The sequence below is a fragment of the Neopelma chrysocephalum genome, unplaced genomic scaffold (genome assembly GCF_003984885.1).
Source record: "Neopelma chrysocephalum unplaced genomic scaffold, ASM398488v2 Primary Assembly neopelma1_97390, whole genome shotgun sequence".
In the NCBI taxonomy this organism is placed as follows: Eukaryota; Metazoa; Chordata; class Aves; order Passeriformes; family Pipridae; genus Neopelma; species Neopelma chrysocephalum.
The window spans coordinates 4,177,795-4,448,022 of record NW_020926031.1 but is presented as its reverse complement, the minus strand read 5'-3'; the positions used below and the strand labels follow the sequence as shown (position 1 = coordinate 4,448,022).

Below are 270,228 nucleotides of genomic sequence, written 5' to 3'. Positions count from 1 at the left end.
CACGGGGAGGTGTGTCCTTTTTACCCCTCTTCAGCAAGCATAAGCAATGGTATTTCTGAGAATATCAAGGGGTTTCTTTCCCCTCCCTGTGGCTCACTAGATCAGAAAAAGCTGCAGGCAGCCAGAACAGAATGCCAAACAGAAAGAAAAAGCATGTAGATGACTGGTTTGAAGCTAACAAGTTCTGCCCTAAAAAGACGCAAGGTTGGTAACTGAGAGAAGACACAGGAGCGGAGAGGTAGAAGAAGAACTAATAACCTGCAAAAAAAAAAAGGCAAATTCTACAAGCACTAAAAAGTTATGGTAGGAATAACTATTGTAATTATTAGGGATGGCCAAGATAATCATGGTACATAAACTTACCAACTTATGTTTGAGTTAAAACAGCAAACAGGCATTGTGTAGACATTATAGGGATTTCAAAACAGCTTCTCTTGAGAAGAACACACATGTTTAGAAGGGGAAAGTTGCAGCCAATTCAAAACAATGTTAGCCCTGGGAAATAATGTGTGCAAGAAAAGAAACAGGATTTAAAAACTGAAGGCAAATGCCCTGTACCATAGCTCTTCAAAACTTTGGTTTGACACAAACACATGGAGTTCAGATCCATCTCTCCATCTGTAATCTTGATAAAACTGCTAAACTTATATTTCAGCTGGGATCTTAAAGGGTGGCAGTGAAGGGGATTGGGGTGGTTCCTTTACATGTGCAGTGGCACAACCAGGGGAACACTTGCTTGCAAAGTTTTTTAAGTTAGAAGGATTAAGAGTTTTCAAAAGATCATGGGAGTAGTATTTGCCAACCTTAACATTTAAAATAGATGTAAATTGTTTAAGGAGCAAAAGAAGATGCACTAGTGCCTAAGAACATGTGATTGAGGCCTTTTATAGTTGGAAAAGCAGCTTCATGTCAGCTGATAATACTGTGCACAGATCCAGGATGGTACATGTGGGAAAGGATTAATATGGAATGGTGAAGCTCATAGAAATAGCCTGAGAAATGGACTTGGTAGTAGTCTGGGCTAGAGCTGTAAGGCTTTGTGTTCTTTAGCTGCTCTTTAAAAGGTAGCATTTTCTAGCAATGTGTTTAGAAACTTATTTCTAAAACGTATTTTGTTCAATTTTGTGAGGCAGTGGGCATCATAGATCAGTAGATGTGCATAGAAGGAGAATTTCTTACTAGCCTAATAAAGAAGTGGGTAAATAAATTAAGCAAGTAGATAGGATTGGTATGTAAGTAGAACTGAAATTACAAGAAAAAATGAAAAAACAGAGTTTGTTGGAAAAATGAGTAACAGTAAATCAACTAGTGTATATAATATTTATGACCCAGCTGAGGAGGATATTGTATCTAATAGCTTTTAATTATTGAAGTAGTCAAAGTAGAAGCTGACAGCAGTTACATTAAGTATTGTTTTAATTAATGTTAGAATGAGCTACTAAACAGTCCAAAAGTGTCATCTTTAAATAAATAAATAAACAAACCTGTATATGATGACCAGTGCCTGATAGTGGTTCCCTATTTGTAAGTGTTTTACTGAAGCATTGAAAACATGCAATAAACAAATTAGATTTTGAATCAAAGAGCTTTACTTTGAATAGTAAATATTTATTAGAGCAGTTGTTTTCATAAAGCAAAGTCTAATTCAGGATTTAGGGAAAGAACCTACTTAGCAGTTGGTTACCAAAACCTAACAATTTATAAATAATCAAAAAACTATATGAATAATCAAAAAACTCTATAGATAAGGGCAGTTTCACAGATAACATAGTCCCAGTAATAACGAGACCTCTGAAGTACGTAGTGTAGAAGGTGTTATTTAATGCAAAGATTCTAAAACCAATAATCAGACAGTGAAATAAATCTGACTTCAAACTAAATGAACTAATGCTAAAGCTTATTTTGAAAGATTAGGAACGTTAAAATGTGCTAGAAACTGCAAAACCATAGGTTTTAAGAGAAGAAAATGTACTCCTATTGGAAGTAAAGCTCTATGAATAGAGAAAGGTTTAGCATATTACTAGTAAGATGGATTTCTAAAGGTGCAGAACAGACCTTGAATAAAAAAAATAAGGTTAAAAAATAAGAGTGGGGTGGGGGTGTATGAGCGTGTGTGTGTGGAATTGACTGAGCATCTCAGAGTGGTGGCAGCTACATTAACAGAGAAAATCTGGTCAGTGGTATACCAGGTCTGAAATAGTCTACACTAAATTAGAATGAAAGGCAGTGTCTTGATAAGGAGACAAAAATAGAGAAAAGTGCTGCTCTTAACTATGTCAGATTGCTGAATTTCTGAAGTAAAAAACTTTTACACTGAGCCTTCAATCCAATGTCCTATTTATATATGCCATGTAAGCATTTAAAATATCTTTAAAAACCTCTTGACATTTGTATAATCGGACTCAAAATGAAGTGGAGTGACAGAATGATGAGCTGGTGCTCATTCATTTTAAGCAATTCTCAATAGTAGTGCTAGTCCCGGGGGGAATTCTCATGGCAATAACCCATTATGGAAAGAATTGGACAAAAATAATATGGAAACCTGCTTTTTAAATGTAATTGTGTATTAGGCCGTATTCCAAGGCACTTCTGAAGTATTACCTGCCATTAAAAGTGCACTTAATTATAAATTTGGAAACACTAATAAAAAAAGAACAGATGTTTATAAAATACAGAAATAAATAATAGTAATTCAGACCTGGACCAATTAAATGGAATATTTCAGTCAAAAGGAATATTTCATACTTACTGTAAATAGATTTATTCAGGGACATGATTAAAAGCTTTGGATAGTTTTATTTATATAAGTTCCATGTGGCTGCTGTAGGGAGTCCAGCAGAAATACTGAAAGCAGGACAATTGTTTGCAGGGGATATGAGATACATGTGGCAACTTTTAAAAGCCAAGGACTCACACAGCATGGTCCGTAAACTAGTAGTTACAGATTTAGGTGTGCCTGCTCTCTGAGACTTCCTTCCCCATCCCCAGAAATGCCGCTTTTCAGTAAAGGAGTTTAACAAAATGCGTGAGTTAAATATTTCATATATCAAGTTTTGGTTTATTTATTTTTTTGGAAAGAAGGAAGAGTAATGATGTGATGTTGTACAATTAATAGCTTAAATATTATTAATTGTGTAATAGGGTACATTGTTATGTATTACAGATGTTTTATTGCAATATCAATAAATAACATATTTTCCTTTAAAAAAAGAAAAAACTTTACAAAATAATGCTTAATATGTCTCTTCACTGGACTGATTTTACAGTACAGATTTTGTGGAGTTTGTGGTTCAGCATCTTCAACCTACTTGAAATACTGTTAAAATAGTGGGTTTGGACTTGCTGACCTACTAGTTTTAGCATATGAATTATCTTGTATCTGTAAACACAAATTTGTCTCATATTTTTGTTAATTTCAGAAAAATTAATCAGAACTATATTTACATATACCCTAATTTTGCAATACAGGTGTTTTAAGGTTATTAAGCAGAATAGTTGACATCTCAAGACACAATTCATTCTCCCCTGTCAATCTAGTTCTGAAGGTCAAATGTACCCAGGATTTCCCAAGCAAATTCGCAATGTCCTTTAGTTTTAAAACTGACTTTATTCAAGTTTCTTCTTTTTTTGTACCATTTTGTCTCTTTTGACCCATCAGAATTATTTATTTAACCATGGCTACCTAAAAAAAGCCTCACTTTATTGTCACTGTTTCTACCTTATACTGAGATCAGAATGGAGTTTGGCAGGTAATGCTATAGGGACAAGGCTATGAACACATTTTGTCTCTAAAATTTACTTCCTGAACTAAGTTTTTGCCTGTTCACATCAGGAGGGGCTTGCAGGTAGTTCAGGCATCCAGATAATCTGTCTCTGTTCCCTGAGTGATGCTGAGGGGTCAAACCACTGCAGTCGGCATCACCTGGGAGGCTCAGGCTCACATCAGGACCTTCTCCCTTATTGCAGACAGCAGGGACTCGCCGGCATGAAGGACCTCAGCTTCTTGGTTCAGAGCCTGCCCCTCTACAGACCCTCTACCTGAAACAAAGAAGCACTAGAAGTCTGTTCGGTCTGGCTGGAGCTTCATGATCTAAAATGTTTTGGGTGATGAGGGTGGCATGTGACAGGAATATACACATTCTAAATGAACAGCAGTTTCCATGGGGATCTCTGTATCTGTAGACAGCACAGCCATGTGTCATTTTCATTGCTGGAAATCCCTGTTTCTCTACAGTAATCTATAATTTTGCCTAGTTTATTTTTTCAGCCGAACTCTCAGTTCACATAAAAGCGAGGTTCATTCACCTTGTTCCCAGGTAACTTCACACCAAAATATCTGCTGTGGTGCTTTCAATATACATCCTGTAAAAGCAAATTATCATCGAATCTCAGAATGGTTTGGGTTGGAAGGGACCTTTAAAGATCATCTAGTCTAAACCCCTGCAATGAGCAGGGACATCTTTAACTAGACCAGGTTGCCTAAAGGCCTATCCAACCTGAATGTTTCCAGGGATGGGGCATCCACCACCTCTCTTGGCAACCTGTGCCACTGTTTTACCACCTTCATTGTAAAAATTGGATTAATTCTGGCTGATGTTAAAGAAGCTAAGTCGCAACTGGTAATTTTAAACCTTGTACTTGAGAAGGATAAAATGAGTATATATTTCTAGAAGTCTTTTATATATTTTTTATATCTTTTATGTGTTTTTGATGTTAAATCATAAGATCACATCATATAAAAGCTATTTGCCATTTTAAGTAGTTTGAAGTAAATAAGGAGTATCTGCCTGAGAGTAAAGGAACTGTGTCCAGCTTGTATTTATATTTTAGGATTTAAAATCTAAGTTGAGGACACCACTAATACAGCACTAATTGTTAAAAACAAGGTACACTAATCTGCATGCTAGCGATGTAAAATGCATGTGAAATCTATAGCTCTGTATATGGAAAGCAGGACAACCAAGACCACCAGTTCTGCCAATCAGTCATTCACATTTCCCACTGTTTTCCTCTATTGTAGCAAAATGTGAGAAGCTGCTCTCAGGCCACACAAACAATGCTCTTTATTGGTCTTTACTGAGGCATGATTGGGTGTCTATGCTGAGACTGCCAGCCTCAAAGAAGGGCTAGTGGATGACATCTGGCAGCCTGGCTTTGCTACAGATAGATTTATGAGCTGTGAAAGATGGTCAAATTAACATCTCCTGCATTCTTGATAGGATTAGGCTTTCTGGGACATGCAGCCATTTGCATATTGCCCTGACTTACCACATTAGTACTGTGTTTGTGGCTCATTTTAATAGATTTGGGTGCAGTGGGGGCTTTCTCCCTTTACATCCTACCATTTTCCAGTCACTCTTGGCAGTGACACAGCTGTGTTGGTTTAACAGACCTAGCAGAAATCATATTTCTTGCTCTGACTTCTTCCTGGTACAATCTTAATGTGAGTCGAGCAGCAGCAGTTGTAATAAGCCTTTTCACTTGGGGCAGGATGCTTTTCACTAGGGGTGAGTTTATGCAGACACACACAAAGTTGAATGATAATGCACTTCTATGAGAGGCCACAAAAGTTGTCCCTAGGAGTTAAAGAGACAAGATCTGACACAAGCTACCTTCTACAGCCTCAAGCAACTATTGAAGGTCTTGGAAAGCTTAATTTAATCAATAGAAACTTAGATGAAAACTGTTAGCATTAAATGCCTGTTCCTGTCCCTTCGCCCCCTCCCCACAAAGGACTTAGACCACATGATTTATTTTTTTTTTCCCAATTATGATCATCCAGTTTTGCTAAAATATAGCCTGTGCTTGTCACTAGACTGGAGATGGCTTCAGTTTGCTGTGTGTGCTGAGTGACCATGGCCACACACCCTTCAACAGCTCCCAGTGGTCTGCCTGAGCAGTGGCACAGGACACTGTCCCCTTCCCAGGAGACAGGGAAGGTTCTGAGTCACTGAGCCCTGGGCAGCACAGGGCAAGGCTGACAGCGGGGGAGGGAGAGGGGGCTGGTGGAGCCCCTGTGGGGTGACAGAGCTAGTGAGGTGAGAGTATGGCCAGTGCTGGAAGATGCTGTACAAGAACACAGGCCACCAAGAGTGACCATCATGGGTAGGAGTGATAGTGGAGGATGTAAAATGCAGCTTAGATGCACCATTATAATCCTGTCACTGAAAGCACTGGTGTGACATAACCAAGTGAGCTGCACAAGCATGCACTGAACAGGATTTCCAAGGTGCCTAGAAAAGAGAGGGTATCCAACAAATTGCTGTCTCAAATTTACAAAGAGTACTTATATATACTTACTGCTTACTTAAGCTGTAATAATAAAAAAAATGAATGAGCTATTCTTCTTCAGGTAATTATGACTTCTCCAGTCTTCTCTTCTGAGTTACCTACTCCAATTTTTATGCTCACTTCCACACTTATTTAAAGTTAGCTGGTGCTTCCTCTCTAGAGCAAATTACTTTTACTGCAACTGATGTGTGATGGAAATATTTTCATTAACCTCATTCAGGGGTTAGCTCCAAATTTCCAACAAGAAGTCTATTTCACAGTGGCACCTTAGTTTTAATAACTTGAAAGGAATTAGCATCCCTGAGAGTCCCACCACTCCAAATTGTGGGCAGAAATATACATGAGCATCGGAGTCTGATCTCCTTGGGCAGCAAAGAGCATGAAGAAGGCAATGAATCATCTTCACAAACAGGGCAAGTGAGGACCCATGTGAAAGGTAGAGCAAACTGTGACATTGTATTGTGCTGGCATTAGGTGCATATTCCTGATTTAGTGATGTTATTTCTTTACTAAGCCATGTTTACCACAGGGGCACATTAAAAGGAAGAAGGCAGCCGTTGCCAGGTGGTTTGGGCTCTCTCCACCATGCTGATGCTGGCAAAAAGGGCCAGCTGGAGTCTCTTGGTGGCCCAGCCATGTATTGTCCCCATAGGTGCCCTCTGCATGTGGCTGACCCCGACCCCAGGGCTATCTCATCTCCCAGAAATGAAAATAGGAGCTTTATCTCCCTTAGATCTATAATAACTTCTAAAACCAAACTACTTTTTGTTTCCTGGTGCTGTTTTCCTACATGACTACGGCACCATAACGTTCCTGGCTCAGAGACATCCATTGAAAGAAAGGGTCACGTTACAGCTGCTGTTTGCCATGGGCTAATAAAGCTTTAAAAAGCTCCTAGAAGCGATTAAGATGCTGGTGATGTGTACGTGTGTGGCGGGGCCGGGCACTGGAGGACGTTCATTGGCCCCGTGCTGGGTGGGATGACATCAGGCCCCACTTTCCATAGGGCCTCCAGCTTGCCCCAACGTCTGCTGAGGGCTGCAAGAGAATAGAGCTGAGGGGAGAAAACCTCTAGGCTCCAATGAGAACACAGGCAGCTCAGTCAGGGATAAAAAAACTTTAAAAAAAAAAAAAGAGAGAGAGAGACTGTAGTCTTGGAGCTGCTATTAACAGGAGATGAATTGCAAGAGACCATTTCATGCCAAGGGACTTTAGAGAGCAGCATCCCCAAGAGCCATTAACTCTCAGCGAGAGTCGTGCTGAAGCCCTTTGCTGTCAGGACAGAAGCATGCATATAAATTTTGTACCATTTGTCTTTGAGCAGAAACAAAAGATCAGCTCTAAATCCTCAACATCTTGTCTTGACTAACATGAAATAACATTCCCTTGTGTGGCTGTCTTGTTACTCTTTTCCCATCAAAAGAATACTAGTGATAAATTTATTCATAATTTTGAAAGGTTTTGCTCTTAAAATTAAAAAAGAAGCAGCAAACACATGGAGCTGAGGCTATATTTATTCCTGTTAGGGCAAATCATGCTGTTGCTAAGCATGGTGACTTTGCGAGGTGCACAGTACTTTTTTTTAATTGAAAAGGAAGATAGCTTTAAAAAGTTAGCCACTAGACTTTCTTCTCCTGCTTTTCACTAAACTAACTCTGAGGATGGTACATCTCATGTGCTTTCTAGTGCAGTCTGAAAAAAAAGAAATTACTGAGAGATTTTTTACTGTAGGAATTTATGCTCCTTTTCAACCAAGAATTCAAACCTTACAGACATTTTGGGATCTAGGACTTCCATTTATTCATGTGAGAAAATCTGCTGAATCCAGTACTCAGATTAAAAGGGGCTCTTAATACAATTTGCATAATAAAATGCTTTAAGATGTTTTTTATTCAATTAAGAATGTGTGCTGAAGTAGATATTACATACAATTTTACATTTCAGGATTTGGAGCTCTTTTATTGGACCAGATTTTGTCCTGTGGTGTCCTTTGTTAAACAGATACTTTGACTTCAGTACTTTGTGAACACGTAATAAGAAATTAGTTAATTCTGTGTTTTACCATGACACTTTCATCAAACATTTTCTCATTTCATGGCAGTCTAAATAGAAAATAACATCATGTTAGAGTCTAAAATTTATTACAACTAAATCTTAAGAAGTCTTGTTTTACATGGAGCTATTATTCCTAGGTTTCCTTTAACAGATTAACACAAAACTTCTCCAGCTGATCCAGCAGGTCTACAGTGGATGTAAAATGGGTGAGTGAATTGCAGGGCACAGGTGCTGGCGTGGTGATGGTGCAGTGTCTCGGGCAGTACCCCAGCGGGCAGCAGGACACACACCAGCACTGAGCTGTTGTTAAATGCATGTACCTGTCCAGGGTACACGGGCCAGCAGCAAGGACAGAGCTCTGAAATATATATAGAAATAGACAGAATTTATATATATTTATAGATATGTAATTTTTTATTTTCTGCCAGTGAAGCAGCTGTGTGTTTCCCTGGTGTGCTGAGACCCCAGGGGCCAGCCCTCAGTGTTTGTCATTGTTGGCTGGGGCTGTGTGGGAGCCTGGGGGAGATGGAAACTGCTCGTGGGAAGGCTGGAGTGGACAGTTAAAATCAGAGCCCTGTGCTCAGGCCATGCTGCTATTCAGCCATCGGGAATGTGGGCTGGGCTCAGGCTGTGCCTGTTGCCCCTCTCACACCCTCTCCCCCCTTGAAGAAATATGCATCATTAACCATCTCAGGGCTTGAAATAAATTGGACAAAATATCTGCTTTCTGAGAGCCCAACACAGCCTGTACACACTTCAGAAAGCACAGCACATACCGAACGAGGTTAAGCCCTAAAACGCTGAATTATTTCTAAAGCTGTAGATATTTTATACATGCTTGTACTTAACAGATCCCTTCCGCATAAGAAGGAGTGTGAAGGCTGGGAGAGTTAATCTAAACTCTGTAATACTGTACAGTTAAAAGCCTCTTTCATGTAACTGTGTTCATGAACTGAGCTTGGAATTCTTAAAAATCCAGATTATTACAAAGGAAGGGATTTGGTGTTTGGCAAATTGACAAAGCCTGCCATTCACTCACCTCATGTGCTGCTCAGCTTTACAGTGAGTCTCAGGCAGGGCTCACAGCACAAGGGAGAGCCTGAAATATGTCAGAGGCAATGAAAGAGAAATGCCCAAAGACTTCAGGTTCCGTTATCCAAACAGCTCCCTTTTGAAAGTTGCTTCTTTTTTTGTGCCTCTGCCTTATTCTTATGATTAGATGTGGAAACAGTAAATATAGAAACACAGGCAAGTACAGCTGGTAGAGATAACGGTGGAATTATGACTGTCTGACCAGATTTCACTTGTTGAATCTGTGAATTCAGAGGAATTGTGAAGGCATGACTGAGATGGAAAATCAACAAAGATTTATTTCATTTATTAATTTTCTGATGTCAATTTATAGGAAGGGATTGTTACACACAGCAAGACATATTATTGTCTGCTTTAACCTTGCAAATGAGTAACATCTTGTAATTGTTCCTTCAAAATCAGAAAGTGGTGAAAGAGAGATTATTAGTTTGCTATTTAATAAGATCAAGGGTTTTCTATGTATAAGGAGAGTAATTAGAGCCAGCTGCACTAAATGCATACACAGATTCATCATCACTGATTTCTCTCCAAAAGAAAATCAAGCAATGGTATTGACAGCTTTTGAGCTTCAGTTGGAACCTGCAGACACTGAAATAAGTTCAGAACCCAAAGGAAAGAAAACAATGCTGCATGTGCATTATGGCACATAGCTGATTCTATATTTTTTTATCTCTGAAAATTTCCTGAGTTAGAGCTCCCAGAATTCAATATCCAGAAGCTAAAATGTCAATCAATTGTTTTCGTTTTAAGGTAGCTCATTTGTCCTTGAAAAACAGACCCAGTGTCCTGATACGTCAAACTGGCAGCACCCTTGTGATGACAACTCAAGCAGCAGCTGCATGTAGGTGTTGTGCCCTCTCATTAATTATGCCCAGGACCACCTTCCTCTGGGAGGGAAGAGCTTATCAGGCCTGTGGGGCAAGCAGGCAGGGTTTGCCCTGGCAGGTTGGCTATACTGGCTCTTCTTGCTGAGGACATCGGGTGGTCAGGAGGAGTTGAGGAGGGACGGATGAGATGACAGGAGCCAGCCAAGCGAGGAACCAGAGAAATGATGAGGGGCCACCACAGGTGCAATAGGAGAGCAGAGGTAAGGTTGGCTGCAGAGCGGATGTGAGGTTGGCTGCAGAGCGGATGTGTAGACACATTTGGGTGCCTGAATGAAAGCAGGATGGTGGGGAGTAGGAGTGGCTGTGTGTGGAGTGCGACAAGTACATGTTGTGGAGCTGCCATAGGACTGGAAAGAAACAGTTTCTGTTGGAAGTGAAGATCTTGGCTACAAAGCATTCCTAGTTTTGGTTGGCTTAGCTGGTAGTATCAGCTGTTACCTAACCATGGAGGGGGATAAAAATGTTGAGATAGGAAGCAAAAAGCGATGGTCTTCTGCCTTAAAAAACAAATCTGAGGATCTCACTATAGTTTTCAAGCCTTTAGGGTCTGCAGTTAGTTTTTCAGTAGAAAAACTGAATATTTGTTGCTATTCAGCTCTAGGCATTGGTGTTATTAACCACAGTAAATGCAATTAATACAGTCTCTTGGATTGTTGTATTTCATTAGTTGGTGGTGCTAAAAGGAAGACTTTGAGCTCTTTTGGAGAATCAGGGGAATAATGTGGTTAAACACAGAGATAGGGACCCTCTTCTTTCTTCTCCCTCTTGGGTAAACAATGAATTTGTTCAGAATTCCTAGTTGGGTTTTTAAATGCAGAGCTATGTGGATAATCAGCTTGGTTGCCATGGTGTTCTACCTTTGCATCTGATGGTGAGAAATGCAAGCTCTAACAGCACTGCACAAAGCTGCCGTGCCAGTGCCATGGAAGTAAAACAAAGCTTTGTTCTATTGCAAGATACTGTGCAATGCTATGGCCAGCAGCCGGCTCTACGGCTGCTTGTGTGACATACACATGAAGTGAAAGCGAGCTGTCATTAAAAAAATAATCATGTAAGTCACATACATTGATGATCAAGGTTTTGCATAGTGCTGCTGAGGATCATCCAGCTACTTGTTTTAAATGAAAATCCTTTGGCATTGAGAGCCAAATGTGTGCAACAATCCATAGCCTTGTGAGATCCATTGGGCAGATCCTTATTACTTCTTGGTGGCCTTGTCACAGACATCCTTAAAACCTTATAGAAAGACTCTGCAAGTGTTCCTGGTCATGGGCAGGTGTCTGGAGCTGTGTAGGACCACAGGCAGATGAGGAGAGCTGGTTTGCAGAGTGGGCCATTCTTGTGGCTGCCCTCCTACCACCCCTCACCTGCACTGTGACTGTACTCTATCTATGGCACTTGATACATGAATGAGGGCCAGGAGAGGGGATTCAAGCCAAATATTGCTTTTTTTATTAAATGTGGGTGTTAACAGTACAAAATAATGGCTAAAGGAGAGATTGCAAAGGGGGACACACTTACAAAGCTACCTAACCAACAGTTTTGGTTTGGTACTTCTCTGGGTTAGGTTCAATTTAAAACTGTTAAAATTCTGGTTTAGCTCTGTTGCATCATGTTTGTAGGCCACAGTGCTTACTGTGATGCTGAAAAACACTTTGCCCTAATAAGCTCACCCAACAGTTCAGCTGTGAAGTTCAAACTTTTGCAACACAATGTAGGAAAAGGTGAAATTCTGTGATTCGGCAAAGTAAATAATGCTGCCATAAGGACACATATGACGTGACTAAACACTTATCTGTAGTGCTAGAGCTTTAACAGAGGTGCCTTTTCCTGTGGGAGAGCTGGTTAGGCAGAGAGTGCTAGCCTTGGGAAAATAGTGCTAGCTTCCTCTTCTAACCCAGCTGCTTTCCCAAATAATTCTTCAGGTTAAAAAGTAAATATATCTGGTACCTTGTGATGTGACTGCTCCTTCAAATGCTCTTGTTTGAGGGAGACTGTGTTTTATTTTTGACATTTACCTATCTGCTTTATCCACGGTTTGTGTGGTTGTTTTACTGCACCCATCAGGGATTTGATGTTTATTCACTGGTCTTGTGTGAGGGGACCATGATGGATGCTCTGCTGTATTGGGATACTGCTCCTCTGTTCTCTGTCTGTCAATGCGCCCAAGTGTTCTGGTTCAAGAAAAATGTATGAGCAGCAGCCCTCTGAGTGACTGCAGAGGTAATTTTGAGATATCTCTGTGGAACAATTAAACTAAAGTAAATGTTTAACCAAACACCTCTCTGCAGACAGATATAGTTCCAGTTTCTGTAAAAGTGACTCCCAACAGCTTATTCTGTGAGTGAAGGGGCTGGGTCCTTCCCACATGTACCTGGAGTGTTGCCCTGCTTTCTGCACTGCTGTATTGGACAGCAGGGTAGAGAAGTTGTTGATGGGCAGTCAGGTGTGCACTGTAGAAATCACAATCCTTTTTTTTAGCATCTGAGTGGGATGTGTCTAAAGAAGAAAAATCACGACCAAGGAAAACTTGAGCTCTCCTTAACAAAATGTACCACATTCTGTGTGGATAAGGTATTTAACATCTCCAATCCCTTTTCTCCCTTGGTAAAACAAGTTGCCTGCTTCAACATTATGCCATTAGCCAGGTGAAATATCATTCGTCTCCCAAATCCAGTTTGTGTACCTAGGTGCTTCTGAGTTTCTCAACCTTTCTTTTCACAGCTGGTTTTTCACCAAATTCTGTTCATGTTCCTGTTTGAAGACAGTCAGTTGACCAACTGCTTTGTGGAGAAAGGACTGGACTGACTTGTGTAGCTTATGAAATCTTTGTCAGCAAGAAAGTTCTTTCTGGGACTTACTGTTTAATGAAGTCTCAGTTGTTTCTTATTCTGGTATAAATGCCTCTTTTTCTACTTGTGTGATTTCATTGTAACTTAAGGCTTACAGAAATTGATTTTTGGGGAGGGAATAGCTGTCTCTTCGTGCTTATGTCCTTTGAAAACCTTTAATGTACTTGGGTGCACGAGTTGTCCCTAGATGCTCTCACCAGGTTAGCTGGGGGGGTGCCACACACACTGTTCAGCAGCGTGACGGGGCTGCAGGTGTTACAGAGCTTTGACGAGACAAAGAATTACGTGAACTTCTTGTCATAAAATAGTTACCGCTTTATTGGGGATAAAAGAGGAAAACTGACAGAGTCGGGGGGCAGTGGCAGCGGTGGGTGAGGGCAGGCGATGCCGGGAGCGTCCTGGCGCGGGGGACGGGCGGCCGCGCTCCCTCCCGCGGACCGGGGCGGCTCAGCCCTCCCAGAAGCCGACGAAGAAGCTGCACAGCGAGTGCCACCGCTCGGTGCAGTAGGTCTCCGCGGGGTCCTCGGTGGGCTCCGGGGTGGGGGCCGTCGTGGCCGGGCCGGGGTCGGGCAGCAGGCGGAGCTGCGCCTCGGGAGGGGCCCGGCCCGGCCCGCACAGGCGGGCGCTGAGCGGCGCTCCCGGGGCGCAGGGATGGAGCCGCCGCCGCAGCCGGGACAGGATCTGCCGCCAGTACTGGTGGCTGCGGGCGCCGTAGGCCGGGCAGCGCCGCGGCTCCCCGCGGTAGGCGCAGCTCCGCGCCGCCCCGCCGCCCGCCGCCAGGCAGCTCAGCCGCAGCTCGCTGGCCCCCGCGGCCGAGCGCAGCTCCCAGCGGCACCGCTGCTGCTCCGGCGTGGAGAATCGGCCCTCCCGCGCCTCCTCCCGGCCCGCCCCGCCGGCGGCGGCCCCCAGGGCGGCCAGGGCCAGCAGCGCCAGCGGCATCCTCATCCTCGGCGCCGCGGGAGCCTCCTCGGTGCCTCAGCGACGGGGCGTCCCGGCGCGGGCCCCGCCGTCCCGCCGCATTCTTCGCGCCCTGTGGACACAAGGACCGTGCCGGGCGGTGCCCCTGCGGCTTCCACCCTCTGCCCGCCCCGCAGGAGCGCAGCCCCCGGGGTCGCGCCAGCCCGAGCCGGGCGGGGCTCGTCTCGGCAGAGGGGCGCGGAGCGGGCTTGTCCCTCCAGGGTGGGGCTTTTAGCCCTGGGTTTTTTAGCTTGTGTCCGTCCACCCTCCTGCTCCGCTGACGGCCCGCCGATGGCGGCGAGGTCCCGGGATCACCCCGGCCGGGAAGCCTCGACGGGACAGCGCCAGCAGGGAGCCCGCACCCGCCGGCTGCGGCATCACTGCTGCCGCTCGGCTGCCGGACCCGCCCACGGGCAACCCGCTCCCCTAAAGCCCCGTACTTTTCCCCTGCACCCGGTTTCCCCCCACGCACCCCGGTGTTCTCCGCGCTGTCCCGAGGCACTCACGGTGCGATGTGGGCTGGGTAGTGGTGCGGGACAGGCGTGCGCGGCGGCTCCGCGCTCCCGGGCTGCCCGCGGCGGGCCCGGCACGGGGGTTATCAATGGCCGGGGACTGCCCCCGCTAACGCCCCTCCCCGGCCACCGCCCGCGGGGGACAGCGCGGGGACACGCCGGCAGCGCTATGCCCCGACGGCACCGGCTGGCGGGATTTTCCCCGACGCACAAACACACACGCACGCTTTGTTCGAGGAAACCTCACGTCGGTACCTCAAAACCATCCCGGGACTGCGGCTCCCTTGGGAGGTGGCGAGGAAGTGGGGTCCGGGGGCCGAGCCGGGTAGCGGCAGCTCGGCTGTGCGGGAATCTCCCTGCGGGGGCTGAGGGGGGAATGGTTGTGTGCCTGATGGACGAGAATCGATTTATTTATTTTTCTTTGGAACTGATGGAGTTAAAAAGGATTCTCATTTTGGAAGTAAAATATCAATGTGGATTATTTAGGATGGTTACATTTTGTTAATGTGGTGACAGTCTTCTCTATAGGATGTGTTTTTAAAAAGTGCCAGAAGTTTCATGAGAATGTAGACATAAGCTTTATGTTACTGCACGTTTGGGGATGGGAGATCAGACCCCCATTTCAGAAATCTCTTGTCAGAATTAGGCCCTCAAAATCCACATGTGCTTCAGTTTCATGGGTGATGAACTTTGTACATCTGTTCCAAAGTCCTTATTGTTCTGACTCTGTTACTCAAAGATGAAGGCCCTCAAGTTACCAGCAAATTGCTGCTGTCTCCTCAGTATTGGATCACCAGAAAAGCATGTGGCACACTGAGCCCAGCCCTGTACTGCAGAGATGCTCCTCGCCCAGGGCACTTGAAGTGGAGGTGTAGGCTGTCCCTGAGCTTTTGGAAAAACTATTATCGATATACATGTTCATATATATATATATGTGTGTATATATATGTATATGGTCACACTCAGATACCCCATGTATTTATACCCCACATTTACATTGATGTGGAGATCTTACCCAGCCCATAATACTGTTGGTGTAATGCAGTAGCTGGACCGCAGCTGTCCTAAAGCAGGCAGGGTGGTGGGCTCAGTGCAGACCATGGTGAACCCTCATGCTCATCTCTTGACAGCTGGTGACAGCACCCTCCCCGCTGTGCAGAGGACACCCAATGTTAGCTGCCACCCTGGCCCTGCACAGTGACCAAGCTGTTGATAGAGCAAATCTAAAATGTAACCTTCTTTACACAACAAGATAAATGTTGCTGTAATGAAGACTGACTTGGACAATGTCATGTGCTCTAGGCTTTCTTCTTGTGTCATCTCTCCTTTACAGTGACTTCTTCAAAGATCCCCCATGCTTATAGTAGGCTAAAATCTGGCAAAGCATCCCCAAAGAATGCCTCAGTTACACATGGGTATTTGGGGAGCTGTTCTATTTTGAACGAATAGTATTTCCCACAACGTCCCACAACATCCTTCTCTCTAAATGGGAGAGGCATGGATTTGATGGGTCAACTGCTTAATGGATGAGGGGTTGGTAGGATGGTCTCATCTAGAGTATAGTACTCAATGATGAACATCGGTGACAAGTGGTGTCCGTTAGGGGTCCATATAGGAACAAATGTTATTTAATATCTTCATCAATGGCATAGACAATGGGATTAAGTGCACCCTCAGCAAATTTGCAGATGACACCAAGCTGAGTGGTCCAGGTGACTCATCTGAAGGACAGGATGCCATTCAGAGGGACCTCGATAAGTTTGAGAAATGGGTCCATGGGAATCTCATGTGATTTAACAAGATCAAGTACAAGGTGCTGCCCTTGTTTTGGGCAATCCCTGGTGTCAATACAGCCTGGGAGATGGACAGGTTGAGAGCAGCCCTGCCAAGAAGGACTTGGGGCTGCTAGTGGATGAGAGGCTGGACATGAGCCAGCAATGTGCATTTGCAGCCCAGAAAGCCAATTGTATCCTGGGCTGCATCAAAAGCAGTGTGGCCAGCAGGTCAAGGGAGAGGATTCTGCCCCTCTACTCTGGTGAGATCCCACTTGGACTACTGCATGCATCTCTGGCATCCTCAGCACAGGACAGACATGGACCTGTTGGAGTGGGTCCAGAGGAGGGCCACAAAAATCATCAAAGGGCTGGAACACCTCTCCTTTGAGAAAAGGCTGAGACAGTGGGGGTTGTTCAGCCTGAGGAGGCTCTGGGGAAGTCTTATTGCAGCATTTTTGTTACTTAAAGGAGGCCTATAAGAAAGATGGGGACAAACTTTTAGCAGGGCCTACTGTGATAGGACAAGGGGTAATATTTAAACTAAAAGATAGCAGATTTAGACTAGGTACAAAGAAGGAATCTTTTACAAACAGGTTGCCCAAGGAGGTCGTAGATGCCACGTCCCTGGAAACATTCAAGGCCAGATGGATGGGGCCCTGAGCAACCTGATCTGGCTGAAGATGTCCCTGCTTATTGCAGGAGGGGGTACTAGGAGACCTTTAAAGGTCCCTCACAACCCAAACCGTTCTATGATGTGACTCAACAGAGGAAAGAGGTTAATTTATCTTTCTGTTTAATAAGTCCTAAAAAGGAAAGACTTCTGCAGAGACAGAGAGAATGACTGCTGGAGAAGAGGTGGGATGTAGAGTCCTTTCCCCAGTTCAGGGAAGGGAGGAGCATTTTCAGATAGATCTCCTGTTTCCTAGTTGCATTTCATATTTAGAGCTCTCCCTAGTTGGTAGTTTGGAGCGGGGAGGAAATGGCAAGAGAGAGAGGATCATGAGAAGGAAATAGAATGGCTTAGGCAACAAACCATAGGAGAGGGTTTGCAACCAAGAATTTTGAGTGGAAGCAGATATCTCCTTTTGGCCTGCAATTACATGAAGAACCATCTCTGAAGGACAAGGCTTAGTTGACTGTTACCTGTGTGTGGCTGCTTTCTCAGCGTGCTGGATTGTGTGTATTGCTTTGATGGGTGCTGAAGACCCCCCATGGGCAGTAGGAGGAATCTTGGCATCTAACTGAGGGCTGTGGGTACCATGAGGCATAAAGAACTGCATTGTGATTTTAAAACCCTCTATGGCTCCAGTGAGCACGTGGCATGTCATGTACCTTAGCTTATGAGTCTGCCAAACCTTGGAGTTGCTTTCAAATTAAGTTCTAACCACCTGTAATTGCTATATATTATTACACTGAGATCTTTGTCCATTTTCCACATTCCACTGCTATCATTTATGCAGTGAGAAATGGAGTTGTCTAATATGTTTGAGATCACTTTTATAGCAGTTTATTCTAAGGATATTACCTTGGAGGAAAATATTACTGTGTGTTTTAATGAACATGTTGCTATTATACTTTTTAGACACATTATATTAAATCTCATATAAGTTATTACTCTTCAGGAACTAAGGAAAGAAAATGAAACAGACTGAAACTTGTCTAACCTCCTCATACAGTGATTAATCTTCCTTAATCTTCTTTGCTATGTTCTCCTAGTACCTATATTTACACACATATTTTCCTCCATGATTGTGACTCATCTTTTGCAGTAAAACAGATGTTAGTCTTTGATACTCATTGCTTCCATATTAATTTTTGTGCAAAAACTACAATTTTATCTCCTGGATTTGATGGGGATTTGGGGGGGGGGCAAGAGGGAGTGAAGGATCATTTCTTACATTACTAAAATCACTGTATCCTTTTGTTCTGTGTTTGCAGTTTAAATCTAGTTAGTCTGTGTTGCTGCTGTAGCTGGATTTTGACTGCTCTTTCCCTACTGTCCCCCTCACCTTAGAATAACCTTTATAGCTCTAAAAGTCAACTGGTTAGGAAGTTATTTTTGAAAATGTGATCAGTGTGCACTGTGGCAGATGCAGTTGCCTTGTCTCGGCAGAGAGCCTGAAACAAATCCCTGAGGAGTTAATGGGCCTGTCCATCTAAGCAAATGACATTAAGAGTGCGGTTACTATGCAAATCCTACAAGACTAAACTGGAAGGAATTACAGATATACCATGTTGGATGCAATTTGGACTCTAAAGATTCTAAAACAAATTTCAAGTTAAAGTAAACACTCGTAGGACCAATCTAAAACATGGGATTCGGTTCAATAGAGATACAAGTCTAAAACACCTGCACAAATACATGATGGATGCTACTAAGTAATATGTCACAGAAAAGCATGCACTGTATATGATTCACTGTAGCTGAATGTGAGACAACGGTTGAGCTGCAACTGCAAAAAAAGCAAACACATAAATTAGGATGTCACCTATAAGACACAGGAAGTAAGGCATTGGCTAAAACCAGGCTTTGAGTGGGGCATTGTATCCAGTTTAAGCATTACTCTTCAAAAAAAGATAAAGATCAACTGAATTGAGTCTGTAAAAGAACACTGAGAGTATCACGGACCTGGAAAACTTGATTTATAATGAAGTGATTTAAACAATGGGTTTGTTAACCTAACAAAGAACTAAGTAGGTAAATATGGCAATAGTAAAAATTGAATCTATTATTTAATTAAATCTATTTATGCATCTTTTAATTTTAGAAGTTCAGATCATACCCTTAATCACACTTTTCATTAGTCAGTGAATAAATTATCCTGTTAATTTTTAACTCTGAACTGAAAAACTTATATTCTGCTTATAGGCCATTTCACTCACATTGAAGATATTGCCCAGGAAACGGTGTTAGGGCTTTGACTTCAGGGTTTTGATCTTTAAAAGTTCAGTTGAATTAACTATTTGCATTTTATAAAAACTCCAGTCATTATGAAAAATAATATTTATTTCTCTTACTTCAGTCCCTAAGATTGCAGCAACAGCTGTGAATGATTGCAAGAACAGTGTTGCTTTACAAGTGGAAAGTAGTCAGCCTCCAGCCCTGTCATTATAAACTCCTTTTCAGAGAAGTGGGTAGGGTAAACAGTGTTGATGGTTCATAAACCTAAATTGTTTAAAATATACAAGACCATGGCTGTGTTTAACCTACTTGTTTGAGTTATCAATCTTCCAATTTCTTGTTACTGGCTCAAGAGAATAACATCATATTTAATGTATCTACAGACTGACCTTCTCAATTACCTGGTTTTGTTCAGAGCAAGTCAAGCTCTGCATGGTATAAAAGACAGAAACTGGTGGCTGAAGAGCCATGCAGAGGCATTTATATCAATTTGGTCATGAAGCAAAATGAAATATTATCTTACACTGGGAAGGTGCCCAACAGTCCCATTCATCTCTGCTGGCCACCTCAGAAATTCAATCCCCAAAGGGTATCATGTTTTTACTGGCTTTACGGGTAGAGGTGTCTAGTGTTTCCTGTCTAGTTATGTTGAAGGATCCTCTATGTGCAGACAGCTGTGAGGTCCCTTGCTCTGAGCTAGAGCACTACAAGGCAAAGTTGTGAAGCATTTTTTATTCTCCTTCCATCACAAGCTGGCAAATAAGCATAACTACTGAAGAGTTTTGTAAGATTAAGTACAGATTCATTTACTATTACACCTTTGACTTGCAGATAGCTGAAATTCTAGGATCTGTGCCCTGTCCCAAATTGTACAGAAGGAACAAAGTAAAAAAGAATTTCCTTGCTCAAATTTTCCCATTCTGAAGTCTCTCCTAGGTAGGGTTTAAGCACTTTTCTATGGTCAGACCGATGCTTTTGTCCAGTTTTTGACATGTTTTTGTGTTGATTCTTTCTTTCCTGCCAATAAACTGCTACTGAAGTTCAACTCAACCTTTCATTTGGAAGATAGTTTTTTGCAAAATAACAGAAAACTTAAAGAAACTGTATAGTATTGATCAGGGGATTTATAAATCAATTTCTTATGCTGCAGAATCAGTTTGAAATTATCCATGAGCCCATCCTTCAGTCAACAGATCATTGACTGAATGCGCTCTTGGAAGCAGTACATAGCAGGGTACTTCAGAATCATCTCAGAATACAGTTTCTCCTCTATACATTTGCTTTAACAAAAAATGTTCCACATATGTTTCCACCATCTTTACCGTCTCACATTCCCTGCAGACTTTTTCACAAGCTGGTCTGAGTCATTTGCCTTGTGTTCTCCAAGGCTGTGTTTTCCCACTGGAGTTCAGGAAATAGTGAATTAAGTTTTTAGTACTAGTTCTTTTGCTCCATAGGAACTGCTTTGTTCCTTGCACCATGTATATATTACTTTCTTTAATTGACTTATATGTTCTCAATGCAGATTATTGTATTTCTGATTAGAGATGCATATTTGCACGCTAATTTTTCTAAGTATGTAATTTTTCATATTTAAAATGCCACCTCTTAAATGTTTTCTTCTGTAATCTGCCTTCCACTGTGAGGATGTTGCTTTATCGGTCATGTAAAGGCTACCATGCTTACTCTTTACTTTCATCAAACAAACTCTTTTACCTTACCAAACAAACTTAGGAAGTTTTTAATTTTTGTTTCTCAAATGTTTCTCAAAGAGTCATTGTAGTCTCTGTTCACAGAGAACCCACATGACTGACCACTATTTCCTACCTTCATTCTTCCCTGTGTAATTAATGGGCTGACCTCAGACAACACTTCTTGCTGAGCTGGGTATGGGAGCTGCTAGAACACCCCTACCACTCCAGGCTTTTCTATCAGCTGATCAAAATTGCAAGTCTTGTGAAAGGCTGAACTTCAGCTTTGTCTTTTCCATTCTTTAGGCTCGTTCAAAATAATAGTGAAGGAAATCAGAGAAAGAATTTTTTTCAACATGTACTAAACAGAGGACTTCATTAGGATACCAAAAAGACCTTTTCCTTTCATAGAACTTACGGTTGGTCATCCTACAGTCAATTTAAAGAAGCTGAAAATACATTCCTTGTTGTTGTAGCAACATGCATACAGACCTACATAGAATTAAAAACCCTTGCAAGTACTGTAGAATGAAGATGAGCTCCCGTTTAAATTGCTCTTGGCCCGTTATTTTAGACACAGACAGAAGGGGTGAGGGGGACCCATTTAATCTGAACATTGCTAGAAACACGAAGTGTTAAAATTAGCTCAACAAATCTTGACACTGTTTCTTGGCTGCAGTGTGGTGGAGATGACCAACATGCCAGGAAAGGTTTATTTCATAATTTAAGTGATAAGAGTAGCTGAAGAGCAGAAGGGTGTGGGGAGCTAAAAGGATGAGGGAGATCAGCTATTAAAATGTTACCAGAGGATGCTTGCATCAGATGGTGGGAGAGCGCACTTTTATTGAAGAGGCAGCAGGAACACGAGGAGAGCAGACGGCTGGTAATGTAAACCCTGGTACTGTAGCATGAGCTCCCCATTCACCATGTATGGGATGAAATATGTTGTACAGATCACTGAGAAAACTCAGAGGGGTGGGATTGCTTCTCATTTTTCTCCTTCAGAACTTCACATTCTGAAAATGTAAGTTGTGAGGGTTTCATTAACAAAGTGTAATTGCAGAGCGTTTCAAAGAGGAAACAAATTATGTTTATTTAACAAACAAATTGTAAACAGAAGATCGAGTTCTTTAAAATATGCCTTGCAGATTGAGTAAAAAACTTCAAGGCTATATGGTGAAATACAAATTTTAGAAAAAAATAAATTTCTAGAACCAAAGGTCTGATCTACCAGATTCCAGTTAAAATCCCAGAAAACCTAAATGGCAAATCTATAAAATACACAATAAACTGTCCAGGTATGTTTAATTTTATTTCATAAAAAATAATAGAAATAGTCCATTTTTAATTGAGAAAAATGTAACATTGATAATGCCTCTGTATATCACCATGGTAAAATACCTCACTTGAAACTGGAGCAAGTTCAGACATTTAAGTTGCCCAGACATTCAGTTTATCCAGGCTGAATTCTTTTACCCCCTGCTCACAGACTGAAGGCTGGAGATTGGTTCCCCATGGTATGAGCTTATATGGAGACTATTACAAGGAAAAGTAAATGTCAAAAGAGATAATTGTGAAAGATGTCCTGTACCTAAAAGGTGGATGTTTTTCTAGGGAATTTTCTTATGGGTTATGTTTATTTTTACATGGTGTTTTATCTAAAGATCTGATGTGGTGGGGAGAAAGTGGGTGTATTGCACACAAGCAAACAATGAAGTTGGCCCTGTCCTATAAATTAAATTGATTTTTATGGGGCAGAAATACACAGGCTATCCAAGCCCTTGTATACTCTGCCAACACATGATTCATGGCTCCTGTATTACAAAATTAAAGTGAGTTTGATATTGTGTTTTTAAAGTAGAACTATACTATACACAAATATCAAATAAATTAAAAAAACCCACCACATCATAACAATAAAACATGAAGGAAAAACACCTGAATAAAAGAAGAAGAACCTAATATTTCTTAAAGCAGCTGAGTCTCGTGTTCTTGCTCGTGTATATTGAATTGTCACTACAGAGGCCACCAAGTTCTCAGAAAGGATGTTTTCTAGTTTGATACAAATGTGGATCCCGTTACCAAACATTTGCTGCAAGCAGTTTTTTGAACAGTTCTGGCATTTTCTTTTGTGTATTAGAAAACTTGGTATTTTATTCTTGTGGTGGAAGGTATGGAATAATCCAGTGTAAACACTGCACTTGCACATTTTTATTCATCTGTTTTCTTGTTATAGTTTGCAATTGCCAGCTCAAAGCCCAGGTGCACACATCTATGAAAGGCTTCTAGTATAGAAGACGATCATATAGACGATTGTGGAAAGTTTGGAAGTGATAAGAGAATTTATACCCAAAACATAGTTTTTCCTTCTCACAACATAGCTGATACTCTCTCCGAAGAATTTAATTACTTTCCCTGTGGCCTTGCTGCTCTTGATATGTACCAAGGGATTAGAAAAGTAGGACATAAATGGACAAATAACAAATCAAAATTCCTTCTCTTATTTCTTAAGACCAAAAGGGGTTTTTTTCCCTCAATTTGGAAAGAAAAATTAATCACAAAACATAGAAACCAGTTTTAGTGCTAGAGCTTCAGAGTTAGAGAGAAACTAGTTAATTCGTCCCCTTTGCTCTGCAAGAAAGGAAATAGGTGTTATTTCTGTGCTACATACATCAAAACTAAAATGTAGGTTGGACATGTTCCCATCCCTAAGTCAGAAATGTCAAAAACCCAGGAAACCTGAGGGGCAGATCCTGTTCTACTGGAGATGTGAGCTGGCTCTGGCTGTATTTTGGTGAGGTTCAAAGGGAGAAAATCATGTAAATGAAGTACTGCCCTGACACTTCGCTGCTGTCCCTGTGCTGCAGCCCACCATTCCCTCTGCTGTGTGATGGCTACAACGCTTGGTGACCAACAAGCCTCCAAGCAAGACCTGGGACTTGTTAAGCCCAGAAAGAATCATTCTTTGGAATGTATATTTTGATCTTTCAAAAGACTAGGTGTTTCCAAAAATAGTCTTACCATCATGGACTGAATGCATCCAGAAGAAAGCTGCTTATTGAAGACAAGAGATGGGGTGTGCAGAGCATTAGTTCTATCCTCCTGAGTGTGCTTTGCCCTTTTGTACAATTGCTCCATGTCCAACATGGTCAGGTTTGTGTCTTGTCTTGTTAGCAGATTACAGCAACTTTCCTCTTTCTGCATCCTGGTCTCTCTGGGCCTAAAAAGCTCCATTAGAAACGAAAAACAGGTTTTTCACACCCTGTTTAGAGGAGCACAGTGATGAGACCTTTAGAATTATCCAGTCAGGCAGTAACAGAATCATAGAAAATGCCACAGCATCAGGCAGGGAAGGAGCTGCTTGTAGTGTTTGAAGGATGCATGCTTGCATGGTATGGGGCAATATAGAGCAGTGGGATTGCATGCAGGCAGACTGAAATCTACAGAAAATCTATTTTGTGGATCCTAGATTGCATGATGCTAGCTGCTGAGCCTAAAGGCTGTCAAAATCACAATGACTGTCTGCTCGAAACATCCAGTTCTTCCCAGTTAACCCCTTGGGGGTGCCGAAATTCTTTGTATTTTCCATGGTAAGCTGTATCAGTACACTGAAGTTATAGAGTCTTTGTTCCTGGAACAATATGCCATGAAGGGCTTTTCTCCTTTCTTTCCATACATGATACCCTTGCCAAGAGTGATGGGTCTTCTGCCTCTAAAATCCTGCAGCATAAATCAGAATATCATGTTAATGAGGAAAAGTGCCTGTTTCATTGAAAACACACTATAGTCGAGGCTCAGAGACAGCAATGAACATTTCTTGAAAGGAGATCATGGTTTTTCTAAGTAATACAGAAACAATAGTGTCAATACTCAGTGATATTAAATTATGTGAAAATTTTCCCCTGTACAGCATGCTGTTCTACCCCAAGGGTTATTTCTTTCATTTCATTGGGAGTTTTGTAGGTTTTGGATTTTGTTTGGTCGTTTGGTGGGGGGTTTGTTTGGTTGGTTTGGTTTGATTTGGTTTTGGAATGACTCTCGTGACTGGAGGAGCAGGCATGTTGTAGCAACACTTAGGGAGAAAATATATATTTGGAAGCATATGACTTGAGGCATTGTTTGAGCTCAGCTTGAGCCACCCCAATATTACACATTTCAGCTTTATAAAGTAAGACATACCAAACAACAGTTGAAGCATTTACAATTCAAATTTTGTGCCTGTCTGGCTTGCCTGTCACTGAAAGTTAGGCTTAAATTCACAAAGGGAATTGTTCAGAAGTGAAATAAAATGTTGTTTCTATTAAAAAATAAATAAACAGAGTGCATATCCAGATAAGTAAATATTGTGCATTATCTGGAACCAAAAGTGATGGTAGTAGTGAGTGCAATGACCTGTGCTGCAAACAAAATCAGCTTGAATTCTCAGATATCAGCACAGCACAAAAGGCATTGTGTTCTTTCTCTGTTCCCTTGTCCTTGGACTAGACCCAGCTGTGCTAAGGTGGTGCCTCTGAGGATCATCATAGCAACATTTTACCACACTTCAAGGAAATGACTTCCTCTACAAACATCTTTAAAACTACTTTGTACTTCTTCAGTAGCATAAGCTGTTAGCAATACATTGAAAATCTACTCTCTTTTTGAAAGAAGTCTGCAGTGAACTGCAGTGTCCCCAAAGCCCTGCTGTTCCCAGTGATAGCTGCTCTATGTTACTTGTGACGGTAACAGATGTTTGAGGTTTTTTAAGTTCTTGAGGAGCTTTAAACTAAGTCTGGCAGCACACCAAGGAGGTATCGGTCTGGTGCTACTGTAATTCATGGCTTGGATGCACTGGTACTACAGCATTAATTACCCTTATCAATTAATTTATTGTCACAATGTATCCTGGCAGCACTAATATACTGCTATGGTCCAAAACATAAGAGGCAATATCTAATTACCGGTCTGATCTCTTGAAACTCAGCTCCTTTATGTATTTCTCTTATTCTGTTAACAAATGTGCACCAGGAACATTTGTTGTGATGTTGTCTGTAACTATATTATTGGCTTAGGTGTTAGTAAATACTCCATGCTCTGCGGTATTTTATGCATTCATTTATTTAAATTACTGTGAAAAATCGATAGTTCTTATTACTTTGATTATATTTTTTTTATTTCCTGAAATCTAAATGGTAAGGCTGGAGAAACTTTTCAGACTGACCATCCAACAAAAGAGCAAATCCAGCTCTGCATACATAGTAAAGATCATTACCTCTTGTCAGGCTTTTAGTACAATTTCTAATTGTTACCAACCAATTGTTATAGCTTTGTTACCAACAGCAAAAAATTGGAACTAGTTTGCACACTGGCTCATTTATACCCTGTCTGTTGCTGTCCTGCATTACTGGCTTTTTTCCCTGTCAACTAGTCAGTCTAGTGAGCTTTTCCTCTCATCCTAGAGTGGATATCTTCACTTGATCCAGTAAATTTCTCTAGACATGTTTGACTGTTTGGCCTAGATTTTCCCCTGATTGTAATAGAAACTCAGACAGCTTGCTCGCATGTTTCATGCAAAGGCATCATGGGATTTGAACTCATGGAATAGTATGTATATTCCATTCAGCCAGTTCAGATTTAAAAATGAAAAGAGTAAAATGAAATCACGTGTTGTCAGAGGGTGGGTGCAAAGATGAATTTAATTAGTTAAAAATATATTAAAATGTTAAACTGCAGAAAGCTGTATGAAAATGGTCTTTAAAGAAAAAGGGGAACCTAGCAACGGTTTCTGCAAATTTTACAGATGGAAATGACTTCTCACTACTGAAACTAAACTAAAACTATCTCAAAATGAAATTCTGCTTCTCTGGTCAATGAAGATAAACCTACATTTTCCCTAGCATTTTCATTCATTTTATGCTATGCACATGTAAAAAACCCTGGTTACATGTCCACACATTGGTTATTGCTGTCAGTAGTTCCACTGATAGGCGGTTTCATGTAGCTTGTTAACTTAGTAAAATGTGAAATGCATTCATAAGCCCTGGGTTTTCTAAGATGTCTTGAATGATTAGACACAGGCAGGCACTGGGGAGGAATGTAACAAGCCCAGATCAGGACTACCAAAAGTTTTTTCAAGCCAAATATGCTAGAAAATAAAATCATTACTTTAACATCTTTGTGCCTGTCTTTGGTGTAAATGCAAATTTGTTCTTAAGAAAATTAGAAATCTGAGGAATAGCTCATGCCCAGGAAGTGCATCCTGCTGCATGTCTCCTTACAATAGGAATGGCAAGAGGTTTCAGGAAAGTTAATTAAATTATTACAAGAAGATATAGTTGAGTTAAGTGGTGGGAGTCCGTAACCATGGTGATGAAACCACTTTAGTACATCAGAGTCCAGGGGGACTGGACTGAGAGTGCTTGACATCCAGAAAGCCACTTTAACCTCCCAAGCTAAGGAGAAAAAACAGTTTATGAAAAATAGAGAATTTTTCACAAAAGAATTTTTACTGGTATTCAACTGACTGAAATATGCTTAATATGGTGCGTGTAGGTGAATCATCTGAAATCCAACACAAGAGGCATGATTTTGGCAAAAGCAAACCAACAGATGCTTCTGACAACCAAGTTGTGTAACAGGTTTCTCTTTTTGCTACCTAGGTCACCTGTTTTTCAGTGAAAACATTACTGAAGTGTTAAGGTACCAGCTAAGTATCAGAGGCATAAGGAAAAAAATTGAGGTATGATACATTTGTACATACACACAATTGAGGTATGATCTAGTTTTACATTACATTGATATTTCCACTGCATTCAGAATTTGCTAAAGTTGCACATATCTATAACTATGTGGATGAGGGTGGTTTTTTGGTTGGTTTGTTTGGGTTTTTTTGGGTTTCTTTTTGTTTGATTGTTTTGGGTTTTTTTTAATTTATCATAAAAACTATATGTAATGGTAGATCAGAACTACTTAATTAGTTTTCCATTTGTACATGTATTCAGATGTAGTTTATAAGGACACGGTGTTATTTAGTTTATATTCAACTCAGCCAAACAAATTGCAGCAATTTAGCAAGATATAATGGGAGGAGGGAAGACTAACTTTGTAAAAAGATTATTTCCTCTGATGCCTTGGAAGTATACTTTGCAATATAAAAGCACTAATATCCCTCTGCAATATCTGCATGTCTGTGTGAATTTGTGAAGGAGAAAGAACACAGGGAAGGTGAGAAATTTTCTCTGCGGGCAGAATACGTGGGCAAATTTCCAGTATAAGAGGAGGGGAACACTGGGAGAAAATCTAGTCTTGTTAGGTTTTGTTTATTAGGATTTTGCTGATAGGGAGTTTCTTTAAGAATGCATTTTTCTGTTGCTGTGGTTTGAATTGCAGAATTGTCCAAAGGTTTTATATTTTCTTATGACAAGTCACACATGCTTTTTTAGTCCCTTCTCATTCCTGGAACTGATATGTGTAGAAGCAGTGCTGTAGCTGAAACAAGATTCCTGTTCAAGTCAATGGTGATCTCTGAAATCATGTCTGTAAGGCAAAATAAAGCCCTGTATAAATAACATGACAGGCAATAAACAGCAGAACACAAAACCCTAAGCATAATGTCAAGAATGCATGCGTGTTGCAGTTAATATTTTTTAAATATCACTTAGGAAACAAGGTGAAGCTTTGCATCGATGTGTGTTTGAGTACATCTGTGCTGTCCTGCTACTGCCTCCTACTACAGAGGTGCTGGCACCTCTGCCATACAGGGGGGTGTGATCAGCCTTGTTCTTTCAACAGGAAGGAGTTCTTGTCCTTTCCCTGATGTATTTCTAGCTCCAGACAGCCCTGCCTTGAGGTTTGTTTTCTCTGCCTTGAAGAATGCTGTTTATATTCTAGTCCAGTTGTCTAAAAGATGAGCACGTGTGCCTGTCTCCATTTATGCTTAACCTTGAAACCCAATAAAAAATTTCTGAGCAACTTGACAGCAGGGAAAAGCTCTCAGCTGGACAAGGATCTCTACAGCTACTTAAGAAGGCTACAGAGACATTATCCCTATTTTTCATGTGTGATGTAATAGAGAGAAGGGCTGCTTTGGCAGCTCAGCTACTTAAGCTTGTAACTGATCACAAGAATTTTGTATTCAACTCAGTTGTGTAATAAAATAACAGGACCTGTATCTGGTTGAGAACTTCACAGACTGACAGAAGGAAAGGGGTTGGGAATTATTTGAACAGAGAAGGCATTTGGCATACAGTGCCAAGCCCTACCACTTGTACTTTGCTGAACTGAACTGTATTTAGATTCAGAGGTTTAGGCACTGGCTAATAAGAGGGTTTTGATAAAGTGTTTGTGAGGTTGCACTGTTTTGATATCAGGGCTATTTAGAAGCTATTTTTTAGAACACTATGATGTTAATGGTATTGTAAAGGTGGTACTGTTAGGCATCAAAGTAAACTGCTTTTAGTCAGCGAAATACCTTACATATACTGTGGTGAATCTATAAAGAGACAAGTAGATTTGATGACCTGAGTTATAAAAACAGTGTTTGAGGAATAGCCACATATCTCCCTAAAATAATACCTTTGCCATTTGTGATTCATAGGTAACAAAGTGCTGCCAAGTTTTGCTTTGAAAGATATTTCTTTTGAGTGGCTGCAGTGGTGTAAATATGAAATAATTTCATGTCTTAATTTCTGATGAAGTAAACCTTGGCTTTTTAAATAACTTTAATATCTTTCATCACACTTGAACTTAACAATGCTAATTGAATCTTGTGCAATCTAACACAGCAGCTTGCCCTGTCATGAGAAAAAAGTCAATTAGAAATCACAGTTAATCATTAAAAAAATTATTGGGGAAAATAAATTTTTCTCATTTGCTATTCACAGAAGTGGGTGGTCTGTAGTATGCTTAACATTCAAGAGCCTTTCCAGTCTAGGAAAATAAAAATACACAAAGTATCAATATTTATATGTTATTAAATCAGCAATAGCAGATGTAGTCTGAATGGCTATGTGGTGTAGCTCTCATATGAAGGACATTCACTAATACGCCATTTAAAATGCAAATGAAGAGTTTATAATGCACAATTTCTGCAATTAATTGCAGCCTTGAACATTACACTGCACTTACTACAATAGACTTTACAGCTGCAAACTATTGTAGTGTGTATCATCTGCACATCAGTAATGACCATTATCAATTAGCTGCAAATAATTATTTCCAGCATCGCTCACAAAGAGCAATTTTAAATTGTCACTTTAAAAAAGCTTCAGTAAAGACCAGCAGTTTTCCTTCAGGCCCAATCTGACCTATTAATAAACCTTATTTAAACTATTGCCACAAGCACTGATACAAATAGCTTTTTCCATTCTTAATACAAATATAGTTTCATAAATCAAAGCTACTATGCATTTCTGATTGTTCTTAAGAGAAAATATATATTCAAATATATCCATTGCTTAATTTCTGCTGCCCACTCTGCCCTACAATGTTTTCATCATCACTCTATATAGTAGTCCAGCCTAATTCCTGGGCAAGACAGCCCCCATAGGCATGGCAAACCTTGTGAGAAGGTAAATCTTTCCTTTTCATTACTTAACATCTTTTATCACTAATAATGAGACTGTACACATAGTAAAAAAAATAATTTTAAAATCTCCTGTGAATAATAATTTCATGTGTGGCCTTGACTGCCAGAAGATTGCCTGCCCATGAGATGGGAGATGTGTGGGGCAGGGACAGAACTCTCTAAGGGATGGAGCCCGCTGAAGCTCTTGCAACAGAACCAGAAGTGTAACAGGCAATGGGGGAGTCACACTCCAGGGTAGTATCTCGCCAGGTGTGTCAGTATATCCGCAAGATGGCTTTTAGTGTGGAGAGGGTTAGATGAGATGTCTCAGACCATGAAGATATATTTTTGGAATTTATTTTGAAGGAGATAAAAGATTCTGACATTCTTAAAATTTGTGTTTCTGGTTCATATAAGAAGAAAGAAAGGTATCAAGGTATCAAAGGTATCAAGGAAAATCCTCTCACAAATTCATTGAATCTTTAACATCTGAATCCATGTACATGTGATCACCTAGAATGTAATCAAAGGGAATCAAAATATTTTTTAAGGAAATACTAGGTTTATTGCTCTCCAAATGAGACACTGGGCATGCTGAATGACAGTTGGCAAATGCTAAGGAAAATGGGTAATTGCTAAGAGAAAGGAAATATACCAGTGGCATCTCAAAGTTCTCATCTGTACGCTTTTTTACCTTTGAGAAAATATCCAAGAATCGTTGCATGCAAAAAAAAAAATCAAGCGTCTTAAGCTCAAAGCTTCTGAAGGAGATATGTTGTCGTAGTGAAGCAGGACCAGAAATTATCTAAAGAGACCATTACACTACATCTCTGCCCCAAGACAGGATTAACAATGTCACTGTCATATCTGACAGATGATTACAATGCCATCTTGAAGACTTTTACTGACAGAGATGCCATAACTTCCTAGTCAATCTACTCCAGTGCTTAATTATCCTTATTCTTAGGAAGTTTTTCTAAAGTCTTGCCTTGGTCTTTCTTACAGTTAAGCCCATTACCTCTTGTCCTGGCAGAGTTGGCCGTGAAGAACAGATCACAGTCACACCCAGCTATTCCTTAAAGACATATTCTGGAAAAGAGCAGGATAGCAAAAGCACATTTTCCCATAAGAATGAATGATGGGGGAAATGCATGGATCACTCTTCTGAAAGATATCAGCTATGCCATCTCTGATACTGAATGTCTAAGAAAACTCTTGCAATGTAAGCACTCTTGTTGTCTCTTTCTGGACAGTTCCATCTTCATCATCTTCCTTAGATAAAACAAGGTCAGTCAATCACAGGTGAGGGACAGAAGAAATGGGGCAATGATGGTGGTTAGCAGAGCACAGTGTTAAATGATCAGTAGCAGAACTCTTAAGTAGTGGATAAAGAAGCAGAGGACAGTGAGGTGCCACTAATGTCTGCTGAACCCTTTTACACAGACAGAAATGACCATAAAGTTCCCCCAGTATTTTCTATCCTGCAAGCCATCCAACACCCATTTGCTCTGCCTTTTATTGCTCTTCATATCTGTAAGTAGTTAAATGGGTTCAGAGAGATGACCTGGTCACTTTTAATTTTGTGGGCCAGCTTGCTTTCGGGAAGGATTAGCTGCCTAAAGTAGTAGGACAAAGCAAGGATTGCTGCTGCATCAACTGATAGCAGCTTAAATCTCTCTGGAGTTGTAGTGTTAGTTCTCAAACACCATCCTTACATAGCTTCAGCCTAATACAATAACATATTTCTAACATTTGGGGATGAGGAAGGCCCTAGCTCAATTTCATTAAGACTGGATGCCAAAGTTAGACACCTGAAACTGTTTGGGGTGTCCTACATAAAAAAATCTCAATTTTCCAGGGTTTTGTACAGTCTTTTGATTCAACATCAGATAGCAATGTTTTAACAGATCAATTTTTATTTAAGAGCCTAAACACAGATTCAGATGTGTAAATCCAGACACATGGCTTTGAAATAATCACAGAAATAAAACCACAAACATTTAAGAGCAGGTTTATGAACATGTATGAAAACATGAGGGGGAGGAAAGGTCTTAGCAATGAAGAAAAATCTGAGATTAACTTATCTACATAAGATTGTATTATAGAGTCTCAAACTATGAGATATTTTCAGTTTGATCTGATTATCTCACTATTCTTAACAAATATCTCAAGTTTGATTGGAGACTGGGGGTGAACAAATGCATGGGAGATGTCTACTGACTGTGACAGTAAAGGGTGATGGTGGCCATGGAAAAAAGTTAATATCTGTCTGCTATATGCCTTTGGAATGGATTTCAAATGCACATCACCCCTCTGTGGTTTTTCCCATCCCTCTGGAATGGGATTTTTTGCTGGGGTACAGGTGTAGCTTACATGGAGGCAGAGTGATCTCTCTCTGTGGGGTGGCTGTGTGTGTGAGAAGCATGCAATCACTTATCCCTCTGAAACAAGGCAATGGGGTCCCTCACACTGACCAAGTCCTGTACAGGGGGCAACAGTTTCCGGGGATAGCTCTGTTTTGCAATCCAGTTGCAAAATAGCTGGCACCTGACAATTCTTGGGGCTGATCCCAGGGGCAGCCTGTGTCGGAGACGTCTCAAGTCTGTTCTCCACAGGCATCTCACTGCTGTCCTCTCCCTGAAGGCTTACAGCTTGGGGAATGGGCTGCACCCAGGCGGTGACAGCAGCAGGAGGTACTGACAGCGAAGCAGCTCTTTCCTTCTGGCAGGTGGTGTCATGATGATAGGAAACCAGTTCATTGCTGAAGTTGACTCGCTCCACAGTGGATTTGGGTGTGCCACAACAGAAGCACCAGCAGCCCAAGAGGTTGCTGAAAGCCCTCCTGAAATCTGCGTTGAAAGCATAGATCACTGGATTCAACGAAGAGTTGGCCCAGCCAAACCACACAAAGATGTTGAAGGTGGTTTGGCTAACACAGGATGACTGTCCTTCATGGTCTTTCTGGAGCGTGGGCTGACAGAAAGGCAGCAGACAGTTGAGCAGGAAGAAGGGCAGCCAGCAGCAAACAAAGACTCCCATTATGATAGACAGAGTCTGCAGCACCTTGGTCTCTTTGTGCAAGGAATTCCGCAAAGAGGAGGTGGGCTCCTTGCTGTGAGCTGGCCACTGCCCCCCTGCTCTCTCAAGGGTGGAGATACGGCGGATCTGGGCCTGGGCAATTCGGTAGATCCTGGTATAGGTGATGATCATTACGGCCACGGGGATGTAGAAGCTAATAAGGGAGGACGTAATGGCGTAAGTGCGATTCAATCTGACATCACATCGGGGTGTCCCAGGCAGCCAGGAACCTGGATATCCACTGTCCTTGGCTTTATGCCAGTGCAGCTGCACTGGGATGAAGGAGATGAGGATGGAGAGGGTCCAGGCCATGGCTATCATAGCACAGGCAAGGCGCTGCGTCATCTTGCGCTCATAGCGAAAGGGGCTGGCGATGGCCCAGTAGCGGTCCAGGCTGATGATGCAGAGGTGGAGGATGGAGGCGGTGGAGCACATGATGTCAAAAGCCACCCAGGTGTCACAAAAGCGGTTGCCGAAGAGCCAGGAGCCTCCAGTCACCTCAGTGATCGCCTTCCAGGGCATCACCAGGAGGGCTACGCAGAGGTCCGAGATGGCCAGTGACAGCACGAACCAGTTGGTGACCTTGGCACGCAGGTGACGGAAGCGCAGGACAGCCAGGCACACCAGAGCATTGCCCACCAGCGTGCTCAGCACCAGGGAGCCCAGCAGGCACCCGGTGAGGGCCCGCAGCACCCGCGGGCCATCCCCCGCCGCCGAGCCCCCCATCAGGGGCTCTTCCCCTGCTGCCCCCTCTCCACCTGCGGAGTAGCGCCGGCACTGCTACCCCGGAGGAAGGGTCGGCCTCGCCGCCCCGGGACCCCCGGCCGCTCTTGCCAGCGGGACGCCGCCCGAGGGACCGGCTGTGGGAGCGGCCTCCCGCGGGGGCATCTCCGCCCGCCGCCCCCGCCCGCCTCTTTGTCCCCCGCGGGGGGTCGGGCTGTCCCGGGGGTACTCACCGCTCTGGCTGCCGGGGCCGCCCGCGTGTCGCCTCCTCGCCTCCGCTGCTCCCGAGGCACGAAGGGAGGGAGGAAGGGATGGAGGGGCTGTCCCGCGGCGGGACCGGGTGGCGGCGGCCCCTCGACGGCGGAGCGGAGCGGGGGGACCGGGGACCGCAGCGCCGGGACGGAGCAGCGGCAGCTCCGGGTGCCGCCCGCGGGCGAGATGCGGCCCCCGCGCCGCCGGAGGGAGCGGGGCGCCGACCGGGAATGACGGCGAAGGTCTTGGGATAGAGTGCCCTTCCGAACCGCACGGAGGGAGATTTCCCCACAAAATTGTCCTGGGAAGAGCCCTTTTCCAGTCCTCAATGTGTACTTGCCGAAGTGTCAGGGGTGAGGGAGGACCTGGAGCTTTCTAAATGTCTCCTTTTGGAGATCACGATGACATTTCAGGTTTGTTAAAGGGCAGGATAGCACTTTGCGTCGGATTATGTACATTGAGAATGCCATCTAGGTGTCAGAACCTGTGTTTTCAGCTAAACAGCATTGCGCTATTTATTTTTTGTTTTGAAATATTATGTAAAGAAACCAAAACCACAGAAACCTAAGATCAGAAAGTTGTTTGTGCATTTCCTCAGGCACGATACTCAAAAGCTGCCTCTATTTTTTCAGCCAAAGGTGTTTTCTGATGTATTTTAACAGATCTTTCATTTGCTGTTATAATAATATGCACGTTGTCTTAGAGATGTCTTTCATATATTTACATCCTGCTTTCAATAAAGTATCCTAATGCAAATAGAGTATAATCCTTTATTTTAAAAGAATTTATACAGTAATCCTGTCACGAGAAAAAGAAAAAAAGAGATTGGGATGTGAATAGAAATTATCAATAAATATAATTAATTAATATGGGAAATAGGTATTTATTTTTAAATGAGTTTTTTTTTATTTTCTCTTAGTCTCTTAATTAAAACTATTCCAGTCACTAGTGCCAATACAAATAATTTTCAAGCCAATAAGTGTCTGATTTCCATTTACTGTTCTGTTATTCTTGGTAATTAGGATACAGAGTGGAAATTTTTTAAACAAATTTTGAACAGCAAAGCTGGCAGCTTTGCCTGTAAAAAATCAGCGCATTTAAGCTAAACTAGCTGGATTGTACCAGTCATAACAGAGTGTTAACATTTGGTCATGTTTTTAAGATTCTAATTTCTTTGTGCCTTTGAGACCACAGCCTCCATAATGTAGCCCACTGTTTTATTCCTGCTATGACATTGAAAATTGGAATACATTTCTAGTTAATGTGTTTCTAAGATGAAATCATAATTCAAACAATTGATCTAGAATCTTCTCTAATGAAATATGTACTTTGTTTAAACAGCAGTAGCTGTAAAAATAACATAGGCTCTAAGATAAGAGCCAGCTCCACATCTTGTCTTATTTGGAACCAACCGTAATTCTACGTACATGGATTTTGCCAATATCTGCAAACCACAATAGATCTCTGATGTTCATTCCAATACTAAGGACTAAACTTTAGTTTGTAAGAATTATCTACACACTTGCTAATTTGACTTAAAACATTTATTTTTATTTAACAATCAATGTAATGACCCTGAAGAACAGAATATATTTGTGAAGGATTTTAAATGGGACACTAAATGGACCTAAGGCATTACAGCACTGGACAGGAAGGAGCTATGCTTTTGCATATTCAGCAGATAGTAGCGCTGCAGGGCTCTGTGGTGGAAGGTAGCTAGCATTATCCATATTAAAGCAACTGTTTGCAGTGTCTCTGTGTATCTCCAGTTCCTAGGATATCATTATGCTCTACTAGTATCTCTGGCTCCTCTTTATTGTGCATTATAAGGGAAAGTGTATGTATTGATGCTATTTTGTGCGCATGTCTGTGAGTGTCCTACCTCAAAATTTTGTGTCTGTTGGCTGAAGTAAAATCTCACTGAGAGGTAGATACCTTAAGAAATTAATTTCCTATAGTTGTAATTAAAGTTGGCATCTGGGTAGAAGCCAGAACCCCAACTAATAATCTCATTGATAGGAAGGCTGCAGTGTAGACTCAACCCTTACCAAACACAAGAGAATCTGCACAGAGGGAGACATTATGAAGGCTCTTACCACAAAGAAAACATCAACAGACACATTCTTCTTAGATACCAGAGGATCCAAGTGGAAAATGCAAATTCTGAGGAAACTATAGAGTGAGTCAGTGGCAAAGACAGGAATAGAAGCATTGCCCTGCTTTTATTCCTATATTGGGCATGATGGAGTGAAGTGTAAGCTTATAGGAGAGGGAGGAAAAACAGACACAGGGGAAAACACAACACTGTGTGAAAATTAGTGTATGCAGTTAGTTGAAAATGCTGTAAACTTTGATTTTAAGACCTGTAGCTATTTCTTAAATTTATCTTACTCAGGATAGAACAGGAAGGTTCTGAGCAAAATAATGGAAGAAAATACTGATGGAATGGGTAAAACAGTCTCTTTTGACTCCAGAAGATTTGCAAGCTTGTTCCTTCTGTGAAAAAATAAACTTGTCCAGAGAATATACATAAAACATATTGCAATGTATGTAATGTCTTGATACTGTATGTTTTTTTTTAAATGCAGTCACTTGTATTTAAAATATCTCTCTCTCCAAGAAGAGAAAAAAGAGATTTATATAAGAAAGCAAAATCAGTTTACTTCTCCCTCCTCTTTCCTTCTTCTTGTCTTACTTCTCCCTTGTAAAATTATCTCATCCTTGACTAAGTGTTCACATGTCTCTAGCACATATTACGATCAAGAGAAGATCTGATTCAGAAATTAAAATTAAGCCTTTAGTGGTTTACTATGATTACATTTGGAGCTCATGCCTTCGTCTAGGTCTCTGGTGTGCTGGCTGGACAACTGAAGCAGTTTAAAACGGAGTGCTCAGCAGGATGTAATATTTCAACCCAAGCATGAAGGAGCCTCCTGGAAGAGCACTGCAGTTCTCAGGTCCTGTGAATGAGCCTCCAGCAGGTCAAAAACAGGGTCTGCTCTGCACCTCTGGGCTGTGTGCAGGCCAAGGCCAAGTCTCGCTGATGTTACGTGGTCTCATAAAGACTGAAGACTGCAGCCACATTTATCTGGTGTCAATCACTGCTGCTTTGTCAAATGAATGTAATACCAACAGTGGTTACTTAAATAGTCAATTTAATTTTGAGATCTTGTCCAATTTGGGGAGGATTATTATAATCAACTTCATGAAGTGGTGTCAGTTTTTCGAATGTGATCACACTGTGTAAAGATGTATTGAGGTACTGGTAAAATGAGGTTCTGGATTAGTTGTCTTCCTTGCAGTTTGAAAAAACATTGATAGCATGTGAATTATACCAAACTGGGTTTTGTGATTAACTTTACAGGGACTTTACCATTCCTTTAGGGCCTGGTTTTAAAGTCTTGGAAGAAAATGTCATTGAAGGCAATAATGTTACATCTGAAACTAATATAATTATCTGCCCATCCATCTATTCATCTCTGTGTAGGTAAAGAATCTATCTGATTTTGTATGTATAGGAGTGTGTACACTTACAGTCTTGGCTTTATATGTTATATTCATGCTTTCAAGGCCATATGAGTTTCATGAACTTGATCATATACTGAGACTCCTAAACTATTTGTATAGTGAATCCAGCATTTACTCTTGAAAATAAATGAGTTTTGATTACAGAAATACAAATTAGCTGTACAAGTGAACTGGAAGTTTATGAATAATTGTTTCAGAAACTGTGTAGAGAAGTTGAAGAAAATAACTAAATCAACAGCTAAGTATCAAGAAGATGTTTAGTCTGCTCAAACTTAAAAGAAATAATTTGAATTTGTGTCATCCAATACAGAGTCCACCGTAGTTCTTCACATATTTTGAAGTTAATATGGTTCTTTCAGAGATTTCTCTATAAGTTGTTTAGCAAATCAGCTCTTGAGTTTGAAACACCTTTAAAGTTAAGTAAGGAAGAATAAAAAATATGTAATATCTAACTAAATTATTTTTCTGGGAAAAGTGCCTGGCATCTTTCCCAGATAGAAAGGCCAAAGATATCAAATTCACTTTTAGGAAATGCCCTCCAAGCATCGCTCTATGATGGCTTATGAATACCAGTCTGTAGGGATGCTGTGACACTTCCATATGATCTAATTTGGAAAGACCCTATTTGCAGTTGGGATTTCCCGTGTAAGTGCCGTAGGAGAACAATCACTGCAGGTAAATGGTTTGTCACTGACACTTGCTGGTATCACAACACAATGGGTACTCAGCAGTGAAGATGCCACCTTTTGTGTGTCTGGACCACTAAGCAGCTAAACTGATTTCCTTGAGAGAGAAAGGGAAGGTGCACTGTTTTGACCCTTCAGGTCTCGCACAAGAGCTGCATGTTTTTGCTAGCAGCCTAACCACTTCATTTATAAGCGCTTTCAGAGTTCTTGGGTATGCCACCTGAACATGATGACTCTTATGCTTTTAAAATTATATGGTTGCTCTGATTTATCTTATAGATACTCTTCAGATTGAGAGGATGTTCTATTTTCATTACTGAAGATATCAGATCAAGTGTAGCCGTCATGTCCTCCAATTTAGAATTGAAGTAGAGAAGATAACAATCCCTGTCGAAGGACTGCCAGAATCTTCTTTGATTATTCCTTATAACCTCTAATGATAGAGGAAATGCACAGACCCATTTAGAACCATACCATCCCTTCTAATTGTTTTTTTATTCTCTGTCTGCTGTAGTCTACTATTATTGAGGCTGTTTTCAGTATTTGGTTTTGGAGCTGGATCTCAGAATTCAAAAAGACTGCACTTTGGCTTAGCTTTGAGTGGACATCAATCATTTAGCCATCTTGGGGGGTTTTGGCAAATTGCTTTCTTTTGTCATGTTATTATTCCTTCTACTATTCTCCAGAACTAGCATAAGTGAGCCTCTTGGTTTTTCCCTTCTGGTGCTCTCTTATCAGCTCCCTTGGCTCAGTCCTAGCTCGCAGCTTCCAGCAAAGCTGGTTTGGACCTTCCTGGGAGAATGCCAGTGATTGAACACTAGTATTTTTCACCTTCAAAGTGGGTACCCTTCCCAACTGAGGCAGGCGTGAAATGCCCATTGTGACACTTAGGTACAGTCCAAAACCCAGAAGGTAAAACCAGAAGCTTTAGTGGCCAGGCAGCCCTGTGACAGTGCTCTTGACTCTTCTGATCCTGAGCACCATTCTATTGCAGACATGGAGCACCTCTGCAAAGCAAAGCAGCACACATCTGGCTGTAGTAATGGTGGGGTTGAGTTGGCTCCTGACACAGCCCAGCCGAAAGATGGTTTTAGTGCAGTCTTTGTTCTCTTCCGTATGAGCTGTACTTTTGAGTTGCACTTTATTGAACAAAGCAACGTATCCAGCTGCTCGGGTGTTTTATGACAGTGGCTGCCATTTTCCAGAGTGGCAGGGCACAGTAAAGAGCTTTCTGATTTTACTGTTTAAACAGAAATGCAAAGTAACTATGTTAACTAGTGTTTAATCTAGATTAAAATAATAAAGATAATAATAATAATACCGTGAAAAGCAGTCTATAATAAAGTGTCGACCATTTTAAAATGCTACCTCTGTATACTTCAGGATACAAATGGCTTATTGACTTTTTTTGCATTTATAAAACTACCTTGAAAATTAAGACTTAACAATGCAATTCACCACATGTTTCCAATAGAGGGCACACACAGCACTTTGCAGAATGAAAGATTTTTGAAATTTGCTCTTACTAACTGATGTGGAAGAACTATTGTCAAATCAAACTCAGATTCCTGCAGAAATTATTTATTAATTTGTCTCCACTTATGACAATACATTTCCAACATAGCAGATAAATTATCTCTTTGGTTTGCTTCAGAGTATGCAAATTTTAATTATTCAGAAAATCAATGAGAGTTTTCCTTACTTTTTTTGCCCATGCACTGACAAGGTGTAAACAGTTTTTTGGGAGATGATGTGTGGTATTTTTGTGGGGCAGACTGCAAATGAATTTTCTGTCTATATGGGACAGTGCTCAGCTCTCAGAATTAAGAAGTCAATTTACTCTCTAATCAAAATTATTTGACTTTCAAGAATTTCAGACAGCCACAGCATTGTTTTTTGTTTTGTTTTGTGCTCTCTTATTTCAGAGATTTAGTGAAACAGAGCCTGTCAGTAAGCTGGAAAGATGTGATACTTGATAGCCACTGAATTTCAGGGTTTCACAAAGACCATTTCAGCCTCTCATCTTGTTACAAGTCTCTATGCTGCCACTATCGCAGCTGGCTGTACTGCATGGTCAGACAGCACAGGCACGGTGCACAATTGTTTTTGTCCTGATGAGAAGACCCAGTCACTGCCACCAGCAATGTTCGGTGCTTCAAAAACCTGTGTTTGAGGACTAACAATGGTTCAGTATCCAAAATATGAGTCAGGCAGAGGTGATGCCAGGAGGCAGATAAAAGCCTTTTAAAGGCTTCACAGCCCCATATCCACTCTTCTTTCTTTGAAGTTCCCACATCCCTACAATCTATCCAAAATGTATTTTAGAACAATCTTTGGATTCCTCTCAAACACTCATTTGACAGCACAAACTGTCTATTACCTAAGCTAAGTTACTAACCTATACTGGCAAGCAGTGGCAAGCCTAATTTACACACTAATTCACACAAGCTCATGGCTGGACTACAGCATCTAAACTAACTGGGCACTGATGTTCCAGGACACTAACAGACATGTAGGCACAACAGATAAGGTCCCACAGCCTACATTGACTACTTTGAAAATTGATTCAGATCCAAGTTCTTGTTCTTAATCTTCAAGGTTTCCCCAGACTTCGTGCTGATAAAAGCCACACGAAATATTCACAGTTAAGATCACAGTTAATAACTACTTGGAAATTATCCCTGGTCGGAAAAAAAATCCATCCTGCAGGAGTTGTTTGATTGCAATCTTTGCCCTGGAAGTTCCAACACCTCACACACCTTGCTACCCAGTGCTCCATGTTCCTTCTCTAGCAAAAGCTGAGCAAATTTGTGTTTGAATACGAAACAACTGAACAAAAGTCCTTGTCTGCAGTATGTGCTTTCCCTGTGGTAGAACATGAGAAATATTAGTTGCACTGGCTATATCTTCATTGCATGATAGGTACTTTCTATGAGACACTACTATTTAGATTTGGGACATCTTTCCTTGACTTTCCATCTATGGAAATAATTGCGTGGAGAAGTGGAGGCATGAGATATGATTGGCTTTTAAGACTGAATCAGGATAAGTTATACCACTGGAAATGAAAAATTATAAGTGTTCCACTGTCCCACAGTTCAGACACAGCCATCGTCTAATGGCTGCATTTACAGCCATTAGGTGATGCAGTGTTGGATTGGGACACTGAAGTGATAAGCAGAGCATAAAAAACTGTATAGAATAACTCATCAACACAAGCGTTCAGCGCTGTCTGGAAAATAGCTCAGGATATGTGTAGGATGCAATGCTGCATAATTAGAAGGTGATATTTCTGAATAGTAAATACACGCCTCTTCTTTTTTTTTCCCCTCTCATTTTCCTCATTCCCATCTATCCATGCAAATATTGATGAATGTTGCATGTTGATTTTTACAAACAGACAAACACTTCTTAGCAAATATACTTAACAAATGCCCCTAATAAACAATATGCTTTAAAAGTTTCTCCCCTTTTGCACTGCCTGTGATTTAGTCCCAGTCCTACTGGCTGTGCCTGGCTGCAGCATTTCCCAAGGGACTGTCTGCCAGTTTAATGCAGCTTAAACACACAGCAGTAAAGTGAACCTTACCCTTTCCAACCACTCCCTGTTATTATTCCATTTGTCCAAGACAAGGGAGACCTGTTCTTCTAAGGATAAACTCTTGTTTACTATTATTTAGGACTTGGTTCAGCATTCACAAGCAACACTTTGTAAGCTGAGGTAGACAACTCTTGTTTCCAGCTATTTATTCCTGTATCTGCATCATCCAGCTTCATGTGCCATGAAACCAACAGAACTGCTAGGACAGTAACGTAACATGGTAAAAAAAGTTAGGCTATTTTTGATCCATGGGTAAGGTCAGTTCACACCAACATTGTCACTGAAAACCGTTCACTTGTTTGCTCTTATACGCCCTGTGACAATTTCTTCAACTTTCGGTGAAATGTTTGAAAGCTTCTATGTTGGTCATATTTCAAGAAAATAATTTATAATAAAATCCAATTAAAAGTTTTCATCTGCAAATAGTCCTAAGCCAAATTGACTTCTCACTGAATTCAGGAGGAAAGACCCTTTCAAGTTTCATCTCTTTTTCTTAGTGGACTTCTCTTGCCACTGAATTTATCAGAAAGAATTCCAGAGCTCTTAGAACCTGATGCTCAGCCTTGGCAATGTTTTAGAGCCATGCTGTATATTTATACATAGCAAGTCAGATTTAAATCAGATCAACTAGATTACTCCTAAATATTTAATATGTCCTTAGCTTATGAAGCAAAGAGGACATGTTCGGAGAATGCAAAGACAAGCTGCTGTTCTCATAGCCCTCAATGTGCATTACAATATTTTTTTTAAAAAAGGAAAATTCCCAAGAATTGGGGTTTTTTCCACTTTTCCTTTATCAGCCATAGGAGTGATTTTATTAGCATTAGTGACACAGTAAGCAAACAGAGCACAAGACTGAGACAGGAATTTGCTCTAGTCACCATGGAGGAAGACTAACAAGTCTTTATCAACAACATACTAACTTTAGAAAAGTCAACACTCTCATTGCATGTTACAAGAAATGTTGGTAGGAAAAGTGCAAAGTAGAATCCCTGCAGCTGAATGAGCTCCCACAAAAATATTTACTGCTGTAGGTTAAGACCTTGCTGATATCCTGCCTAAAAAACAGGAAGAGTTGAGGCTGAATATATGTGATTCAAAATGCATCTAATTAGTGGATGAAATAATTAAGGAAGAATTGCTCTTGGGCCTAAAAAAACCTCATGCAAACCCAGAAGGGGTAGATGGAGAACAACTGGCCAAAATATTCTCAGGGAAAGGAGAAAAGGGCTCAGATCTCCTCTTCATTACAGTGTATGAATGAATTACTTTTCATTTCATCCCAAAAATATGCCTCCACTAACAATACAGGGTTACTGCCTGAGCAGGCTGAGGAATATGAGATATTGTGTTGCCTGTCTACCCTTATTTCTTCCTTTTCTTCTCTTTCATCTGTGTCCGTTCTCTGCCCTGGTCTTTTGGCAGATCTCAAAATGTGGATTTGTACCAAAAGAAAGAGAAAACCCTCAGTCTCTGTGAGCACATCATGAGGTTTCTGGCAGACATGGACAGAGCCTGGAGGTCGGGTAATTACGTGTAATAGATTAGCTGGATGGAAAGAGGAAAGTAAAAGCCTTTTGGATCATAACAAAATCAGATTTTACTTTTTTTTCATTCATCTCTTTGGTTCTACACTGTTGAGAATCTGTGTGATTGCATTCTGGTTTGTAAGTGATAATAAGTACTTCTGTTTGTTTCTATTTTACCCTGGTTTCAGGTAAGGGTGATTTCTAGATATCTCTCTGTCCCTATGAGTTTAGAGACATTTAAACCGGGAATATTTGGATATGTCAGATTCCTTTAGCTTTTCTGTGTCTTAATGGTGATATCCAGAGGGAAATAGAAGTCTATATGTAGGTATGTCATCTACTTAGCCCAGCAGTGGGCACCACGGAGGTTATATGGAAGGAGAGCCTTCCAGTGAATGTCAACAATCTGGAAAGCCCTCTGGCCCCTGGCAAGTACAGCTTATCCCATAGCAGTGCTCAGGGTGGGTTTGGCCCTGTTTGAACCACCACAAGCATAACCATATACAAGCAAAGTAACACAGGCTGAATTGTCTTAATACAGGTATACAGCATGTTTGATCCACAAGCAGTGTAATTTAATTTTAAGATAGCAGCAGGACTGGGAGTGTGCCAAGTAGAAGCTTTCAGTGTGCAGGAGTCTACCAAACATCTTAATTAATTGTTAGTTATACTCTGAGACGAGATCTTGCCCAGAAGGCTTTGTATTAAAAGTGCAAACTGCTATTAGTGGGGTGCATTTCCGAAGAAGTGAGAGCCTCTGGAGTGAACTGACAGAGATCACAACTGTGTTGCAAATGGAATAACATCTGAGGTTTTGGGAACCCTGAGGTACAGCTCTTCCTATATATTGTTTTGAGGAAGCCATTCCACATTTTAATTAGAGAAGTAACGAAACAGCTCTGGGAAACCACCAGCTACATATTGGTTAAGAGGTGAACCTATTAAATGTGTATTTCAGCTATCAGCATTGATTGGCACAAGACCGTGTCCATGCTATGTTGTACTTTTGGAAATGAGAACATAATGATGGGAATTGGCTTATCAGTTTTTCCGTTGGAAATGAGAATGGTTTATTATTTGTACAGTTTGTTGTTTGGATTTTTTTACAGAGTAGTGTTGTTTCTCAGTCTTGGAAAACAAATTATAAATTACAGTTTCCTTGTTCATAATTTCCAAAACTGCAGAGAGTGTCTGATTGGTGAGCTGCAAATGGGAACTGGAGATGAGATCTTACACAAGAACATAAGAAAAGTCATTCCCTGCAGACTAAGGGTCTGTTCATCGCAGTATCCTGCCTCTAAACCAGAGGGTTGGCTCACTTCCCACTGCTAGGAAAAGGTCTGAGTCTCACTAGGAGCACAAGCAGCTCCACAGAAGTTGCCTAAACTATGAAACAATGGACGAGAGCCTCTGAAACCTTTCTGACCATCAGTCAGCAGCTCTGACTGATGGTACCTTGCTGGATCCGCCAGCCAAGAACTTGCTCAGTTTTCTTTTGAATCTCTGTAAATGTTTTGCATCCATAGCACCTAGCCCCCAAAACTTTCCCTTTCATTCTTTCCTAGGAAAATGTCCCTTGCTTATGTGTTGCCTATGTTCTCTTTCTGTAGGCAGCACAGGCAAGATTGTGAGATTGATTTCAAGCAAGCTAACTTGCCTTTTAGAGAAGTTCTCTCTCTGTTGCCCACAGAGGGGACCTATAGAAATGCTTATAAATAGGGAGGATGAGTCTGGGCTCCCTCTCTTGGCCTCAGTACTGGGGTGTCCTGCAGTCTCTGCACAGCAGCTGTAAGCAAAAGTAAGTATATCTCAGCACTGTAGGAAATTAATGATACAGAAGCAGATCACCTGTCTCCTCAAATCGTTTGCTATTCTTATCCTTGAAGAAATATAAATACAGGTGAGAGGAAGACTGGCTGAAGCTTAGGCTACTATATCTATTGTGATAGATAGCCCTGGGCAAAACAGTTGTCATGATTTTGGGGTCAATAAGGGCATTCACTTTGCTTCTCACTGCCAAACCTGAGAATATTATAAAGAAAGTTAATTTTAACGATTTTAGGCTTAGTACTTTGAGCAGCCATTGTGATGTTAAAATTTACTGGTTTATTAACTGTTTTCACTAATAAATTATGCTATTTCTCATGTGAATATGTCTAAAATATTGGATACTAAGGATGTCACTGCCAGATCAGAACTGTAGTACAAGTATGTAATTTTTAACAGCATCAGGCAACAGCACAGTTACTATATGTTGTGGTTAGGCTAGAATCATGTGCTTTAATTTAATCAATGTCAAGATGAAGAGAAGAGGTTCCCACTCTGACCAGTCATTTACCGTCTCCAATCAGACACAGTTTAACTCTTTTTGTGACGATTTGATTACTTGAGGGGGCTTGCCCTAAAATGAATCAGTGAAATTACGTGAGATTTTGATTTTCTGAATCAGATGACTTCCTAGATAAGCTGTAATATTAGTAACATGGGACTGCTCTCTCACAAGGCTCAAAATGTGATCCCCCCATCCTAGCCCTTTCCGCAACCCTGCTCTTAAAACTCCGGGATTTTATAGCTACCTATCTGCTATTTAGTCCCACTTCTTCCTTGTGGATTGTTGACAATGTTCTGCAGACTACTTGCTCATCCTTGGTCATTCAAATCAGACTGAATTGAACTGGCTGAACATCTGCCTGTTGATGGGAAGCAGTGAATGAATTCCTTGTTTTGTTTTACTTGTGTGCATGGCTTTTGCTTTACCTGTTAGACTGTCTTTATCTCAACTCATAAGTTTTCTCACTTTTACACTCTCCCATCCCACTGGAAGAGTGAGCAAGCAGCCTTAGCTGCTGGCTGGGGTTAAAACACAGCATTCCTATATGTGGAAATCAATGCAAATGCAACAAACCAAGTGGTCTTATTCTGTGCAAAACAACATGCACAATCCCTCTGGAATCCCTGGCATGATTTCCTACTATCCCAGCTGCACTGACTGAAATCAGCTCACCATAAGCCAATCCTGTGTTATAATCTCAGTGCCAGCCTTCATTTTGCTTAGCTTGTTTAACATCTGGTACTGTTTTGCAGGTTCTGCATTAATTAGATCATAGAAGTCTATTAAAGAGTGACATTGCCATACAGCATCCCAGGTAAATAACAAACAGTTTGTTGAAAATGAGTGCAAACACTATGGATTTGAGTGTTTCCGTAAACCTAAAATCCTCACTAGTAAAGGCAGAGAGCCTCTCTAGCACTCAAGAAGTATGTTCACTCAGCAGGCACAATGATCAGCCTCCACGTGCCTCCGGATCACAGCAGAGAACAAAAAGCCTACCATCTTAGTTACAGCAAAAATCTTAATTAAAAAGCTTCAGCTAACCAAAAAGCTTAATTAGTTCATCTTTGTCAATGGTTTCTTTTGTTCACAGTAGCCTACAAAGTGCTCCCACAAGCAGTTCAGCTGTCATATCCAAAGGATAGGTAATCCTGGGAATATTTACTGGGCATTTTTGCAAGCAGCTGAGGCTAATGATCCTTTATCTGGCACAGCTGTAGCTGGATGAGGCTACATGCCTTCTATCAAGATAGGCAAGGCAAAGCAAAACAAAATCAGATTTGTTTCTTCTCCAACCTCTGAGATCTCGAGTACTTGCCAGTTACTCAAGTCAAAAGGGTGAGATCAGATTTGCTTGTTGCATGTACAACACCAGTGTTGCACATCTGACCTCCAAAGTACACTTACAAGATGACAATAAAAAAAGAAATCACAATTTTTTTCTTTACTTAAGCAAAGCCCAAAAGACTTTGTATTGCAAAGTGCCAACAAGAACTCACAACACAATGAAATGCATCAATTTTTTATTTAGGTGAAGATTGCAAGTTTAAACCTTTCCAAAATGTTCACTATTTTTAAGAAGAAAACCCAAAATATTAAAAGAGGGTGGCTGTTCCATCCCCATGGTGGGTGAGGCCTCTATCTGGGCATGCTCTACTTGCCTGCCTTTAAAAGCAAAGCCCTCCACCGTGCTGGAGGACTCTTGAATGTGGGATTTTCAAATGGACGACTTCTTTGGCCAAGGATTTCCAGGAGAATGGCACTTCCCTTGCTACCAGTTGTGAGTATTTACTGTTAGAATACAAAAGTAGTCTATTGGGTTGAGATGTTACTTTTGGTGCTTGCCTAGGTTAAGCTGTAGCCTACTAGACCAAGCTTGGGACCTGTGCTGTTACTGCTTCTTCGGGGACTTGAAGCCTTTTCTTTTGTGTGTGACTTGTGACCTTGCTCCCTGCCTAGGCAGAGGGGACTGTAATACCTTGGTTTTCCTCTGAGGGATGTTGTGGGAAACACAGGTCATGGGACCTGCCTCTCTACGTGTCCTCCATCCACTTCCCCAGCGATAATCTGAGGAGTTACAGCATCCCGTCACTGCTCAGGAGAGGATTCACCCCATGATTTCGAAGTGTCCATCCTACTTCTCTTTTCTCTCTGTCCCATTCTCCCCAAAGCTCAGCTTGGTCCTATCTCCTCCAAAAAGAGGTGCTGCCCCGCCCGCCCAGTCCTCCGCTGCCACCGGCTCTCGGCTGGGAGATAACACCCAGGCTGACCCCCGGCTCCGCCGCGAGTGACCGGCGGGCAAACCGGTGCCGGCTGTCCCTGGGCCCTCTGTCACCCTCCTCGGAGCCCGCCCCGCTCCCGTATCCGGGATTGCCCTTCCCGGACACCCCGTACACCGACACCACCTCTCCCGTCCCGCAGGCACAGCGGGACCTCGCAACACCTTCGCTGCTCTTACGAGGCTCTTTATTACTGCGTTTTTGGGGGCGTTTTTGGTTTGGTTGGGGATTTTTGTTTGGTTTTGGTTTGTGGTTTTTTGTTTGTTTTTTAAGGAAATAATGACAGATGTGACACTACTGAACGCCCTGCAGGTCCCGTCCTGGTCCCAGTGCGGCCCCGCCGGGCAGGACGCTGGGCGGGCCGGGGGTGCCCGGGGCGGGGCGCGTCTCTGCAGTGCGAGTACCCCGCTACCGACCCGCGGGGCTCTGGGGCAGCCGAGGGATCCGTTTCATCCCAGCAGGAGCGGCGCTGGGGCAGCGAGGGAGGGAGGAGGGGGAGGGATAAGGCCGCCGGGTTGCGCTTTCCCGCGGCACGCCGGTGGGATGCGGTAGCTGCTGCGCGCCGCCAGGCTTTAGGCGCAATACGGTAGCGGCGGGGGCGCGGCCTTCACCGCGCCTCAGGCGGGGAAAGAGCCGGTCTGGGTGGCATCTCTATGGTTCCGGGTGCGGCCGCGCTGGCGGGCGCTTCCTGCCCGTCTCTCTATGGTGACTTTCCGGGGGGAAGGGCTGGCGCCGCGCGCCTGCGTGTGCCGGACCCGCCCGCCCCCCGCCGAGGCCGTGCCCGACGCGCGGAGCGGCGCCGGCTGCCAGCGCTCGCGGCGCCGCCGGTGCGGAGGAAGGCGCGCGCCCCGGCCCCCGCCGCGCCCCCGGCGCCCCGTGGCGGCAAATGGTGGGGCCGGACGATGCCGGAGCTCCGGGCGGCGCAGCCGTGCTTCCCGCGGGCCGGCAGGAGGCGGCGGCGGAGGAGGCGGCGGAGGAGGAGGAGGAGGAGGACGGGGAGCGGGATGGGAGCCGGGGCTCGAGCCGGCGGGGCGGAGGGCCGGGGCAGGAGCGACTGCTGCAGCGGTACCTGGCGGCGCTCGGTCCCGCCGCGGCCGCGAGTGGGAAGCGCTGCCCGGAGAAGCCCGCGAACGGGGCCGCCTGCGCCGTGGGCCCCTGCGGGAGGATGACCAACGGGGACGTCGGTTTCCTGCTGCCGCCGCAGGAGCCGCCGCCGCCCCCCCGGGCAGGACGGGATGAGCCGGGGCCGGAGGAGGAGGAAGCGAAACTGCAGAACGGGGGCTTCCTCCCCTGCCCGCCCGGCCCGGCGGGCGGCGGCCCCGCGGGAACCGCCTTGGAGGAGCCGCTGCGGAGCTGCCGGCTGCGGGGCGAGGCGGAACGGCGCGGGGAGGCGGCCGGCAGCCCCTCGCCGCCCCGAAGCCCCGGGGGCGACGCCGGCAGCCGCGCGCTGGCCGCCCCCGCCGTGCGGACCTGCCGGGACCGGCCGGAGCCCGCGGCGCTGCCCCCGGCGTCCCTCGGCTTCACGGACGTGAACCTGAACTCCCGCAACACGTACGAGGTGAGCCGCCGCCGCAGCGCCCCGGAGCACCTGCCCCACGGAGGAGGGACGGTGCCTGCAGCCCCGGCACCGCCGCCGCAGGAACCGCCGGAGAGGGCCCGGCACCGGCTGGGCATCGCCGGCGCCGGCAGCAGCTTTGCCGAGTTCTTCACCAGGTAAAGGGGCCGGTCGGTGCCCCCGGCAGAGACCGGGGCAGGGGTCGGGGGATGCCCCGCCGGGCGCGGGCGGGCGGGTTTAGGTTTGCCGGACCGGCGGGGCTGTCTGAAGGAGCGAGTCTTGGGAGAGTGTCTTACTGCTAGTCGCAGGAAGAGGTATTCCAACCTTAACGGACTCTTTTACCAGCAAGCAGGCACTTTTAGAGTAAGGCAAGGCTTTGCGTTGGACGTGACGGTAATATGATAGAGGTGCTTTTACTGCTACGAACTACATGGACTTCAAACTGGAATTTGCTTCCTGTACCAAAGCATTTTACTGTCTGGATCATCACAGTGGTAGTGATTAAACTGCTTGGGGAATAAAGTTAAAGTTGTTGGTATGTGGAAGTTGCAAAAGCTTTGCTACTTGGTAATGGTGTAGATACAGTTTACTTATTTATTTTAAAGTGTGTTGTGGAAAACTTCAAAGACAAGGCTCAGATTAATTTCTCTTGAGTTTCTAGCACAAAATCAAAAACTACAGGACATCCAGCTTTGTCACCTGGGAACTCTGTAGCATTGCTCATTCATTAGCATATTACACAGGAGATGCGGCTTGACTGTGATAGTTTATAACATACTCTATATTACTTTTATTAGGTTTGAAGTGGGGAGTTTAATTTCTAACAGTTTTATTCTCCCAAACCTCAGGGTTATAGTTATTGTGCAATAGTCACTCTGAAAGCCCAGTAGGTCTCTAAGTGTCTTAAGAAAACAAGATGAAATCTGTTAACTGAAGAAATGAGATAGGAGAGGTTTGATCTCAAGGTGGGATCCCAAATTGAGAAATAGGCTACTTCTGCTGACCGTTGGGAAACAGGTAGATGGATTCCTGTCTGAGGACAGAGATAGTGGTAGTTGCAGTGTAAGTTTGGTGCATCTGCTTTGTGTCAAGGATAGATTGAGAGATGTCCCTCTATTCCTACTATTTCCTACTAATGTTCTTCCCTTCCATGTTATGTGAGCTGCAGTATATTGCCTTCCTTTTGCCTAATTTCTCAAACATTTTGACCAATAACATTCGTGCCTTTTTCTTTTTACCCCAGAGCAGTAGCTGATTGAAATTCTGGAGAATTTTCCTCTTAGGTACTGCAGTTTAACCCCAGCTGGCAACTAAGCATTATGCAGCCACTGTTTTTTCTAATAGCCATAATTATATGGAAATTGTTCTAAAAAGTGGACACTTCTTGCAGTTATTTAAAGAAAACGAGAGAAAGCAAGGGGGAAGTCCTACTGCCTTCAGTATGAAAGCTTCACTGTTGTAATTGCCATGACTGAACAGTTTGACTGATCAGACAGATCTGGGTTAGGAGGCTGCTGTTTCCAGCTGCTTGTTCCCAGCTCTTCAGTTATCAGACTGGCCTGCTTCATAGTTCTTTGAAATAATCCATGGTAATTGTCTGTCTTCATTTCACTGAACTGGAGGAGAAACCAATGAGGTGAGGTGGGGGAAAAAGTAAGCAGCTATCAACAGAAGCTTCTCACCCAAAGTCTGTGACAGGAAGAATGACTGTACCCTTGAGATAGTAATTAATAATTATTCTAAGATCCTGGGAAAGTTTGCATCAGTGATTAAAACCTTTCTTTCAGGTAAGTATTAGGTGTAATATTTGGCCCTGGCATCTTAAGTTGTATTTGTGCAAAATCATTAAGCCTGTCAAATCAATGCTATCTTTTAACTGAAAAATAATCAGTTTTGCTCTACTTCTTCTTTCTCTGAACATGTGAAGTGGGATGCTACGAGTAGATCAGGGGTATATTGAGCAGAGTGCTGTGACAAGGAAAACTGTATGACTATGGTCACTTGTCTCCACTGTGCTACTGTTATGTTCAGAGCATTAAGTGGCTCCTTGAAAGTCACTTGTCACTGCCTTGTACTTCTGTGTATGATTCTTAGTACAACCATATATAAGCATTGTTCTTATGGTTTGTGGTCTTACATAGCATCTTACAAGGGCAATGCTTTGTTCTTGGGTTATTGGATCGCTTTTGGGTAGCCCCAGTGGATTGCTGTTTGATACAGAATGGTTCAGTGAGCAGGAATGTTGTGTGGACAGTTGAATTAAAGCTGTGATGACTGGAATGATACCTTGACTATGCTCTATCCCCCAAAGCAGCCCATACACAGCAGAACAGTTAATGAAAAAGGTCAAGCAGGAGTGAGTATTCCAGTGCTGAGATAAAGACACAGTGATTCTGCACCTCTTTTAAAGATGAGTTCTACTTCATAGTTCTGCAAGTATGTACTGGGCATCTTTTCAGCTTGGACAGATATTGTTCCTTTCTGAATTATATATTTACTAGACAAATTTAGGTATCTGGTAGTTGGCAAAACTTTTTATTCCTGGATTCAAAGCTTACTGTTGACAACAAAGCAAATACCACTGCTGTTATAGTAGGGCACCATTTTCCCAAATACGTGTTTTCCAGTATTCGTCTAACAAGATTCACAAAGAACTTAATTCCTAACTGCTACTTCTTGTAGGTCTTTGTGATGTGCTGTGAGAAATAGGTGTAAGGGGTTGTAAACATGTATGGCTTGTTGGCACACACATGCTTATAGAAACTGTCTTTAACCTCATTCTCCCTTCCTCACCCGGAATGGTTGTGTTTATTGTCCAGAAGTGTTGAAAAATATTCATTTGGGGAGATGATGGAAAGTTGAAGGGAGTCAGTATTTGTAGGAACAAAGAATTAAGAAATCACTGAAGCTCACATCTTCTTCTGTCTTATTGTAAACACAGTCCTGTGGTTCCGTAAGTAGATAGTTCTTCAAAAGCTGCTAGTCTTTTTGCCTCTACAAATGTCCTTGGTACAGACTGGAGGGTTGAAGAGCGGTTCACTTCTCAGAGTGTTCTTACATGTGTACATAGTAGCATCTCCACCTCTGTAGTTTAGTTCAGTTTATTACTAAGTAGCACTTGCATCTTTTTGTGCTACATAGGTGTCTACCTAGTCTACAGATGCATCCTGTGAATGTTTAGTACCAGAATCAATGTTGCTCTTAGAGAAAAGTTCTGCATGCATAAGGCACCATGAAACTTCAGGGGATGTATTGTGCATCTATGGAGAAAAAATATGTTTATCAGGCTTTTGGTCGAAAACAAGAGTCAAGTGGGAATGGGTTGTCCTAGTTGTGATGGATCTTCTAAACCTTCTGTTCATGTAAAGATAAGAGAACAGATTGATGGGATCACTTCACAATACTTAATTTATATTTTGCTATTGCCTGTGCCTTCATCTTGGTCAGATCTTACTGACATCCTGAAAAGCTTGTGTGTTCTGTTTTTGATTTTGGAGTTGTTTTTATGTTGTCCAGATAAAACAAATAAACCCAAACAAATAAAAAAGTCCAAATATACTGTCAATTTATTGGAAAAATAATTGGAGAGAAGATCTAAGGAAATACAACAAATCTTCCCCACAGAAATCATTAGGGCACCCTTCACCCTTCTGTCTTTGTTGAACCCAGTTGTTTTTCCTTTCTGTAAGCAACCTTGTAACTTAAGTGAACAAGTGGATACATATAATTGATTTGAATTAAAGATGACTGGAGAAAGTAGGCAAGAGCACCTGGACCCAAATCTGTGAGTAACTTCAAACAGTATTCTTTTTTTCCTTTGTTAGAGACATGATTAACTTGATATAAACAAGTAATAGCATTCCTATTATTGAATTGAGAAGCTCCTGTGTAGATTATTACTTCACTGTTTGCTAAGAATGATTTATTTTATGAAGTTGCATTGACATGTTTCTGGCTTTCAGTCACATGAATAATAAATATAACGACAACTTAAGTAAATGTAATCTCCAAAGTAAAGCAGACTCTAGCAGACATTGAAGATGAGTGCTCAGCCTTTTTTTTTTTTTTTGACTCAATTTTTTTAATAACTGTGTACCTATAAAATTTTACCCAAATTATATAAAACTTTTATTCATAAGAAGTTAAGGAAATATCTCTGGGCACCTAAAGTTTCTCTCACAAGTGCAGATCCCACTGTAGGAAGTTAAATCTAAAGGACAGCACCCTTGTTTTTATTAGTGAACCAGTTCCAAGCAGTTCACAAAAATAAGCAAATCCTCAAGATCTATGAGTTTCTCTGTTTGAGAAAGCTTCACTCTCAGGTCTCACGATGCATAAGTTTTAAAGAGTTTTGTGTTGCTGGAAAACATTAGCAATGGGTGCTTCACCATAGATAAGATGCTGTGCACCCACAGAACAGTTTTGCTCAGGATGTTTGTCTAGCAAACCAAAGCTAAATTTCAGGTGTGCAAGCAGAAGAGTGTTATGCTGATTTACCTCTCTATAGGTTTCAGGTTGCCATATTGCTCCAACTTCTGCCTCCAGCCAGTCTTCCCTCCCCACCCCTTCCCCCCCAAAAGCTGACTAAACAGATGTCACTCTAAAACCTTAGAACCATGTGTATAATCTTCGTCATTTTATAATACCTAAAGTATTATTAGCAATTTCTCCGCTCCCCTTGGTGGACAGTGTGATATTCTACATTGGTACTTATATTTGCACTAAGAATTTTGTAACCCTAAGTTTTTGTGAAGTAAGTTCTCCTTAAACTAATGCTCTGGTTTTTTGGGGGGGCTTGTGTGCGTTTTTTTTCAAGCCAAACAGCTGAAATTGCTGTTTAGTGTGCAGCAAACTGTTGGAGTCAAAGCTTGTTTTGCTAAGGAGTGTTTTACAGAGGCATTTTAACTTAACCTGAAAGCATCTCCTCTCCTCCTCCCCCCGTCTCTTCCCCTCACTTCATTTTGCAGAAGGCCTTTTCATTACTTGGTGTCTTCTGCTTATTTTGTGTCACAGGATTTCTTACAGGCTCAATATATTGAGAGTAGCGTGACAAAGTGAATGGGACCTCTCTTCTGAATAGGCTATGACTGAAAGGACAGTGTTTTACATGGGAAATAACAACCAAAGGAGGTCACTTTAATCACAGCTGGCCTCTAAGAAAATGATAGTTTTATGTTTTTGCCCTCATGGCTGTTCAATTATTCATTAGGCTATTTTGTCCTGATTGCTTAAGAATAAAAAAGGAGTTTAAGGGGTTTTGGTCATGTTTCATTCACGTGGATGCAAAAATTTTTATTCCTGTCTTCAGTTTCTTGGAACTACTGAGATGTTTATGATATAAAGTCTGTCATTTTTTATCCATCGTTGATCTTATTTGTTGTTCAGCTGGGAAGGACTGGGTTTGTTGGACTGGGTGGTAGGCATTGGTTTAAACTTCTCAGCCTCAGCATATGCATGTCTTTTTTATTTTATTGCTTTCTAAGGAAGTGAAGCAGCCTGTTACCCAGGCTCTGTCAAACCTCTGAGACTTGAGAGGGCTCCAACATAAAAATCCTACAGATTTTTGAATGATGCCTGAACATAAGGAGAGCCTGCAAAAGAGAGACTTTGCTAATTTGGCTCTGTACTTTTAGAAACCAGTCAGTTGTACAAGCCACCTGCAGAACATATTGCTTCTGGCTCAGCATTGGGGTAACAATATGGGAGATGCATGGATGTTGTTGGGTGAACCTGTGCCTTCAATTAGTAGAAAACTAGTTTTTATGGTCATAGATGAGTTTATTCTTTCAGAACTTCTGAGAGCCAAACACTCAGACTAGTGTTCTTTTAAATTCCTTTCCTGATTTCTTACCTCCTGACTGAAAAGAATACTTCTAGCCTGTAGAGTACTTTCTTGTAATTTTTGCTCCCTTCTTCTCCAAGGTACTCCTTCATTAAGAAGAAACTATGTTCAGTTTCCATTGTTATATTAGGAAGTTTTATTTAATGTGCTCTTGGGTAAATGAATGAGTCTCTTTCGATCATGTAGTATAATAAAAGCTTTCTTGTTGGCTCCCCTTGCCTAGGGCATTCTGTTGATCTAAACTTCCCAAAGGCCAGCTATAGGAGTAGACGAATTAAGTAATTGTCTAGAAGTAAAGGAGAAAAGATAATAGAGATATAGATAGCAATGAAACATCTATAGCCATTCTGCCTCTGCTGAGGAAGACACTATGGGAAAGGGGTGCACTTCACACATCTTACTTGGGCTCCAAGAACAGATGAATTGTTGATCCCAGCTCCTCTGCTTTCTGTAGCAGGGGAAGCTTGGACCTAGTCAGGGCACCTTGCACAGCTTAGTCCTTTCTGTGTTGCTTCATTTGCCCAATGCATCCATTAATGTGGGATCTTGTCTATCTTGCTGCTGGGCAACAATGAAGCTGTTTGTATGCTGGATGCCAGAATGCTTTAAAAAAACTGCAAACAATCCATGTACTACCAAAGGTATTTCAGTACTTGGTAGCTGTGAAATAGGAAGCAGTGGAGATTCCAGAGCACAAAGAATCTACTTTAGGCTGCTGAGGAACTGAGGTGATTTAGTCTGGAGAAAGGAAGCCTGAAGGGAGATGTCATTCTCTACAAAAAACAGAGAGAAGATTGTGGTTAGGTGGGTGTCAGTCTCTTTTTCCAGGTATCAAGTGATAGGATGAAAGGAAACAGTCTCGAGCTGTGGCAAGGAAGGCTTAGATTGGATATTAGGAAAAACATCCTCACTGAAAGGGTAATCAAGCACTGGAACAGGCTGCCAGGAAAGTAGTTGAGCCACTATCCCTGGAGGTATTTAAAAGATGTGTATGTGTGGCACTTAGGGACATGGTTTAGAGGTGGACCCGGCAGTGCTGGGTTAATGGCTGGACTCCATAATCTTGGAGGTCTTTTCCAACCTAACTCTTTCTATGATTCTACCTTTTTGTTGCTGTAGCTAGTAGGTGTTTTTCAAGTTGCTTGCTGTTCCTGAAATTCTGTAGGTAGCTGAGTGGTAGATGGGGAAATTTCTTCCTTGTTTTGTAAAAAGTCATCAGGCAAAAATGAAAGGAGCGAGGCTTTTGCATTCTAGTATCAGGTAACAGATGAAAAATGAATTCTTGTGTTTTGTAGTATTTCTGCAATTGATCACTGAAGCTGTGATATAAAATATATTGTGAATTGCTAACGACAGCAGAAACCTGATACTCAGAGTGGCTACAAAAGTACTGCAGTAGTACTTTGTAGTACAACATTGCACAATCAAGTAGTTGACAGGCACCCTGTCTGGGACCAGAAAAGAAAAATATTAACTGAGGCTTAACCAGTTTTTGGACAGAATATCAATCATCTCCAACTCTTGGGACAGTCTTCAAAATAAAACTCTGCCCTGTGTTTGAACTTACGGTTCACAGACTTTTAAGCTGTGTCAAAGGCTGGAAGTCTTTCCCACCTTGGTCATGCAAGTGTGTACTGTATACAAACATTTGAACTATAGGGATAGTGACTGCCCTGATAAATCTGGTGAGTTTTGCCTTAACTGGAAGTGAGTCATTACTAGAACAATTTTAGGTCATTTGTTTAATTTGGTTGTACTTTGTGAGATATCTTGGTGAGCTGATTGAAGAATTTGCTATTGTCAGGAAACAAAGGAAATGTTTCTTCCCTGCTTCTGGTATTTATTTGATCCTCTGTGAGCTGTTGTAGCTCATTAAGCTAGGGAGTGCAAAAATGTTCATGGTTTTCTGTGGGATTAGTGAGTTGAATTGACTTGCAAGGTATGGAAAGTCTTGGAATCAATGCAGCAGAAGGGAGTGTAGGACATAACTTGTGCAAAGAGGAGAAATGAACTTCCCCTTAGTGGCCACTCTGTGGGAGGAAGGGGTCTTGTTCCTCTAGCACTGTTTTGCTTGGACTATGTTGCTGGTTAACAAGCTTTGACTTTGCTGGAGTAGATATTCCTGGCCATGCAAGAAATAGCAGAATATCTGTAGGCACCGGGTAGAAATTCTCCATTTCTTGCAGCTGTGATCCAGGATTTCATTTTAGATACTCTGAGCAAGTGACATTTTTATTATTATTGTAGAAGATTGACCATGTTTGATGTAGTGTCAAAATAGGTGCTGAACTGCCTGACCAAATATGAAGGTGATAGAATAGTCTGGCATAGATCTCTCTTTTGCTACTTCACTCTGAAAAGTAAAGGTGAATCTGGACTGATGATCTCCCATTACTCATTTTGTATTTAAGCACTCTGAAATTGCATATGTGTCTGCTTGTTTATGTAAGTTTTTGAATGCTTGAGCTGTTTGTAAAGCTGACCTGTGCAACAGCTTTTTGTTAAGAGTATAATGTAGAGTGGTAAAAAATTGTTTATCAGTAAGTGTTCTGTACAGAATGTTCTGTAATACCGCTGAACACTTCCAACTCCTAAAACTCCCAAAGTGTCTGTGTGCCTGTAGTAAAACTGTGTTGCCAGCAGAGTCAGTAAAGCCACTTTGGGACTGCTGTCAAATGAGAGTTTGGGCAGTAAGGTTGATGTAATTTAGTCTCTTCAATGCAGTTCCATAATAGTTCTGTTAATCTTTCTGTCCTCTCTAAGTGGCCAGAAGCCACCTCCTTCCCTACCTCTCAGTCCTTAGCAGCTAGTCCTTGACAGTTCATTGAATTTCAGACATACCTAATTGTAGCTGAGGCTTTAGTTTACCACTAATATCAATGGAAACATCATATTTAATTAAAAAAAAATACTACAGGCTTGGTCTTGCTGAAGATGCATGTTCTTCTGGTTAGGATTTCTGTTTCCTTATTTTAACTTTCATTTGGGAGGAGGAGGAGGAGGAAAGTCAAAGCTTGCTTACGTGCATTAAAGACTGTAGGTGTAGAGTGATACAGATGCAAACATGGAAATTCCTTTGGAGAGGATGGTTTGGAATATTCTTTGGCTTGTCTTGGTGTGGAGAGAAAGGAGATATCTAAGAGGTGTTAAACTAGAAACCTGTAACAAATCTGTGTTTGGGGTAATAAAATTTAAAGTGAAGTTTGTGTCTAGCTTCTTCTTGCTGTAGCAAGGTGATGGAAGACATGAACTGTAAAATTGGTTGGGTCACGTTTTCTCCAATGTAGAGCAGAGCTTAGAAACTTGTGCTGAGAGCAGCCATATAAATGTGTCAAATCAAAATGGATTGACATTGTTTGAAACTATCAAAATTAAAAATGTAGAATGTTTAATACATTCTAAATCTTATTGTTTTGTTCTAAATCTCCATGTTAAGAGTTTTAAGCTAAGCCTAAACATACTTGCATATTAACTTAGAAATTAAGGTTGAAATGTGAGGGTAAAGGATGAATTTAAAAGTATGTTTGTAAAGTAGGGACTATTTGCTTTTAATATGTTTATGTTCAGGTCACTTTTGCAGCCATAACTAATGTGAGGAAATAATTATGAGTATGTGAAACTGAGCAAATAGCTCCTGGACAATGTCATGTAATTCAAATCTAAAATAACAGGGAAGTTATGACACCCTATCCTTTGGTCTTAGGAGTAACTACTGTGTGCACTCTGAACATATATTGTTAACTTTTTGGACACACTTTTTAATCAATTCCTACAAATTGTGTACTGTATATAAACAGTCTGAGAAGTAGAAACAGAATCCTACTTCTGTTGCTCTGCAGGCTTTGTAAGTCGCTAACCAAAAAGGTTGTATTTCCTTTTAATGTTTCATTATTTATGCTTAGAGTTGAGTTACGTTTGTTTCTGTATGTAAATTATTGAAAAGTCTTGTTTAAAGCAGAAGGGCTAATGGTGCTTAATAAAGCAATGGGTTTTTTCTGCTGTTATTTCCAATTATTGCACATAAAACCTTAACAGAATGGACAAGACTGGAGTATGAAGAAAAATTCTGTTGTATTCTTAAGCAGCTTCGGTGTTTTACACATGGTAAAGACATGCCAGTGTGAATTAATTAATTCTTGTTATGTACTCAGCTGTAGTAATGAAGGAATATGGCATCAGAGGTTTGCAGGGATCTTCAGAATTTGCACAGACTGTTCTGAAAGTATGGTTTTAAGTAACAACTACTCATTTTAATACTATACCAGTAAAAATGCATATGTAGCAATTCTTGAGACATACCTCTTCTAACTCCTTACTGATATAGCCCTCTGGATAGAGATTATTGGGTAAATAAATAATTTCCTTATCAGTTTGTCTTTCAGCTAATTCGAATGTCAACAAATTTCAATCGTAGACCTATCTTTTATGCCTAGGAAGCCTATTTTAAAAATTAGGATAGGGATGGAGCAAGACCACATGAGGAGAACTGACTTTTGTTACATCATATTCCTTTTACAAATTCTGAGGTTTTATTGGAATCAGTAGATTTTTAATGTGCTTCAGTTATTGCAGAGAAATGCAGCTTCCAGGGCTTTTAACTGCATTTTTGTGCATTTGTGCTCATTTGTAGCATTAATTCTGTGCTGGATTCCCCCTCTAAGCCTTTCTGATTCTGTGAAGAAAAGTTTTATATCATAGAGTGAGGATGTTCTTGATGGGATCCTGATTCCTTCCTGTTTGTGTATTGCTTCCCTGTTTTAAAATCAGATAGTTGTATTGTGCAGTGTTTACTAACAGGTACTAGATGCTTAATCAAAAGGACAATCTAATCAGCCCTCACTTCCTTTGTCAGTTCTCTTGGCTTTCAAATCTTGTTTTCTCAGTACTTCCCTCTTATCAAAGCTCTTGAAAGCTGGATGCAATCAGAAGAAATGATTGATGACGGAAAATGACAGTAGACCAGATTGGTATGTGTGTAAAGTAAAAGAAAATGTTTTAGCTTTTTTTCTCTAAAAAAAAAAGGTAATTTTTAGTATGCTAACATAAGGTCTCTTATTGGAACTATTTTATTTATAGATTAGTGAGTAAACATTTTGAGCAAGGTCAAAGTTACCTTGCAAGGGAAGGAAGTCAAAGACTGGTAGCCAAGCTTTCAGCATCAAGATTTAACCACAGTATTTCATCTATTCCTAAAATAACCCTGAATTCTGAATATTTTATTTGGAAAAAATTGTTTCTTTGGTGCCATGCTGCAAGTTTTGTAAGGATTGCTTTCCAGGGATGCCCACAGTTTGTTTGGGTTTTTTTTTGTCTAACATGGTGTAGCATTTTGAATTAAATTTATTTGTATATTAAAGTGAACTGTAAGGAAGCATGCTTCGTTGTTCATCTATAACAGTAATGATGATCATGTGGTTTGTGCTCTCTTCTGAGACCATATCCTTGTGTCAATAGTTGATACCACTAGAATTTTACCATTTCTTTTTAGTGCAGGATTAACAAATTGGAGAAATGCAGACTGACTTTTGATATGCTTTATACTGATATTCATCTTAAGTGGCTCAGGTGTAAGGTCCAACCTACCTGAAATGTGTCTGTAGATTGCCAAAAGCATCACGATAGGTGAAGCTTGAGCCTGAATGCGGAGTTCTAATGACTGGATTCTCTAACACCAAATTAGAAGTAGATTGAGGCTACAGACATTCCTTAATGGAGAAGAGGCAAATCCCTATTATGACTCCTGACTGCTTTGTTTGACTGTCTTTGAGTTTGCAATGCCTTTAAAGAATCTGATAAAACTGCGTTTCTAGACTCACTGGCTAAACAGTTGGTGTGGCTTTCTAAGCTGGGGCTGCACTTACAAGTGTAGCTGAACGTATGGATTTAAGGGCTACAGTTTTATAGAGGGAGTGGAGAGATGAGTCAGTGTCTGTATCGTGCTTTAAAGCTAGAGAACTAAGGGCAGATATAGACTTGTGAATGCTGTTTCCAAGAGCTATTGTTAAGAATGCTGAACTCAAATGGGACTTTTAAGGAAAATGGAAGTAAATAAAGTTGATTGCTTCCAGTAATGCCCTACTATATCTTAACAACATCAGAGCTCTGAATCATCAGAGATAAACCTTTTGGCAGGCTCCTTTGAATCTGTTATTGGAAACCTATGGATGTGCATTTGGAGTGGAAGGGAAAGCAACTTCAGGTGTTGCTGGGATGCACAAAGCAGTGGAATGCAGATAGTCTGTGGCACACAGTGAAGCAGTAAAAAGGGAAGGTCGGTATGTGTGATCTTTGAAAGAACTGTAGCAAAATGATATCTAACTTGAAACTAGATTACAGTTTGACATTTTTGGTTGAACAAAAGACTATTGCAAGACTACTTGGTCTTGTGGAGAGGTGAATCACTCATACCTAGAGGCAGAGTGCTGTAGTTGTATCTAGCCTGGCACTTTTCCTACCTGCTGATGTTCATGGTTGCTGCTATTCAAAGCACTTCAGCTTTCTTTGAGTGACTGTTGTGCAAATACAGCAGCCCAGTTTCTAGTCTGGTTTTAGATATAATTTAAGATCAAGTTTGAAGTAACTGCCTTGTATTGTTCAGTAACTTCGTCTAAAACTTGGAAATCTGTCCTCCTCTTGAACTGACATATAACTAGCTTGGAAATTGGAAAAAAGTTGTGTTCAGATTTTTTTTCAGGAGGGAAGCCAAACCCCCAAAGTAAACAAAAAAAAAATCCATTAAAATATCAAGTTCCACCTACCCCCTTCTGAGATTTAATTCTAATAGTATTTAGACTTCACTAATTTATCTTAAATGACAATGAAAAAAGGATTTTAAAAGCAAAAGCAGAGTGGAAACAAGCAATTGCAGTAGTAGAACATAACCATTTCTACAGGTGGCATTAACGTTAACATTTCTAAATTACTGTACCATCAGTATGGTGAAACTTGCACAGAATGCTGTGGGCACAGGCAGTAATAGTTGAAGCAACATTGTTAAAAATAAGGAGGAAAACCACTAGTCATAACTGTCACTACAGCTGTTGTAGTTGTATGATCAGAGCCCTGTAGGTTTTTGTGTAGTGTAATCCAAACCTTGTTAGCAATAGATGTCTTGATGTGTGCCACTAACAGCTTCTCCTTCTGTGGCACTTCATTTAGTTTTCAAGCTCTTCAAGGCACCTACTGAAACATTTTGGAGTGTCATTTGAGAGTGTTAATATGTGTTCTATAAAAGTAGCAGGGGAAAAAAACCTGCAACTTTTCCCATGGGTTTTTGTAAACTAGAGCTTAAATCTATGAACTAATTTAATACTTCTATCCCAAGGGTCCTTGCAACAGAAAGCATTATTCAATTCCAAAGTGTAGGTTTCTTTTTAAGGAATTTTGACGTTTTCAAACAGATTTTGAGATTCTGTACCAAAATGCTATTGACTTTTCAGCCATCTCAATAGATGACTCTTCCTGGGATCAGTGAAGCTCATGAATATTCTAAGCAGCAACAAATATATCAAACCTAGTACACTTCTGCCATTCAGTGAATGCAACTTGTAAGCATTCACAGACGCTGTTCCTTAACAAGGCTTTTGTAAGGCTTTACTGCTGTCAACAACACATCAGATGTGATACTGCTAGCTGCCAAAACAATATATTGTGTCCTTCCATCTTCAGCAAAGTTTATTTGTAAACGTCTCATTAATTTCTCTTGGATTAGAACTCCTATGTGAGGTTTATTCTGACATCATAAAAAGTTTGACCAGCTTTTTACCTTCACAAGAAACAGACTTCAATGAACATCTGCCCAATAAAAGAAAAATTTCTTTGCTTCCAGACTGCATTCTGGAAGGTTTGTTTGAATGTTATATTTGTTAAAAAAAAATTGAAAAATGAGATGTTGTAAAAGCTGTAAGCATGCCTTAATCTTTTGTACAGAAATATTAGTTAAAACCTTCTGTTTGTTTACACATTTTTCCTTTTTTAAATCTACCAGCTTCCTAGTTAATCATAAACCAGCTTTGATACAGTGACAGATTGCCATCAACGTTAAAGGCATACACCTTTCAGCTTCCACAAGTGCTAGAAGCAATGGAGCTCAACTGCTAAGTTATCCTGGTGGTGTTCCATAGTATGTGCAGAGACCGGATGGTATTTACTATCCATGAAGTCAAGAACAGTACTGCAGAATGTATCTTCCTGCATTTGTGCTTTTGGGTGAAGAAGTCTTTTTCAGTTAAGTTCAAATACAGCTGCTGCAGTAGTCTTGTTTTGTTGATGATTCTTTGAACACTCTTCCTTCTCTCCTGAAGACAACCTAAAGCGTTGTGAAAGGTGTCCTGTACTTGTAAAGTGAGCCTTTCTTATTTGTGTAAACATGCAAGTGCACTTTTTTTTTTTGCCTTAATGGGTGGACCTGTTCATTTCACTAATGGTGTGCAGTCCTGGGATTCACTGGGGACAGTGTCTTTTAAAGACATTGGTGCCATGGCTTGGCTTTTTCATCAGCTCTTCTTTCCAGATTGTGTTGGAAACCACTATCTTGGTGTTTGAGTGCTTACATTACTTCTACAGGGATGGATTAGGATATTGCAAGTTTCCCTGATGGGAGACAGAGCTGTGGGATGTGTAGGTCACAACTAATGCTTACTAGAACACCTTGTATTAATTATACTATTATTAATAGCAACAGTTTGATTCCTTGAATGCAGTCTTTTTTTTTTTTTTTTTTTTTTTTTTTAGCAAGCTGTTGAGGATTGTAGTGTGTGCTGGTGACCTCAGACAGAGAGTCTTGGGGTTCTGGGTTTCCTAATCTTCCTGGATTCCAGAGGACCACCAGTCTTGAGTTTACCAGTTCTTGGGAGGCTTCCATGCTCTATCAGCATCTACTTCTCCATCTCTCCAGCTTGCTGTTTGCTGGTGGCTACATCCTCAACTACACATAAGTTTACAGACTCTATAGTCCATTCATGCAAACTTGCACGGAAGGGATTTTTGCGACAGGCATTTGCCTGTTTCCTAAATAATAAAAAGCATTCTGGAAACTGAAAAGATAGTTTGTATTTGAAGGCTATACGATGTCTTAGAAACACTAACAGTTCCTAGATGTAAAACTGTGCTGCCTGCCCAGAAATCCTGACAGCTCTGGAATTTAAGAGCACTGAGCACTTTTCAGATCGATTGAGGTGTTTGAAGCATGCTTCTTTTATCTGGGCAAGCCAAAAGACTGTTTGCTGTGCACAAATGTGACTGCATCCAATTTGAGAAGGAATTGTATTTTAAAATATAGCAAACACTTCAAGTGGAGAATAAATCTGGGGATCTCTTTCCAGAGGAAGAGTGTGAAGTTAGCTAGTTAGCACCGCACTAAAACATCATTTAATAAAAGTGCTCCATATTCTGTTCACTCAGAGGTTGGCTTGTAAGCTTCCTGAGAAATAACCTTATGGACTATTGAGCTTTTAATCCCTTTGTGTTGCAAGTTTCTGGAAAGTAACTTTCCAATATGTGGAATAAATACACTTCTTTAATTTTCTAAGCACTCATACATAGCATGCTCTGTGGGAGCTTGTGATTGGAGTCAAATAGTACAGCTGAGTATCTACACAAATGGTTGCTAATATGGTCTTGTGATGGTTGGCTTTCTAAGAAGTAAGAGCAGTGCAGTCATCTGCTTTTTTCATGTAATTGCCTTAGGCACTGGTAAAGGTTATCTGCTAAACTAAAGCTGTGTGATTGTTCCCTGGTTTTCTAGTCCATGTTATGAAAGTTGAAGGTGTGAAGATTGCAGAGAATGTTAGTAGAAGTAATATTTCACAATTTCTTTTTTAAATCTCTAAGTTACACAGTGTTTTTCAGCTGTTTTCATTTCAGTACCAAAATAGGTTAGTAAGACATTAAAGCAAATCCGAAACAAAAGTCTGAGAGCTGTCTCATGCTGCTATCTTACATTTAATAAAGTACCTGGTATTACTAAATAAAGCTCTGATATTGCATAAAGTAGCTTAGAATTCAGAGGTAAAGCTGAATGTTTAAACCAAATATGAGTATCAAAGCATCTGTAATGAAAGATGCTTCATTTCAAGTTAATTATTTTCAAGTCAAAGAGAAAGCTAAGGTAGCACGCTCTGCATTCATGGAGCAGTAAATATCTACAGTTCACCCCAGTGGCGAACTTCATTTAAAGAAGTGTAAATGGGCACAATATATTTTGTTTATATGCTTATAATAAACAAAAAGAAAACCCTCCTCTCTTTTCAGAAACTTTTTCACTAAAAGGACAAAGGAACTCAAACCTGCTGTCCAAAGCGCTCCTGGTTGGAAGTTGTTTGGAAAAGTCCCACCCAGGGAAAATCTTCCGAAAGATTCCAAAATTATTCAGCAGGTGAGTAAACATCACACAACTCTAGGTATGAAACCTGTAAAAATAACACATAGATATTGTGTTTCTCTGCTGTTATCTCCATATTGTTATACAACCATAGAGTGCTCTGAGAAGACTCTTTTGGGGCTTTGTTTAAAGAATAGTAGTTACTAAGGAGTTTGAGTTTTATCAGGTACATTCTTCAGTAACCTCAGTGCTTATAAAAAGGTGATACATGTTCAGAAAGCATTTAAGCTGTTTTTGTCAAGACATCAGAACTTGTATTAAATTCCTGTAACGTTTTAACTTATTGTCTTATTTAACCAGCACACTTATTTAACATGATATGCCACAGTCTAACTAATTTTTCCATAGTTGTTATTACCTGGAAGGCTTCCTGTGTGGATAACTTGTGACAAATTGCTTAGAATTCTGAAACATATCATCTTTTTTAAATGTAAGTTTTAATTTCCCTCAAGGTATTTTGTTCCAAAATAATACTGTAAATTGAACTTGGTTTGGAGTTACTGGGGTACTCCAGAAAGGTACCTCTGATTTTCTTCCTCTGACACAAAGTTGCACTTCCGTATAATTGTTCCTGTGGAGTTTATTTGATAAAATAATATTAAAACATCATAGCAATTGGTAATGTATCATTTACTTAATATTAACATTAATATAACTTAATATTATAAACCTGAAATGGAAAGATTTGTTGACATATGAAATGTAAATGTCCCATATGCTTGTTAAAACAATAACTCGAGTCTCTTGAGAGCTGCTTTCTCTGTCTCTTTTCTTAAATTCCAAATAAGCTGATGTGTTTGGCAGGTGCAAATGGCTGTGAATGAAGCAGTGTTCAGTCATCTTCTAGAAAGAGCTTTGTGGCAAAAAGGGCCTTTTGGGAGTAACTAAAGTGAAAAATGAGAGATTCTTTTTGAAGGACTTCGGTGTAATGGGGTTTGTCACACAATAAAACGTTGTAGGAAAATGATTACAGCAAGTGCAATCTTGGGGGTTGAAACTAGATGACCTTTAAAGGTCTCTTCCAAACCAAACCATCCTGTGATTTACTGTAAAGTAAACTGACTGCTTTTTTCACATTTTCAAATACAATTTTCTTATATAAATGGTTTTCCTTTTTGGGTGGTAGAGAGGGCATGTGTTCTTCGTTTACTTGCAGATGAATGTTGTTGGTGTTGTGCTATGAAAATGCTGTGGTAAAAATCTGGATGTCTTTTCCATCCTAAGAGATGGAGAATCTGCAGATTGCTACCAATCATCTGCTTACTGTTTTCTAGTAATGAAGACATTTGTTCTGGAGGCTGTGTTATAATCATAGAATGGTTTGGATTGGAAGGGACCTTAAAGATCATCTAGTTCCACCCTCCCTGCCATGGGCAGGTTGCTCAAAGCCCATCCAACCTGACCTTGAGCACTCCCAGGAATGGGGCATCCACAGCTTGCCTGGGCAACCTGTTGAAGATAATCTGAAAAAATAGTCCTATTTTCTTATTCTGTTGTCCCTCAGTGATTGTGTTTTGTTTTAAACGGCAGTGTTCCCGTTTTTTTTTAACTTCTCCAAAGTGGTAGAAAAGCAAATGTATTACAACAGTATATTATCTTTAAATATGATTGAGTTGGTCCTAGCCATGGTCACATGGTTTATGTCATAATGTTTGCCAGATTAAAGTCACTGTTGGATTTTCATAATCTTGAGTAAGGTAATAGCTAACATTTTTAGCTTTCTATTTGGCTAAAGCATGCCTGGGTTTTAGATAAAGCCTCATGAGCTAAGATATAGTTATCAAAGGGGGATCCAGATTGATAGTACACTCTCTACACAGTTAAATGTACAATACCCAAGACAACTTAATCTTTAATTGAGAAGTGACCCTAATGTCTCCAGATTTAGCATATGTCAAATGTCTTGTACGTGTGCTTAAGATTTACAATGTAGCTCCCTGTGCACATGCCTTTGAAGAAAAGCCATTGGTTTCTTTTCTCAAAAAATTGTTCAAATTTGCTAAGCTGGTGATGGTTTAGGATGGATATAGGTACACTTGGTTACTGAAGATCAGTGGGAAATAGCATCTTCACTTTCAAATGTCTGACTGAAGCCCCTAGACTAGTTCCTCACTATGCAGGAGATGTGAATGAAAACAATATAGGCAAGAATGAATATAGGCAAGTGAAAAAAATATAGGCCTTCAAGAAGTTGATATAAATATGATTGAATCTTAATATGTTTTATTCATAAGTAATTCTGTGAACCTGGCAGATTGCTTCATAACCTACATGGAGTGTCTCTCCAAACTTGCACTTTGACTTTCTAAATTGGAGGGATCAAATGTGATCTGAAACACAAACCCTGCATTTTTCTCCAGTTTTTTTTAGCAATCTGTGGTCAGAACCATGACTACTTACTGTTAGCCAGCTTTTATAAAATGAGCTTTAGGTGTAAGACTGCAAGTAGAATGGGCTTAAGCTGTAAGAAAGCTGCCTGTGAGGGAGTTTATGGTAGTTTATTATTAGCAGCAAATCTTGCTGTTCCTGAACATTATTCTCCATGGTTGAACACAGTTCTCTCACTTTACAGATGCCAGTGGCCAGCCTTGAGATGGTACAAATAAACCCTTGATTAAGGAAACTCAGTAATGAGTCAGCATCCTTCAGATAAAGGATGAGATCGTCGTAGGAAGCCCTGTTGCGAGAAAAATTAACTCACAACAGGAAAAACTTTGTAATTAATAGGAGGAGGAAGTCTTTTGGATAAGAATAATACTTCCATCAAAGCTTTATGGCAGTATAATGAAGCTTAAAGGACTTTCCTATTAGTAAAAGAGAGAAAAATTGCATCATTGTACGTTTATAGCCAAAAGGTTGGTGGAGCTCAGGTGTCCCCTTTCCATTCTGGCTGACGGAAGCCTCCTTTGTTATGGTAAGGGTGATGTAGTAAATTGATAATTACATTTAAATGAATGCTTGGGGCTCCCAGTCACTGTCTATCAACTAGACACTGCTATATATGCCTCTCCAGAGAAGTCAGGCAGTGATTCCAATGTCTTGAATAACCTCCGAGAAAATCTGGAAACTTAATTTGGGATACCATTTCAGACATTTTTCAGACGGTGATGCTAGCCAGCTCTGCCTTCAGAGACTGTCTAATGAATATTACTGTAAATAATTTCTTTGCAATCTTCTTAGCACATGTAGAAGAAGATAAATATTTTTGTGGTACAGCAGCCTGGGGGGCTTGCCTGCCTGGGGAGCAGCAGAGTCCCTCACAGCTGTGCTGCCATCAGCCTGCTCCGGGCGAGGTGCACTCGCTCGAACTGGGTCAGAGGTTGAAAGTTCTTGGCAGCTGCATCTCCCCTCTCGCAGCTGCTGGCACGCTCATCTCTCCTTGGATTTAGAGCTGCCCAAGCAGGATGTGATCGAGGCCAACTCTTTTGCTGGACATCTCTCTCCTCTGGGCTTCCTTCCTTCACTGTTTTTTAAAAAGGGAAAACAGCAACTCCCCAGGACTGCAAATGTCAAATGCATTTGATGGTTTTAGGAAGTGTGCCTTTTTTCATGAATTGCAGCTAATAAAACTGGCTATGAGAAGAAGTATGTGGTCATTAATGATCAGTTTGGTAAGTTCTTTTCAGTCTGTACAGAAATCTGCTTTAAATTAAATAGCTAAAATATTTTAATGCAAAAGTATTTAAAGTAGAAACAGACTTGTGGGCTGATATATAACATTTTGGAATGTATTGACTAGAGTCCAAGTTCTCTTTAAAAATGCAAGCTCAGTTTCAGTTTTTGTGCTTATGGTTAAAGAAAAGAGCTTTTAATCTATAATCAAAACTATTCTGAATATCAAGTCATTAAGTTTAGCTTTTTTTTATTAAAGCAGTCTTGCATACTTTTTATTAATTTGTTTAAAACAGTATGTTTTTTTTTCTAATATGCCTGAATTAAACTCATAATTTGCGAATACACATTGCAAAATAAAAAAAAAAGTGAAATATACACCAAATTAATTTTATCAGCAGTTTTAACAATGCTGCTCTTAGTGGCAGCCTTAAATGAGGTAGAAAAAGAGGCTTCTTTTGTGTTTAAATCTGACACACCATGAAAAGCTTGCAGTGATTTAGAAATGATTGCTTATTCAGAAGTGAAGCCATCTTTTCCAGAATCTGTCACCTTGTGTACAAACTGGAAGGTTTTAATTTTAGACAGTCCATTAAATACTAACTTTTGACTCGGTCACTGTTGTACAACTAACCTCTGAAAATGTGTTGGGGTGACTCTGAAATCTTTAAAAAAAAGAACTACTCAAGGGCTAAAAAACTCAGTGTCTTCACTTGCATATTTTTCCAATGTTGTTATCTCCGGTCTGAAATCTAATGGAGAAATTGCAGTCACTGATTGGGCAGAATTCCCTTGGTCTCCCAGGGACAAGGGTTTTCAGAGGCTTCTCTTCAGAGGAGCAGATGCGTTTTGAATGGGTTTTCATACGACTCAAACCTTCTAAATTGCAATATTAACTCTTCCCTCCAGTTTTGGTTGTTGCAGTTTAAAAGTGCGTGAAGCTCTTAATGCTTATAAAAATGTGTATGGTGTGTTTGTAAACAAACCTAAGGACTAATTGTCTGTGAGAAGTTGTACCATGCTAGGTGCTTTTTCGTAGGAGTGGTTCTTAAGCAGATTGTTATATAGATGTCATGTTGGCTCACCTTGCACTACTACTGGAGAAAAGAGAAAGGCAAGACTTCTGCCTGTTTACCAGATATAGTATTGAAATACATTGGTAACAAATTGCCTTGAAATGAGAACAGACAATAAAATTTATTTACTTGTTTATTTATTTATGGGATATTGGGTCTTGCAAGGAACATGTAACACCTGAATAACAATTTGCTCTACTAGCAACAGTGACAAGGCTGTGATGGTTTTCCTTGTAGATACTGTAGCAGTTCAAATTCTCTAGAAATGTACCAGGTAGTTCCAGAATCACATGTGTAGTCAGTAAAATATCTATTCTAGAGGTAAACCAAAGACATTCCTCAGTGTTCTAGATTTCTGCAATGATTATCTTGTCAGTAAAGTGGTAGAGAAAGTAGTAGAACCCCTCAGAGTGACAAATGATTTCTTTTGTTTTGCATAAAGGACATAAAATACAATTCAGGTCCTACTGCCAGAGCTCACCCAGCTGCTTTGACAAAGAAAACTTAAGAAGTTTTTATGCTGTCAGTGCTATGCTGGTGGCACAAATGCATCTTCAGGGGAGTACCTTACAGTGGGGATGGGAGCAGTGCTTTGAAAATAACACAGAGGTGTTGACTCTACTGATGTGAATTCTTCTGGTTGCTGTTATTTAGAAACAAAGTCTCTTTGAGGACAACTACTAAGGGTATTGAAGCAAACTTCTTTTTCCTAATGCTTGAAAAAGAAAACATAAGCATTGTATATATTTTCATTTCTGTTCTTGGAAGTTAGGAGTAAACAAAGAATATAAATTGATGTAATAAAAATGATAAAACTTCTTTTACTTTGATCTGGTGGGACACGATGTTTTTGGTCTTTTTGTAGTCTGGATTCTCTCTTTGATGGTATTCCTCCCCCTCTATTGGGCCTTTGGACTTCTTTAGCAAAACATGATGTATTTTTTTTTTTTCCTTCTGTTAAAGAGGTGAGCTTTTGCAGATTAAGCAGACATGGTGCTGAGCTTGAGGTGCAACATCATCACCTAGCCAGGCTGTATCAAATTCCAAAAAGATAAGGACTTTAGCAAAAAGATTTAGGTGGTAGATCTGCTGTCTTACATGGATATTTTTTCTTTAGGTTGGGGGTGTTTGGGTTTTTTTAATGTAAGCCTTATCCTTCTGAGGCTGGTATGGTACTTCAATACTGAAAAGGAAAAAATAGTATGTCAAGAGATAAGAAAGCCTTTAAATACTTTTCTATTATTCTGGGGTATGGATGGTACAGAAAACTGCAGATATGTTCTGTTGAAGTCATGATGCAAAGCTTATTTCCTTCATCTTGGTGCTGCAATTCGGTGCTTAAAAGCAATGGCTGGGTTTGTCACCTCCCCTGCACCCCATTTTTAAGCTTGGCTTTTCTTTCCATTAGAAAACCAGCTTTGACTTTTGAATGGAAGTGTGCAGAGCTGTGGTTGAATGGAGTCTCCTCTAGTTGGCATGCTTTTAACTGATTGCCTTGCTGCAATGTGCTGTGAGGGGTTCGATTGGTGCTTAGAATCTTAGGTTTAATTTCAGTGATTATTTCTCAAAGCCTTACAAATGTGTCTTAGTTCTCATTGGCTCACCAGTAATGTTGAGGTGTAGTCCACTTTTGGACTTTCAGTTTAGAAATACTGATTATTACATGGCAGGAGGAAGTGGGGGACAGTGTTTTGTTTCTGCTTTTTAACAGCGTGCCTTCCAAGGCTAGTGTTTAAGTAATTCTAACTTTTATGAGTGATATGTACTAGGGAGAGGCAGTGATGTCTTAGGGAATGCCTTTTGTCATGTGCCTGAGAAGCACCACAGCAAAAGATCTCGCTTTGGGCAAAAGTGCTGATTACTGAGAATATAAAACATCAATTAAACCAGAAAGATAATGCAACCAATGTCTGTAGACAACTTGCACAAGTGGGCAGTTTTTGTATGTGTATCTGTATATTTTGAGGGCTGGAGAAGGAGGAACAGACACATCTATGTTTCTTCAAACATAGAGGATAAATACTCTACATGTGAATTTAAATTTTGGCTTGCATGTTGCTATATTGTAATGGTCTTTTCCTTCATTTATTCACTAAGGCTTTGCTTCTGTTTTTCTCATTAGGATGACAGTTCTGGCAGTCTTGCGTCAATATCTGCTCTCAGTCTGTTAAACACAGGGGTATGAAATTTAATATATACTTTTTTAGTTGTATTCAATGCCATGCATGGGACTGTGTAGCACTCATTAAAATAGAAAAAACATCACATTTTCACAGTAGCATGAATATTTTATGGCACTAACCATCAACTCATTAAATACCATTAGTAAAATAAACAAACAAACTTCACACATGAATCTCACTAACAACTTAAAGTGATAGAGTATTGTTTATTGTTTATATTGCATGTTCCTGAATAGCAGGAAATAGGTAATGATAGAGCTTGATAGTAATTTACTTTCTATGTTTGTACCTTGTTGCTTAATGGTAAAAGTTGTTAAAAGGCTTAATTTCTAATATTTTTGAACACCTTATTAGATTTGAATCTTTTTTCTGTCACTAAGTCACACAAGTCGTTAGCAGTGGCACTTCAGAACTCCAGATGCTTTTAATCACTTATTTCCAATATGAAATTGGAAACCTAGAAAAGTGTAGCTATTGAAACTTTCTTATGTTGTGTCATCTATCTGCTGTGACTGTATCCTTCTGAAATTGCTCCAATTACCTCCTTTGTAAACTTTTTATTGAATCCCACAGTCTGTTAAACAGGAGTAGTACAGGTTGGCTCTTTAGTTTTATGAAACAGTTGCTGTGGCTTTGTGAAACAGAGCAGTGATGTAACTGCCAGTTGATTCTGATGCAAATGGTTACATGGTCTGGCCACTCTCAGCTCTTCTTTGTTGGGCCCAAAGCCAGTGGCTTCTTGTGAACAAAAGAAGATGAAATGTGATGCACCTTGTTAAATATCCAATTGAGGAAAAAATAAAGTAAACAAAGAATTGAAGATGTATGGGAGTACTTTGGAAGGTTGACCTAGAAACTCTTAAGTGTCAGTTTGGTTGGTCTCTTGTGCTATGTGAAAATTATGTTTTCCTCCATAAATATATATTCTTCCTATTTGACCTGCAAATTAGGCAAGAATGTACTGTTCTGCCTGTTCTGATAGCATCTGGAATTCTTAGTTCCAAGAAAATGTCTAGTTTGACTCAGAATTTTTCAGTGACATCTACTCTTGCTATAAACACTTCTTTGTTTATGATCACCTTGTAGCCAGTGCCAGCTTTAGATTTTAACATTTAACCCAGAGGCAGCACATATGATGATGTAGGATTATGCATTAGCAGAAATTCTTCCTACATGGATGCCTTCCTAAGTGATTCTATTAATGCTTCCATTCTTGAGTGATCAACCCTGACTCAGAGAATCACAGAATATGCTGAGTTGGAAGGGACCCACAAGGATCATTGACTCCATCTCTTAGGCCTGCACAGGACCATCCTCAAGAGTCACACTATGTGCCTGAGAGTACATTCAAATAGTAGATTCAAAAGAAGGGACACAATCTTTCTAATGATATATCTAATTAGCTGTACAACATTGTGAAAATAATCATATAGGTGGTTTATAGATCCGTCTGCTCCAGAGTCATGTGTATGCAGAGGAGAGACCATTAGCACAATATATGGCTATCACCATTCTATTTCCTCAACAGAAGTCATGGTTGATTGAATAAAACTTCTTTTAGTATCAGCCTTAGAATTTTGGAGGAGAAAGCATGTTAGAAGAAACTGTTATATGCAGGGTGCATGCTTTGTTTAACTGGAGTATTAGTGTGCTTTGACATCTACTTTAAATAGAGGCAATCCTTAAGATGTGGTAAATTAATTCAGTCTTGCCTATCAGATCACTTTCTCCTCCAGCTTGCCTAAAACATAATTGGATCTGTGGTATTTTAGCGGCATGATTGGTACTGTGAGGACTTCCACAGTCCTTGTAATCCAAGGCTTTTATAACTCATTTCCAGGAGTTCAGCTTTTGTTATTGGATCATAGATAGATCAAAACTTATACAAGCAAGATTCATGTTAAATTTTATGGTTGGTATTTACTCCTTTACAGCTGTATAGTTTAGGCACTGTAGATGCAAGTTTGTCTTCTAAGACTGAATCACTATGTTCACACTTAGTTAAATACTTTATCCCCAGAAGCATACCCTACTTAAGGTCAACTAATGCTTCTGGAATGCTGCAATGCAGCTGGTTTTCCTTTCTGTAAGGTTGTTAAGTATTGGAAGAAGGAGCTATGGGCAATTACACACATTACACAGAGAAATCCAGTAGTGTTATCGAAAATAACTCTCAATGGTCTGGCTGTCCCAGATGGTTCTTCAGAGAAAGGATGAAAGAAACTTTTGTTTTGTGTGTTTTCCATGTAGATAGGGAAAATGTGCAGGCAATAATAAACCTCTGCAGGTTTATTATTTTTTGTTTATTTAGAACACCAGGAAGGTGTTTTGGCGTTCTTTGTGGTCATGTTGGGGATGTGTGTTTGTTTTGTTGTTGTTTCTTTGGTGGGTTTTTGTTTGATTGGTTGGTTGTTTTTTTGTTTGTGTGTGGTTTGTTTTTTTTTTGTTTGTTTTTTTTTTTTTAGAAAATAGTATTTGGGATATCTTTATCTTCTTAAGCACAAAGGCAGTTTATAAGCAAAAGACATTTTTTTCCCAGCCCCAGTTACCTGCTACCTGCCTGTAGGTTAATAGGCTTATCTGCATTTCTGTGGGAATAAATACCAGAAATGCAAGTCCCTCCACATATCGAAGTGCTCTTAAATATCTTGTCATGGTGTTTTTCAGGAAAAACATGCCTTTAGCCTGTTAACAGATTAATTATTGGCTTAGAGGATGAGAAGGTGCAGTCCCAGCCTTAATAAGGAGATAACTATTTTTACTTCCTATTAAAGCTGAAATTTGTCTCTCCTTTGGGATTGTGAAACGTTCTGGAACTTTCAATAAATGCCTGATATCTTGTAATATTTTTTAACAACCTTCTCTAAGCTTGTGAAACCATACATGTGACACTTCCAAAATAACTTTTTTTACATATACAGGTCTTACATAGTCTTGAATCTTAGCTGTCAACTGTTCTGTCTTCTGACACATGTCCTGCATGTTAAGCATTTGACAAGACATTTGACTTTAAATTGTATTTTCACCTTGCTACGGAAAAGTATTAGCTCACATCTTTTGAAGTGAAATTTTACATCAGCTCAAGCTTTTTGTTCCACACCAAGAATTTTAGATTCTGATTCAAATGCAGAGTTAAGAATATTGGATTCTTTACATCTAATCATGCAAAGTATCCAGAAAAAAATGGATATTTTTAGTTGTGTAAGTTCTCTATGTGTTTGGTTCTGGGATCTAATCTTCAAATAAATTTCCTAGTGCACAGACTTCTTGAGGAAGAAGCATCTTCCAATGGGAAGTTCTGATGCTTTGTGAATGTATTTCAATTTGGGGAATATGCCACCATGACAGTTTGAGCCTGAACCTATTTTGATCTCTGCTTTGACTCTTTCTAGTAACACTTAGTTTTCCTTCTCTGTTCATGTCATCCTTTCTTACAAAACCCAACTGTTCATAACATGTACTTACTTTCAGAAACACAGTTGGATGATGAGTTCTGCCTTTTGTGAAAATCTCTGAAGACTTTTTAGTTTGTTTTTTTCTTTCTCTGCTGCTTTGGAAGTAGTATATCTGTTCTTAGCACATACAGTAGCTAGAAGCACTAGCATTATTCAAATATATTACTTGTGTTAAAAAAGGTGAGAGTGGCTTCATTTGTAACTTACAACATGCAGTGCTGATTTTTTTTTTTTTTGAACTTGCATATAAATTCAACATGTAGGAATATTGAAAAGATTCTAGACTACTAAATGAACTTGATTTTGTGGCTTCTGTTACAAAGAAGGATGTGAAAGTGAATTAGAACTTCTACCAAGAATCTGAGGGATGGCGTTGTTACTGTACTGCAACCTGGATGCTAATCTCTGGTTGCTGTCACAGGATGCATTCCTAACTTACAAATGTACTGGAGTATCCTGAGGTATACAGCATGGCAAGAGTGCTGATGTTTCTGTTTCCAGGTGGAATGAAATAATATTCCCTTGAGAATATGTGTACTCATTCATACAGTGAATGCCAATTTTCTGATTTTTCTTGTGCTTGTGTGAATTACAACAGAACTCTACCAATCCTGTGTGCCCAGTTGTTCAAGGTACTTGTTTGAATGTGATGAATGGTGTTGGATGCACATTATTTTAAAGCCAAAACTGTCTTGGGAATTACCCTTCAGGAGAGAAAGTGTGTTCTAGGAAATTTGTATAACCACAGTTCTTGGCCAAAACCTTACAATTATTGAGAAGTAAGTTGTATTTAAGAAGACTTGGCTGGTAACTTTTAAGTCATTGTGTTTAAAAAGAATTGGGATTTTAGTGTGAATATACGTTTAAATGATGATAGGAAACAGTTGCTATCAAGGTATTTGGGCTTTTTTGAAGATGGTAAAGCAACAGATGTTCTCCTCTAATTGAAAGAGTAGGCTGGCTGCTATAGGTTTTTGCCTGTCTTTTAATTTTAGTCTTGAGATGAGATTAATTGTGACATCATTGAGGTTATACTTTTCGGATCATTTAATGTATCATACCCAATGTGGAAGAACAGAAATTTTGTTAGAGATTGTTAGAAATGGACAGAGTGAGGAGGCTGTTGAGCAAAACTCTGAGAGACCTTAATCTTGGACTTGGTGCCTTCTCTGGAAATCTGAAGTTGCATTGTGCATGCGTAGTGGTCTTTTTGCATTTAACCTTATGAACTGTGTACTGAACTTTTAACCTATATAATAGTTTTAAAGTTGTCAGCTCTGTTTCTACAATGCTGTAAATGAATACTGACTGTGTAAAGCTTTGTTTCTTTCTGAGGGAACTAAGGTGTACATGAAACTGTGTATTAGGTGTGAGATTCATTTGGGAGCAGTTTGAAGAGAAGATTCCTGTATGATTGGGAAGATATGTAGTATTTGATTTTTTTTTTATTTACTTACAGAGTTATTAAAGCAACAGATGTATACAAAAGCAAACTGTCTATAGATTAAAAAAAGCTTATAGATTAGAGCTCACTTGGCTACGATTAAGAATAGAGCTGTGTGATCTGTGAAAATACATTACTAAAGTATCTTGAATTTGTTCTCTTAAAAAGATGATTTTTCAGCTCTTAGTATTGTATGTTTGAATTCCAGCATGTGGAAGACTTGCAGAGAAACTGGTATTTAGCCTTCATGCATAAGGAGAGTGTGAACCCGCAAGTTAACTTGGTTTGGGAATAAGTTAAAAAATCTTGTCACAGATACCCATTCAGCACACCTTAAAAGGTTAACTTGGCAGTAAATGTTTATTTAGACGCTAAAAAAGAGGGTATGTGAGATTTGAGGTTTTCGCTTGGGTCTGTTTAGTCTTTTTTCCAAAGATTTGTATCATATTTCTGTTTTGTTGTGTTGCTCCTGTGGTAAAAGGGTGGGATTCTTTCTTTCTCAGAATCTTGTGTGTATTAAAGGTTGTTAAATATTCTAAGTAGATTGCATGTTTTAACCTCTGAGAAAGAAATTATGTGAAACAGACTTGTAATGACAAATATTGTTATATTGTCACTGAGTATAGTGTAGGTGGTTATGGTTATTATGAGTTTGAAGGTCTTGCTAAAGGCCTCAGAAATGTGAGGTGTACTGGATCTTAAGGGTGGCTAGAATTGAGAGGAAGAAATGGGAAGAGACACATGTTCTTGATTAGTGGTTTTTGTTGTTAGTGGGGGGGGTTTATTGTCAACTCTACAAGTTACTTAAATATACTTGTGCACTAACTAGGTTGGGAAGATTATGCAGATTTCATAAGTAACTGATCCTTGGGTGCTCAGTTGTAATATTGAACTAGAATAGATCAAAGATTAAGTTGATGCAAGAAACTGTTCTGATTCATCTTCACTTAGCAGTCCTTGAAAGGTGCACTGTTGATATCAGCAATTTCAACTTGTAGTATCTTGCTTGCTGTCCTATTAAATAATGTTAAAATATATAATATTAAATTATTTAAGTATTATCATGCTTACTAATTATGGGTGAGGCTGAAAGTTGAATTTAATTTTTATCAATAATGTTGTTTAGGAATATGAAGCACGGACAGGAAGAATGTATAAACCTCCACCCCCATCAGCAAGACGTAAAAATATTGAATTTGAACCACTTTCAACTACTGCTTTGATTCTGGAGGATCGACCAGCGTAAGTATGATTCTGCTGTGCAACTGAATTTTAGATATACTTATGATGAGTTAAACTTCACAAGTCTTACGTGAAAGTATCATTGGATTATTCTGTCCGAGATAACAGCCTAAAAGGTACCTCCAGAAGAACCTTTTAAATATGTTGTAGTCTGTGTGAGGAGTTCTTTCTCACTGTAATAGAGCCACTAGTCTATTACCTACTGTGTGTCACAGCTGTCTGTGACAGTGTTGTGAGCATCCCTAAAGTCTTCAGGAATTCTCCTGATTCATTTCTTCACTGCCTTCTCAGCATGCACTCCCTTCTCCCTGCTCCTCCCTTCCCCCATTCTGGAAACTTAATTTCCTAGACTGGTTGTGAAGACTTAATAGTGACAGTTGTCATTTCATCAAACCTGGACTTGTCTTACCACATCAGTTTTTAAAAAGGAAAAAAAATTGTTAGGTAGGTAATAGCAGGAGTGGGAAGGATTGCCTTGGAAACACAAGCAATCCTCTCCTGTCACAAATGCTGAGTGCTCATTTTGTATCTGGCAGCTACAGTTCAGTGCGTTGTCGGTACCAAGATTGGAGCAGTCACCGAAACTCTTCCTTTCCCCTGTTCCTATTAAGTTTTCATGACTTCTTAAAATTACAGCTGAAGGCAAGGAAACAGTAGATGAAAATGCAACAAAACCCATATCAGTACAAATAAGAATAGTAATGAAAAATTGGTAATAAATTGGTCAGTATCTTCAGCTATACAGTCTAGCAATTTGAAGGAAAGAGAAGGACCTGCTGACTAGGAACACATGCTTGAGGGAAGCAAATGGAGCAATGCTTTCAAATTGCACCATGAAAAAGCTTGTGATGGCACTGTTAAATGTTTGCTCTATTCAATTCCAATTAGGAAATGGAAAACAGAACATATTAGTGTTTCTTTCAATATTCTCTCTAGGGGTATATAAACTCATTCAGTGCTAAAACAGAAATATCCTGAGTGAAATTATGGATTGCTAGCAGTATTTTTTTGGTTAATGTATTATTTCTTTTACAGTATGCGGAGAGTAAGATAGGCAGTTACTGGATTGCTGATGCTTTTCTTTACTTTCATACTACTACAACTTACAAACTACTATAAGTATGTTTTTACAAATGACACTTGTTTCAAATTGGAGTGCCATCCCAAGTGTCTAATGTACTGCCACTATCCAATCCTTGAAAATATATTCTGCTCTCACTTTCACTGGAAATATTAAGTGATCTTGTCTGCTTGTATAAGAGGAGATGGAAAACTTTTAATATTAAAATGACAAAACTGCTTTCTATTTATTTTGAACCAAAGTAGACCAAATTGGGTAACAGGCTGAGAGCAAACATTGTGCTCTGATTTATTTTGAAATGGGTCTTCTTGGTCACAAGGAAGCGTGTGTTTGGCAATTGTGTTTGGCAATTAGAGGATCACTATGCAGCCAAAAAACACATTTTAAGCTGGTGAACTTGTAGTACTACAGCAAGCTTCCTTAGCTTTAGCTCTGACATAAATGGTGATCTATCCTTTCTTCCTTTGGGAAACCTATCTTCTTTTGTGGGAGTTTTAAAGGACTAACTATAATGAATAAAACCTTTACCTTTTATTGAAAATACGCCATGATAGATTTCATATGAACAACTGGGTCTCAATATGCAGGTGTATTTAGTGATTAAAATACACATGTGCAGAAATGCATTGGAATAAATAACTGTATGGTTTGTCAGTATTTTCCTTTTGTTACTTAATTTGAGCATTGTTCCAGATGTTAAACAAATTTAATAACTGTACTTTGGGGGAAGCTCTAGGAGAAACTAAAAAACAGGAGCAGTAAACATCTTACAGTTCTATACAACTGTTACTGAAACACTGGTAGTGTGACAACCTCAGAGCTCACCTTAGAGAAGAGCCAAATTTAAACCTGTTCTGAAATGGTCCAGAATGTCACTTGTGTGTATTGAATTCAGGAACAACTTGTTTTCAGAAATCTTCCTGCCAAATCAGTGGAGGAGGCTTTACGTCACCGACAAGAATATGATGAGATGGTAGCAGAGGCAAAAAAACGAGGTATGTTAACTGCCAATAATCACTGTAATTCTTTTTAACTGTGCAGCAAAAATAAAGTAAATTTTGGCTTGTAGGTGAGTACATACATTAAAGAACTTCTTGTTTAATATCTGGGTTATTCTCTGGTACATAGGGGCATGCAGTTTAAAACAGAACTCAATTATCAAATTGTTTTCTTATTCCACTACAATGAATGTAACTAGGTTCAGAATGCAGCTTAACCTTTTGTTTACTTTTTAAGGAAAAACTACTTGTGTAGTATGATCAGCTAGAAACTTTCTGGATACTTGGGCTCTTTTTTCAAGCTGTGTTGCTGCAGTTGCCACTAGGAGCCAAAGTATAATAAAATTGACTGCTTAAAGATCTAGTTTCTTAGGAATTTGAGATCAATTTCAGCACAAAGACAGATGAAAACCGGATTTTTTTCCAGCATCTGTACCTGTGTGAACCTTCCTACTCCCACTAGATATGTTTAATTTAAAAAACAGATCTGTAGCATCTGGTACTGTGTCAATCTATGAATAGTTGTTGAAAGGACTTCTGCAGACTTGTGCCTAGTATTCAGGGAATATGCTATTTTAAGAATCTGTGCTGCGTGCTTTACTTGGGCTGTTGTCAGAAATACAAGCTTCTGAAGTGATTGATCCTCTATGGATCTGAGGCAGCTTTAACTTTGAAAGATGAAATAAGAAATCCAAGGCATTTGACAATTCATTTCACTCTGCTCTTGTGATGTGCATCTTGTAAGTTGTGATCTGTGGTCCATGTTCTTTAATAACTGCATCTTTGGAGGTGCAGCCATGTGTAGTGTTTTCATATGTGTGCCCTGGTTTATTACATTAACTGTTGCCACGCACAAAGCTTCAGTAAAAACTTAATGAAGCTGGTCAGCCATATGGGTTTTCCAGGGATGGCATGTTTACGCTGTTGTGTCTAATGCATGCGTAAATAGAAAATGTCTAGTCACAGTGGTTCTTAGTGATGTCAAGACAGCATTGCTCTGTCCTTCCCTTAGCTTTTTTAATAAGAGGGATCTACAAATGATCCTTTTTTAACAGATGGCAGAACATTGTTCTCTTGTTCACCATTGTGACTCTGTCTCAGGTCTTTAGGTCCTGTTTCCAGAAAAGAAAATACATAATCCTTTTAGGTAGATGCTTCAGTAAAATTTGAGTAGTTTTAAAATGTATGTAGAATTGCACCTTTTAAATAATAATTTTATCTATAAATACTGCTGATTAGTCTAAGTAATAAGTAAGGCGCAGATAGAATGTGGTATGAAAATCATGACAGAAAGAACAGCGCTGATGATGTGCTTGCTTTTTAGTCATTCTGTGTACTGCAGAAGAGAGTTCTAGTCAGATTTTTGCTTGTCTAAATCACTGTATTTGAACAACTTAGCTTAAATTAAAAAAATGTCCTGAGAAATACACCTACAATCCACAGAAATAGTACACACAAGTGTAACTTACCCTTCATCTTTCAGACATCTAAATAATTGGATAATAGCTGAATTATTTACCTAATAATTCATATACACTAATACAGAATTATTAACATGTTATGCCTAACAGAAATTAAAGAAGCACATAAAAGGAAAAAAATAATGAGAGAGCGTTTCAAGCAAGAAGAGAATATCGCTAGTGCTATGGTGATTTGGGTCAATGAAATACTACCTAACTGGGAAGGCATGTAAGTAAAGTTCTACTCTGTAAATGAGGCAAGGGTGGCTTGTTTCTCCTCTGGAAACTGAGGACCCACATACCTTATTTTCCTTTTCCTTTCTGTGTTGTCAAGAAGTCGGTTTTTGTTGCTGTGATATAGTGTGAGGTCATTACAGAGCAACATGAAATGTGCTTTCTGGGAGCTTAATGTTTTGGGTTTTTTTTAGTGGAGCTTTAGCATAAGCAGAGATCCTTGAATATTGATTTGGTAAATGGTATGTTATTTTGCTTGTAAATTGCCCAATGATTTTAGAAAAGATGTGCAATATGTGCCTTTTTTCTTTTTTTTTTTTTTTTTTTTTGTTTTCTTCTCCCTGCTTCCCTATCTTAGGCGTGCTACCCGAAGAGTTCGAGAGCTGTGGTGGCAGGGATTACCCCCAAGTGTACGTGGGAAGGTTTGGAGTCTAGCTGTGGGAAATGAATTAAATATCACTCCTGGTATGTCTTAACCAACTTAATTTTGCATTAAAATGTGATCAGTTGTTTTCAAAGAAAAATGTCAACTTTCGTTAAAAAAATAATCAGTGTATTTCTTTGTGAAGAATTGTATTTTGCAAGGAACAGCTGTGTTTTACAGGAAGACATCATAGCCTTATAAATTATGGAAGCAAGGTTCAAAACCTGCTTGCAAGAACATTTTAGTGTTGTAAGAATTAAGGTGGGGCTTCCCCTCCAAAAAATAATTTTTATGCTTAAAATTAAGAAATTTTAGCTTTGGTTTCTTAAGGGAGTGAAAAGGGGAATTGCTTTATTTCATAATGAATGATTTTGATGATTATTCACAAAAATAAAAATCTGAATTATTCAAGGCATCCTTTCCCTTTCATAATTTGCATGTTCACCATGGCAGAAAGCATAATACAGTGCACACTATAAAACTGGTACTATAAAAGTGGTACTCCAGTGGTTAGCAGTAACCATCTAACAGATTCTCCCCTGCCCCCAGTGACTTAAAATGAAGCCAAGAATACTTATTAGTGTGCTTTTGTCTTGGATGGATGCTTTTCATACTATTTCCTTTTCTATGATTGATTTTGTTTTGCTGTCTCACAGAACTTTATGAAATCTTCTTGTCGAGAGCTAAGGAACGATGGAAAAGCTTCAGTGAGACAAGTTCTGAGAATGACACAGAAGGTGAGCTCTCCTGAGTGCTCAACAACCTCCTATTCAATTTTGCAAACCAGGAAGTCTACAATGGAATTGCAGCATTAAGAATACTTAATGAAAGTGCTCGAGTCATTCCCTACTTAAATGTTTGCTTTCTTATAACAAGTCAGTGAGTGAGAGGCTTGGCAGTATTTACTGTATCAATAAAAGATGCATTAAAATATTGCATGTGCTTGTTTACTATCAAATGAATGTTCTCCTCTGAAATATTAGGACTAAGCTCTCATGAAAATATTAGATAAAATGTAAAAAGAAGAAATGGAAACTAAATTACAGGATGTGCCCTTGCTTAGCTCTGCTTAGATGGTTCTTATGTTGGTATCCCTTCCGTGATTTTGGGAAAGAAAAAAATATTCTCTATTTTTGATGGTGGAACTGAGAGGTGAAGAACACATAACAACATGACGCATTTCAGATCCCACTTGGGTTTCTTTGGCTGCCCAGGTGGCCTTTCCTCCCAAATCTATTAAGATAGCACTGTTAGAGGATGTTAGTGCTGTTCTGTGTATAATGGAGTTTTTTCACTGGCATATTGCTGTCTCCTGTGGGCGTTCTTTCTATTAAAAGTAGTATCAATTATGTTTTTAAGGTTGGATATATCCTTGTTATAAACATTAACTCCTTGTGCTGTTAGTAGATACTTTTTAAATTGCTGCCATGCGATAGTCTCTTCCATTACTGGTTTTGTTTGCACTTGCCATAGCCAGTCCTCAATAACTGCCAACTTTGACTTTAAATTATTTGAGTCTCACATAGGCTGCCTCTGTGACTCATCTGAAGCTTGTCTTGAGACAAACAATTTATAAAAAATTCTGTGTGTATATGACTGTAAATATGCTTATCCTTAGAAAACAGGTTTGCAATGCCCCTTGGTTTGTAGGGTGGTGGTTTGTTTGTTCTTTTGTTGTGGGGGTGTGGGCTGTCCATGGGGGAAAGCTTAGGCAATTTGTTTATTTTGGAAAGGTAGTAGTTCTGGATGGGAATAAAAGGGAGAAGGGTCCATCTTGATTGTGTCAGATATTCTGGGAACGTATTAATAAGGGAAGACTTAAGAGTAATAAAATTTTCATCGATAGTTGAAAAGCAAGCAAGCTGACTGTGCTTATTATTAATCTTTGGTAGCAAAGTCTGAAAGACCAACTATCATAGTTTTAGGAGGACAGGAATGAAATGCTGTTTTTCAGGCTTCAGCAGAGCAGATTCTTTTCAGCCTATTCATCAAATTCTCTAATCATCTGCTTTCCAGATGGCTCTTGTCTGATTTAAGCCCTCTGAAAGATCCTTTTCTCCAAGTGCCTTCTGTCTTTTTCACCATATTATCACTAGTATTTCTATCATGTCCCTATGTGGAGGATTGGACAGAGATAACTCAAGGGACAGCTGAATTTCTGGAGGTTCTTGAGTGAATTTTGCATTCTTTCCTGCCATTTGATGAATGCCAGTCCTAAGGATGCAGAAAAATCTGAGTCAAATGAGAGTTAATGAGAGCTCAGAAGTAATGTAACTTCTGCAGATTGCAACTGTGTGGTCACTTCTGGAGATGTCAGTGAAGTTTCTCTGTGTTTTAGTTACCTTCAGTAACAGTGGGACCCGAGAAATGTGTGACTTAAAGTAATATGCTTGACTTTGCAGGTGAAGATATGTTGGCTTCTTGTGATTATATGATTGATCTTTTTTTCTCCCTTCTAGTGTACATAGTATATTTTAATGCTGTTGTTTGAAATGACACATCATGTGAGTTGATTAGGAATGGAAAATTTGAAAAGTCGGATTCCACTGGATCATGTTTAGGTCAAAAGTAGTGCTCTCACTCTGCTCTCAAACAGACTCAGTAACTGAAGTCTCAGCAGAATATAAGAAAGCAAGCAGGATTTTGAGGACTGGGTTGGGCAAAGTTAAAATTCTAGTTAATGTAGGGTTAGTCTGGGCCTGAATACACTTGAAAAAGAATGAGTAGACAGGTAGTCATTACTGATAGTTTACCTCACTTTTTGGAGTTGTTGGCATATGCCAGGTATCAGTGGACAGTGTTAGCTTTTGAATTATAGCACTGTAGAAGTTACACCCCAAAAATTAAAGCCAAGTAACTTTTTTCCTTATATGCTAAGTCTTTATGTGTCTGTGGCAGTTTTAGTTTGAAGTTTGTAGAATTTATCAGTTTTAATAAATGTTGGTTTTGCTTGCAGATGCAGGAGCATCTGTTGCTGATCGTGAGGCCAGTCTGGAGCTAATTAAGTTGGATATATCACGCACATTTCCATCCCTGTATATTTTCCAGAAGGTGAGGTTCCTGTAACTTTAGCTATGACAACTTTAAAATTCTGAATAGTTAAACAAGAAAAGAAACCTAACTGGCCAAATGTGGTATAGTGTTTAGAAGTTGTTGGGGTTTTTTGTTTGTTTTTTTTGAAAGAGAATAAAGTAGAGAAACTTAATGATGGACTGTAAGGGTTTTTTTTTTTTCTCCTGGATATATTGCATGATGTTCCTATTAACGATGGTAAAACTACAGGCAGAATTTGGAATATTCCCAATGCTACAGAAATCTTGATGCATTTTAGTACATTTTTCAGGTTTATGATTTTTATATAGATATAATATATAAAATGGCATGCAATATTGAAATACAGTAACTTGTGCTACTAAGAATTAAAATATCCGCTGTCTCTCAAAAGGAAAGACTGACCCTGGATACGTACCAGACATCCTCATTTTCCATTATGAAATCATTCAGTGGTAATCAGTACATAGGATTATTGGTCTGTTACTTTTAACATCTCAAAAGCATACATGGTAATGCTCAGAGTAAAAACTGGTATTATTCTAGATGTGGATAAGGCAACAATTCACTGGCTCGCTTTCATCTTAAAATACTGGCTTGTTACTTTCCTATATGTATGAAGTGATTTTGAAAAAAAAATAAAATTTTGTTTTCTCCCTGCGCCCTCTCCTTTTATTAGGGTGGTCCTTATCATGATCTCCTGCACAGTGTCTTAGGAGCATATACATGTTACAGACCAGATGTGGGATATGTAAGTATTTTTTGTAACATGCTTGTAACATGGCAAATAAGGTTAAGATGTCACATATTAGAGTGTATTAAATAAATAGGTTCTCTAAACTTTATGCTACTGGCACTTTAAAAATAATTAAACTTTGGCTTTTATTTCCTGGCGGTTACAATGATGGTAGTTCTTAGAGATAATTAAATAGCTGAAAATGTAGTGCATGTCAAGGATGTATATATTGTCTGGCTTGCATGAAAAACTTTAAATGGATATGTTCACAAGGCATTATTGTTCTGACAGACCTAAAGTATCTACAGAAAAAAACCAAAACATGCTAGTGGACTTCCAGATAGCATTTCACCTCTTCTGTCCTACTGTTGCTTCCACTGTTACCATTTCTAAAGTGATACTCTCGGCTTTACTTCTGCATGTCCTAAAATCCAGAAACTCCTTATTGGTGTCTTACTGACAAAGAATAGTCACTCCATCTGAGTTCAGTGAAGATAAGACTGTTTGCAGGAAACATTATGTGTTTAAAACAAGCAAAATATAAAAAACTGTCAAACTCTCCTGAACAAACCGACTAAACCTAACATCTCTCTCTCAATGGTGTCAGCTTACAGAAGCTTTTAAATAATTAACAGCAGCTTTTTTTTTCTGTCTTTGTTTCTGGGGGTATCTAGGAAAATCTTTTACAAGCTTTAATGCTTCCAAGCCCAAAAACACTTGAAAAGTTTTAAATCTCATCCGTGTAACAAAGCATTATTTAGCACAGGGTGTGTCTTCCTCTCTAAATCAGATATGCTTATGACTCTGCATAAATAACTAGTTGGTTTTTCATGTTCAAATGTTTTTAGGCCTGAATTCTGTCATCTGTGACCTCATTTTTGGAGACTCTCCCGTATTCTTTAAGTGAGATTATAAACTCTGCAGGTTCTGAGACTGCTTGTTCCCAGGGTGGAGTTTTAAAAGGCAAATGAGTAATTTTTCATGGATTAGCTTTCTCTTTTTCATTAGGAATACAGCTAGCCTGGATATCTCTCATCACATTTTTTTTTTATGGTAATACAGCAGTAAATTTAATGTAATCTTATTTCCACACCTATTTATCCCACAAAAATGGAAAGCTGCTGGATTGTTTCTGATGCATATCAATACTCTTTTCCCTAGTTGGTTAAAATGCTGAGTGTGTTTTTTTATTTTTTGAGAAGCAGCAGCATGAATGCTTAAAGATGGTGTAATAATGATCATTGCAATTAAAATTGGTAAAATTATTTTTAGTATAATGAGTATTCATTCATGATCATCACTTAAAAACTACAAGAATTGTGTTCTTCAGTTTTTATTGCAGGCTAAAGTGTTTGTGAGAGAGTAATCATGGAAAAATGTAAACTTGAATTGTAGCTAACCATTTAGAAGTAATTTTATGTATGTGAACAAATACTGTTTGGCAAGTGGAGAGATGTGTATTGGCTGTTCTGAAACAGAATTTTGACTCAATTTCAACATATGTCTGAGTCTAAACTGTCCCATATGTGAAGTTTTTCTCCATGACTGCTTTTCCCATATCTTAACAATGAAGTTGAGGCCAAGCTTTTTCTCTTATGAGCTCTGCATTCGGCCTGTGTGGTTTTAACTTTCTTGCATTTCAAGTCCTGAGGACTTGTGATCATGAGACCTCCCAGAACTTCCACTGGGCACCTAAAACCAGCATCTGAAGAAATGTTTTATTTCTTGCTGAAATCAAATTGATTCGCATGCATAAAAATTTATCTGTGTTGTTTTTATTCATCTGGAAATGTTATGCAATGGTGTTTGATGTATTGCAGACTGTAAATGTTTCCATTTCCAAAAATATAAGATGTACTGAACCTACTCACCTATGTTTGCCTGATGCTTTTCCCACTTGAAGGTACAAGGGATGTCCTTCATTGCTGCTGTGCTCATTCTCAATCTGGAAGAGGCAGATGCTTTCATTGCCTTTGCTAACCTTCTAAACAAGCCATGCCAGCTGGCCTTTTTCCGTGTGGATCACAGCATGGTATGCACAGAGTTTTCTGGTTTTGAACCATAACTTTTTTTGTCTTGAAGGATAGTTGATTTATTGATAACTTCCTTTTGTCCTATTGAAAAATGGAGAACTTAAACCTTGATTCTCTGCAAAATTGAGAATACCAGATACTAATCCATAAAACTCATTCTATTGTTTTGATTTTTTTTTTCCTCTAGAAACATTTAATAATTTTACTTATCCTAAGAAGTCACACTGTGCTATGTGACATCCTCAGTTCTTGGTGGGGTTTGTGTTAGTTTACAACTAAACATTATTTTGATGACTGCTTATGAGGTGCTTTACTATCTCTACAGATGCTGAAATACTTTGCAGCCTTTGAAGTATTTTTTGAAGAAAATCTTCCCAAATTGTTTCTTCATTTCAAATCATACAGTCTTACTCCAGACATATATTTGATAGACTGGTGAGTTCATAGAACATAGCGAACCTAATCTTAGAACTGTTGGAACACTTTCTATTTTTGCTATAGGTTTTTCAACACTAGAAATCAAGCATAAAAAAACCGGCATTTGGCAGGTGTTTATGTACCTCAGCTTTCTACGTCTTGTGAAATTGTGATGAACTGTTTTGTGCAACTACAGTTCCTCTGGCACGATTCAAACTTTATTAACCAGGATGTACTCAGTTAAAAAATGAGACACATGGGGTCTTGTGTATTCATTTTCTTGTTGCTGCAGTTATGTGTAACATAAGTAGGGGAGAGGAGGCTACTACACCATAGTAGTCTTATGATTGATTGTAAGTGACCTGATGGAATGAGCATAATCAGCTACTGAAGAAAGTATGACTATAGGAATAGAGATGTTAAAAGCAGAGGGAGGAGGAAATTTAGGACCTGATTTGGGAAGGGATAAACTTGAAAATACAGTGAACAATTTGAAATAACAAATGTTCTAAACCAGGGAGTACCAAACTACATTATGTGCCTGCAATGGAAGGCAGTAATGAATGCATCCTTGAAGTATGATAGAGCTGCCAAATACAGAATGTCTGTTCGTGTGTGTGTAAGGATAAGCTTCATATAGAAACTTCTAACCCATATAATAATTCTAATAGAGTGAATTGAACTGGGTGGAATTAAATAACATAAAAACATTGTCATCTGAACTTTGCCTGCCTATGAGATACAGCTTATCAGTAAGTCTCAGCATGAACCACTTCCCAATAGCAATAATGAGAAAACAGAGAACACTGTGCTTTGTATCAAAGAAACCACTACAAATTTGTGGGAGGAGTTCTACAATATGTTACATACAGCAGACTGAGCTCTCTGCCCATGTGTAATGAATGCCTTTTAAAAATAAGCTTTGCAAAAAAAATACAGTTGGACTCTTCTCAGTAAAAATAGAACAGCAACTGTCTTTAGATCTTCCGGACTTTTAATGTGAATAGAAATTAAAAAATGTATCATAGAAATATAGTTATTGAATTATCATTAGTAGATTAGTGAGATCATCTCCATTGAGATGATTTGTGGCTTTAGATTTAGTTTAGGAAACATGATGAACAAAGCTGTTAAACTGTATGGCTTAAATGGTAAAAGTTAAGTTATACATTTATCATCTTTGCTTAAGTTCTTACCTGTATATTGTACTCTGAGGATGAAGAGGTTTGTAACTTTAGCCAGAGCTTCCTAACAGAGAGGGTATTCAAATGGAGGATTTCCTGTGGCATAAGAAGAGATGGGTTTCAGAGTACAAGTTCTGACTTCAAAAACTGGAGACTTGTGGATTGCTGAAATATGGGAAAAATAAGAGTGTCATCTGCCTATTCTGAGCTAATGTAACTGAGATTTACAGGAAGCTGTATTTTCATTTTTCTAAAGTAAGTTACAGATGTAACTGTTTCTTTTTTTTTTTTACTTAATTGTAGGATTTTTACACTCTACAGCAAGTCATTGCCACTTGATCTGGCCTGTCGTGTCTGGGACGTTTTCTGCAGAGATGGAGAAGAATTTTTGTTTAGGACAGGATTAGGAATCCTTCGGTTATATGAAGATATTCTCCTACAGATGGACTTTATTCATATAGCACAGTTTCTAACAAAACTTCCAGAAGATATTACATCAGAAAAGCTTTTTAGTTGTATTGCAGCTATTCAGATGCAGAATAGTAACAAGAAATGGGCACAGGTGAGTTTCTTGTATATCTATATCTATTTTTCTCTCTATAAAATCAGAGATGTCAGCACATGAATATATGGGGCACTTCTTTTGATGACTATTTTATGCTGCTCGTCTGACTTCTGAGCAATGGACACTTCCTTTCTAGTGTCTCATTCTAGAAATTAAGCTCCATGCTAATATTGTGGGGGTTAATATAGCTACTTTTTATAAGACTGGCTTTTTTTATATTCATTAAATAATTTACTTTGCCAGGTGTTTGCCTCACTGATGAAGGACAACAAAGAAGGAGACAAGAACCACAGCCCAGCACCGAAAAACTAATCCTTGTAACTAATCCTTGAAGTCAATTGAAAATGTGGAAAACCACTTGAAGACTAAAAGCTTTCACATCACTTCTATGTGGAAAAAAACCTATAGAAAATGTGAAAATGAGATGGAAAAATGACATAACTCTCAGTGGAGTAATGAACTGATGAAATCTTCACCTTTTGCCAGTATTAGTTTTTGTCGTGGGAAGATTTGTTTTCACACAGAATACTAAAACCTATAAAACTGAGAATCGAGGAGTTCATATTTAATACTTTAAAAGAATCAGCTCAATGCAATAAACATTTGTAATAACTTCTGTTGGTACTTAAAAAAAATTTTGAGGCATAACTTTTTTTACAAATACCACAAAGGCACTTTTTTGGGGGGATGAGGGAAATGCTAAATCTTAAAGCCCCAAAACTGCTATCCAAACCAAATGTTTTGGTACAAACATTACCTCCAAAATTACCAAGTTGAAAGTATTAAGGACCAAATAAGGTGGTTTGGTATGTTTATGTGCAAGATGGTTAAAATTTGGGAAAGGGTATTGTCTTATTGTGGTTGTGTTTTGTTTTCTTTGGGTTTTTTTAAGTTGCAGCTTCATTCTTCAGTCTGGGCAAATGTACTTAACTCAGGAACTGTAGAAGTATTGTGCCCAAACCTAGAGTAAAAATAATATGAATTTTAAACAGTGGTAAGAACAGGGCTGCTATTGTCAATGTACAGCTTTCAAAGTGAGTGGTGTTAAGCATTTGTTTCGATGTATTGGTTGTGGAGTAAATGGAGTGAGTATTCTGTGAAAGGGTTTTGCCACCAGAAGTTTTATTTTGTCGAGCCATTTCCAACTAACAAATACTTGTATGTAATGGTGAACACTAGATAATGACAAAGCTATCTGCGGACTTTGTGTTATCAAAGAAGCATCCGCTTTTAACACTTGGGAATAATGCAGACACAGATTTGTTTCTGAAACTCTTTTAGTAGTGTGCAATATTGAAGTCCAAAAGGTTTAGTGATACTGAATTCTTTAATTCTGTAACATCTTTTAACTGTGGGATGTAAGGTCATATTGTATGTATCACGGCAGTTACTTTCAAACGTTTCCTGTTCTCGAAGATGCTGTACAACAACCTGTGGTTGTAGGGGACAGAAATTTAATATGGATAGCACTGCAGGTAAGGAACACTTGCACTCTCTTCATCCATTTTTGCTAATATTTAATGTAAATAAATTCCTTACATGTGGGTTTTTTAACTGGTCCCTCTGGAAATCAAGTCAAAATTACCATTATGTATTTTTAAGTGCAGGAGGCTTCCAGTTGTCTGGTGTTTAAAAGCAGAGTCTGCATAATCGGGGTAAAGATTTAGTGTGGTGTAACTTACATTGCTTTCTGGTTTAAAAACTACGTATATGCTACTCATAACATTACGATTTGAAATGTAAATGTCAGATTTTTCTTAACTTATGTATTCACTACTTTAATTGGATCCAATTTGTCTTATATTTTTGTGTTATCTTGTACAGTTTTCTTACTTTTCAACTATAAATCTGTATATAACTGTAAATAGAAGGATCGAGCCTTCCTTTAAGACCACTAGTACCAACTCCTGTGTAAATAAAACTTATAGCAGATGTGCACTGTGTCTCTTTTCCATTCCCCTGGAATGTGCTCCAAGAGCTGGTGGCCGCGGTGTTGGTGCCTCACCGAGGAGCCGAGGGTAAGCTGGGGCCCAGTTCGAGCCCCTCCGGCCCGACAGGGCCTGTTTCGGTGCGCGGCACCGCCTGCGGCGTTAATTAAAATGTTCATTAATTGGGGCGGGTGTGGTCCCCGGCCCTCAGCGCCCCGCCGGCCTCCGCCGCCAGGGGCCGCTGTGGCGGCGGCGGGGCCGGGCCGGGAGCGCTTCCGCCGCCGGCAGCACGCGCGGGCCGCCGCCATGAAGCCGGTAGGGGCTGAGGGGACACCGGGGCCGGGCGGGACGGGGAGCGGAGACTGGAGGTCCCGCGGGCTTCACGTGGGGCTGGGCGGGATAGGGAGCCGTGCCCAGGAGCAGCCGGTGCCGCCGCGGCCCCGGCAGAGGAATGCGGGGGTGCCTAGGGCAGGTGTCGGCGGGGTCTCGGCAAAGCGCAGCCTCGTCCCGCGTCCCTCGGAGGTGATTTTGACGGAACCGAGGGACAGAAGGAGGTCGGAACAGCTGTTCGGGACAGGGGGGAGCGGGACAGCCCGCGGCGTGTCCCTGGGGCTGCGGGGGGCACCGGCAGGAGCCGAGCGGGGTCCGAGCTGCCCCCGGGCGGCGGCAGCGCCTGTGCCCGGCACAGGGACAGTGCCGGGACACCCCAGTGAAGGCTTCGATGCTCGGCTTCTCTCCACAGCCCTTGCCTTACCGTGCCGTCAGTAGGTAATCCCTGCTGCGTCCATTTCCACTCCGAGCACCCTTGGGTGTGTTTTGGTGTTTTGGCATAGGACGCCTCTGTTGTCCTGTGCCTCCGGGCTCTCCCTGAGCCCTGTTTCCCGACCACCGTGGCTCCCTGAGCTTTGGCACCTGCAACTCGTACATCTGCATCCTGGTGCTCTGAGCCTTGCAGGCAGCAAGGCAGCCTTGTCAGGTCCACGCAGCTGCTGATCAGGGAGAGTTTCAGGCTGGAGAAAGCCAGAGCTTAGCATGGGGAAGTGTGCTGCAGGAGAACATTTACCCGAGGCTGTGGCCTTGTACTTTAAAGTACTTACCGTGTGTTGGGGAACAACAGCATCCTGAAGAGAGAACAGAGTGCTTGGGAGCACACAAAGAACTGCACTCTATCAAACTGTTTACCATACTTTGAGTGTCCATGTGTCTAAAGTGATAGACATAGGGTTTAATAAAAAGGTTGTTAAACAATGTTTCTGTAGAACATTCATCACGGGTCTCTCTTCTCAAAAACGTAACACGGTTGTGTAAATTTGATAACTGATGATACTGTTTGGAAGAAACATGTTATTCAGCCCTAATAGAGAGAGGAACTTAATGAGATCTTGAACAGTGAAATAAATTTCACAAAGGCTGTGAATATGTCAGTGACTTGTCATTTTCTGTTTGTTTCCTAGAGAAGAAACAAAAAGCAAGTTCCAAGCTTTCGCAAGTTACTGAGAACTAGTCAAATAAAACTTGACAACAAATTAAAGAATAAACAGTACAAGCAGAAGAGTGCTGCTAAGAAGTATCGAAAAGAACAAAAGAAGCTAAGGGAGGCTGTCAGAGATGCTATTTCTAGAAAGCCTTTTCCATTGGAAGAATGCAAGAAAAAGCAAGTTGGTAAGTGTTTGCTTGGAGTTATTTCAGTTAGCAAGAAGGTATAAGTGTTGCTAAATATTCTGCTGCTTTATGTTGTGAAATTCAAGAAAACAACGTTCTCTGTGTACAAATAATTGCTGTTCTTGTTGAAAGAAGGGGAGAGTTGTGAAAAATATCAAATGTAGCTGTTATGGCATCAAGATCTGACAGTTGGAGATGGTAGAAATGTGTTTGCGCTGATCATTATTGGATGTCAGAGGGGCAATTTTCTGGGATAACACAAAAGACATGCATAAAGGTCAGTGAGCTCCAGGTTGAAATAAGGTGTAAAATGTTTTCACAAGTCTAGGCAAGGTTAGATTTTCAAGTTTGAATATATATACAGGATCTTAATCTGTAAACATCATCTTCTAAAATAGCTGGAAAATACAAAGAAGAGGAAGAAGATGCTCTTCCACTGGACATGATGGATGAAGATGACTTAAAATTAATAGAAGATTTGGCCCAAAAAGCATCCTTTTTAACCAGAGATCTTTCTTCTAAGTGAGTGTTGTTGTGATGTCTACTTTGTGTACTAATTCAGCCTTGTGCAATTAATTTGTAATGCAATACATCTATCGGGAGGTCCCTTTTAGCCTGGTGTTTCTTTGCAGTTCCAGTTTAGTGTTTCCTTAGTCTGTCAGTACATTCAGTATTAATGTATTGGCATCTATCAGTACATTCACCTGCTCTGCCTGACCTTCAGGATACTGTTTCTGCAGTGATCCTGCCCGTGAGGTCCCTGGCTGTGAGATGAGAAGCATTTCTCAAACTGAAAGAAATGCTTTAATCTGTAAACAGTCTTTTTTTCTGTATAGAGTATGCAGGACATTCCCTGGACTTTGGGCATTTATACATATTGCATTGCAAATTGCTGGGGGAAAAAAAAGGGTTCTGGAATTCATGTCTGTAAACACACAACACCAAAACATTCATATAAAAGGTTTGTAACCAGTTTTCTGGAGCAAGGTGTTGGGTAGAGTTCACAGTGAAGTATGGAGCAGGACAGTGCTCCTAGTGTTAAAATTGTAAGTCTTTACAAATACCCTTCTACAGAATTCTCTGGTTACATGATTCTTTGAAAATCTTAACTTGCCTTTTTTGATGAATGTGAAAACGAGTGTATACCTAGCTGCTCTAGGGTGGTTTTAATTTGTTAATGCTGATTAATATCAGTATCAGTTACTAATCATCTGTCACAGTACTGATTAACATCAGTAATCAGTTACTAATTAATAATTTAGTATAGTTTTGAAGGAAAGTAGTAAATGGCTTTTCATTTCCATAGTTGCAGTTGTGCTGTACTCTACTGCAGGGTTTCTTGTAGCCACATAGCAAATTCTTCAATTAAAAGAATTTTATTTTAAACCTTCCCCTCTCCCCAAGCTAACTGGGTGTGGCATAAGTTTAAAGTCTTGCAAAACTCAAAATTTATTGTGTGTTTTTATTTAATGACATTTTGCAAGATGTAGGTCTATGTGTTTTACATTCATTATGCCAAAACATTTTTAGAATGGTGGAAAAACAGTGGAAGTAGTTGCCTTTTTACCTGTTTTACTAGATTTTACCTCCTTTCATAGTGTTCCCTTAAACTGGAGAACTTTTCAATTTTCTTTACTCTGGTCGACTGTAATAGTTCTTAAAAACTTGTCAAATATTACATCACTTATAAATTACATGTTCATATTAGCACAGACTAGATACTTATGTTCTTATATACTAAAGTGTAGTTTAGGAACATACCTGCAAAAGGGTGGTACACCACAGTGCATTATTGCTGTTGTCCCTGGAGAGTGGGGTGTGACATAGGCTTTCCCAGTAAGCACAGTAGAAAAGTGATAGGAGTAGTGGTGAAAGTAAACATGGAGTAGGGTAAATAAAAATGTTCACTGACCCACTCAGTATCACATCCTTGTTTAGACTCACAGTAAGGGAGAGAGAGGCTGTGGGACATCTTAAGGAAGACGCTGGACTGTTTGTCCAGTGAGAGAATCCTAGTCCTGCTTGCTTGCTGGTGGAGTCCTTCATGGCAGGACTGCTGGGGGTTAAGAGTTTAATCAGCCTGAACCGTGTCAGGGCAGCCCCTCATGCTATGGGGGAGCACAGGGAGGGAGGAAGGGCAAGTAAAACAGCACCTTGGCCTAGGTGAGGGGCAGACGCTTAATCCAATTAGTTACTGCTAGTGATACACTGTCATACATGGTTCTTGTCTAATTAGGTGGCTGATACATTTAGTTTGCCTTGTGTTTTTCAGTGAACCTGTTCATGTCAAAAAACGAAAACATGAAAGTGTGATTGAGAAATATGAGAAGGTGCCAAGACGAATGCAGACAGAACCAGAAAAGGAACTCATCCATCTGCTCCCCATCAAAGACAAGAGTGGCATTATTCCTCAAGCTGTGGAAAAGCCAGGTAAGACACAGATTCCAGAATTGGCATAGTAGCCAAAAAGTGTATAATTTATTTTTTAAAGTTTCACAGTATTACATGCTTGACACTAGGCATTTTATTTTTGCAGTTCTCAATGTTGCACATGATGAAGAAGAGGGTACAGAAGAAATGGAGGAAGGAGAGGGTAATAAAACATTATGTTTGCTTTGTGTTGGGTTTTTTTGTGTTTTTTTTTTTTCTAAATCACTGTCATATCTGAAGAGTACTTTGCTGTTCCCTAAGGAAGTTTGTAATTGAAGTGTATTTTGTTCAGATTTTTTGGATATGTTCACTACCATGTTGCCATGAAAGCATAACAGTTATTCAAAGCTTGCTTTCTTACCTGTTAGATTCTCAGGACCTGAGGAATAGCTGGCTTCAGAATCTCTTTCTTTAAAATTATTTTGATTTTTTATCTGGAACTGATGTGTTCATGAAGTTCCTTTTATCAGTTATGCTACCTTTGCTAGTAAGAAGGATCACATTGGTCTTACATAAAGAATATATGCTGTGGTTCTGTTGATTACTCTGAGATCATTTTGAAATGCAGTTCAGGACACAGGCTTGTGTAGGCTTTTGAGTGTCTGTCTTTGTCTTTGAAATTTTTTACTTAGAACATCAGAATACCAGGAAATTGAGATTTTGATTTGCTGTTGGTTATCCAGTTAGGAGTCATTTTCAAATAACAGTTGCAGTTGTAACTTTGCCACTTCTGGGTCATTATTGTCTAAATATAATCTGAAGTTGAGGAAGGACATAACAAAGTAATACTCAGAAAACACAAACAAAACAATTGTATTTTTAAAAGAAAAAGTGAATGTTGAATAATTTGCTGCAAATTGAGAGCACTGTGGTTTCTTGGCACAGTTGGGGTAATATGTTGAGTTTCCATGTTCCCACTGTACTTCGGGAACACTGTGGACAGATTCAAAAACATTTAGTCTGCTTCTTTTTGCAAGCAAAAGATTTTGAAGTGGAGCAAAAATTAATCTCTGGGTTAATATAAGCACTAGCAAAGTCATTTTTAAAGCTTCTTTGACTGCGGAACTTCATGTGTAACTCGTGTGGGGTTAACACGGCACCCACTGAAATGCAGTATCTAGAACTGTAGTTTGTAACATGGTATTTGTTAAGCGACTTCCCCACTGACCCTCTTTTCTAATTCTCACACCTTGTGCCAGACTTTGTTGAGGAGCCTCTGCCTGTTCTCACTCCTGAGGAAATGGCTGCTCAAAGGCGACAAAAGCTGCAGGAGAGGAAGATGCACATAGCTGCCTTAGCATCTGCCATTCTCTCTGAGCCAGACAACAACGTACGTAGCATTTACTTAACAGGCATGTACGTGTACCTCTGTTGTGCAGTAAATCAAGAAATAAAGATCTGAAGTGACCAAACAGTAGCAAAGGCACAAGAATACATGGGTAGAACAAGGAAAAGGTCAGTGTTGTATTGCTTCTCAAGGGCTGTCAAACTGAGAAACTGCATAGGTTGGTGTAAAGGATTTGAATCCAGGTGACTGTGTTTGCTCTGTTCAGGAGTAATTTGTCCCTCTGAGTACTTGTGGTTTTAGTAATAAAACTCTCTGGGGTATTTTCTGTCCAAACTACCTTGTTCCTTAAGTATGACTCTTATGTAAGCTCTGATTTCAGGGTTGTATCTGAAAGTTTTCAGTGCTTCAGGATATAGTAATGATTTTGTATAATTCTGTACAAGTTTATAATAGCAGGACAGTTTGATTATTCCCGAGATTAAAATTTTTTTGGGACATGTGGCATTTCTTGGCTCTTTATGCAATGCTAAGTAGAGTCTGAGTAACTGCTGAGTTAATGTACATTGTGCTTGTCCCTTGGTTTGTAGTTGATCTTCAGCTGATTTTGTCTGCCTGTTTTCTTTAACCAGATTAAAAAGTTGAAGGAACTGCGTGCCATGCTGATGGAACAGGATCCTAATGTGGCCGTGATTGTTCGGAAGCTGGTCATGGTTTCTTTGATGGAGATATTCAAAGATATTGTGCCTTCTTACAAAATTCGGCCTCTGACCGAAGCAGAAAAGGCTACCAAGGTAAAATATCAAATTTATTTATAGGGTATTATGAGTAGTTCAGAATTTTTTCAATTGTGTCAAATATGAACGCTGTTCTTTTTTAATATAAATTTATAGTTCTGAGCAAAGGGTGACAAATATACAAATACTTGTGGAAGGTCTGAAGCTGTGACACTTTCAGGAGCAGAGTTCTTTGTTTTGAACCTTTAATTCTTACATACTTCCTTCAGTAAGTAGGTGATATGCTGGTGGTAATAGAGAGGAAAACTAGTATATGAAAGTGTAGTATACCAAACCTGGGTGACTTTTCTCATAACCCTTTGAGTAAGGTCCCACACTAAAGAGAATTAGAAAGAAAACAAATTATGCAGTATTGTCACCTAACTGGCATAGATTTCTTTGAAATATGTTCAACAATTTACTGAACAAATGCAGAGTAACTTGTTTTGTGCAGCTCATTTTTAATCAATTCTTTGGAAGGTTTCTTGAGTGTAGGTTTAGTGCAGTTTAGTCATGGTATTAAAATAACATCTAGTTGATAATTTTACTTCAGTCTCTATAAATGAAATGGGCCTAGTTGGAAAAGGCTCTCTGAGCACAACTGTAGAAAAATACAGAAATATTTTAGTTTTAATACATTTTTAGGAAGTTCTGCCTAGAAGAAAAAACTACTTAGATATCTGATATTTGTTTTAAACCTTTTTTTTCACCATTGGCTAATTTCAATATTTAGCTTTCCAAATAAAATTTCGTTTCTCTTATGTTTACAGGTTAAAAAAGAAACTCAGAAACTGAGAGAATTTGAGGAAGGCCTTGTGAGCCAGTATAAATTTTACTTAGAAAATCTGGAACAAACAATTAAAGGTATAGTCAACACTTCCCAATTTTTGTAGTAAAGGCAAAATTGTTTGCAGCATCAGTTTCCCTCTGATTGAATGCTACCCGCTGTCTTTGAGATAGTACTTGCATGAAGTATGTAGGAGAATTCCTCCAATCACTAAAAATTTAAATATTTATAAGCTTCCCATCTGAACAGTAATCACTAAAAAAATTAATAATGTTTTGTGCAGATTGGAAGCAAAGGAAGTTGAAGAAAAGCAATGTCATCTCATTAAAGGCATATAAAGGTCTGGCAGAGGTAGCAGTGAAGTGTCTGTGCGAGCTGCTTGTGGCCCTATCCCACTTCAACTTCCACAACAACATTATTGTTCTCATTGTTCCGCTCATGAACGACCCATCGAAAATGGTAAGTGATTTTTCTGATTAGAGAAAGAGTTCTTGTTTTGCTTGAAAAATAATCTATTTCTGAGCTTTATTCCACAACATCCAGATCTTGTGGCCATTTCTTTTCACTATTTTAAAGGCTGTATCCACTTTCTAATTAGTAAATACCATGAGTATCATCTACTACTAGCTATTGTTGTGGACTTGACTTTGCAGAACAATCTGTGTGATTTGCTTTTTCAGATTTCTGAACTGTGCTTTGAGGCAGTTAAGAAGCTCTTTAAACAAGACAAGTTGGGCTATGCTTCACTTGGTGTGGTTAAGGTCATTTCTGGCCTTGTGAGGGGCAGAAATTATGATGTCAGACCTGAGGTAAGAGACTTTCTGTTGTACCTCACAATATTCTTCTGGCAAAGGTTGAAAAAAAATCTGAACTTCAAAGTCAGCATGGCTGCTGGCTACAGACAAGCAGAACGTCCCCACTCTGTCAGACCACAGACAGTTTAGGATTAGGCTGAGCCAGAGGGTTAGAAAGAGAGGTATGGGGCAAGGGAAGGAGACTGGGAGTTCAGATCCTGAAAGAGACGTGGGTTAAGTCAGACAGGGAGACTTGAAGTGAGAGGCAAGTGGAGGAATGGATAGAAGTGGACAGTGCTGGGGAAGAAACTGGGAGCAGAGATTAGAGATACAGGTATGAAGGAACAGGAGGAGAGTAAACAGAACCTTTGACTAGCAAAGCCCACTAGATGGAATAGAATTCAGGATTTTTTACCCTCTGTTCCTATAGTGGATCACCTTTCATTGTATTGAATTTGTTTGTACCATAGGTATTAAAAGTATTTCTTCACTTAAGAATTAAGGAAGTAGAGTTACAAAAAGATTCCGAAGACATTGCACCAAAGAAAAAGTTCATGACTTACAAAGAGAAAAGAAAGAATCTTTCCAGAATGCAAAGAAAGGTATGACATGTGCTTTCTCGTGCTCTACTTGTGAAACTTCATGTAGCAATTTGTTCCAGCAATGATTGCACATCTGTTCTTGCCATTGTTAACTCTCAGCATCAGTGATTAGTGTTTGCATTGTACTTGAACATTTATGAGCTTCTACAGGGAATTAAATTATCTTCTTATCTTTTTTTTTTTCCCTCTTTCCTGTGTTGATAATGCTTTTGATTGGTTGCTTCTGATAGCAATATCTAAGCTGGTTACCCAGTAACTTCACAGGGTAACTTATATAACTCACCAAGCATGGAAGATTTGTTCTCTGGGTATCTTTGCAACCTAGATATCCAGACTGGTTGGAAACATTTAACCTGTTGTTTTAAAATCAACTGTGTATTTTCAGTGGAAGAAAGCGGAAGAGAAACTAGAACGAGAACTCCTGGAAGCAGAAGCATCAGAAAGTAAAGAAAAAAAATTGAAGTTGGTAAGTAGTTTAGAGATTATTTCCCTATTTTTGCAAAGTGACTGCTCCTAACCGTTTTGTAATCAAGTGTCTTCCCTCCATTCCAACCTGTCAGCATTCCATATCTCTAGACAATGTTGTCAGCTAACAAACATTTTGCCTGTACCAGAGGTCTAGGTTTTAGGTAAACCAAGGTCTCTCAGTTTGCCCAGAAAGGCCAGCTTAGTCATTCCTATTCCCTTCTGCACTCTGCCCAAAAAGGTATTGAATCCATTGACATATGTCTTGCAGGTGCCCTATTCCATAGGACACCATGTAATGGATGTTAGCCTCTCAGAGTGGCCTTCAGGCAAAGGAGGAGTTGGTGTGGACTGTTTAGCCAGGAGAGCGTGAGGGGACAAAGTCGAAGCAGGAGAGCAGGACTTGCGCTTTTCTGCATAAGAAGAGTGGAAATGGCAGAGCCAGGACTGGTTTGGAAGGCTTCAGTGCAGGCTTGGATAGGGAGAAGCATTTTCAATTGAGTTTAAGTGAAGTAGAAATGTCTGTTTTCCATGATTAAGTATTTAGTTTTGTTTTCTTTCCTTCAGCACACAGAAACCTTGAATATTGTATTCGTAACTTACTTTAGAATCTTGAAGAAAGCTCAGAAGTCTCCACTTTTGCCAGCTGTGCTAGAAGGTCTTGCAAAGTAAGAACTGACTCTGCCTTCTTTTGTGTGTGTTGGAAAAGACATAAAGCACTAAAAGAATTTTTGACTTTGAAAGGAATTTATTAAAGCAGTGAGAGAAGATGGGTCCCTGACAAATTAGTTGTAATTATTTTATTTCTCTGCTGAAGTTCTCAGCTATTTCCAAAACCGTTTCAATGTGATGTGAAATTTCCCATGATAGAATCAATGTGGTTCAAACCCAGTAGGGTGTGATGTGATTCCATTATTTTGCCCGATTACTTCCTGAAGGACATGAGCATGTCTCTAGAGCTATTGGGAAGCCATGATTAGCAGCTGGGGGCTGAATCATTCCTTCATGTGAAGACTGTAAATGTTCAGCATTTGATTTAGCTGCTTTTAAGGTGTGGATTTTGGCAATTTAAAATACTTTGAACTGAGTTTACGATTAATATCTTTAGCTAAAAATAAAAATCTCTTTGATTCAAGGTTTGCTCATCTCATAAATGTGGAATTTTTTGATGACCTGTTGATTGTCCTTCATTCTCTTATTGCATCTGGGGTAAGTTGAGTTTACTTTTATTACAGTTTTCTTAAAATTACTTTCTTTTGGGTACTTAATCAGTTTTGTATTCTTAGGGTTTAAGCTATCGTGAGAGTCTTCATTGCATTCTCAGTGCTTTTCATATACTCTCTGGTCAAGGTAAGAGATTTTTAAAAACAAACTTTTGTTTAATGTTGTCTGATAAATCAATGGAGTAAATATGTTTGTTTGGGATTATGTTAATAGGTGATGTTCTTAACATTGATCCGATGAAATTTTACACACATCTTTACAAGACACTGTTCAGCCTACATGCAGGTAATTCCAGATTCTTGTTTTCAGTGTTTACCTAGATAATGTTTATTCTGCCTCTTTGGTGTCACAGCCTTAATGTAGCATTAATAAACTACAGTTGTTTTAAGATGTCTGAGTTCTGAAAAAAATACTGTCTGGTTTAACCTACTTTTTTTCTTAAGTTGAACATTGCATTACTGCAATACATGGTAACAGATTCTAATCATGTTATTTCATTAGGGAATGCTGAGTATGTGGTCTTGGATAAGCCTTTATCCTGTCTTCAATTTAAATATTTTTACTTCCTTATAATTGTTTCTTACGGTGGCAATTTAGAAATTCTGGGTTTTTTCTCTAATTCTTTCTCTAATAGGGAAGGAATCTCTACTTCTTCCAATATTAAATTTAAATTATTTTAAAAATTAATTCTGTCTTCTAAATTTTCTGGTGTATATTTCTGATTTTTATATTTCTGGCGTTTTATTTTTCAAATCTAAATTTCCCAATAATTCTGAGAAGTTGAATAGTTTAACAAAATGTATTTTTAAAATTTGAAACTAACATAATTTTAATTAACTTCATTAATGTGTATTCACTAAGAGAGAAATATTAAGAAAAAATATTCTGCAATTCTGGATGGGTAAAAGACTAAATTTTTGCACTGTTTAATAATTTACAGGAGATGATACAGTGGATTGTCGTGGTTTGACACGACATGGATGCACTTGGAATTAAAACAGTAGCTGTGTCTAATGTTTAGACATTTTTGATAGAACAAGTGTTTTCTTAGAAAGGAGTGCAGAAACAATGATACATTTTTTCTGTTCAAAGCTGGAGTACTTTTACCAAAAAAGGGTGGATGCTTATGTCTATATCCCATGAGAGCTGTGTTTGAACCTCTTGGCTTCTGTGCTGTTTCCAGTGTCCAGTCCATAGCAGAGTATTCAGCTGTATGTTCCACGAAATGGTTATTTACTCTTTTTCTGAAATTCTGCATTTGAGGTGGTACCAATGAGGATATAGGGATTGTGCTCCAGTGCCTGGATGTCATGTTTGCCAAGCGGAGAAAGCAAGTTTCCCAGCAACGAGCTCTTGCTTTCCTAAAGCGACTTTCCACGCTTGCTCTTCATGTACTTCCAAATTCCAGTGTTGGGATATTGGCAACAAATAGGATATTCATGCAAGTAAGTTTTACTTGTTGAAATTTTTAACTTGATGACTAAAGGTTGTTGAATTTTTTGACGAATTGATTTTATGCAAAATATTTTAAAGCATCTTAAGCAAGAGTGATGAAAACAGGGTATCCTTAAATGCTGCCGAGACTGAATAACATGGAATGAATCCTGAAACTGACTTAGTCATGTTTAACTGGATGTGCAATAGAAGCAACTCAGTTGTTTTTTTGTGTGTCGTAGATGTTCCCAAAGATGGACCTCTTATTAGATAATGAATCTCAAGGCAGTGGTGTTTATCTTCCAGAACTAGATGAACCAGAGCATTGCAATGCTCAGAACACAGCTCTGTGGGAGCTGCATTTACTTCAGGTTAGTAACTGAGTGAATTGGGAAGTAAAAGTCAGCAGTAAATAGCTGCTAAATGTTTATATGCTTTATACAAATAGAGAACAGAGGTCTCCAGGCTTATCAGTCAAATCTGGCCCACATGAGCCTATTCCATACAAAGAGGAAGAGCAACACAGTAATATGGAAGGAATGGGCTCATGATAACACTGGATCTTACTGCAGGTTGTTTAATAAGATTCCTTTGGAGGCTTTTTCAGTTTGTCAAGTTCCCTTTAAATCCAGCTCTTGTCCAACAGAAACCTTGATCTGTCGTTCCAGTCAGAGTTTGGGGCTTGGGGAGGGCTTCCTTGGCCCTTTCTTCCTGTTTTCTGGGAGTAGGAGTTAGAATAACTGTGGAGTCATGTTCACAACATGACATACAGTGAATAAATGTATGACTGGGTGTTCTCATTCACTTAACCCTACAAACTGAGTGATTTTGAGGTGCTTTTTCTATTTAAAACAAAAGCATCTTATAGAAATGGAAATAAATGTGAGAATCTGTAGAAAAATAAATCATCCCTCATCCTTCAGTCAACTGCCTTCTTTCTTCCTTTCTTTCAGAGACATTATCATCCAACAGTGCAGAAGTTTGCAGCTCATCTTATTGCTGGAGCTCCAACTGAAGGCTCAGGAGCTCTTTCACTTGACTTCAGCCAAAGGTGCGTTATCAAAGAGATGGGGTTTTTTAAAATAGTGCTTTGAAAGGAAGCTGTTGCTTATGCTTTATTAAAGAAATTCCTAAAAATAAGTATCCATAAAATTAGAAGATTCTGATCTTCAAACTCTCTTTGTTCTTCTGCCAGTACAGAATGTTGGCTGCCCCCTTTTTTTTTTCTTTTGATACTTGTTGCCAGGCTGTGACAAGGGTAAAAATCTCAAAGTGCAGTGTGTTTTCTTCCCATGGGAGCAAAATATTTGCATTTCCTCAGCAGCAGCCCTGATCTGAATATGGATGAGGATCACTGAATTGTGGTTGTCCAGCGTAAGCTGGAAACCAAGTTGCAGTGTAAGGTCCATAGTATGTTAAAACATGAGAGCAGCCATGCTGGTTCAGACTGAGGGTCTAATTTAGCATCCTGTCTTTTGTAAAACTCTTTGGTAAGGAACTGTTTGAAATTCTAGCAGATTGTGTCAGCTAGATAATCTTTATCCACCTTTTACTTTCCTTTATTAAATATGTACAGATTAAGCAGTGAGTGCTTGGACCTCTGGCAAGCCAACAGAACAGTTTTCTTGTCTCCCACAATTGAGTATTTTAGACACATTTTACTTACTTGACTTGCATTGTTTCCCAGCTGTTGGCTTCTGATCTTTTCCAGGTGATGCTCATTACTCTGAGTTCTCTTAAAGTGTGGTAGAGGGTGAGAGTGGTGTGTGTGAGAAGCTGCCCTTAAATTGTTGATATATCAGCTGAAGATGTATCTATCTAATGCCATTTTTCTTTCACTGTGGATTTTGCTGTAGGTCTGCTACAGAACTTTTTGAGGCATACTGCATGAAAGGAATGACCTTTAATCCTCCTGTTGCATCAGTAACACCCAGAAGAAAGGTACTATCTTGTCTCTGTGTCCTTTTTTAACCACATGATGTACCAAAATAACCTGTATCTGCTGGCTCACTGTGCCGTGCCTAGGCATTGGCACACTCAGTTTGGCTTTCTGGTTTCTATACTTTGCATGTCAAGTATTTCTTTTAACTGGCGTAAGATAGGACTGACTATAAACAAGGAAAAGTAGCTGTATAAATAGTTCCATCTCCCACAGCTTCAGTTAATGTAGCAAGATGAATATGGTAGCTGTTATTTTGCACTTTGCAGTGGTTCAGTGCAGATTTCTTGGCCCTTTTCTGTAATGATGAACTAATGTTTGTTCAAAAAGCAGTAATAAAAAAACAGCTCTTTCCCCAGTGCGGGTAGTTGGCAGGACAGCTGGATTTCCAGAGCCTTTGATTCAATATGTAGAGGGATACTGATCCCTATTAGCCTCACTGTAGCTTTAAAGTGTAAATTTGAGGGGAACAAAGAGTTAATGTATAAAGATGAGAAACAGGGGAACAGTTTTTATGTCCTCAGCACTGTTCCAGAGGCCAGCCTCCTTTAAATGTCCAGTGAGGGGTGTCCTTTAAAAAGTGATAATTTATTTCTTCCTAATGAAGACACTTAACCTTGTCAGTGCTCCATTTTGTAACTCAGTAATGTCAGTTGAAGCCTTGCAAGCACATTTTTTTTCCATTTTAGAGAAGCAACTCTTGAAAATGTGTTTGTACTTACTTATTCCATCGTTTTACAATGACTTCTTGACATGTCTGTCCTGCTAGGGAGTTACATTAGCACCTCTGACAGAGCAAGGCTGGGAGCAGCAGATATGCAAGAGATTTGAATTGTAGTGCTTGAATAAGGAAAAGCACAAGCTTTTTAATGTAGCAGAAACAAAGAGGAAAATAAGAGAGAACAAACTGTCCATAGGTGGTTATAATGGACATAACTGGGAAAATTACCCTGGGGCTTTGCCTGCTCTCTGGTTGTTGGGCTCATTTAGCAAACTTTGGCAGTATCTAAGTTTTATCCTCTCTGTCCTGCATATTCTCTGTGCTGCCTTTGTCAGCACCGCCCTGGTGTTGATAGAGGCTCCAAATTGGAGCCCCGTGCACTACTAAAGAGAGGATCTCATTTGTCCTTGAGTGCACAATGTACTTGACTGTGAGTGTGCTCAGACTTTAACGGGGGAGCTTAAATCATGTGTGTGATCACAATTCCTCATCTGAGCACCAGGAAAGAGTGGAAGACTCCAGCTCTGGCTGGAGGCAGAAGGGTCAGGGCATTCCTTTCTGACTCACAGCCTCTACTGTGAGCATCATTGCTTTCACTGGCCTTTTAATCAGAGATGCTTGATTTATATATATAAGTGCTCTCACCAAACAGTGCTTGATTTCTGTTTCTGAGGTGTGTTGAACAGGAAGCAGTGTGTAAGCGCCTCCAGAACTGGAAGCTGTGGCTGTGTGTAGTAGGTAATATTCCAAAGTCCAGTTTACCACAAAACAAAAAACCCCCAGCACGAGCTTATGAAGGACTGACACATCACTTGCAAGCCAAGGGGAACTTACTGGCAGGCCAGGCAGGCGTGAGCTGCCAATTCCATAGGTCTAGTCTGGATGACTGGGGACATGTGAGAGTAAGAGGACTGCTAATTTAAGCTATGCATGGAAAACACATACTGGCCTTGTTTAGTAATGCAACTAATATTTTGTAATTTTCAGGATACATTCTCACAAATGGATTCATTTGTGGATGAAGAGCTAAGCAAGCAGCTTCAACAACACATCAGTGAGACTGTTGTTCACAAATCCTTGGATTTTGCTAAACACTTGAAGGAAACGTCTTTGTCATAAATGTACTTATTACTCAACTTCAGTTGGCTTCTTAATTATGGAGAAAGATTGGATGAAACTAATTTCCACTCATCATTAAAGGAATACAAGTAGGCTTTTGTTTGAATATAGAAACACACAAAAATGTAAGAGCAGTTTTTCACAGAGAGTTACAAACCTGTCTGCTTGGCTACAGAGCCTGTGTTTGCAGGGCTGGGGAACCACAGTGAACAGTCACATCCGTAATTTAAAAAGATACAAAACAAGGCTATTTAAAAATTGTTTGCAACCATGCATGATTGTATTTTTGTTTATATATTTTTATAACAGAATATAGACATATGTATTTCCAAGAACTCACTGGTTCTGTTGATAAATTAATAAATATTTTGAAAATGTTAACAATATTGACTTCTTTGTCTAAATTACTTAAAGATTTGGATTTTTCTGTTGCTTTTTTTCTGTTTTTCTTCTGATGTCCTCTAATCATTTATCTCATCTTGAAATGATTTTGCATTTGGTGGAGGTTTTCCCTCTGGTGAATCTTGGTATTGGCAAATTGAGAATATTGGATTTCAGTTCTAAACTGTCATCATGACTGAATGCTCTTCTGCAGTGTCTTCAATAAACCATTGCTGTCAAGAATGATGGACAAATACAAGGTAAGAATGTAAATATTTCTCTTTTTATCTTGGTAGTAATTTTCTCCTGGTTCCCCAAATATAAGTTATTGCCTGGTTGTTTTAGAATCCATTTTCAGCTGCATGTTGGCTTTGCAAACAGTAAGTGAAATATATTAATTAATTAAAAGATGATATTGTCTTTATGTGAATTCCATTCTACAGGGGAGTGTGGTGGGCTGTCCCTGGCTGACAGCTCAGCTAATGTATTTTTGTAGTGTTTAGTCTATGATGTGATAATGATATATATGTAAGTTTTTCAAAGCTTTCATTCAAGTCAGAAAATTGCTTTTTCTCTAGGGTATTTAGTTCTTTATCCCGATTTATAGTTCTTAGATCGTTTTAAAAGTAAATTTCCTTTTTTCTTTTAATACATGTTTTTAGTATTAATCACACTAATTCACCAACTTTCAAATAGTTAAACATAAATTCACAGACATTTTTAGAATAGACATCTATGTATTAATGGATTAGAAAATTCCTGGTTTACTATGTAGATTACAAAACAGCATACATCATACTGATATTTATACATGTGTTTCTCTTTGTTTAGGTTGTGATTCCCATAGCTTTTGAATAGTTTTTTTTAGTATGTTCACAAATATGGATGTGATTTAAATTCTGAAAAATTCCAAGGGGGCCATTTGCCAGTACTTTGGTCAGTTTGGGACGGCAAAAGCAAAGAGTGAACATCTTAAACCATTTATTTTTTTTACAACATATACAAATACAGGTTTATTCTTCAAGTCAGCAGAGAGAAAATAGTCCAGGTGGAAATTTTTGAAATTTTTCATTTTTCATAGTTTCCAAACATATAGAGACTGGCACATAGTGATGTTGCATTGTCAGAATACTCTGACATGCTTTAAGAGGCAGAGAAAGACAACTGTTCAACTAAGTCATTCTGAAAGAGCCTATACATCTATTGGAGCAAAAATCTTATTTACTGCTATTTATTTTTGTGTTTAATTTGCTAACTCTGCCAAAAGTCTATTACTATTTAAGTTGCAAAACATCTATCACAGACAGGAAAAAAATGCCACCATTGGTACATTTAGTGGGCTACCCTAAAAGTAAACTGAGTTTTATAGTGGAATAATAACTGACAGTGATTAAAAACCAAATGCTAATTGAAGCATTCAAAGAGCCAGAGCAGAGCAGAGCAGACAGTTCAGTTTCAGAAGCTGCAGACTCAGCCTTTCACTGAAATGTAAAGCTACCAGCAAGGTCTTCTTTTTTGAAAATAAACTATGAATGTAAGAGAAAAAGTGTTCCTGAAATATTTAGATATTTCCATCTTGAAGTCTTTAAATCTCCAAAGCATGTGATTTCTAGAAGCAGAGAGCTTTCTAAAAGGTGAGACACTTCACCTAGTATTCACCTAATATTTGTAGCAAGAAAAATAATGTGACTAGGTTTAAAAAAATAAAACTGAGATAGTACTTTTTAGTCTTCTGCTATAGTTTGGGATCAGTAAGACAGAAACAAGAAACCCTTCAGGCAGTAGAGGAAGTAGCTCCTGGTGTGCCCCAGTTCCTACAGCCAGAGCAGTGCTGATACAGGCAGGAGCTGTGACTGCCCATCTTTCGTCCCATACCATAACTCCCTGCAAGCACCACGTGCTGCACAGGGAGAAGTTAAGAACTTGGTAGAAAAGTAGCAGTTTTTTAAATAGTACAGAAGAATATGCTTCTGTATTTTTGCCATTAGGCAATGGAGCATGAGATTTCCACCTGTAAACTGTTCAGTGCAAGGCCTGCTACTGCTCAGAGACAGCATGTTTCTGGAAGGTGTTGATTATTTACATTCCTTTCTTTCAGATTTTATCCTGGAAGCTGCTTCCTGTAAATAGTTTGTAATGTAAAAATGAATGTATTTTCCTAATTGATGTCCATGCCCAGCCAGAAGCACAAAAAAGGACAAAGTTATTTTGTCAGTCTTGTCACAGGACGGTGTGGACAAATATTCCTGCAGAAATAAAATCCGTGGCTAAGGAGAATAAATTTCCTATGAGCATAATAATTCAGCACATGGAAGCTCCTTAACTGAGCTTTCAAGAAAGTTAACCACCCTCCCCATTAAATGCATCAGGTGGTGGTGTATTTTCACTATCAGGAAACTTGGACCCAACAAAAGGAAGGGTATCGCAATTCTTTTCCAAATTCACCCCAAAGTGTGCCATGTTTCACTAACAAAAGTTTACTTGGCTACTTACCAATACCTAAACTTGAAATTAAGTGATATATGAACATTAATGAAAATACTAGAACAGGGTAATTAGCCTTACACAATTCCAGATGTCTATATGCCTAAAATATGGGGTTTGAAATAAAAAGCCAAAAACTTTTCTCTTTCACTGTAATAAACAGCAGCAAAAGCAGCTTTTGGTGAGACTAATGAGGAAGATATTCATATTAATAAACTGTTCCCACAGCTAGAAAAATTACTGTATTAGTAGAAATAGTAAAAATCTGCTGATTTTAAATTGCCACCAGACTTCAGGCTAGTGTTAGACCTGTGTTAATGTGACATGGCTGCTGTTGTCCCTTGATTCCCCAAGGTTTGTATGTTGGATCTAATTAATTAGCCAGTGTGTGATACTTAGGTGATGGTAAGAATTTTCAGTGCTGCTAAAGATTAAAAAAACCCAACAAACCACTTCCAAAAAAAAAAAAAAAGCCAGACAGGTAAGGGCAAACTACAGGAACCTTAAGTATTGTTTCTAAAATGCCACAAAAACACCAGAAAGAAAAAATTCTTAGTGATGTGAATCTGCTACTGTGTTAAAATAACAGGGAGAATGAAGCTAAGATTTAAAAAATAGTTGCATTAGTTGAATTGCGCAGCAGGTTGATATAAGTATTTCCCAATAACTCCAAAGAATTCCAAAGCAAACTGCATATAAAACTACATGTAAGTTGTCACTGCTAACATTTTACTCGGGATCAGTCTTGTCTTATGCATGTGCAGTGTTCAAGTTGGTACTAATGAGTGAAGAGGCTGAGCTTGGAGGTGGTTGGGGGTGCTGCATCAGTTCAAAAGTTTACTTTTGTAAAAGACAAGCAGTGGGAGGTGCATGGCCTCTGTGAGGATATGGCACCAGGAAATTTGACTTTTTTTGTACGGCTATAGTTATTTTTCCTGAAAGCTGGAAATGACCTCAAGAGGGCACTTTTTTGCTTTGGTAATAGCTACTTTACAGGCATTTTCTGTAGTGTATTGTGAAAGACTTCATCGTTTCTGGTGACAGAATGCAGGTTCTGTCTGCTTGTTTATATGACAGTTAATGACTCTTCTTTCTTCTATTTCATTTTCTAATTAATAGGGGGGCATCAGTTGTCATGAGACTACTCTTGTTTAGGGATTGCTCTAGTGAGACAAAAACGTGTGCAGAGCAATTTGTTCGCCACAGACACATTTCTTGTGGGAGATCAAAGGGATCTGATTGTTTAATTTGTGCCCCTGTAACAATATGGATTGTTTTAAGTAACTAAACACATTAGTAACTCCCATGGAAATAAAAAAAAAGACTAGCACAACTAATTTACTTACATATCAAAAGATGAATTCAGCAAACGTAAAACTTCACAACAGTGTTTCTATGTAAACAAAAATGTCAATAGTTATAGTGTAAAAGTTCTTTATAATCTCTGTAACAGATAAGTAAAAAGACGTTTCTGACTGTATGGAAAAATGTATTTGAATTCAAAATTTTGAAATGTTAATTACATTTATCAATGCATTGTTTTGAATTTGGTCAGTTTGGGGTATTAAACATCTTGTGCTGAAAAGAAACAACCATAAAAGTTCAAACATATTTTCCTCTAAATCCAGAGAGAGGTAAAAATCTGCATTTTCTAAAAAGTAGTATATGATAAATATATTATACAATGGCATGTACTTTGGAACATGATAATAAATATTCTTTCTTTAAACACAAGCCTGGAAAACAAGAATTTATAAGAAGAAAATGTTGTTGCTTGTCAAAGTCTCACTACCAGTTAGGTGTATTTAGCTATTGTACATTATTTTGTTAAAGTAGATAAACCATAAATAATTTTGAGTGTTTTGTGATATTCACCAAAGTTAAACAGATATGCAAAGGAAGTTACAGTATATTAAAATCTCTTTACAATCACTTAACACAGTGTTTAACAGAAATCTTCAGGTAAAAGTGCGTTATTTTAAAATAATATACATAAAAGAACACTCTGGTTCTCTGCCTTCAGTTTCCTTAGAGGCAACAAGCTAAAATTATCTTTTGTTTAAAAAGGGGAGGGTGATGACACATGTTTGTTTACAACATACAGTCCAAGAAAACTTCTCCATCCGCCTATGGAGAATCTGCAGATGTGAAGATATGGGAAGAGCAGAATCTTCTGATAGCTGACAGGCATCTTTCCAATCTACAGTATCCCATTTAGGATTCCCAGATTCTGGATGTTAATCCAGCAGAATTGCCTGGATTAGGCAGCTGTAGCACAGGGCACACAATTGTTGACCACTTCAGTCCACAGCAGGATCCTTCAAAGGCACTGCAGAAGGATTCAGTAATGTAAATTCCAGTTTTAAAAGAGCAAATGCAGAAGAGGGAACCTGACTGGGCTCTTTCCATAATTTACTTTGCTTTCCTTGAATTCTGATATAGTAGCCAAGAAGTGAGGTATCAAATGTATCCCTTCATATTTTAAATACCTTGCAAATGAAAATATTACCTGAATTCTGTTAATTTAATGACTTAGCAGTCATTAAAATTAGTATGACAGTGCATGCCAAAGAATGCTTCAATAATTAGGTGTATGCGGAAAGAAAAAGGTAATATTAAATTGGCCATAAGTGAGATGGGCTTATCAACACTGAAAAAGATTTCTTCATTTGCAATGAGCTGTAACTTCCCGGTTGCTGTCTCAGTGCTGTAGTAGCACTGTGCAAATGTCTGGTTAGTGTACGTTGCTGGACAAGTTGCACTTATAAACGAGACAGTCTTATGTTGTGTATTTCAGTTGTTTGAAGTCAAGCAAGATGGAAGAAACTGAAGAGATACAGAAAGGATAGTATAAATGTTTAAACACTTCTGGCAAAATTCCCACTGAGAGAAATTAACACCATCAACTTGTTTTAGCTAAAAAGGAGATGGCCAGTCCTGATGATTTTGTTATCTGCATGTAACAAAAAATAATAAAAGCTCTACTGGTCACTTCCATTTACTTTGGCCCAGAACAAAAGAGTAACAGTACCATTAATTAAGCACCATTACTCATTAAAATGCATACTGTAAAATCAACGAGGATGCAACATTTTGGTTTGGTTTTGTGGGTGAAACTCCAGTCTGATTCACTGGAGCAAGTGCCATAATTAAGGACTGGAGACCTTACTGCTGTCACTGTGCCTGTGCACACCGATGGGTAAGGCTTTTAAGGATCTTTCTGTCAGTCCCTTGTACCTCACCCTGGTTTAACCAGCTACAGCTTTGAAAGAAAATCCTCTGTAAATCACATAAATGATTGCTCAGCGTTGGGATCAGTGTCTCGTACCTGAACAGACCGTAGGCAGTGGAGTGACTACTCCACAATGTCACTGAAGGTCAAGCCGCACGCGGCCCTTTCATCCTTGCTGTGGGGACTGTCCGACAACACCTGCAGCGGGGGCGACATGAACCCCCGGTACTGCTTACTGGACTTGGTTAACTTCTTCAGTTCACTGGTAAAGGAGATGCCTTTTCTTTTGTCATCTCGTGCTGCCTGTAAAAAAAGAAAAAAAAAATTCACAGAAGTGGTTTAACAGCTGCTTGTTAGTTGTGAAATACAGAATTAATATGAAAACACCTAACATTCTAAGTAGGCCTTCCTTTTGAAATTCAGTATGTCTGTGCTTTCACAGGCAAGCACATCCTACTCATTGTTCTGAATAAATTAATTTAAAATTATGCCTCATCAAAGATATGTTTAGCAAATTTGGTATAAACTTTTATAAAAAGATCTGTGCTTATAATACAGTTACTTTAAAGCAACAGCTGCTGTGGATTGGTGGTGTCTGCAGGCAGAACACAGCTCCTTCTCCCAGTAGGCATGTACTTCATTCCTGCCATTTTCTGAAGCCTGAGATAAAGCAACAGAACAACTTTTTCACTGGGCAGGGATAAAGGGGACTTTATTCCAGTAGCTTTTAAGCTCTGCCCATTTGAATGGTCCTTTATTATGATGGAAAGCGTGGCATGCACTGCCAGAAGATTTTGAAAAACAGAAAGCTGGTAGGAGATAAAGGTTGTCCTGGATTTGCAGGCTGTGAGGGAGTCGTGTTGCTGGATGTAACTTTGCAGTTTTGCAAAGGAAAAAAGTAAGGGAGGTTCGGAGAAAAGAGGAATCTGCTTTTTGCTGTAGTCTGTCTTCCCCACTTGCCCTCATGCCAGTTGTGTCTCTCTCCCATTGAAAGCAGGTTCCCATTAAGCTGATCACACACTATCTACAACACCTGCTGCAAACTATCGCATCTTTTACCTGAACCTGTTCTTTGAGCTTCAGGATAAATTTTCCTGCTCCCTTCCATTTGCTTTGGGCCTGAAACACACACTCTTGATCAGAGAGAATCCTCTGAGATGGTTTAGATGTTGAGGACTTTTTGTTTGTTGGCTCTTTTGTCACCTCTTCCAGGAGCACATAATCACTTGGATTTGGATTGCTCAAAATGCTGTAGGAGTATTTCGCTTTGCAAAGAGTCTGTTTAAAAGCAGAGAAAAAATAAGACAAAAAAAGAAGGCATTCCCTCAGATTCAGGTTACTAACCGATTCCTCAGCTAGTGCTGAGAACAAACCCCACCCTATCTCGTGTGAAACCAGCCTCCACCCCACAGATTACCATGGAAAGGTGCAGCTCACCTGCTGTATGACATCCTGAGCCGTGCTGAAGCGGGGAGCCTTGATGACGGTGCGTGGTTGCTCTGGGGAGACATCGTGTACCTGAACAAAGAAACTGTCATCCTCGGAGCTGATGGCTGCTTCTTCCTTTGCTTCTTGAAAGACATTTCTCTCATTTAAATTCTACAGAGAAAATAAATGAGAGCCAGATTCATTTACTTCAGAAAGGTAACTAATAGCTGGTGGTCACGAAAGGTTTTTATCACATGGAAATTGGAGACTCTGCTGTAGCCCCAGCTCCATTTCGTTAAATGCATTACAGGAGAGTTTTGCAAGGTACTACTGCTAATAAATACCTGTGTTTCTACAATCAGTGTCTGGAGACATGCATAGTCACTTAAATCCTTTCTTTCCTTATGTACATAAAATTTTGTTTTGTCATCTAATGGTGGCAGTAAGATGGGAGATGGTGGAAAGGGTTCTTTTCTCTCCTGTCCCTGCACTAAAGCCAAAAGTACTTAGAGAGCAAGAAGTCTGAGCAAACGTTTTCCTGTGGTGTAGAGCAAGAGGAAGGATGCTTGTTTGTCCCTTTTCAGGCTCTATGACTACTCCAGATTTTAAGGCAGAATTCCTCCCTGCACCTTTTCTCAGAGAATGCATTTCTGTCCAACACCTTGGATTCATAAGCTGTAAACATGAGCTGTGTTTCACACCCTCCAGTGGACCCACTCCTTGTTTTTCAATCATATTTGCAGCTTAATTTCTAGTTCCAAGCTCTGAGGTGCTGCTATCTGCAGAAAGGCTCAGAATTACAGATAATGCTTTGGGGTACTCACATCACAGGACAAAACTACAACATAATTTTCACATGAGCCAAGACAGATTTTAACCCCCATTTTCTAACAGAATGGGGCTTGGCAGTGACATGTGTGGTGGTGCACACTGACAAAGTCAGTGCTGCAGTCAACAGAATTTGGTAGGTTACTATTTCCACAAACAAATTTCTACCTTGTAACTTTTTGTAATTTTTTTGCCAAACGTTAGAAATAAAGGAAAACAAAATGTGGACTTGTGTAATTTAATGGTAATTTGTCAAATTGAAGCTTTATCAAAAGTTCTATCAAAATAATCAAAAATACATTTTTTCACTTAGAAGTATCTCAGAGGATCTCTATCATTTGTGTATGTAAAATCTGTGTACTAAGCAAGCATTTTTGTAGGCCAAACTGACCAAAGAAAGTGTGTCCAAAATGAGATCATTAGGTGTCTTTCTCCTGCTTTCTTTGTCTCTCACAAGCCTGGGCACTAGCATATTTTCAAGCTGTAGATGCTTTGCTCACAGTTTAAACTGAAGTAATCAGTCCATTTTCCTCCTTTAAATGAAAAGAAATCACCTATTTCATTATTTTAGGTTATCATTAATAATTTAATTATCCTTTGTGATCCTTTTAGACTTATTCTATCCTTTTAGACTTATTCTTTAATATTAAAATTATTTCTAATTTTTCTAGACAGATAAGAAGTTGCTGACATCCAAACTGATTGATAATGGTTGTCTGGAGTTCTGTTATCTATGATCCTATGGTATTAACTATTATCTTTCTTTATATTAATTTCCTATCCTGGCATAATGTATGGCATTAAATTAGAACACAACACTGAACTGGTGAGTGAGTGATAATGCTTAAACATCACACAGCTGATAGTAAAGCTGAGTGAGGTCCAATTAATGTCACACAGGTGCATGAAGTCTAGTTGTCCTTGCTCACTCAAGAGTTATGTTTGTTTTTAAACAATGTACACAGCATTGACATTACTCACCAAATAGTGAAACAAATACTGCACCCTTTTGTTTCCTGGTCCTAAGAGCTATTTTTAGCTATCTTTGTAAATAACAATTTATCTAAAACAGACTTACTTCCTCTCGGGTTTTAAAGATAATCCTTCCAACATATCCTTCTTCTGGGAACCAACTGTTCAAAAGCTGCACTAGCCCTTCTTCAGGACCAATCACTCTCTGGAATGGTGGTTTTTTGCATTCACTCTTTTCTTTAGATATGAAACTTTTCTCTTCCATCAGAAAATAGTCTGCAGTGCTTGACTCGGTGCCTTTTATGGTAGCCAAGAGCTAAGACAGACCATAATAAACACATAACAATTAGAATGCTAAATATAAACACTGCATAATTAGCAGTTATAAATGAGAGTGAATACGGAAGCTTTAAGAATCAATAACTGTTCTGACAGTGCAGGCAGGCTTTCAGATGTGCTATTTATTATTCAGATATTTTACTCCAGGGTAATGTCCTGTTCTCTTTAGTGTAGCCAAGCAGTTCAACTATCCCAGACAAGGCAGTACTATTTAAGCTTATTTCTGTCCTGTTTGGCTGGCCAGACAATTTATTCATAATCCCAGGACAGTACAGTCTTTTCCCACTGCTAGAATAACAATCCCTGTTGAGTTAACTGGTTTTGCTACTCATGAACTTGGCCTTCCAACTTTTACTCTGTATTCCTGTGGTGCTCAAGTTCAAAGAATTCTGCAGAAATGTTTGCCCTTGTTGTAAGGACAGCCCACTGCCTCCGTTGGCCAGAAAGATTGTTTTTCTCATCTGCATATGCCCAAATATTAAAATACTGATAGGGAATATATTCTAAAATGATAAATCATTTCACTGATTATTTTCTGTGTTTGCAATGTAATACATTTCTAACAGCACCTCCTTGCTGTGATGAACTACAACGACCCTGCATGAGAGAAATGCAGAGAGACAAATGTCCAGAACGATGTTAATGTGGATTCCTGCAGTTGGATCTGCAGTTCAGCAGGAAGCTTACCTGATGGAGCAGCTGTGCAGCCGTGGTCCCCGCACTTACATTAAAAACAGTGAAAGGCTCCGGGCCTGGAATTCCATGAACTGTCACTTTGTAAGTCACAGCAGCTTTCCTTTCTCCCAGGCTAAACGACTGTTCGGACAACATTCAACAGGTTACTGAATGTTTTTACATAGGCATGTAAAAGGTTGCTTAAAAGAAACTGTACATACAAGTTGTAAGGACTCCGAGAGAGCAAAGCTATCCAGGTAGGATATGGCTCTTATGCTGCAGATTGAGGCATTTAAAAAAACACCAACAAACCCTCCAAAAGAGTCCACCCTACCCTGAAGCTGAAGAGAAAGAAGAAAAAGAAAGTTTTCCAGTGGAGGGCAGACCTCCATCGCTCATTACCCATTCTAGCTGAGCTCAGACTATTTAGATTTCAGCATACAGATTACTGGGTGAAAACCTATAGCTTTCTTTTAACCTCCAAACTATTTATGTTCTTCCTTTCTGCCTAATAATTCACCAAGATACATGTTTGGCATGTATTCACAGGAGGATAATATCAGCAACACATCTGCATACACAGGAGCTCAGCAGGTTTTATCTAACACTTGAGTAGTCAGAATAATGATAATATAGATGTTTAAAGTTGCCAAAACATGAGTAACCCAGACAACCTAATATTAAGGGCTATTAACAGAAAAAAATCACATCCATCTATGCATGCATAAATACAAACATATATATTTTTAGATATGTGTATGTGTACATATTTGTACATATAAAATATGTGCACATACATATATAAATATGTGTATTTATGGAAATACAGAGTCTTTATTTTCTTGTAATAAAATTCAATTTTATTCTCATTATTCCAAAGTTGTTGGTAATTTGCATCTTTCTTTTTATTTTGGTCTCAAATGCTTTGCTTAGAATTCATGCATAAAGGAATGCATGAGGCAGCACTGGACCTTACTGCTCAACCACACTCCTCCAGCCCAGGGGTTCTTGTGCTATACCTAAATACACCAGAGAAGCCAGACTTTGAAAAGATTTACCTTTCCAGAGTTTTAGCCAGATGTATAATCTTACTTCCATCAAAGCCAAAAAGAAGTAGGCATCAGGGTACTTCTGAACAATGTGCAGGTTTAAGGGCTAACACCTTTGAACAGTCTGGCTGTTATTATGACAAGAATACAGGTAATTCACACACACACACAACAATTGAATTACCGTAGATGCAGGCAGAGTGTTTCCAGAGGGACTTTCTTCCATTCTCCGACTGTTTATAAACAAACTGGAAATCTCTAATGTTTCATTGTGCAGGTTATGGAGCTGGACATGTCTGTAGCCTAAAGAGAAAAAATCTGTAAATACTTCACCACATTCTAGGACACAGGTCTCATAAATGGAAAACTCAAATTTGCTGTATTTATAGCTACAATTTGCCACACAAGTAGGATTTAAGGCACTGTACTAGCACTGCATTAATGCTGTACAACAGTGTAACCCAAGTGCTATGAACTGCTGAGTGGCTCATACAGCAGCCTACCTCTGTTTTGCCATAATACACAATATATTAATACATAAAATATCTAAATATTAGAATATGAATGAAACAAGGTCAAATTATCACTGGAAAAATGCATGTCTGGCCAGATCTCCTCATATGCCAACACAGACAGTTGTGTGGCATTACAGTGACACAAAGCACATGTGAAAGAGCTGCTGGCAACATGGAAACTCCCTCTTCCCAGGTGTCACAGAATTGGTGATGTTTTCTCATCTCTCTCACTTTCTTTCACCCTTCCTTCAACTCTCCTCCAGCCACAGCTGACAGAAGTGCAATTCCCCTCTGACCAGTGATCACCCATTACAGCAGTTTCTTGGGCAAAGGACAAGGCAGGGAGTGAAACCACTCCATGCTTCTTAAGGGAGCAGCCAGTCTCCAGGTGAACATAACCTCACAAGCACAGCTCAGGATCAGAGCAGGTGTAAGATGCCCCTGTCTCCACAACACCACAGGATCAGACTTTTTACAACTCACTGGGGCAGCTGCTGGCTCCTAAGGAGTCTATTACATCAGCATTGTACTGCCAGGCCATGGTATGTAGTCTCCTATTTCTTCCCTTCCTCCTCTAGAAAAATGCAACTAGCTGATTAAAAATATCCCTCTGGACAGATTCAGTCCAGGAATCTGCTGAACCATTTTGGCATAGGGTGTCACTACAAACTATGCTGTACCTCTCTTTAGCGCTTTGAGGGGAATGATTCTCTGAGCTGTCACAGCTGAGCTGTTATTTTCAACAACTGCGAACCGGAGAAAGACCAAATCCTCAAAGTGAATCCGGAAAAGGAACTGTTCATTCCACATGGGGTTGAGAGTATTGCGATGAATGGGCTTTGTGCGGAAGTGGCAGCTGTCCAGAGGCATCCCCAGCACATCGATTTCAATGCATGGACTGCCCGTGCTATTGCTGGGGCACACGTTCTGTCCAGACACGATCTGAAGCCGAGGAGCACACAGAGAAACCAATTAGTGGAGTAATTCTTTTGCCGTCGTGATTCTGCTAAATATTGTTTAGCACACTCCTAAGCACAGTTTGTTAACGTGCTGATTTAATTACGACACTCCTCTACTTTTGTAATTGCCAGGGCAGTCATTTCAGAAGCAGAGCTGCCTTAACCCCACACCCAACACCACTGCTATGGCATCTTTCCTCTGAAAAAACCACACTATACATCATGAGTGTAACCATTCACGGCATCTGAAAGCTAATCCAGAAAGAATGTACCAGTAATGTAGTCAAAAAGGACCACAATTTCTTCTCCACTACTCTGGGGTGATGGCACTGACATCTGGCTTGCTTTGGCATATGCAACACAAGAATTAGGTGTGTAATTACCACATCTGGGAGAATTCTGATTCTTATGAATCTCACTTTTCTGACACATTTCCTGGAAGGGGCTAGCTTCTGAGAATACTTTTATTTGGCCACAAATCCACAAATTATATATCTTATTATATAACTTGTAAAATATTTTTTTTAAGATTCAGTACAGCTTTTCATAATGGCTTTTTTATGTAGCTTCTCAAGTGTTCACAAATGTGTCAAACATCAAGGCACATGTGTAATTTTATACAGTTGTGTAGTCCCAAGGAAAATTCTTTCAGGACTGGGTTTCAATGAATATTGTGAAGGAAACAGTGAAAGTAACTATGGATACAAACCAGCCAATAAAATAAAATAAAATAAAGACAAATCTTTTCTCCTTCCCCCTCCACTTTCTGTTAGTTATGCTGACCTTCAGAAGTACAAGCAACAATTAAAGGTTCAATCTTTCCATTTAGAAGCATGACCGTAATGCTGGTTAAAGACTGTAGTTACATCTTGTCTACTTCTATCTGTTTGGCTGCATGAAATTCCCTTTTAATGTACTTACTGTTAAAGAATATATAGCTGGCTCCTTATTATCAAAATCTCTTTCCAATGGACAAAACTGCTGGTACATTGAACAATTTTTATCCCACAGAACTGGAGGTTTCAAAACATATCCGCAGCCACCGTTAGCCTCAAACATTGCTGCATTAAGTTGCAGAGGAAGATCTGTGAAATAAGGCAGCCAAAACTGACAGAGAGCAATGGTACAATGGAAAAACAGTGAAGACAAAGTCATGTTTTAGGTATCTTTTAAAAATTATTTTACTTGTGTACTATAATTTCATTCTTGATTTTCAGAGATAGCTGTAATTTATGTATCAAATTTATCCAATTAGTATACAAAACTATAAAAGCAGTTCCTTCTTATCTATCCTTTTCCATTGTCTTTATTGAACTGTAGGGCTTGCCTACACCATTTCTCTGAGAAGTTTCTAGGTACGTGCCCTGAGCTGCAGAATGAAAAAGCACTGACCATGTAGCTTTGTAGATGACCTAATGGATCCCCCATGGAAAAGGTGAAGCAATACAAGACAGGATAGCAAACAGTCCAAAAATGTTTTGGTTTACATTAAACCAGCATCCATGGCAGCATTTTCAAGTTAAAAATAGTTCAGTACCCTTTTATATTTGAAGTTATCAGAAAGGAGTAACAGTTTCTTGAACTGAGGGAAAAAAAATAACCTTCAGCAATAAAATAAAAATGGAAGGTCTTGCTGTTCAGGCACTTCTGTGTTATCACAGGATCTGCTGCATTGGCATAAAACTCCTGAACTCTGGGATCACTCCTTCCAAGGACCAGATTGTTGTGGTATGAACCTGCTTATAGTGAGGTGCACAGAGAAGCAGATCCCCTCGTGAGAGCAGGGAAAAGCAAGCGCCAAATACGAATTCACAGTTTAAGGACTTATATCACATTTAAATGTTTTAAAAGGTGTTCATGCCCCCATACCATCTGTTTGGTAGTTCAGAGCCACAAGCTGTACCCCATGGAGCCAGAAGATCAGTGGATGGGGATTTGAGGAGTCGATGCGAGTGGCAGCAGGGTAGGTCCTCAGGAGCTGGCAGGTGGTGTGCTGGATCAGCTTCTGGGAGTAGCGCCTGCACAGCCGTTTGGCAGCGTTCTCGTTCAGGGAGGAGATGTGGTAGCACTTGGGCGTCCTGATGATGGCACTGAGAGAGGCTGGGGAGTTGTAAGGAGAGCAAGGATCTTCCCAGGTTTGCCGCATCACATCCAAAGGACCTGGAAGATAAATAGTACCCTCAAGTTACAGCTGCAGGGCCAGAGACTCCAAAAATTCAATGTTTTCTGCTGGAGTATGTGCTTTAGTTTTGGCAAAAAAAGGTGATTCTGGAAAATTACACTACTCAAGTTAAATGTCACATTCCTTCTTATAGAGGAAGAGCAATCCATGAGAGGAAACATAATGTTTAAGTATGGAAGTAATACTGTGATTAGATGTGCTAAATAAATAAATAAATATCTAGCTGGTGTTTGCCTGAATATAATAAAGGAATAAAATTCCCTTCTTCCCATTTATACATTTTACATGAGGAAGGGAGGCAAGACTGAAAGCCACCTGTTAAGTCTCCAAACAGGCAATCTGCAGAGACTGTAAGACTTAGGGGACAAAGGCAGCAAAAGAGTTACATACTTTAGAATTAGGCACCTGAGTTCTTCATTTTCAGGACACATGCCTCTAAAAGGAAATCTAACCTGTCTGCTGCAGCTGTGCCCTTGGGCTGCAAGAAATGCAACACTCCCTGAGCCAGAAAATAACTTCAAGAAAAGGTACAATTCTAACTTTCTGTTCATGGCATTCACTTGAAAGGCAGGGGATCTGGGTCTCCAAAACCTTTTCTGTACTTTCTTTGTATTTCTTTACACCTGTTCATAGGCAGCAGCACAATTTCCTGGTTTACAAATGGAGTCACCTACAAAGTCTGATTTGCACAATTACACATTTGGACTTGGCTGAATTTTAGGCAACTAAGTCCTGCTTCAGACAATAAAAATTCTTTTCTGGATCCAGCCCAACAGTTCTGCCTTCCATTTGTACTTTGAAAATATTCATTTATACTTTTTAAAGTATAAACTTTAAGATACATCACTTAAAATGTATGTTAGTTTTGAATTGTTTATGAACTAGGGTCATCATATCTCTGACCGAGGAATACTATTTTAACATTCCACACTCAACACTTCAGTTATAATAGCGTTACTCTAATAGCTGCTGCACTAACAGAAAACCATTCCAGAGTTCAATATCTTACACATTGCAAAGTATTTGATCTTTAACAACTTGGTCTGGTACATGTGTTGGATTACAGAGTCATTCCACATGACTGGTGAAAGAAGATGCTAACTTTACCTTTTCCAGATGCTTTGGCAAGCGCAGCTGACTCCCCAGGGCTCAGCCTGCCAGGATTGTTGCCAAAAATGGACTTCCTGCTTTTTCTTTCTTTTCCTCTGCTAGAGCCAGATGGGTTTAGAGTTGACAAGCCTGTTCCCATAAATGTTAAATAAATGAGCCAAAAAACATGACCAAGAGGGCACGACATTTTCCATCATATTTTACATTATTTTTGAAGGCATGAATACTCCTGTTATATAGTACACAGGACAAGCAGTGTATTTTTCTCCGTAATTTAATTTTAACATCCTTACATAGACAGATGCCTTTATATATGTATATGTTATGTATGTTTTTATATATAATGTATATATGTATGTGTATATATAATGTATATTAAAACTCATACAAAGCAATATTATATACAGTTCTCTCTGTGATGTAACTTTTCTCCATTTTACTTTTTGGCTTGAGGAAGGTATTGGCTTTCTCTCAAATTACCAAATGGTCCTAACTGATACTAAAAAAAATCTGCAGTAACAGTCCTAATGTATTCATCCTTAGAATAATTTTTAAAAAATAAAAATATTTTCTATAGAAGCAATAAATCTAAACAGTAGTGAATATCATGGAATTCATCTGGGATAGGATACCTACATAATTAAATAAATGCAAGACTATGATTTAAAGATATAAAAGTCCAAATGCTGTTGATAGAAGAGTTTAACTTCAAGATGTTTGCAGATATATCTTCTTCTGTTTATTAGTATTTCAATGTTGGGAAATACAGTTAGGTGTGCAAAATCCATTACACATTTAACGGCCAATATGCACTAGAAACGGAGCTGGAAAGCTCTTGTACAGCTATTATTCAAACTTGTGCATTCTAGAAATATAATCATTAAAATCATGACCTAAATCCCTGTGAAGTAAAGAGACTCAATCCCACTTAAGGTCAGTTTCTTTCTGTTGACTTGAAGAGAGCACAGGACAGACAAAATTAAAGAAAATCAAAATGCACAGTAGTTATTCTGCCCACAGCAGTGAGGTGTGGGATGGTCTCAGAGACCCAATATGTATTTGTGATATAGAACATAACAGAACAAACACTGTTATTTGCCTAACTGTGACTCCTAAAACATTCCTCATTAATTCACATCAATTCACACCTGTCTAAAGACAGTTCTGGATTTAATACTATTTCAAATAGTAAATCACAAAGAGGATACATTGGCTTCTTTTCTACTGAAGTCTGTCCACAGCTGTAAATTTTCAGCTCTCAATCTTTATGGCATGTGTACATGTACTTAGTAAAAATATGCAGATAGTTTCAATGGAACAGCTTGGATTAGTAAAATTTAGGATATATATAAATGTTTTCAGCACTGGAGATGTACTGTCTCTTTGGGCCAAAGCATACACATAAACAACAGAAGACAGTAGAAACTGAGATGAAGGAATATGAACTGACTAGAAGAATGAAGAGTTATGAACCGTGTGCTTCCAGCACTATTTGATCCCAGTTTTCAATGGATCAAATGGATTTGGCAAGGAAGATCCAGGTTTCAAAATCCTGTTGTGGAGACAGTCACTGAGGAAACAAGCTCACCTCATAAATCACCAGAGAGTGCAATGCAACGTGACAGAACCCAACGTGATGGCCACAGGGTAAGCTGCAGCAGGGAGTTTTCTTTCAGTCTTTCCCATGGCCATGCTTTGCATGTGACACATCTCTTCCCAGAGGCAAGCTCCATTTTGCACTCCAATTTAAACTTGGCTCCAAAATACAGCTTCACCTCTTCATAGAATCATAAATTTGCAAAATAATGGAGGTTGACAACTATATGAAAGTCAAGTGGTCCACCTCTCTGGTCAAAGTAGGACCAGCTTTGATCCCACCATACTGTACACAGATCCTACTATACTCTACCACAATGACAGATTGAATGTTTTGTATTTCTCTACAACCCCTATGCTATGTTCTTTGACTTACAGAGATTAGTGCCTGTCTCTCGTGTTAGATATAAGCACACTGCCTTACTGCTTTTAGATTTTTTAATCCAGACAACTGCAAACTTCCCTGCCTTTCTTATTCTAATCATACTGACATAACAGGTTAAACTGTAATTCCCACCTTTTCACCACATGTTTCAGACCAACAGACAGTCTGCAGGTTTGCAGATCTTGAAAAAGAATTTACAGCATTTTTGTATGTATGTAGGGTGCCTCTTTTCATGCTCACTTTAATTTCTTGAAAAGTGATACCATAGGGGCAGATGGTCTGATACAATGGAGATGGTGCCTGAATTTCACACCAGTTAGCTCAGGTGACTCCCTGCTCTCTCCCCTTGATTGTGCAAATTCTGCTTTTTTGTACTCAATTTCTGTATTCCTTGTGTAAGGATCCTCAGCACCAAGGCAACGAGCCATGTGCCAGTGGGTTACAGCAGTACTGTGTTCAGGTGTGCTTCACTGCCCTCATCTTGGGAGACCCCAGAGAACAGACCTTCACCCTCTCACATACTGGTATGATGATATCCAACAGACTGTAAAGGTCAGAAAGCACGGAAGTAACAAGAGCTGTGGTGGGTTCCTTGTTAACACAGATTTTATAAACAAGAAATGTTATTTTCTCCACATGATAAATTCTGGTTTGACCAGGGAATGCTTAGGGAAGTCTGTGTTACTCAGTAGGCTAGGATAAGTGAACATAATGGTCCTTGCCCTTTTTTATAGTCACAAAACAGTGATTAACATTCAGGGACGTAGGCAAGTGTAAACACAGAATAAAAATATATGAAGACAGGAGAAATAAAATATTTACAACATTGATTAGACACTGACATGAATTCTGCACTCCCTATTTCCAAAAGTCTTGCATTTTCTGAGTTGGTTAGGAATGCAGTTAATAGAGCTCCATTGTTATGGATCTGCCAGCCCTGTTTCCATCATTAATGGACAATATTAGGGTATGGCACTGCACCGTGTCTGTGCCCTCTGGCTGAGAAGAGGAATCCAATCACTGGCACGGTGGTCATGGAAGTCTACATTACTCACAGAGCAGGCAGTTTTTGCCTCAAAGGAGACAAAGTTTGTTGGAAAAGTTACTTCTACAGCTTCATGTGTTCATCTGTGAAAAGAGTTCATTTTCTTAATTGTTCTATTCATGACCCCTTTAAAACACGAGGAAGAAATCTGATAGGGAAAGCAGGTATTTTGTTTATAACCAAAATTACATTAAAAATTAAATATTTCAAAAAGTTTTCTTAGAACATCAGAACTTTTTCGTGTGTCAAAATGCTTGGAACAACTCCAACTATCTCTGTTTAATCTTGAATATCTTTCTTTAAAAGAAAATATTTTATTTGAAAGATATCTCATTGCAGATTTCATCAAAAAGAGTATCAGATTTGAATTTTTAGAAGTCATTATTTTTACAAGTGACACCTACAATTCTTAAAGTTATAGAGGATTATCAAAGAATGTCTGTCCATTTTTCAGCATGTTTATCTTGCCCATTTGACACTATTTTATGTTTGGTTAGCTTCTCTAATCTGATTATAGTTCTATTTGTATAAGATCATGATTTGGCAGAATTGCAAACTTTTCCACAGAGAACCATGCCACTAAAAAGCAGATTTTTCATTCAAAACATTAAACACATCAATAAACAATAAATTCTCAATTTAAAAGTATTTATGTTCACAGTATGAGCCAAAATATACCCAACCTCACATTTCAGTACTGAACAAGTAACTATTAGTGATCTTTTCAGTTACTCCCTCTCCTTTTCTCTGCAAACATTATTCTTCCTACTGTACAGAAGAAGACACTCCTATTTCCTTAACTCCTTCCATGAAGATTGTGTGTGAGTGTGCAATCACCCACCCCATGAAAAGGCTCCTCTCCTGTCCCCTTAGGGAAGAACAGATGATGCAGTGTAGGCAAAGGTGAAACACTCTAAACTGAGGTCATCTAAAGAAATGTGACACGCTGTTCCTTCGAGGTCTTAAGGATATTTTCCTTCCTAATTCAGTAGGTCCTTACATGGAAACTCAGAGCTCTTAAGATGAAGCTTTCTGTCATCTGGCATTTGGCCCTGAACCAGTTGTCTAAGTTGTGAAGACTGGCAAATTTCACTTTTGTAAACATTTTAATATGACAAACAGTATGTAGTTACATAATTTATGAATACTACTTCTCAGCCAGGAGCTGTTATTACGAAGCCTACCAAATCATCAAGAACGAACCTCCTCGACTACTTCAAACTAAATCAAAACATAAACATAATGTCTCCAAGAATTAGAAAGCTTAGAGCAATAAAACAGGGCAGTGTACTTACCAGGGAACTTCACGGCTTGACAGTAAATGACAAGATCTGATAGCTCTGGGGCTATTTGTCTGCTTTCCTTCTTATTTTGCAGAAGATAGAATTCTTCACCCAGCTCCATGTCGTAAACCTGAGTGACAATTCCAAGAACATGCAATAAAATTAATAATAATAAGCATATCTTACTTATGTCTTTAAAATATTTTATCTCTTTCTTCCTATATGGTTTGTGTCTTCACCTAACACATCTCCCTCCCATGTGCACACCTATGCAGCAACACGTGTTACTGATTCTGCAGTAGTGTGCAAAGGCCTTAATCACAGTCAGTTCTACAAACATTTAGACAAAACATATCCATGTTCAGGAGAAACTACAATTTATTGAACAGAAATGCACTGGTTCCATTGTCAGATGATTTAATAAGAGGTACTGTGGTTATCTGATATCATACTGTGGTATTTTAAAGTTATTTTGATACGTAAAGATGCTGAAGATTCAGATGAAATCTTCAGTTCCATCGATATTAATGGCAATTAAATATCTAAATAAGCTCCTGGATCTCGTTTCAATGACACTTTCCCTGAGACCAACAACGGTTAAAGTTTCAGCCAAACAGCCTCTATACACAATAACCTTTGAGGACTTTTCTTGAACAGTATGTTGAGCATTTGTTCTATTTAATCTGTTTTTAATGGTGTCTTTCCACACTTCCTATTATTTGTCTTCCTTAAAGCACATTTGCCATCTGATGTCTCAGTTACCTAAACTGTCCAAATCCTTTTGAAGCTGGTTATGTATCAAAGTGTGGCTGGGAAGAAGGGGGGGAAAAGCAGAACTACCTTTCCTTTATTATTGTAAGTGGCACAATCAGCTTTCTTTAGTCGTTTGGCAGTCTCTTCATTGTATTCGAACTGCAGTTTATCACTTGATAATTTATTCTCAGGTCGGTCTTCAAGGATGTTATCTAAAAATTAATGGGATTTTAATAAACATAAAGCCAAACAATTTCAACTGGAAATTTCATTTGAATTAACAATATTTGTGGACAGTGCTGTGAATCTTATATGAATAAACAGATGCTAAAATAATGCATTAGCTGGTCAAAGCATCATCTTCTGGTAGTAACCTTCTCCTTCAAAAATGTAATGCTTGGCTTTGGTTTAATGCTTTCCTTTAAAGCCGATACTTTAGTGTTCAAGAGATCCTTAAAATCAAACCATCTAATGAATTAAGTTTGCCATCTGAAAACAACTGGAAGTCCTGAATGACAAAAAATGTCCAAACACAATTAACTACATCAAACATGTACACGCTTTGTACAGCAAGTTTTGACTTTCCTCTCCTTACTTTCACCATGCACAAATATTTTTTCCATCTATAGAAATACCTCTTCAAAGCTACATATTTATCAAAGAATAATAAACCTACTAATATGGTCTTTCTGGACCAAAATATTGCAACTGTCACAAAAGGAATGGTTTTATTTTATTCCTGATATTCCTGATGCTTTGACCATGATCTTTTTATGCATAACCAGTGTCGCGCATGCAGCCTTCTAACAGCTCCTGACCAGTTAACCATCTAAAAACATCTGATTGCATTTACAATATGAAGTAAAAACCATACATTCACATTGTCACATTGAACAGACTGAAGATGCAATGCTGATTTCATGCAGTTAAAATGCTCAACCAAATGGCTTTTACCTTCCTGGCTGTTAGGAGCAGGAGAAGCATTAAGGACATCAGCTACAGGAAAACGAGTCAGAGAGGGAATAAGAGTAAAGGAAATTAAGATTTACAGCCAGAAAAATGAAAATTTAGTGTCAGTTGTAAAACTATTAGCCTTACTCAAAAAATATATCAGTAAGAAAAATAAAACTGAATCTCTTTTAGAAAGTTTACAGACCATTATTTTGATTAATTTTTCCAAAATATTAACATAATTAAAGACCCCAAAGAATTATTATTGTAATAAAGTCGTAAATCATGCTGCAGATTTCTTCATATATTGGAAGGTGTGAATGTTTCTTGCTAGCTTCAGATTTCTCAAACCTTCTCTTAAGTAGAACATTGCTCAAAAGTCACTTACTGCAGTTATTTTGCAATATTTTTTTCACAAGTCTGTTAGCAAAGATCTAAGTTTTCACAGCAATTTACATCTTCACCATCTCCACCCTGTCCCACACAAAGAGTATTCTCAAGCAGCCAGTTAGATCAGCTTTCTAGCAAAACACAACTGAAGGCAGCACCGACATCAAACCTATAAATTTTCATATTAGCATTAAATAATACTGCTATTCCAAAAGCAGTGTCAGCATTCATTAATTTTGTGACTATTTTTTAAATCATTAAAGACAGAAGCAAATAATGTAAATAAGAGACAATCTGGAAAGAAGTCCTGTGCTGCAGGACATGCTCAAGCCTTACATTTTCTCTGAACATGGCACCAAGAACTTAAACAGCTCCCCACTAGACTTAAAGGTTCAGTTCATCACTGTTTACTCAGGAGAACACCCCCAATTGTGTCAGACCAACTGTCCATCTAGCTGAGCATTCTCTGACAGTGGCAACAGAAGATACCATTTAAAGAGAGCAACCGGCCCCAATTCCTGAGTACCACCCCAACAACCACAACTGCTGAATATGAGAGATCTCAGACTAAAATATTCCTACCTACGACATTGGCTTATAAATCTGTCCATGAGTTTGTCCAATCATTTTTTTCAATGTGCTGATGCCACTTGGCTCTGCTATTTCCCATGGCAGCAAATTCCAGAAGTTTATTACCAGCTGCACAAATAAATACTTTACCTGTTTTAGACTGAACTTGCACTTGTTTTACTGAGTACCTCCTAGATCTAATGAGTAACAGTTCTGTACTCCCCTTATCCGCCATTTCATGATTTAGTAAATCTGCTTCCAATTCACCTCTCAGTCCCCTTCTCTACCAGCTGGAGAATTCCAGCCTTTTCAGACTTGTGCAAGGCCACCACTGCACTGGCTTTACTTTTCTGGCTGCCCGTCTCTCTAACCTCCTTAACCCCATCATATCCTTGAAATCTGGAGGCAAGAACTGGACACAGAACTCAAGTTGTAACACATTAAGGTTTTATATAGAAGCCAAAAGATGTTTTGTTTTCATCACTGTCCCTGATCATCTCCATCTTTTGGCTGTCACTGAACACCAAGATGAGCATTTCAGAGAACTCAATAATTCCATGATTTCTGAAACTGATACTGCCATCATTGATCTTAGAATCATATAAGCAAGGTTGAAAGGTTTTCCCTCAAATAACCTTACATTTATTTACACTGAAGCACACCTGCAACTTTTTGTCCCTTTGGTCAGTTTTGTGACTCATTTACAGAGTTTAACAATGGTGCAGGGTTTAACTACCCAAAGAGTTTGGTTTCACTTATATCATCACTGCTGTCTCGCTGGGTAAACACATGGTGATCTACTTTGATATATACTCTGAAAATTACTATTTACAAAAAGCAAGTAACACATTTAGATGCATTCAGCTTGTTCAATCCATACATGGAAGTTCTGACAAATATCCTTTGACAAAACTTGAGAGGATTAAATATTTTTTTACATTTTCTGACTCCAGCTGTTTGTTCTACCTGAATCAACCAGTCCCGCAGCAAAAGAAGCAAAAAAAGAAAGCATGACTTCAGCTCAGCTGCCTCATCTGTAGTAGAATCAAGGAAGTAGTGGAAGTTACTAACTGCAATATTTGTTATCACTTCTGGCATGCCAGTCATTAATCCAATCTATAAACTGCTCCTAAAGGTGGATTTATGCTAAACTGCCAGTTCCTGAAGGGTAGGACAGCTGAAGCGTAGACAGCCCATGAACTGAGCACCTGATGCTTCTATAAAACCATCTTCACTGAATAAACCAAGGACTCAGCAGCTCCTCTACCTTTACTATGAACAGCTGATGCCTAAGGTGTAACTAGTGGTTACTTCAGAGATCATGCAGATGCCAGGGCTATGCCTGTTGCAAACTTGAGCTTTCAGGTGTCTATATGAGTAACGTAATTTATAAAGACTAGAATTTAGCATACAATGCACAGTTAAAACATATAATGGTTGGACTTAAAGTCACATCCAAGTCCTCTATACAGTCAAATTAATTTCACAGTATTAGAGACTACTGCACCAAAGTGCCACCAAGGACATTTAGTACATCTTTCTCTCACAAGGTAAGACAACTTACCTACCTCATTTCTGAACTAGAATATTTACATTCTTATTGCTACAGTTCTAGCAACAGCACTGTAATAAATAAATAAATGAATAAATATTGTTACCGTCAGAGAGAGATTCATAGTCATAGTCATATTCATCCTCTTCATCTTCTTCCTCTTCATTGGTAGGTGTGGGGTTGCTAGCACCATTGCTAGCCTGTGCTTGCAAATGTGCCAGCTGGTGAGCCTACAACAATAGAATCACTTAGTACATTATTGGTAAGCACTTTTAAAAAGCAAAAGGGTTTTCATCACTGTTTGCATCTTATTTTATTTATATGAAAGCACTGAATGAGAAATAAGTGAGATTTTTAAGATTGTTAAGATCAAACTAAAATACCATTTTAAGGGTGTGAAAGTAAATAAAACCTGTATTGGAAGAAAAATACTTAATAAGATATGAAAACTAATTAATTACAGGAAAATTTCCACTTTGCACATCACTCAGAGCAAGGCTGCTTTTCTCCAGTCTGAGGTAGGCTGTTCCAGAAATAGTTTAAAACCTTTTCAAAAGATGGAGCATGTCCATATACTGGTATGAATCAGTGTGATTTACTCATTCAGATACAAGAATTTAAGTTTAATGCAACTGCGTTTACATTTTCAAGGATTCAATCTAATTGCTGGCTAACCATAGACATTATTTTATTGACGCTACTATAGATGCAGCTCTAATCTTTAGAAATCAAAAAAATTCTCATATAGATATAAGCACTATTTGAACAGCAGAGTCCCCCATGAAAAGGGATTAGGAAAGAGAGTATTTGCCTGGCTTGAATATGAAAAAAGAAACAAGGCAGACCTCTACCAAAAATTACTACATACTGTAAATATACACACATACTTAATGCATATCACTATTTCTCAATAAACGTGAACAGTAAATGTTATAGACTCAGAGAGAAAATTCATTTATGTTTATCATATAGGGCATGTGGTGTTAATCATAATATTATCAAGTATTATAAAACTAATATACACTAAAATTTAGTTGTGCTGTATCTATACTGTACTATATGTCTTGTCTACTTATTTGAAAGTGTTGCAATCCACTGTGAGTCTTCCAAGCATGAATATGCATTAGATTATTCTGCTGTTCATATGGGAATAGCACAAACTTCAAACACGAATTATTTCTAACCAAAGTTGGGTCTCACTACTTGATATTAGGGAAAGACTTCACCTTTTGTTTCAATATATCCACTGGTGTTTGATGGGCTTTCAGCTTCTTGTTTTTAAGCAGGATTTTTCTTCTCAGTTGGCCAGGGGAAGGAAGCATGGGATCATCAGAAAAGTCACTCTCAAATAAAAACTTTGTCACCAACTTATCTCCAAATACATTCTGAAATATCAAGAACATGTAATATATTATGGAAAATCCCAAGGCATGTGCTTAGAGTAATTTATTGCAGCTTATGGCCTACCTTGAAGATTTCAGCCATCTTGCGTTGCTGAGGCAATGAGCAGTGGTTTTCTATGGATATGATAACTGGCATGTCGGAAGTGATGAATGCATTGCGATCGATAGCTTCAACCACCTCCTGGGGGAAAGAAAGGCCATTGAAAGAACACAGGGTTATTTTGCAGCATTCAGCTAGCTTACTGTTAGTTGAAAGGGGAAGATGTCTGTTTTCCACTCTAAGGAGAAAGGGTCCAAAATTTGTTTTCAAAACAAGATAGCATCTTGTTACAACAGGACTGGTAATACATACTTATGTTACTTATGTTGACAATAAAGAGACAGAAAATTACAGTATATATGCTACAAAAACTAATTTAAAAAGCATAATCTTTAGCATTGAGGAGTTCATGTCTGACAGTCCATAGTTCATACTCTATTAGGACTTAGCCCATTAGGATTTGTATTTTTCTAGTTGGCAAATTTTTTCCTTCATTATAGAAAAAAATACTGATTTTCTTCTCATTTTTTTGTTTCTAAGTGCAGTTACTAGCATACCTTAAAAGAGATCTTAGTAGTAAGAGTGTGACCATGATAAATGATAGGCATCCCGTCATCACCATCCCAGCAGTCTAATTCTACACTTCTGCAGCCTTGCAAAAGAACCTACAATGCAATTGAACAGTGTAAGCATATCTAAGTCACACTCTCATGCCATCAAAGCAGAGGACAGACATTGCAGAGCTGAGTGAAAGCCCAGTGATTCAGCAAGAGTGCTGGAAAGAGCAATCTCCATGAAGTAAACAGCCCACAGAAGCTAACGGCATTCCCTAACGGAAATCCTTATTTCCCATTGAAATGAAAGGGAAAATTAGGAAAGCATGTATGTTCTTAGGAGAATTACCATAAAGCTTTGAAATTCCTGGTATCTTACAGAACACAGGGAATCTGTTTGCAGAAGGTGGTTCCTAATGTATAGCTTAATTTTCTGAGGGAGAGAAACATTTCTATATTTCTCCCTGAAAAAGCAGCTACAAGGCAACATGGCAATTTATTCCAGGTTGCTGCCATTATAGCTTATGGTGATAGCTCCAGTTTGTTTGCTGGTTCTTTTTGTTATTGTTAGTTTTATAAACAGAAGATTGTCTGAAAATGATGTCTGAAGAAACAACTTCTATGAGTATAGTTAAAATGGAAATCTGCCAGGTCATCTTAATCAATTATATTAAGCTAATTTACATCCATTTTTCATTTATTCATTTATTTATTTTAGAAAGCCCTACTTGCTAGAAAACCACTGAAGGAAGCAAAGAGGAAGGATGAAGGGAAAGATAAGCTAGCCCATCTGGTGACAGCCCAGCTTATTATTGCTATCAGTATTTAGCATGCCCGTCATCTGTACTACAATTAAATATTTTACTGAATAGAAAGATCTCAACAATCAAACCCATTTCCAGCAAAAACATTCAGGAACAAAGAACAAGTTATTCCTCCTACTCAAAATCTCAATAATTTGACTTCAGACAGTTGTGTCCATAGCTGGCACACCATCACTTCTGTGAGAGCCAGCCACACCGAGCCAGAACAAAGTGTCCCTTCAGCTGGTGACTTGAGGGACAGGGAGAAGCTTTTCTGAATCATGCAAATTTTGAAGGCAGCTGAGCCCTATCTCACTTCCCATCTATTATCAACACAATACTCACATCACCATGTAGTGCTACTACAGGAACCTCTGCAATTGCATTATTCAATGTGATCACGTTATTCAGGATTTCCTAACACAGCCTCATCCCTCTGTCTTAGAACCCCAGGTGAAGGAGCACATGGGACACCAGATGAGCCCTTCTCAATGATGAGTCATTAACATTTAAAGTAATGAAAACACTACTGACAGGAAGTTTGATGCTTTCTCTAGCATTTTGTAAATATAGACACGAAAAAATATATATACAAACAAACACAGAACCAAAAGTCTTCGAGAGAAATTGTTTTGTTCCTGCTCACTGCCAATAAGGCATAAAGTCTAAAAACCTGTAGAATATTCCTAGAAGTAATGTTTTTAGAAGTTATAGTTCCATTTGAAATTTGTCTTAGCAGTGCAATGTACAGTATTTCAGTAGTGTTTTTGACATCTGAATGAACTAAAATATTAGATCAGTCTTTCCTGTGGGAAAGTCTAATTTTAGTAGGTTGGGTCAGACCGACTGGTGTCTAAATGCTATGAATCTCAAACTAAACCCATTTTTTTTGCCTTAGAAAAGGCATCTGAGCACAACTGTGCTTACAGGCAGCTTTCCCACACATCATGTTTTCCAACATTTTGCAAGCAGAGGTTTAGGACATCTAGATTTTCAAAGCAAAAAGGTCACGTTTCTGCAACTTGCCAGTAAAACAAACAAGTTCATGTTGAAAGCTGCACAGTGAACCCTGCATACCTGGCTGTAGAGCTCTACTGAGGACTCCCCTTTAAGCTGATGGCCAGTAAGGTAAGTGTTGTGTGAAGATTCTATGTAGTAATAGGAGAGAGGAAAGTTCAAGTCCTCAGCATTCTCCTGTGATTCATCATTTTTGGAGGCAAAGTTGTCTTTATCCATCAAAAATCTAGAAGCGAGAAGATGTGAGGAAATTTTATGCTGTGCTAAGCATTTTGTGACTGTCATACAAACATCAATACCCTAGTGTCATCTTGAAAGATATATATATAGATAGAGATATAGATATATAAATTAACACATACGTAATTACCTTGCAAATCCTTCAAAAGATAGCAGCCCTTGCTGGCACATATTCACACTGGGTTCAAATTTCTATGAGGAGGAAGAAATGTAAGAGATACATCATAACAATTCTTAGAAATATGTCTTTGTCATGTTTTCATAGCGTAGTCTGCTCATAGCACTCACCAGTCAGTATGTAAAACCAGCCTTTTTGTGGATAATTATGTGCCTGCAAACTATGTTTTACAAATCACTAAACAAATATACTGAACTCATAATTGTAAATCATAGAATCATTCAGGTTGGAAAGGATGTTGGGAGGTCATCTAATCCAACTTCCTGTTGAAAGCAGAATCAGCACTTAAGCTGAAATTAAGAAGGCACTGTGATCAGGATCCCACTCTTATCTACTATGCTTAAACACAACATACCACCATCTCAAATTAAAGAGATTTGTGGTAGTCTAACTTGATGTTTCTTTAGAATTTCTGGCTTTTAAACTTTACAGTTTTATATTACATGTTGATAGTTGAAAGCTACAGTTTTCAGCCTCTGTCAACTGCTAAGTGGGGGGGTTAATCCGGAATCATATTACTTATGCATGTCTGGAGGAATAAAAATTTTCTATACACTTTCTAAAATCTTGAGCAAATGTATAAAAGGGAATAAAATGTCCATGTTTGCTCTGGAATTTTTTTTATAATAAAATAAAAAAATGTGGAAATGGTGCTTTTTTAAGTTCCAAATTAGGGTTAAGCTCAATCAACTGTGGTCACAGACAAGGAGAAAACAACGAACTGTCACAAATACTTTTCCCAAGTGATGACATCCCTTCCCTGCTAAAGCACACATAGCCAATAAAACTCTTTATTTGCATGATTTTAAAATGAATTTATTTATGGACATCCATAAAATTTTCTAGCCCAAAATAAAGATAGTATTAAACTTCAAACTCAAGTAAACGGTAGTGACAATATCAGTGTGAAAGGAGATATCCACACAGATGCTATTCTGACTGGGAGACAATGGTAATGGGGAAAATGGAAGTAACAGGAGTTCAAGTAAAAAGAAATTACAAGATATTTGTATTACAGACCTGGATAATACTGAGGATTTCATCATAGGTACAGTGCTCTCCTTGGCAATTCACAAGGAAGTCGTTTAGCTGCTGGATTCCCACTCCAAATATTCCCAGCGATGTGCTTTCAACTCCAGTACCGTTGGTAACAATGCTGGCAGCAGCAATAGCATCAGATATTTGCCTCTGGTTGTCTGATAGCTGCTGCCTGCTCTTAATGAACAAACCAAGGTCTGAAACATTTCTAGTCAACAAATCTTGAAAGAAAAATAAGGGAATATAATTATAAGCCAAATAATTATGTGTATTATATATACTGTATAGAATATAATGCAATATACAATGTGGACGAGTATCTGCCTGAATATTTTAGCACTGACATAGCAAATTAGAACAAAGCCATCTTGTTTTTATTCATTAATAAAAGAACAAGGGTCCATGGGAGCAGACTATAAGCGTTCAATTATTATGAACAAAATCCTGGAACCTTGAACACGGATCCACAGCCTCTCACACACTGTCACCCAGGGTTCTCCTGCTTCCCCTCACCACCACAAACAGCCTCAAAGCCTTTCCTTCACTGTGTGCAACCCCATACTCTTCCTGTTCAATCACTGTTTATCTTCTTCCAGTCCCCTATGCCAATTGTTCTGCACCCTCCCCACAAGATGCTTGGCAGAAAGACTGTTTTCTTTAAATGTGGCCAAAGTTCAGAATGAGATTATGGTAACTGGGGAATGTAAAGAGGGACAGAGGCTTCCCCTTATCCCACATAAAGCAGATCCACTAGGAAACCAGATAAGGAAAAAACAGCCAAATGAGACACAGGCCACAGCTTCCTTATTTCTACTCCCTATGTTTGCTTAGTGTTTTAGCACTTCCAGAGCTCCTGTAACCTCTACAGATCCTTGAGCTCAGCCACTCAGCAACAAGTTTTATGCCTCTGCTATTATCGGTTACAAATATATTTGGCTAATGGAAAGCCAGAATACTTTTCCTTCCCTTCATTTCTGTCTTACATCCTGCTTAGCAAAGGCATGGCAGCAGTCCTCTACTTATAACTGATGGTTCTTTTTGAGACTGAGACACTTTTTATTAAGGCCAATAACCAAAGTTGCTCAGCAGTCTCACAGCTCAATTTTCCTCTTTAACAAACCTAAATCAGGCTGGAATCCGCTGGTATTTTCATCAATTTTCAAATTAGTATAAAGTGGAGCAGGGTCTAAGCCGGATCGGTTGCAAGGCACAGCATAGATGTCGAAAAGGTCTTTCAGATCCTTGCGGCTACGGACGCTGCAAAAAGAGTGGGAAAGTTCAATTTTTGCTCTTTTATAAACTTGGATGAATGAAATCAGTAAAAAATAAAGATATATTTTACCTGAAAGATTTGAAGAGCTCTACAAATTCCACAAAAGTCATGTTACTATCAGACACCATGAAGTTCTGAAACCCCTTCATTCCTCCTTTAACGCGGCCATGCCAGCTACTGCTGCTCCATGTGCTAAATCAGAAAGAGACTGCTGTAGTTTGGGTACACTAAACTTCTTTTTATTGAAACATTATGCAGTACTGTAGTAATAGTTTATTTGTGCTCTCCTTAATGCATTTATTACCAATATCTGGAAGAAGCAAATAAAGCAGTATCTTATAAGATGCATAATGACAGTTTGTACCTTCTTGTTTCACAGCAGCTACTCTTTTCCCTCAAGACAACTGCAAACTTTGCCAGAATAAATAATGTATATGCATGGTATTTAAAGCTTTCATGTGCAAAAGGGCCTGATGCATATGGCACAAATGAAAGCATTCTTGTTTTGCCTTTAAAGAAAACAATGTTATTATTCTTGTAATGCAGGCTCTTTATGAAGTTCATTAAAGATCTGCCATGGAAAAAAATAAAATGGAAACAGAATTCCTTGAAGTTCTGCTGTCAAAATAAAATGCTAATATTCTGACTGGATACGGAGGAAAACCAAGTATTTTCCTTATGCACCTGGGGTTTCTTACATCTGGGAACATTGACGGTGCAGATTTTAAGAAGTATAACCCTTCCCCTTTCCTGGCATTCAACTCTCATTGTTTCCCAGCCCACGGGTTTTCTCGGATGCTTCCCAAGAACGGTTGGGGTTGTCATCAGATACCTCAAAGACAGGTCAAACCACAGTCCTCTTCTTCTTCTGTTAAGATCGGACAATAGCCCCTGGAGAGTTACTGTCCATTAGAACCAAATGAGGTTCTAATGATTTCCTCCTTTCAGCTTTGTGGACTGAAGGAAGGAAAGCAAACTGGAATTTCTTGAGAGAAAAGGTAGAAAATGATCACAGAAACAACTAGCTGCTTGGTGCTATTTATTTTAATTGATTTGAGTAATACCAAGCCCAGCCAATCGCTCCGTAACTGCAATCATTAATCTAAGTTGTGCAGCTGAATAAAGTTTTTGAAATAGAACCAGTACATTTCCAAAAGTGACTTCCCAAAATCTTCAGCCTACTACAGATTTACACTTTTAAGTGTAGTTAGGCCCTCACTTGAGAAGCATGAACAAGTCCTTAGTGAATTACATGCAGGAATTTGCAATGAGGGGCTGAGCTCTTGAGCCCCCTCCTGGGCCTAAACAGCAATGAACACACCCTGCAGGAATGGAATCTGCCAGCACCACCATCCTGAAAAGGGAGGGATCTAAGCAAACAACTGTCTGCTTTAAACCATAACTGCAGAAGTTGCAGTATTTGTTTCAAAATATCAAACTAGGCAACCGTGTGTCAGACTTAATTGCTCTGTAACGTTATACACAAATCCATTAATCTATGAATTCTGCCATCAGGTTCAGTACAAATAGTTCCAACAGCTGTGATGGAAAAACAGGACCAGCTTGTTGGCCAGTGTTCCTGAAGACATGCCTGCAAGCAGGTGACTTTTTACCCAAATATGCTAGATCAGAATCCTCAATTTACTCCTGGGCTAGGATGAATGCATATAATTGAAAACAGAATGTGACTTACAAGTAGAAAAAAATACCATCTACTTTAGTTGATAACATTCGATTTGTTTGACATCATTATGGCATGTACTGACATACTGCATATAACTTTTTTTGGACTAAATAATTCCTAACATTTTTATCAGACAAGAAAAATAAACCATGATGAGGAAAGTCTCTAGACTCCACAAAACAGACTGGATCTGTAGAGTACCAAATGGAAGACCAACAGCAGAAGAAAATGTTCAACATTCTACTAGATCTGATCACTAAAGACTGTCTTCCAGAGTCATTCCATGGATAATACAGGTTGCTAAAAAAAAGAGCCAAAAACCCCAAGAAAACCTCACCATCACCAACAACCAAAACTGCAATTAGTGGCAGTCTGGATTACACCTGTATACAGTTAATGAGAGGGGCAGTTTATTCTCTCTTCACAAAAAAAGCCCACTTCTCTAGTTTTCTATATCCTGTGGTCCATTTTCCAGCAGCCTTATCACCCTCTCTCCTGCTTCCTCCACCTTACAGGTGGCTCTAGATTTCCAAAGACCTTGGAAATTTGTCATATGCACATCTGCTTTGAAAGAATGACAAAATCAGCTGCAGGCTACCTGTGTTCAGAAATCATCTGGACATTTGGATTGTACAAGGATTTATCTGAATGTAAATTATTTGTAAGGACATCAGGAATATCAAGGTTATGAGTTATATATAGAAAAATACCATTTTTCACTCTGTACCCATAATAATTACTATTATTTAAAATGTACAATAAAGATAGCCAGGTCCTCCTCTTTTTCAACTTTTATCATTATATTTAGAAATATTTTTCCACTTTAAAAAATGTTATTTTATTTAGCACTTCTCATTCAGTGGAGATGTTCTAATTTACTGCTCAGGTAGAATGATGCACATACTATATGGCAAGAGAAAAAGAACTAGAAATCTCTCTTGCTGCCCTCCTGCTACACTGCAGGACGCAGCAATCATTTGTCACCAGCTCAGCTTTCTGTGCTGCTGGTGGGACCCTCTGCCCACTGCTCTCCTAAGCTCCAGGTTCTGTGAGGGATTGTGCAGGCGCCTAATGTGCACAACCAGCTCATGTCCAACACTGCCTCCAACTATGAAGCCTTGCCAGTGTTCGAGCCTAAATCCAGATGCTAATCTGAATTACTAAACTCTGCTCATCTCCTCATTAGCTCTCATCTGTGCAGTGCTTATACAAATGTGTATATTTCATTATCTAGGTCATTCAAACTTTCTGTTACTTTGGAAAATGGATACTTCATTTTATCTTAATTTGTAATGATACTGGCAAAACCTGTAGGGTATAACTAAGTATATAACTTGACTGCAGAATAACAACAAAAATTGAGCAAAAGAGAAACAAAAAATGGCTGTGTTCAGCCTGTGTGGGTTCCCAAACTTACTTTGCTTGCATATCACCAGAGTTAAGGGCAGCAGTTTGAAGTAAAAACATTGTGCTGCTCACAGTCTTTATGTACCACAGCTTGTGAACCACTGCCTCAGTCTGCTCCTCCCTCACTTCTACCTCTGCTGCCACAGAGAGCCATCCTGCCACTGTTTCATGTTTGGTGTGTTTTATATCTGAAACAGCTGAAATAAGCTATGGCATGTTATTGCCTGACAGATTGCCATATATTTAATGCAACATAAAGCAACAGGACATGCCATGACTGTGGGTGGATTGCCTGAAGGTACAAACCTTGCTGTGTCCTCCAAGACAGTTTGATGGTTTGAGTCTGAGTAAGCTCTTCATCCAGACATCTAATTACAGAAGTCTCTGGAGCACCTATTCCCAGAAGAGCACCTAAATTCTATATTGGAGGCAACCAGCTGGTTTACTATAAAAGATATCCCAGGAGTGAAGTAATACACATATAAGGTGGAAGATTACAAGACTTTGCAGTAAAGCAGACAGCCAATTATTTGATAACTTGGACTCACTGATCACAGTTGAGGCACATGTGAAGTGCCCACACACATGAAAACTGGCAAGCATAATTCAGACCTAGCAAGGGTCCACAGACTAAATAACAAGAATAAAACTCTCTCCAGTGCTCCAAATCTCTTAATGGCTTACAAAAATTAGGTCAAGGTAATGGGTAAAACATGTAAGTCTGATCTGAGAAGATTTCCTCGGGACAGATGAAACAGCCATATAGTTGTATCCCCAGCAAATTTTAGCAAGAAGGGTCATAGCAAGTTTAAGCAAGAAGTGTCATAGCAAATTTAGGAGTGCTCTACCAAGGGATGTATGGAGTTGCTGGGGAAACTTTGCCAAGGAAAACCTGTGATAACTTGGGGAGGCCCACAGTGCTAAGCTATGCAGGGATCTGTACAGAAACTCAGGACTGAGAGGATTTAAAAGAACATTAGCTGTCCTTCCCTGGGGAATGCGAGTTCCCCGTTGAGCCTTTTAATCTCTTTTAGAGAACAACAAGCATTTTGGCATAAAAGTAAAAAGCAGATTTGCAAAACACAGAAGCATTTTCCAGAGGTGGTAAAGCAGTATTTCTTCAGTTTAATGTAAAAGAAATCTGTTCTAATACTCAAAAAAAAAAAAAAAAAGATAAAAGCTTAGAGAGAAAAATCCAGGTTTGTGAATGATAGCAAGGAACAAAAAGTAAAAAACATGGTAAGAATCTCAGAAAGCAGTGTTAAGCAGTGTTAAGCCAACCACATCTGTCCACACGTGGCTCTACTACTCACACCTGTTGCTAAACCCAACTATTTTAAGTATAAATAAAATCACCAAGAAATACACAAGACACACCTCTTCAAAAGTAATGTTATACCAACATCAGTAATCTCTTCCATTTTTTACTATTGCTCTTGTGGAACCCCCAAGATTCATACTCATAACCATATTTCAGTATTCATTCTCTTAAAAGGTACTGGAAAGCCTCTGTTGAGACTGTCTTCTTGTATGTTATAAAGTACCATCCACATCCCTGACATATTATGGTTGTTATATTATTACTGCAATCACTACCATCACCACCATTACTATTTATACAATTAATACAATAGTGCCCTATACCACTGCACATAACATAATGAGCTTTTACACTGCCTAAGTGACATAAAAAGGATGAATGTTCAAGGAAAAGAAGCTTATAAGAGAAAGATTTCAAATCTGTTCCTCTGATTCCCAAGACAATACTGCAATCACCACCAGAAATGTCAGCAAAAGTTATTATTCCCCCAGGTAGAAATGAATTGTGCTGAGAAACCTCAGAGCTTCAGTTCACACATCTATAACATTGCTGTCGATTTGCACTATGAAGATGTCTATAACTATGTTTTGGAGAAGATCTGGAGAAAGAGTTAAACTCCATATTTGTGTAGTTTCGGAATAGCATTCCAATCTGCTTCTGTAACAGACATAAACTCAAGCATGCTGCTCGGGGACTTGCTACAAAGGCATCCTCAGATTCATGATATTTCAGCTTAAATGTCCTGTGTTGTCCTACAATGTGTTTTAGATGTCTACAAAAGGGCTAATGGCATTTCTGGCATTGTTTTTGTCAGATTTTGCTAGTTTGGCACAAAACCCACATTTGATGATAAGTAGCAGTAACTTCTTTTCTTTTTAAATCAAAGCATTGATTTAAATCCTTACCTAGACTGACTCTTGCTTGAAGATATTACAGGAGAGGAGACTGGTCTTGCTGGTGAAGGTGACGTAGCTCCTAAGTTTGGAGACCCCGATGCTGTCAGAGAGTGAGCTCTTCTTGATGGCAGGTTGTTAGATGGAGAAGCATTAATAATAATATTTTGATCTATGGAGAAAACAAAAGTTTTCATCACAATTACATCTGGCCTAATAAAAATGTTTTTTTCAATTCATTAACACAGAGTAAGACAGTAACAGCATTCTAGATTTGCCCCAAAACAGCCAAAAAAGTCCAAACTGAACAACACTTACAGACACATTTCATCTTAATGGAAAGGGAGTGCTACTGAAACTAAATGAAAGAACAATAGTTAACAACTAGAGAAATTAAATTAAAAGCTTACAGGATTTGGAGTTTCAACTGCAAAAGTAGGTTTATAAAATAAATTTATTTTTAACATGCCAAAAAAATGTCTGCATAAAAAGACTTTGAGCAAAAACCTGATGGACTTTTAAGTACTGAAGCAATATATATACCTGGTTCTTCTTGTTCATCAATATCTTGAGGATCTGAGCCACTTCTATTACGATATTCCTTACAGCTTTTTGCCTTCCGTGTTGCCATTTCATCATCGGTGGCCTCTCCACTTTCACCCTGGAAATAATGAGCATCATAATAAACATCCCAAACCCACTACTATTTCCATTCTTTGTCAGTTCAACCTGCAACAAAACCATGAGGTAAATCAGCTATTCCTTATGAAACAGACTCCTGTAAGACCAATACCAGTAGAAAAGAGACAACTTAAACAGGATACATAGTGAAGTGTGGGACCGCTACCTGTTACCTCAGTTTGACATCACACAGAAGATGACAGTGATTGAACCTCTCTAAAATGTTTCAGCTGGTTTTACACTATTTTACTGGTGCACAGGAGCCCCAAAGAGGATGGTTCTTCCCATTTAAGGATCTTCCCTACCTGCCCACTAGAAGAACATGTGGATAGTGTAGAGCTGCTAGTTCCTGCACTATCCTCTCTTCTTCCTATTGCTGAAAGCAGTTGAGTCCAGGAAAAAAGAGAAGACTGCCAGACTAGGTCATGTTTCTGTCACCCATGAGACAAAACTGTGTGCTAACATGAGGTGGAATAACTGTGGTAATATTTCTGGAAATATGAAAATAAAAACGATTTTAAAAAGTGACATTGGCCTCCAGATGTCACTTTGCATGCTAATATTTTTATTATTACCAATATTTTACCTTTATACTGAGGCAATATCTAAAGGTTGCAAGAAGATTCTGTCCCCTTCTGCTAGCCCCAGCACCTACATGTCCTAAGAATGCTTCAGGCATGAGAAAAGAAACCAAAACTATTGGAAAACAATAACCACAAATTCTGAAACTGCGATAAACAGTTTTAAAATTATCATCTAACTTTTTTTCTCCGGTTCAGAACACAGCTACACAGTAACTACAAGAAGGAAACAAATCAGCCAGGTAAGTAACAAAATACACAAATAACAAAATATTCTACCCTTATGAGTACTTTCTTCTTTTTCTTAGCTGTGCTTATTCCCAGAGTGTTGTTTCTCTGTACATTAGGTTTCTCAGTGCTTTTGGTGAGAGATCCCGTGCTTGTGTTTCTTGCACTCCATCGTCTGCCTCCAAACAGTTCAACAGCCTGAGCCAAAGTTGGGCCTTCAAACCTTCCATCCTCCTACAAAAATTCTCAGTGTTAACAAAACAAGGAGAATAAGAACAGACACATTTTTTAAAGCAATAATACAGACATCTCTGAAGAACCAGTGAAAGACAAAACATCAAGAGGAGGCAATTTTTAATTACTGCATGAATACCAAAGGGCTATTTTGTTTGCTGCTTTGTGGGGGTTTTTTGGCCCTAACTCTAATCGCTCAGTATTTCAGCTTCCTTTTCAAGTACTGTCATTGCTTTTTCTTTAATAAAATACTTATTCCAAAACTCCAAACATATGAAGAGCTTTATAAGAAAAAAAAAATTAACCTCAATGTATTCAAAACTTGTAAGGTTTGACATAACATTATTTGGAGAATCAGATCTTATTGACTTAAACAATGTTACAAAGTTGGAGATTTGGTGCTCATCTTTAATTGAACCTTACTTACAACAGAAACTAATTGGATTACATTAAGTTGTTGATACCTTTGAAATTTTCGTATACAGAATCACAGCATCTTTTACCTGGTAAAGGCTGACATACTGTTTCCGTAGCCACTGTAGTCTTTGATCAGGGAATTTCCTCATTTTTCTTACAGCTTTAGTCAATTCCAGCAATCCATCATACAGCATTCTGGCAGTATATTTTGGAGCAACAAAGTGCAGCAACTTATTGTCAGTAGTCTGAAGTCCATAAAGTAGTGTTATACCATTTTCTTCAAGGGACATATTACACAGTTTATTTTGAACACACACAGTGTGCATATCAATGCCCGAGTGTCCCATATATACAGCCTTGGCTGAAAACAAGTCCAAAAAACCTTCCACCAGTCCAGTATTACCAAGAAACTGGTATTTACCAAGCTCAGCAGTATTACCCAGCATGCTCAGTTTTGCCTTAGCATTTGCAGGGCAAACTGTTGTGGGTTTTGTCCAAGTCAAAGTACTATTGTCAGGCTGAAGTTGAAGAAAGCACCGTGCTGAGAGATGTGTCTCCTGGTCATAATGAATGACGGTTGCCCCTTGTTGCATGAACTGATGGACATCAGCCCTGATAGATAACACGTACCAGGGAATGAGTTCTATCCCATGGCAGAAAGCCTTTTGTTGCTCTTCTGTTGAATTTGTGTCCCATTCCTTCAACTGCTCAAATATGTCACTTTCAGAATCTGAAAGGTCTCCAATTATAAATCTGCATGTGAGCAAAGATGAGAGATTTATATTTAATGATACATGTGCTGATTTATGCTATGATTGATGAATACTTTTTCTGCTGTGGTTTAAATAAATAGAACACTATCATCACTATAATTGCAACTTACAGGAACTTTTGTAGCTTTTACAATATCACAATTTATGTTATTGAAATTTTGAATTAATAGATGCCGTAACAATATAATTACATTTTCTTAGAACTTTCCAAACTTTGCATTAACAATAGAGATGTCTGATTGGTTCTTAAAGCCAAGTGATTACAGTTTTTAAATTCACAGCATAAGATTGCTTCAGTTGAAATATCAGGTACCATATGTGAAAACTGTTAGCAGGATCTAGTGGATTGAAGACAGGACTTCTAATCTCTGTTCTATTACTGATTTAAGGTGCAGATCTTTCACAGTATATAATACTCTGATTAACACTAGTAAAATAGTGGTTAAAATACACACCTTCCTTATAAGAATGCAGGAAGAATTTTGTCAGATATTTTCCACCAGAAAATTTAATTTTACTTAACGAAAATATTAACATAAAACTTGTATGCAGCAACTGAAATGTTTGAAATATTTTGCCATGATTAGAAACAGCAGATACAGAGTAGCAATACTGAACTAACAGAAGAGGCAGTTTAAATAAAATGCCTTCCCTGAAGAAGCTTCTAACATGTATGAGTGCATAAATGTTCAATATTTTGATACTTCTTCAGTGAACATAAAAAAAGAACAAACTGTTCTGTGCAAACAGAAGTAATGAAGCACATTTTCCTAAGGATATCCAGCCAATAAAATACAAACCATCTTCCTCTACATATCCTTAAGAAATCTTGTCCTAATACCCTCTGTGCTTCCCCTTCATATTGCCACAGTACTCTCAGTTCCTGCCCCTGTCCTACCAACTGAGCAAAACATGAGTCATGCTGTGACTTAGAACGAGTCACATACTCTAGTGCTAAACTGTACAGATGACCATTAGTTTTCCCAAAAACTCTTCTCTACCTGGGCCACAAATTAATTTATTAACTGGTGAGGTCTCCAACTCTTTACCAAATTTATAAAGAAGTGACCAATAGTCTGAGGATTTATTGCTTGTGGTGAGGGGATTGACAGAATAACTATTTTCTTTAAGGAATATTTCTAAAAATAAAGGCCATGCATTGTAACTGAGCTGATATAAATTGTCTTCCTAGAGTCTTATAGACACATGTAAATTGAAATATTTACCTGTATTATACAAGATTAACATTTTAAAATTAAACAAACAACTGAAGCAGCTCTTTCTCCTCTATGTCCTCAAAACAACCAAATAAGTCTCTGTAAAAATGCTAGAAAATGTATTCTGAGACAAGGTGTGGATGGTTGAAAGAGTATAGTACAGCAGAGACAGAAATCGCAGAACTTTGTTTGATAGCACGTTGCAGGCCACAGATTAAACTGTAAAGCAGCAGGGGAGCCAGGCACACACACGTAACCATGTACAGAAACAGAACTCTGACAGGAGCTGCCAAAAGCGACACTGCCATCGATTACTGAGAACACTTACAGAACTCGGTTTGAACCAGAGGCTTTCTTTCTAAGTGCTGCACTGAGATGCAAGGAAATGAAAAGATAAAGAAAACAGTAAGACAGGTTGCAGTTTTAGAGGAGAAAATTGCAGGGTAGGCAAAAAGAAAAAATTAGGTTTTCTCCTATTATTCTATAAGTTATTTACTGTAATTAGAAAAGCTTAAATGTGAAGATGAGATCAGGCTAATAAAGCAATGCATCAAAGTTTAGAGTATCTTAATAGATCAACTGATTAAAAATGCCATAAAAACTGTATTTTAAACTTGGAGGTTTTTTGTATTTTCCTACCTATCTTTATTTATTTGAGAACTGTCAAAATAGAGTTCTAATAAAGATTAATGTTTGATATTTATCTGGCATGTACAGAATTCAGGGTGATTAGATGGGTCACTGGTTACAGAACGATAGAGCTTATTTGTTTACTCAACCAGGAAAGTAATTATACCCATTGCCCACTGATTCTATTAGATGCCTTTCATTTTCTGCAAATCAAATTAACCTACCAGCTTTGGTGTGTTCATGTTCCCCAATGCTAATCCAAATCATCAAAAGAAAAACTAATTGAAAATCTTTCTTGCAATTTTAAAGTAATGAGGAACATGTTATGCAGTGTATTTTTCTGCCTTTAAGATCACATCATTACAATTATCAGGTAATACATATTTATGACATAAGTTGGATTTTATAACACTGCATGCAAATATGACAGGTCTCACAAGAAAGAGGACTAAATTTCTTCCTTAGAACTCTTTATCAGTTTATAGAATTAAAAATAAATCAAAAATCACAGCCTCCATACAAGAAGGACAACAGAATATGGACCTTCTGCCTCTGCACCAATTTGCTCCTGTGCTTTACCCAGCTCTCTGCATGCCCAGGAAAGAGATGGCAAGTGCATAAGGAATTTCTAGTCTATGAAGTAATTGAGCTAAATCAGCATTTCACAAGTATTCTCCTACAACTCATTTTACTACTAAAATCAGAACTTACTGCATCATAAGTACAGATACTACTAACTGAGTAGTTAGTAGCTCTGAATCAGGAAACATAACTTTAAATATCTGTCTGCAGTTTTGTTCATTTGAATTTTAAACTTTCATTTCAGATTCATATTGGCTTTTTTTTTATTTAATTCCTACTTAGAGTGGAATTTGCTAGATTATATTTAAATATAAAGCACAAATAACTAATTTACCAAGAAATTATTTCATAAACACATTAAAAAATTACTCAATTGTCTCCATACTGTTCTTTTACATTTAATTACTATTTTGTTCATCCTAGTGAAATGTTGATTTGCCTAGCTTATTCTCCATTTGAACTGCAATTTGCAAGTTGATTTTGAAGCATATTAATGAACAAAAAATAATGCCTGGAAGAAAGTACTTGGACTGAAGTAAGTTAAGAGATAACATAAATGGACAGAGAAGTGGGTCTGTCTTTCTTGCTTTAATCTACTGCTCCACTTCCCAGAAGGAACTAAAGCCAGATGTGAATAATTCTATTAGAAACCATTCTTTCAGGAAATAATGATTATTTATTTGAAATGAAATTTAGAATTACATGTTAATGAAATAAATGCATTTTAAGCAGGAAGATGGTAGTTGCTTCTCAGGTGGTCATTTATTAGATTTTATGTTTAAGTAGCTGAAATACGTTGGATGGTTCTGGACATATGGATTTCTGACAGACATTACCAATAAAATCAGCAGTGACTTAAGCAGGTTTTTTTTATGCAAACCCTCATGTAATTTTACAGTGTTTCATCTCAGAACAGTACAGTTCTGTTACTTAATTTGACGTTTGTCTAACAGTTACTTAGTTTAAAGCTGACCCACTTATGTCTACATGGGCTTTGCAACCAGACTTCATTGCAAAGCAACATTTTAGAAGATCATGGGATGTCTTAAACTTTGCATTTACCATATATCCTGCTGGTGAATAGTACAGAATATATCAGGTCTTCAAAGCGAAATCAGAGACTACTTTTGACATAGAGCATAGTGACGTAAAATTCTTTGCAAAATAGCAGGACTACAGCAACCTGAGAATGTGCACTCACAAATGTTTTCTTGACAAAATTTAAAAGCCTCAAACTAATATGTCCTTCGAAGAACAGGTCTTTTGAAGGATAATAAATAACCTTTATTTTGAAGGGGGTAGAACACTGCTTGAGCATGTAGAATATTATGTTCTGAGCTCTGATAACAAATATGTCCTGGTGCTATTCCTGTCCCTAGAGATCAAGACTGTAATTGTAACTGTGGATTTTTAAAGTTGTATGTGTAAGACGAAAAGGATTTACTCTTATCATGAAAGGAAGTAATTACATCATGAGGGAAAATATAACTATACAGAGAGTTTCCAAGCAGTTGAGTATCAGATACTTAGAGTAACTGCAGTGGAGAAAAGCTCTGAATTTGAAGAAGATAAATACAAGGGAAAGTGTTAAAGTTGCCCTTATTGCTAAAAGCAAGCCTTGGTAAAAGGAAATTAAAAACTAAAACCATGAAATATACATGTGATGATAGTAAATAAAATGAAACCTACTGGTACCGGTTTCTGTCCTTCAAAGAGTTTTTTCTTGAATCGCTCCCTTCACTAACATTATCTTCACCCTCCTCAGATTCCAAACTGCGATTGCAGCTCCGGATAGTTTGAAAGATACTGTTTGTTGTTGATTCTTTTTCTGGATTATTTAAACCATCTTGACCTACTCGTTGCAAGAAATTATCTTGTCCACTGTAATCTGAAACAAACTAGAGATATCTAAAAGATTAGTATAGCTATAAATAGAACCTTGTGTCATCTACTTCTCACTGTAGGAATTTTTACAACTAAGAATATTTTAGTGCATATTTCCTATTAGCTTCCAACGGGATTCTGTGCCTACTTGCAATCCAAACTAGACCAAATGACTTCATAAATCAAGTAACATAAATTACAGTAATTCCTGAAAACTTTAAAAAAGCCTCAGTCTTAATCTTTTCATCTAACATGATCCTTTGCTACTAATATAATTTCTCAGTACTCTGATATTGAACTACGTATAAACAACCAAATCTAAATTGCTAAGTATCTATGGGAATTAAATCAAGGTCCATGTAACTGAACAGCCTAGTAACAATCTGGTTTAAAAAATTTTAATCAGATGATGCCTTTGTATAAAATTACATAAAATAAAGCACTGGATGGCTACAAATCCTTATCTCATTTACCTCTAACGTTTCTTCCTGGGAGTTATATCGTGGACAGAGTCTGATGAGGCTTGATGCTCCATCCAAAACTTCACAAAGCTCTTTTAAAAATACACCACAGAAAGGAACAACTTTACAGCCTGGAATATTGAGGGCCCGGTTGACCACTTTCCTATATTCCGATGATGACTCATGTTGTGCCATAGCGTCTTTCAGACTTCGCATGGTTTCAATATCAGACTGGTCCATAAACTGCCACATTTTTAAAACTTTTCTTGACCTATTGCAAAAAGAGATCACAACACTTAATAAAATAATTTAAAACAATTTACCTTACAATTTACAATGAATGAATTAATTAATTAATTAATGAAATCAAGGTAATTATTTTTAAGATATTTCTGCCCTCAGAACTACTAATGAACAAAGCTAAAAAGGAGACACGAGCAGTCTTATCTACTGGAGTGACATGTCACATTTTAACAAAAGACCAGCTGTGTAAGATATACCAGCAGGTCTTCTAACACTTTCATTGTGTCATTGCCTGAAATTTCTAAGGACTTAGAAAGAAATAAGAAAAGATTAAGGAAATGACATAAAGATAAACCAGACTGTTTCTTACAAATTCCTGTAATTATATTATGAACCATCCATAAAGTTAGCAAAAGCTGGTGTTATTTAATTAAATGTATTTTTACAAAATTAAATAGAGGGTTTTTTCTGTTTTGTTCACAAATTATTTATTTTCATGGAAATAAGGAAGTCAGGACCGCGCTTCAGGTCTCAGGCACCAGCGCAGAGCTGCAGCTGACAAGAAACTCTGATTTCAAACAGAAATAGCTCCAAGAACTACGAGTACCTCTGGGAGTTCTCTCATCATCTGAGCTGTATGTCTGTGCAATTATATGGCCTTTCTGCCCACCTCTGGATTCAGACATACCAAAAGGTCTATAGAAATGCTCACAATAGAATGCCCTTAACCCCACTTTCTGTCTCTGTCCCAGAAACACTGCTAATCAGCACTGGCCTTCCTCTCCTCTCTTTCCCTTGTGTTGTGCAGATGCTTTAGAGATAAAATTAAGCCCTTAATTGGCTTTACATTTTCCCTCATAACTTACACGGCTTGGAGATTGTGGATGTATTCTGCCAAAATGTATTCCCCACGTCTGTGAGTGTTTCAAATATGTTTTATATACCAAAAATATAAACACAGCTCGATCAGAGTCCTTACTAAACCACAAAAAAAAGCAATGTAAACAATTTAGAGCTTTGTTACACAAACAGTACATACAAGGAGGGTTAAAGCTAAGAGAAGGGAAATCTGATCTTAACTCTTCCTCATTCGGTCCCATTTGCTGCCCTGTGAACTGCCAGTACTAAGGCACTGCTTTCTGGCTCACCCAGCCCTGCATGGTGAACCTGTAATTCCATAGGGAAGCAAGCAGTGAACTGTCTTTAACCCCCTATCTCTCTTTCTCCTGGAGATACTGCAGGTCCTTCTATATAAGACCACAACAACATGAGATCCCAACATCCATCTGTATAAGTTAATGGAGAGGTTAAAAACTAGATTTGGCTGCTTGGTTTTGTTGGGGTTTTTTAGTTCTTTTGGAGTTGATTTTTTTTTTTTACATTTAAGACTGATCCTTTTAGAATGTCACCACAATTACGTTTCATTTGTGTTCTGGAGACTCCTACCCCAAGTTACATTAGTTGTAGCTCACTAGATAAACCACAACTGCTTTCCCATTTTCTTTTCATATTTAAAAAATTTCTATTAAAAAAAAAAATATGTTTTCTAATGCAACATATTCAGCGTATACCATGAAAACTGACAAGAGTCTCCAACGCATTTTGAGAAAAAAAAAACGTTTAGCATACTTCATTTTTCCAGAAGGGATTACTAGAAAGTCACTGTGAGATGATGTGATTTAGCCACAGATTTCTGTTTAATTCATTGTTCTCCAGAGACATCTGCTTAACAGAGGCTGGCTGAAGTGTAATCCATCACTGAAAAGCCATTTAGAAAAAAGAGTTGCCAGTACCTTAGCCCTGCCAGAAATTCCATTACAGCATTGTAGTTGCCCATATTCCAGCAGCATTTTGCCACATGTACTAAATATGAGAAGACTTCTCGTTTCTCCTCCATAGAACCTGCAGTCAGGATCAGCCAGGTAACCCACGAGCTCACCTTGTAAAATAAACCACACAGTAAAGCAATGTCACTTGGAGCATTCATGTATACTTGACAGATAATGTGGGGTTTTTTGTTTGTTTTTTTTTTTCCATCAGGAGGTTATCAGTCAAAATTCCACCTATATGCTCATGGCCAAATCACATATGCATTGCAAACACAACTTACACAGAGACATATTCCCATTACAACAGTTAATTTATTAACTACTCTAGAAAAACTTCTATTAAACAAAATCCTACTGCATCTTAATATAAGATATTCTGAATATGCATTGAGACCACAGAAGAAAATGGACAGCTTAAGCTAGCGGTGGTTTCTAAAGCTGCCGGAGAGATCTGCAGTGTAAATTCGCACTTACATGGCTTACAAATCTCAGCCTCACACTGAATAACATGGCCAGTAAAAGTTGATAAACAGGAATTTTTTTGTTTTGGGTAATTTCACAAAACTGGTAGATTTTTTAATGTTCAAATTTGCAAAGTCCCACATGCGTTGAACATTTAAGGTAGTTAACATTATCTACTTGCATGATCACAAATGAAGTAAACAAAGAAACCCCCCTCCTTCCTAAGTGTGACTATATGACCAACTTCTGCTTGATGACTAATTAATGCCAGAATCAGAAATCAACTTAGTACGTGACTCTGTTTGCATTTAAACAAATAAAAATCAAATCTTCATTTTATCAGTGTGCAGATTGTCTTTCCAGTTTATGTTCCCACAACATCCATAAAAAGTAGCTATATTTCACATGGAAACCTAATTTAAACCAACTGTTTCTTTTTACAATATGACTCTCTGGAGGCTTGATTTTTGTCATTGTGTAAACACTTAGAGGGCAATAAACGTGATTCGTTTACTGACACTGAGTTCCATTCTTTGGTCCTGAAGGATTCAAGTGTTTACAGACAATACCAGTGTGAGGAGATGCTTATAAAAATTAGAAAATGCTAGTTCACCCCTCAGGAGGCACAGACTTTTGTTTTAAAAACCAAGCATGTGAAATGAAATGTAAATGCGTTAGTACTAGCAGGAAAAAAAAACCCACTGAAAATATATAGGGCTTCCCTTTAGGCAAGTCCGTACAGACTCAGTGTTCTGATCCTCCCACTCCTGAGGGAGAACAGTCAAAGAATATGAAGAATCTAAGTTACTATTTAACCTTCCTGACCCCCAAATCAATCAAGAGCAATATATGAGAAATGTCCAGATGAGAAAACAAGCCATAGTTACAATATATGCAATATATATGTTTGTACAAAAAAAAAAATCACATTTTTAGGACTGAATTCTTGAAGAAATTAATTCATGGAGGACATACTCAGGAATGAGTACCATGATCATGGGGATGCTTTAACGCTATGTGAGGATCTGGGGACAACAGACTAATCACTGCAGCAACTCAGAAAGAGAATTTGAATTCAGCTGAAATCTTATTTGAAGTGTTCAATTGGTTATTCCTAAAATATAAAACCTGAATCGACAAAGCAGTGCGTACCTGAAGAGCATGAAGGTATGGAAAAATAAAAAAAACCAACCAGAGCACTGCATGACAAAGGGGTCAAATAAGGACAAAATCAGAATAAAAAGGTAATAAAATAAATCCATTAGAAATCAGAAATCGTGAAACAAAACAGTCAGGTCTGTAATTCAGGGTTGGCATAGATTTCTTTGTGTATGCTGGAATAAAATTACATGTTGTTTTTGGATATTATTCCCATTTTCCAGAAATGGCTCTGTTAGGGAATGCAAATGCTAAACATGCAATCACACAAAAAATCCCCAATATTTGTTTGGTATGAAATACCAAGTGTGGTAACAACAGTTTGATTAATATGATTTTAAACATTTTAAAGAACAATATAATTTTAAACATATATGTTTTAATCTAAGATAGTAAAGATGTAATGATCAGGAGAAAACAGTATCAAAACTGAGAAAGAATGTCTAAAAAGGCAATTGACTTCAGACTCCCCACTAAGAAGAAACCTTGAAACTAGGGCAACCACTTGTTGAAATTTTATTTAATAGAGAGTTTAGGACTGCTATAAACAGTTATGATGAACTCTTACAAACAATCTGTAAAAGCAAACAAAAAATGATAAATGGCAACATGAACAAGCCTTTGCAGCCTCCAGATACTGTATGCACATGTACAAGCAAAAAAAGGGTACAAAAGGCACCATGAAGTTTATGCTCACTCCTCTTGCAGGACGACAATAGACTTACTGGAAGAATAGAAAATATTTAAAGAATCTTCCACTAAACAAGAAAGAAAAATAAAGTGTCTGAATCTCTAAATTTTAAAACAGAATGGGCAAAGGCAGATATAACAGTTTGGGCAGAATCAGGGGACAGAACTGAGCATCTAAAAATACAATCCACTCCTGATAAACAGTGAACATGCCTGCTTTAGAAACTTCCGTATTTTCATTTTTCCTGGAGATCAGGGAAAGTGTGAGGAGCAGACTGGGATACTTCAGTCAGATGCAGATAATGGAAAATTTCATTCATGTTGTTTTATATGTTGAATTTAGGAATGGAACAGAATGGTTCCTCTACATATGCTACAGATCGTTTTGACTTTTACAGAATATCTAGCAGTACCCAGGAGTATGAATTGACCTTACTGGTGGTTCAGAAGAGCATCAAGTGTGTATAAAGTTTTTCTACTAAATATTCAGAGACTGTTGATTGATTAATCTGAATGTATCATACAGACTCCAGAAAAGGGAATTATGGGCTTCTCAAAACATTTATTAGCCTTGTACCCCAAAACTGATTTCTTGGGAGAATTCATCAGTGAGATTAGAACAGAGACGATTAAAATGCAACAGTACTGTCAGAAAGAATGGAGCAGAGGAAAGGAGCTGTGCACAAAGGTCATCCCTTTTCATTCAGTGAGGTTTCTGCTGAGTGCTGTGCCTAACATCTGCAACAGTTTTCTACTCTTAGTTTTTTTAGTGAAGACAGATGGAAAGGGAAAAGAGTTCAGTCAGATAACAGCACAGTGCAGGCCTTTCCCAAAAGTTAAAGGTGGTCCTGAAGCCCAGCTAGGAAACATCATCATGGCTAGGCTTCGTAAACGAAGATTTAGGAAGGCTCTATCCACATTTGTTGCAAGCACGCTGGCTAGGAAACAAACACAAAATTAATAGGCAGAACTATCAGTTTTCCACTTAGAATGCCTGGCAGATTTTTCTTACAGAAGTTTTGAAGGTGGGAGATCTGGTTGAATCAATGGGCTTTAAAGGCGCAGAAAACTGAAGCTGAATCTCAGCTGGCTGAGGTCACTTCCCAGCTCTGAACTCCCTGAAGATTTTATTCTGCCCTGGCAGACTGAACTGATGGACCCAAGAACTTTATCATGAAGAACAATATTCAAAAGCTCTTCAATAAATGCATACTGGAATAGCTTGGCATTAATTTGAGGTGTTTGCTCATAACAGCCACAGCTAAAATAACTGATGTACAAACAACACTGAAATGCAGGTGAGTTGAAAGGACTGCAATCTTCAGGAAAAACCACGAATGACAGTTCAGAGGAAACATAAGCGTATTAATTAAAACATACACTTATTAAACAACATTCAGTAAACATACCTTTAATTTTGTGATTTACTGATAACTATGTGAGGAGTGCACAGTATATCCTCAAAGGTATCCATATCACTGCCATTCTCAAATGTCTGTGTAGCTGCCACTGGATCCCCAAAATACCTGACAATGCATATACTAAATTTCTGCTGCCTGGGATGCATAAGCTTCCTCTGCACAGACAGTATTCAAGAAATAACAAATTTGGAAGATCTTCATTCAAATGGAAATTTAGAAGTGGGACTCAGATGCTGCCCGTGTACGCCTGAGCTAGATGCACCCCACACAGAAGAAAAGCAGAGAGCAACTCTGCATATGTACTTATTTCTTGGTGGCTATGGAATTCACCTCAAAGTTGAATTCAGAATCTTGTTTTTTCCACTTTGACAAGCAAATAGCACAGACAAGTATTTTGAAGTGGCACAATTTCTCTGTCACCAAAATCAGGGCTTTTCCAGCAGGGGGAAGAAAGCAAAGGGAAGCTCCACCCTGGCAGGCTCTGACTTCTAGACACTTCAGCCAGCCGGATACAGAACAGTACCTCCTCTTTCAGCAGCTCACTCTTGGTTGGCTTGCAGAGCTACCTCCCAAGCTGCATCACCCCCGAGGAACAGCTCACCTGAGGACGAAGCACCACCAGGTAGCCAGCTGCCTAGTTATCAAGCAGCCATCACACTACACTGCTGCTACACAACTCAGTGCCTGAAGTAGCGCTGGGACCACAGACAGCACAGCCCAGCCAAAAGAGTGCACAGTATTAGCCTTGCCAAGGAGACCAAAATACATTGCAAATATTTCTCAGACTGAGCAGTAAAGCTTTTTGGACCATGTTTTTGTGTTAGATAGCACTTTAACGTCAGATCACAATGTATATATCAACACAGTAATCATTATTTCCTTAGTTTACTTTTTTCACACTTGACTTACATAGTTCTGTTTACGTAACTCATTTTAAACTCCCTTCAGAACAGAAGTCAGCACAGCAAACCTATAATTAGATTTCCGCTGCACTGATGATGAGTCTGAAAAGTATGAGAAAATGTATCCTGGCTTCGTTACTATAATCCACATGATTACAAGACACAAGAAAAGTAATAAATTAAACACGATCCACTTAAACAAGTTGATAACAACATCAGCCTTTTCATTCAGATGGATAAAAATGAGTGTCCCTCAGGATTACTGCATAGTAATATTACATACTAAACAAGCAAAATCCAATCAAATACATACTTAGTTAAGATTTAAACATTTTCTGGTACCCTAATACAGGGGAGCACTGAGAACATCATGCCAAATTAATTTCACACATATAGTAGAGTAGCCTCATTTGCAAATTTTCAGAATTACAGGAGTCTCCCTCAAATCTGAATCTGAACACACAGGACCTGCACCAGATGTCCGGGTAACGCAAGCTGTACTGAACAGTTTGCAAGTACAGTGGGACAAAAAAAATCTGTACACTTTCACATTTTCTGAAATTATCTTTTTATATCATCCCTTACTATTTTAACTGCACTAAAAATATTCTTTTCAATGATTTTTTTTTTTTAAGGTTTTTAGGCTTCTCTTACTTTGACCAAAAATTTCAAATAAATTCAAGTTAGATATTGCTAATGCATTTGGAAAGGCATATTATAACTCAGCATTAATTTTTTTTACTTTTAAACATGGAAAATCTACACCAGTGATTAAAAAAATCATAAGCCTATGTTTTTGATTACCTAATCACTGAACTACCACTGATTTCAAGTCTCTATGCAGGCAAAAGTCTCCCAGTTTGTCAGGGGCAGGACAGAGCTTATTACTGACGCTTTTACTAATAAAATCTGAAGGACGTAAAAGAGACTCCCATGATGGAATTTGATCCTCAAGTTATGGTACATGACCTTAATGTCTTTTCAAGTGCAACGTACAGGACACTATGGGAGCCCTGCTACGTGTAGTACACAGGAAGGAACAGCATTTAGTTGAATTATTAACTGTATCCCTAAATTTGTCATGGATTTTATTTACTCATTCTCTTATTTTATTATTTTAATACTCAAGATTATACAAATTCATATACAGACATATATATATATATATGTACAAATATACAATTCTTTACTATCCTCTATACAGCTACTAGACAATGTATTACATGATTTTTTTTAAACAGGAATGAATTTATTGTTTATATTTTATCAGAATGTAAATGCAGTGGTGATAGGTATTGAGGGAGAAAACTATTAACAATCTCCACCTACAAAGTGCAGTATTTTGTCATTTGTAGTGTTTTATACTCATTTCCCAAGTGCTTAAGTTTTTAAGGCTTTTACAGCAATTCCCAAGCTACAAACTTCAGTGAGTGATGCTACATAGAAGAAATGATGTCTTCTATTTTTATATAACTTTTTTAGGAACTTCAAAATACTTGAGAGATGCAGCTTTCAGAGGTGAAATTAGCTAACACAGATCTGTGCCTGAAGTTTAACACCATTGCTAAAAAACAAAATCATTTGGTTTACCACAAAGGAAGATTATAGTACATACCTTCTCAACACCTAACATAAAAATTAGCCATGATATCTTTCTATAACAAACTGTAGCTGATTTAACTACTGACTACACTGGAGCAAGAAAGCAAGAAATTTTAATACTGATGAAGTGAAGTCTGTGTGTGAAAAGACTCTGACTACAAAACAAGATAATGATTTTTCAGGTATCCAAAGGATAAGCATAGCAATCTAACTCATTTAATCAAATCATTCTGGTTTTAATAGTTTTGTTAAAAATAAAGAAATTTAAGTAAAATCTGAAGAACATGAAAAATCCACGTAAAAAAATAACTTATCAGATATCATGTGGTATTTATGGCAGAGGGAAAAGCATCCATTTTCTTGCTTGAAAGCACAATTCTTAGTGTATCAGTATAGTCCAATTTCTCCCTTTAAAAAATAATTAAAACCCACTAGCAGCATGCAGCATTAGCACTAACAGCTGGCTGTAATAAGTTCCCTTGCATTGCTAACTGTGCACAAACTTATCAGTGCTTACTGATGAATATAAGGATCACAGTGTATAACACAGAACTAGAGTTTTTTACATGGTTTTCACTGAAGTTTAATTATTAAAATTTTTTTGGCTTTTGGTATAATATGCAGCATAATTTTCAGGTGCATTTTTAAAATCTGAGTATTTTAAATTGCATATCTTATGCACAGATGGTTTACTTTACATGCTTGAGTGAAATTATATAACCTTACAGAGAACATTTACCATTTTAAATCTGATTAAACACAATTCCAAACAAGGACTGGAAACAGTTTGATATTTGTACAAACATAGTCTTTTTAAAAGCATTATGCAAACCCATTTAGGCATTGCAAAAAAATGCTGAACTAAGAGACAGAGTACAATATTTATTTACATTCCATTATTTCAGTAAAATGATATGTCTCTGTTTTGCTAGTGAGGTTTAATTTTGTGTTTTGAATGAACAATGAAAAAAAACTTACAAAATTAAACCATTAAAAATAAAACTATCATCTCTAAGTATCCTAAACAGCCATATTTTTAATTAACTTTACTGAATATGAGAATAACTTAGTGAATGATGAACCCAGCCCTGTAGCACTGCTATACTGGAGTGGTTCTAACTTTTTTACCTTCTTAGTTTATTTTTTAGCAATCATATCTTTTAAAAAAATCACCTTATGTATTCAACTTCTTATTTTGCATTTTTAGTTCAGTAGTGGGACTACCTTCAGTCAGCTGTTTGAATGATCTTTCAGTCTGGTGCAGTTTTCAATCTATGACATCACATTTGATTTGTATGCATATCTCAGCATGGAAAATGAAATGTTTCATTTGTTTTAAGTTTTATTCCTTCTCTTTTACATGAAGATGTAGCCAGAAAGATCAACTTACAAGAGACTTTTTTCATGTTTATATAAAGCAATGATTGAAATTTTTTTAAATGTTTACATAAACATTTACAACATGTACATTGGACTTGTGTTTCTGTCGTTGTTTTGCTGGTGAGAGGCAGAAGAGTCAGTGCAAGTAAAAGCCATAAAGGTGGAACAGCCTGGGAGGGTAAAGATACAGAAAAAGAAACAGAATCCCAGGAAGACTGTGCCATACAATACTGAGTAAGGACCACATTGCTGAAGGTAAAGAAGCAGGGTGAACTCATGTCATACAGGAATCAGAGAAAAGAACCAAATGAAGAAGAGGAAGTCACAGTAGGCCACAAGGAGAGATGGAAAAAAGTAAGTTACAGTTCTCAGGGTCCTAAAACACACTTAAGTACCGTTTTCCTAATTTGTTCCCAGCTACCAAGGCTCTGCTAACTGCAGAATCTCCTTAACACTTTCTTCCCACAGTTTTACATCCATGGAAACTAAACTTCTGGTAGTCAGGGCTCTATCAGAGCAGAAAAATATATTACTACTATTATTAAGTGCACAGTCTTAGAGAATCCCAAAGCCAATAGTTTTTTAAAGGTAGATATCACTATATTTCACTCTAATCCTCCCACACTGGTCACTAATTCAGAATCAGCTTTTAATTAGATTTATTAAAAGAAAGAATATCTGTCTTTAGCTTGGTCTACTGTCTTGCTCTAAAAAGATTCTATGATCAATTTGATATTATTAGCAGCAAATTAAGCATCAGTTGTGTCTCACCAATAAATATGTATTGCGCCCAAGTCTCCACTGTCATGCAACTACAGTTTTAATCAAACTTTAAAGACTACAGACTTTATTTACAGTTGGTGATACTGAATGCATGTAGCCCAAAATCTTCATGATATATTGACTGACATTTTAAACCAGTGTTATAAAGTGTTCCTCATTATTATGTACTGTCAGAAAAAATACTAAAAAGCATATTGCTTTATGAAAAATCCTCTAAGTAATATAATTGTTATTTAACAGAACAATGGCATGGAATTGTTTTTTCCCCATTATATATCAGAAGCCTGTCATCCTAAAAGTAATTCTGGCTCCCACATTATAAATACACTTCAGTAATTCTATAGGCAATGCCAAAAAAATCAGCAAGTGCTCACTGACTTTTGCCAACAAAATCATGACTCTTTGCACAAGAATTTTCTTGCCATTTATAAACAAAGACATTTTGAAAGTTCACGCTGGTGATTGGCTATGGCAACTGATATACTTCACCACGAGATAAAGCATATAGCAAAACAGTGATTTATTACAAGCAGTAAGTATTGTACAATAACTCCGTTTAAACATATAACATCTATGTTTTTAAAAAGTTATTCCAGATTATACTTAAAATAATCTATTTCACTAAATACCATAGAATCTATCCACTGAATATTTAGGAATCAATTCAAATTACATAAAAAAACTATCCTGTAGCATTATCAAACAAGTAATGACAGACTACAAAAACTGCAAAGTCACAAACCTCTAAGGCTAAAAGATAATGTTGACTATTTTATCAAAAGGCATCTTTAACGCTAAAATTCTCATTGGTATGGAACAGACTAGACATTTCTGACAAGACTTCTTCACCATCTACTTGCTCTTCAATTCTGTGATTCCTCAATGTCAGAACACAACAATGGTCCATCTAATTGGTACAGCAACTGCAGCATGCCCTCTAGAAACTGCTCTGGCATTGTGCCTCACCAGTTCATACTAGAGCTTGACACTGCACCTTTTTTCCACTGGCCTCACTCTGGTGATCACCAGAAGAGAAGCACCACAGGAAGGAGTGTCCTAACTGGGTCAGCAGCTAGATTCCTCTCCAGCGATGCACCAGCCACAGTGTTTTCTTAAATACTATAACTAGAGCTAATTTAAACTATTGTTAGGCTCTGTTTAAAGACTGGATATTGCAGTTGCAACTTTTATGTATGTTCCCATCACGGAATGAGGTGAGAGAACACTATTTTAGTTGCTAAATCTTAATAACATCTAAGAGTCAGGAACACTTCAAAACATGCTAAATATTCACTCACTGATTCTTCTTTGCCCAGGAATCAGGAAGTTCACTGGGGATTAATACACATTCTTCTCCATCTTCCAAATTTTATGCTGGTTTTTTTTTTGCTACCTGCAGAATTTCATCCTCTATTAAACCATAAGAATGCAGTGAATAGCAAACTAACAGAGTATTAAGTCAACTTTATCTTCATATTCTTGCACTTCTATGCATCTAGCAACTGCTAACATTGCATATGTTTAACACAAAAAAAAAAAAGAAAAAAAATTGTTCCATGTTTCTGCAGCTAAAATCTGAGATTTAGTTGGGTTTTTTTCTGGTTTGGGTGGATTTTTTTTACAGTTTTCTGAATTCTCAATCAATTTTCTATTATTTCTATTTCTCATCAGAAGATCACCTTACTAAAAATAAATTAAAATATTAATAAAGAACTCGAGATTTGGCTAGTGAAAATGTGTCCTGTCAAGTCACACTTCTTTGTATAACAACATTCATGAAGACACACACAGTGATTAAATAAATAAATAGTGCAGATTAGTGTACTTATATTACAGAGAATACAGAAAATTCTAGTTTATAATACTTCTGTGCTGACTCCTAAGTCATGCTTAGTCTACAAAAATCCAAAACAAATAAATAGAACTCCAGTTCCTAAACAAAATAATAAACTGACTGAAACTGTACCCCATACTGTCAGTATAAATACAAAGAAGTAGAAGTCTGTAATTTTTTTCTTCATGTTTACTTTACAACGTGCAAGAAAAGGTTAGGCTGCCATTTTCCAAACTCACTGAGTAAACTGGTCACATAACTCCTATTAAATTTAGTGCAAGTTATTTAGCTAAATCTCTGGTCATCTTAACTTACATTTTAAAAACCTGTCACTACAGCTAAATTCAGCTCTGAGAGATAAAGGAAGTAACTAACCACCCTTACCTCATTAAACCTTGTCACAAGGTCTTCTACAGCATTATGTTCACCATTGGGAGAAGAAAGAATGGTAGCAGATATGGAAGCCTTAATAGATGGCAGCTTGCTTTGACATTCAGCATTACCCAAATCCCTGGTTAAAAAGCAGAGGTAGTCAATGGGTAAGACTTTCCGGTAGAGCTCTTGCTCCTGCTCGGTCAGAATGCTGGCAACCTCCTCTGGGAACTGGATGAGGTGCTGCAGTTCGATCAGCTCTTTGCTGATCCCAGCAACGTTGGAGGGAAGGATGCTGGAGCCAGCCATAGATGTACACGCTTGACGTTCTAAAACAAAATAAATTAAAAATTTATTAGGTTTTGCCTTTAACTCTTGGACTGTGCTGTGCAAACACAAGACAACTTGTTATTTTGGTTTTGCTAAACTGCTCATTCATTTACTCAGCAATACACTATATCCTAACTACTTTCTTTATATTTAAAAAACCTAATATGTTCTTTTATTTGGGTTTTTTCTGCCTATCTCTATATCTGGTATTAGCTAGATAGCTACAGCTGGCAACTAGGGCTTGTGAGATTGTTAAACCACCTGCCAAAACATACTTCCTGACATATCCAAACACCTGCTTCAGGCACCTGTGGCCTTGTCAAAACCTCAGACAAAAGGGTCACGTGGGCAGTGTGCCTCTGTTTTGCCTCCATATTAGAGTGACGGTGCAAAGCAGTTTGAGGCCTTAATTGGGGCACTGAGACTCCACTGCCACAAAAAATAATGTATAATGATCACTTAAAAATCATGTGGTCAAGTATTTTTCTTCACATCCCTCTTGCTATAAGATAAAAAACTGTAAAACCAAATGCCAAAGTTACAAAACATTTTTCATTCCTCTCGGAAAAGGCATCTATCTGGGAGTATGCATGTTTTATCCATCAATACCAAACATTCATGGTAGTTTTATAATATCCTAGCAGTGATATCTCTTGAAAAATAAAACTTTTCCTAAGAAGGAAGAAGCCAAACTTTGTAAGATTATGTGGGAAGCATGAAACATCAACACAATGATTCCAAAACCGTGAGTATGAGTCTTCTTACTAGATAAGTTTAGAATGGGTTCTTTGAACAATTTTTCAAGAAATTGTCATAGTACTGTAATAGTTGATTAAAGTTAAGGTGAATAATTTGTTCATCAAATAGAGTTTGATTTAATAGAGTTTACAATAAGTTTTATAATGACTAATAAAGATAAGAATAATTGATTTACTAACCGAATTAGGCTCTGTTATAATGAAGATAAAACTAACACTTTTATTAAAAGTTGCTGAGTACCAAAAAAAAAAAAAGAGGGATGAGATAAATAATTTGCTTATCAGATAAAGTTTGCAATAAGTACTATAATGATTAATAGAGATGAGTAGATGATTTGCTAAGTTTAAGCTGACATTTCATCAGAGTCATTAAGTGTTAAACTGCATAAATGTTAAACTGCAAACTTATATCCTGTAAGGCTGGCTATAGGTAATGTCAAACCACAAAAGCTATGTTGCTATAGTGATAAGTTGAATAAGATATCCTGTTATTTTAAGGTGTCTGTTTTAATCATACCTATAAGGAAAAAGCGAGAAGCAAGATGAAAAGGTCAACCATAAGAACTATGGAGGGGAACTACTGTCTCCATTAGGGAAATTCCAACATGGTTGACCTTAAAGACTATAACCTAACGGAATTAGTGGTTAACCTCCCTCAGCAACAGGACAAAGCCCGCGAAATGGAAACCAATGTCAAGAAGGCCCGTGAAATGGAAACCAATGTGGGTAGAGCCCGCGAAGCAGGAACCAATGACAAGATGACATGAGACTGAGGGGGAGGTGATTGTAAAGGGTATAAAAGATGGGGTTTTGGCTATTGTTCTTGCGGACCGCTGGTGAAGCAGGAGGCTTCCCGGTCGCCCAGCATGCTGATTTGCTTATTTGCCTTTAGTAAATACTTTGATATTTTCAAATTAAAATTCTTTGGTCTATTTGACTATAACAGTACTCTAAATTAAGTAGTACAGTAAAGTATGTACTATTCCTCATTCTCAGAAAAAGGAGTTTATTTTTTTGCATTGCTTCAGAAAATATCTTCAGAAATTTTTTTCACACATAATAGAGGTACACTCTAGATCTATCTTTTACCTAATTTTAAAAAAATATATATACATAAACTCTCATTTCATGGAGGGAGCAAATATCCTTTCTTTTCTTTAAAAAACCCCAAGTTCATAATGTCTGATTACAATTCAATCCCTTATAATAAACACAAAATGTGCTACATGAGGTTCCCCCGTTACATTCATTTTACACAAAGCATTATTAATCAGTGGGAAGTTACAGAAATAGAAAATTGCCTCTTCTTAATATATTCTATTAAAAGTCAAAAGATAAATTATAGTAGCCCTAAATAAAGTCTTTGGGCTTATAGAACCTATTGAGAAATGTTCAAATAAAGAAGAGGCTTCTGAAAGAGTGAAGACAAATTTTTTCTGTTTCTAGACTAGCAAGCAAAAAAACTAGTGGACTTAATTTGCAACAAGCAGTGTCTTGGTTATATAGTGGGGAACATGTGCAACTTCAATGACGGCTAAGAAGTGTTGTACAATATCTGTGAATATCGAGAAATCTCTGTCATTGAGATGCCCGCAAGAAAGATCAGGGAGAAAAAGACAGTTAAGAACACCACATTGACATGTCACTGCTGGTTTGGGCAGCAGGTGAAGTGCAGTGAGCTTCCAGGCTTCCTTTCAATCTTGTTTGCTTCAATTCTACAGGAGACTCCAATTTTGTTTCCTACTTCAATCTGCACAGAACAATTCTGAAATGTTTCGTAATAAAAAGCTCTTAAAGCTCATGTGCACTGTTCTTGACAACAGAACATAAGCTTACGTCAAAACAAAACCAACACAAAATATAATGTTCCTTTTATATTAGAAGGATTATGTATTTACACAGTGCTTTACATATATGGACTGAACTGTCACTGTCACAACCTGCATTATCTCGGAAAGAGGAGGATAAGGAAGGCATGACACAAACATTCACTACCACCCATTTGTTCCCAGAAGTCACAATGCCTCGCTGACTCCCCACGCATGACACCTCTTCTCACTCAAGGCAGAGAAAGTACAGCCTGTACCAGCCTCTCCTGTGTCTCACCGCTGAAACAGAGGGTATATCGGTTGTGTTTATGTTGTGAATTTATTTTAGATCACAAATGCACTTCTGAAGCGAATCTCCCAAACATCCTCCCTTACTGTGCTTTAGTTTAGTCTTAGAGCAAATGAAGTGGATCCTTTTCAGATGAAACTGCACTAGAAGATGCACTTCCAGAAGGCAACTAACACATCCCAGTTGGTAAAAAGCTGTAGCTGTCAGTGGCATCCGATCTCTGGAGCAGGCACTGAGGTCAGGAATGGACAGTTGGACCAGACAGCTCAGATCATGGCTCAGCTGCAGCTGAACATGTACCACAGGAGACAGACAGCAAGTACCATGGACAATGCAATGCCAGATCAATACCGGTGCTTTGCAAATTCAACCTTATTTGGTAACTACAGTTATAAACACTTTATATCTATCAATATTGCAGGAAAGGAAGGCATAACTATAAGGAGTGCCTATTCTGATGGAACAGAGGTAACATGTGAGTGAAGATGTGCTGTTCCCTGATGCTCTGCTTGCTGATGAGATTTAGAGGTGTATTCTCAATAATTCACCTTCTCCATTACAATACCAACTACAAAACCCATCCACATTCCCACTTTCCACAGTCTTAGAACTCTAGCTTTGCTCAAAGACCTCTAAATCTGGAAAAGGTTGACACTGAATTTGCAATTGGCTGATCATGATCCTTTGTACATTGCAAGTATAATTACCCTTCAGGGTCCACTCACATCTAAGAGCAAGGCTCAACACACTGAAGTGACCAGAGTTAGAAGGCTGGCTCCAAAGCACGCCTTCATACTGCCAGAAACTACTAGGAATATCTCATTAGAATTCAATTTCACTAGACTGACTGCCCATTGATCAAGTCCCGCAGAAACCTAATGCATGATTTTGAAAGCCTTTAATGAAACTACCTTTAATGAAACCATCATCTTCTGTCATGAAGGCTTCACAAACCAGCTTCACTCTTCTGGAAAAATGAAGATGTCAAAAAGAAAATCTTTCCATAGAAGCTAAGCTAAGAGGATTCAAAATCAGTCACTTGTGTTGCTGGATTTGGAACAAGATAGAAAATAGATAAAACACTTTCTGATTCAAAACACTGAATTTCAAACTAGCATCTCTCAATTCTTCATTAAACTGGAAGAACTTTATGTAAATTCCCTCTGTAATGTAAGAGTCCATACAACAGGCTGCTGCAGCTGATATCCAATGACAGGCACACAGAACAAACAGAAATCTGAAGACTCAGAGCTCATGGCTAAAGTATGGCTATAAATACTGAAGAAGTAGAAATATAACTTATTTCTGTTGACTGTTTCTACACCTATAATTATTTATTTCTTCCATAATTCACATCTTTGCAAGTCTTGGTTGTTGGCGTAACTTACCTCTCCAGATTCAGATTTTTTATCTTTTCTCATTCCAGTCTTCTGTGTTTTATCACAGAAAATCCAGGATCCTGATTCTCAGTTTCACCGCCCTTCATGATTTACACTCTGCACAAAAGTCTACTCCTTTTTCTGTCTCTTTGCCTGTACTAAACTATCCTTTTTCCTGGACTATCTTTTGGTCTTTTTTTTTTTTTTTAATATGCTTAAGACTTTGGCCATTTTTCACTCCAGGAACTGATCTGTACTTCTCTATTTCTGCTATAAATCTCTCTATCCAGTCTCATACACAAGTCCTCCAGCTTTGTGTTGTCAGTTTATGTCCTTCAGGAAACAGATAGTATCTTTCTGCACTTCAAAGAAAGATTAACTTGCAGAATGAAACTGCTTTCAGGCCAAAACCACAGTAGGTTTTTTACAGCTAGGGAAGGACACAATCCTCACTAAAATTAGCTGCTGCTGCAGTAAATGATATTGTTCTTCGTGCTCTACCACATCAAGTTAATGTTAAAACTACTACAAGAAAATGAGGGTCCTGACTACTAATTTGTAAGTTGTCTAAAGCTGAAATTGATAGCTTTGCTTATCCTGTTGATAAACAGCTGAAGCAGATAATCTTTTAAATAGCAAACATTGCTTTTATTAATCAAAACAAGACAACCTCTACCTAGCTTTAAAAAAGGACTCATGAGTTGACTTGAGCATTGTTGATGCACAGAGGAACAAAAAGGTCTCATCTTCTCTAACAAAAGAACAATCTATTTAGAAATGGAAGAAAAATACAGAATACCTGCTTCAGGTTATTACTCAGCCTAGGCTCATCATAAACTATAAAACACCCTGTCTGAAGAACAATTTATTATTTTTAAAGACTTTCTACAAGGTTTAAAGGCGCTCTTCCATCAACAGAGTAACTTAAAATTAACTCAGCCATTATTACTATGCATCTTGGATAGGGTCTATAAAAGCTGGAAAAATGAATTTCAAGTACATAAGTATGTAAGAACTGTATGTGCATTTTTGTGCATGTATACAGAAAAGTTTCAAGCCAGTCTTGAGAAACTGGTTTTTTTTCCTGGTGCTTTTCCCTTTAAACTATATTATATTTGTTTGTTATATTAGCAAGAGTATTGCTTGATTCAGTACTTTTTTAACTTGAAAACCAGGAAGGTTCACTTTAAAGAAAAAGGCAAGGAAACTCTTATAAATAAAACAATGAAAAATACTGCTAGAAAAGCCTAGTGTTAATTATCTGTAACCACAAAATTTTTCTACATTTGTATGTTCTACTAAACACAGTAGTTATGTGACAAGTGATATATCCTAACAAAAAAGCAAAATTATCTGTATGTTTACCACATCTCTTGTAAAGCTAAAGTTAAAAGGTGTTTATTTATAAAATTTTATTTCATCATGCACACAGATAACTTATTAATACACAATATGACATAAAAGTTGGACTGCTGCCATCAATTTTCTCTAAGCAGAAATTCAGGATTTGGTCTGAGCACAGTTAGTGGAACCTACACAAAGACAGAAAGGCAATAAATACAACCCTGACAGTAATCACACCAATGTCAAAACTGCTAACCCTATGTAAAATTAGTCACCAACCATGCAATTTGTACTTTGATAAAATCACATCCCTTTCCACATGAACTGTGTTCCATGTAAACACATGAGCAAGTAAGGACAGTGGCACAGAATTACTTTTATCTCAACTCAAACACAACTCTTACATTGCTGAATGTGCTATGCATATGGGAGCTCATCCAGGGAAAAGTCACCGCATTTTTTAGATGAGCACAATCTCAATAGAATAAACATGCCTAGAATATGAAAATTTACTTTCAACAAAGTTTGATTAACTGAAAAATTGAATAACTGGATTTCTGTCTTAGTTTTTCTCTAGTTCCTTTTCTTTCTACGCTTACGTTTTTTAAAAAAATGTATTCTCTCTATACATTCCAAAAACCAGCAGTTTGAAAGCAGTAAAGTGAAAATTACTATCACTAACAACGTGTTCACTCTCTAGAAGGCTACTGGGGAAGATCCTGTGATTATGACAAACTGTGTTCTAAAGCAAAAGACAGATTTCAATAGCTGTAAGAATAAAAGTAATTATTCAATCTATTATAGCATCTTATAACTTAGCTGCTTTTTTGATAACAGACTTTGCTTCCATGACGTTATACTAATGTGACTGAAATTACCAAAATAATCTTAGAGGATTATTTTTCTCAGCTGGTTTTAAAATGTAGTGCAATAAATGGATTATAATAGATGCCTTTTTAACAAGCCATGCTACAGATATCATCTAAGCTGTTCATATGCTTTAAGAGAACATATGTATTACGTTTACAGTGAGAAAATAAAAACAGACCATAAAAAACCCAAACCAACCAACAGTCACAGGTGAACAGCTGTCAGTATATAAAATGCAGAAGTGTTCTGTTCAAAAAAGAGGAAAAATACAATAAGAAACTCCCCCAAACAGAAGACACCTATGCAATATATGGCAGTTTAATTGAACACCAGTTTCTGATACAGATCAGCATAACTGGGATAGCAATGTTTTGCTGTCCCTTGGATGCAACGTGTATCAGTACCATAATAACCAAACCAACAAGCTTTTGTTAATTTCCTGTTCCTCTTCTATCTAATTAAAAACATACCTCTCTCTCTTCTAATGGACATGAATTCACCGTTATCAGTCTTGACTGCAAACAACTCACTCCAGTATCAAAGGGCACAGAATAGGATCAAGTTCAAGTTTAATTTCACTGTAGAAACAAATGAAATTAACAGATCCATTTCTTCTTCAAATTTGCTTATCAAAGAATCAGAAGATGCACAGGCTCTCTCTCCATATACCTAAACCTAGCAATATGGGCTACCTCTTAAAACTGCCTATCAGCATGCACTGTAAACTATTAGCAGGGGAGCTCTGGATCTACAGGGTACTTGCACTTAATAAAACTGGAGTTCAGTATGACCTGAGCATCAGTAAGCAGAAGACATTACTCTGAGATGACTTGAAGAAGATTAGCTAGGGCCTGTACGGAAAATAATTTTTCATTAGACCAAGTAATACTATTGGCAAACTCTGAGGGCATAGGATCTTCCTCAAGTATGGAATAGAAACAGTAAACTTCACAGGTAGTTCAAGAAAACCTGCTTTGAGTTTAATTCAATCATGGTAACAGCAAGATTTTGCAGAAGGTGATCTTCTCTTGGGGAGCAGCAGCAAGTCACCACAATGGGCCAGGTGAAAAAACCCAACAGTTTCTACAGTAGAAAGGGAAAAGTAAAAAGGTAGAAATCACCTGTAGAACAGACTTTTGCTAAAAATAGTTTCACTGTGAAACCATAGACAGATATTTCTACCGAGGCTGATACTTTATTGTTGAATAGAGTTATGAAGCCTCTGCAGAGAATTTTAAAAAAAGGCAACTAGCATGTTGAAGTATAACTGAATTAAATTAAAATTATATACCACAAAATCCTGATTCATGAAGTGACTAGCATAAGAGAATTCATCAAAAAGAAAGATATGCAGTATTTTAACAACAGCCACTCCTAAAATCACTTCTTGCTTTAGGAACTGGCAAGGGGTTCAGTTCTGAAAACCATACTCTGAACACACTTTTTTATTTTTGCAATTATAGCATCAATGAAATGAAATCCTAGAAAAAAATGGAAAGTATAAACAGAGATACAACCTGTATCTCTGTACAGACAGAGATACAACCTGCCTATATAACTTCTAACTTAAAACAAAATTAAGTTGTCTAAACAAATGACATAATTATCAGGACAGTCAAGATGTACCTGCACGGGAAAGAATTTCATTTTTTTTTAGCTGTAGATAAACATCCTCACAGGGTAAAACAGGGTATTTATTCATACATTAACATTAAATTAACAATTACATAGCAATCCTTACATTTTTCAGAAGTTCCTACTCAAAAGCATGAACTTGAAAATCTATTTAAACTCTGCTTGTGACTGGACTAGAAGATCCTGGTTGTAAGCGATATGTATGAGCACTGACATAATATATGAAAGGAATTCAAAGTATCACCATGATTTCACCACACCTGAACTGCCATGCCTGCCTCCCATCATCCCCAGTGTACAGTTACACGTCGTCCTGTGTAATTACATCCACACTGCTGCTCAGATTTCTGGACGTGTATCCCAGGGCTTTTACCACTCCACTAGCCTGAGTCATCCATGGAAATATTTTGCAGCGTACAAGGGAACTTGGCTGCTTGTCTCTGAATCACACTATACTGTCAACACATTTAACCAACCATTTCCTCTCTGTACTCAGGTTGGCTGGTACTGGCTACAGCTGATAGAAACAATCATAGGCTTGTCCACAGTAAATGGATCCACTGGGTTTTCTTCTGGTTGTAAAGTCACAAGAAATAAGATGGAGCCAGTAGCAGTGTAACAGTAATTTTGACTTTGCAAAATCAGCAGCAGATCTCAGGACAAAATTTATCCCATTTGATGCTGATTTTCCAATTCCTCTCCATTTCAGGGCAACTAGCAAAGAGCTGAGACTGCATCCTCATGCAGAAGAGGATGACTAGCCATGCCTTCAGAATATCTACATAAGAATCAATGTGATATTGTGGGTTAATTCCAGCCAGCAAACATTTCTTCTGCACCTGAAGTAATAGGCTTTGAAGGCAGTGCCCTTACAAATGACCCTGAGGCTAACAGGGTAGCAAACGGATAGCTCAGCTCCAAAGGGCATCCTGTGTTACGCAAGGTTTGGCTGAACACAGACATGCTTCTAGATATCATGGAGAAACGAATCAGCAGTGTGTACTGCCAGAAGTCTGAAGAGATCCACCATCTACGTGTTTCGTCAGAAAGCAGCTTTATTGCTTCCAGTCAATATGTATGGCAATGGGCCACCTGGGACATGCTATTTTAGGGGACCTTCGCCTACTGCCATAATTCATTAAACTATATCCTAATTTCAGAATACCTGCCACAGGAAGGTTTAGTTACATATTTGGTAGATAGATTGTGAGTGTCTGGTTGGCTGGTTGAAAACTAGATCTCAAAAGCTGTTTGATATCAACATGCTATCTGCCTTGCTGGGGCATGCTGCAGCACGTGCTGTGCAAGACCAGATATAGGATTTCATTGCTTCAGAGACAACTGTCATCATGAAGGCTGGGAGAAGGGATTATGGGCAATAAGGACTGACTTCTAAATCTACACCTTTATATCACAGCGTAAGAGATTCGTGAAAAGGCCATAAAGAGATTCATACAACACCACCACACTTGCTCTTGAACTGCTTTCAGGTTTTTCATTATTTTCCTGCAATGAAATCCCATCTAGTGAATTCCCTCCTCTGCAAAACTCCTGAAAATGTTTTCAGAAATATTCCACTTCCACATACATTTCACAAATCTTTCTCCTAAAGGTTGTCACAGTGGTAGTCCTACAGGATTTTGACTTGAGCAACACAGCAGCAGGAGGATTCTCTATGCAGCATCTGCATTCAAGATCTTTTAAAATACTGGATATAAATACAGCATAGCATATGGAATGTTAAGTTCAGATGCTAAATAAATGTACATATAAATTAACAGATAAATTCCAGCCCATAAGAATGAAAGGGTCAAAAGGGAAGATTTACGAGTTTACTTTGGAAGAATAGTATTCTAGAAAAAGAACTGTACAATTCTCACTGCAAAAAGAACTAGTTATTGCTTGAATTAAAGCAGAACCCAAGCTTTAACCTCACCCTCCAAAACTGATAAAAAGCATGTTCAAAATCAAAGCAGGAGTTGTTGTTCAATGACAGAACAAAATTAAATTAAAATGCACACAACTTTGAGTTAACTCTGCAATGAAGAGATATCCAGGGGTTAAACAGAGTACAAGAATCTCAGATCAAGTTCCAATATTTGAGTATTTTGCTCAAGAAAGTCAAAATTAAATTTGACTTGCTTTCCATTTACATAAAGCATAAATTAAGCAATTTTTCAATTTTAAGAATAAAAGAACTCTGTTATAAATCAGTGAGACTGAGAGAAAATGCAAAGAAAAATGTAATTTCAGAATACATATATACCCATAGAAAACAAGGGTGTTAAAAATAACATGTATATAAAGTTAGGTACTCATTAAAGCAGAGGCTCATGATATTGATTTTTTTATATTTTCTTTTTTTGTTTTAGGAACTTTTTAAATTTGAAAGACTATACAAACTGTAGCTGCAGTAAAATACACATTCACAATGTAAATAACTGCAAAACTGCAACAACAGACATTTTCAGTGTTTCAGAGCCTCAGCCTTGAAACATTCCTTTCTAGCCTGAGTGCACTGGTCTTCAACATCAGCAATACCTGCATTTAGTTAATCATCTGATCTTCTGTTCAATTTTTGTCTTGGCTGTACAACTTTCAACAACTACCACAAACACAAACTCAAACTGCATTTTTTGCTTTAAGATTCTCAGAAACACATTTCGTAAAAAGTATCATCTTCATTACTTTGGTCTATTCCTGAAGACCAGAGTACATGTGACAGAGACCCTTCATGGACAGGTGAGAAAGAGGAATGTCTGTTCCCATCTGGTCCAGTTACACAAATACTGCACAGAAATGCCTATTCAAATAACTATTTAAATGAAGACAGAATCATTTGGAAACTAATCAGTAAATGTAGTCCTTCAAGGTACAAACAATGAGAATGTTTACTAAGGCTTCGGTGTCACACCAAGTGAAGCAAATACTAAAACTGCCATTGGTGTTAGTTGTACAAGATGAAGACTAGATGCTAATCTGAGAAATTAATTTTAAGTATAATTATGTCAAGGAATAACGTGAGAATTAAGTAAGATCTGATAAGTGTAAAATTATTATGATTCGTTATTCTTGCCTTCACATAAAAGACAATTCGTGCATGAAAGATGCTACTAGACCTTCCACATAAATAAAAGGGCAGGCAAATCTGCTGCATAAGGTATTTTGCTTATTATTATTACTGACTAGTGGAACAAAATTAATCCAAGTCACATCCAATAAAAACAACAACACTTGATTAGATGTTCCTGATTCAAGCCCTGAAGCTTAGCAGCACAAGAATTTTAAAGGAACGTAATACGCTTGAAAAATGTTTGATCAATTCAGAGGCTTCATCATTCTGGCCTGCTTTCAGCAGTTATCTAAACAGAATCTGAGCATAGCACTAGTTTGTTTGAGACCTGTCCTCTACATAATTATTTCAAAGAAAAGTGATAGAGATTAGAACCACTAACAGCAGATACTGTTGATTGTTGTGTGATCTGCTAAGGAACCTTTTTCACTTTTTTTATATTATACTTTGAATAATACAAATTCAACTTCCACATACCTGTAGGACGTACACAATCTAGACCTTCGCCACTTAGCTTTCATGAGGATTCTAATACTCACTCTGCTGCATGCTCTGAATATTTCCTGATGATGAGAACATTTTGTGAATAGGAGAATTATTGTATCAGCTATAATATAATTTGATATCCAAGGTTTTTAGAGTTCAAACAAAAACAAAATCCAGGAAATATATCTGTATTTAAAGAAAAACATATGCATTGAAATGTCCTGACACACATCAGAGAAAACAGCATGATGTACTATGGCATCAGTCAAAAACCTGTACTGGGACATTACAAAACTATTGTGATAATATTTTTTTATATTCCTTTTGTCAGCAGTGTACAGCAGGAAGAACCAACCAAGAACAATATGGCCTTTCAAAGCACTGGTATAGATAGCACCAGAATTTATAAAGATACTTAACAAAGAGTTAATAAGCATAGTACTGCTACAAAGAAATATTGCAGTAATTCTACCTCCAAGCTCAAAATTCACAATACAGAGGAAAATATGAAAAGATTCTCTCATACAAGAATAAATGAAGGATAAACCAAGGACACTAATTTAAAAAGATGCCAAAAATGGAGAAAAATTATGAACTGGAAATACATTGATGGATTTCCCAACAGAGTAAAGGGCAAAGCTAATACTCATAATTCACAACCATTTAGCACTTACTTGCATTCCATTATTAAAGAGATAGCTTAAAAGTATTTTAAGACATATTAAGAGAGTATTCACTGGAACTCAAAAAGAGGAGGGAATGTTTAAGATGTGAAAATGAATACATGATTAACTGATGATGACCCAATCAGTAACCTGGCTGCAGCCACAATATCCACTGGGAATGCTGTGCAGCAAATCCATGGCTCTTCTCACATGTCCTACAGTGCACTGCCATGATGGTCAGCTACCTCTACTCTACCCCCACACATCCAGAGCTGTGCTACTCCCACTTAGGTCTCTGCATTCGAAATATCATTTGGTCCTGTTTAGACTGCACAAAAACACAGAGGTAAAATCATAGCCAATGCCCTTCCCGCAATCCTTATGCGTATTCCTAGATAAAAACAGGTACAGTTGCTTAAATTTAAAGAATTAAGGGTAGCTATTGCAGTTGGACTAGATGATCTTGTAGGTCCCTTCCAACTGAACTATCTTGAACTACTCTATTCTACGTATCATTTACATTTTTTTCTTGTAGTTGGAATTAAATGTGGACTGCCTTCAAAGCTAGTGTTAATACAGTCACATTTATGAACTACCATAAGAGCAACGTTAAACTATATAGGCATAGTGTCAAGTTGAGCAGTATAAAAGGTACTTTGGCTTAAAAATGAGTTTAACAACTTATAAATGTCTTCAACATTTATTGGTTGTGATGGAGAGGCTATAATGAATACAACACAATGGATATAAGGTGAAGACAAAAAACTAGAAATGGAGTTTCCTCTTTCTCTGAGAAATACAGTATCATGGGCTAAGTATCATAGGCCGAGTGCTTTCAGGACAAAAAGTATGTTACTTAACAAATACTTTGAAAGAAAATATAAAAATATCACAGTAACGTAAGATGTTTCTTCCATGTAGATCCTGCAATATCAAAGAAACAAGCAGTTGGAGATGAACACCAGATGAAAGCTGTGAGAACCTCTAAAAGCATCTGCCAATGCAGGTAGCCAAGGTCACCTGGAGAGCATTTCATGTACAAAACTACAATACACAACATGCAAAGGGATCTGTGCAGGGAAAACACAGATGGTTTTCCTAATGCATGTTTATTGTTTATTTTGGGGTGGATTAGTGTATGTTCTTTTTCTCTTCTCCCAGACCAGTTTTTTCTTCAAGCTCACTGATGAATATATACTGTAAATATACAAAATGTCAAATTAGCATTTTTCAAGTAGGCTTAAACTACAACCCAGAAAGCCAGCCTGAGAAAAGGAAAGCCCATAATTATAGAGGAATAAAATAAAATCATTGCCATACTGGTATTTTTTTCAGAAGGAAAGTAATTCAGCTTTTTCTTCTGTAAAGTACTTTCTCTTCTGGCTTGGAAAAAGTAAACCCAATCTCTCTGCCCAGAATAGCAGCAACCCTCTTAGTTACCTCTAGTCTCAAATTGTTTCCTAAATTGCAATTTGAATGCAAGTTTCCAGTGTAGTTCGATATCTCTTTGGTAAAGTCCAATCACCATAGCTAAATTTACTGAGTAAAGAAAAGGATTGTGTAATGAGTTTACAAAATTAAATTAAAGAAGCTATTCCTCATTTTAGAATGCAATTTCCAAATTTTAAAAGGTAATTTTGAAAGGTATCTGTCAATGCAAACATCTAATTACACCAATTACCAGAAAATTTTCAAAAGGGTTATAATAGCAGGCATCCTTAACAAGCTCATTTTTCTCATGAGGAAGCTGATGAGAAGTTAAAGGAAATTTATATACTATTTTTATAAAGGATTATAAATTTACAACTTCCCATCATAGTAAGTCATGTTTGTGATGTTATATAAGTATTATATCTTGCCAGTTTTTCTTTTAAGAAAGTGCTGCTACCAGGCAGCTATTCTTAGCAAGGTTTCTGGAATCACAAAGACTGTGCCAGAAGCATAACTCAAAGGATGCTTAGAGGCATTTTAAAAGGAAAAAGAGAAATAACCAGCAAAATCCAGGTCAATATGATCAAAGTCCTTCCACTGACACACAGAACACATCAAATGCACGGTGACATACTTTCAGTGGCTATACTAATGACTGAATGACCTACACATCTTGGGCTACCTCACCATTCCAGAAAGAGCCACGACTGCCGTGCAGCACAGCCATGGCCAGGTGAGCTATCAGGCACCCACGGAATTTACTGAGAGCAACCCAGAATTCAGTCTAAATTGTAAGATTACATACAAGAAGCAGTTTAGCTGGGATAACATGTAACTCATTGATGTAGTTACTTGTCGGGTCAAAGGGAAAGTTTGCATATATGTTTTAGTAACAGATTTTCAAGTTCAACATGTCCAACTATAATAGAAAGGACATCCATCAAACTAAATGCTTTTCTTGACAGTACAACCAAGAAGTCTAGAAATGGAAACATAGCAAATATTAAGAAAATGTGTTATTCTTTGTGATCATAACTGGTCAAAAGGATTATAACCTGTGTTCTGTAGAAAATTAAAGCTCTTAGCATACATTTAAAATACTTCCAGGAGAAATAATTAGTATTCCACACAAGTAACTAAAAAAAAAACCCACCAAAACCAGACATTTTTTGCCCAGTAAAAAATTAGTTTCTACAAAATTCTAATATTTTTCTTCATAGTACCATGTGGTTTGTGCATCCACATGTCATATATAATACATCTTTCACTCTTTGGATCCTTCCATACATCTTGGTGAGCTAACAAAACAGCTTTCTCTACTATATCCAGAGAAAAAAAGTCAGCAAATGTGTACTGTTCATGTGAAGGTCAATCTTCACAAATTCACATAAGAAATTACTGCGGTCAAAAGGAAAATTGAGCTGTATATATAAGTCAGCAAATGCTAGAGCATCTTTTAACTTCCATGAAATACAGTGGGGAACCTAAATTTAAGCTTACTAGAAATCCTTGAAACTTTTGCTACTTCTATACCAAAAGGTAAACCTCACTAAGTGAGAAAACACAGCTGTATGAACAAACTAGAACATTTAAAAATTACCAGAAAGCAAAGAACTTACTGACAGAATAAACATACAATTTATAAAATTTCTATTTAAGGAAATCCTAAAATTCCTGTAGATTATAGCAATCAACAAAACATGCATAAGATTCTCAGCTCCTCCAAATGACCTTAAGTATCCACTTATATAAAGGATTCATAATGGAAAGGAGAACATAAACCACCAAATCATTCTTCTGGACACTACTTCTTAGATTACTTAAAATTCAGATCCAGTAAATTTAATTTCTTTGGTTAAATTATTTCTAGAGCTATACATCAGTATGTAAAAATCAATCTGCAAAAACAGCAAAAACATACTTCAAGCTGAATTATTTGTTGAATTGTACAGTCTTACAGCAAATTTCATGGGCCTAATCACAAAGAATGTTTCCTCACAAACCACAGCTAACATTTTAATATCTCAATTTGTTATTTCTCAATTTCAAAAATAGTATTAATAACATTGTATTAATATGACCTAGCAGTTATATATATATCACCATTTTTTTAGCACTTCTTAATAGACTTTGGCTTATTTCCATTCGGTTTCTATCAGCTCTCTCTATTCAGTCGATTCCAATAGTCATGATTTAACCAGGCTAATAGACACAAACCACACAAGCTATGTTGCCTGTTGAAATTCATTGATACCCTCAAAGTTGTTCTAAAGCATGCATCTATCTCAAGGGAAATGCTGGTATGCTATTAAAACTCTGAAGTTCAAGAAAGAATCTATAGTCCTGAGACAGCAAAAATATCATGTAGCCTAATGAAAAGCACTCAGTACAATAACAAGAACTGCCGAGAAGTCAAAACCGAGAAGACTTTGTTTTTTTCTTTCAGATGTATTTAAATGACAGAGTGGAGAAGCCTGTTTGATTTAGCCTTAGAACTGAAGTCTGTTCTACGACTTTGTCTGTAAAGTCAAAAGAAGTAAAAAAATAGACTACATAAAGTATTAAATCAACCTTAACTTCCTAACAGAGATTTCAACATCTACAACTTGCCTCAACATTAAGTCCCTTCTTCCTACCTCAAATATAAATGCTTCAAGTACTTACTTATCCATGCAGGTTTTTTACAACCTCACTAGTGAATTGTTCTAGTTCTGCTTAGACTAAAGCCTGCTATAAGCAACTACTTTCTATAATTGTTTTTGTTTAGTTCGTGTCATTTGGGAATCAGTGTAAGCTAAATTAACAAAGATAAGGTTATACAAGATTGTGTTCAAGTAAACAGAGGATAGCTATACTGCTGTAACGAGTTACCTTATAAAAAATGAAAGTATTTATTCCATTTGGCTTTCACAGGATTAATACACTTGCTACATAAAAGCTGTTCCAAACAGTCATAAGACTTTTTAATGAATTGTGTCTTTGTCATTAGCTTTAGCAGATTATACTAGAAAGAGTATTTGCAGTCCTTTCCTAACATGAAAACTTTCAAAGTTAGTGATTTTGCTATCCAAAAACAAACTCGAAACTAGCACCTTCCTCAGATTTTCAAGAAATCTCCCTTAATCTGGAGACTTCAAATGCAATTCATTCCTTCTCTAAAAGTACATAGAAAAAAATTAACACTTCTCTTTCTGTTCCTTCCTACACTGCTACCTGTACTGCAGTTCAGGTTTAATTTGGAGTTAGGGCCAACCTTGTCAACAATACTGTCCAACATAGTAAGAAAATAGAACAACTAGGAAAATAAATCAGTCCTGCTTTGTGTAGAGTTGGACTAGATGACCAGCACAGCCCCTTCCAACGCAAATGATTCCAGAAGTTTTACATGGCAGTTCAGCGTTCTACATTACAAATCTCAGTTAAGCAGTGAAATAAGAAGTAGTCAAGTTAGTGTATTCCAGACACAAGAATGGCAAATCCTGTGCATGGAATGGAGTTTTGCTTTCCTAAAGGCAATGGTTCTGAAAAAATAAGATGGAACACTAAAACTAAGTGTTTTCTATGAGCTTTTAGGAGGCAGTGGTGGTAAAAAAGGAGGTGGCAAAAACAGATCCTCCCACATAAATCAGTGATGACACCAATAATGTACAATCATCTTTTCCATATTTTTAAAGACACAAACAAACCACAGAGCATGCAAAGAGAGCTATAAAATTATTCCAGGCTTTAACAGTGAGACCCAGAGAAAGATTTAGATCAGAAATGCATAACTTTAGTTCAATAAAGTGAAATTGAGAGAAGACTTTACTGTAGTAGAATATATAAGCATCTTTTTTTTTATTATTATTATTATTAATGGCCCATCTTCGCGAACGAAGATTTGGGGAAAGGTCTTTTACCTTTCCAGCCTGCGCAATGGATTTTTTAGGTGAGACACAGCCTGCGCTGAACTGAGCCCACCCTTTAATCCTAAGGTTCATCTGCCGGGGCCAAGCAAGCTTGGACAATGGCAGTGAGGTCCTCAGGACGTAGGTTTGTTTAGAGTGTCCTTCTCATAGATGGATGGCCACACAGGGCTAACTACAACAGGGGAAATACATCAGATTTTAAATACTTTATTCCAGCAGAAAAATGCATAACAAGAACAAACAGTTGGTCCTTGATGACAGACAAACCCAAACTAGAAATGTCACCCTTCTTTGACTTTGAGTGTCACTGACCACTGGAAAAAGCTGTGCATGTGGATGATAGTTCTAAGGCAGCCTCTGAAGGCTGTAGGGTAGCACTGCAGCCCTTCAACGACTGAATTTAGAATAGAGACAAATGGGTTTAAGTAAATGACATCCTAAAAGAATGTCAGCCCAGCTAAAGGTCTCCACTGACCTTGCAATTCTATAAGCTGTTTTACTTTCCCAAATGACGCACTCTTATTGCCCTCCTATTTTAAAATTTGATATGCCATCATCCATCCAATCACTAAACTTTTTTTCCTCTCAAGATTTCTGAAATATTTTTTGAAATTCTATTGTCTGTGTTCAGTCAAATGCATGTCTTTTCTCACCACCTCTGCTGCTTCTGTTCTACTAGTTATGGCAGCCAACACCACCTGTGTCCATTTTCTTCAAGTGACAGCTAAAAGAAGTCTTTCAGTTTGACTGGACCCCTCCTCTGTCAAATCTCCCTTCCCTTACAATACCTATGGTGAGGTGCTTGCTGTTCAGATCCATTTTTTGTCCCACTCCCAGAAGATATAAAGGAAAACTGATTATTTTCTCTTTACAGTAATTATTATCTATCTGAAGGTTAGCATGTAGCTCCTGAACATTTCTCTATAGAAACTGCTCAAAGCTGGGCAGTCTACAATGACAAGGCTCAGAGGACTATACTGCACAGCTTTAACATACGAGATACTTAATTTTGCCTCCCAGTAAATGAGCAAATATATCATCACAACCTGGCACACTTACCAGCAGACAGCTTGTGATGCCCTGCAACCAACAAGTGCTTTTTCAGGCTGTTTCTCATCAGTTCTCCCACGCTGACATAAAAAGTGATAACATTTTCTGCCCCGAAGAATCAGAAAACTGTTACCTTCATGACTATAAATTTTGATATTATACCTATTATTGAGAAATAAAATATTATAATACTAAGCTTATTCTACCATCAAAAAAGCACTTGTAACTTCCATTCATTGTGGCAGGCAAAAGTAGTGCAACAAGAGTAATTTTGTTTCCCTTTATAAAAAATGTAGCGTATTTCCAAACTATGCAAATATTGTTTTGTTTTGTTTGTGACACCCAACACACTTGCAATGTTTTAACTTTCAGTATAAGAGAGAGAGATCAAATATGTAGGAACAGAGTCCGCAAGAGTCTGCTGCAAGTCAAATAAAACAGAAAAGTTAAACTACCATTTTCACACTTTTTACATGGCTCATGGAAAGCACAAAGAAAAAAGTATGTTTTTTAGAAGACATAACATTTTAAACATAAGCAGTATTTTTAAAAAATAACATATTTTTGCAAAAGTGAGCATGTCAAACACCAATTTTCTGCATAAAATTTTGGATTAAATTATTTCATATTTGTGTGACTAAAATGCTTATGACTTTATACTGAGTTTATCCATATGTTTTGGCTCATCAGTTAATAGCTTTTGCATAAATTATATTTTCAAACTAAAAAGTATCAACTTTTCATACCGAAGCTGATCTACATTTGTTCTTTTCAAATCATACATTTCCACACAAGCAAAACAAGACTATTTTTTTTTTTGATGTTCAAAAGAAATTTTGTTTTTTGAAGGATCTGGCTGTTTCATTTGCACAAAAAAAGTCTCATATTTCAGGGGGTTGGGAGCACACAGAAATCCTAGATATTGACACACTAGTTATTCTAATTCTATTCTAGCTCTATCTCTGCAAACAAGAATTCTAAATATATTTTCATTTCTCCCTGTTCTCTTTTTTAGAGCAATTCACTCTATATATGGTTATGGAAAATACCTGAATACACTAAGCTTGTATGCAAATCCTACCACCATCTTCAAGACAACCAGTACCTGAAGCCAGCACCTCTTCCTTTTTTATGTTCAATGCACATATTTGAATGGTTTGCTGATAGCTGTTAGGAGGTTTACATTCACAAATTCTGTACCTATAAGGTAAACATGAACTCCATTATCTAATTTGATCCCTTCTACTTCATGGCAGTTACAGAACAGCATATTATGAAGACCTACAACCTAGAAAAAAATTCTACTTTTAAGGTTCACTTTCTCTGTCAAATTGAAGACACTGTTAAACTTAAATAATAACAAAGCTATTTCATGGTGCTTTAAAGCAGACACCACAAATAAGTTTCTAAAATGTTAATTACATTTTCTCAGTCAAGTGCCTACATTAATACAAATCCAGAACTAACTCTTCTCAGTAAATATGGCAAAAGCATTCTTTTCTGACCACACAAATAATTTTAAAAATATTTTTAAGTTTCAATTAGTTCCTGCACTGGTGTCTTTGCTTGAATTATTAATGCCATAATGGTTTATTGCAGTTCTGCTAACACTATATTTTGTTTAATTTATCCACCAATAAAAACAAGATTTTAAAGATCTCTAAAAAGATATATCAAGTTTTTTAACCTACAAATTCTACCATGACCTTGTGCAGCTCAGGATTGTTGGGCACCTGAAAATAAACGTGGACATTTGGCATGTTTTGCCCTTATGAGACTTGCAAAAGTCTCAATACAGTTCCAGTGGCTGCAGTTCTATAGCTGGAGGTAGAAGGAAATGGTAATGTTTCTCCTGAACACAAAGTTCAGTAGAAAAAAACCCCATGTAGTTTAATGGCTTTAGGTATGGCCATTTTTGGGAACAAGTCCCAAAGACTAACAGTGTTTCAAATCTGAATTCTTCTGAATTCCCATTTGAAACTTTTAGAAACTCAGAAGAAGAGCAATTTATTTGAAAAAAACTTATAAGAATTTTTAAAACAAGTCACGCATGTTTATGATACTTCAATAACTACTCCACTTATAAAAGGAAATATCCATGTTAAAGAAATTTTTGCTCCATTTCTCTGAAGAGATTCATAAGTCTGAACAGGTGAACAATTTCAGATCAAATCTTTTCCAAAGCTAACAGTAATGTAATCAAGGCATATGAAGCAATAGTTTTTCCAGACTGAGAATTCTTTTTTCACCTCAAAGTAAAACACTCTCAAAGGACACCACTCCTGTCCGTGGATCGCGGCAAAGAGAGAGGAGATAATGCAATAGCATCAGATCTATCCCTAGAAGACCCCAACACTTCATAAAGAAAGCTGAAAATGTGCATGAAATCTGTTGTACCAAGTCCACAGGAAATGTAAGATACAAATATATAATTGCTGTACAATTGTGCAGAGCCCTTAAAATGAAGCACGAGAAGAAATTAAAGGTACTTATTTCTAGTTCTTTTATTTTTGCTTTGAAATTTTTCAATTAGTGCTTGATAAATCTCACTGGTAAATCATTTATTTCAGAATTATTAAAATCTGTAGCAATGCTTGTTTTATACATAACCATTATTTCCAACGGAAATACTTAAACGTTAGAAAACTATGTCAATATGAAGCCCCTTAAATAAAACCTAAACCAATTATGCCCTAAGAAAAATCCTCATATCCTCTTATTTTTTAGAAAAATTCTTACACCATTCTATCTCAAACCAAAGCTAAAACCATTACAAAACAGCCTATCAAAGGCAGGGTCTGACTTGAAATTAATTAAAATAATTTTCCTTCCCTTTCTTATACTATTATAAGGTATCTCAGATTTGTTATCACTGACTGAATAAACTGATTAAAACCACCATTATTTTGCAATTAATAAAGATATCAGGGCACTTTTTTTTTTCTGTGCTGTCTAAATCCCTGAGGTGAAAATAACAGTGTTGACAACCAAGACAACTTTTCCATTAGAGTGTGATGATATCGCTTTGAATGGCGAATGTTTGTCATAGCCTTTAGTTAACAGCCAGATTAGGGAAATGGGAGTGTACCACATAAAAGACATCCCTTTCACAGAGTAAAATATTATGAACATTCATTCAAGTTACACACGCAAGTTTAAAAAAAAAAATGCAAATTTCTTCATGACCAATTAGTAGCAAAGCATTGCTTTTGCATGTTGCTATGCACTCATATTATTCAGAAAGGGAAAAAAAATCAACTGCCTTAAGCAACCACAAAAGACAAATTGTTTGCAAGTTATAAACTTGTACATGGAAGATCTAGGAAGAAAAGTCCATGCAAGGAAAAAGCAGCAGTGGATTTACATTCAAAAACACAGTACTACTTATAACATTTGAGTCATTTATAAACTTCAGGAAAAAAATAATTACCTGGTTCCAGTACTTTTAAAAGTACTGACACTTATATTTTGTCCAGCATTTTTTGTAATAGTCACTTGTTTTTTGTGAAATAAGAAACAAAGGAATGTATCACAACATAATTTAATATTGAAATAGTTGCAGTGTGAATCGAATAAATGCAAAACACTTTACCTAAATTACTTAAAATATTTATATTGCATTCCATTTTAAGCAAGTTGAAATACAAAATACACACTTAAAACATTGTTTCACATTGTTTGTATTAAATTCTTACTTCTTTTTCCTCCTAGAAACAGTTTTGTGTCCTTAAAACACTGTTATTGAACACAGCCATTATAGATCTAACATTAGATTAGAAAACCGTCACCTAATTTACTTCTAACTCTGGAAACAAAATTATCACTTTGATTTAACTACCTACATATAATCAGAACCGTGTGCTACAGGCCACAGAAAGGCAAATCTTACCAGCAAACGCGCCTTCCATTGAATCTTAGATTCCTCCTAAAATGCCAGAAGAGCAGGTACTTCCAGTACCACAAAAAGTCTGCACGCTGCACTTGTCCAAACTAACAGTCAGGCAACAGCTGCTCAGTTTAAAGCTACAAACTGTGGCAAAACGCATAACTGACATGCCTTGTGTAAGCCATGAAGAAGACATGCATTTGGCTGGCTCACCGAAAGGTCAGGTTACCCACCTCCCCAGATAAAAGCTGAAACACTAGGATTCGAATGGAAGGAAGTTTAGAAATTAAGGATGAGCATACATCCTGCTAAGACTAAAAGCATTGGATTTTGACAGCAGAGTTATAAACAAGAATGATTTTAATTCTGCTGGATTTTTGTCTTTAAATATATTAAGAAATAAGTTAGCCTATACCCAAGCTTTTGTAGAAGTTATATTTATATCAGTGTTGTTTAAACAGGCCAAAAGTAATAAACAGAATTACTTTTGTTTTAGGAAACTTCAGCTGAAGCATTACAAAAACCATGACACTGGTTACTTTATTAGCAAATGCCCTACCTTTACAGCTATTATGCTCTCTGCACTAGTGACTCTAATAAAAGGCAATAGCATTAGCTTTAATGGGACAATGGGCTATGACTTAGGCAACCATCCAAAAAACTTTCTTTGAGAGGCAAAGAAGGAGGAAAACTCCCTGAGGCTTCCAGAAGTGTGATTAACCATACAGAAATACAAATAGGGGGAATTAAAAAGACAGCATAGCCTTCAGACTGCATCTATGTTCATAAAGTAAGCAGACAGCAGAAGTCTGCCTTGATCCCACAGCCATTACCAAGCATTTTTATGCCTTCTTTTCTTCCTTCTAACCTTAGCCTTCTCTACAATCAGTTTACATCACTTTCACGAGCAGCAGGACTACATCAGTGAAAAGTTTGTTATGAAATTTGCTAGAGTACACAAGACTGAAAAACAATATACTGCCACAACGAACCTTTCTCCATTTCCCCAGGAAGTGTGAGAGCGGACCCGTGCAGAACTGGAATGTGAGCAGTACACTCAGAGACACTTTGTTTATACGGCGGAATATACGTTTTGTCTGAAAACTCTCTACTGGAGGAATGATCATGGAACGTGGCCAACACACCATTATTTTTTCATTGACAATACAAGCGTATTCTTTCTTAATTGGAAGAATGACCATTTAGTGTTGTTTCCAACTTCCAGCTGAAAACCAGTACATTTAGATTTCCGAAAAATGCCTGTTAAATATGATAATATAAGGATGCCCATGGGGATACAATATCGAACTTTAAAATTAATTTTATTTATAAATATCAATTTCATTAATGCTATTTGACTACAAAAATACAAAATAAACCATCAAATTAAACATTTCTCACCATTACAGGTTCAATACTAAAAATTTTTTCACTAATTATAAAAGCAAATATGTGAAAACCTAAAGAAAAAAATCAGAATGTTTTCAATTCTGCAAAGAAAACTGTACAGTATATCATAGAATTTAACAAAAAAAATGTGTCTAGAGAGAAATAAAACAGCATTATCCTACTAAAGTGGATTTTTCTCCTCATTTGTTTCCTAGAAACAAGACTTCAAGGGAATCTTTGAGATGACTATTGAGTCATCTCAATGCTTGAGTCCTTGGGGTTTTATGCTCATGATTGACATGCTAACATAAACATACCAAAAAAGTTCCATTCTGCACTTTAAAAGTTCCCATGGACACTACTTTTACAAGGCCCATTCAAACAAATGTTCAGATCTTTAAAATAATAAACAATAATAAGCAGTTCAGGGATTAACTATCTGCACTTAGAATCCCATTTCATTTTTTCTAAAGACTAATTAGTCCTCATTAAAAAAAAAACCTGATTTTAAAACAAACATCACTCTGCACAAACTTCTGTTCTCTCAGCCCTCATCCACAGACCTTAGCATGTTCTTCATTCCCTTCCTCACAACAAGCCTCTAATAACACAGACTCATTCAATGTATTTAAACTCGTTATTTTCTTGTGGTAGAAATAACAGCTATAGACTATTGGCAAAAATATTGCTGTAAACTGAGACCCAGATACACAAGTTAAAGGATCATCAATGTACCAAAACTGCCACATTGTACTACTGGAACTGAAATCTATACAAGATCACCTGAAACTCAGTTCTGTTTCTTAACACCTTAGCCCTACACACAGGTTAGGATATCCAGATCCATACAGACATGTACCTTCCTGTACCTTGAGTATGATACCTGTTATGCCCAAAGGAGCAATTTTACAGATGAAAATATTTTTAATTCTTTTACTTAGATTATTTATACTGGTTAACTTCAATCCACTGCCTGGTTCAATTATGTGCCTATCTTGCAGTAATACACCCTACTGAACCCAGAAAGAGGACTATAAGGGCAAGACAAGCTATGCTGGCAGAACTCAAATCTTTGTTCCTATAATGTTTTAAACCCGACAGATTCAAGGAAGTTTTTGTTAAATTAATATTGGCAAGGATCCTCCTTAAGTCTTTCTCTACTACCCCTCTGACCAATCTGGCTGCAACCAGGCCTGGCCAGACAGTGACAGGTCCAGGAGACTGATGGCAGTGACCTTTCCCTTCTGCCAGTTTACAGAGACAATCATCATAGCCAGCTCCAGACAGTCCCAGATGTCCCTAGACTTACAGTTGTCCTCCAAAATCTTCCTCCTCCATCCTGCCATCTCAGCCTTGATCTGTACTTCCTGCCATGTCCCTCTTCATTCTCTTCCTAACCAGGTGACCTTCACGTGTTCCTGCTCTTCTTGATCTACATCTTGGAGGCAACACAGCAGGCATAAAATCCTTGTCACCTGACTCACACTCTTGCCTCAGGCGACATTATCTACATACTGCGTGATATATCTCATGTATTTGATTTCCTCTCCTACAGTGTATTGCATGACTCATATTCTTACCATAGACTCTGAGCCTAAGACACATTTTGTCTTTTCAGGTCTTAATTTCAGCTCATTTGGGTTTATCCCTCACTCTAGAGGGTCTTAACCTTTGTGCCCAAACACACACAGACCAGCTGAATCATGCTGGTCTTTCTATATCTGTGTACATCAAGCTTGTTATCACCTATGACTGACATACAGCTATCAGACAACTGCCCCAACTTCTGGGACCTTGGAATTTCCCAATACTGTAACAATACACCTCATACAAAGGGTACAAAAAACAGCAGTGGGAAAAGCCCCAGAGACTTGAGCACCTGTTTGCTGCCTGTTTGCAGATGGCTAAGTCTGATTACAGAAAAAGGGTAATCTCTAAATTCTGTGGGATGAATTAAGTAGGTTTTCTTAAGATCAATGCAGTCTGCCTCCATGTTCATGACAAATTAGTTTCCTTCCATTCTTGGTCAAAAACTGATGTTGTGTATTTAACAAGTCCTGTTGAGCTTTGTCTGGAAGATGAACAACAATGATCAAACACTTAATCTGATCTATATCAAAGAAAGTGGCATCAGACTTCAACAACTTTGAAAGATGCTAAAGTGAAAAGAATATTGACACGAAATGATTGCAGTCTGCTCCATCCTCAGACACCTCTTTCTATTTCCCTTTCCTTTTTCTTAGATTACAAACACAAGTTATTGGGGGCGTGGGGGAGGGAAGATAACAAGTTCCTTTCCAACTATGACTCTAGATTTAGGTATCAAACGTAAAGTACAAACATTTTCACATACCCTAGTTCCTTCTTTAAGAAAGACACAAACCTTTTCTTTTTCACTTTCTATATAAAAATGTCAACACCACATAAACTGTGATAATGACTGGCCCTTCAAATATGATTCCAGTGAAAGCTCTGGCCCATTCACAACTATGAGCAAACTTCTGTAACAATCAATTTTTAAGAAACAGAACAGGCTGAGAAACAGGATTTCCTTCCTACAGGAAAAAAAATCTGGTTTCAATCCAAATCCCATTGAAAGACACTCTCAAAACTTTTTGCTAACCAAAAATTCTTGAGTTACACACAGACGTACTAAAACAGTGCAGCTTAAATATCTTCAGTATTCATACGTGAAAATTATGTTCTCTGTAGCAACAAAGATGCTGACAAGGATGTGAATGTCACTGCCCAGCTGTGGGAACTCCAGGCATCTACAGTTCCCGGGAGTCCACTCTCAGACTGTCCCTGTGCTACCAGGACCAGAGTCGCAGCTCCTCAGTCGGGAGCCTGACAGCTCTGTGAGCCAGGCCCAAGAGATGAGTCTCCTACACAGCAGGCCCTACGTGAGTTTTTAAAGACCCTCAGTCTCAGATCCATGTGACTGGGAATTCTGGCTTAGGAGGTCTGGTATGTTTGGAAGCCTTCTGTGGAACTAACACTGGCTGATCTGCCCACAAAACCATCCTAGCCCTGGGAACTCAGAGCATTTAAGGCCCTTAGCTACCGAGCAAAACCTTACAACAGTATTCCCTGGAGCTGGACTGCTTGTGACTGTAAGGTTCATTGCACAGGTCACTAAGTAACTCCTGAAGTACTGAACACAAAGAACTCATAATGTGCTTGGTGCTAGGGAGGCATAAACCCAGGAGGCTATCCCAGTATTAGGGACTTGCTGTTTGTAGGGTCCCTATTTCCAGGGCAGATGTCACATAAAAGTCCTAACTACAGAGAGCATAAAGTTTTTGAGAAGTCTTCCTTTTAAATCATGAAGGCACTTCTCATTAGAGTTATGGGCTCCTCTTTAAACAGACTGTGCAAGAGAGTGCTGAACTTTATCTCCAGGAATTGTAAACATACTGAAGGAAAAGTAGTGAAATGTCTCATACATGCTCTCATATTGCATGCCTCCGGAATAAGACTGGATATGTTGGCACACACTGTGTACATGAGCTGCCTGTTAGAGCAATTCAGTGGAATTCAGGAGTCCACCCACTCTTTGTCCCCTGTGCATCAGAATGTAAGTTACTGGTCAGAGCTCTAATTTACTAAATGGCTTGTGACTTTCTTACCACAAAAACTTCCTTCTCCCTCATAGTGGTGTACTAGTGATCGACACAGGTGCACAAACTAGATTTTCTTTTTCTCACTGGTAATAGAAAAGGAAGAGCTTTTGGATTTGTGACCAAAACATTGCTGATAACACAGGGATGTTTCAGCTATCGCTGGACAGTGCTTACACATCTTCAGCCTTTTCTGTTTCTCAGACAGGACAGTTGACACCAACTGACCAAAGGGATATTCTACACCATATGCATATACATGTATATTCTATACCATACATCATGCTCACAATAAAAGCTGGGGGAAATTGTAGGAAGGGCATTTGTAGTTAAAGTCTCTGTCTTCCCAAGAAGCTGTTACACATGATGGAGTCCTGCTTTCACAGAAAGGGCTAAATACCTACCTCCTGATTGGAAGTAGTGAATTAATTCTTTATTTTGCTTTGCTTGTGCACGTGACTTTTCCTTCATCTACTAAACTGTCTGCAGCTCACTCTACGCATTTTTGCACTGTTACCCTACTGATTCTCTCCTCCATCCCACTGTGGGGGAGCAAGTGGCAGCATGGTGCTACCTACTAGGGTTAAACCACAACAACTGTTTAACCACACCAGAATCAATACATTCCCTTTTCAATGCCTCCAAACAACCATTAGCTTATGGTCGAGGTTAAATCCAGCCACAAGAAAGGATGCTGGACAGATACAAATAACCTTCTTATCAATCTATATGGACAGGACAATTTGTTTCTTAAAGTGTACACACCCATGAATGATAACTGCAACTCTGAATTTAGAATACGGTTGGGTTCCTTGCTAATGCTAATGGCTCAGACAGTAACATCATCAAGTAACACTATGTAAATGCTTTTAGAAAGGACTCTGTCATTTTTCAGATATATTAAATCACCACAATACAACTGAACATGAACCTTCCAGATCAGAAAACTTCAACATCCTAAAGCTGCAGCGTATCCCTTCCTTAACAGAGACCAGTACAGTAAATCATGCCTAGAGCACTACAGTAAATACAATCTCTACTATCTACACAGGTTGCCAGTGGAATTGCAATTCAAGTTCCAGACCTCGGCTTTTTCTCTAATGTCTCACATCCTTTGGCTCAGAATCCAACAACAAATATGTACACCACATAACACTGCCACCACAGAGGTCCCCAAAGCGTGCAGTGCAAAGTGTGCTGGTACACAGAGCACTCATGTGCAGTCCCTAGCCCGGCCTCCATAAAAAGAGATCAGCAGATCAGGGCATCTGTTGCTGCTTCCAGTTTCAAAGCTCAGTTCTGAAGTACATGACTCAGTTTTTTTAACCTTGCTTTCCGAGCTGTCAGAGGAATGTATATATTTATTCTTCTAAAGCACTCATCTGCCCAGAACAAATAAAACCCAAACAAAATAAAAAGGAAAACCCTACCAAAATAGGACACTGTACTGTACATATCTCTGTCTCCCACAGACAATGAGTGTATGTGAAGCTGAGTAACGTTGCTCAACATACTACTGAAATTCACCCAGATGCTACAGTTTGCCATCTGTACCTGTCCTTCTTACAATATTTTAGTGTCTCTCTCTCCCATTTGATTCACCTAAAGAGAGACTAATTAAAACTAGAAAGGGATACTCTTGGGGATAAAAATAAGACAACCATATCCAAGCATAAACTACACCATTATTGGTAAAAATGAGGTCAGTATCTGCATTAGTTAAGCAACTACACTGAGAATTATGCACTGATTTTGTCATATTCCCGTTAAAGTTGGGCAAACCATAATATCCACAAGCATCACATCTAGCATTGTATGACTGACATACAACATTCTTTTATTAGGGTATATCAGATGACGATAAATCTCCAAATGCTTGAGTAACTTATGAAATATTCTAGGTATTAATTAAAAATTAATCGATAATGTACATTCTGTGCAAAACCATCTTTTAATGCAATGCATTCGTACCAAGAATTCTTTTGTCTGTTTAACTTCCAAAACTGATCAAACTAAATCACATATGGGTATTCTTACTATATAAGACGATGATCAGCATGGAATTTAATATGCAACATCCATCCTCCAACGGGCATTTTCCAAATACACAATACCTGCATTATTTGAAATGATCCAATAGTAGAAAGATGATGGATCCAAGAAAAGACCAACAATAAATCAGTAGTGAACTGTACATACTTAACCACACAGTGCTATGCTGACAGCTAGCTGTATAATGACAACAATAATAACCACGTAGAGTATATACTCCTTTCTCAGGTCCTGAACTAAGTCAGCCCATGAGCAAGAGCACTTGGCAAATGAGGAACACCCTAAAAACAATTGTTTAGGCATTAAATTTGGATGCAGGCAGAACAGATTCCAACAAGAAAAAATACCTGAAAAGGTGTTTGTTTTGTAATAAGAATCTATTCATTTTAGCATGCATTTTAGTTTATTAAACTAACACAACTAGTTATTATGACACATAATGATTGCAAAGGAAAACATCTGAAAACATGAAAACCTTTTTTAACTGTTAACTTCATATATGAGTACATAAACTAGAGAATATTATATAGTATTAATAATTTTGCAATTCACCCTATACTTAAAGAGGATAGGGGTAAAAAAAATAAATCTTCATTACCTTTAAGCATTGTTCTTCCAGTTGATCCTCCAAAGATATTTAAAAGACCACTTCTTGCTCCTAATGATGTAGTTGCTTCTAGTAAAGCACCAGTTATATAGTTAGAGAGTGCAGTCCTCTGTAAAGTGGCACGATATTGACAGTAAGCATCTGCTACACATGGTTTTACACAAAATCCATCATCTTTACAAATACAGACTGTAACAAATGTTGGGAGCTTTCTCCGAAGATGAGGAATATATTCAAAAATATCTTCTGCTCCCTCCTCTTCTTCTCTCACTGTACTGAAGACCTGTGAAGAATGCAAAACCATGGACTGTTAGTTCATTTGCTTAAGATAATACAAAGAACACCAAAAACTCCAAATGACCATGACATCCTGTAAAGTTGAACAATCTGCAAGATCTATGTATCCAGAACTGATTTGTTAGGCTTTTGATCTGGGGTCCCAAAAAGGGTTTTTAAATAAGATGTCATTCTGGCTTTCAATCTATGGTTACAAGCATTCTAATGAAAACCAGTTTTAAGTATAAGCATTAGACTAAAAAAAGGCCACATCAATATACCTGGTTGACATTTAAAACAAAGAATATGCACAAAATTGTTTATAAGACTATTAAATCTACTGTCCTTCCAGAAAACTCTTAAAGATATCAGTAGCAGAAAAAACAGATCAACTCAGGGTTGGCACTTTTTCTTGCTGAGTGGGGTGGGGTTTTGCAAACAGAAATGGTTTTAAGCACTCTGAGCCCTCTTTCAAAATGTTCTGGTGTCACGTTCATTGCGTTACTTCCAGCCTACGCACAGGTCCTCCATCTAATATTGGTTTAGTACTCTTTTTCCAATATTTGTGATAACACACTAATGAACTTCAGCCTGTGGCTTAGCAACTAAGTAGTGTTTGCTTATTTAAAAGAGTCTAATGATCAAAGCAAGAATCTGGAAGAAATCTTTTCATTTAATATACAAGGACAGCCTTGATTCTTTTCATTCTTGTATGCTGACTTACTGATTAACATTAAGAATTTGTTTCAATGATCTGTGCTTTGTAATTACAAAGTGCAAACTACTAAATTAACTAAACAAACTAAAAATTAACACAGAGAAACGTAATGGTAACTGTCACTAGGATAGGTGCTATGACAATTTTCATGAGGTTGTTCCCCATCAGTTCTTACACATGCAGAAGAAATAAGCTGATGACTTCATGACAGTTTTTTGTAATTAATGCTTTGTTTCTCGTTGCCATCCTTCCCCACACATAGACAAATTACAGCTATCCATCAACATGGCAGAAACAGTAAAACAGCATCCACTCCTACAAAGCAAGCACACATGTGCTCAGTCAGATGATAAGAAACTGTTTGCACAGTCCGTGCACGCCACATGTCAGAGGCACTGGCACCCTCACCACAGGGCACACACGTGTCCAGCCACGTATCCAAGGAGTGAAGTGGCTCCCGGTACAGGGATCTGCACACCCATCCACTTCTGCCCTAAGACTGGGATCTACCCTGCCACGTAACTGATGAGGGTTCAAATGCCCTGCTCCCACAAGGGATCTGACCCTCCAGTAACAGAAGCCGTGAATGATGATGTTTACCTTTCATCCAGGTAAATAAACTGCAGAAAATCAAAGACAATCCAGTATATTAAAGCACATATTTGTTATCTCAGCTTTAATTTTTGTATTAACCATTTCTTGAGGAAAACAGTAAAATTTTATATTGAAAATATAATTATTAATTAGTAATGTAATTCAATTATCTGAAAGAGAACACTGACATATTTATTAACATAAAATAAAAACCAAAACTTTCACATGTTGATTATGGCTATATAACTCAATTCCATTAAAATATGGCTTCTGTAGCCTTACACAGTGAAATGCTGTGGTATATATCTTTTTTCTCCTCTCCTTGCAAATATTCCAGAATTTGTTTGGTCTGAGGCTTCTAGAAATATTACACCTCTGCTTGAGCATCTTTATCTTCTTTTTTTTGGTATATGAATTTTATGGACTCAGACTGTCAGTAAGAATACATCTCTACCATCATTCAGAAAGAAAGTGCACTCAAAGTGGATGGGATATGTGCAGATCTTTTAATCAAGTAAGTGTCTGCAAGGAACAGTACCTTTTCAAAAGGTGTACTACGAAATAGTAAACCTGCCTTATGCCTGGATTATGAGTGTGTCACACACAGCAGACATAATTAGTCTTTTTAGCTTGTTTAAAAAAATATTTAGTTAATGAATATAATTTAACTTCTCAAAACTGCAGTTACCATCCAAAATATTTTTAAAATTGGGTTCTGCAACTTATAAAGGCATGTTCTGTTGCCTACACAACTAAAATTTCTTTCAGCTGCCAAAGCAAAGAAACCATTTGTTGACAGAAGTAGGCGACAGTGTTTTGCTGGAGAGATTATACATAGAATAATGGTGTTAATCTCTTCTGTACAAAGTAGACTTCAGGGCACTAGCTGTCTCCAAAGACTCTGCACTTCACGTAACATTTGCAAATTCTGTTTGTTCTCATGTATTAAAGTTCTGCATGTGTTACCTGTGCTGCACACTGATAAGTTTACAAAAAAATACAGAAAAAATACAATGTGTATACTTGTCAGCCACTGAAAAGAACTGAAACAATCAGAATAGCAACATATCCCTCAGGTAACTGATAGGGGAAATCACCTTTCAGAAAGATTGAACCAGGCAATTGGGGAAAGTTAATCTTGCCTGGGAGACAGAGAAGTTTATTCCAAGCCAGGGCTTATAGTTCATCCTCGCAGATGGAGTTATATTGATCCGTATCACTACCAAAGAATTACTAACATAATTAAACACGAATGTGAACAAAAAAGAGTAAAATACAGCACTAAACTGACAGCTACCTGTCAAAAAGCAACAAATCACTCCTGATTCACTTTTGCCTTACATATCAAACCAAAGATTTCAAAGCCATCTGCAGTCTGATGCTGCCATGTCTCACCTACTACATATCAAGCAATAACTCACAAGAAACTTGGGACAGTATCTGAATCTAAAAGTGTTGTGATATTAAACATACTGCAATGAGCACACATGTAAATGGTAATGTTTATACACAACTATAGTACTTCAAGATTTACTTTGAAAATAAAAGCATGCATTCTAGCACTTTTTCTTTCATCTTTTTTTTCCCCAAATACTTTTAAAATAAGAAATAAGCTGAAACAGGAAACTCCACATACACCAGTATTCCAATGAAAGTATACTATGGCTTCAACAGATTTTTACTTTTTTCTATTTTTTTAGGCAAATTTTAATGGTAAGTAAAAGGAAAATGAAAATTATTTTCAACATAAAATTTTTCAGACTACTACAAACAAAACCCCCATCCTCAAATTCAAAAATGAAAATAAGCATTAAAATAAAGATTAAATTCAGGCAGAATTCCATCCTACAACCAAGTCCATATTTGGAAAATAAATGGAAAAATAGATTTCTCAGCTCTTAATAATGTATGCAACAAATCATCAAAACTTTACTTTAAAAAAACCTTAGTTTTGCTTGTAGTAACTTAAAATGGTATCTGCAATTTAACTTATTGATAACCTTTAGGCAATAAAACTTTCTTACAGTGACAACAGACATATTTTGTCAAGATATTAAAAATATCTTTAAAAATAACTATAAGAACAAGTAACTCACGGTGGCCTTGAAACTATTCCTTACTTTTCTCTTACTTTTTTCCTGTTTAAGCATCACTGCAACTGCAAATTGCAATATGTCCTTTTCTCCATCCACATTAAGATTACTACGTAGAAATGGCAGAAACCTAAACACCGTAGCTCCTTATTGCCCTACAGTCTACAACAGATATTTCCCCAAAATTTAGCTGGAGTTCAAGGGTGCTGCTTTACTGCAAATATTGGATATGGCAGTTCATAAAAAATAATTGTTCTGATTTCTTACTTAAACATACATGCATCTTTTATTGTGATCTTTTCTTTCTCTTTTCATATTTTTTCTGCCTCAGGTATTTAGCTTAAAACTTGGAGGCATGGTATCATGTTGCCAAACATCAAGCAGCTGCTTAGTGCATATGAAACCCCGAAACTGGAATTATTCCCACCAAAAATTCCCATTATAAGAGGGTAAGCTTAATTTCTCTAACTTTATTATAATAACAAAGAATATGTGTACCCAAGAAGTTCATCACAAAGAATAGTCAGGAAAAACGATGCTTATTGATACACTATAAAAATAAAGAAAACAGGGTGTAATGGGGCTTTAATACTTTACTGTATCTGTCCAAACTCTCTCTAAAAACATCTATCGATATATCCTGAACAACCAAAATGAAATGCCGAAATGCAGGAAGTGTGTGTGTATGCTCAGGTGGTACTATGCATTTCACTCTGATTTCCTGGCTGTTCACCTACAGAGTGTTTTTGTGATGGAGGGTTGCTGACAGCCCATGCACAGCCTTCCTGCGACACAAAGCCTTCATTTGTAGCATGTTTTTAAAGGAATTTTAAATGCCTGTAAACCAGAATGGTATATTAACAAGTAGTAACAGGACAGTATGCCTTAAAGATCACTTAAATATCTCCTTTGAAAACACAAAGGTTTTACAGAACATACAAGTCTAAACACAATTAGCATCACAGGAAATGCTGCTCTTTCCAAATTTGTTCTGTTTCAAGAAAAATTACATTAAAATAAGGAAATTCTGATGGTGATTTTTCATTTTGGCTCTGCACATTTTTTAGAAGAAAACCCTTACTAATATTGACCAAATGAAGCTAACAATGATCTCTTGGAAGACATGACCAAGGACCATTCCAATTGCTTTTACATGTATTTATTCTACTATGTAATTCAAACAACTATAGCATGGAATAAAAGAGCAGTCTGTTATGTAAAAAGTACTTTTGGCAAAAAGAAACTAATATGTCAGGTGAACCTGCATGGAGGGGAGAGGGTTGAAAGGAGAAACACACATACCAGAATAAGAATTTGCTCAGAACAGAAGAATGAGGCATTAATGCACAGTTGATCAATACTTCAATTTTATGTCTTGAAAAATGGCACTTCAGCATCACACTTCGGAGCATTTAGTCATAAAATTTAAAAAAGAGGTGATAGTGACAGTCAAATTCCCGAAGTATTGGGTTTTCTCAGCTTTATATTGTTCAGGTTATGACAACAGCCACAATGATTAGCATGTGACATTTCAAGATCACTGCTAAAGTACAAATTCATAGATTACGAAATGCTTTTTTGTAATGATGTTGCCTACCTAGAGCCAGCATTTGTCAGTGGCCAGTTCCTTCTAAGGATATTGGGATATTGTGGGGCTGGGTTTTTTTAAACAAAAATGAAAGAATGGTCCTCTATTACTCCCTACTATTATCACCTTTTGGAAAAAAAATGGTATTAGAAGTAGAAATAAACAAATTTTGTAATGTCTTTTCTATTAATAAATTACTTTCCCCAACATTCTTACCCGAAAAATTGTTCATCTAAATAATCTAAAAGCACCACCCAACATTATTCTGCTTAAACAAGAGTGAGGCCAGTAGTCCAAGGAACATTTCTTTTAGTTACAAATACAAAAGCCACTTTGGACATGAATATTTTCAACACTTATCTTTGACCTAGTTCATCATGAGAGAACCACTCATTTAAATACTCCCTGAATAATGTTGTTAACCACTTGACTTTCAAAGATGCTGTAACAAACAACTGTCAATTGGGATCTGCAGAAACGATGAAATCTATGAAAAAAGGTCTGCCACTGATCTGGGATTTAAAGGCAAGTCTTGAGAACCCATACAGATTTCTAGGCCAAAACAGAATAATTACTGACCCCGTTTTTAATCTAGTTCAATAGTTTCAAAAATAAGTCTTCCTGTGCAAAAATAGAAATGAATCACACTATTTAGTACAGCCAATACTCCACTCCTCATTTACAGTTATCTAGTCCGAGTAATCATTCCAGGTACAAAGACACTTAGACTTCCTGGAAAAGCACTGCGGCTTTCCAACTTAAACTAGTTCCAAACAAATTTCCCATTTCACAGCACCGCCTAAGCCAGAGATCCCATTTCTGAGAAGGTTTACTTGCTTGTGTGCACTTATTGCTTACAGCACTACTGAAGCCAGTTACAGTGCTTCCTTCATCAGCTTCCTTTCTGCACTCACAAAGCTCAGGAATCTCTGTAGAGAAATTCACAATAAAATTTAGTTCAGAAGACAGAAAGAGACCAGATTTGGTACAGATGGGTGTTTGCAATGTCAAGGGGAAAAAAAAAATCTCTTAATTAAAGAACGCTTTAAGATCTACAGCAAAAATGGCTGTATTCTATCTCCGATTGCTACTGCTAAAGCCACCAACTAAAAGTTTGAGAAATATTTTACTTCAATTGCAACAAAATATAGATGAAAGACTGCCTAAAAGGAAATATATTTTATATTAAACAGCAAGTTCACAAACATCTGTAAGCAACGTCAATCCAACTCAAACTTTCCCTGCAAAAAGTCAACCCTTTGGCAAAACTACACATATGTAAAAACACCTTTTCTAAAAAAAAAAAAAAAAAAAAAATTGGTAAATGTACCTTTTTTTTTGGTAATGTTACAACATTTGTTGGTTTCAGGACAGTTAACCTGTTCCAGGACAGAAGTTGAATGTTATCACACATTAAGAATGGGTTCAAAAGCTTCCAGCTACAAAATTACATTTAAAACAAATAAAGAAAATAACAGCAGGAGAGACTGGATGTGACCAAGTATAGGGTTCAATTGTGTCTCACTACAAATGTTCTGCACTGAAAAAGATCAAAAACTGACGATTCCTACATGACTTTTACAGAAGAGAAGGAAAGGGGTACTACAGTTTTAGTGTGTATACTTCTCTGATTTTCAGGAAGAAAGAAATCTTTAATTCCTGAATCTCTTGTGACAATTTCTGATTACGTATCAATTACAAGAACTGAAATATAAACACTGACTGCATTTTCTGTTATGCCTAGAATAATGTATACACTTGTTTTTCTTTCTATTGTGTTTCTATTATCAAGAAGACATGCCAGAGCCCCATATCTAAAACGGTTGTGCAGGTTGTTCAAAGCCAAGGGATATTACTGTGTTTGACAAAGACAATACTGTGAACAGCAGAAAGGTCTGCTCTGTCAGTACTACTTCTTAGCTCTGTTCACTGAGAAGCCTTGTTCACTTTAGCAATCCAATAGGTGAGGCCTTCAGAAATCCTTTCAAGAAATTGAACATTTTGGTAAGTATTTTTCAGTGTTTGGAGTACAAAAGCTAGACATTTAGACTCTTAGAACATTATCTTCTTCACGGTATTTAGCTGCCTGTGACCAAATAAGCACAAGCCAAGAGATCTGATCAAATTTTTGGCTACATGTCTCACTGAGTTCTGGTATTTTATAAGAACAAGTAGGGCTACAGATAAAATCTGTGGTCAATTAAATTCCATTCCTAACTTACTATTCAAGATGAAGTGGATGATGACAAACAGTCATCCACAAGCTTTACTAAATTGTACCATCACTGAAATTTGCAAGAGACTCACTACCTACCTCAAGCTTCTCTGATTTCTTGTTTGTCATGACACTCCATTGCAGTGTGTATCTCTAGGTGCACTGCAGCAAATATTGAAACAGTTACCTGGAAGCAACTGCAGTTTTGCAAGTTGGCATCAAACTCAAAAATTCCCATGGTTTCTCTCCCAGCATCTCATGATCCAACTTTTTTGGCTAACAGGCAACATTCTTAAAGTATGAACAGCCATAAAATAAAATATTACATATATTTGTACATACACATGTTCTTCATACTCAACAGTTTTTGGAGATGTTTTTGAATGTCACCCTTCAGGTGGCTTTGCAAGCCAACAACTGCCTCACAAAGCAGAACTGACAGCAGTTTCAGCAATGGCACTTGCCATCTAGCCTGCCTGCAGCTTTACAACAGGAGAAAAAGAACTGTCATTGCCTGAAGGAACTCTTGCCAAAACACAGCCATTTGGTGCAGGTTTGCATTTGTGTTCAAGAAACAGAAGTAAAGGGCTGTTTTGACAACTGATCAGCAAGGAAGATGGAGCTAGAAACACACATTTACAGTGAAATACACACAATTCAGTAAACACCGTTCAGAATATCAGTGTTCTCTTCATCTTAACTTGCTCATTTCTTGCTCTCTCTATGTATTTTCACATGGTGCTTAAACAAAATATCTCGACTGCTGAGATACTACTTTTTGTAATGGAAAAATTCCTTAAAATATCTCCAGTCTGTTGAAATGTTGTTCTGTATTTGAAAAAATTGCCTAGAAAATCTGTACAGTGCCATGGTACAATCTGAAGCGTACCTCAGATACCAGAAATACTGTGTTGTCTTGGGGGACGGGGGCAGAGGCAGGGAGAAAGCCTTCCTCGAAATACATACACACAGTAATCAATACCACTACAATTTTGCCCAGTACTTGACAAATGCAGTATTTACTATAAGGTGGTTCAGGCATGTTCAGGGTGGTGTGGTTCACAAGTGTTGTTCATCTTTTGCCTGGGACGCTCTAAGGAAGAAAAACAGGAACTGCTTTGAGAATGCAAGAAATGGAAAGACTTGTTCACTGCAGCAGCACACTAGCATGGAAGCATCAGGAAAGATAAAGGAAGAGATCTCTGAGTAGATAGCTGAAACTTAAGCATCACTGCATTAAGGACGATGAAGATAGTGAAGGGCCTAGAGAAAAAGCCATACAAGGAGCAGCTGAGATCACTTGGCTTGCTCAGCCTGGAGAAGAGGAGACTGAGGGGAGATCTCATCACAGTCTACAACTTCCTTATGAGGGGAAGAGGAGGGGCAAACACTGATCTCTTCTCTGTGGTGACTAGTGACAGGACCTGAGGGAATGGCATGAAGCTGTCGGGAGGTTTAGGTTTGATATTAGGAAAAGGTTCTTCACCCAGAGGGTGGTTGGGCATTGGAACAGGCTCCCAGGGGAAGTGGTCACAGCACCAAGCCTGACAGAGTTCCAGAAGTGTTTAGACAATGCTCTAAGTCACACGTTGTGATTCTTGGGGATGGTCCTGTGCAGGGCCAGGAGTTGGACCTTGATGATCCTTGTGGGTCCCTTCCAACTCAGGATATTCTGCAATTCTATGCCTTGAATGCAGCCAACAGGAGTCAGTAAAAGAAGAAAGAAAGGAAATATAGTTCAATTAACTACAGTGCGGTTTTCCTTTAGTTTTTTGTTGGGTTTGGGGACTTTTTTTTTCCTTTTTTTGCATTATGTTCTTTTTTTTCAATGCATTTAACAAGACTGTGATTTTACAAAAAGATCTGTCTTTGTATAATTTGCAATTGTGGGCACTGAATAAAAGCAAACTCTGTATTTTATGCTCTCACTTCCCAGGAACTGGTGAGGGGGATAGGAGTGGACATGATGCCAAGACACAGTCTAGCATATACTATCACTTTCTGCTTACAATAGGAATAAACCTACCAAGTCAAAAGGAAGTTGCTCTCTTTGGGGCAGGGTGTGTACAACTGGCAGAGAAGGTGCATGTATTAGAGTCTGTCCAGTCCCCCTACACAGCTGAAGGAAAGAACACATCACAGAAAAGAAATAATGGTCTTTAGGTACCTCTTCATCATAGAGGTCAATGCTTGTCCCAGCATACTCATAACAAACTCTTATTCACTCATGGCTTTTCTAATAATGTCCAGTGCTACAGAGGGACTGTCACTGTGGGAGACCCAGATATTTTCCTTTGCTTTTCTGTCCTCCCTGGATACCCTTCCAGCAGCTGTCTTGTCAATATCCTTGTTGCACTGTCTGTTCTCAAAGACTTTTCAAACTTTCGTGCTCTCTTCAAGGGTGAGGGAGATGAAGATCTTTACAATGTCAGGACTGAGCGCAAGACAACATACTGTGCTACAGAACAATAATGCTCACTTACTCATCAGCAATTTTTGCTGTGTATTAAATTCTAGACAGTAAGTTGCAACTGGGCAAAATGGCCCAGGTCAGCAGAGGACACACAGGAAAACAGATGAGTTGACCCTGGTAGCATGGAGAGCCGTGTCAATGGCAGCTGGAAGGCTGCCAAAGAGGGAACCAGCACAGATGTGCCCAAATACTAATATTCATTTACTGATGTTCTTTGAACTTTGTACAGCTTCAACTGCAATTACAGAATGTGCATTACATCACCAGCCAATATTTCTTATGAATTGCATCCTGTTAAGGATGAGATAATTTCAAGGAACAGAAACTGAATTTAATTTGGATGAAACCATCTTGCACAGGCAATCCTTAAGCACAGTTCATCATTCTTCAGAATATCCACCCCTATTCAGCTCTGGTACACGACCACTGTCTTCAGTAGGAAATTTTTTTCATTTGTTATCATATGAAAATGATGATGCAGTTTTAAAAAATGCATTTGAGAGCTGGATTTATTTATGACCAGAAACTAAAACAGCAGGTCCAAACTTCCAACAAATCATCTTCACTTTTGATAAAACTTGGTTGCTACTACTTATTAATTTTCTATTTCTGTAAGGTAATGTTACTAATTTTAATAGCCCTTACCAAAGGAAAGATGGACTTCACAGATTTGAAGGAGAGAAAAAGCAGTTTGGTCTAATTGGAACACATATTTAACACAGCATGACCAAGCCCAGAGAGTCCTGCTTTTAAAGAATCATGGCAGATAATATACTTTAGACCCAAATAACTACTAAGAAGAATCAACTTAAGATATAAAACAGAGGCTGAGACAGGCATTAATTAACTGTCAGATGAAAGATTTTCCATCAATACTTGAAATTTCAATTTGATTAAGAAGAAAATGAAAGGATGACACCAAACACAACATAAGAGCTTTTCACATCACTTCCCAGCAATGTGAAACAATGCCCTTGCCAGTGAGAGAGACCTCTGTAATCTTACCCAGAAAAGGACAAAAATATCACTTTCTGGTCAGACAGGTCAGCTATTTATACTTCTGTTGGTACAAAAGTGTATGTGAAAAAATATATCTTTTAATAGTTATTAATTATTTTATTACTAAGTTCACTTGCTAACTTTTTCATTTTAAATAATAATATTTATATTTTTGTAGCACTTTTCAACTTATTGAGTTAAATTTCTGTTTACTGTTCTATCCTTATCAATTCTTCATACAGCCAGTATTCTCTTTTTATTTCTTGAGTGTTTATTTACTTCCTCCAAACTTCTATCAACAAATTCACTTACAAACAATATGCTGTCTTAGTAACTAAATAAATGAAATTGATCTATTCAAACCTACGTTTGAATCTATGTTATTTCCACATAACTAACGCACACCTTGGGATTTTTAATGAAAAGCTGATAGTTTACTAGTCTGATGTGGGTCACATCTTTGAACATTGGATCATGTGGATTGGAATTTCTTGAGTTATCAGCTTTCAAAATTGCCTACTGTGTGTTTACCATAAAAGTATATGCTCCACACATTACTACTTTTTAAAAATATATTTTAATAATAACTTTTGAGATGTATTACTGATAAAAAAATCATTAATATAAAACTTCATAGGTGTGTCATTAAAAGTATTTAGAACAAGAAAAAGACTAGCAGGTTGACTTTTCAATTCAGCATAGAAGTTTTACTGGAGCCAAGCACATATATAAAATAGATTAATTAGGATTAAAACTCCTTGTCAGAAAGCAGACTGAAATAATTCACAGTCCAACCACACAGACATTAGAATATTAAATGTGTCATGATTCAGTAATTTCAGCTTAAGAGAGATGCAAATTTCCACTGTAAATTCCACCTTTCACTATACGTCTTTGGTACTTCAAACTGTAATGGGAAGTTACTATTACAGTGGATCACTGAGCTTTCCAAATGCAAGCAAAAAACAATATGAAATTCTACCTGAAGCCACGAAAAACTCTATTTAATACACCCTTGAAGGCTTAGTTCTTCAAAGGTAGAAAAAATTATTTCAATTAGGCCATTAAACATTTCAAACAGGCACCATGTTCATATTTTTCATTTCTGAAATACTGACAGTGTGATAGGTGCATTCAAGACAGGTGAATACTGAGCAATCAAAGTAGAGGAACCCAACAGCAGCCTTCTTTTTTTTTTAACTATTATTCTATATGTGGAGTGATAGCAAGTCTAGATTTTCTCTAAGAAATGGACAAAAAAGCCCCACGCACATCAGGTACAGGCAGAAATCTGTATGGTTTTGTACTTAGTAGCAACTTTCCATTAGAGGAAAGGCTTCCACAGAACTCACACATTTAAAAACAGCTGCATTCCCACTCATGTGAAGTGATTATTTAAACAACTTTGAAAGATGAGCTTCCTGAATCACAAACTGACAATAAGTATGAGGGGTAACACACAGGACAGAAAAAAAAACACTTAAGAGATCTCCTGTCAACGTGACCATCTTAAAAACAAAGAACCAAAAAGACAACCTAAAAATTCTGGCTGTTGAAGACCATATCTCACCATCCCTTATATGTTTGGTTTCTCATCCTCTTTCTAGAATCTCATCTATTTGTCAAAGTTCACTATAGCTACTTCTGCAAAACTCTGGCTTTACCTGTTCTTTAAAAATAATACTTTAATACGTATACCTAAATAACTGATTCAGAAAGCATATAGTCTGTTCCATTCCTGTATCTCTCATATTAAAATTCATAAGATAATCAATGGTAAGGGTTAAAGTTCACAGCACTGGCTAATTCAGTTTTTACACAGTGCAATGTTGCACCCCTGTGACTAAAGGAACTGCTTAGAATTGCTTGTGAAGGTCTCCAGCTCAGAGCAAACGTGCCAAAGCTCAAACACAAAGTACATGTAATAAAATCGTCTTTGTAGTTATACAATCACAATTATTATTTGTATCAAAAAAGGCTCATATTGGGATTTTATTGTACTATACATTTTGGATTTACATTGAAAAGTGGATGTTTTCAAATCTATCAGAACAGTCCACAGTTCTACAGTCAGAAACCTAAGTATTCCATAAATGTAAAGTGCAACAGAACCTTACTGTATCTCTAAATATTTTCATTTATAACCAATTGTAAATGATATTATTGTAAAAGATTGGTAGGCAAATTACTACAGCTGTAAAATTTATGCATCCTATCTATCCACGGCATATAGCTAATAAAAGAGCAACTTTTCCTTAGCACAGGAAACTTAGTTCTCATTTTCTAATTTTGTAGACACTGAATCCATGCCTATTTGTTTGCTTGTACTTCAGCTGCTGGGTTCACAGGGTCACATGAATAATTATAAGATTATTTTGGATAGTAGTTAGGGGCCAGGAAATTCTCAGAGTTTTCATGACTGAATTGTTTAATAGACTTTTAGGTCAGGCTACAGAACATGATTTCATGAAACAAAATAACTTTGTTCTATAAAGAGGCATTTTCCACTTTAAGGTTTTTTTAAATTACCCAGAAATAGAAAAGGCACCATTGCTTGCCTAAAGTAACAACATAATATTGATACTTTGAACTTAATTTTTAAATGACGCGTCTAATTTTACTTTACTGATATAAAGTGAGTCTTCATTCATCACTGCTCACAATGAACACCTAATGACAACCCCCCAAAAAATAAAAAAGGGCTACCGTGTAAATGTTTTGAATAAAATTTTTGGCTAAAACTAAGCAATCACAATAATACATCACAGTACAATGAAGCACGTTGGTACCTTGAATCAGGAATATAGCACCTTCAACACTGTTCATCTTGCTTAGCCATTAGCTGCTAAGGAAGACTGTGCTGTATATATAGAAAGTTTCTAAAGTTTAAGAAAGCTGAAAATATTAAGATAGTGTGAACAACTAATACACAGTGCAGTAAGCTAAAGAAATAACTTCCTGTTTTCCTTGTTTCCAGATGGTGTGTTCAACCACTGCCTTAAACTTAATAACTGTTCTGCAGAACACAGTACATTCAATTTTCACATCATATTTTTATTTTATGACACAATTTTGATAACAGATACCTAATATACACCAACAGCCATACTTACATGAAGACAACTGTATACTAGAATAAAACTGTATCTACCAAAGTAAATGTTTCTGAGTATCATCTGAATCTGCTAAAAACATGAAAGGATGGTAACACTATGATTAAGTTAAAATTGATGGTGTCTTCAAATAGAGTTTTGGAAGCCAATTCCAAGATCTAAACACAGGACACTGATTCATTAATTGTATTTCCAGTTCAGTTCTACTTGCCTGAAAATCACAAAATAAATAATCTAATGTTCTGCAATTTTCAAAAGTTCTAATTCCTCCCTCACATTTAAAACATGCTTTGTAAAGTAAATATACTTGTTTTAAGAGAAGAGAACGAGTATAAGTGAGAAAGAGCCAGTGAGGGAACAAGGGAGTAGGAATGAGAGCGCATTCGTTCCGTATTTAAATCACACTTTTTAATTGTTGATGAAGTAAGTTTCTGCAGGACCAGAGTATATGCTCTCCTTTCTTTTCCCACTGGAATGGAATGTCACTGGAGGCTTCATTTTCAGAATTTAAGGCATCTGGCTTAAGACCAGAAGAACAAAAATATTTTAAATTAACTTTCCTTATTCTCTGGGGATTGTTACAGACCCAGGGACTACAGTTTAGTCATCCATGAGATTTATTTTGCTTTAGCATTAGCTTCAACTAAACTTTGTATATACAAGAGCTTCCTTACGAAAATTCATAGCCACTCTGCTCACTGTAATCATTTTTATAAATTGCAATTATATTACAGTGAATTACATGCATAAGTGACCTGTGTGTATGCTTAACCTCTCAAAATGAAGGATAAAACTTAAATTCCTATTATAAGCTTCTCATTCATATTATCACACCAGTTTTGAGAAAACTTTAACTCATTTATCTATAAGTACACATGCCCAATTTGGGATTCTTTAAACTTTTACAAAAGTAAAAGTTTTTCACCCTAGTGAGAAATAACAGCTTTGGGAAAACTGAGTACAGATTTGTTTTGAATTAACTGCAGCAAGTTTTCACGTATATAATAAAGTATTCATGTACTTGAGGGAGGAAAATTTGTACCAAGCAAAAACTGTTGTTTGCTCTCGTTTTAAATAATTATCATAGAAGAAAGGAAAAATGTTGAAAGTATTGTATGTTTCCATGAAAGTCTAGTAGTACTGAAGTCCCAAATACTTACAACTTGACAAGTACACTCTAAAGATCTTTAGAGAGCATTTTTGTCACAGTATCATCATTCTGAGAATAAGCAGGAAGAATTTTTGTTCAAATAGTGCTACTATAAGAACTGGAGGGGACAAAAAAAAAACTAGAAAAAAATACTGTTATAAAGGTTATATTTACTGTAGTAGAGAATAAACAAGCAGAGATAATTTCTGAACCCTTATTTTCTCAGAGTCACATCAAGAACAACTATTCCACTGAGGGCAAAGTTTACATACATTTTTTATAACAGAGGTCTCATCAACCCCCAAATCTACATTAAATATATAAACCTATTATAACCTATTATAATACTAGCATAGAAAAGGGCAATCCTGCGGTGAAAAAAAGTAATTTGCATCTGAGACACATAATTCTAAAATCTATTTTAAAATTGAGTCTTTATATTCCAAAAATTATTTTACCAATTGTACTAATACATTCTTCTACAATGAAATCTGCCTATGAAGATTTATCTATCAAAGACCACAAGAAAACAGAATATAAAGCAATGATGGAGGCTCAGTTGCTTACAAAAATTTAAAATGTAAAGCTTGGGCACTAGTTTAGTTTTAGTAAAATGACTGATACAAAAAACACACTTGCTGAGAGTCATGACCTCTCTCTAAATTAATAGAGCAGTAAGAACGAGTAAAGACGGCAACAAATACAATTCAATAAACTAAGTTAGGATGGTTTTGATAACTGAATATGTCCTTGACAAATGTGTGACTGTAAGTCAACATTTTAGTCTAGTTATTCTTTTTTTTTTTAATCTGACTGGCTAACTATGTATTTACTTTATTCATTTACTTTATTCACAGGGTGTTACTCCTCTGGACTTACTAAGACATCAGCGAAAGCCCATATTCACATACATGCTACTTATCAATATGGTCATTTCATAAACTGTCGTATCTGTATATCCCACAGCTCACCTTTTTTATCACTGTTTACACACTAAAACAGCAACTTTACCTTCCTATGCATTTATTCTGCTCCTTGGAAAATAAGTCCTACAGCTTAATGCTGCCAGACATTATCACAGTATATGTGATTTTTAACATTATTTATAATGTATCAACCTTCAGTTCCCCTTTCTTTTATCACTGTGTAGCAGCACAAAGAAACAATAGATATTTCGACCCTTTACTCAAGACCTCAAAGCTTTGTCATAATGTTCCCAGGTTATTTGCTTTTAACATAATAAAGCTACAACACTGAAATACAAAGGTATCAGAGAGAAAAAACTCCTCCTGCTACTTAAGTGAAAATAAGACAAGTTGTCACAGAGATACAGAGTTTGTGTTCATTAAGTGTCACCATCACAACTTACTCTTACTAATTATCAGAGCTTATGTATAAAAAACCCCAAACATTATTGTGTTAATTTTAGAAGTAGGTACTTCTTACGTTAGTAGTTGGCACTTCATTAACCAACCTACAGAATAAATTGCTTGCACTAAGTCAAAAGCCCTGTTCATAGTTTAAATTCCTGAAACATAGTACTTTACTGGAAGACTAATCCAGTATATTTAAACATTAGACAATTTCCAAGTTTTTTAGACTATTTAAAAGTATGACATATGCTTAAGAAAAGGAAACAATTATGTCACTATCATCACGATGGGAAAATAAGACACAACAGTACTTTTAGCATTTATAAAAACATACATACTAATCAAATGTCATCCTGACCGCATTTCTATTGAACATTTTTCTATTGATTACACTAGGTATAGAATTTGCTTTCATTTATATTCTACTGAATATTCAAAAAAACAAATGTTATATATATATTCCCTTTATGATTTCAATGTACTGTACTAAAAAATAGCAAGTGTTTTCTATAAAGCCTTGCTGTGCATGCAATATTTCTTCATCAAGTCACAGTAAGAATCAGGTATTCACTGGGGGTGTTTAATGCCGACTTCTTTAACTGTATCTAAGTATTTTACCAAAACAACAAGGTAAGAAAAAGAAAAGCCTACAATTATATTATTTTATTTACAGAGTTAGAATCCAATACTGAGCAACCAAGAAGCCTTTTATAACTTCAAATACTAAAATTCTGCAAGTGGCTTTACAATCAATTAAACACAATAAGCTAGTAAACATTCACATGCAGTATGCCTATTTTAAATAAAAAAGAAAAAACAGACTTTTCATAATTACTAATTGGTTACACCTGCAGGGTAAGTATTGACTGAAAAAGAAATGTTCCAGAAAGAAATATCTTGCTTATTAAATCAAGAATATATTTTTCTCCAGCACTACATTTTTCTTTCTGATGAAGGAAAGCTTTCCTGTTATTACTTCAGTAAGAAAAACTATTTTATACTTTATATTACATGAACCATACCTTTTCCCCTTGTGTTTCACCATATCCATATCATATCAACTTGTAGGAAAAATGACAGAATTGTATAGAAATTGAAACAAGCAGACAAGCAGAAACTGCAAGTTAGCTTCCAGCAATACAAGAAGACAGTCTGTTCTCGTCTACAGAGACTGCCTATGAGTCTGGAGAGAAAAGAAGTGCGTTGCCAAATCTTAATCCCGTTGCTGCATTTCACATGGTGCTGCCTCACCTCTGCAGCTCCTACAAGTGTACTTTCCCAACAGTCAATGGAAATCTGTTCCTTGTAAAAACTCCAAAAGCATTTCAGTTTAATCACAGACACACAGATAATAAAATCTGAAACATTTAATATTTAATTTTGCTGACCTACTGGAGCTTGTGTTTACATTACTGCAAATGAAATGATGCAATGCTACATTTATCTGAAAGCACCATCTTAGGCTGTTATTATTGTATGAATTTATAGAAAAAAACTACTTTACAGTGCCAGCAATTAAGCAATTCCTAAAATTTATTTATAAATACAGAAAATAATGTCACTGGCATAATGTAAACTCACCGTAAGTAAAAGCACAATAATTCTTCCCACATTAGACTTCTCATCTCTAAGCTACTAATAGAATTATATTACTGCAGAAAATATACAGATTATTAGGAAAAAAACTTTGAGACAAATTATATAAACACAAGAGGATTATTTCTAATTACAGTTCTCTTGAATCAGTTCCCAAGCTCACTGCTGAGGCTGCCACACTGCTCTGCTGTAATGCTGCAATGTCCTTTCCTATCGACCCACCATATTTCTTCACAAGGGGGCACAATTTAGAAAGGAAAGGCCTGCTTCCCAAGTCATTTCTGCAAACCTAAAAATTCCAAGGGTGACTGTATGCTACATTAAGAGGGTCACAGAGGAACACAAAGTGGATGAAAGATAATTTTTCCTTACTGCAGGAACTGAAATAAGCAGTTTTACAAATCTGTTTTCTTGGTGATGAAAGCATATATGAAGGAGCCAATATGAAAGTACTGCAGTGCACTGGGTACTTAGTGGCTTCACGGTCTTATACTCCTCGAAAAGGGTCCTTAAAGTGGGTCACACTTCAAATAAACATGAATAAATCCATATCTGGTAACCCGGATAACTTTATCTCAGAAGCAGGCCTTGTTACTATTTAGTTTACCCTCAAATAATGCTTTTCAGTAACTTCATCTGTGGACAAACACTGATTGAAAAGCGACAATAGGTGAGAATAACAAGTCATGCAAGGGAAAAAAAAAGAAATGTGTGATAATGGCGATGATAACAAAGGTAAAAGTAGGAAAGCCACTGACTAGCAGAAGCTTTGAAGTGACAGTTGTATATCTTCTGAAAACATTTTAAACAACATGACACACCACTTACCAACTTTAAGATACCTTCCCTTACAGTTATGGAAACGCTAACACAGAAGAAAAACTCTGAAAAGATATGCTACAGTTGCATGCTAGAATGCTGGAAAAGTAAGCAACATGCAAAACATCCAGCTATCAGTAAAACCTGAAATAGGAACTGATAAAACAGTAAAACCTGATAGCTTCCTCTGTGTTCTCTTACAATAATTAACAGACAGCAACAAGTACAGAAAAAGGGTACTATAAGGCCTATAAAAATATTTTACAAAACTTCACAACACCTTGTCATTAAACACCCCAAAGAACATCAGAGCCATTTTAAGTACTGTAGGCTCTGGCATTACAGTACAGATTTCTCACTGTTCCAAAACTGAAGCAAGGACAATTTCATATGCATGCTTTTGTTGAATAAGACCTTCTGGAATACGTTGTATCTATTTTTCTCCAGAATCATTCCTTTCTCTAAAAATAATGAAACACCATACAACAACTACACGTGAAGAACTTTTCTTCAGAAAAGATAATTTGTCTAATCACTGATTTTCTGGTATTGCCTTGATATTATTCCAAGATAAACTTGAAGTTTACTGGCAAGCATCTATGGGCATTTAGTTAATAAAGTATTAACATTTTCAAGTCTGTGGACATTTTAAAGGAGACACTAATGGTTTCTTAGTAAAATGGTTTTGAATGAAGGGAACTGATAAGAAATACAAGTTAATAAAAAAGGTTTAAAAACATTTTAGCTAAGCAGCCCTAAGATCTGTAGCTTTACCTGTATCCTGTATGCTGCTATGGTTTTCATTCTTTCATAGCTACTACTCTAAAAATGCTGCAAAAGCATTCTTTGAGAATCTAGAACAAAGCACCTGAATGAAAGATATAACTTGAACTGAAAATTCCTAACTCCTGGCATCCATAATAAAATCTTCACTCTAAGTGCCTATGACCACATCATTATCCAAATAGTGTGAACCCTGATACTATCTAGCACAGAAACTGCTTTACTCTTTTAAGCTTCTTTCATGTGCAGCATGATCCACTATGCAAAGAAATACTTCAAGACAGCCAATCTGTTCTTGGCAGTCCCAACAAAACAACAATCTAACAGATTTATTCAAATACAATTTAAGTGCACTTCTGGCAGATAAACAATGAAATTCTCTTTCCTCTTTGGGGACTTAGGGTTTGTGTAGAAGAACAAAACACTATCTAAATTCTATGTATAGTTTGGTAATGCTCTCTATCAGTTGAATTTAAGATCATCATATCCCCATGGTCCTGAATATATTCTTTTCTACACAAACAGGCTTGTCAAACTAACTAATTGACAGCACCCTTAAAGTGCCTCCCTACAAACAGACACACATAGAAAAAAAAAAAAAAGAAAGGACAGACTGAGAGGAGGCAGCTGACAAATCTATGTTCATTTAAGTTGTCAGGCCTGAGTCATTTCTAAGATCCCATCAGAAATTCTGGTATCACATGCAGGATATGAGGTAAGTATTGACATGCTTAAATCAGTCAGGAGTCAGGCATCAGTAAGACATCCTTGCTCCCTTCGTCTTAGCACAGGGTCATCAAGAAAACCAAATGCTTTTCCTGTCAAATACATTTTTCAGTGCCACAACACATGGACCTAATAGCATGAGAAGATTTACAAGAGATTCCATTCATCTGTGGAATCCAGCAGATGAACAACACTGTTCCCTCCAGCCCACATCAACAGCTTTTTTGTTGTTTGTTGTTCTTCCAGTCCAAGGAAGAAAAGCTGTTTTCCCAATAATGTCAAGGAATTTTAGGTAAACAAACCACTGCAAAATGCCTGAGGGATGAGAGTTTAGAGTTTATTGTGCATAAATGGTGCAATCTGCTTTTGTAGGTGACATTGTTCCCAGCTGCAGAATTTTCTTGACAAAAAGGTGACAGTGCACTATGATTCAGCTTTGTTTTGCTTCCAAAGAGAACAAACCATCTCTGCAGAAGACTGACTATATGACCTTATAATTAAGAGTCTGTCAATTCTAAAATAGCTTTAATTTCACAATGACCTTCTTTGACACTGCAAAGGGCAGAAACTTTGTGCTATGGTACAGAAGCAAACTCCGTATTTCTTACTAATCCTTAAATACATCCCATTAGCTTTCTACTTCTCTGTCTGAACAGAACTGGAGAGAGCACATATCTGCAAGGAATTGTATTACAGAGTACAGCCTGGGTTAAAAAAAGAAAAAAATGAAGACAACATCCAACATATCCCCTTTGGTCTACTTGCCAAGTCTGTCTCAAAGTAGAAAAACCCAGATGCAGAACTCTGGTGTTACAAGTTCTCCCACATACCTTTCATGAAATTTGTCTGTGTAGGTTTGTCTCAAAGGGCTATAGTTTCTTAGATGTTTTGGAACTTGTGTCTGTACCAAGACATGCATTTGCAATACATTAAGTGCTCCAGTGCTTTCACTGAGAAAGCGTGAGCTGCATTTTGAGCTCCAGTAAGTTATGCTTTTCATCACAAATATTCTGTATGATTTGATCCAAACCATCCCTGGAAAGCTCCTCCTTGGTGAAAGGAGAAAAACATTCCCATGAAAAATTATTTCCTCCAAGAACAGAAATGGGAACTCTCCAGCTCATAAAATTACACCAGTAAAGAAGGAAGGAAGACAAAAATTCAGGAGGCCATTTCAGCAGAATTCAGAAAAACAAACTGAAGCCTAGCTTACACTTCTTGTAGATGACAAAGACCAACTGGAAAATCTGTATTGTCCATCAGTAAAGACCTTAACGTTTTCTTTCCTATATATTTCCGAATTTCTAAAGTTTATTGAAAAGTTTTACAAGTACTAGATGGGTAATTTTTTTCTCTTATTTTCCAAAATGCCCAGGAGAACAAACTATATCCCAAAATCAGTGCATAATACCACTGCAGTTTTACCAACACAACAGACAGGGAGAAAATGGGCATGTAAATAACATTTCCAAAATGAAAACTATTCAGAGGAAGAGTCTGAAGGAAAATCTGTAACTTCTAACTTCAGTGTCTTGCTCTTCGTTGAACAACTCTCCTTCAACTTCCTTCACAATCACAAGGTTGGACTGAACTTTTGTCTGCTGCCTGATCATTCCAAGGGAATACCTACCTTTTTCAGTGGGTTAAGATGAACTGGTGTATGAAACAGTCACTCTTAGACTGAGATTTTTCAGAGGAGACACAAATCTGTGACAATCCTGCTACCTTAATTATACACAAAATTAACAAAGAGTTAGCACTGCCAAAACTTCATACATGTAATATACCCCTTTATTCCCTTTTTAATTATGAATGCTTCCAAGACATGTAAAAGAAATAATAGTGCCAACTTTCTTCATAAGAGATCTGAGAATAAATCTAATACTAAAAATTTAGAAATATTATGAGAATTATTTTCTAAAATAATTTTCTAAAATAATGTTTACAAAGTCCAGCTGTCCCTAAGTTTTTGGCACCATAAATTTTTTTGTATCAGATAGATCAGTATTTGTAGTTTGAAGATTCTAATTCTAAATTTCTATGAAAAAGTTACACAGAAGAAAGTACCTATGAACAGCTACGGGTATTAACAAATAACAGAATTTTCCTCCACTCAGGCAATGCAAAAAACCCAATATGACTGTAAGAAGACATCCAGGAGAAAGTTTTAGTTTGAGAGTGGTAAACATCATGCAAGAACAGAACACTTTTAACCTACTCAGGAATACTCTTCAAAAGTTCATATAAAGAACCAGTGTCAAAGTCATACTACTCTTACACACTGACTTTCTGTTGATCTAATTTGTATTTTTATGAGCTAAATGGTTTTTAGAAAGCTGCTATTATTTGTGAACTTCAAAACTGGAGCCACTCAGATGATTTCCTTCGGCTGGATCAGAAAATACAGCTACATGTTGTGTTTAATAGTTAAGATTTTCGTCTGATTCCACCTACTGGTAAGAAAATTGTTTTCTATAGCCATGACAATGGTACAAACAAGCAAAAAAGCTCTGCCCACAATCTTATTCAACTAGTGGAAAGTAAAATGGGCAATTAGGTTTTTACAAAAAGCAATCTGATTAAAAAATGCACTAGTGTAGACTTTAAGGAAAGATATTCCAATTTCCTTTTAAATTCACAGTCTGTATTGAGGCTTGACTAACTTTAAAGTCTAAACTTGCTTGAAATGCATAGCAGTGAAGATTGGGAAAAAAGTGAATTTCATTTTATATTGTTCTTTAATACAATCTATTCAGTGTTTGCACTGTTCTTTACATGAAAAAATGTTTCTTTTCATCATTTTGCAAAGAGGAACATTTTAATGAGCACAGATTTTTAAATGTTTTTCAAACATATGTGAACACAGAGGACATTGTAATCACAACACAAAGCAAATTGAATAAATCTTTTATATTCAGATAATTTGCTCAGAACAAAACTTCTTTTTGTTTATATTCATATAAACATAACTGTCATTAAACAAGACTATCCAAGAGAAAATATCATCTCTGTTCAAGCCATATTAGAACAAAAAGCAAGGGAGGTTGGCTCCATGTTGGGCAAATTCACCTCAGGAAAAGATTATTTTGTCTGCCTTGTAGAAGAAAGTCAGTAAAACATCAAAACTAAACTTTAAAGCAGTTTGGGAGGATTCCCAAGCTGGTGAGGGGGTGGATCCTAGAAAACTAAGGCATGTCATATACATCACGGACCTTATTCTCCTAAAACGTGGGTTCTAGGCCAATTGACCTACATTACATCACAAAGCCTGTGAAAAGACCTAACTCTTCTGCTTGGTCCCATAGGGTGGAAAAAGACCTGCCTCCCTAACTGTGCTCTTAAGGAAATTTCTGTCCAGTTCTACAATTAAAGTGGAGGAGGACTTCACCACAAACTGCCTGAAGTAATCTTTGAATGCCTTTTAAATACCATGAAAACACTCTCCCCAACAAACATTAGGAAAACATATCTACACACACGTCCTTCTTTTTTTTTTTTTTTAATGTCTTAATTGAATGGTCTGTTTTGGGCCAGAATTCACTTATGTTTCTCCTTTGGTTGACCATAATTCAATCAGTTTTGGGAAAAATATATATTTTTTTCCTAATATAATATGATAAGAGTCATTCAGCATTTCACAGGAAGAAATTAGCAGCATGTGGAAAACGCTTAAAAAATTTATGAGAAAGGATCTTTTTAAAGCCACTTTAAACACCAGTGTTTGTTGAACCTTTTGAAGTGCTGTGGGCTTTCTGAGGGTAAATAATCATATCAAACATTTTATCATTTATTTTAATCATATCAAACAATAAGATACATAGCAAAAACCTGAGAATTTACTCCCAATGTAGCATAAATATGTTTCTGCAAGAATGCAGGACCACGTGAAAAAGCACAAACCCACAGACATGCTGGCAATGTTCTACTGAACGTGTATTTCCTGGCCAGTGAAAAAGTTAAAAGGAGGATGAACTTGCAAACACTCTTCCTTCGTGCAATATTTGACACAAAAAAGTGCCAAAGCAGCTTAATTCAGAAAAAGCTCTGTTATACCATGCTGCAAAAACATTTCAACTCTTTTTTTTGCAAATAATGCGAATGCTTGTTCTTCTGCATTTTTAAACATTATCTGTCTTTGACTGCTGAGAAATAAATTAGTTACAAGAAGAATAACAGAGCCATGAAGTATGCAGTCACATATAATAAGTCTGTTGAGTCTACTGTAAGGAAATTTACTGTCAAGAAGAATCTTTTAAAATATTTCTAAAGTAGTCAGTTGTCTTCCAGTAATAAAACAAACCATGAATGCTTCCATGTGCAATTAAATATCCCTCTTGTTTGTGCACCATGACAGAACTAATAAACCTTCAGAACTGGGAATGTGGTGCAGCACAGTGCAGAGACCTGAACTAGCTCTGTGAAATCAGGAGCATGTGGAAGCAATAGTATTACCTGTTTTTTCCATTGTGTTGTATTTCAGCTCTTTCCTTGCCTTTTCTTTAGTTAATGGAAGGAACAATGACATAACATGGTGATGACAATTCCATTTCACACATGCACGGATTACAATGTATTTGAATAATTTCTTCCTTTTCAGAATATAGCACAAACTGTCTTTTATTTGATCCAATCTGTAGTAAATCACAGTACGAAAGACATGAAGTACTTTTTCAATTATTTTCTAATATGCTAAGAATAAGTTTAGAAAAAAATAGTTCTGTATATTTGGGCTGATCAGTCTAAATTAAAAACAAGGCAGTTGTACTATCAGTCTTCCAGTATATAACAGGATGTTCAATTCCTTCATGTCCACAAAAGAGCAAAGAATAAAAACTATTCACCAATATAACAGAAATTCTCTATCAGAATCTGTTCCACTTGTTATCCCATGCTCTGTCTACTCCATAAACTGTCCTGAAATGTATATCATGAAGCCATGCACCCATGCAGCACTGTGTGAAAAGGAAGATATTTAACACTGGCCACACTCTTTACTGTATCTGCCTAATCTAGTCTGTAAGTCACATCTCCACTTGCATCTACTAGCAGTCTAACATTTTTAAAAGCACAGGTTTCTGTACAAAATGGTACTTAATGAAACTGTGCTCCAAATGGCCGGCAAAATGCAAGGCAAAGACACCTGAATGTTGCCGTATGACACCAGCCTTTGGGCTCTGAGAGGCTGCTCCAGCCTCACCGGCCACGCCGGTGCAGATGTAGAGTAATATCCAACCTATCCAACCTGTCGTAGAGTGATATCCAACATGTCAAACAGATCATAATTTGCAATCAGGCAGAGGCTTGAGAGATTTCTATCCAATAAGACCTTTGACTAATTGTAAACAATTTTAAATCTCCAGAATTAATATCTGAAGTGAGGAAAAATGGTTACCTTTCCATTTGGGTTTTGGAGTTGTTTAACCAAGCATCCCTTTGTCTAACCAAACCCCAAAGCCAAGTTTGGAATTCCACTTTGCCTTGAATTCAGTTTTCGGATTTTTTTCCCTTTGCTTCTGACTAAAGAAATATCTGCCAATGCCAATTAAAAGCGACAATGCAGCAAAGAATAGAAAATGATGTAAAATGTTAATAGAAGCCTCTTGTTAAATATATTGAGGTTACCAATAAAACTGTATGAACAGTGTTATCCACCAGATGGCATGTGCCTCACATATTACTTCAAATATAGTCAAATTTCAGTGACAGGCACGTTTGTTTTTCTTCTAATGTACAAATTTCAGTAATAGTTTAGAATTTATACAGTTCCAACATATGAAAATATATGTGCTGTAACCACGGTATGGAAAAATTAGTTAACTTAACATACATATAGCCATCTAGGAGCTGTTTTGAAACCTTAGCTTTTGCTCTCCTAGCAAGGAGATGCCAGTATAGTTCTACCAGGTAAGTTATACCTGTAAAACTATCCTTGCAAAGATCTGAGTCAGCATAAATATAGCAGAGGGATTTTCTTAATGAAGTTTTATTGTCAAAAGAACTCTACAAGACAACAATTTTATCATTATGGGTATCGTACCACATATTCACAGTTACTTAGGATTCTGAAGTTTGTGCACGTATGTGTATATACAAAACAGGTCTAAGTGGAAATCAGTGATGACAGTTATGCAGAAGCCCTGTCAACACTTTCAGAGAGTGCTTCAGTGGACCTTTAGCTTAAATTTTCAAATTGGACTCCCAAAATCAAACCTGTAAATCCCTAAGACTTCTAAATGTTGCTGGTCTGATTATGAGAAACATAAGGGATTCAGCATCTTGGAAATCATGATAATCTTATCCAAATTACGAGTTTTGGGTGCCTAATTTAAATACCTGCATTTAAAAATTTTGGCTGCAACTTTTTTGAATAGTACTAAAGCATGAATTCTACCTTCAGAAAAGTATAATGAGAATTACCGTATAAACAAAGCTTTCTCAGATCATCTCCCTCCTGTTTTGGGGGATCAACTCTGACAAAGAGTAATTAAATTCTTCATGCTTTGACAGATGTCAGTCAGATCAATTGTATCTGTCCATGATGTTCCACTAAGTCAAAAGCACCATACTGGACCAGCTGCCTGGACAGTAGCAACTTGCATCAATTAGCAAATAGCCAGCCTTTGAACCAGGGATGTGCAAAGTCTCATGGTCCTAGAGCCAGCTGATACAAGCAATCCTATGATCAAATCTGACTTGGGCAGAACATACAAAATATAATTTACTGTATGCCCTTCATTCTTACCGAAATCTTGTGTTAATAAATGCAGAGGATGAACAGCTGGACCACATGTGTTAACAGACATATTAACAAGGAGATCCTCTAACTACAGAAGACCAGATGAAAGAGACAATCAGGTAAGGTAGTTCAATAAGGTACTTTTTTCTTAGAGAAAAACAGGTATTAGTGACTTGCTTATAGTGCTTGCTTGCTTATATGTTAAAAATTAAAAAAAGTACAAAAATTTAAACTGCAGAATGTTCAGTGGCAACAACACTGCCTTCTTTCAAAAACAGTGTGGTTTCAAATTTCCAGTTAATATCTTGTCAGTGTTTAATCAATTTTACGGACCCTTCTTTTTGAGAAAAAAAATTACAATGAGGCAAGTATCTAGAAGAAAAAACAATATGGTTTTCCATCTTACACGATAATGATGAATCTATTCTAGACAGATATACCCCAAACTATTTATTATCCCACAAAGGTAACCTTGACAAGTCAGTAAGTTTTTTCCCAGTCCTAAGGGGTCTTGAAGACTTTAATAACATTTAGCCTAAAAACATGGCAAGGGATTTTTTAAAAAATAAATATCTGGAAACCTTGCTTTACTATCCAGCAGGCATGCTGAGCCATCCAGCCCCCGCTCACCTAGCAGCTGCAGGTGCTCCAGGTCCCTGGTACAGCTGTGGGATTCCCTCCTAAGCAGCTGAAGCTGACACAGGCACAAAGAAGATCTCTATCATGTGATTCAGGACAAGCCTAGGAGATAAGGTGTGGTAATAGGAAGAACAGTGTCTTCCCACCCTTTAAATTAAATGGTGGGTATGGAGGGTGTGCAAGGATAACTCTGCAATAACTCTGCCCAGGTCAGCAAGGTTTCAGCAAACCATAGCTTTAGTGACGTTGGACCCCAGGCTTTAATGGCCTCAGGCTTCAGTGGCCTCACAGTGTGGGAAGTCACAATGCCTGACAAAAGGACCAGAGTGAAGGCAGCAGCAGGTACAAACCTGAAACCGAAAGGAACCTGCGCTGCAGATCATTGGGCAGAGGAGAGGGACGCAATGAAAAGGGGTGATATGGACATGGCTGGAGCAGAGGCATAAGTTAGGCTACAGAATGATGATGCAATGCTTACGGGGTTTTTCATTTTAATTTCTTTTTAAAAATAACTGTCAATATTTCTTCTGTTCTCCAAAAATGAAAAGAACTTATGGTCTAGGTTGTCTTCATGGGGGCCAACACAGTATTTGTCAGCAGAACACGAAGCAAATAATCTTGTCTCGGTCAAAAACTACAAAATTTGATCCAGCCAAGTGGTGGATTCAGTCATGGTTTTCCAAGCTGTGGTGCATATACTATTAACGATACACAAATGTCACTTAAGCAACCAAAAACTTTCCCATATGTGCATGTTAAATACTGCTGCTACCATGATAATGGTAATGAGCAAGAAAAATCTGGGACATCTGCTCCTCCTCTCAGGAAAAAGGTGAAAGTCTAAATCTCTGGAAAGCACAGAGACTCAAGGTATCAGCAGCAATGTTGGATTTTCTGATATGCCTCATCTTAGTCTTGTAAGAAACTTTGTTATTGTAAGCTTTCCAAAATTAAGTTTCATTTTATTTCATTATTTAATCTCATTTGTTGACCAGGTAAGAATTTGAAATAGATTTTTAATCAAACTTGAGATTCAGTAACTCTGCTTGCAAGTCTGAATCTTTTTAACTAACAACCATTAAAAAAAAAAAAAAGGTAGCATGTTATTTTCATCAGATACTTTCCATAGCAGAAAATATTGTTGAGGAAAAAAACAACTATAAAATATCATCTAAATAAAACCCCAAGAAGCTAGTAAAACTGCCCAACTACTGAGCCTTGCCACACATGCTTGACCTTGTCACACCAAGCCTTGCCAGAGAGCCTCAGTTCACAATGATTTAGAAATCAAATGATGACTCATAATCTCTCTCCAAATTCTATTAATTTTGTTTATATTTCTACTTGAAAGTGCAACCTTTGTATATAACCATCATGACAGCATTAACACTGGTTTACATATGTCTTGGTTCCACAGAAAAACAGTAAAACTGTTAGTTCTGGTTAGGTTTAGAAATCAGATTTTGTTGGGGTTTCCTCTCTATATTTTTCAAGTCCCAAAACTCAAAGGACTCTTTGTCAACTACCTCTTTTATTTTCCTTCCAAGTTTTTCATAGAACACTGGCTCCTTTTCATTAGTTCTTTCAGCTAACTACCTTTCATATCTCATTAGCAATTTCTGCCCACTACTGTTAAATCAATTTCCACGTCTTTTACTTAACGAAAAAGGGTTTTTTCAGTTTTTGTTCTCTCAGATCCAGAGTCACAACCACATGGGTATGTCCTGTGAATCTGCTTTCATCTTGGCTGTTGTTTTCCATGTGGTTTATTGCAGACTGGAGATATTTAAATTCAGCAAGGATCAGAGGAATCTGGTCATTAATGCCTAATATAAATACTAATTAGCAAATACTTCTTTTTTTACCCTGATGAGTGCAGTAGAAAAAAAACTTACAAATGTACTACCCTCCATGATAGTTCGATGAAATGGACATTAAAGTTCAGCCAAAAATACCAGCTCTTTTGGAAAGCGACCACAGCCTAAAAGTATAATAGTACAACAATTTGCATATCAATTACCCAATGTAAAGTTTGAAGGCTGTTTACTAATCTTCACAGGAAAAAAAAGATCCACAAAAAGAACACAAAAAGAAAGAGGACAAAAAAAAAATTAAAGCTGAAATATAATAGCTATAAATGGTACAGATGCCACACATGAATTTATATGAGCTCAACAGTGCTGGACTTAAAGCCATAGAAGCAGGAATGCTGATTAAGACCACACAATTGGAAATTCAGCCTTAACTATTAGACTCAGCTGAAGAGCAGATTATGAATACTATGAAAACATACTATCTAGTAGTAGAGGGCTAACAGGAAATATATTCGGAAGTTTTTTCTCTATATAAAAGATTGAAGGATAAAGGAGACTCCATAAAGACCACTAACCTAGGGAATAGCAAGCAAGCTCAGGATACGTTCAAGAATGGCACTAGGAGACAAGAACAAACAGCTACTTGGTAGGCCTAAAGTAAAAAGAGCAAAACCAGTTAGGAGGAGTCACAAATAATTAGCGTTTTCAAGGAAGAGAGGAGAATGCTTCCCCCTTCCCATCACTAATTTTAATGAGAATTCCCATGGAGACTTCCAAGGTCAGGAAGACTAGAAACAGAGAGCAGATCTTGGAGTCATCCATAAAAAGGGACCTGGGGAGAAGGAGCCTGGAAAAGCTATAGGGAAATGAAGTGAGTGCAAGAGGGAGGAGTGAGTCTTTTCAAACGGCAACAGCTGGATCATATCCTGAGGTAAATGCTGTTAAGGCTGGCATTTGTAGAAGATTGCAGAGCCCTTAAAATGGTATGGGATAAGGCCTATAAATGGGTTAAAAAAAAAAATAGGTGAGGGATACAGTACTTTGTCCATGGGAGCAAATGCATGCTCTGAGGTTCTGGAGCTGGGACCTTCACTGTAGACAAAGCCCCAGTTCTTCCTCTGCTACTCACCGGTAAGAAACTCAGTGACCTAACAGGTAAGGAATATTTAAAGCCCTCAATCCAGGGGGAATCACTGGCCACAGGAGCTAGCATGCTATCAACTATCTTTGTGTCCTTTTCTATCATGCCAGAGGGTGCAGACTTAATAAAATCTGACCACTTAGGTAACAGAAAGGACTAAAGCAGAACAATGGACAGGTGAGGCTGGATGTCACAGAACAGCTTGCTACAAAAATAAGAAGGGGCAACATGAGTTCCTTCCACAATCCTACACAGTGATGACCTCAAATCTGAAGACAGGGGATATTACTTTCATTAATTACTATCTATACAAACACCCTTTAGGTTCGTAACTAACTCATTTAAAGGTTTTGAAGAAAGATATCTGAAACCAGGACAAAACACAGCTGCTGTCTGTGTGGATATGGAGTAAAGTCACCACGAATAAAAAAAGAAACGAAGTGCACTGCACAAGCCAGTCCTAATAGATAGGTAATATACCAACTCTTCCCTGTCTTGCCTGACACCCTTGTCCTGCTTTATTCTGAAAGAATACATATACAAACTCAGTTCTAAAATTTCAAAATAGTTTGTATGATTACAAAAATGAACATATCCTCTAACCAAAGCAGTCCAAAAACTGGGGAAGCGGGGGAGGGGGAACAGAGTAGGATCAATATGATGTCATGGTCTAGTCTTTATACAGATCCTGTATCAAATAAATCAAAATATTCTCACATGAACACAAAAACTTGGAACTGCTTGAAAAATTCCATCACACACACCCAAATTCCCCACACAAAACTTCACCCTGACATTTCCGATGCTGGATTAATTTTTCTATATCAAATGAGCTCCCTGTGTAGCAAAAGCTTCATAATATATGAAACATCTAGGTACAGCAAACAATACTTTGTTTTCTGAATTTCAGCATAACTTTACTTGTAATGGTGTCTAACTTATCTGGTTTACTCTTTCATCATTTTATAAAGGTAATTTTAATTCTGAAACAAATCATTGATGCATTTATCTCCTCAGCAGCTGAACCACTGGGTGGGAAAACAGGAAACAGCTGGTCAAAGCTAAAGTGTGATGAAAATGTATTCAAAACTAAAAAAAAATATTACTCAAAACTGATCATCATTTACAACAGCTGAATTTGCATTTTTTACAAACTAATGGCAAAGAAACACTGTGCAAGCTAAATTACATATGCAATGATTCACAAATGCCTGCTAAAGATGAAAGAACTTTATTGCTCAAAAGAAGCATTCACATTATTATAAAAGTCCATCCACAATCTGTTGGTTAAAAGAAAATAAAACAAAAAGAAACAAAGCCCTCTATTTCTGGACTACCAGAGAAGAAAACTAATACACTGCTGTTTTAAATATCATCCATGTTATACTTCATGCTTGTTGATAACCTCTACCCATCTCTTCTACAGCCTCCACCCTGTTGAGTGACTTGGTGTGAATAGACCAAAGTCTCTTTATGCTGGCAGCAAATCACTACATCTCAATGAAATGTTCACATAGCAAAAGGTTTTGCACTCTTGTAGTTCTCCCTGACTGTATTTTAAGTAAGGCAAGTTTCAAAAGGACACACAGGTAAGCCAGAATACAAGTTAATTTCCTAAAAGGAAAATATTCTGAATGCTCATGAAATAACATTTTTTCCCTTTAAAATATATACATTTACATACACAAGCCACTGTGTGCAGTCCCAAGATTGTAAACAACAGACAAGAAGTCCAATGTTATGGTTCCCATGGCAAGGGTAATGTGCTTTTATAAAGCAAAAAATCTTACACATAGGGTCAGAACTAGAATGGCCTCAAGCATGCTGCAGGATGTTCTAAGTTTGCAAAGTTACTCAAGACGAATTCCTACTTTAAAATGAAGAATACTGAGGACAATTTTCTCTCAGGAGTCTTCTCTTGATCAGATTCACAATCACATTTAGAACAACTCTCCATGGTTTAGATACATTCTTATGTTTTTGCTGAAAGATGAACTATTCAGAATTATCATTCAAGCCTTGTATTCAGCCTAGAAGTATTTCAGTGTTGATTGGCTGATATACATTTTTCTTAAACACTTGGTTTTTCTTTGCTCTTATGCACATAACTCTAAAATTCCCTAATAATAACATTTAGAACTGTTGGTAAGTTTGATGGGATTTCTTTTCCCCACTGGAAACTTAGGATATGCCTCTTCTGCAGACTACAGTGCAGCACACAACAACTAAGCATGCTGAGATAAAAGAAAATCTAGCCACAGCATATGGAGAGTGTTTGGGAGAAGTTTATCTTCTCCAAACCCTGAGTGAGCTCACTAACAACTAACTGCCTCTATGTCTAGAGAACAGATGAGATCATCCCTTGTGTGTAAAAGAGCTAGGATACAGCCAGGATTCAGAAGCAGGGCTTCCAAGCAGTGTGGTAACACAAACAGTAAATAACAGCACATGCAGCTGAAAGGTACTGAGGGAAGTTTTATTTATTAATGATCCCACCCAAGTTATATTACAATGCATTATGCATATTTAGTATAACTATTTTTAGTTTAAAACCATAGTTTTAAAACTGCTTAATACAAATTTGGCATATGTCTGTCTCTTAAAATGTTTGACGTAAAATTATGGTTCCCATAAAGCCAATAGCTCCATTCTGCACATGCTTCTTTTTCTCCCTCCAAGTAACATTATCTCAAGAGGAGATTTTAAACAGATTACACTATGACCAGGATTTCACCCATTCTCTAATACTTGAAGGGAATTCCTAAACACTTTAAGAACTAACACTGATGTAACACGAAACTAGAGCAGCTAATAATACATCCTTTGTTTTGCCCACAATTTACTAATGAAGGTCTGTATCTGTTGTGATTGCTTGAAAACAATTTTTACAGTGTCAGGAGAAGAGCATAAAAAATAACCAGTACATAAGTATCACTTTTAATCACCTTAAAAGAAGTTCCCATTATTTTGCTGTGGATTCAAAGTCCAAATGGTAGCAACACTCAACAGTTACCGGAAAAGCTAAGGGAAAAAACCCCAACCTATTTTCACAAGAGTCAATTAAAGTATTCAGAGTCCTGCAACAAGTGCATGTACTGACTGCAAGATAAAATTAAATTTTTTATTACTGTTGCTTGTTTCCATGCTATGACAGTACCCTTCTTTGTAGGTCTCCATCTTTGAGTATTTGCTATATTAAGGAAATTTTAAGTTTTTATGTATTATAAGTGTTATAATTCCAGAGATGAAAAGACTCTTTCGAACTTCAAACAAATGGGAAGACAAGAATATTATCTGTAAGTAAGAATGACCACAAGTCAATCCAACATTTTTTTCTCTCTCATACTCATGTGGGGGATTGATGAATGCATCTCAAAAGTGAGTCTTCAATCTCAGTTCAAAAATTTTTGTATCTGGTTACAGAGCTTCATTTAAAAATGTTCAATTTATTTTTACAGCACTTACTGAAGGGAAAACATAATTTCATGCCTATTTGGCTTCTCTCTTGCTTCCCTGATTTTTTTCCAAATAGTCGATTTTGCTCATGAACTATTTACTTTAAACAAAATATATAATTTTCTAGTAAAATTATTAGAAAAATAAAAATGAAAAAAAAAAAAGAAAATAGTTACAAATGCCAGAGTTAAGTGTTTATGTTTCCAGCACTGCCCCACTTCCGACATTCCTGATGAAAGCCGTATGCTGTCACACTGCCCTGAGTCACACTGGTTCCAACTGATGTAATTAGCTTTGGTTGGTGTGGGAGCACCCTAAGAGCTCCCCTGTCACTTGATACTCCAGCTCAGATGTACTTGGACAGTACCTAATGGCTGTGTTATGTTCAATTGTTATTCCTTTTTTTAAGCTGCCACCAGTCTGTATTTTCAAGAAAATTTCATGACCAGAGGACTCATAACCATACTGTATCAAACGACTTTTCACAAATAGAGAAACCAAATAGCCTCATATCTCATGGAGGATGCCTTAGATATTGTGGCAAGTATAATTTTACAGTAGAGATTTTTCCTCTAGGTCCTTGAAATTTCATACCGGTAAGATATCTGCCTACCAATTACTGTCAAGCCAAGCTTATTCCATTTTAGAAAACTTTCTTTTTAAAAGATCCTGAAAGATCATAGAAAAGCAAGATAAATTAAAATGTACATGAAATCTCACAAATTCAGATTTTAGTTATTCACTCACCTACAAAGTGATCATTATATGGCACAGTTTTTACTCACTTATACCAGAGTAAACAACCCAACTTTTCAACAGGTCATATAGGTAATGGAGGTAACTTAGTTTCAACTGAGAAAGAATTTAGAAAAGTGTCCAACTCTAACGCTCTAAAATGAATTCTTTAATGTGCTGCAGGGAGATTTTCTAAACCAGACCTTCATGCTTCTTTACAGTTAATGAACAGTCACTAGAAGGAAAGTCAGAAAATGTGGAAAAACTGAAGGCATAATATATTGCTCTTGCCAAGACTCCCACACTATTGGCTCTAAATACCTAAGTGTGCTCACAGCTAAAACTTATTGTTCATAATTTGGCCCAATATTGTTAAAGGTATAAGGCAACTACAAAATAATACAAAGTACTAGGAGATTTACTCAAAGTCTATCACACAATATGGTGGTAAAACTGATTTCTTCTACAGACAAAAGGTAAATTTTCTATTTTTAAAGCTAGCCTTAAAAACTGGAGTAACTCAACTCAAAGCAAATATAAGTATAGAGCTTCATTTTAAAAAGTTCAATTTATTTTTACAGCACTTACTGAAGGGAAAACATAATTTCATGCCTATTTGGCTTCTCTCTTGCTTCCCTGATTTTTTTTCCAAATAGTCGATTTTGCTCATGAACTATTTACTTTAAACAAAGAAACAACAAACACAGGGTCCAGGTAGAATAAAAACCAGCTTGTCCATACCTACCAACTACTTTAACATAAGAACATAAAGGTTTATGTCTAAAAAACACAGTAACACTAGTAATTGGCAAAATATTCACGCACAGTCAGATAAAAAAACCTGTTAGAGTGGAGGAACACGCCAACCACTTCCAAATTATTTGCTTTATGTCATTTTTTTCCTTTCAGCATGTTGGATGAGAAATTTTATTTCAGAATGGAAAACTAAAAAGTCTCAAACCCCAAATCTGCCTGTATTCTACAATATAGAATCACAAACCAACCTTTTTTTTTGTTAAATAAAAGTACAAGTACAGCATAAACTTTAACATAAAGAGCAGTGCTACATTTTAGGTAAACATGCAAAACTCTAAGGGAGGAGAGGAAAACTCCATTTATAGGATTCCATCTTTTAAAATATGTAACGAGAGGGAAAAACTGTGGGAAAACCACATAATCCTAACAAAAAGATGGTATGACAACGCACCCAGACCTGAAATTCCTACAGAAACAATTAAAAAGAACCAAGAAGTGAAAGCCAGTAACAATTTAATTTTTTAGGCTGCTTTGTGGGTTGTGAATCTCACAGTTTGGCAGAATAACTTCACTAATGAGACTCCTATGGCCAGGTGATTTCATGTGGACACTCCATAAGCTTTGTGTCTACTAAATCAGATCAGTCATCTGAGTGAAATACAGCATACAAACAAGGACTCTTATGCTGCTTATTATTATTAGCAAAGAGGGTTGGATGCTTTCAAGCTTTTGTTTCGTTTCCTAAGAATCAACATAGGCCTCTTCATTATATAAATTATGCTTTGAATACACTGGAAAAGTGTATCTTCCAAGATACTACTAGATAAAAAAGAAGGTTATATACTATTCATTCTGACAAAATATTGAAAATCAAGGTTACAATTAACTCGACACCTGAGAAAAACAACCAAAAAATGTTCTTCTGGACATACAGCTTTACTAACCCTTCCTTTGTTCAAAAACACGTTAGCATTTGGCATAACATGTTCCTTGAAACAGTCTAAGCAAACACTATTTCCATGATTGACAGTGAAACAGTCAATCTATCTATACTTTTAGAAAAGCATGCAGCAAAGATACATTGACTTGAGTTCTTCATACAACTCTGGCAGGGAGAGGGACGGCAGAGGGAGGAAACTGAGCTCTCTGTAGGTTCACAATTAAAATTAGTGCTTTTATTAATTAAAAAATATCTATTTTAATTCTGAATTTATTCAGAATTAATAATCAATTTTAAATAGAAAAAAAATCTCAAATACTATCTATTAAACAGAAAACTACTTGTGCCTGGCTCTATTGATTTAAAAATATTATCCAAGATGACTACTTTAGATATCACACACTAATAACATGGAATAGTAAAAATTGTTTACCTCCAAATCTTGTTTCTCCCCTTAACTTCTTTTTAATAGATACCACCAACTTACTATACCTCAACATTAGGGAAATAAAGAACTCCTAATACAGGACTCCTTACATTAGCTATGCATAACCAAAAATCCGTTGATTTTACACAGGAATCATAAAAGCACCATGGACATTACATGGAAAAAACCCAAACAACCTGATGCTAACAAATGTTGAAGTACTATACCAAATCACTAAATTAACTATGAAACACTCCTACAAGAAAACTCTACAATACAATTATTAGTCTGGAAACAGATGTGTGGCATTTGATGCTTTTTTAATTATTGCCTTATTAGTATTTGGCATTTCAGAAGTGCCTTAGCAACTATGAAGAGTGGCAGATGTATTCAAGTGCTAACTTCTATCTGAGCAGAATGAAGCAAGCCAGCAGAGTTCTTGCTTCCTAAAGCTCAAACTACTGACACCAGGAATGTAATGACACAGCAAAGATAGTACTGACACCTACAAAATAAGCTTAACTAAAGAATTCAGCTATTATGCACTGCAACTATGTTGTTGCAGCTGCCATCTGGACATCTCAAAGTCACTTACCTGGCTTGAGAGAATCACCCTGCGATAGTCTAGTGAGCTACCCAAATTTAATATCTTAGTCAACAGTTCCTTTTGTCATATTACATCACCACTACAGCAGAAACTGGGACCCCTGGTGGCCTAGTGGTTAGTATGCGGGACTCTCACCGCTGCGACCCAGGTTCGAATCCCAGTCCCCCGGGCAGATGGAGCCCGTTAGCCCTGTGAGGCCATCCATCTATGAGAAGGTCACTCTAAACAAACCTACGTCCTGAGGACCTCACTGCCATTGTCCAAGCTTGCTTGGCCCCGGCAGATGAACCTTAGGATTAAAGGGTGGGCTCAGTTCAGCGCAGGCTGTGTCTCACCTAAAAAATCCATTGCGCAGGCTGGAAAGGTAAAAGACCTTTCCCAAAATCTTCGTTCGCGAAGACTGGCCATTATTATTATTATTATTATTATTACAGCAGAAACACCCACACATCAGGAAAAGAAGAGGTGTACTTCAACACTGTGAACCTGAGGTCTCACAGATTCCTGAAACTCTGACTTTGGCAATTAGTCAGATTGCTAACATCATGCAGCTGAGCAGAACCCAAGTAATGACCCAAGCAAAGCCAACACCAAAACTCGCCCTCTCCTTAGCTGTTTGTATGGCAGATTCATTGCATCTGCCACTTCTTTAATATGTATTAATGTGAGGAGCTTGCACTGTTCCAACACAGACAAACAAATGTCTCATGAGCAGCCATATTACACACACTCATCTGATAAGTGCTGCAGTGCATATAGCTACAAAAACTACGTGCAAAATAGGAAAAAAAGTTCAACGTAAAAATCTTCTCTCTTCATACAACACATCCAGAGCAGAGCAGAGGAGTCTAAATCTCATATAGAATATCTACAAACTAATAATATGCTACATGGAAAAAGTTATAACTTCATGTATTTTCTATATAGTGCAAAGCCTGACTCCCATCTCCCTATGTAGGGGAAGAAAAAAGAAAAAATCATTCAGCAAGACAACAGTTCAGTGCCTTTCCTTTATTAGCGTTAGAATTTTTATGTAAGGGATATGCACAAATGAGACCCACATTTTCCTACTTAAAACATAAAAGTCTCTATTGTTCCATGTTACACCAGTACTGCTATGAAAACTTAATTTCTCCAACTTTTTTTTTCCTCTTGAAGAACAGAACTACTGTTCACTTAGCTGTTCCAAACAGAATGCATGCTCAAAGGGTGAGATAAGGGGAAAGGAAGAACAAATTACCACATTCATTTACTACTTTTTCCTTCTTCCTTTGATTATTAGCATGAAAGCTTCATACTAATGCTCATAATTCATTACATTATTTTAACCAAGTGCATATGTTCAACAGGTCCATATATTTGTCACATCCTCTAAGGTAATTTCTATGTTTGTGTAAATCCACCTATAATGCTCATAATATTAGCCATAAACACATAGAAATACTGCTACAGAAGCAATATTTGGCGCTAAAATAACAGAAAAACTGTTGAGAGAGTACTTGATGTATGTTATACATAAAGAGATTAAATACAGAGGTTGATAAGGAAAAAAATAGTTTTAGGGTCCATCTGGAAGAAGAAAGAAAAGCAGTTTTAAGCTTTTTCTGACCACGCGAAAACATTCTGTGCATTGTAATTATGCAGAGTGCTTTTGTAAAGCACTCTGTTTTTTGCCTGTTTATCTTTGCTCATTTGTAGACAGACCTTTTCCTATTTAAATAATTATTCAGTGAGTACTTATTACATTTATTTCTGATTGTACATATATATGCACTATAAAAAGTGTTCAAATTAAAGCCCTCACACCCTAAAATGCTGTATGTTCAGTATTATACAGTAGTGCTGGAAAGTGGGGAAACCAGCACGCACGACAGAAGCTAAAGAACTCATGTCAAATTGGAAATATCCAACGAAGAAATATCCATCCTTCAGCAACCTCAGCTACAAAACATTTTCCCTTCTGTCCCCCTCAAAAACTTATAATGATAAAAATGTCCTGAGCATACACCATGTTATGTAAGGCACACAAAATCACATTCATCCCTTCGTGGGAGCACGACCATGCATCGTGCAGTACATCTGCTCTACCAGCAAGTCTGGATCTCCACTGACTAGTATAGGAAATTTCACAGTAATGAACAGTACCACAAAGCCTTGCAGCCTGGTACAAAAACGTCATAAACATGCTTATAGAACTCTCCAATCAACCATTTAAGTGCAAAAATACTAGTTTCTAGAAGGACATGAGAATATTAGAGGAGGGAACAACTGTCACGCAGTTCCTGAACAACCAAGTCCCCTCCTTCCTTACCACTGACAAAATTTCATAGAATCCATTTGATCAGTTTTACAGTAGGATTCAGTGATCTTAGAACTTTTCCAATCTAAATGATTCTATGATTCTATACAAGTAAGTTTTCCTCCATTTCAGTTCTAGTGAAAGTTGTTGAAGAGTTTGAGCATTAACTGCTAGAAATTTCTTCCGACAGAAGGGATTTACATTTATTCAGGACCAGTTCATAAGCACAGCTTATGTGACTACACTCTCCTTTATCTTGATTCTTTTCCCCTCTCTAGAGCTTATTCATTTTAACATGTAGATGGTGTAGATCTATAATATATATTAATACATCTATTTTATAGATATGCAAAAATACAAATGTATATCATATACATTTTCAATTCAAAATATAAATATAAAAAATGCATATACATTCTAATCTGTATATAGGTGTGTTATATTTTTACATACAGGTAATATTTAGCAAGATTTAAATTTATACATACACCTATGTATAAATATGTACCTATATGCATTTTATATAGATATATATGTATGTATATATATACACATACAGTTTATACACATATAAAATTATTCTTTTTATCCCATATTGTTTTAAACCTAAAGAATTTTGAAAGATGACTACATTTTTCTAAAAAACAGTGTTCAACATAAGATTGCTCAATGTGGTTAAGTGAAATATCCTGTTCAGTGTTACTGTTTACTTGTTGAAGGTGCTTTTTTAATGGACAGGTCATCAGGTTATGAAAACTTAAAAAAACCCAAAGAAACAAAAACAAACAAAAAAACAAACAAAACAAACAAAAAAACACTATGAAAAGCTTACCTCATACCATAAAGACTTCTCAAGGCAGGAATTAAACTTCCATTTTATTAAGGACTGAATTACAGTTAGCTGTTCTGTTGTAATCCTAGAAAGCTTCAAGCCACCATTGTTTCTCCTTTGCTCAACATAATTCCAAGCAACAGTTCCTATGTGCCCTGAAGGTGAAGTCCTAACAATTGCTCTCGTTCCAGTATAAACTGATTTTTTAACCTCCTTATCATTTTTACAGAAACGTCTTATTAATAGAGTAGAACGTTCCTTTTTGTTTCGAAAAAAATCCTCTTCCAACTCATCTTCACAGTTATCATTGCAGTCTTCAAAATGGCTCAGAAAGGGCTTTGAGGGCATTCTTCCAGTAAAATTATTTCCATAGAAGTTGTGACCTGAGCACGCCACTTTAACCTTTCGTGGTGCTCTTTCCAGACATAAATACTTATCCCTTAAAGCATCTTCATACAACTGCTGCCCATTTTCATTCTCGGAATTATTAGTCAACTCCATTATGCTGCAAGTGCAGGCTGAGGAACCAGAGGTATTACCATCACCAACGCTCACGGGCTGCAAGCAGTCATCCAAAATGAAGCTGTTGTGTAAACTGCACAAAGCCTTTGATATATTCCTTTCACCAGCACAATGTAAGTGAAAAAAGGCCACTTTGTCAGGATCACCGCTGTCATTCTTATTTACTGCTGTCTGGTTTCTTAATGAAGGTCCATTCACTTTCAACTGAATTTCAGCAAGCATGGCTCTTTCCAGTGAAACAGGAATTCCAGTTTCCAGGCATGCCTCTCCCCCTGCTAAAGGATCACAAGATTGATACAACTGGCTGCAGGGGATACTGCTCTTGTAGTTTTTCTGTACAATGTTACAGTTAATGTTAAGAAATTCCACTGGATTAGGGATGGAGCTGCTCCTATCCCAGAAGTTTTCATTACTCTTGTCATTAGTCAGTTGTTCTTTTGCCAGAGAGAATATTTTGGGCACTGAGCCCTGAAGACTTTCTTCTTCCAGTCTGTGTAAGTATGACAGAGTATGTGTGGTTTGCCTTCCTGAACTGGTAGTATGTCTTTTTATAACACTGGTGTCCAAAGCATTTTCAGTATTTTCATCTCCAGCTGACTGAGCAGGTATCACTTTACCCCGTACCACAGAGAGGAGAACAGATGCTCTCATCTCCTCAGAGGTCATCTTGACACAGTCTTTAGTTGCCAGATGTGTGCCGGGGATGGTGGGCGGGGGACACTGTCCACCAATCCTCACACCATGATTTCAGTGTAATGAAAGATTCAGTGCTAAATAATCAGGGAACACATGGTAAAATATATATTGACTGCTTGTTCTTTTTGAACTGGCTTTTACAAAAAAGTAATTCTTTTGACTGTTGGGTTACTAGGCTTTCCCAACCTTACATTAGTGGCATGAAACACTAACATTTTTAGACCAATTTCTTATTGTGACGTAGCCATTCAGCTGGTCTCTTTCTGTTATATGTAGCACACATACTGTTGCCTCAGATTGAAGATGACCAAACATATGCTCCATGTCAAGGACGCATCTCCCCATAGGGTATCCAAAAAGTTCATTTCTGTAATGAAAGAAATATATATACATATTTTATATTGGAATATATACAAAGAAATTTCTTTCGTGTAAAAAGGATGACCACATAAAGTAAGTTAATTATACTGAAAACAAGAGAATTCCAAAATACACATTTAAATCCATCTTAAAATCTCACTTAACAATTTTGGAAAATTATAGTCACATTTTACACACTTTAATAGCTGTCCTCACTTCACTGTGGAAAGCCACATGACTGCAGAGAACAAATTTTACTGAAGCTGTAACACTGAAATTGAACATACAAGATAAATACAAAGGGAAAATAAGAAAATGTCTTTTCAATATTTTTTCATAGCCAAGATAAGTTAAAATAATTTTTAAACCTACACTATCTTCTTAAATTACTATTTTCCTATTCAGAACTACAACTACAATTGTTTTGGTGTTACGTGGCTTTTGCTTTCATTACACTTTCTGTTGATACCACAAAATCATGAAGAAGACACAGTATTTTTACCTCAAGTTTATGACTGAAAAAGCATGAAGACAGATCAGGGTAAAAGACTGAAATATCAGAAATAATATTTTTGACCCCCCCTACTTGTATGCTTTAAGCTAAAATATTAACCTGCCCTTCTACACTGCTATTAATTCTCAGCTTCTTACCTGCAAACAGCATGGTAGAAGTAAAACTTGGAATCAGAATATATGAGGTTACAGATAGCTCAACAAAGGAATCAGAAGAATAAAAGAGACACACAGATAAATCACAGTGAATTAAAAAAATATGCTCTTAAAATTTCAATTTATCATATTTACCATTGAAAAACCTAAAGTGTATTATTAAAGATACGGAAAACGCAGAAAGTTATATTAAGACCTAACTTTACTGAAACAGTCTAAATTCAATATAAACAAGCAAAAAAAACCCCAACTTTGAAACTTCAGCAGCAAAAAATATCACAAAACTGAGGCAAATGATGAAATCACTGGTTCAGCTAAATATAATAATTAAGTGATCTATAGTTAATAAAACACCTAGGAATGATGGGAGGGATAAAAATCAGGAAAGCTCAATAAAGAAAGTAATTTCAAGTGTAAAATCTATTTTGATACTCTTCTTGAGTAACTAAGTATTTTATTTTAATGCATTTTAGACTGTTGGGTTTAATTTTTATCGATTACTAACCTTCATCCAAAAGCAGTCTGGCACAAATCAAAAGATGAAACACACTCATTAGGTAACAGGATATTTAAGATGCTATATTCTCACACAATTACTTGTGAAAGAGTAACTAAATGTATCGTTTTGGTGGTGTAGGGAAGGGGGTCACAAAGAGGGAAAGACAAATTTACAAAAAGTTACAATTTATAACAAATCTGTGGCTTCAAAGTTTACTAGGCAGAGAACAACACACTTTCTTCAGACAGTAGCTAGTGCGGGTAAAAACTGCAATTTAACACTTCAATCAAGATTTCAATTTTACTGGTTTAACAACTGGGAGGGTTGCAAAGGAAAGTGATGGAGATAGAACAAAGAGCCACAAGTTTCACATTCTCCACCCATTACAAAATGCACGTGCATGCCAGATCAGCCAGAGGAGAGTCAGGATGAGAAACTCAGATCCTGTATGAGAGAGATTTAGCACCAGAAAGGAAAATAACAGCTACAGTTCATAGAAAAGTTGTGTAGAGGGAGATAGCAGTAGTTGGATAGAGTGATGGGGATGGGACTTTAAAACTAGAGTCATGTTACCAATGCAGTTCACAGACCACCCTATGAAATACTGCAACAGCACAACAGTAGAGGATGTGCAATGAAAAGCAACACTCAAGCAATTCTTTGCATCTACATTCCCTGGCAGTCCCTATATCTTTAAACTGTAGCCTTAAATTAATTTTAATCCACTTTCTTCAATCTTAGCTCTTTCATTTTAAAAAAACCCAACAAACCAACAACACCATCACCACACATGGACACAAAAAAGGAAAGTACTTAAGCACTTATTTTCTTATTCTACCATTTCCGATCTTCCTATCCCTCTTCCCTGTCCTCCTTCCTCTTCAAATTCCCAGATAACAGCTTACATAACTTTTTGCCACTACACACTTGACGAAAACTGCAAGCAATCCATCTAGAAATGATTCCATCTTATTTCTTCTGGCAACCTTCCATGCCTTTCAGTCCAAATCTACATATGATGATGCTGATCAAAGGAGAAAGATCTAGGAAGGAGAAGCTGCTGGTTTTTCTCTTGATCTCTGAAGTTTCTTTCTTTCTATATCAATAACAATAATTCTTTGTAAAAGGTATAAAAAGTATATGTGTTAGTAATGCTCTTCACTACTGAGTTTTTAAGGAATTCTGTGATCTATCAAAATGTCTCAATCTGTCTATCAAAATGTCTCAATCTACTGATTTATTTTTCCTGTTTCAGAACAAAGATTTCCAGACAATCAAATGAAAATAAAAGCCACCTAAATATAGTCGTAAATATACTCCCTGTAATATTGCTAAGCCAGAATAAAAATTAATGGACTGGATTGTCACTGCAAATATTATACCTCTAATTATGCTGTTTGCCAAATGAAATTCTTACAAAACATCACACTACTAGGCAAAAAGACAACACTATTATGCAACTTTAACATCATACCATGATTTTGAGATCACAAAACTGACCATGCATGTTAATTTCCATTTTTTTACTAAAAATTTTTTTTGCTAAAACCAGAAGTCCATTTACATCATACACTGCCCATAAAGCTCCTTCAGAGGCTAGGACTGGTCTTTCACAGTCCTCCTTCCTTCCACATAATTTTCTCATCTCTCTCTTATGCGAAAGCTCTTCCACACGTGTCCTCCCCAAACAGCTTCTCTCAGACCTTTTCCTTTTCTCTAGAAACTATCTCAAATCTTCCCCAGCACTGGTCACCTCTCTCCTCAACCCCTGAGGCTATATGCCTGACCATTTCTGTCTTCTCTATCTGTCCGTGTCTGTCTGAAATCCAACTCATCAAGAATAATATCTGCTTAAGAAGCTCCCATTGCATGTCCAGCTGCTCCCATCCTGTTGCGACCACTGCAATGTGATAGGGAACTGATCCATCTCAAGAATCTTTTACTCAAGTTACTTCACAGCTAGAACATCTTCCCAATCCAGTTCATTGTATGGTTGTACTAACGTGCTACAACAGCACAAGGGAGAAAATGACCAGCATGAGGAAGGGAGGAAAACGCTGCTTAAGGTGATTTACAAAATTCTGCAATTTGCAAATGTAATTTGGTATCTCAGCTAAGTCAATCTAGCAGGGAGCTGCCACCAAAGCTGGCAGACTTGCTCCTTCCCTCACTCTTCATATTTTGTTCCCATTCTCCCCATCTCACTCATCTAGAGATCAGAAGTCCACAGAGTTAATTCAGCTGGCTGATTTGTCACAAAACTATTCTTCTCATCCAAACAAACTGACTCACCTTGTGGTCACATGATCACTATATTCCACTAAAAGAAAATATTAGGAATGCCTGGTAGGGACCACACGTCTCAGTAGAAGCTTCAGTTTAGATCATGTTTGCTCGGATGTCTAAATGCACCCTGACCTTTTCTTTTAGTCTATTATGTCTAGTGTACAAGTATGTAAAACCTCATGAAACAGCAAGTGAAAACCATGATGGTAGAGCTGCTGATCTACAGACAACTGCAAAAATATCTGAAGTTGCGGCTCTGCTGAACAGATGACAAGGGTTTCATGTGTCCCACATTATACTCTTCTCAGTCTCTGCTTTCCACTGCAATCAACAGATTTCAATTTACTGTGCCCAGCAAATTCCTGAAACTGATGGAATTCATTAGACATGTTATGAAGTGTGTTAACACAGTTTCATAAATGCTATCAAGTGTAAAAATCACAAGCTCAACCAATAAAACTGTATTTTGTATTTTACTGTAAAATTGCAGAATTGTCACTCCCTGTGCCTTCCCTTACTTGCCTATCTCCATATGCGTGGCCAAAGCCTAGATCTTCATATAAAATCCTCATACAAACACATACATGCACTTGCATATAAAAACAGTGCTGAAATTATTCATAACTATATTCCTCCTGTTGTACATTCAACTCAAAACACACTGATTCACAGTTAAATCTGAATATAAAAGCACACAAAGTAGACACTAAAGCCTGCACTGTATTCAGTACGTGCTGGCATTTTCTAAAGCCACTAGATTAGCTGATGAAATCCATTAATAACTACACTGGTTCATTTTACAAGGCCTAAGTTATGTCAGAAATGTAGTGTACTCCTTCTATCAGTAAAGGAAAGTAAAAATATAAGCAACTAGATCCAGCACTAGTGAATCATTGTGGATGCAGAGGTCAGCCAACAAAGACAAATGAATAATTAAAATAAACTGTCTGGCAACCATTCAGCACACACACATTCACAAAATGTATTGTCTGAAAACATGTGACAAAAAACTAATTTGTCTACTTTTTTTTTTCATTTACACTGACTGCATACACTTTAAAACTTAAAGTGCAAACTGGTTCTAGTTAGAATTAATAATAATTAATAATAATATTTAATGATTTCTTATTCCCCAGACATCTGGAATTAAGTCTACAACAGTTCAGGTAAAACATTTCATTACAGTGTTTTATCTCAGAAACGAGCAGGAGATACTAGTACAAGAACAGGGCACCAATGTGTCATCACCACTTTTCTAAACCCCTCTTCTGCCCAGGGAATCACAGGGAAACAGCAAGGAGGAAATAGCTAGACTCTTAAGAATCACTCAAGATGTGCACAAATCCTATTTGAACAGTTGGAAGCAAGTTATAACAACATTTTATTTGGCATACAGCATCATGTGGAACCTCAGATTTACAACCAGCGTCTGCGTTTCAACAACAAGAAAGAAAAACTACAGTATTTATATAGCCTGTCGTTACAGTCTTTTTTCTAATTTCTAGAATACTTATCTAAACATGATCAAGTATTAGATGTCTCAAACTATGCAAATGTCTGCCAGATGGTGAACCCTCTCAATTGCCTCATCATTCATCACTGCATCAGGCAGAATCTGAAGCTTCTGCCAGATAACAGCTTCACTCTTCATTTCTTTACAGAAATTCCTTTTCTGCATGAGGAGATGAACTGAGAGAACCCAAAACTGCATTTATCTTACTGTCAGGGTCAGTTCTGTATTTCTTTTTAGATCTGATCTGCAATAAGCTGTTTAAATAAACTTTCTGTTCAGTAGTTACTTGAATTTCCTCATAAGTGACCTTATCTGAAAGCTGTAATTTCATCATCGACACTTGGATGAACAAGTCCTTCTATCTGAGATGCATAAAATAGAAAGCAGGATTATTCTTCTCCCCCTTTGAACAAGTACTTCTGGAATAAATTTCTTAATGTTTTGAGGAACTGTGAAAACAGTCTTAAAAAAAAATTTTTGAGCACTGAGTCTCAAATTCGTACGAAACCGGAGTGCAGCAGAATTTAAAACAAAAATCTTCAAAACACAGAATTCAACAAACTTGTCACTAGGAAGTAGATTTCTTAGAAAGATTAGATAAAATATAACAGAAAACAAAAGAACTGACATTAATAAAATATATGAAAGACAAGGATAAATAATGATTATGCAGAAGAAAAATAGGAAATATAGTGAGAAATAAAATACAAATTTTTAGAAAAGGTAGGTAAAAAATAAATGGACTAGTGCATCAGGATTTATTTTAAGATCTGAGAATTTAAAAAGTAATTATACAAACAATGCAAAAAAAATAAACCTGATTCAAAATCAGGTTTAAGGTTTAAGTCAACCTACTGGCAAGCTCTAGCCAAAGCAGCTGATCCCTCGTTCCCTGTCACTTTCAGTGAGGTATTTTCACCATCTCCTGAACAGGAACTCCTGCAGGGAGGAGAATCAACCAATCCAGAGGAAAATTAACCCAGGAAGAATGGAAGAGTCTTCAGGCAGAATTACCTGATGTCCCTCACAACTCAATCATGTCAATTGACAGAGACAGCATAAGCATAAAGCAGGGTGGAGACTGAGGGAGAATCCAAGACCAGAGTAGAAATGTCTCTGCAGCATCTCACATTGAGACAGTTTTATTAATTCACCAAAATACATCCTAAAAATCAATCTATAGGAACAGAGACATGTAAGTATAAAAATCTGAGAGGTTCAGGCAACACAATTATAACTAACAAATTAGATAAACCACAACAAAACAAAGATAAGTTCCACTACTTGAATATAATACAAAACAGCTGGTGCCAGCTGAAGTGTTCAGAATTCAGATGTTATCCTCTGCTTCACCGGAATTACTCACATAATCTGCAGTGAACAGCAAGTAACACATTCACAACACCGCCCACATGCTCTGCGTATATTTGAGTACCAACAATCAGGCAGTCAGATCCCTTAAAACACCTGTAACATCAGACTGGGAAATAATTCAGCCATCATCCCATTTCAAGGCTTTGTCCACCTCTGAAGACTTTATGGTTCCTCTGAATTCAATGCCAACATTCACATCTTCATTTTATCCTTTAACAAATTCTCAAGTTCTACAGACACACATCCTTCTTTTACGTGGTTTCTCTTTAGTCAAATTATGCCATTTCTCCTCAGTTGATAAAGCACAGTAAGTTCCTTCATTAAGGCCAGCTGCTATTAAATATGCTGGAAAATAAAAGGATTGGGGCTCTAAATAAAGTCCATCAAACAAAAGCAAAGAAGCAGAAGTGGAGGTGTTTTGTGTACAATGAATCTCAATTACAAATTACTTTCAAAATAATGCAAATGGTGTTTCTGCTAAATTACAGATGAAAATAATTGTTGTCATCAAAATACAATTAATAAATATGGGGGAAATGATTGTATGTACTTCCTATCATTTGCCAAACACTTCTGTGGCCTTAAAACAAAATTGAATGCTTACATACAAGCATTACTGTTTTGAAAACTTGGTTATCACATTCAAAATCTGCCACTTGGAAATATGAACTGTTTACAATTCTAAAAAGTCAACAGTAACCTGGGACTACATACTAATGTTACTTGTAAACATGGTATACTTCCTCCATTCTAGTTTTTATCAAATTCTTTCTCCAAAGAGTCATTAGCACATATGAACTCAGTATGTGAGCAGGAAAAATTACATAATTTGAAAGCCAGATGACTTCCTGAATGCAAAGGGAGAGTAAGTAGCAGATTAATTGCAGGCCTTCACTTGCAAAAAAACATCCAACCACAGATTCACAATGGCACATTAGTGACAGAATTGGGTGTTTCATGCTCTGATCCCATTCTTTTCCTACTACACCTGGGAAAGATGCTTTCGGAGATGCTGCCTTGACCAAAGGATACTGTTTGTCTAAGTCAGTTGCTTCAAGCCTTCAGAGCTTAATGCCTTGGTCAGCCAGCCATCAGCCAAGCCCTGCCGTGGGCTGACCCTTTCAGAGTAGTGACGGCGTAGGTTTCAGATATCACAGCATGCCAACCAAACTCCATGTCCTGCCTGGAGCACCATCTGTGCCGCCCAGCAAAGTTGCTCTCCCTGCACTGGGATCCAAGTCCAGCACACGAGTTTCTATAGCAGTAGGTTTATTTGCCTGGACACTGGTAACAGAGTCCTTGAGGTAACAGCCTTGAGGTGAAGAACCATCTACCAAATATCCTAACACCGTTACCTCCCATCTTCCCTTTTCTCAAAGCAGTACCAGAGGTCTGCATCACAAAGCAAAAACCCATGCCCCTCCAAAAGGAATCTTCAGCCCTGGCAATCCTCTTTCTTATCCAGTTCTGGTTAACAACAAAGTGCCATTGATAGTAGTCTTCCTGTCTGAGCTCATAAGCATTTTTACCCAATGTGAAACCATGCCTTTAAGGTACTTAAAATGGCACACTGACATATATTTCAATAAACAGCAACTGCACCTTGTCATAAGAAACTGTCACCCTACCAAAGTTTTAAAATTACTCCATCCAGGTGACACAATGAGCAACAAGAACATTTCCAGTTCTTTATCTTTTTTGTTCTTCCTTACAGCATTTTTCTCATGTGAGCACTCAAGTCTTCTCTCATTTCCCTGTCTCTCACTGTCACATATTAGCTGTAATTCTAGCCACTCTGGTGAGAACAGAACAAACCTGTAATAAAAATATTTCTGAGTACTAAAATGTCTGAGGGTATGTTAAAGGCACATATATCGCTACTGTTTATCTTCTGTAAACCCAAGCTAACACTTTTACTCACAGTATGCTAAGCCACAGTAGCCCTACTTAAAACATTACTTGAATAATAATCTATATGTTATTGCTCAGCTGTTATAACTGCAACAAGAGTGAGTCTGAAACCTCAGTATATGTTTCAAATGAAAACTAAACACTAATCTGTACGTGGAAAAAAGTTCAGTCATTTGTCAACTTATGCACTTACACTATAGTTCTAGAAAAGAAAAACATTTCAAATGCTGAAAACTAACATTATTAAATTACTACACTACTCTTCCATTTTCTCAAAATGCATTTTCTTTGTATATCATTCCTGACCTATTCATGTCATTCATTCAGGAATCATAATATTTAGTCTCTTATTCTTTCTCTTTTGAACATCTGCTATTTCATCTGCATATTATTGTCATGCCTAATAGAGAATATAAGAGTAAAAAACAGGGCAAGAGCAAAACAAGGCAAGAGCAAACAAACTGTCTGCTTAGGGGGGAATTAATTACCTGCTTTAGAAAGATGTAATTTTCAGGAGACTATTGATTCAGCATCCCTGAAAATACATGAAACAACTTCCATACTACTGTTACTGTTCTAGTATTGCTAGATATTAAGTACTGAAGTGAACCACTGAAAACAGTGGTTTTCAGTTTTGAACTGCTCAAATACAGCAAAAAATATTTGCTCAGCAAGTCAACGCTACATTTGTTTTTTGCCTATGATAGCTTTATCAATCACATCATTCTCTGGGAGAAAGCCCACCCTGACATCTGACTAAATCAAGCCAAGTAATCTCTAAGATATTGGCTCTTGCCAAAATTAACTGTGCAAGCAGCAGGTCAGCACATAACTGCAAATTATTTTTTCAGGATGTTGCAAGATGTTTATTATACTAACATAAAACTGATTATGTTGCTAATGACCTCTAAGTGATCATTTTAAATAAAATGTTTTAATATTTTAAAACTCCTGCAGGCATTGTAATTCACATTATAAATACTACTTATCCAATCTTAGTCAATAAATAAATAGGACAGAAAGACAACCAGGATCAAAGTTAGGAGGTTTCTTTTATAAAATACTGTCACATCTTTCAAGATAAAATGAACCAGACACAGAAAATATACACAGCAAATTCCATGTTCCTCAAGCTCCACTTGCATTTTTTTAACAACTTGACCTATCTGAAGGAGAATCATGCCTGATCAACATAGCATGTCTTCATATATGATTGTGACACATTTAGGTGATCCTTTATTTGAGGATCTTTAAAATCATTGCAATGAATGTCTACATCCTTGCTAAAGAAACAGAGATTTACTTGCTTTTCTTGATTATCTTTCAGAGTCTATGAAAGTAGTCCACTAAGTATTTCTGACTACTTGTGAGATCTGTATTTACAACCTCTGGCTTAAAAAAGTGCATTTGTACTTCACCCATTATTTTGGGATAAAAAGATAACCTTCAGCAAGTATTCAACTTAAGTTCAGTCAACATAAAACAGCTCACTCCTGAGCTCCTTGCTTCAAGAACAGTAAGAATCTGGAATTCTAAATATGAAAATCTGCTCCCTTGATAAGATGGGACTTTATGCCAGATTTTTAGTCTGCTTCAGTCTTCACAATATAATTAATTGGGATAAGAATGTGTGGCAAAAGTTAATTCTATACTTATCTAATGCAAACAATCACTTGTTCAAAGTTTCTTACATTTCTTAAAAGTTCTTGTATTTTCAGATGAATAGTGGGAATTTTAACACAGTGAAGTTGTTGGTAAAATTAATGGACAAGTATTTCAGAGGATATTTAATGTTCCTGTAGAGTAGCTAAAGGTAAAATCTAAAACAAAAGAACACACAATAACTAAGCATTATATACTTTAGTTGCTTCTAGAAGTAATGAATACAGAATAATCATGATGTCTAAGGAAATGCCACTTGCAAATGAAGCTTTTCTTATAGCTGTGGTAAAACTAAAGACTTTCTCCTATATGAACCCTCCACTAATGTGTGAACTCTCGGAGCAACTTCTTCACAGACAGAGTGCTCTGCAGAACTTCTCTTCTGCATCTGAGTAACATTTGCATGAAATTCATTAAGTCTTCCATGTTTCTGAGATCTGCACTTTGTAATAAACTCGACTGTTATAGGTTAGTTAAAAGTTGGAAGGAAATAAATACAGACACACAGTGTGACTTTGCAATGTCATTTCCATAAGAAACTAGTCTAAAAACTGCAGTCATAATTCGGAAAGTTACGCTTCCTTCTCTGGAACACCCTTTTTCACTTGACTTAACTGGCAATATGTGCCCAGAGACTCTGCTAGTATCCAAACAAAACTGCTTCATTAAAATCTGAAAATGCTACTAGGAAATCTTGCTGGGTTTTTTAACCCTAGACATACATTCCAATATTCATACGCCTCAGTAATAACATATTATGTAAAAATGAGTGTTACATATATACTTTCTCAGTCAAGCAGAAAGATTTGTTTGCATCCCTTTGACTGTGAATCCCTGCTGCTAACACATTACTTAACATTTAGGTCAAGAAGGTCCTGGAAGGGAGGAGGCATGTACATATCCCTGAAGTATGCCCTAAGCCTGAGCAGAGAAAGGAAAGCACCAGAGAGGAAACAGACAGTGCTGCAGTTAAACAAGCCAAAGAACACAACCACAACAGGACTGTAAAAGATAACGAACCAGTGAACGCATGCTGGAACACTCAAGGTTATTTCTGCTGTAACAGCTAAAGAAGATGAAATTACTCCATTTTCTGTAACGTACTTGGGCACAATAACAACACACCAGTGCTGCAACCAGCACAACACTGCGCGATGTTAACCGAGGATGGGATCAATGCAGATGTCTATCAGAGGGACTGTTAAGGTTGCGGAAACACCAAGCCCTTAAATGCCATAACCGGCCCCACCTGTGATGCCCCACAACAGGCCCATGAGCCATTTCAGCTCAAGACTGTCCCCCAGTTCTGGGTTGAGCTCTGCTGTTGGCATCTCTGGGCTCAGACCCTGCTCTCTGCTGCTCCTGACCTTTTGACCAGACTGACCAGATCAACATCAGGACCCAATTCACCTGCTGGTGCCTGTCTTGATACAGGTGGACTGGAGCAGAGCCTCAGCTCTCGGCTCATCCTTCCACTAACATCTCCTGCAGCTCCCCAGCAAGGGAGGTCATTGGCCTCACCATCAGGCACAACCATGTGCTCACCAAAAATGATAAAAAGAAGTTGAGGAAAATTAACGATCAAGTAACTCTCAAACAGCACAATAAATAACTTCTCTATGTTGCCAAGAGCAGGAATGGGGAGGTTACTCTGAAAAGCTGAATCAAACACTATCAGGCCAGTACTGAGGCAGCAAACTGAAAGATAAGGAGTAGCCCAAGGCCCTGTAATCAGGCTTCTCTTGGGCAAGATGACAACAATGACTTCATCCCACTGAGGGGAAAACCCTGCAGACCAGTGCAGGAGGAGGCTCACCTGCAGGACAGACTGTTCAAACAAGTGATGACCCTACCAGGCGGCTGAGTGCGTTATGAAGTAATAACTGGCAGGAGAAAAGATCCCCGAGGGGAGGCAAATCAGCAATGAAAACTAATGATCTGTGCAGTCTACACAGTTTCAAACAAGACAAGGACCTATGCTGGCAACAGTGCTCTGCATGCAACAAAAACCTATGCAATGTTTCAAAACAGCGTAAAAACAAAAAATGGTTTCAAGACAGTTTGGAAGGCGAAGCGTATCAGGGGCTTGCCACAACTGCTCAAGTTCATTGATGATATGAAGAGAAAGTGTTCACAAAAGGTAACTCAGAGTACCAGCACTCACAAGGTGCAACAGGCAGACCGAAGCTCTCCCTTTTCACAATTAATATTTCGCATTCCATATGTGGTTCTGTGTTTAAATAATAACAGTTTACAATGTAGATGGTATTACTTTCCTCTTTGGTACTTTCTCCTTGTTAGGAAGCCAAGAAGGAAAAATAAGGTCGTGTGAGGAATATAGTAAGGAGGAAAAGAAATACAGTGCCTGTACATCTAGAATAAAGTTTATGGATAACAGTAGATGACCTATGAAAAAAGAACATATAAAACCAGCATACGTAAATGAATGCAGACTAACCTGTCCTTTGAGATTTCAAATTAATTATTGTTCATCTGTCTTTGTAGGCATGCTACTGCCACACCTCAAAACAGTTACCTGCTCCTGGAGACCTATTTCATTTCCATCTTTTCCAAATCAATTGCCATCTCTTAAGTTCTAGGGCTTTTTTTTTCCTTTTTTTATTTTTTTTTATCAGTAGTCCTCTTATTTTATTACGAGCTTATCTTGCAATCTACGAAGCACCTCCTTAGACCTGTTCCTGCTAATCTAGAGGGGACCATGTCACACTCAGACCCACTATATATTCAAGACACTTTTTTATTGATTTCCAAAACTATCTGCCTTCCCTTTTTACCAACCTTTAAGAAAAATAAATTCAGCAGAATGAAATTTAGTTTAGGAAAGACAAGCTCTAACTTCAAAATCTACCCTCTCAAAGTAGTTCACAAACTTAGTTCATGAGTGTAATCTGAGAACAGGTTAAATTGGAAACAGACAGCACAGTCCTCACACTAAGTCTTCACAGATTCTGTATAGGTTTCTGGTTTATTACCTGTTCATTAATGTTGGCTGGTTTTATTTAAGCATTTTAATGCATTTATAAAAGTAGCAACAGCTACAGAAGGAATAATGCTCATAGTACTACAACATTTCAACATATTTTTGAAATTAAAATATACGCATTTCATCACTTTTGATTTTACATTTGACCTCTCTGAAAAATAAAGAATATATCCACCACAGAAAATATGCTATAACTATAGAGAAAAAGCCAACAGTGAGGTGTACAGTATTGATATAACTGCATAACAGTTGTACAAGTTGTGCAAAATTATTGCCTGTAATAACCATAAAAACCAAAACTCTTGCTTAGTTTTAAAGATTCACTCACCAGAAAAAATTACATAGCAACCTCTACATAGTCTTAGGTACAGTTATGGTAAAAAAAATGTGTAAGAGGTATTATTACTGTACTACTTCCTAAACTCCACATTCTGGTTTTTAATACTTTAAGTTCAAATATTTGACAAAAATGAATTAAATATTTTTGGACCATAACAGAACATATTAAAAATAAGCCTAAATTTTATAGATAATCTCCTTCATAATATTCTTATTTTACATAGTCACACATCATTCAACAGATTGTCAGATTATCTAAACACTGAAAGTTTTAAAGCCCTGTATAGGAGAGAAACAAGTATTGGAAGTGCCTACACCCAAACACACACTAAACAGTATGATAACAGCCTCTACGCTTTTTTAATTACGCACTCATTTGTATATCAAATATTTTTTAAAAATAAGGTCTTTAGATTTAGTAGAATGAAAGACAAGCCACATGCATGAAAACTGTAATTCTGTAAAGATGGGATTTCTTGTTGATATTTAAAACTGCAAATGGAGAAAAAAAATTACCATCAAACTGATAATCAGAGGAAAAAGCCGAGGTTGACCTATACAAGTTCACTGTAAATTAGAGATCTTTTCCTGGGGGCTTTGGGCCACATCTAGCAAGCAAGAGACAGACAAGTCCTACCAAGAATGTATCAAGGACTCAATACTTGCAAAAATCTGTATGCAGAAAGATCAGAGGCCCCAGCTTTCATGCTTTTCTGGCAAGTAGAGGGAACATGGCCAACTTTCTTTGCATTTGCTGGCCAAAAACTGAGACAGTCTCTGTCTCAATTCAAACTTGAAGACCTTTATTGGGATGCATATGGTTGCTCACAGAACAGAGCTTTGTAAGCAAGATGGGTAAGGCAGGAAAACCAGGAGACAAAAGCTATCTTTTTTTTTTAATTATCCATTGATTTCTTTGAGTCAAATGCACCTAAAATGTATGGGAGAGTTTTGCTAAGTGTAAATTTAAGCAAGAAGAAGCAAGTGAAGGGTTTGTTGCCTTCTTTTTTTGTTCAGAACTTTCCGCTTTTCTAAACAGTATCCTCAGAGCACTAATGCTGTCATACCAAACGATTTTCACTGCTTTAAATCTGTGCACACACCTTCCTCAAATATTTTTACAGCTCTCCCACTAACTTGTAAGTCAACTCTATGCAGCTTTCTATAAAGCACCATGGTTGAAATGAAGTTCAGGGGTACACTGAAGCTGCTGTTCAGGATAATACTGTGCTGTACCATTGTACCTGTAGTATGTTATCTTTTGCCCTCAGAAATTTTAGCCTCAAAACCAGCTTTATGTATCCAGCCAACAGGACAACTGACTGTTAAGGATAAACATTTTTGTTATCAACTTGCATAACAGAATAAAGAGGATACGGAACAAAATGAGGGATGACACAAACATAGAGGCAAGCTTTGGCCAAGTAGAATGACATTTGCAAATTTTAAGAGAATACATAAACTTGCCACTTCTGAATGGGTGAAAGTGAAGACCTTCAGAAAACCCTTTGCTGTCTATGCATCTCTACCATTACTATGCATATCAGGTAATGAAACTCCAAATAGATGTTATAAGCTGAATCCTGAAAGAGAATTCAGGCAGGCATAGTAGTCTAATAAACAGACATTTTAAAGATGTTACTGCATATTTTAACACTGACCTGTTTTATAGCCTGCTGTCTAGGGAACTGTCTATTTCTACAAACCACTACTGAACCTGGCGTGCAAATCTAAAATCACAGTTTGAATAGTATGGAGAATTAATTTCTAAAGAGCCCTCACAGTATTGCTAATTCTTACATTCATGTACTCAGAAAGGCTCTGTTTTTTTAGAAGCCCCCAGTCGTACTATTATATAATTACTCATAATCTCAGCTCTAAAAACAGATCCTTTAGTTACAAAAACAAGATGAAAATGGGAACAATAAAGGTTTAAGAATTTTAAGAGAAAAGGGAATGTTCCACATTTATTAATTTTAAGCCATACCAATCATAGAAGGGGAAGGATAATAAGGATTTGGTACTTGATGCTCTGAACAGTTGGTGCTGACAACACAGTTTTCATAATAAAATCAGTTTGTTGGCATGCCCCATGGATCTGAAGGACTAGAAAAAAACCAGTGAAAATACATTTCAGTTGTAAATATTATCCACTTATTAATACAACATATTACCCATTCTTTTTTTCCAATTTTACAAAAGATAATCTAAAGTTTTAGTATTTCCTTATCTTGGTAAAGTAGAAGGACCATTTACAACCCAAAATGTTGCCGATTTCCAAGTTATTCCTATTCCTTTATACAAATGAATCTACAAAATTTTAAACAAGGGTTCCTATTTTCCCTGATCTCAAGTAATTATATCTCTTATTATAAAGAAATAAGAAGTTTTAAGACAGAGTTCCAGAATTTGTTTCACTAACATAATCACAGCAAGCAAAACATTCTTCCAAAAAGTGTTCATAATTGAGTGACACAGGAATCTAGGTAAAACATTTGCCATAGCTCAGAATTTGCTGGAACGAGAAAAAATTTCAGCTGACCACTAAGAACCAAAAAAAGGCATTGAATAATTCAAGAGACTCATAAAACCCCTCTTGCTCGTTGGCCTAAACTAACATTTTAAAAGTATATTCTTTCCTTATAGCAACTCCAAAATATTTCCATGACTATATATAAACAAATTTAATCTGTGCAAATAGATTAGCAGTTGACAATATCTGCTTAACACAAACAAGAAACGACAGTAATAACATTATATTCTTTCTCTACAGCAAAAGCAGCTGCTACAGCTAGATTTTTAATGATCACAACATTCTTATACCAGGGTACTATATATCATCATCATGGCTAGGCTTCGCGAACGAAGATTTGGGAAGGGCTCTACCCACTATTCTTGCAAGCGCGTTGGTGGCTAAAAAGGCCAATACGGGAAAGGCAAGTCCGGTTGCAAAAGACACAGCAGAAGCAAGTCCGGTTGCAAAAGACACAGCAGAAGCAAGTCCGGTTGCAAAAGACACAGCAGAAACCAGGGTACTATATATACTTATATATATATATACTTATATATATATACTTATACTATATACTTAACTTCTATTTTATTTCAAGCTAGATGAGAATGGAAACTGCATTTTGGGATTCAACTGTATTTCCAAACAAGTTTAAACTCTAGATCTTCATCTACAAATGTTTTCTGGTTAAGTACCAAGAAGGCTAGTTTGGCTAGTTCCTCTTGAACTTATTAAAAAAACCCCAAATAATTAAAAAATAAATAAACAATTCTGTTTCATGCTGCAACCATGTAGTGGAATCTTGCTTTTACAGTCTCCAAAATCTGTTTTAATTAGGGGGCTAAAAGGCATAAGTATCACAATGAAAACAACAGCACCCAATGTTACATGGGTTTGGGCTAAGCTAATATAATTTCATGAGGTTCTGAAACAGTGATAGTTACCTTCTAAATTTTTCTACAAAAATAAACGTTAAAAAAGCTATAATTGTACTTAAATATTTAAATTATCCAGACTAATGATATTAGGAATACCGCTAAATGGGATTGTCACAGAGGTTTAGTAAATGACACCATGTGAAATCATCCATTTTTATAATGTTTCTCCATATTTCATTTCTATGTTTAATGAGTGAAAACACCACTGAAGAGGAACCTCTTGCTTATACTTTGCTGAATTAAAGCACAGAATAAGAGTAGATGTATATTCAAATTATTATAACAGTGACATTTTGAGTGGCTATTAAGACAAAAATATTGCCAACATAAGCAAGTGCCCAACTGATTTTATTGTTTCTATTTTTGTTGTCTATTCCATCAACTGACTAGTAAGAAAAGCAAAAACAAAACAAACATTAAGGTGCAATCACAACAAAACAAAGGTAATTATGCAAGACGCACCCCTTTTTGTATGTCCACTTTGTTCTTTTGGGGGAAAAAATGCAAACAACAGACCATTCATGTTACACTGAAAAACCTCAAGAGCTCTGAAGGAGCCATATTAAGAAATATTCTTCATCTAAAAAATTCAAGAAGTACTGCAATAATGCAGAAGTACCATAAAACAAAAGACTTCAAGAAGCATTATCTGCCTGGTACTGTTTGACACCTTTGCCACTCAATATGTTATGGGAAAGCAGCCTGCAGTGTAGCTGAAGAGCAAACATAAATTACAGAATCAAACGGGGAGGCAGCCTGGTGTCAGCCTCTCCTGCAAGCAGAAATCTAGGGAGTTCCAGCCTTGCATAGATATTCCTCTACATTTACTGCTCCTCATAAGCTCGTTGAACTAAAACAGGTGCACGTTGATCAGAAACTTAAGAGCTTTCACAAGAAATACCTGCAGATTATTTTCCCACAGCTTTCAGCAGAAACAATGCATGTACTCAGAGAACACCTGATACGCTTGAAAGTCACCAAAACTTTGCTTTTTCTAGAAAAAGTTAGAAAAATACTAACCAATCATTAGAAATCTCTACCAACCAATGCAAGTGTCTGATTATAAATGCATTTTACCATACTCATCCAAACTTAACAGTAACTAATTGTTTGAAAATCTATCTCTGAAAAACATCAGAGTATGAAAATTAACTAAAATTAGAACAGAAGCAGAACACCGTCTTCAAAACACAATTCAGCCTGGCTACTAAAACACTGGGTTTTCTTTTTCCCTTGCAATTTGGTACATAGCTGAAATCCAAAACAATTGTAGCAACCCTGAAGGAACTAAAAACGAGGCATTCATGCTAAGAAAGTTCCTCAAGAAGAAATCTACAGGTTGTTCTTTGATGTGAACTGTTGGTAGTGCACAAAGCAGTAGCTGCTCTGCTATGACCCCTTTTTATCTTGTTAAATTCCAAAGGGAAACCAAGTTGGTTTTCCCTAAAACACTGCTGAAAGGTATTTGTATCACTACAGAAAGAAATTAACCTAATCCAAGCAACTAAGTTTTGTATTTGGAGTAAAGGAATGCATCATGAGAATGTTTGAAAGAAGATGCAGTGTAACAAAAACCTCAAATACCAAAGATCACTGCAGCAGCATTCTTGCTGTATGCTGTAGCACAGACAGAGAAAAATACTGTGGGAGGAGAGATCTCACATCAGAGCATTGTCTGAAACAGCAGACAGCAAGGTCCTACTACACAAGGCAAGGTCAATGCAACTGGAGAGTCATCTGTTTAAGAAAACACACTATTATTAGATGCAAGTTATGCAGCACTTGTGCATACTAATAGAATAAAACCATTACCCCAAAAATAAATGTTTTCAAATGGTAGCTTCGACTTTGCTCTCAGCGTTTCTACTTTTTGTGTCTCATTTAAAACATTGAGGTGAGCAACATAAAGAATACTAAAAATACCCGAGCATTTAATTTTTTAATTACTTATGAAATGTTACAACTGACAAATACAATAATATATTCAATTTAATAAGGAGGCTCCACTGAAAATGTTGTAACAAATTATTAAACATTAATTACTGATAGCAATGTAGAATAAAAAGTAGGCCAGAGTTGACAGCCTATTTAAACTACTATGATGTGCCTCAGACTACTGTGAATAAACATTACAGTAAATATAATGGCCCATAGAATACATTTCCTTGTACAAGACTGAAGCCTGCTCAACACTCTCCCTACTCAAAAGCTACACCAAATACATACCAGTTTTGGATGTAAAGAATGCATAAGACAGCTCCATGGAGCACCTCACATAGGCCATAAGGTGTGCATCCCTGCTGCTTTAAATTATTGACTGAAAGAGCTGGTATTACCTGCAGCACCATCACTGACACTTGATAAACTGGAGTAATGTAACGGGCTCTGACAGAAGGATAACTCTGGTGGAGAGTGGAGCTCATTCCTTCTAGCTCTTGTAGTTTACCAGTTTTCAGTAAGTGATGGCACATATAGCTCTTGTTTGAACATGTTGGATTATTTATGAATGACTGGGCAGTTAAGAAAAGAGTATTGTGGATGGCCTACTTTAAAATCAGTGACGTTAATTATGTCTTGCACAGAGATGTCAGCATGACATATAAAACCAGAGGACCAGACTTCAATCTCACAGCAACATATTTACAAATTAACTTTGTTGTTTCAAATAAAACCAAAATTCTATGCCTCAAAACAGAAGAAAAATATTAGAGACCTCCCAATACAGGAAATTCATAGAAAAAAATGTCACCAGTTTATCCTCAGGTCTTAAACACAAGTCTCACTTCAGTAGATGAATGTTTTGCTCAAAAAAATCAGAGTGAAATATGACCAATATCTGGCAGAACCAGGACTACGGAAAACCCCACCCACAAGCAGATATATGTATAGGTTTGCCAAGACAAATAAAGCAGTGTGCAGAGTAAGCTAGACTGCTCTCACATAATATGTACTCTGCCATGTAGGTCCTCAAGTACACGTGCAACAACTCTCTTCTAAATGATTAAGAAGGCTCAAGAAGGGACAGAGTTAATCTAAGGAGAAACATGGATTTCACATTAGCATGCTAATAGCTTTCTAAAAGAAAGATGTGATGAAAAGTATTATTTACAAATTAATCAGACTTCATATTAAAGGTACAGACAGCCATTAGCCTGATGATAGTCATCGCTCAAATGAAATCATCAATGGCTGCATTGTGAACAGGCATGAGAGTAAGTCTGTCCATGCTGGAGCTGTATGACTTGTTCCAGTGTTTCAGTTACTGATATTTTCAAGAATTATATAAAATAAAAAAAATGTAAATTATTACTAATAACACTTACCATTGTAATTTATAAAGTTTAAGAGTCATAGTCATGACCCAAAATCCATTTTGTGGTAAGTGCTGTAAAAACATTAAACAAAATGACAACCCTTGTTCTGGAGCGTGGTCTTCGGTGTTTTAAAGGAAGACACTCTTCAAGAAATACTTTAATAAACATGTATGTAAATTAAACTGATCACTAAAAAAACCTTAATTTTAACACTTTATGAAAAAAATCCCTATGCAAATCATGGACTTCTAATGAAATAATAGATTAATTACTTTTTGCCTCCTTTATAATTGAAGACTTTTTTAACTAATTCTCATTTCAAATCCAAAAACTATTGATAAATTACACCTGCTTTTCTCCAAAGAAGTAAGATGTTTCCAGTGGTTGTAAATCTACAATCCTTCATGAACAGTCACAACCATCACTTTCCAATATGTGCCTTCAATTTTGGTGCAGGTTCTAGTCACTGGTGGATCTTAACCTGCATATTTCTCTTAAATAAAACAGCCCTTTTGATACAAGAAATATTCTTTTCTATGGGTACTTACAAATAGAGCTCAGATTTTTCCATTACATTTTTTTGGATAACTTAAATACAGAGAATTTATTTTCTCATATTAAAAACTCCCAAATCTCAGATTATTTTATCATCTCTTTCATGAACTTGTTCTATGATCTCCAGTAAACAGAGTTTTCAGAAATTTTTTATTCTGCAGTTGGGCTTTCATGTTTCTTGATCTAACAGTTTTACTTTGTGGGGAATTTTTTTTCCTTCTTAATGTGTTAGAACTCTGGTTTGAACACCACACTTTCATTGTACAAGATGTATCACATGAAATCTGCGTTAACTGAGAGGACAGGAACTGCACTGCCTGGTCTGCAATCACAAAGTCTTAATAAAAAATTTCTTACCACGTATGAAAACAGGAACGAACACACTACAGAATCTGAGATTAATACCTCAATATGGCAGAACAAGAATGAAATCTATTTAGATTACTAAAAAAGCAACATTTTTAGTAATCCTCTGCGAATTTATGTAGATTGGTCATGCTCTTTTAGTCTTGGGAATTTCTCCGTCAAGCACTTCCTAATACACAAAATGTTGTGTCTGTTTCTCGTTTCACCTTGTCTCAATGCTCACAGATTTGTTTAGGTGTTTTTGTAATGATCACAAACATTTGCTATTGACTTTTCAGGGGATGAGATACCACAGATGAAAGATGATTATCTGCAGATGGAAACACATGCCTTCTCAAACTACATAATGGTCGCTGCTTTGCAATGATTATTAAGTAGCTTCTTCATAATTGGCAGGTTCTCTGATCTCCTTTCAAATATAAAAATGTAAAGGATTGAAATATTTAGCAAACGCTTGTCATACAAACACAGAGGACTGAAGTATTTAACAAACTTTTTGTCAAACTTTTAGCGAACTAAATACAACAGCAAGGCCAATTCTGCTTCTCACACAAATGCCTCACTACGAAACAAAACATTTTACTATTCCTTGAAGTACAGCTGATTCTTCAGGCATTTCTCTAGCACTCTTAACCCAGCTCTTAAACTTCCTTTATCAGAAGCCCAGTTTGCAGTCATCTGTCTAGGCTCTCCTCTGTATCACCTGTGCTGGTGGCGTCCCACCGTGCAGCAGAATGGACAAGCATCGCACTCAGACACCTTGGTCCTGATTCTACAAACACTTCAGTGAAACTACTTCTGTAGAGTGTTTGCAGACTTTGAGTCATTGTAGCTCAACGACACTTCACCAAGTGGGGCAAAGAGAAGTCTGGAGCTGGAAGGAATGCATTCGCACCTTCATGCCTGGGCGCCAGGGCCTGCAGCACCTGCAAGGAGCGCTTAGAGCCCGCAAGAGGAGCTTGCTGAGACCCACTGAGTGCACCCTTGTCACTTATAGCCACAGGGTCCTTCCAACACCACATCTCCCAATGAGCTGCACCACTTTGGACTACAATTTGCCAGACTTCAAGGTAAAACATTGTTTGTACAATCGCAGTGGAAGAGAGCATGTGGGATAAGGGCAATCATCCCATTTTGCTTTTGCGCTTGGGATTTTCTTGAACTCTCCCGGAGGAAGGCGGGGAGCCCTGCAGCCGAAGGTCAGGCGAGGAGGGCGCAGGAGGGCGCGGGCAGCGGGTCCTGCCGGCGCTGCCGAACATGGCCGAAAGCGGAGCCCCCGCCCGCCCCCGGGCTCGGCCGCACCGGGCAGCCCTTCGCAACCCCCGCCGAGGCCAGCGGGGCCGGAGGTGCCGGGACCCTGCCCCGCGGAGCCCCTGGAGGAGAGCCAGCCTCACTCGGGAGTCGGGGAAAGAGCTCGGGAAAGCGGGCGGGGGCGAGCAGGGGACGCACCTTTCAGCGTCCCGCCGGCATCTTCTCCTTCTTCTTCTCCTCCTCCTCCTCGGGTCGGCCGTGACTCCAGCGGCGGCAGTGCCTCGGTGGCGGAGCGGTCTGCGGGACGGAGCCGCCCCCGCCTCGCCGGGGCTCCACGGCCGCCGCTGCCCGGGGCGGCGGAGGGAGCAAGGCGCCTTCCCCGGCGGGCCAGGGGCGGGGGCTGCGGGCGCGGACCGCCCCGCCGGGCCCGGCAGAGACGGGGGGAGCCGGGGAGGGGCCGGGGGCAACGCCGCCGGCTGAGTCAGCCGCGCTCCGAGGGCGCGGGGCCGCCGGCGAGGGTTGCCCCGGGACCGCCCCTCCTCGGTAGTGGGGAGCAGGGTTCTCCCGCCGGGCAGCTGCCCCCAGGCCGGGTCACTGGGATCATACCCCGCACACGCGGCGGGCGGGGTGCGGCAGCTCCTCCTTGTCCTGCCCTGTACAGCCCCGCGCTCCCACAGGCACCGCGGCGAGGCGGGCGGCTCTGCAGCCCCGCGGCAGCACCGCCGCTCCGGTGCCTCGGGGGGTGCGCGGTCCGGGGCAGCTCCGCTCGCTCCGGGCGGCGCGTGGAGCACTCCACGTCCGGCAAGTGCGGCGGGTCACCCCCCCAGCAGCAGGGAACTGAGCCGCTTCCTCCGGCTCCCAGTGCGCGCCACTGCTCATAAAGGACCAGGCGGCGCCCGCTGAGGGGGATCCCCGAAGACTGGGAGCGCCCCGGGTCCCGTCCAGCCGCTGGGCACTCGCCAGCTGGAGCCCGCGGAAGAGCTTCCTCCTACCGCCCGCAAACGGGCGCCGCCGGCCGAGCGCCGCAGCCCCGCGACCCCGTGCGCCTGGACGCGCTCCAGCGCCATCGCCGTGCGCGCCCCCCGAGCGGGGCCGGCGCGGGGGCGGGCCGGGCCGGGGCTGTGTCACCGCATCGGAATGTCGGCCCGCGCCCCCCGTCCCCCGCGCTGCTCATCGCCCGCAGCGTCCCGGGCGCGGAGCGGAGCGCGGGAACCGCGACGGGGCTCGAGGAACATCATCTCCACGGAGAGCGCGCAGCCTGGGGAAGGGGAGGGGAACACGGCGTGGTTTCCATCGGCGCTGCGGAAAAAACGCAGTTTGGGAGAACTCAGCAGCGCATTTTTGCCTACGAGCTCTTCCATAAGGAGTACAAGAAGGAAAAGAGCCCCGTAAACTTCCAGTTTAGAGGAAGCGTTCTCATTTTTTAAACTGGCGACAGTTGGCCATAGATAACACGTGTTTATTTAGGACATTTTTACGTGAAGGGCAACGATTGTCATAACAAAGGTATGTGGGGATTGTGTCCCAGTGAGGGGCTATAAAACTTACAGTTCATTTACTTCATTCTCTTCCAATGCAAGGAACTCATCATACTATTTTCTATACGACCACTTGAAAGTCAGATTTATCCCTACATATTCTACTCTGTTACCTCAGCAAACACTCAGCACGTCATTGCAATAGTCTTGTGACCATAATACATGAGTACTGATGCCCTGTAAATAGTGATGACAGCAGATAAAGTCTATTAGCACATAGTCTGTTCAACAAATACATTTTAAAAAGCCAGTGAAATTACCCAGTGGTGAGTTAAGCATTTTCAAAAAGTTTATATGTTGTTATTTGGATTTTTAAACAAATTAGGACAGATATAGTGTGTTATATATATAATCATCATGGCTAGGCTTCACGAACGAAGATTTGAGAAGGATTCTATCCACGCTTGCTACAAGCGCGCTGGTGGCTAAAAAGGCCAATGCGAGATAGACAAGTCCGGCTGCAAAAGGCACAGCAGAATATCTCCTTAGGCAGTACTGGCAAGACACGGTTCTTTCTGCGTTGTCTTTTCTCCTCAAGACTGATTCTGCATGTGTTCTCAAAAGAAGCAGCAGTGTTATATATATATTTTTTTTCTCCTGGCTTTACATTTATTATTTATTCTGACTCTTTCCATGGCTTACAGGTTCTGATTATTAGAATAGGGAGAAAAAATGCATCCACTATAGTAAAACACGTTGATATTTTTAGCAGTGAAACATCTAAATCTTTCATTAAGAAACATGAGACATGGCCAGTCTGAACTAATTCAGGTAATTAACTCATAATATTGAGCATTCTACACTGAAATACAGTATAGACTGGATAAAATCCAGGTACTACGGAAAATTTAATATTCCCTTTGCCTCCAGCATGGCCTGGATTTCATTCACTGCATATAGTACCCAAAAAATGCCATAATACAATATTTTGCAAAAAGTAAAATTCGCTTAGTGAATCTTTTCCAATTCATGTTCTGTGTGATCTGTATATTTTTCAGTATTTTCATATATTTAGATACTGAATACTGGCCCAAAATACATTCAATAATACTCTAGTGTACTCTACAATTTATTAGTGTTAGTTGCTTCATAACAAATCTTGCAATAGGTTTTCGATTCTACAATACTGACAATAAACTATCCTCTAGACACACAGGCAACAAGAACCTTTCCATGGAAGCTTTTTCCAGTTTCTCTCTGCTTTTCCATTTTTTTTAAGAGTGCAGGAAAGTTACTATTGCATTATTCCAAGGGAAAATATATATAATTTGTCCTTTACAATGTGTTCACACTTTAATTTTTTTCAACTTGCAAAACTCCAACAATAAAAGATATCCCATCCTGAAAAGAAAGTGATACTTTTTACAGAATGGAAAATTTGGAGAAATCACCATATCCTCAACTTGCCAAAAAATTAGGGCATCTGTCAAACTTCAGGCACACATCAATGGGCCAACTTGGCATACCAGGGATCAATAACATGCTCGAGTACTTTGTTGTATTAAGGATTTCATTCCTGAGATCCAGCTCCTGACCTGGAAATTGAAGACTTCCTTGTTTCACTGAGACACTGGAAGATAATTTAACAGTAAGATTTTTGAACACTGTGAAAGAGACAAGTCGGATACAACAGTGGCAGGTGATATGTACAGAATAATTAGATGCTCATTCCCTCCAGGATGACATATGCTTCTATGAATACTGTAGGAAAGAAGAAACTACCAGTATAACAAAGCTTCAGCAGTGCTCTCTTTCTGAAATGTATTTAGCAATTAACAGTTCAAAAATTGCATCCCTGTAAAGCATTGGAGGATGAGAAAAATTTGAATATGAAGTAATAATGGTGCCTAGAAATATCTAATAAAGGAAGTTGCTACTTAACATTTTAATGTGATTTCCTTTTTTAAAAACAAGTCAAAAATTACACGCAGCTGATGAGAAAGATGAAATTGCATCCCAGCTACACATTTGCAGTTGAGACAAGGCATCTTCTTTCCATTCCAACAGAAGTACATGATCCTCTGCAATGCTGCAAGCAGATTTACTTTGGAAGAAGCGCATTTCCTTGGTGACAGGTTAGAAAGCTGCCTGTTAGGATAGTTAACCCAAGTAATCTGTTTGCCTCCATTATGGTAAGATTCACTGGGTTTGGACCTCTCTCCCTGGTTGTACACACAACAGAAATAATTCCCCTCAACCAAAGTCACTGACCTTTTTTCAAAATTAATTTGTTCCCAAGGTGCCTCTGCAGGCACCCAGACCTCCACTTTCTCTGGGGACTCCCATGCCCGAGCTTTACAGAATTGAATTTTGAGCTGCCTGGCAACCTCAGTGCTATACAGATGAAGAAAATATTTTTTTGCTGAACTTGACTCATGGGTCACAGTTTCTTTTTAACATTCTCAGCCAAGCAGAGAGTGCCTTAAGAATGCTCCAGTTTTCTCTCTCATTGTCCATCAGTGTCTACCCTGTTTTCATGAGAACTCACTGTTAATCATCACACTGTACTACTATTCCATCAGGCTTGACTATATAGAAAGACAACACATCCAGCTCAAATACAGTACTTAAAGGCAGAGAGAAATACAGGACTTTCAGAAAACATCGATGTGTCTTTTAGCTCTTTTATCAGCTAACAGTCTTCTACCAACCATGTATTTTGGAGTTTGGGTTACAAAACTGATTTAGAGATGAACTTCAAAGTGATGCATAAATATTAAATTCCACACATTCCTGTGAGATGGTAAGTATTACTCACATTATACAGATGGGGAAACTAAAGCAATGTGAGTTTACTTGGGCAATTTTCCCATTATGAAAAAAAAGTAACTACAGTGGTATCATCAGTAGTCAAGAATACCTGGCTTTTTTCTGCACTCACTCTGAACTGCACATCACTTGCCTAAACCCTGCAGTATACTCTATAAAGGAATATTTTGTTTTCAATCATGATATTATATAGCAAAATTTTCAAACAATTTATTTAACAAATTACATAAAACACTTAAAATATGCTTTTAATTTAAAAAAAATAGCCAAAAGGTTTTTCCTTGGGCTTTGCTCCAAAATTCACCCTTCAGCTAGGACTAAAGAAAAGCACGCACACTTGCACACATGCAAACAGAAATTCTAAAAGAAAATTAGAAACATATGAAAATAAAGACTGAGAATGTTTTCTTAACTGCACTCTGGTTTCAGTACAGCAAAATTTTCATTGATTTACTAATGGATAGAATTTTTCTTGTGAAGTAACACACAGGCCTTATCTGCAATTAATTCCTTGCTTCCATTAAACGAATTATCATCCTACAGAATTACAGCCCGCAGAAGCAGGGTAGTGACTGCTCTGTCAGGGCAGCTCAGCTCTCTCTATAAAGCACAACCCTACTTAAGTCATAAGGTGATTCCACCCTATGAGGAGAGTTTTTACAGAAAGAGTTTCAGTTGAGACAACTATTATTTTAGTAAGAGCTAGATTTTGAGGCTTTTTATTATTGCTAGATAAATAATCACAACCAGTACAAGTTCTATACTGATTCTCAAAATAATAAATAAATTATACAAACTACTTGAATTTCAGAAATTGTTTTTAAATTATTAACTCTAGACTGGAGGTTTCTTAAGAAGTCTGCTATTCTATGAATGTTACAGCTTTGTAACTACATTACAGACTTATTGTTACTTTATGTGATGTAATGTGAGGTGTTTTGCCTATCTGACCATTAAAACCATCACCAGTCATGGAGGCAATTCTGAAAGTTTAATGAACTTGCTCAATGACTTTCTGACATTTCAATTAGGAAGAAAAAATTTAACCAGATAAAACAAATAACTGTTAAAAAAGACTGAAACAATGAACTTTGGAATTGACATCAGCTGTTTGACTTTCAAATCATTAGTAAAGTCATCCTCCAATTAGTCTTTGGATGAGATACAAAAGGTTTTGTAGTAAACATGAAAAAAACTCATACATTATTTTCAAATATCTCTAAGATAGAACATTTCTGATAAGGATGATTAATTATACATATGGAATAATTGCATTATCACTTTTTTGGCTATTCAAGTTTTACTCAGAAATGTCATATTTCAGTGGAGTAACTTCTAATATAGATCAAATTAAAGAAAGCCTTTTACGCCTTAACTGTATTTCCATTGTATAACTTAGCTGTATTTTTAGTATGCCATTATTTTATGGCATCATAAAATATGACAGTTTTTTAAAAGTTAGACTACATTAGAATGCAGGTCTTCAAAACATTGGAGCAATAACTCTTGTTTACTTCATATTACAGTTCAGGGACAATGGAAGTCAAATTATTAATACTAGTAGTTGAATAAAGTTAATAAATGTAATAAAACTGAACACTATACCATAATTTTCTGTTAATTCTCTCTAGAAAAAAACAATAAAACCCCAGAAGATGGAAAGTACATAGCTATTAATTAATCTATGACAGTTTATGGGTCGCTAATAATACATAAATATTAGTGATATTAAAGTGGCAAGTAATAAACACATCCCAGATCATATTATACAGTCATGATGAAAATGTATTGAGAAGCCTGCTTTATTACTTTCCTCATATAAAGTTCCTCAATACACAGTAAACTCTTTAATATATTCATAATGATAAAATGTATTGTTGCTTATATGAAATTACATGGTCCAACCAGGATGGAGTATTGTCCTGAGCACCTAAAAAATAAAGTCTGATTTATGTAATCTATTACATGTATCTGTCCCTGTATAAGGCCATTAACTGTTCAAGTTCACCTGACTAATCCTGTTGAACAGTATTTCTAGGCTTGTTTCTCCTGAGTGACATTTTCAAGGAAGCCTCACCAAAAGGTAGTATTTTATTGCCTCATAATTGTGCCTTTAGTTTGAATACCAAATTATTATTGTACTCACGGATTCACTTCATCTGTAAAACAAAAAATGAGCTGACTTGCCTGTGCTCTGTCATCCCTTTAAACAAGCAGCCAGGATAATGAGTTATTAATTTAATAAATTATAAAATCTGTATTGTCTTTAATGCTCCTATCTAAACAACAATCACTCTACAGGTTAATTTAATATTAACCCCATTCAGTTCCTTTACTGTCAACCTGCCATAGCATACATTTGACCAAATTCAAGAACCAACACAAGAATTTGTTTAGGTAACCAACCAGAATGGTCAAAGCCATAAGATATTTTAACTGTTTATTTTTAATAGCTGAAGAATTTGGGTGCTAACACAGTGGGCAATGATATTAAAAAACATGTCATTATCCAGTATGTTAGTATTTTTGCTCTTCTTAAGATACTTTATGTTGGATGATTCCAAGTACCCTCTATGTTAAAAGTTTAACTCAAAATCTTGCAGTGTTTTCCATATGTAGTGTAATTCTAATGTAGTATTACACTAACAGACTCATTGAAAAGGAAAATAAAGTGAGAAAAATCTTTTAGCACTGTAACAGCACCCATGTTTTAGCCTGGTGAGCACTTCAATGCATTGCTGAAATCTGTAAAAGGTAAGTAAATAATAATCTAGTGTTTTCTACAAAGTCAGGCTGGCTGATTAGGTGTTGAAAATGTGAGAGCACGGGAATGCTTGTGGTTAATAGTTATTCAGGAATGAGCATATATGACCAGGACTTTCCATGGGAGAAGCCAGACAATCAGACTGCAAAAAAGGTAGTAATTACTTTGCTTTTTGCTCATGAAATTATAAAAAGGATATTAACTTTGCAATATCTATTACAGCCTCTCCCCCAAAAAGGAACATTATTAAATTTACTGTAAATTCTAAAAATACGTATTTTACAATCAACATGTAAAATTCTAGTATTAAATAAAGGGAAAAAAATTGCCTTGTTCCATTGTCACATCAGTGCATAGTTTCACAGCTAGTCCTGAACAACTCAATTTTATATAACTTTAAATACAACAGAACCTTAGTAAAATGTTTTTTTTCTTTTATAATAAAACCAAAATAAACTTCAGCTTCTGTTTTATATGCCAGTTGAGATTCTTTGCAGTAATTCCTTCCACATCTGCTCTGCAGCTTTCAGATTTATAAAAGCAGTATCTCCCAATTTCCTTTCATCAAAATATCCTAATGCTGTGCTTTATAGACATGTTGGTAGAGTTTAACACTGAGTCACTAATTACAACTTGGAGTCATATATATGCTAAGGCTAAGAAAATAAATACATGTGGTTATGAAGAATTGAATACTGAAAATCCCAAACAACCTAATCAAAAATTCTTCGAAGTGTGATAACATACCAATAAAAGTACACATGAAATTATCACAGAAGTTATAAAAATAAAATTGAGAGTTAAAGAAAAAGTAAATAATAACACTAAACACAAGTACCACCAGATTAATTAATGACCTAAGATCATGTGCAGAAAAGTTGCCAACCAGATTGTAACAGAAAAACCGTCCCTTAAGAACCAAACGGTTTGGGAAAGAGGCTGGTATGGGAAGATATTCATAAACCATTTGTCCAAAACATAAATTCCTAGGATTTCTGAAGGCAGTACAGTATTGGTATCTCCCGATTTCAAGTTTCTCAGTTGCCAGTGTATTGTAAATGCCATTGGCTTCCCAGTGAACAGCCCATCGATGTGAGCATTCGAGAGGACAGAGAGCATAACATGGACAATCTCAAACCACATTAATCTTCACTATATGCAGGATTAGGAGTTTTGCATTGTCCTGACTGATCTGTAGTGCTGTATTCCCTGTATTCTGTGCACTGTCACTGCACACCCAATATATGAGGAAATCTGTTTTGTCACAAAAAATTATCAGTAAAGACTGCAAAAATAAAGCTTTTAATCCTGAAATTAAGTTCTTAATATCCAAGAAAATGAGACAAAAGGCAAAATAGAAAAATATGCTACAAAAACATCTGAGGGCATCACAAAACTTGGAAAGACCAGAGTCCTCCAGAAAATTTAAAAGAGCAGATCAAATTGGCAAGTATATTTCTCTCAAGGAAAACAGCATATAAGTTTGTTGATCAAAACTGACATCTAGAGAGCTACAGGGTAACTAACATAAAGTATCATCCACTACCTCAAGGCCGAGGTTTCCAGGGTTCAATAAAGGTATACTAAAGAAACAGAAATGTGGGTATAACTCTAGTTTTCCTATTTTCTTCCATGCTAATCATGGGATACAGGCTGTAATCTGAAGCAAGGAACATGCTCTCAAGGGTATTCTTATATAATCAGCAGAGAACAAACCGTTCCTTCTCTTCCTTAAATCTGTACCCAATCACACAAACAGGGTTCATTGGGACAGCTTTGCTGCAGAGTACTTGCCAGTAAGAGAACAAAGATTATCCCCCAGACTTTTCCTTTCCGTTTTCTCTCCCCTCCCTCCTCCTTCCTATGGAACAGCAGATACAAGGGGCTGTTCTCTAAAGCTGGGTCAGGATGATACATGATAGACATTGACATGAAAATGTACAAGTCCTATTGATGCAGAAATATGGTTATTCTGTAAAGTTTACAGTCTTTATATCTATATATGTATATATAGATATAGGTATATAGATGTTTCACACCTTCCTCCCTTCCTTGAAAAAACAACATAGCCTAAGTGTGCTGATAATATCATAAATTGAAATCAGCCACCTTTACAGAAAATTAAGAACTAATGAACTGCAAAGGAAATAAGCTACATGGTTCTGGCAGACAAAGCAGGAAAGGGAGATGAATCACATGAGCAAATGAGGCTGCCAGGGTAGAAAAGGCTATCTGGCTACTTGCAGTGCTCCCATGGGAGATTTCAGATTTTTAATAATGAAGAAAAT

The 270,228-nt window shown here is 37.9% G+C and overlaps 5 protein-coding genes and 1 long non-coding RNA gene across 10 annotated transcripts; 2 read left to right on the top strand and 4 right to left on the bottom strand.

Annotated features, from left to right (window-relative positions):
• Positions 1 to 13,411: 13,411 nt before the first annotated feature.
• Positions 13,412 to 15,747, bottom strand: FGFBP3 (fibroblast growth factor binding protein 3). Its single transcript, XM_027672120.1, is given in 4 exon segments — positions 13,412 to 13,987; positions 13,989 to 14,207; positions 14,641 to 14,872; positions 15,662 to 15,747. Coding segments are annotated over 4 exon segments (900 nt in total). The 3' UTR covers positions 13,412 to 13,624.
• A 16,934-nt stretch (positions 15,748 to 32,681) lies between these two features.
• On the bottom strand, positions 32,682 to 34,526 carry LOC113961758 (D(1)-like dopamine receptor). The gene has a single exon (XM_027672295.1). The coding sequence runs from the start codon at positions 34,360 to 34,362 to the stop codon at positions 32,992 to 32,994; it is 1,371 nt and encodes a 456-aa protein (XP_027528096.1). The 5' UTR covers positions 34,363 to 34,526; the 3' UTR covers positions 32,682 to 32,991.
• A 14,856-nt stretch (positions 34,527 to 49,382) lies between these two features.
• TBC1D12 (TBC1 domain family member 12) lies at positions 49,383 to 93,471 on the top strand. Of its 3 annotated transcripts, XM_027672459.1 has the most exons (15): positions 49,418 to 50,012; positions 50,055 to 50,279; positions 66,215 to 66,338; positions 73,155 to 73,211; positions 79,241 to 79,356; positions 81,350 to 81,432; positions 83,007 to 83,124; positions 83,488 to 83,594; positions 84,210 to 84,290; positions 86,510 to 86,604; positions 87,284 to 87,355; positions 89,244 to 89,372; positions 89,699 to 89,808; positions 91,278 to 91,536; positions 91,783 to 93,471. In XM_027672459.1, exons 1-15 carry the CDS (start codon positions 49,453 to 49,455, stop codon positions 91,849 to 91,851), a joined length of 2,205 nt encoding a protein of 734 aa, XP_027528260.1. In that variant the 5' UTR covers positions 49,418 to 49,452; the 3' UTR covers positions 91,852 to 93,471. The 3 variants fall into 3 exon arrangements, with proteins under 3 accessions (XP_027528259.1, XP_027528261.1, XP_027528260.1); XM_027672458.1 differs by having other exon boundaries at positions 49,383 to 50,279; XM_027672460.1 differs by lacking the exon at positions 73,155 to 73,211 and having other exon boundaries at positions 49,383 to 50,279.
• On the bottom strand, positions 89,352 to 93,645 carry LOC113961819. Its single transcript, XR_003532390.1, has 3 exons — positions 93,545 to 93,645; positions 90,987 to 91,139; positions 89,352 to 89,454 (listed from the first exon to the last, which is right to left on the bottom strand). It is a non-coding gene; the product is annotated as an uncharacterized LOC113961819 (long non-coding RNA).
• On the top strand, positions 93,457 to 108,727 carry NOC3L (NOC3 like DNA replication regulator). 3 transcript variants are annotated; one of them, XM_027672455.1, is made up of 21 exons: positions 93,457 to 93,557; positions 94,922 to 95,129; positions 95,528 to 95,651; positions 97,402 to 97,559; positions 97,666 to 97,722; positions 98,759 to 98,889; positions 99,477 to 99,638; positions 100,391 to 100,484; positions 100,691 to 100,866; positions 101,088 to 101,216; positions 101,672 to 101,803; positions 102,189 to 102,269; positions 102,836 to 102,936; positions 103,405 to 103,477; positions 103,555 to 103,618; positions 103,706 to 103,777; positions 104,756 to 104,937; positions 105,169 to 105,297; positions 105,880 to 105,977; positions 106,783 to 106,867; positions 108,574 to 108,727. In XM_027672455.1, exons 1-21 carry the CDS (start codon positions 93,471 to 93,473, stop codon positions 108,703 to 108,705), a joined length of 2,475 nt encoding a protein of 824 aa, XP_027528256.1. In that variant the 5' UTR covers positions 93,457 to 93,470; the 3' UTR covers positions 108,706 to 108,727. The 3 variants fall into 3 exon arrangements, with proteins under 3 accessions (XP_027528256.1, XP_027528255.1, XP_027528257.1); XM_027672454.1 differs by lacking the exon at positions 93,457 to 93,557 and adding an exon at positions 93,624 to 93,782; XM_027672456.1 differs by lacking the exon at positions 93,457 to 93,557 and adding an exon at positions 93,860 to 93,939.
• A 1,323-nt stretch (positions 108,728 to 110,050) lies between these two features.
• Positions 110,051 to 261,192, bottom strand: PLCE1 (phospholipase C epsilon 1). Its single transcript, XM_027672461.1, has 33 exons — positions 261,068 to 261,192; positions 237,099 to 238,683; positions 196,192 to 196,483; positions 165,612 to 165,928; positions 154,960 to 155,105; positions 152,936 to 153,194; positions 152,268 to 152,476; positions 147,463 to 148,129; positions 146,777 to 146,959; positions 145,779 to 145,896; positions 145,248 to 145,407; positions 140,000 to 140,122; positions 139,778 to 139,914; positions 138,640 to 138,878; positions 137,572 to 137,633; positions 137,262 to 137,427; positions 135,385 to 135,492; positions 134,852 to 134,968; positions 134,611 to 134,769; positions 133,491 to 133,614; positions 130,009 to 130,133; positions 129,181 to 129,298; positions 124,857 to 124,988; positions 123,437 to 123,727; positions 122,489 to 122,652; positions 121,289 to 121,550; positions 120,278 to 120,396; positions 119,057 to 119,185; positions 118,137 to 118,346; positions 116,240 to 116,401; positions 115,862 to 116,080; positions 114,899 to 115,105; positions 110,051 to 113,899 (listed from the first exon to the last, which is right to left on the bottom strand). The coding sequence occupies exons 2-32, from the start codon at positions 238,284 to 238,286 to the stop codon at positions 114,926 to 114,928; spliced, it is 6,885 nt and encodes a 2,294-aa protein (XP_027528262.1). The 5' UTR covers positions 238,287 to 238,683; positions 261,068 to 261,192; the 3' UTR covers positions 110,051 to 113,899; positions 114,899 to 114,925.
• Positions 261,193 to 270,228: the final 9,036 nt, after the last annotated feature.

Coding starts and splice junctions, on each gene's coding strand:
- LOC113961758 (XM_027672295.1), bottom strand. CDS start 34,362: ATGGGGGGCTCGGCGGCGGGGGATGGCCCGCGGGTGCTGCGGGCCCTC.
- NOC3L (XM_027672454.1), top strand. CDS start 93,639: ATGTTCATTAATTGGGGCGGGTGTGGTCCCCGGCCCTCAGCGCCCCGC. Junction 95,652..97,401: donor ACCAGAGATCTTTCTTCTAA/GTGAGTGTTGTT, acceptor TGTGTTTTTCAG/TGAACCTGTTCATGTCAAAA. Junction 101,217..101,671: donor ATTATGATGTCAGACCTGAG/GTAAGAGACTTT, acceptor TTTGTACCATAG/GTATTAAAAGTATTTCTTCA.
- PLCE1 (XM_027672461.1), bottom strand. CDS start 238,286: ATGACCTCTGAGGAGATGAGAGCATCTGTTCTCCTCTCTGTGGTACGG. Junction 153,195..154,959: donor GAATTTCTGGCAGGGCTAAG/GTACTGGCAACT, acceptor TTTTTGCAATAG/GTCAAGAAAAGTTTTAAAAA. Junction 133,615..134,610: donor TGGATATATTGAAACAAAAG/GTGAAGTCTTTC, acceptor CTATTGTTGTAG/GCTCACCAGCTGGCACATTT.
- TBC1D12 (XM_027672458.1), top strand. CDS start 49,453: ATGGTGGGGCCGGACGATGCCGGAGCTCCGGGCGGCGCAGCCGTGCTT. Junction 87,356..89,243: donor ACAGACCAGATGTGGGATAT/GTAAGTATTTTT, acceptor TCCCACTTGAAG/GTACAAGGGATGTCCTTCAT. Junction 91,537..91,782: donor GTAACAAGAAATGGGCACAG/GTGAGTTTCTTG, acceptor TTACTTTGCCAG/GTGTTTGCCTCACTGATGAA.